The 288,358-nt window shown below is 37.4% G+C and overlaps 6 protein-coding genes, 1 long non-coding RNA gene and 1 pseudogene across 25 annotated transcripts; 3 read left to right on the top strand and 5 right to left on the bottom strand.

Moving 5' to 3' along the window:
* Positions 1–1,598: 1,598 nt before the first annotated feature.
* On the bottom strand, positions 1,599–7,770 carry SPX (spexin hormone). Of its 3 annotated transcripts, XM_015151251.3 has the most exons (7): positions 7,590–7,726; positions 7,107–7,187; positions 6,885–6,942; positions 6,311–6,373; positions 5,012–5,095; positions 2,933–2,987; positions 1,599–2,510 (listed from the first exon to the last, which is right to left on the bottom strand). In XM_015151251.3, exons 1-7 carry the CDS (start codon positions 7,593–7,595, stop codon positions 2,459–2,461), a joined length of 399 nt encoding a protein of 132 aa, XP_015006737.3. In that variant the 5' UTR covers positions 7,596–7,726; the 3' UTR covers positions 1,599–2,458. The 3 variants fall into 3 exon arrangements, with proteins under 3 accessions (XP_015006737.3, XP_015006738.3, XP_077809822.1); XM_015151252.3 differs by having other exon boundaries at positions 1,599–2,987; positions 7,590–7,770; XM_077953696.1 differs by lacking the exons at positions 6,311–6,373; positions 6,885–6,942; positions 7,107–7,187; positions 7,590–7,726 and adding an exon at positions 5,826–6,157.
* An 8,593-nt stretch (positions 7,771–16,363) lies between these two features.
* Positions 16,364–32,683, bottom strand: GOLT1B (golgi transport 1B). The gene is made up of 5 exons (XM_015151249.3): positions 32,524–32,683; positions 27,514–27,605; positions 25,899–26,077; positions 22,141–22,222; positions 16,364–18,827 (listed from the first exon to the last, which is right to left on the bottom strand). The coding sequence occupies exons 1-5, from the start codon at positions 32,546–32,548 to the stop codon at positions 18,789–18,791; spliced, it is 417 nt and encodes a 138-aa protein (XP_015006735.1). The 5' UTR covers positions 32,549–32,683; the 3' UTR covers positions 16,364–18,788.
* Positions 32,684–32,836: 153 nt separating this feature from the next.
* On the top strand, positions 32,837–66,321 carry RECQL (RecQ like helicase). 3 transcript variants are annotated; one of them, XM_015151248.3, is made up of 16 exons: positions 32,837–33,059; positions 34,873–34,933; positions 39,121–39,291; positions 42,507–42,704; positions 43,841–44,020; positions 47,587–47,693; positions 50,618–50,816; positions 56,506–56,672; positions 57,473–57,554; positions 58,883–59,031; positions 59,122–59,239; positions 59,749–59,887; positions 61,085–61,176; positions 63,625–63,844; positions 64,161–64,290; positions 64,903–66,321. In XM_015151248.3, the coding sequence occupies exons 5-16, from the start codon at positions 43,936–43,938 to the stop codon at positions 65,053–65,055; spliced, it is 1,641 nt and encodes a 546-aa protein (XP_015006734.1). In that variant the 5' UTR covers positions 32,837–33,059; positions 34,873–34,933; positions 39,121–39,291; positions 42,507–42,704; positions 43,841–43,935; the 3' UTR covers positions 65,056–66,321. The 3 variants fall into 3 exon arrangements, with proteins under 3 accessions (XP_015006734.1, XP_077809818.1, XP_077809816.1); XM_077953692.1 differs by having other exon boundaries at positions 32,837–33,302; XM_077953690.1 differs by lacking the exon at positions 39,121–39,291.
* Positions 66,312–101,641, bottom strand: PYROXD1 (pyridine nucleotide-disulphide oxidoreductase domain 1). 5 transcript variants are annotated; one of them, XM_077953694.1, is made up of 13 exons: positions 101,475–101,641; positions 98,518–98,598; positions 96,291–96,412; positions 89,151–89,270; positions 85,218–85,346; positions 82,204–82,277; positions 78,406–78,566; positions 77,614–77,714; positions 72,610–72,739; positions 71,661–71,773; positions 70,610–70,732; positions 67,970–68,107; positions 66,312–66,729 (listed from the first exon to the last, which is right to left on the bottom strand). In XM_077953694.1, exons 4-13 carry the CDS (start codon positions 89,220–89,222, stop codon positions 66,481–66,483), a joined length of 1,290 nt encoding a protein of 429 aa, XP_077809820.1. In that variant the 5' UTR covers positions 89,223–89,270; positions 96,291–96,412; positions 98,518–98,598; positions 101,475–101,641; the 3' UTR covers positions 66,312–66,480. The 5 variants fall into 5 exon arrangements, with proteins under 5 accessions (XP_077809820.1, XP_028685146.2, XP_001098386.3 ...); XM_028829313.2 differs by having other exon boundaries at positions 96,291–96,408; XM_001098386.5 differs by lacking the exon at positions 96,291–96,412.
* Positions 86,877–87,331, top strand: LOC100429332 (elongin-C pseudogene; annotated as a pseudogene).
* A 12,948-nt stretch (positions 101,642–114,589) lies between the features above and the next one.
* Positions 114,590–273,364, top strand: SLCO1A2 (solute carrier organic anion transporter family member 1A2). Of its 11 annotated transcripts, XM_028828876.2 has the most exons (18): positions 114,590–114,737; positions 115,504–115,535; positions 117,257–117,320; positions 159,142–159,269; positions 210,158–210,279; positions 225,997–226,138; positions 230,587–230,719; positions 238,249–238,355; positions 240,694–240,840; positions 244,022–244,120; positions 244,733–244,954; positions 247,690–247,854; positions 249,448–249,643; positions 251,100–251,265; positions 252,907–253,079; positions 264,795–264,859; positions 265,408–265,525; positions 270,501–271,377. In XM_028828876.2, exons 5-18 carry the CDS (start codon positions 210,220–210,222, stop codon positions 270,718–270,720), a joined length of 2,013 nt encoding a protein of 670 aa, XP_028684709.2. In that variant the 5' UTR covers positions 114,590–114,737; positions 115,504–115,535; positions 117,257–117,320; positions 159,142–159,269; positions 210,158–210,219; the 3' UTR covers positions 270,721–271,377.
* On the bottom strand, positions 155,517–160,835 carry IAPP (islet amyloid polypeptide). The gene is made up of 3 exons (XM_028829312.2): positions 160,679–160,835; positions 160,254–160,348; positions 155,517–156,835 (listed from the first exon to the last, which is right to left on the bottom strand). The coding sequence occupies exons 2-3, from the start codon at positions 160,331–160,333 to the stop codon at positions 156,646–156,648; spliced, it is 270 nt and encodes an 89-aa protein (XP_028685145.2). The 5' UTR covers positions 160,334–160,348; positions 160,679–160,835; the 3' UTR covers positions 155,517–156,645.
* LOC114670807 (uncharacterized) lies at positions 247,849–270,613 on the bottom strand. Its single transcript, XR_013400927.1, has 7 exons — positions 270,511–270,613; positions 269,278–269,367; positions 252,723–252,831; positions 250,874–251,016; positions 249,463–249,672; positions 248,699–248,984; positions 247,849–247,989 (listed from the first exon to the last, which is right to left on the bottom strand). It is a non-coding gene; the product is annotated as an uncharacterized LOC114670807 (long non-coding RNA).
* Positions 273,365–288,358: the final 14,994 nt, after the last annotated feature.

Below are 288,358 nucleotides of genomic sequence, written 5' to 3'. Positions count from 1 at the left end.
TTGAAACATCATAAATTGAACCATTATAAATTGGGCCCGTCTGTATTGAAATCTTAGTCCCCATTGTGATGGTATCCACAAAGGAGGCAGAGCCTTTGGGAAGGGATTGGATCATGTGGGCAGAGCCCTCATCAATAGGATTACTACCCTTATAAAAGAGGCCCTAGAGAGCTGCCTTGCCCTTTCCACCACATGAGGACACAGCAAGAAAGTGCCATCTATAAGAAATGGACCTTCTACCAGACACTGATTCTGTTGACACCTTGATCCTGAACTTAGGCTCCAGAATTGTGAGAAATAAATTTCTGTTGTTTATAAGTCACACAGTTTGCAGTATTTTGTTTTAGCAGCCTGAACTGATCAAAACACTACTGTCCCTTCCATGGTAAGGGTTAGAGTGAACAGAAATGGTTTTACATATGCAGATGAGAACATAAATGTTGCAGGTGTTAAACTAATAGTTTTCCAGGGTACAAGGAAGACTCACGAGAGGGACTGGTCAAGTCTACTTAGGGAGGTCCAAAGAGTCTTCACTGAATGAGTATGTCTATGAGTAATATGGACGATAAAATGGCCCATTTCACACAGTGTTTGTGAGGATTAAATCATATTAAAAATGAGCTCTTTCTAAAGGAATTTACAGTCCAGTATGAAGAGACTGAACAGAATGAAGTTACATTCCCAACTTCCCTTTCTTTGTGGTCAAGATAAAATAATGTAATTCAAGGTTGATAAGATAACACATTTTCATTTATCATAACCAGTTAAAGAAAGAAGAAATGCAAGCTGGAGGCTAATCTGAACAAGCCAGGGCCACTTCGCCTTCTTCTCTCCTCTCTTAGGAACACAATGATGGTATTGGGGGAGAGAAGGCAACTACTGGAAAACAAAGAATAATTAAGAGCCCAGGATGGAGGCCAGATAGCTGAGGTAGGCTATAGAGGCAAAAAAAGGGAAGGGCAATGAGAATTGTGCAGAAAGTGACTGAAAGCCCTGCCTGCAGATTGAGGTATTCTTGTGCATGTATCCATGTTGAAGGCAGAACATTTCCAATTTTAAAACACAAGCCATATAATGTGAAGGTTTTCTGATCTGTGATCACTTGTTCATTTCGGTTTTTTAAAAATCTAGAAATAAATAGAATGTAGACACCGTAAGAGAGTTGAAAAGTTATAGAAAATTGGGAAGAGGGACTTTTAAATTAATCAGCATATTTGTTCCTAAGAACATCCAAGGACTTTGAGTACTTAGAATACTTGGAGTTATATTTTAACAGCTATTGATCATCGAGACAGCTTTTAAAACAATGATTAGTATGACATTTTTGAGATTGTTCTGGTTAGTTGTGGGAAGAATTGTTTCATAAGATAGATGTTAAAAGTGTTCTTTGAATACGCATACTATTTCAATAGTCAATATGTACAAGTTTATGTCTGATGGGTAAATAATTTTTAATGTGCCACCCCTCCTAATGGTGAAGTGGTTAGGACTCTGTATAAATAAAAAACAATGCTTTCGGAAACAATTTTCAATAACTTGGATATAAGCACTGCCTAGTAAGTCTACTTTCAAATCAAGTCATAAATGACAGGTGCCTATTATAATGCCATACAGATATTTTAATGCTCACAAGTTATTTTTTGACAGAGATCAACATTACATTAACTTGAATTTAGTTTCATTATTAAATCATGAAACAAGATACAGATAAATCTTATAAGCAGAGTTCTGATGACTTAACACAGTTAAATTGCAATTCCAAGTTACAGAGACATTCACATAAAGATATCCTTGAGCTACTAAATAATGGTAAATACTGATGACAATAAGAATTAACAATGCTTACCACTTATGACATTTGTCAATAACAACTCTGATTAGGTAAAAAAAAAATTAACATGACGGTCATATTATAATTCTAAATAAATACATTATTATGTTTGCCACAGGAGTATGTGTGTATGTGTGTGTGTGTGTATGTGCGCATGGGTGTATTCAGATAGTACTGAACTCAAGTTGGCTTTTAAAAAGGAGAAGATCAGGCATATTACTGTGCACTTATGTTATCAGAGTGATTTATGTAATGCTATGATGTCAAATAAAACCTAGAGCCTAGTCAATTAGAGTAAGTGGAGTACTTGAATCTGTTGAATCTGGTCATGGAAAATGAGTTACCTCTAACAAAACTGGCTTGTTCCCTTCTTCCAATACATAAACAACAGAGTGTGTCTCCATCTGCTTATTTTCCAGTAACTTTTAGATCCATGTTTCTAAACTGAATGCAAGGTAATTCCCAAAGAGCACAAAGGGAGCTCCAAGCTCTAGATCTTTGGCAAACCTTCTACCTCAATGACTGTCTCCTCTCAGCAACCACACTGAAGTGTTCCTGTCACAGGGCTTCTCCCCAGTCATCCAATTTATCTTCTTAATTGATCACTCCTGGATGAGTTATAGAGAGTCATACTCTCCTATTTCCCATCCTGCCATGCTTCTTGCCTTCCTCCCACCTCCTTGGGGATGGGATAAAAGGAAAACAGAGAAGGAGAATTTCTGTTGAGTGAAAACAAAATGCAAGTGGGTAACAAAATGAAAACAACAACAACAACAACAACTAAGATCAAGACAGGTACTGGCTATAATTAAAAGGAAAGAACACTTTAGTCTTCAACCTTATAATTATAAATATTCTAAGAAACTCAAGAGTAAGACACAAGGTGATCTAAAAACATTTTTGGTCATCTAAACAGGACCTGAAGCAATGAAAGAAGATGATGTTCTCAGCTAAGCATGTATATATATTTTGTTTCTGAAAGAATAAAGCTATCTGTGTGTGTTCTTAAGATTACAAATGAATAAAAGGGTCCAAAGGTTTTATTCACATGGTTCATGTTTTCAGAGAGAATAGAACTATAATTAAACATAATATTTTCACCAGTTAAGCAGACTATCTTCCAGTAATCTGGTCTGATCAAAGTTTTTTTCTTCATCTGTAAGAAAAAAAAATGTTTAAAATAAATATACACTCTGTGTTTTAATAGAGGAAAAGGTAAGACAGAGAATCTCAGGAAATAAACATTTAGCCTTCTAAGCTATGCTAACTCATGGATTCTGCCACTGAAAATTTAAACAGTATGGGTTTTGATTTGTTCAGTTTAAAATCTTTTCTTCTCAGCTTGGGACACATTGGGGAATTCATATTTTACATCTGAACCTCTATAATGACTGAAACTACAGTATGGTATGTCTGGTAAAAATCTCGAAGAGCCATGTGTCTCACAAATTGACTTATGTCTAAAATATCCACCATTGAAATAATTCATTTGCATCAAAGGACTGTCTCTTTATATTTCCTGTTCAAATGGATCTTACTCAGGAAAGATGACATGGGAACACATTTGCAAATGTTCTTTTATTAGGGGAGCTAGAGTTCTGGGGAGGAAGTGAGACAAAAAGAAGAGGCACTCGTTTGCTGTGTGGGATCGCGAAACTTTGGAGCATGAGTTATCACATCTGAGGTGGGGATACTTAAAGAGTTAGACAATAGCAGGTTCCTGGGACTCTAAAAATAGGATAGAATGACTAAAAGTTACAATCAGGTAGGGGGAAGGAGTGGCCAGGGACAAAGTGCATCTACTAATTTCTTCTAAGATCACCTTTCAGTTAGTTGCAATATAATTTGAATGTTTGGGTTACATCTTAACCTGAATTTCTAGCACACTTTAAACCATTGCAGAAAATGGGCTTCTCTTTAAAGGGAAGGAAGAAAACAAAACAAAACAAAACAAAACCAGAACCGCATCCCTGTATAAATTCCACTGAAACCATAATTCGCTAAATAAGAGCTTTCTAAATAATACTGAGGGAGTATAGAATAAAAATACTAAAGAAGACTAGTGATTAATTTATCATATGGGAATCAACAACTTTTCTGTCAATTTAGACTAATAAAATTAGTTATTTCATCTTCAGAGACAATCCACTTAGAAAACTTCAATAATTAAAAATATACGTATTTATTTTCCAAAAAAGACTTGAGATGGGGACCTTATAATCACATCCTTTCCTCAAACTGCTAATGAAGATACCTCTCCTCTTTAAAATTAGCTCTCTCTTGTCCATTATAGGTCACTTTCCTTTCTGGCTCTGCACATCTTCCCAACGATCAAATCTAAAACGTCACTATCTACCAATCTCCATCAGAGCTCTTTTCATACTGACTTCAAAAATCGCTGGGTTCCACATCTTGGGTTTTAAAAAGAACACCTTGGATATAGCATCCTCTACCCATTATTCAACTATTTCACAACTTTCTACTGCTAGAGTTCTGAGAGTCATGCCAGCTCTCCAGAGCCTCACCTGCTTGCTCTTAACTTTGCAGTTTACTTTCTTGTATCACATTCTGTAAACAAGGTTTCAGATATGGCATAGCAGCAGCAAGCTGTGTCACTGGGCAGGAGGTGTGGGGAAGTCTGGTGACACACTGTTTAATGTCCCCTGAGTTCTGTATTCTTACTAAACATTCGGCTATAGTAACCATTCTGATAGTTTCTATCCTTAGAAAGTTTCAAGAGGAGAGTGATCAGTAGCATCAACTACCGAATGAATTCTGGGATACTCTCTTATTCTGATTTTTCTCATCTTTCTGCTTGCTCCTTTTAATGTCCCTTCACTGGTACTATTTTCCCCCATTTCCCTTGATTTTTGGGTGTTGTATTGTCTTCCCTTTTCCCACTACATCTAAGCCCTAGAAGGTATCTCCATTCGCATGATTTCAACTTTTATTAACTGGCTCTGAAGTTCCTGTTGTTTTCAAACCTGACCAATCATCAGAATAATGTGGAAGAATTGCTTAAGGACAGAGGTTCTTGGGCCTCACTCAAGCAGTACAGAATTGAATCTCTGGGCCTAAGGCCAAGAAATTCTGGGAGAGGGGTGCTGCACTCAACATAGAATCCCAAAAGTAAGCAAAGCTGTTCTGTTAGGCAGGTGAAATAGGTCAGTATGCTAGTACCTTCTGGTGATTTCTGAAGGGACGCCAGTAAGATGGTTGCTGCCTTTGGAATAGGTAGTAGTCGGGGATTTGGGCTTCGTCTTTCTGGAGAAACAAAAAAGTACACAGATTCTGTTAGCATTTATATATTCATGTAGATAAGTCCCATTCTAACATGCAGCAATACTAGAAAAACCTCTATGAAATAGATTTTGAGCCCTCAACAAAGGACTACTTACACAGAAGACTAATTTTTTATAAATGGAAACATATCACACTTGCCTTGGAAATGACTTACAATTGGTTATGTCAAGTTTACAAACAGGGTATGGAAGAGAATTTTAAACTATATGCCAAAGAGAAGTTTAGATAATAATTTACCTTTTCGGCCAAATAGAAGGTAATTATTTGACTGAAGGAGTATCTGCTAAGAATTCAAAGTTATTTCAAATCTAAGTTGAAAAAAGACACACTGTTCTGATTCAGCACCAAACATGATTTCTAATTTGGGGCAACTGAAGTTGAGAAACAAATCTCACTCTCATAAGATAAATAAGCTCAATTACACAGCATGTTTGAAGAGCCTAAACAAAAGTTTAAGCACCTACTATGTGTTCAATAGCGGTGTTTGGTATTTTTCCAAGTAAGTATACTTCTTCATTTTAGCATTTCAATCTTTACAATTTTATCGAATTGTGCTGTTATTTTTTAAAACAATACGATGGAAAGGTTTAGCATGGAAAAGAATAGTCCCTGGTCCCATCCTTAACTGCCCGCATGTTACTCTTTTGATTTTGAACCTTTGGTAGTTCTTTCTAGTAAAACAGAAACAAACCTTTGAAGTTCCTAGGTAAGTTCCTTTTTTAGTAATAACAGCGTTTAAGAGGAGGCTGAGTAAAGTTCCTGCATAAACACGCAGATACATTTCTAGAAGCATTTGCATAGTTCTTCCTATCTCGCCTTACCCCTCTGAGCTGAACCTCAGGCCCTAACTCCCTGGCGACCTCTGCACACCCTGGCGGCCAGAGGGTTGGCTGAACAGCCGCAAGCCAATAAAGCCTGGGGAGCCGCAACGCCAGCCTCGGCCGCCCTTGCCAGCATTGGCGCGGGCTGGACGCGCGAGCTCCCAGCTCCGGTGCTTGGCCTCCAGCAGCTGCTGCCAACCTGGGCTGCCCTTGGGCCGACTACATCTGAGGGCGCGTCAGAGCCGCGTCTTTCCCGTGAGGTGCCTTTCTTTAGGCACCACCGCGGAGCAAGCCCTGCCCGCCCCATTCTATTTTAAAAGCGCAGGACTAGCGCCCTGACACCCCGGTCACTCACCCGGCAGTGGCCGATCGGAGAGGTCCTTCCTCCGGCTCTGGTCGGAGATGAAGCGGCGACCCTCTGCAAAAACGAGACCCGGGGCTCAGCGCCCGCCCGGCCCGGGACAACCCGAGCTTAAACCTCAGCTCCTCCCGGCACAGCGCAGTCCCCGGGCCTGGGGAGGAGGCAGGTTGCTCCAGGTTAGGGTCGCGAGGGGCTGCCGAGTTTCCAGCGCTCCCAGCGCAACGCCGGGGTGAGCCAGGCGCCCTGGAGACCTGGAGGAAAGCCCTGCGCCTGACCGGACGCCGGGTTAGTGCGGTATTTCCCAGGCAACCCCAGAGTTCCCATTTGGACCAAGACAAGCAACCCTTCAGTTTTGGATGGAGAATTTCTAATAAGGACGGAGGATTTCCAATAATCAGGGACTCTTCCCCTCTCCCACCCCTCCCTCACCTACCGTTCTCTTTGATGGCCTCGATGATTTAAGGGAATAAACTCGACATTATTCTCTCTCCATAACTCTCCATCTATCTGTTCATGACTCCTAAGGGTCTTCCATTATTGTAGGAAGAGCAAAATATTTGGAACTTACGTGCCCCTTTCAGATAGAGCATAGCTTGAGGAGTCCAGTTCCTTCTCTCCAAGGGTCTCTGTAACCCGGGAGAAGGGAAGAGCAGTTAATAAAACATTGCAGCTCAGTCCTCTATTACAGCAAAATAAAAAAGAAGATAATAAAACAAGAAGGAAGAAAGAAAGAGCAGAGAGGACACAGAGTGCGCATTAAAAAAATTTTTTTTATTTTGCATTTGATTACCTGCGGAGCGCAGCTGGAGTTTCCCAGGAAAAAAAGCACCAGGAAAAGAGCCAAGATTGTTGCTGCCAGACTTCTGAGTACCTGTATGAAGCGGTCAACCAGAAAGGGTCATTTCTGTGCCAATAGGATCTTCTGCTTCCTTCCTTGACGCCTGGACAATTACAAACCCCTTACTTCTCGCAATATTCTGTTTTAATACTCAGTTTTCTGGAGGTGTTTCCCTTCTACCTTCTAGTTAATTCACAAAGAGTCCACTTGAAAAAACGCATTTAGAAACATATTATTCGTATTACTTCACCCAAATGAAGATTAAGACGTGAATTATTTTTCTTAGTAAAATCAAATGATTCTGTTATTCTAAAGGCATATCATTCAAATATCCTTTAAACTCTAAAATGCTTATTAAACATGAAATAGGTAAAATGCTATAAAGCGTTTTAAAACACAGCTAAGAAGCCTCAAGTGAACAAAGTCTTTACTTACCTTCATGTTCCGCGTCTTTTCAGAACCCTGAAATTACTATAACTTTACGCGTGAGTTTTCGACTCTCGCTCTGAAACTGGAGCTTTTAAAATCTTGGCGTTAAGGACCCCTCCCCTCTGGAGTATGTTTGGGAGTCCACAGGGACATCTTGTCAGTCTTCAAGCAAGATTGAGAATCTGATGACTCCTCCAGGGAGCTTCATTGCAGGAAGTAGAGGAATGATTGATGGGCAGAAATTATTTGTTTAAATACTGATTGCATCACCCCGGAGACATTCAGAATGTGTCAGCATCATTGCCCTTGCTTTTCCTACTAGCTGCCCAAAGTAGTGTGTTATTATTATTATTATTAATGAAAACAATCAATAGTCCAAGGCAGAATCAAAAGTGAAAGAATAAGTAAGAAAACTCGTCTTGGGTAACTACTATCAGTCTATCACTGATGGCTAAAGACGTATGAAAAGGTTTGGGAATCTCAATGGAATTTGACATCAGTCATTCACTTAATTATCAGTTCATTCTGTTGTTTAGCAAATATTTATTGAGCACCTACTATGAGATACACAATCCTTTTATTTCAAGGGACACAGCCATGCACTGAAAAGACATGGTCTCTTCTTTGATCAAAGTTACCTACTAGTTAAGGTACACAGTAAACTGATGAATAGATAAATAAGACACAGTAGTTACCCCTTAATCACAGGGGTGTGTGTGTGTGTGTGTGTGTGTGTGTGTGGCAGGGGGCATGTTTCAAGACCCACAGTGGATGCCTGAAACCACTGATATGTATATGCCTTATGTATACTATGCTTTTTTTTTTTTATCTGTTCACCAAGATGGTTACTAATTGATTAATAGGAGAGTGGTATTTACATATGGACATGCTGGACAAAAAGATGGTTCATGTCTTGGGTGAGCTGGAGCTGGACAGTGAAAGATTTCAACACCCTACTCAGATTTAAAACTCACAATTTAAAACATGAATTCTGGAATTTCCCATTTAATATTTTCAGATTGTAGTTGACCATGGGTAACTGAAACCATGGAAAGTGAAACCGCAGATAAGCAGGGACTACTGTAACTGCAGAATGTTTTAAATCGTTAAGTAAAGTAAGCAAGGTGAGGTGATAGGATAAGTGGTGGGCTACTTTAGGGAAGGTTAAAAACAGAGGGTAGTCTTGAAGGATAAGGTGAAGTAATGGGAAAAGCTGGGGCAGAAATTAGTATTCCAGGCATTCTTAATAGAAGAAAGAAAAACAAAATATATGGACAGCAAAGAGTATGTCTTTCTTGGGGACTAGGAAAGAGGCCAATGTAGGCAGAGTTGTGTGGGTGACAGGGGAGGTGCTTTGAAATGAGATTGGAGAAGAAGAAATGGGCTAGTTGATGTGGAAATATGATTAGAAGCAAAAGATGATGATGGCTTACACTGGGATGGTACACACAGGGAAAGAGGAGCTGTAAATGATTTGGAATACATGTTGTGGAGGTAGAAAATATAGAACTTGTATATGAAAGGGATTTGAGAGTGTGAGAAAAAATAAATCAAGGATGATTCTTAGGTTTATGGATAAAACTGTGGGTAAATAATGATGTAATTTACTGAAATTAAGCCAGTTAAGAGAGGGAAATTAACACTTGCCATATAGGCATATTAAAATTAAAATGTATGTTAAAAATATCCAAGTAGAAGTACAAAATAGGAGGTTGGAAATACAAAACTCAATAGAGGTCAGTAAAGAGGTCACCAGCCTACAGATTTTTGGGGGGGGAGGGAGGCAGAAATGATTAATTGAAGAATTTTAAGAATTCTATGAATTTCAAAACCAGTAAAGGGATGAGATTAAACACAACACTTAGGGAGTGAATGGGACTAAAGAAGAGGAGCAGGCAAAAAAAAAAAAAAAAAAAAAAGAAGAGCAGGGACAGAGCTATGGAAAGCTATGGAAACAAACGCACAGAGAATGAGCAGAGGAAGAGCCAGAAAAGGAGGTTGAGGTAGAGTCAGAAAGAAAGAAATTCCAGGGGACCCTGATGCCATGGAAGCCAAGTGAAGATCCAGTAGTATTGGGAGGTCAAGCAACATGAGCTCCAAGAAATACCCACTGGATTTGGAATATGATGGTTTTGAGGATAGAAGCAAGATTGGAGTCGGTTGAATAGTGAATAAGATATGATAAATCAAAGCCAAGAAAAAACAATCTCTTTAAGAGATGTCACGAAAGAGGGAAAGGAAAAAATGAGAAATATTTTTTTACTGTTATTATTATTGTCATTGTTATTTTAAAGACAAGGTCTCACTATGTTGCTCAGGCTGGGCTGAAACTCCTGGCCTCAAGTAGTCCTCCCACTTCAGCCTCCCAAACCTCTGGGATTATAGGCACCCTTGGCCTGTGAAATCTTTTTTTTTTCTTTTTTAAAGATAAGATAGAAGATTTGTTATACTTTTTGGGCTTAAGGTAACATCTGAAACCTCTCATTTCTAGGCAATTCCTAAAATTACCTGAATTACGAATTGTGAAATTAGGAATCTTGTTGGGAGGCAGAGTATTTCTTCTATTGTACAAACTGAAAATGCCAGAGAGTCACTTTTCTCGCCTCCCTATCAGGGAGAATGTGGGCATGTGACATGGGCTTCACCAATCAGACGAGCATGCTCAGATGGAGAATCTCATGCCGGGATGGAAGAAGTGCTCGGGTGAAGCGGGGGTTGTAGTAAGATTGAGTTTCTGGAGTAGTCTTAGCTACAGTGCTAGTGGCAAGTTCCAGCATCCAGTGCTCCAGCTGCAGTGTCCTTTTGATAAAATCTTTGTTTTGCCCAAATCAGTTTGTTGGTTTCTGTTGATGTGACAACTAAGAAACCATTTGTAAGACATGTATGTTGATGGGGATGATCAGTAGGGAAGGAGAAATTCATGATGTAGAAGAAAGGGAAGATAATAGCAAAAGGAAATTCTTAGAAGGCAAGAGGATTCAAAGTGTATCAATATTCAGTTAAAAGATCTGTATACACAGACAGATGTGGAACAAGGGCCTGAGTATCCACCACATACTAAGTTACCATGAAAGAAAGAGATGGTCGCTTAGTCCATTCAGGCTGCTATAGCAAAATACAACAAACTGGGTAGCTTATAAACAATGGAAATTCCTTACTCAAGGAAGTCCAAGATCAAAGTCCAGCCAGCACGGTTGGGTTCTGGGGGGGGCCCTTTTCTGGGCTGCAGACTGTTGTCTTCTCTGCTGTGTTCTTACATGAGTGGGAGGGGAAAACAAACTACTTGGAATGCTTTTATAAGGACATTTATCCCGTTTATGAGGGCTCCACCCTTATGACCTAGTCATCTTGCAAAGGCCCTACCATCACATTGAGGTTTAGAATTTTAACATATGAATTTTGGTAGGACACAAACATTTAGGTCATAGCAATTCCTTCTCAGTCAGGGCAGTGGTTTTCATGTATTAGTGTGCATGGGAATCACCTGGGAATTTGTTAAAATGCAGATTCTAATTCAGTAGACCTGGAGTGGAGCCCAAAATTCTACGTTTCTAATAAACTCCCAGCTGATGGTGATAGATGCTATTGGCCCTTGGACATTTTGAGTAACTCAGATTTAGGAGTATAAGAAGTGCCGAAAACTAAACCTCAGAGTTTGTGTGGCTGGAAGAATGGCTAGACACAGAAATAGCAGGGACTCTGAGGAGAGAACTGGTAAGTTTCATTTGGGATTGAAGTTTAAAGGGCTGATGCTATCTACCTGCAAATACTTGGAAAAGAGATTGGAGTTTGGGCGCTGATATTTAGACTTGACAGTCATATGCAGACAGGAAAACTGAGATTTGGTTACTAAATGAGAATGGAATATAGAAAGTAGTATGTGAGTAGAAATTTGAGAACTCTTCACTGTCTTCAAGGAAAAAAGTAAAGCAGGAAAAAACTAGAGGCATTAGTGTAATGTTCTATTTCCACTGTCGTAGGAGAGGAGAAAGATAAAAACTGACTAAAAGGTTATCTGGATGCTATTTTTTTGTTTGTTTGTTTGTTTGTTTTTATTTTTTATTTTTTTTTGAGACGGAGTCTCGCTCTGTCGCCCAGGCTGGAGTACAGTGGCCGGATCTCAGCTCACTGCAAGCTCCTGCCTCCCGAGTAGCTGGGACTACAGGTGCCCGCCACCTCGCCCGGCTAGTTTTTTGTATTTTTTAGTGGAGACGGAGTTTCACCATGTTAGCCAGGATGGTCTCGATCTCCTGACCTCGTGATCCGCCCGTCTCGGCCTCCCAAAGTGCTGTGGTTACAGGCTTGAGCCACCGCACCCGGCCCTGGATGCTATTTTAATAATGCTTCAAATGTGAGATTTTAGGATTTTCATTTCTAAGGATTGTGGCAATTTCCTTCAAAAAAGAGCAATAAAAGAAGTGAAATACGCTGTGTTTATATTTTAAATAGTCACACGTGAAACCTGATTACTAGGTTACCTGAAAAATAAGTAAAATGCCTTTCCGTACCCAAAACACAAAGGTTTTGGGAAGAGGAGCAGGAAAGTGAATCACCAATAAAATGTGTTTTGAACTTACAATTTTAAGAAGAAATAAATAAATGTGCTTTGCTGGTAATAGTTTAGCTAATGAATTCACAAGCAGATGTCTTACGTCAAAGCTGCCATTTTCAGTTTAATGTGCACAAAAGAAGGGAATGGTTTTGACATATTATCAATATTGCAGTCTTATCAAGAGTAACATGCTAGAATGTATTACTTCTACAAGGATTTCCAAAGGGCACTGAACCCCAGTAGAATGTTTTTTTAAGTCACAAAGCTTTTAAGGTTTTTACAGGTCCAAAAGCAGACATGGGTTAAGTTAAAATATTTGGTATAAAACAAAACAAAACAAACAACAAGAAAAAAACCAAGATAGGTAAAGCCGTTGAATTTTATTCTCCTGACAGTATGACCAGGCAGTAGATGTTGAACAAATGGTCTTTTAAGCCTTTTTTAAAGGCACATTCAATGAAGACTGTTTTGAATTTGGCACTGTTACCTGGATTCTCGTAGTTGACTGTAGAGTACCCAGACCCTATTTAACAAACGATCACCTGTCACTGTTTAAATGACATTCTTTCAAGGTCAGTGATTATTGTGTTCACAAGGAAAACAGCTGCTATCTTGGATAAGGTTATCTGAACAATATGGCTATTATGATACAAAATGCCTAAATTACTTTTTGATGACAGAATAGAGAGAATTTGGGTTGGATAGCATGAATAAAGATATGAGTTCAATCTTCGATGGGGCTTCTATTCAGTCCCTTAGGCCAGTCGTCTCATAATCAGATGAAAGAAGTCATTTCCCCAAAGGGTTACCAGTTTTAAGAGGGGCTTTAGGGGCATTAAGAAGGCTTGCTATCCAAAATAAAACTTCCCATTAATTGGCCAAAGTTTTTTTTTTCTTTTTTTTTGAGACGGAGTCTCGCTCTGTCGCCCAGGCTGGAGTGCAGTGGCCGGATCTCAGCTCACTGCAAGCTCCGCGTCCTGGGTTCCCGCCATTCTCCTGCCTCAGCCTCCCGAGTAGCTGGGACTACAGGTGCCCTCCACCACGCCCGGCTAATTTTTTGTATTTCTTTTAGTAGAGACGGGGTTTCACCTTGTTAGCCAGGATGGTCTCGATCTGCTGATCTCGTGATCCGCCCGTCTCGGCCTCCCAAAGTGCTGGGATTACAGGCGTGAGCCACCGCGCCCGGCAATTGGCCAAAGTTTTAACCCAGGCTCTCTTTTACTTAAGGCTTTGATTCGCAATGAACTCACACCCTGAAACGGATAATATTGCAGTTCTTTGTTTACAGACTATTTCAGATCCTTTCTCCAGAACTACAGATAGGGAGAGGAAGGAGAAAATATGAAGATATTGGTTTTCTGAGGAGAGTTAAGATAAGTACTACTTAGGGAGTTGGGGGTAGATAAAAGTGAAGCAGGGAAGACTCAAGTTCACCAATTTCATACTATCTTCTGGATTAAAATGTTTTACCATTCATTTCCAAAATGACAGAATGGTGAATATGAATTAATATACAGCCACCATTACTACAGGATAATTCATAAGACATGGCTGCTAATTGCGTATATTATGTAGGAGCAGCACAAAGACAGAGGACAAATATAGCAAAAAGGTCTTGGATCAAGATGCAAACAACAAAACACTAATACTGATAGCTTTTTGGAAATGTTGAGCCTTATAAACATTGGTAGCTCAGAAATGTGAAGAATGATCCCATACTCCTGTAATGTGAATTAGGTTGAATACTGGGTGTTGCCAGGTGTGATCATTAATAGGAAGACGGAATGGTCAGTTGTCCTACTTCTAATCTGTATCACTGGGCCAGAAACACTCTCAGGACAATAACACGTTATATTCATAACACTTTAAATTTGAGAAAGCCCTCTGACATCCATTGTTACATTCAATTTTCATACCAAATTCATGCGGTAGATCCTGAGTTTCACTTAGGAGCATACTCAGAGAGTTTGACTTGACACTAAATGGTAGAGTTAGTGTTTTAGCACCAAGACTGGTCGTTATACCGCCACAGAACTCAGAGTCACCTCACAGGATCACATCACATCAGAATAGTCTTCTTCAGGGATTCAATTACCCATTATTATCAGCATTATTTCATATATGTAAACTATCATACAAGTGATCCCTCTTGTCATAGGGTATTATTTCTGGCTTTCGTCACTTAAGGAATACATTTCATTTTCTCTTTGGGATAATTCTACTTCATAATACCAGCTCCAACGACAAAAAACTCCCAAGAAACTTTTCATTTCATATTGGAAAGAGAGGAAAACTGAGAATCAGTGATTCACACCAGCCTCCAAACTTCAGGAGTAGCTTCTGGTTTCCCCAGCAGCCTCCCTTTTCTAGTGAAGAAGGGCAGCCAATCTGTAGGCACGGCCTTTCTTTCATCTATGATCCCTCTCTCCATCGACGAGCTACTGGGTACAGTAAAGTCCCAAGGAATGTGAAGCAGAAAGGTAGAGACTTCTGCGGGGACCAGATCATTAGATTCAATTTTATGGCTGATAGAGGCTGATTTCAATAGATTAGAAGTGATCAGTCTGGGTGCCGTGGCTCAAGCCTGTAATCCCAGCCCAGCACTTTGGGAGGCAAAGGTGTACAGATCACAAGGTCAGGAGTTTCAGACCAGCCTGGCTAACATGGCAAAACCCCGTCTCTACTAAAAATACAAAAATTAGCCAGGTGTGGCGGCAGGCGTATGTAATCCCAGCTACTCGGGAGGCTGAGGCAGGAGAATTGCTTGAACCCAGGAGGTGGAGGCTGCAGTGAGCCAAGATCATGCCACTGCACTCCAGCCTGGGCGACAAAAGCAAGACTCCATCTTAAAACAAACAAACAAACAAACAAGTGATCAGTGGGGCCAGCACAGAAAAGTTGGCAGAATGAACTTTCACTTATTAAACCAACATGTACTGGAGATACAAATGTAAGAGGAGATTTCGAACCTCAAGAATCTTTTCCGTAACCAAATCAATACAAAGCAAGTGGAAAGTTATATCAGAGGACAAGGAAGGAGCAGCTGTTTGGGCCTAACTGGTCAGGAAAGATATAATAGCAGTGACATTTTAATCAGGCCTTGAGAACTGAGTAAAGCGAAGGTCATGGATACACATTAGTCAATGAAGAATTTTGGGCATGCTGCTGGTGTCCAATCTCCTACATGGATACAGGTAACAGAAGAACGGAGGTTGGGGCCTTTTGGCCCAGGTCAAGATTAGAGAGATACGCTGGATATTTAACAACAAATTCAAGACTTCCTGTTCACCCAACAATAGTCTGGATTTGCAGCTTAATTTGTGAATTCAACAAATATTTACTGGGTATTTTAAGTGGTAGACTTGGCCAGTGGTTTTTTTTGGCCTTAATAAAATTTACACTCAAAACATTGCAGGTGTTGTGGTCTTATTTAGGTGACAAAGACTTAAGATCCTTTCCATTCTGAGAAAAATTCTCCTCTAATTTCTAAATTCCCTGACCACTTTTTAAATTTTGCAATTAATGGTAGCAATCATAGCAGCTTTCAGAAAACTGTCCCAACTGCCTGTGGCAATACAAATTCTGTGGCAGGCTTCTGGATAACCCAAATAACAGTGACAGTTTTAAATCCCTAGGCCTACATTAAAAACAATTCTCTACCCCCCGCCACAAAGAAACACAGCTGAAGGTTGAATAGTTTTAGCAACTCTTGACTGGGAGAAAAATAAGAGGTTGGGGTGTTTAGACCACAAATTCTTCTACCACCATTTGTTTGCAGTATAAGTCAGGACAAGTTGTTTGGAAACACGGCTAAGAATTTATGAGCAATGTTAACATTGTAAACAATTAATGAGCAGATGGCACATCTTGTTCTCCTCAGTCTCCCACATTCAACACAGGACTTTTAGCATTCAAGGGGTACTCAGAAAATGTCTATTGAATAACATAATATACAAACTTAAGAGTCTGATTTTTAAAAAGTAGCATATTGCCCAAGGTTAAGTGACTTTCTTTTATTTTACAGTTTTCAAAATTAAGAATGTTTTTGCTTACTTGAAGTCTATTTGTATTCATTAGTACATTTCAACAATTTGGAAATGAAAGATGTGAAGATCATTTGATAAATAAGAAAAAATTGCATATAAGGTTAATTTTTTAAACATGAGGTTATTTCACAGTGCTAAACTAGCTTTTAGAACTTCATAACACAGATATACTTGACGACCAATTAATAGAAAAGTACCCTTTTATTGAGAGGTAAGACAAGTATATTTACAATATTCAATTGTTAGATAATATAATCTGACAGTGAGACTTTTTAAAGCAGCAGTATTTCAGGAATTACAATTTATAAGGGGAAAAGAAAAACATTCCAAATATGTTTCTGTTACAGAAAATACACTTAACAATGACAGAAACACTTAAGGCTATGTAGTATTAGACCTTTTCCTCCATCTCTATAAAGTACATTTTTGTTACAGACAGAAGGCTGATTTTGGAAAGAAAGAAACAATAGGATGTATAGTGCTTTCTATCAGAAGACTAGTATGTTTAAAAATAGTCTCATCAAGGGTTCTGAATAAGAAATATAAGTGTTGCCAGGCAGTCCCAAACTCACATTTGATATTAACCGCAGACTCATTTAAAACTGAAAACTGCTCCAGCCTCTCAATCTTACTAAGGACTGGGAGATTATCAAACCCTTTCAAGTCTACTAATGCTTTTGAATTAAGATTGTTGAAAAAAAGAATCTCTGTTACAGTGCAAAGAACATTTTGATAGAAATTCATGTCTACAAAGGAGTTAAATACAGATGTCCCTTACATTAGCAGATACTATTCTTGCTCTAAAAAGGTAGAATTATCAAGACATTGTAAATAATATGGGTCGAAAATATGTGTAACAGAGTTCTACAGGGCACCTTATATAAGTCAATCCTCAAAGTATGTATTTGACACTCTCCAAGTGAGGATATTACTTTTTTGAAGAACATTAGACACAACAGTAGGCTCTTATTATTCCATTAACTATTGAGGTAGGAGTCTCCATTTGTCATTACCGCATTTTCACAGACATATCATTAAGTCAAATCCAAGTACCAAAAATGTCAGTAATCCTCAAGACTAAACCATTACACTATACACCAAAGTCTTTCCTTATTTAGATGAGCAAGACTGGGAGTTCTCTGTGTATCAAGAGATTTAACTACAAATAAAATAAGCTGTAATCTATTTTTGTAGACATGTTTGTAAATAAATACCACACATTTCAATTATACTTTTATGCATTAAAAAGCTTTGCAACTGTTAAAAGAAGGAAACAGCGCAATCAGTGGTAAAACAAATAGTACTATCGCTGTTGAAATGTTTCCCTACATTTATCACTAAAGCTGTCACATCTTGTAAAACTAAAGAAAACAGCTATTTCCTACTGTCTAATAATCAGCAATGGTGGAAAAAAGAACACATTTTTTTTTTAGTGTCATGTTCTTAAGAAACTATAGCCAGTTTAATTACAGTGAAATAACTTTAGCATGTGAACTCATGTATTTTGTAATTAACTCGAGTGATCATATGAAGGATATGTCATGCTTAAAAGGAAAAAGCTGAAAATAAGGGAAAACTCAGATTAAATGAATAGCCCTTTAAAAATAGCCTAAGTTTAACCTTTTAACATGTTAATGTCTTAAAGTAAACATTATCAAAAGTTATTTTAATTTATGAAAAACAAAATAATAAGCCACTGCTAAAATTAAAAAAAAGAAAGAAAAATTACATCATGACATGGAAAAAATCCATTTGGTTTGCATCATTTAGTATCTTCAACAAGACTATTCAATGAGACAAGCCACGAAACAAACTACTTCATTCATGGTCAAGAATGCTTTTTTGTTAAATACTTACATGTAATGAATGATATAAACAGATACTTAGGAGGGCAGACTCCCAAGAAGTATGAGAATTTCTAGAGTATGTTGCTGACCAAACTTAGTCAGTTATAATTTGGGAACTAAAGGTTAGTAAAGAATGACCTTTGAATATTCCAACAAAGAATATCTAGTTCAGATTTTCACCTGGCTTTGAAATATTAAGATTCAGAAGAACCACAAAAGTTTTATTTTAACCATGTTTACAAAAAAAAAAGTAATCCATACATCAAAAATGGGGTTTCCTTGGTTTTAATACATTAAAATGACATAATCCAATTGAATTCATGCATCACTTCCAGAGATACAGTGCAACTGGAAATATTTTTGCCATTGCAGTGGACATTTCTAAAAAGCAAATGCCTATGGATGCTCCTGAGCTTTCAAAAGAAAAAGAAAAGAAACAGGCACCACAGTTCTCTAAGGATAGCTGAGTTTCGCACATTGTGGAAAAACAATACAAATAGCCTTCAAGAGTTTCATAAGCATCGTAACATGGATTTCATCTCTCTCAGTTTGCTTGCTGACTTCTTAGTTCACTTGAGTAGAAGCCTGTTTTCATTGCTTCTTTGCTATTTTGCTGCTGGTACTTTGTAGGCTATACGTTTTGAACTCCTGTAAAGAACATTACAAGCTATTTCATGTAATTTAATTTTGTGCTGAATATTCTTCAAATGACTTTATAAATAACACAATATTTTAAATGAGTCTTCAAATTCACTTGTTGTTATACCATATTGTTGCTTTCTCCAACTTTATCTACAAACTGTAAGGAGAAGAAAAACAGATAATTAAAGAAAGTCCGGAACATTACAAAACATTATATCAATATTTAAAATGTTGATTTTAAAAACCCAGCCTTACAAGAAGAGTTGTGGAAATTTAAGGTATGACTGACAATGGCTAATCCAGTACTACTCACCATCATCTTCTGATACATAAATGTGTATAACATTTTTTTTTCTAAAAGTTGTTTTTTGCATGACATGTTATACATATGAGTTCAAGGGTGCAACATGAAAAATGCAACACAATGAATAAAGAAATTGTATAAGATGAAGATAACACTGCTAGCTTAACAAAAAATAAAAAATAAAAACATAAAAAAACTGAAATGTCAGCCATTCATGCATTAATGAACCCAATAAGATATTTCAACTGACCATTACTGTGGATCTCTTCGGGGCCTATGTAGTCTTTGAACAAACAGATTTAACTCCATTAAGTTCAATAGTTAACAACAGTTATTGACTAAAAATACTTTAAATGTGTATTCTGGACGTTGGATTGAAAGTGGTAATGACATTAAAGATAGATTTAATGATGTAAGCATAAATTTATAATTATTGAATATAAATTTTAACACACATTACTGTAAGTGGTTATTTACTTTGGTTACTCCACCCCAAACATAAAGCAGTTGGGTTTGTTTGTTTTTTTTAACATTCCAGATGGTGATGTAAAGACTGATATTGTACATAACTGGTAGAGACATTAAAAGTTATATAACCCAGGTGGTTATACTACCAAATTCTAGCAATCACCTGATCATTTATTTTATTTCACAATTCACATTTTTACATAAATACTTATCATGATGAATAATGATAAGAAACATTGTCTATTGTATTGGGTGTCCATTTATGCAAATTCTTAAGAATCCTTAAATTAAGGGCACAAATAATGATTATGACTCTGTAACTAGAAGTTTCAGTACATTCAAAAGCCATTTTAGGTATAAGTAACATTCACTACTGTATGCATTTGCAGATTAATGCAAATGAAATCAGAGTATACCCCTATAAGCCTACATTCCAACGTTTTGTTATATTATCACAAACAGGTGACTGGCAACTGAAACTAAAAGTTGCTCTCGAAGAATACACGGATTTATTAGAATGTTAAGGTAAATTTAAGTGGAGAGAAAGCACAACAATCTCTCCCCAAAGGTAACTTGAAATATTTAGGTTGTCTTGGCTGTAAGGTTCTGATCCTAAAATTACCCTGGGGATGGAAATAGGATTAGGCTTATAGTGGTACTTATTTTTCCATAGGTAAGCCATTCTTTAGCTCTTTGAGAATTCAATAAATGCTATGAACTTTCTCTCTAGAAACATCTATAAAAATCTGTGAACAACTTTAGAAAGTTGATTAACTTCCCTGGAACCTAATTGGAACTTGTGGTCTTTAAAGCTACTTTATCCTACTTATTTAGGACAGAGTTGGACCTATGAAACCAATCCAAAGAAGGATATGAATACTTCTGATATGGGTCGGACCTAGAGCCAAAAGGATTGTAGCCAACTCAGCTGAATTCTAGATCATCTAGATTCTTTTAGAAATTAAGGATTTTGGTTTAGTTTTGAAACTGAGGAGGTAGGCTAAGAAACAGTCATCTAGTGTTGTCTTGAAATTGAGCAAGTTCCCTAAGGTCAACAAAATGCCATCCTTCGCTCACTTGCTTAGCAGAAAATATTTTGAGTTTCCATTATAGGCCAGATACTATGCTAGTCACTGGGGATAGAACAATGACTAAAATACAATCTGTCTCTGCCCTCAAGGACTGTAGTTTTACATGGAAGTGCCTCCCTTTCTCCTTTCCTTTCTTTTTTCTTTTTTGTTCGAGACAAAGTTTTGCTCTATTGCCCAGGCTAGAGTGCGGTGGTGTGATCATAGCTTATTGCAGCCTTGATCTCCTGGTTCAAGCAATCCTTCCACCTTGGCCTCCCAAAGTGCTGGAATTACAGGAGTGAACCACCATGCATGGCCTGAAGGCTTTTTTTTTTTTTTGACAATTAAATGAGAGGTAAGGCTGCACGTAGTGGCTCACACCTATATAGCGGCTCACACAGCACTTTGGGAGGCTGAGATGGGGGATTGCTTGAGCCCAAGAGTTTGAGAACAGTCTGGGCAACATAGTGAGACCCTGTCTCTAAGAAAAACAAAAACAAAAACAAAGAAAAAAACAGAGGTAAATGCTATAACAGAGGTGTGCACAGGAATGTTATGGAAGCACACCCCGAGCCAGCCACAGGGAGTCAGGAAAGCTTTTCCTAAGGTGGCAAAAAATAAGCTGAATTCTGAATGGCCTTCTAAGACTCCACCAAAAGATGTTACTACCTTCAAGGTAGCAGTTTAGTATGAAACATTTGTTGAATGAATATTGAATAAAAGGAAGAAACTCTATTTGTTAATTTTGCAAATGTTCTCTTTAACCTTTGTCTGATTTGATTCCTTTTATTTTATCAAGATGGAAACCAAGGCACACACTGGAAAACAAATTTGACAAGCTTGTTCAAACTGTAAACAGAGCTGGCAATAGACTCTTTCCATCTGAATCCCAGTATAATACTGCTTTATTCAACTCTTTTTTTTTTTTTTTGAGACAGGGTCTTACTCTGTCACCCACCCAGGCTGAAGTGCAGTGGCACAATCATGGGTCACTGCAGCCTTGACCTCCTAGGCCCAAGCCAATCCTCCCACCTCAGTCTCTCGAGTAGCTGGGACAACAGGCGCATACCATCACACCCAGCTAATTTTTGTATTTTCGGGGGTAGAGATGGGGTTTCACCATGTTGCCCAGGCTGGTCTCGAATTCCTAGGTTCAAGCAATTCACCCACCTCAGCCTCCCAAAGTGCAGGGTGTCAGCCCCCACACCCGGCCTTATTTAACTGTCTTAATCTAGGCTACTTGGTGGAGAAAGAAAATATTTGCAGGAAATAATGGTTTCCTTTTTACATTATTGCTACTAAAATTAAAGATTATATAAAAGTTAAATAAAAAATGCCCTGAACTCTCAGAGAGAAAGGTAGCATAGCATATCAAATCTGAGTAACATTAAAAAAGAGAATATGGATCTAGAAATGGATATAGTAAAACAAAATTTCATGTTTTATAGGTTTAGCAATATTCATTTTTTGGTCTTCATGGTACTCATGATCTGTGTGAGGTAACTATATCATAATACAAAACTCATCAGTTAACCATGTTTCAATTACTCAAATTTCTAGAAGTAAAAAGCATAAAATACGTATTCTGTTGGCTTAAAATATATATTGCTAAATATATGATGACTTACTGATCTAATTCCAGGTAAATTTAGGAGGGATCCAAGGACAGGCACTCTTCTAATAAAGCCAACGACAACAGGAAAGAAGCCCCTGGGAGAGGGAAAAAAAGGTCCTTAATATTTACATTTTCTATTTTCAAAATAATTGCTAACCAAAGAAAAAGAAAGTATCCTGTTAAAATTCTGAACAATTGAGGGACTTCAAACTTAGAAATAACTACAAATTTAATTAAAAATTTTGTGATTGTTGGTAAAAATGTGAGAAGTACATGAGGCCTAGCTATAATTTAGATTATGAGTTAGCTCAACTGCTGAAGATTTCTCCAACTATGAGTTGTGTGGGGTGAAACTGATCAAAAGAAAGGGGCTGTTGAGACCATATGTGTAGAACCATGAAAATAATAATAGCTATCATTTACTAAATAAGTACTAAGAGTCAAAACATTTAGTTAACACTAAGAGACTGCCTGCCAGATACTGATCCTCACAGTATGTCTCATTCTTTCTTGGTAGAAACACAAGTCTACAGAAGTTCCACAGCTTCTAACCAGTTTAAAATTAACAGTAGATCAGTTAAGCTACCTTAGTATAGGAAGAGAATGAAATAGTTTATTTTAAAAATGCAAAGAAAGTAAACTTTTCCTGGGTGTTAAAATATGTACTGTGATATTGTGAAATATATATTCGGTCTTTGACCTCATTTTCTGGCTTACAACTCCTAAAATACTTAGAGTCCCTACAAGGTGATGTCTTTTTGTATACTAATGAGTGATCAATGGGTGGCAGCCCCTAGGTAGCTTCAGTATGGGCGCTGGTCACCAGAAAGACCAAGGCAAGATTAGAGGGCTGGAAATTTGAGCCCTACCTCCTAACCTCCACGAAGGGGAGAGGTGCTGAAGGTGGAGCTGATCACCAATGGCCAATAATTTAATCAATCATGCCTAGTAATGAAGCCTCCATAAAAACCCAAAAGGACAGTTTTCAGGGAGCTTCCGAATAGCTGAACACAAGGAGGTTCTCGGAGGCTGGTGGGTTGGGGAGGGTGGGGGGGATCTGCGACCCTTTCCCCTTTCCTTGCCTTACGCATCTCTTTATTTGTGTCCTTTGTAATGCCTTTATAATAAACTAGAAAACATCAGTGTTTTCTTGAGTTCTGTGAGCCTCTCTAGTAAATTAGTCAGATCCAAACAGGGGATCGTGGGAACCCCAATTTAGAGCTGGTCAGTCAGAAGCATGAATAAAACAACCTGGGGCTTGTGGCTGGCATCGCTGGGAGTAGAGGACTGTTGTGGGACTGAGCCCTCAACCTGTGTGATCTGGGGCTATCTCCATGCAGACAGTGTCAGAACTACATTGGGAAGATACTCAGCTGTTGTCTGTTGTAGACAACTAATTGTTTGATTGCTGTATGGGGAAAACCCCCCACACATTTGGTCACAGCAGTCTTCTGTGTTGATTGTGGTAAGACGAGTACAGAAAAAAAGCTGTTTTCTTCACAGAGTTAGATAGGGATTTGAAAATACTACCATGAATAGAATTCAGAAATTAAGCAATAAGATTCTGTTATGAATCCGCAGAAGTCAAAATAAAGAATTAAACAGAAAGTAGAATTTTTTAAGTTAGACAAGTATTTATGTTGATGGTATATGTGTGTGTTTCAAAGAAAATCACAATTATTTCCCAGTAGTAATGAATTCAAAAGATCACTTTTATTTTAAGTATTGTTTTAAAACATAAAAATGTGTGATTTCATATGTCATTATTTAGGATTATAAATATCTAGAAAAACAATGCCAAAGACCCTTGGCACTAAATCTCCAGCTCAGAATATCTCAGAACACAACAAAACCCAAGAACAAAAACTAGTATTTATACCACAAAGCTCTCTAAACCTAAAACCTATGTATTACTCCAAGCTTGTCAATGATACTAAGACTTCCCATTTTTTATTCATCTCAAAGATTAGCTTTGGCTTTTAACTTTCATTACTAAAATTCCTACATAATTAAGAAAGCCAATGATTTTCTTAGTTCTTAAGATGCTTAAGTTTTCTGCTGCAAGATACATCTGCTGACACAAACTCCTCTTCTCTACTCTCTTCTCTCTTAGCCACTATGAGCTTTACTCCTAGTTCTTCTCCCACCTCTTTTCCTCGTTTCTTCTAGTGTTTTCTTCTTTTTCTCTGCCCACCCTAAAATGTCAAGAGTACCCCAAGATTCCAATCTTATCACTCTATACTCTGTATTGTATTAACAGCCTCTTGACTGGCTCCCCTGACTTCAGTTTTTCTCTTTAATACCTACTTTATCCTGGTAGCAGAACAACCTCCCTAAAACATCTGCCCCGTGTATCACCTCTGGCCTAAAAATACCTGTGCCTCACTACTCCAGCCTTCTCCAAACACTGCTCCCCCAGCCCAAATTTGGTTACAGGTTAAGATATACTTTTCTTAATAAGTCATCAAAGGAAGTTTGCAACCTGGCTGCAGACTTCATTTTCAGTTTCATTACCAACCATCTCCTTCAACTGATCATATGCTCCTGTTCTATAGGAGTATTCATTCTTTTCAGAACAAGCTGTGTATTTTCATGGCCCTGTCTGTTCCTTCTGTTAACTGTCATTCCCTTTCTCATTTATAGGATAAATTCTTACCCATTCTTCAAAGCCCAGTTTATCAGTTAACATTTCTTACCTCTCCCTGAATTTACTAATTATTTAATCATGCTCCTACAATATTCTGCATATACATTTATAATGGCATTATGACTATATCCTACTGGTATTTTTAGAGTCTACTTCCCATAATAGAAATGAGAGATTTTCTAAAGCAGATTTGGTACTTATTTTTATGTCTCCTGTGGGTAATACAGTGCCTGGCAGATAGAAGACAAAGGATATGCACTGTTGGAATAAATAATTAAGCCCAACCCTACTTAAAGGTATTTTCTTTTTTTTTTTTTGAGATGGAGTCTCGCTCTGTTGCCCAGGCTGGAGTGCAGTGGTGTGATTGGTTCATTACAACTTCCGCCTCCCAGGTTCAAGCAATTTTCCTGCCTCAGCCTCCCGAGTGCTGGGATTATAGGCACGCACCACCACAGCTGGCTAATTTTTGTATTTTTAGTAGAGATGGGGTTTTGCCATGTTGGCCAGGCTGGTCTTGAACTCCTGACCTCAGGTGATCCACCTGCCTTGGCCTCCCAAAGTGCTGGGATTACAGGGGTGAGCCACCACACCCAGCCAAAGTTATTTTCACATAGATAGATACACATACTATTGCTTACCTGCTAATTGGCATTTACAAAATATTACCTGATCAACATCTCCCATAGTGGTGTATTTGGTAAACAATCTTCTAATATGTATATGTGCTAAATAAATTTGGATCAAGTAGTAGTAACTACGAAGTATAAGATTCTACACACTAAAATGCTGGCTCGATCTATCTATCTACCTACCTACCTACCTACCTAGCACCAACCACTATTTAGTTGATAAAAATATCAAACATAAAGATGGTGCCTTAAAATGCCAATAAAATGAACTTTATTGTGCTGACAATACAAGATAATTTATACCATTAGTTAGGCAATCATTTACATTTGATAAACATTTTTATAGTTGCTTCATCTAAAACTATAATAAAAGATTCAACTTAAATAAAGTTAAGGAAATGATCATCATCTTACTCCAAGTGATGTAAATATCTGAGTTTTTGTACTAACTATCTGACGCACTGGTTTACTGAAAGAGACAATAATATACCTTACCTGAACAAGAGAAAAAATCCATAAATTTCGAAGATCATGCCTATCAAAGGCCAACCAATAAGGACTACAAATACACCACCCAGAAAAAATCCTGTAGCTTTCATTTTATGTTTTTGGAAGAAGAATCTGAATGTTCTTTCTAAACCAATTACAAAAGCCAAGCCGGCTACAAATAAAACCTAAAAGAGAAAAAAAATACAACACGGAAAAGGTAGTTAAACACACTGCATAAATTTTAAAAGTAAAATCAAAGCTAAATATAAAAAAAGAAGCACATTTGTTTGGTTTCATGTGGGCAACTGGCCAGACAGAACTGTAATGTACAACCAAGAAGCAGAACCAAGGAGGGGGTTATGCATGTTAAAGTTGTAGTTTTGTTCCACTTGTCTCATTCCTCTTCTATCTTGATTAAATGGAGAAAAAGAGAAACAAAGAAAGATTAGACGTTACCAAGGGGCATCTGTGTCTGCAGTAGTTTTCCTAGTTTTAGCTGGATGAGGAGGGCTTAGTCAAGCAGATGAGTTGGCAAGGCATAAAGAGGAAAGCTGCCCATAAATATGTCACCCAAGGGTATTCCTCTTGGTTCTGAAATATTCATCATAGGCTACAGGAGTTTCTATGGATGGGAGAAATATTGACATGGCTAAGTTGATAGCAGAAGAAACAACGGGAAGCCAAGAAGATTCTAGTTTTATAAATTCTAGAATATCTGGTGGCAGCAGAAATAAAAATACAACCATGTGTTTTCAAATATTTTGAATGTATTCTGTGGACAAGAAATGGTGATGTATTAAGAGCTTGCTTTCCCCAGGTTTTCTTTCCAAATACTTGCCCTCTCCATTAACATTCTTTAGTGAAAACTATTTCACACAAATATAGATTAAGCCTAATGGTTAAGCTTCATATTCTAGGATAGCAATGCTATTATCATTTATTAAGACATCAATTTTGAACAATTTTGCTATCTTTTATCTTTTCCCATTTCCAATTAAAAACCCAAATATATATATGTGTGTGTGCGTGTGTCTGTATACATATATATATATATATATATATATATATATATATATATATATATACAGTGTCTTCACTGCCTTAGAAGGGTTATTATTTATTTCCGGATCATAACCTCCACACATGAATAGCATAGTACACATTCCAAATAAACAACATAGATCCCTTTCTAAGCAAGTCAACCATTAACATAGAGATATATTTTTTAAAAGGGTACAAAAAATCTATCTTATGCAGCTGAATCAAATGCAAAGTCTCGGATGTTTAAAGTAAAAATACTTCAGTGAATGTATCAAGGCATGAGACTATCAAGTCATCTATTTTGAACTCCTATTTAGAGGCAGCCTTCATTTAATGTATTGTAAATCTCATGACAAACACTTAACAGAGTAGTTATGGAATTAGAAAACCTCATTAAGTGTTTACCTTTTATTTAAACAGAAAGCTGACAGGTTTCATTCCTGATGGAAATAGAGAATGTAACAGGAATTACTTATGAGTAATAGTGAATTATTTTCCCCAAATTTAATAGCAGGTAATAATTCATTCGTAGGTAAAATTTCCTTATAAATTTAGTTAAAATATGTATTTAAAAACTCACATTTCCAATAGCCAGTAGTGCTTTGTCAAAAAAGAGAATCATTCCAAAGAACAGGAAAAACACTCCAAATCCTGTTAATCCCATTCCAATTTCTGCAATATAAGTTATATGGTTAAGGGCAGAGAAAAATTAAACTCACATTAACATCCCTGTAAACTAAGAAAACTTTCCAGTTTTCCTTTCACAGATATACGAAAACAGGTACTCAACATTGCAGGTTAACTTCATAATGACATTTATTTAGCTCTATAACAAATTAATTATCAGCAAATTATTTCAAAATTTAAAACATGATGAAAATTTCTAATCCTTATATGGCAGATAGCATTTCTCAGACATAGCTATAATAAAAAAAGATAAATCAGGATTCTAAACCTTTGGTTTTGTATATATATAATTTGTTTTTTTCTTCCTAGGAAGCTCTCTCACATCAGACATAAATGTATAGATTTCCTTTAATTACTTATCTCCTTTCACATTCTATAATTATTATTTATATGCATGATATCTACAGTTCCTTCTTACTCTCCTTAAAATTAATTCCTTCTCTACTCCATTAGAAATGTTATGGTAGGTCAGCACAATATCCTTTAGTCAATTATACACTGCTTGTCACAATGGCAACAAGAAATATTTTGAAAATCACGGTAGCAGTCTTCTCAAAATCATATTTTCACAAGGTCAGGCGTCACTTTTAATTTCTTGATTACTTATTATGGACTTATCTACACATTTACCCAAACTACAAATCCACTTACATATTTGGTCTACAGTCCTAAAATCACCTCTCCAAAGTTTCAAAGAATCCTGTTTTACCTAATATTAATATTCTAGGTTTTTAGTGTTTCATTAAAAAACAAAGAAATGTTGATCAATTACCAGATGCAAGGAACTGTTCCAGGTACTGAATATATAGTGGTAGACGAGGTGCAAACTTTAAAGTCTATGTTTATCTTGCATATAAAATTAATACTTTTATTGACTGTGCATTCCCTAGGTCTTATGTTTTTAATATGAAAAGTCTCAACGTATAAGGTGACAGATGTACTCTTCTATTAATGTTATAAAGCGCAATTCACTAAGTTACCTCCTTGATCATTTTAGTTTTGATTTTAGAAAATAGTCACTAATCCATAGTTTAGCTAGAAGCACAATCTGCATACAAATGAGTCAGAGTAGAAGCCACTGTATTTTTAGAAGCACAATTTAAAATACCCTATCACTGATTTCTGATCTACTGCTTAACTTTTTGCCTCAGCTCCAGAAAGCTAAAATCTAGGTCACAGCTACTTTAAAAAATCTTAAGTCATATAAAATGTTCTGATAATTTGAAAACTTGCATTAATTTTAGCTTTTTCTACATTCCCCACCTGCTCAATTTCCTAATAACTAGTGTCTTCCATTCCAGACATCTTTTGTTCCCAAAGTTAGTCTAAAATAATTCAGGTACCTGGTCTATAAATACACCAGTAAAGCGTATTCAACACACATTCCTATGAAAATTTGAGGCTGATACTTTCATGATCAAATGCCTTAAGATAATTTACCAAATTAGCTGTTTGGATAGTGGACGTAATTTCATAGGGGAAAATATGGACAAAAGAGCGAGTAAAATTCTATTAGTAACTATTTAGTAGTTAGGATTAAACATCGGCAGCTTTGTTGGTTGAATATGACTAATTTCTATCTTTTCACAAATAACCTTGATGATTACATAAACATTGTGAGATGTTTTTAGAAAGGAAAGTATATGGAAAGACACCTACTATGTACTGAGAATTTACCACAATTTAGGCCTTATGAAGTGCTTCGCATACCTTATATAACTTAATACTTCCAGTGCTACTGGAATGCAGGTATAATTACATCTTTTCAAAGATGGAGGAAAATGAAGTTTAGAGAGTTGACTTAACTTGCCCAAAGCCACACTTCTAATGAAGCATTTGAACCAAGGTCTTCTGAATCCAAAGCTTATGTGCTTAACCATTAATGCCATAGTTCTTCCCACAGAATGTTTAGTTTTTAGGTTAAAGGTGTTTGGTTACATGAAACTCAAGGACACTGGAGTATACTGAACGTCTGGAGGGCGCGTCTTTTAGGGGATTCAAGTTTAATATTAGCTTGTTATCTAACATAGCCAAGTAGAACTATTAAAAATTAACTGCAATGAAAAAGGACAATCTCTGAGTATGGTTTACCATGTCATGAAGTGTTTATACAAAAATTTTATAATTTCTTTAACAAAATTGTGAGGTTAAAAGTAGCACTAGTCCTATGGTTCATATGTGCAACCGTGGACCTAGAGGTATTAAGTTAACTTGTTCTTGATCACAGAAGCAGCAAAAATGTGTGTGTGGTATGGAGGCAGGTACAACAGTCTGTGGAGTCAGCATTCAACCAGTCTTCTCACTCCACAGACAACCGTCCTACAGCTACAACATGGGAACCAAAATATTCCACTACTTTATCCAGTACAGTCCAGTGGAAGACATTGCCCAAAACATCTTTGCCACAACTGGCACTGGCAAAGACATTGCCAAGTAGCTCCTGATCCACACCGGTCAAAAGTCTCAAATTGGCCTCATGCCTTTTTCTCACCTCCAGGATCCCCCTTTTCCCTATCCTTATGCATTCATAAGCCCTCTGGCTATCAAAAGCCCTGCACAGAGCTGCCTTCTTTCCATCAGAAGTAAAACTTATCTTCCTTCACTCCTCCCACGTTTAAAAAACTACCCACAAGTTTAAAAAAATATAAAAACAATTTAATAAAACGAATCTGTCTAACATAAGGAGCATACTGCGGAAATTTTTTAAGGAAAGACATGCATTACCTAATGGTAAACACTGTTAGCATTTTGATATCTTATTCACAATTTTTTAAAAGCAGCATTGTCTTTCTTACTATGCCCTTTGAAAAACAGAAGTCAAGAAAGAATTCAATTGAACATTAACTGTACTGGAGAACGCAATTATCACACTAGACTTTTAGACAACGTGATGAAATGAAGATTCAGAGGCAGCATGCCCCTCCTCCGTCCCTCTGAATAAGTCTTGCCTTTTTTTGGGGCCGGGTGGGAAGGCGATGAGGAAAGTCCTAGAATCCCTTAAAATAATCATGAATTTCCATTTATTCTACTCTGATCGGTGCTTGGTCACTCTCTCTAAAAACCAAAATCCCAGAATAATCCTGACAAATCACTTGAATGATGGCCAATCCCTGCAGTTAAACACACTCACACACAAACACAATTTGAAATCCAAAATGCATTTGGTTCACTAATCGTTTTATGTTCCAATCCGCTGTTTCACCTAAAACATGTGACAAGTGAACAGCAAAGAGAAAAGTTTCATTGCTCTCACAAAATTTAATGAAGTGAGGAGAATGCTTCTCAGGGAGAATGCCCACAGTCCAACTCCACCCTCTTGTTTTTGCAAGGATGTAAAGCAGGTACTCATTACTATATTAAGTCTTCAAAAATATAATTTCTATGCACAGGTTATTCTCAGATCTTAAATAAAGTTTATATCAAGTCTTCTTAGGTGATAGTGGGGTACAGTGCAAAAGGTTTCTGAGCCAGCACACCTGGGATCAAGTTTTGTTTCTGTCACTTTTTTTATGACCATGCACTGAATTTCTTTTGTGCCTCATTTAACTTATGAAAGGGGCATGCTTCTGTTTGCCTTACAGGGGTCTTGTAAGAATAATGCATAACGATTCACATGAAAGCACATGGTAAACTGAAACAAAATACCTTTATGTAATTGCCAGTAATTATTATTACACCAGATTCCTACCCGCTTAAGACTACATTTTTATTTTCTTTGATCAGAATAGGCCAGGTCAATGGACCAAAGTGGGCGGCAACGTTGGGGCAGGTGGCCCCAAGGAGCAGCCGCAGTCCAGCCTCAGGAGGGAAGACAGTCTGACTGGGGGGTGGCAGTGTGTGTAGGAGGCCTTAGAAGCTCTGTGAAGTTGGTCTGCCATGACTTGAATCTACACATGAAGACTCCACTTTAAAATAGGGCATTTTAAATAAACTTCTATTTTTTACTTCAATACACTGTTTAAGTCTTAAAATCTTGAAAATCTCAGTTAACTGGAATGAAATGAAAGGCGTGGCAGATAAAGCAAAGTGAGACAAAAAGGGACTCTTACGACCATCAAAAGATGAGGCATAGAGCTTGGGCAGACATAAATACAAAAATTATTAACATTAACAAAAAGCAGTAGGAAAGTGGAAATATTATAATGAGAGAAAAGGAAACCGGTATCAATGCTAGCTTTAGAGATGAAATAGGCCTGGAGAACTCTGTGGCAGGCAGAGAGTGATGCTAAAATAACAAAACAAGCCACAAAGCACAATATACAATACCAACGAAATACATCCTTTAATGGAACACAAAGTGGCTTTTCTCTACTGCTTGAAACTTTAGCAGGTAGAAAAGTGAGAATGTTTCAAGAGATTTCTAAAAGGTTGCTTACAGTACTGGCAAAAAGCGAATATTCAAAATGCCACATTTAAGCGTAAGCACATTTTCAAAAAGAGCCTACTGTAGGTGACATTTAAAATACCGCCTCCCAAATAACCAGCCAGCCAGGGACTTGTAGAGGACCCGAAGTGTGTCATGCGCATAAACGATCCCGAGAGTGGGCCGTGGGCACCACGCAAACTTTCTCTTGTGGCGAGCCCCCAGAACAAAGCGCCTATCTCACTGGGGATGAGGAGATCATCGCGACCCTGGAATGAGACAGACTCGGCTAAAGCTCCCCTCCCCAGCTACGGCGTCCCACCCTGCCCCACAGACTCTTCTCCCAGGTCAGGTCCGCCACTGCAAGTCTAGCCCCGGCATCCCCAAGGCAGCCCCTTAGGGTCCCAGCAGCCCTAGCTCTGTCTCGCAGGCCGCCGCCCCCAACCCGGAGCTTCATTCATTGACCCTGTGGAGGGGCAAGACCCAGCCAGGTGATGGGTGTGCACGGCTCGAGGCGGGGACCCCGGAGCAGGTGCTTACTCTGCGTGTCCGTTAAGGAGATCATGGCTGCAGTGTTGGGGACAGCGGCGAGAGCACCTCGGAAAGCCCAGGGTGGGAAGCTGAGTCGGGAGAAATGAAGCCGGGAAACAGCCCAGGCGAGAGCCGCCACGTCTTCCGGAAACACGCAGCCACCCTCACTGCCGCTTTAAGACCGCTTCCTATTGGCGAAACCTGCTTCCAATCTCAACCAATAAATCGTAATGTTGTTCGGTGACGCTCATGGTGACCACACCCCTTGACCAATTAGAGAAGGGTGTTATTTGTGATTGGCTGAACGGACCGACCCGGAAGGGTGGATGCTCTCAGCTGGGTGGCGGGAAGATTTTACTCCCGAGCAGAAGAAAGATCGGCTCGAGGCCTGGGTGCTTTGAAGTCGGAGATCCGAGAGTCGGAGATCGGAGAGTCGGACACAGGAGAGTCGGACACTGGAGAGTCAGACACCGGAGAGTCAGACTGGGCTCCTCAGTGGGGAGAGGCTCTGGGATAACTACTGTTACAGCTTTGAAGGGTCAAGGGTGTGCGTTTCTTGTTTCATTCTTCCCTTTCCTGCTGGAGGGCGAGGCCGGTCTGTAGCGGGTCACTTCCTTTCGCCCACACATTGGCGGAGGAGAAACCGGAACGTTAATCACTGCTCTGCTCCGAGAACTCGGGCCTTTAGGGGCACGTTCGCCTGCTGACCGGTCTTTTGATCTCCCCACTCTTTTCTATGCAGGAGCCTTGGCCACCGAAGCCTGTTTATTAGCAGCTGCCATTTGTTGGTAAATACTACTGGGGATGCTTCTTCCATCCCCTGCTTCACAGCAGCGGAAGGAAGGGCGTTACTAATATTCAATTACTATTGCCTCTAAATGCAGGTGGCGGGGAGAGAGAGGTTTTAGCCTGTGGTACCTCAGTGGCGTTTCCTCCAACATTGATGACTGGCTGTCACCTTGTAACATTTTTCTTGTGGATGCCTAGCTTATACTTCTGAGTGACAAACCCGCTGTAGTTCAATTTCTGGATACATTTTATGTTGAGATATCTTCTGCTAACAAATCACATTATTTTGGGAAGGAGCAGTCTTTTAACGGCATAATCAAAGGAGTCATTTAAAATCGTGGGGGGAAATTGGATATATAGACTGTGTCTTTTCTTAAGGGTAGAAACAGCTCCTGCCGCCTTAGCAAACCTGAGCCCTCACTATATCAAGGCATTTTGCTGAGCTGTGCGGATACAAAGGTGAAGAGATTGAACTCCAGCCCTGCTAAAGGACCTTACAGTCTATGGATGGAATGTTACATTTCCATTACGTGAAGAGATGTTTGTATAAAGAATTAGAAGTCCTTGGTTTACTCTCCTATTTAGCCTTCTTTTAATGGTGTGGTTATTTCCACATTCTTTAGCAAGGCAAAAAAGAGTCAGCCTATCTTTCCAGCCTAGTGGTGGCTTCAGAATTCTGTGTAGAAAGGGCGTAAGGTCAGCAGTCTAAGGATAGGTGTTGCAGAAGTGACTTTTGGAGAGCATCTTAGTTTTAGAAAGTGTCCATATTAGAGAGATAGAAGAGGTGTTTTTAGGATTATGGGGCATTTAAAGTTTCTACTCTCAAGCCCCATTTTCCACTTGTCCATATGCATGCTTAGGTTTTAGTCATTCATAGATATTTAGAGTTCATTAATACAAACCATTTTCCCCTCCCCCCACCTCTAACCTTGTTGTGTTCTCTCCTTTTAAAATCTAGCATTTCTATAGAATACCAATTTCTCTTTTAAGATTGAGCTTATATTGTAATTATTTAAAGCAAGTGCTCAATAAAATGTTAGATGATTGATTTATTATTTATGTTGATGTATTTTGCTTAATCTGGTACACTTGAACCTATCCAATTTATAAGATTGCAGTCCTCCCAGTTTTACCAGTAGGGAAAGAGGCTTAGAGGAACAGCATGTGTAACTTTGTGTAACATAGTAATTTAGTCACATAGCCATGGGTGCTAGAACTGTTGAATATTTGCTGTTTTTTGTTACATCACTTTGTATCTGGTGGATGTTTGCTAAGTGTTATTGCTACTGTATTTGTCATGTATGCCTTTATGTGACTTTGGACACTTCTCTTAAATCTAGGGAGTTAGTTGTTCTGAGTGTTGTGAGTTAGTAAGCTGAAATATAGAGAGTTTTCCTTAAAAAATTAGTGTTGAAAGAACCATGTGGTTCTTATTTGAAAGGTCACTGCAGTATATAATTTACTTTCTAACATTTTCCATGCTTAGGAATGACAGATTACTGTTGAGTGAACATCATTAATAGTACTATTTTTAAAAACTTGTTGTCACTGTTGTGCTTTTATTTTTAGAAAGAAATTTGGATTATTTTAGAAACAAATTTGGAAAGAAAAAGAATGGCATCCGTTTCAGGTTAGTAGCAATGATTACATTTTTTGTTTCTTCTGTTCTATTTCTATTTGTATGGTATTTGGAAAAAAAAAATGTTTGTTTTAAAATTTCTGATTATAGAAATGATTTTTTTCAGCTTTTTTATTTAGGGAAAATAGACATTACAAACTTTGCCATGTTAACTATTATTAAGTGAATAATTCATTGGCATTAAATGCATTTAGATTGTTGGGCAACCATCAACACTATCCATCTCCAGAGCATTTTCATCTATGCAAACTAAAATTCTATACTCATTAATTCATAACTTTCCATTACTTCTCTTCTCCTAATCCCTGATAGCCACTATTCTACTTTCTGTTTCTTGACTATTTTAGATACCTCATATAAATGGAATCATACAACATTTGTCCTTTTGTGTCTAATTTTCACCTTATTTGTATCCAAATAAAGGCAATAGCAGAATCATTCTTTTGCCTATTTCTGTTATAGCTGAGTATACACTGACTCCTTCACCAAAAGAGCAGGTACAAATTATATTTATTCATCTTTGGGTGATGCTTATTTCTCTTCTTGCTGAATCATGTCCTCCTTAGTAATACTGTAATGTATCGGAGAAGGACCAAATAAATGGAAAAACCCCAACTTGGTTTATATACAAATGTTAAAAAGGAAGAATGGCTTACAGCTATTAGAGTTCTTGTTTTTCAGTTGGTCCTGTGGTCATAGCTTGTACTTTACAACTGCCTTCTTCAACTCCCCATTCCATATTCCTTGGTTCTCAGTTGGTAACGGGTCTTTGCTTGGTGGGGACTACTTGCCTTAGTAGTTTCCTGTATTTGGTTATTATAGTTTTCAATTAATTTTAATCACAAGATAAGGGAATACTGAGAGGTGCCTTAGAGGATCTTCTGCTTTCCAGACATACTCCTCCTTATCCCTATAGTGTGGCAGCTGTCTGATTTACTCTTAGTAGTCAGGATCACTTACCCCAGCCAGTACAGTAATCCCCTTCTTTGCCTGTTCATTTGTTGGCATGAGGAACCCAAAGTGGCCAAGTAGCAGTCAACTTCCAGTTTAATGGAACTACTGTTTTTTCCCCTGGTACAAGCATTTCTCTCTTGGTAACTAAGACCTCTAGGCCAGCAAGAGTCCGATGTTTCAAGGATGGGAAGCAAAAATTTCACTAGTGGATCACTAAGGGTAATAGAGGCTCCACTCCCATTTCCACCCCTGATTCCCGTGAATTGTGGCAATGGGAGAAGCAGCACTATTCACTCATGTATAGCATGCCATATCCCGGAGGCTACTAGTCCAGCCTTTAAAGTGCTGATAACCAGCCGGCAGCATAATTGAGTCTGCAAAATGCCACTCCATTATTTCCTCAGGCCAGCTGCTTCAGGGTGTTGGGGAACATAGTTAGACCAGTTAATTTCTTAAACATGAGCCTTCCGTTGTGCTTCGTTTGCTATAAATGAGTTCTTTGGTCAGAAGTAATTTGGTGGGGAATACGATGACAGTCAGTAGGAATTCCCTGAATTCATAGATGGTGGACATGATAGAGCACTGCAGGCAGGGATGGTAAACTCATATCCAGAGTAAGCATCTGTATCAGTGAGAACAAAGTGCTGCCTTTCATTATAGACGGTTCCAATGCAGTCACTTTGCCATCAAGCATCTGACTGTCCCCACAGAGAATGGCGCCTCCATTGGAACTCAAGGTTGGTATGGGCTGTTTGCAGGTTGGGCACTGAGCTGTGGATGTAGCCAGATGGGTCTTCGTGAGTGACAGTCCATGTTGCAGAAGGTACTTTGTTCTTGATTTGGTTGTGCAAGGACAGGTGTGGTCCATGTCCAGGTCATCTGGTCTACCTGATTAATTATGCTTATCCTTTGTGGAGGTGGTTTTCAGTGAGCATTAACATGGGACTCAAATACCTTCACACTGACCGTTCAGAGAGGTCTATACATACATCTCTTTCTCAGACCTCATTGCCACCAGTTTTCCTATTTGTTACCTTCCAGGTTGCTAACCATCCTGCTAATCATTAACCATTGCCTATGGTACTGTGGATGTATTCCTCTGGCAAAGTGAGTAACTATGTGCACTGCTTACTGCTGACAGGGAGGATTTCCCATCTCCAATATTTTTCAGGGCCGCTCTGGAAAGACGCTAGAGTGCTTTAGTTGTTCACTTTCAGGTGGTGACAATATATCATGCAGAATCTTTTATAAATTAGGCCTGCATTTTGTTTCTTCCTTAGTTACAGAGGATCCCGCCATGAGGTCATAGGTGCAGGTTGAGGAGGAGGAGGCAAAGGGGAGCATGGTGCGTGAGCATTCGGACTTCTTGTTCATGCCTTCACTTAGAACCTGCTCCCTTTGGCATATACCAGCTCCATTGTGATGATGGAGGTCTGCCTTATGAATTGATCGGTCAGATGACACCTGGTTGATGATAGGCAGCACGGGTCACATAGTCACTTAGTCTCTTGTAAGACCCAGGAGCAACCCAGAAATTGTTTCCAAAAGGGTAAGAGTTCTCTAAGCTTTGCTCCAAAATCCTAATCATCTTTGTTGTGACTCATCTATAGGCCAAAGGTGTCATATAACATCCCCATTCATCACAGACTTACAGCACCATCAAATCTGTTGGGTCATATGGCTCAATGGTAAGAGAAGATTGTATCATGGCATTACCTCTTGTTCGAGGTCCTACTCAAAACAGGCAAGTTTTGGGGTTACTTGGTAAATTAGGTGTGTGTTGCCTCCCAAATCCAAGTAGTCCATTAGGCTCTGTGCTGCTCTCTTAGTAATAGGAGGGGCCAGATGTCGAAACTTATCCTTCACTTTAGAAGAGATCGGATCGCTCAACATGCCCCATACGCTTTGACTCTCACCAAGGTGAGAAAAATTCAGGCTTCTGAATTTTTATGGGATTTATCTTATATCATCTGGCAAGAGTCTCTCTTAGCAATTTGTTTGTAGTAGCTGCTACTGCTGCTTCTTGCTCAGCAGGTCAGGCAAGCGTGATATCATCAATGCAGAGAGCGAGTGTAATGTCTAGTGGAATGAAAAGGCAAGCAGGATCCCTGCAGACTAGATTAGGGCTAGAGAGTAGATACAGCTCTGAGGTGGGAGAGTAAAGATACATTGCTGGCTCAGCAAACTGCTTTTACTGTGCTATACTGTTTCCCTCTGCTATAATAACAGGTACATGGGTATGGAGAATAAAGCATTCAACAGATCAATAGCTGAAGCCAGATGCCAGGGTATGTCTTCAGTCTCATTAATGAAATTACAGCTGGAACAGTGGCTGCTGTTGGAGCCGCAGCCTTATTAATTTTGCCATAATTCACTCTCAATCTCCAGAATCCATTGGCTTCTGCATACACCACATAGGTGAGCTGAATGCAGTGTGGAAGTCGTCATTATCCTTACATCTTTCAAGCCCTTGATGTAGGCAGTAATATTTTTGGTTTGCTGTATTGGTTGGTAAAGGCAGTTTTGCTGGCTTCCACTTGACCTTTCCTATCATGATAATCCTTAATTATGGGCCAAGAGACCAATGTGTGGATTCTGCCACTTGCTGAATATATCTGTTCTCGGTATACATTCTGGAACAGAGGAAATAATCACATAGCAGATTAGAAGGTCTGCTGTATATCACTAGCAGCCACTGGACTTGAGCCTGCTCCTCCCCCATGCCAATGAGATCACCAGCCTGCCCTTACACTGACTTTCTTAAATACAGAAAATATGAAAATATGGCTATTGCTTTATTTCTACCTTTTAAATCTCTGGCAACCAAAACTGCATTGATTACCTCACTTAAGTCGAGTTTTTACTCTGACTGGTGGATCACCATGGCATTTTGGTTTTCTAAGAATTAGCATCAGTTCACAGCTAATGTCCAGTAGTTTCTGAGAAGTGATTTCTCTTTTTCTAATGCACAGTTACCCTCATAAACGTCTCTAGTGAAGACTAGTAGGAAGATTCAGTACATATATTTTTAGTTGTGTGGTAGAGTCCTTCCCCAAGGGGCTCCAACCTCTGCCTTATTCAAGGGCCTCTGGTTCTATAAGTTGGTTCAATTCTGGAAACTGGTCGAAGGATGGTCGCTGTGTTGTGGTGTTTCTGGGTCTGTTTACCAGAATCAGAGCTTTTTATTTTGCGTATACAAATCAAGTAATCTATTTCCATTTCAGGGACATCGCAGTCAACTAGCCAATCCAAGATCGTGTGGGTCAGACTATTCTGATTGCTGCCTCAGCTCTGTTGCCCTTCATGGCAACCACATCCACTTTATTTTTGGTCATAAATTCAATTGCCGCTGTTCAGCCCCCATACCTTGGAATCCATCATTGTCGTTGAATCAGGTAGTCTACTTGGAAGATGCTATTTCCCACTGTCATTCCTAGCTTACAGAGAACAGCCAGGGGAGCCCCAGCATCCCTGAAGAGCTCTGCTGATGCTAGGGCTCCCCTCATGACTGTATTTTTCACCGTCTTGGTGAAAGGAGACTCTGGATTCTCCTGGGGGACAGCAAGGGAGTGGATGATCAATCCATTTGATCATCCACTCGGGCACTGCTCTCTCTCTAAGCCTCTGGATACCGTCCTTTAGAGCATACCCAGGAAATTCCAGAAGTCCAGCCTCACTGGACGCTACACCTATTTTATTCCATCCCAGTTTTCTGACATTCATCTTTGAGGCCAGGTTTCAGGCAATGAGCCAAGCAAATTACTACAGCCACTCCTGGCCACTATGTAGAACGTTAAGTCCAGAATTTCTTAGTGAGCCCATATCAATAAGCTTAGCTTAATTCAACATTGTATTCCATAAACCCTGTTTCAGTACTTTATGATCTATTCTCATATACATTCTCTAGGTTTCTGATGTAATTTGGATATGTGTCTCCTCCTAATCTCATGTTGAAATGTGACCTCCAGTGTTGGAGGTGGGCCTAGTGGGAGGTATTTGGGTCATGGAGCAGGATCCCTCATGAATGGCTTGGTGCCCTCCCCATGGTAATGAGTGAGTTCTTGCTCTGTTAGTTCACGCGAGAGCTGGTTGTTTAAAGGAGGCTAGCACTGCCTCCTCTCTCTCTTGCTCCATCTCCCACTGTGTGACTTACCTGCCCCCCTTTGTCTTCTGTCATGATTGGAAGCTTCCTGAGGTCCTCACAAGAAGCAGATGCCAGCAGTATGCTCCTTGTATAGCCTACAGAACCATAAGGAAAATAAACTTATTTTCTTTTATAAATTTCCCAGCCTCGGATATGCCTTTATATCAATGCGAAATGGATGAACACAGTTTCTGTTGATATGTTTTGGCACATGCAGCTCTCTTGGTGCGTATCATGTCTTTCGACAGGTTACATCTTTGTGTTTTATCCTCTAGGACTTCCTGGATCTTAAAGCACTGAAAGATGGTAGAGGCTGATTCTTAGGAGGATTAGCAGTCCCATACAAGGCAGCGAGGACCATTGTGGGGACTTCAGTTAGGAGGACATTGTTTCAGAAAGGGAAGGCAGGTTAGAAGAGACTTGGCATAATTTAGTGGTTTAAGGTAACCTGCTTCATTGGAGTCTGCCCTTATGTTCCCCTCCAAATTTCAGAGCCTTCTTCCCAGTCAGTGTGCTGACTTTATAGTAAGAGTCCCTGCAAGGTTGATAATTCAGTTTGTACTGAAATTCAGCCATCTGCAGGATGTAGACTTACAGCTCTTTTTCCAAAATATTGGCCCTGTACCTATAGGGGATAAGGTTTTTTAAGGACAGTCATAGAAACTTTGAGGTCCCTTAATGCAGATCCTACATTTTTCCCCTGAGTTCTTTGCACACTTAGAAGCAACCAGTCAACCCCATTATTCTCACCAAAACGTCTGTAACAGCAAACACTTTGTCACCCACAGCCTTGCCTTCTCTAGAATTTATCTACTGGTGTCTATGGATGATGACTTAAATAACTTTTTTCACTGCATGGTGACATAAAACAGTTATGTTCCCTTTATCAGTGGAAACAGGGTTATTAATGCCTTGAAATCTAATCAGATCAGAAAACCAATTCTATGTGGCCCAGAAGCAATTCAGAGAACCTATTAAGTTTCTGTTCTTGTGGATCAAAATTCTGTATTGGTTAGGGTTCAATCAGGTATGCTGAACCATTATGAGTGCTGTAAGTTTTATTATGGGGATTAAACCTTATGTGATCATGGGAGCTGGTTAAGCGGCTATCCCTGAGTCAGCTTCTGGTCCTGAAGTCAGCAGTACCAGCAGTGAGAAAGGAAGATGGGTGTGAAGTGTGGGAGGGTATGGATGAGCTGGAAGCTGCAAGGATAAGTTGAAACTCATGAGGACAAAGTTAGGATGCTGGTGTCCTGCTGAAAAGCTAGTGTTCTTGTCACAGAGGGTTGCTCAGCAACATGACCAAGAAGCCAAAGAAGCTGTGGGCCAAGTTGCTCCACCGAGAAAGATTTAGCAGGAGCTGGGGGAGCTGGCTTCTGCCCCACATCAACAAAGTGAGGTAGCAGATTGCTAATATCATGAGTGAGTTGCAGAAGCACCTGGCCTTAGGCCAACCATCCCAATGTAAAACTGGCTGCTGCTTTATTTCTGCCTTCTAAATCTCATGCAGAGTCCACCTGTGGCCAAACTTAACCCAAAGTCATGTAGGGAAGGGTTGATACAAGGGATGATGTATAACATGTACATCAATGTACAACATTGATGAAGTTGATACAACGAAATGTACCAATTTCACTGTGCAATTGGTACAATGAAAAGGCACCCCAACATCCTATTTTAAGTCACAACCATAAATTTTATCTCATGAAGGGACACATTAAACCTGTATACTGATTAATGCAGGCGGGTATATGAGAACGCACCAAGAACGTCTTAAGATTTTTCTAGCTTCCATTGATGTGGTATCAAAAAACATCTCACTTTTTGACTTTAATACTTAGATTGATTAGAATCATACACTGAGGTTTCTTTATAAATTAGTTACAAAGGAGATAAAATGCCAATTCGAATCCTACACTTGATTTCTCTTACTACATCCTCTTGTTTATAATTACCAACTCCTTATCAACCATCAAATGAGCCCAAATAGGAATGCCTTCAATAAAGTACTAGCAAAGTAATTAGGGCATTAGCTTCCTTTTGCTTCAAAGTCTGTTTTACTTAAATGATTTAGGAGATTGTTAGACCACTTCTCTCCTACATAATAAGAAAATTATCATGTATTAAATATTTGACTGTGTACCAGGTACTGTGTCTAGAACACTTAATATATTATCTCACTAGCTCTTTATAAAAATACGATGAAAGTTAGATATTATCCTCATTTTACAGGAAGGGATATGGGGATACAGGTAGGCATCTTGCCTGAGGTCACTCAGCAGGTAAAAGGAGGACCTGAGATTTAACTCAGGTCTGTATGACTCAAAAACATGCTCTTAACCATTTTGCTATGCTACTTCAAGTTCATCTGTAATTGATATGGCGGGGAACACCCAACAATCAATCTGGAAACCTAAAGTTGTAATTTACTCTGTCTAATCATTGTATCCCCGCTGTCTCCCATAGCTCTGACTGAGGAACTGGATTCTATAACCAGCGAGCTACATGCAGTAGAAATTCAAATTCAAGAACTAACGGAAAGGCAACAAGAGCTTATTCAGAAAAAAAAAGTCCTAACCAAGAAAATAAAGCAGTGTTTGGAGGATTCTGATGCCGGGGCAAGCAACGAACATGATTCTTCACCTGCCGCTTGGAATAAAGAAGGTTAACGTTTCTTTTTGCTAGTTTTGTTTCTTCTCATTTTTTAAAAAGCTAGAATGAATTCTTGCTGGGTTAGTGCTTTCCAGTAGGCTTAGAGGTGAAAGTGGCCATTTCTCCAGTGGAATGGGAAACTTGCAGGTGGATCATTCTTTCCCTGTGTTCTATAGTCTTTAAATTAAGCTTTTATTATGAGACATTTTTTCCCAATTATTATTCTAGCAACATTGATCATGCTTAGAAAATGAGATACTTACTTTACCTACATTAACAAACAAGAAAAAAAAAATTCAAACTCCTTGCCAAGTTTAGATCATTTTCCTGCCCTGGTGAACAAACCTTTCATGATCCAAGATCTTATCCAACATCATGTTTATCGATTATAAATAGAATACTATAATAGGATAATTATAATAGAATAACTCTAGAAGGAATTGTGGTTTTTGTGGATGTTGCTTTTCAATGATTCACGTCTAAACAAGATATTTTCACCAAAAATTCCAGATAATTGTTCACTTTGTTCCTGATATTTGAGTATTTGATGATGCTGTAAATTCTCTGATCAACACTGAGACTATTTTTCAAATACCTGATCAAACACCTTCCTCTCTTGTGTGGGTTAATTCTCAACTGGCAAATTTTTACATTCGTTACTTTTTTTTTTTTTTTTTTTTTGAGATAAGGTCTGGCTTTGTTCCCCAGGCTGGAGTACAGTGGCACAACCACAACTCACTGCAGCCTCAAAGTCCCAGCCTCAAGCAGTCCTCCCTCCTCAGCCTCCCTAGTAACTGGGACTACAGGTGCACAGCACCACACCTGGCTACTTTTAAAAATTTTTTATAGGGACAGAGTCTTGCTATCGCTTGAGCTCAGACTGGTCTCGAACTCCTGAGCTCAAGTAATCCTCCTGCCTTGGCCTCCCAAAACTGTTGAGAGCATAGGCATGAGCCACGACCCCTACTATGTCTTATAACACATCATTTAATTTGTTTTTGCTTAGCTAGTGAGTTAATCTCAAAATTATTATCATAAAAGTTTAATGGTCTATAAGTATTAGAGGTCTTATATATGTTTGTCTCATTCTTATCAAACTTCTATAATAGTCTTATATGTTTGTCTGATTCTTATCTTTCTTTTTCTAGATTTTCCATGGTCTGGTAAAGTTAAAGATGTTCTGCAAAACGTCTTTAAGCTGCAGAAGTTCAGACCACTTCAGCTTGAAACTATTAACGTAACAATGGCTGGAAAGGAGGTATTTCTTGTTATGCCTACAGGAGGTGGAAAGAGCTTATGTTACCAGTTACCAGCATTATGTTCAGATGGTGTGTACTAATAAAAATTAATTTAGAGTTGAAGAAGTGCTTTGTCATCATACATTTTTAATTCTTTTAAAAAATAATTTCTAATCATACATATGTAAAAATCAAGTGCATTTTTGTTTGATTTCCTCTATATTAATAGAAATTTAAAGTTTCACTCAAAGGGGGAATTTACTTATTTTTTATTTTAGGTTCGGGGTATATGTGCAGGTTTGTTGCATGAGTATATTGTGTGATGCTGAGCTTTGGACTTCTAATGATCCGTCGTCCAAGTAGTCAACACAGTACCCGATAGGTAGTTTTTCAACCCTTGCCCTCCTCTCTCCCTAAAGGGGGAATTTTTAAAACTTCTGAGATTAATCCTTTTATCTGGTTCCTGAAACATAAATTTAAAAGCATATTGTACTGAACATTCAAAATCCTCTCTTCTAAGCTTTTCAAAACCCTATACTAAATTGTTGTTAATCATATTCACCCTACAGCGCTGTAGAACACTAGAACAGAAAATAAAAGGGGCAAAAAACCCCAAAAATGTTGTAGGAGAAGCAACTCTAGAAGAAGAATCAGTAGACCTGAATTCTAGTCCCAGATCTTCATTGAGTGTCTGCCACGGTGCTAGGCGCTGGGAGGTACAGTAGTGAGCAAAATGGGCGTGGTCTTAGTTTTCACAGAACTCATAGTGTAGAGTAGCCCTTTCTCAGACGTTAGTGTACATAAGAATCGCCTGAGGATTTGATTATGTGCAGATTCTGATTTTATGTGAGACCAAAGATCCTGCATTTCTAACGAGTTCGCTGGTGCTACTGATATTATTGATTGGGGAATAGCAAGGGGTCACCAAGCTTTTTCTTGAAAGAGTAGATAGTAAATAATATAGGCTTGTGGTCCATATGGTCTCCTTGACAACTCTTCAACCCTGCCACAGGTTTTGTGCTTTTCTAGCACAAAAGCAGCCACATTTGTAACATGTAAACACATGGGTGTAGCTGTGTTCCATTAAAATAACTTACAAAAACAGGCAACCAGCCCTTACTTTGTTGATCACTGGTTTACAGAATATGGGTAATTGCAAGCAATTGCAATAAGAATTTTGGGATACAGGTTTTAATAGGTAATTAAGACTGTACAAAGATCTAGTCTAGGGGCTGTCAGGGAAAATTGTTCTGAGGGAGTGGTGTTTAAGCTAAAAGTTAAAGGGTGAGTAGGCAGAAGGGACAGGGAAGGAAGAAAAGCAACATGTGTGAGATCTAAAAGCAAGAGAGAACATTCACATTATGATGTATTCAGTAACCTAGAGGAATTCCTATGTGGCAGTCAGTGGTAAGACATGTAGAGTCTTATTTTTAAAAACTTTTCCTTATTTTAGCAGGAAGCCATTGAAGGGTTTTACACAGGTAAGAGACTCATTATTTCATGGTTTAGAAGGATAATTCTAGCAGTTAGATGAATTCCAGATACATCTGGAAGATAGAGTCAGTGGGACTTGGTATTTATTGCCTGTGGGGAAAGGAGAAAGAATAGTCAAGAATGATGCTCAAATTTTAGGCTTGGACACTGGGGAGGTTCTTCACTGAAATGGGGTACACTGGAGAAAGAACTCTTAGGAATGGAGAGAAGGAAGATGATGAATTTATTTGGGACATGCTGAATTTACGATGCCTTTAAGACATCCAGATGGAATTGTCCTGAGTAGGAGGATGTTTGTGTCTAAAGCCTGGTGTTGGAGGTCTGAGTTGGAGATTGTTAGTGTGGAGATGGCACTGAAGCCATTGGAATGAATTACAGAGCAGCATAAGAAGAGAAGAAAGCCTAGAACAGAAACCAGAACACCAAGAGTTTAGGGATAAACAGAAAGAGGGCTTTCAGACAAGGCTGAGAATGAGTAGCAACATATAGGATAACCAGGATTGTATGGTGTTATTAGAAGCCTAGGGAAGGGTGTGTTTGAATGAGGGAGTGGTTAATAGTGATGTCTGTTAGCAAAATGTCAAATACGATAAGGATTAAGTTTCAATGAGTTTAATGACAGAGGACCTTAGCTGCAGCAATTTTATTGAAATGGCTGGGTGGAGACCAAATAACAATGGTTTGAAGTGAGTAGGAGTTGAGGAAGTGGAACTGGTGAGTGTGGGATGCTCTTTGGAAAAGAATGGCTATGAGGGGAAGAAGAGAGGGGGCCATAAATTAGGTGTTATCTTAGTCTATTCCAGCTGCTATAACAGAATGCTTTATATCAGTTAATTAACAAACAATAGAAGTTTACCGCTTGCAGCTCTGGAGGCTTGGAAGTCCAAGATCAAGATGCTAATAGATTTTGGTGTTTAGAGAGGGGGTGTTTCTCATAGATGGCACCTTCTTGCTGCACCCTCACATGGTGGCAAAGAAAGGGCACTCACTTCAACTTCTTGTAAAATGGCATTAATCCCACTTATGAAAGCAGAGCCTTCATTACTTAATCACTTCCTTGGGGATACCAACATTCAGACCATAGTGGGTGTTTTCCAAGATGAGAGAGACTTGACCATGTTTAAATGTAATGAGTAGGTGCTAGTCAGGAAAAGTGAAAATAATAGCAGAGAGAATAATTGACTGGGAAAAATCCCTAATAAGATCTTAATATGATTATGTTTTTTAAACATGTCTGCACTCTGCCAAAAGTTGTCATAAGAAACAAACTACAGAAACGTAAAGTCATATAATTTTAACTGTAGAATAGCTTTTGTACTTTAAACAGTTTCAGTTATAAGGAAGGGGGCATATTACTATAACTTCATTCAGACAGTAAACTGTTCACTGATTTCTACTCAGCAAAAATCTCATATAAAAAGTAAAAGAATGCTCATGCAACTATCATGTTTAATTATACACACTACTGTTTTTTTGGGAAAGCTTTGTAGTAATTTTTCCCTGATGAAACTGTTTAGTGTTTGAACTGATATATGTTACCTTACTGAAATTACCAGTAGTGATTATTTAAAATGATAGCAAATTAAACATTTGAAATGTTAATGTCTGTCTTTATTTTTATAAGGATAGAGTTCTGTTTAGTTGTATGTTTGTTTATTTGGCTTATAGTTACCTTGTTTGGTCATTTATTCATATCTAATCAATGAGAGTAAGAAGTAAGTAAGCTTTAGTAAAGCTACACTAGAAATTAATCTGAATTAATGGGCGGTGCCCACAAGTTAATAAGGTGAATGGGCTGGGCGCGGTAGCTCGTGCCTGTAATCCTAGTACTTTGGGAGGCTAAGGTGGGTGGATTGCCTGAGCTCAGGAGTTCGAGACCAGCTTGGATAACACAGCGAAACCCTATCTCTACTAAAATACAAAAGAAATTAGCCAGGCATGGCGGTGGGTGCCTGTACTCCTAGCTACTTGGGAGGCTGAGGCAGGAGAATTGCTTGAACTCCGGAGGCGGAGGTCGCAATGAGCCAAGATGGCACCACTGTACTCTAGCCTGGACAACAGAGTGAGATTCTGTCTCTAAAAAAAAAAAAAAGGTGAATGGTTTGCAACTGATTCTGAGGGTGGTGTAAAGTTTAAGGTAGATTTTTTTTTTCCTCTTTTAGGTTTTACACTCGTCATTTGCCCATTGATCTCTCTTATGGAAGACCAATTAATGGTTTTAAAACAATTAGGAATTTCAGCAACCATGTTAAATGCTTCAAGTTCTAAGGTATGTTTCAGTGGCTTTTTTTTTTTTTTTTTAAATGTAAACTATTCACTGAAATAGGAGCTTTACCTGCAGTTGAGTTGCTTATAAAATTATAAACTGTTAACTATTTATATCAGGAGTTGCAATCTACTGCTCTTGACCAGTTCTGGCCCACTGTCTATTTTTGTATGTCCCATGAATTATGAATAGTTTTTATATTTTTTAATGGCTAAAAAAAACTAAAACGAGTATTTTGTGAAATGTGAAAATTATTTGCAGTTCAAGTTTCAGTATCCATAAATAAAGTTTTATTGAAACACAACTATGCTCATTTGTTTACATGTTGTCTGTGGCTGCTTTTACAGTATAATGGCAGAGTGGAGTAGTTGTGATAGAGACCTTATAGCCCACAAAACCTAATGTTTTTGTCTGGTACTTTACAGAAAACATTTGCTGACCTATTTCGTATTATCCATTCTAAAATAGTAAGGGAGAATTTCTAATTATGCAGTGTAATTAAATGTGAAATATGAATTACTAAGAAGTTACCCTGTACCTATGGAATTTCTTCTATTTAGGGATGGACTCTTTTACCATCATCTGTAGAATAAAGCATGTCCCAGCTATTCTTTTTTAAAAAGCGTATTATTGAAATCTTCAAAAGGAGAGAGAATAGCATAAAAACTGCCATGTAGCCATTTCCCTCTTCAACAGTTAACATATGGCTAATCTTTTTTTTTAATCTATATACCTCCAGTTTTCCCTACCCCCTTCCCCTTAGTTTATTTATTCAGAACAAATTCCAGACATCATATTGTAATTGTAAATTCTTCAGTATGTATCTCTAACTTTAAAGAAAAGTGCTATGCCATCATCACATCTAAAAACTTTAATATCAATTCTTTAGAATTATGAAAAATTCAGATTTCTCTGTCTCATTTTTATGTTTTCTTTCTCTAAATATAGCCCAGATAATATTCATACATTGTATTGTGTTTGGTTGATATACCCATAGGTTCCCTTTCTCTCTTTTGTATTTCCCATGCAAATTATTTGTTGAAGAAACCACATTAATGGTCCTGTATCTTTCTACATTTTCCTGATTGCATCCTTGTGGTCTTTTCTTTTCTTTTCTTTTCTTTCTTTTCTTTTCTTCTCTCTCTCTCTCTCTCGTTTTCTTTCTTTCTTTTCAGTTCTGGGGTACATGTGCAAGATGTGCAGGTTTGTTACATAGGTAACTGGATCCTGTTAGATCTAAAAGCCTGATTGTATTTGGAATTTTTCTTTTCTCTTTAACTTTTTTTTTTGGTTTTTTGCAAGAGTATACTTACTGTGGTATCACTCAAGTGGTACATAGTACCTGGTTATCTTTTTGTGATGCTAAGCATCAGTGGGTTCAGGTGATGTCTGCCTGATCTCTGGTTATCAGCTTTTCATCTAATGTTTTAGCAGCCACTGAGTGGCACCGTGAGAGCCATGATTTCATTAGGGAGGTGCAAAATGGTGATACCTAATTCTGTCACTCTTTGTATTAGCTACACTTTTTCTACAAAAATGAACTTCTTCCTCATTAGCTCTGCATGATGAAAATGCTAGATTTTTTTTTCCCTTTCTTTACCAGTTTTCAGAAAGAGTTGGTTTTCTAGCATTCTCCAAAGGTGGTCAACAAGATTTTTAAGGTATTTTTTTCCCCCAAGTATCACTATAAACTTACAAATTTTGAGATATAATGTGATTCACCTTTGGAATCATATAAATGTGTATCTATGTAATGCTGAAATAGTCCTGGCCTTGGGCAGTGAGAGCCTCTTTAAGTTGGTTCCTGAATCTTTTCTCTTAACCGCATTGCTTCTGCTCCTTGCTTTCTTTTGCAGTAAGATAATCCATGTTCATTTTATGCATTTCCTGCGCAGACCTAGAGTCAGCCATACCTCCAAGAAGCCCTGCTTCCTTTAGTTTACCCATATGTTTTTGTTTTATTTAAACTCCATGTCATTCTATTATAACTGCTCCTTCATTCAACAAAATCAGTCTATGGAGAAAACTGCTTTCTAATAATGTACTTTCTTAAAATTGGAAAAGAACATAATAGTAATAGAAAGTAGTTTAGAAAGTTGAAGATAATTACCAGTTCATGATATATCCCCACTGCTTGAAAAGTTGGAGAGAGAAAAAAAGAACATCTGTATCCTAGAATATATCTAGGAATTAACAAACTGCTTTGCCGGGATGATGAAAGCAGTTTGATTGTCTCTTTCTATCCCATTCACTGGCATGTTTTTATACTTTTTTGGTCCTCTTTAGGTTAGAAGGAAAAAAATGATATCTAATGTGCTAAGTATTATACAGAATTGTATTAGAGTACTAAGAAGCTAATAAATGTTAGCTTTTAAGATTTATTATTATCTTAATTTAATGAGTAATACTTTTTGAAACCCCATGGTCTTCATGTTTAAATAAAGAGATTAAAAGATTTGATGGCATCATTTAAGAAGTTAATAAATAATAAATTTTGTTCACATACATAAAGGGATTATAAATATAATGTTAAAATTAATAAAACCCACCTTTATAACCATAACAATTGCATCTAGCTCACATTTTAGAATATATTATGAACAATTTAGAATTATCCCTTTATAGAATAAATGCTCTTCATTGGACTATCTGTTCATGTTCATTTTTTTTTGTTCTTTTTTGTCAAGTGAGTTTTTTTTTAATCACCAACAATGTAGATGTTAGTAAATAACTAGAATGCTGTTTACACAGCTGCCATGATGTTTAGTACTGGGACATGGTTTCAGTTTTAATGAACCAAACGTCTGCTCCTAGAAGAGCCGAAGTCTATTATTGCTTTGGAGAAATGAACGTTTTCATTTACCACCTAGTATTTCAGTCTGCCAGCTTAGTTTTACTATCATTGTGTCTGTTTTTTCTTTTACTAGGAGCATGTTAAATGGGTTCATGCTGAAATGGTAAATAAAAACTCCGAGTTAAAGCTGATTTATGTGACTCCAGAGAAAATTGCAAAAAGCAAAATGTTTATGTCAAGACTAGAGAAAGCCTATGAAGCAAGGAGATTCACTCGAATTGCTGTGGATGAAGTTCACTGCTGTAGTCAGTGGGGACATGATTTCAGACCTGGTATGTATGTTTTATCTAGAAAGCTTTTTGATGTCATAGACCGTGTCCTTACTCAGCTTGGCATGATGGAAATCTCTGCTTCTATTAAAATCAGCCTCAAGTAGTTACACGTTGAATATCCCTTATCCAGAATGCTTGGAACCAAAAGAGTTTTAAATTTTGGATTTTTTTGGGTTTGGGATGATCAGCCTGTATTACTCATTTTATCTTGCCTCATTATGAGGAGGACTGAGAAGCAGAATCTTTAGTTTCATTCCCCTCTGTAGTCTGTAGTTTAATTGCCTTTGTCAATTATGGACAAATATGGACACATATGTTTACTAGCCAATAATAGACATCTTTTTGGCATTTATGACATCTAGGTATTCCTTCACATTTGTTGAAGAATTTGCATCTGTCTCAAAGTTGTCATCTTTAGTCATCATTCTAGGGGTCTTTTTAGCACCCACCTGCAACTCCTCAGCATTAAACTTTGATGAGATATTTTAGTGACCTTTTTCTTCACCCCACCACCCAATCCTACAGTCATAGCCTAAAGTAAGTTACTCAGAATTGTTATATGCAAAAAAATCCTAAATTCAAAAATCCGACTCCCTGGCTTCAACCTCTTTTCCTTCTGAAGCTTTTCACACTCATTAGGATTTGCTGGATCCCTCTTTTAATCCCGGCTTATTTATCCAGGCTCCTGTCCCTACATAGCAATCACTCTTTTTCCCGTCCAGACACTGTGCTGTTGCCCCGACTTCTGTTATGTTTGCCCTGGACTGCCTGGCCATTCTGCCAGTCTGCTTCAGGTGTTGTGCCTGAGACGCTGGATTCATCTAGACTTCTGCTTTCCCTATTCCTGCTGCTTGGCTACTAAACATTATCCAAAAAAAAAAAAAAAATTGCATAACTCCGTTCAGCTTTTCATTATCCTCAGCTGTCCTTATACTTGTCCCTATTTCAACTCCTTTATACATTCCTTCCAACAAATGTCTCGTATCATTAACTTTCTATTCAGGCCCTAACTTGTACTTAGCAGATGCTTTCTGCTTCACAGGAAATAGATGCCATCAGGTATGAACAGCTCCTCTTTCTACTTTCAAACATTAGTAATCTTTGTTGTTGTTTCTTTTCTTTTGTTAAGGCAGAAAAGACCACTGCTTTATAAGGGTAACCATGACCACTCCCGTTTCATCCCCTCCTGCCTTCTTAAGATCTTGCACTGCCAAGTTCCTCACTCCTTCACCTTGAGTCTCTTTTGTCCCCTCCCTAAAAACAGAAACTAAAGCACCCTTCTGATCTTTTGCACCTTTTAATGTGACTGTCCTCTTTTTGTTCTTTCTGTCACCATCAGACTTCTCAGCTTACCATCTCCATTTGTCACCTTTAACCCATTCTGAACTAATTGAATCATATCCTTCTGCCATCACCGTCCTATTGAAACAGGTCATCGGTGACCCACCCCCAGTGGCTTCATCACGTGGTCTCATCTTCATTCCTCTTCCCACTTAACTTCAGTAACATTTTATATATTCACCTCTCACCTTGCCACATGCTACTCCCTTGGTTACTGTACAGTAATGCTGGTCAGTGTCTTCCTTTCCATTATTACCTCCTTCGCTCATCTTCCTTTGTCTTCGTTTTAAATATTAGTGTTCCCTAGGGTTCTGACCTCAGTCTTTACCCTTTCTTACATTTCTCCAGGGATAGTGAGCTTGTAGCCCAAAGACTGCATTCTCTACCTACAGAATTATTATGGGCATTGTTTTTATTTATTTATATATTTTAAATGGATTTAAATGCCTTAAACTGGATGTATAGTCCTTTCTATTAAGGACCCCACTTTCTTAACCAGATAATGCCACATGGTTGTTACCTGGTGGCCACTGAAGTTACCCGATTTGTGACTCTTGCCCTATTTTCAGCTTAAGTGGTGCAATCACTTACGATTATCACCCTTGCTTAAGTATTACCGTGACTTATGTTGTCTCTGTGGATCTGCTGCCGAAGTGTAAAACATTATTCCCATATCTAATTATCTAACTTCTAAACTTTAAATTTATACTCCTAATTGTTTATCAGAAATGTGTATCTAAATTAGCATGAACGAAACTAAATTTTCCCCCAAAGAACTGCTCTTTTTCTTCTCAACTGGGAGTCACTATTTTCCCCATAACTCCACTCGACGTTCTAACCAAAAACTTTTTATTTTCTTCACCTTTCCTTTCTCCCTTCTCCTCTCTACTCCCAAGCAATTTTCCCCTTCAGTCTTCTCTGTCTTAGAAAGTCATCCACTCACTCACCTGTTTGCTGAAGCCAGAACTGTAGCAGTTACCTTTATCATTTAGATTCCAGTCAGGAGACAGTTATTTGAACACAGAGGATTTTTTATAAAGAATTGTGAACTAGGTAAAAAGTAGCTACATAGATAACTGAAAAAGTAAAAAGAAAACTAAGATATCATGGAGTTAAAAGCTGGAAGAAGCAACAACCACCTGTAGGGCTGGGAGAACAGGAAGAAAAGATTGAAACAAATAAGACTTAGAAACTTAAAGGAGAGGCCCCCGTGGAACTGAGCTCCCTGGTGCTGGAGTCTCTTGGTGGAGCCAGAGGTCGGGTACATCTGTGATAGAGCTGATTCTCCAAAGGCTGAAAAAACTGCCAGCTGTATTTAGTTGCTCTTAAGGAAAGAAGTGCTGCTGCAGGGATGAGAAGTCTTGCTGGGGTGGCAGTCACAGGAACACAAGCAAGCCCACAGGAAGCAGTTAGGGAGGAAGCAGCCATGGAATCTTCCATGCAGGGCCAGCAGGCAAAGCTGATGCGTCGTGTGCAGAGTCCTTGGTGCAGCATCCCAAAGCAGAGTATAGAAGGTAGGGTTAGAGATGACAAAAAAATGATGGATGACACACCATCCTTGATTTACGCTCCCTTTGCAGGTCCAGTCCACCACTCAGTGTTGTCAGCTCTGCCTCTAAAATGAATCTCAAGTTTGTCTACACTTTGTGCACCTACGTCTTACATACAGTTGAGCTCCCTTCCACTGGTCTACTGCAGTAGCTTCCTAAGTAGTCTGTGATTATGGTCTTACCCTTTTTGTTCATTCTCCACAGAGCAACCAGTGATATTTTCTAAATATAAATCAAATCATGTTACTTCCCTACCTAAACTAGCCAGTAGCTACTCTGTGCTTAGAATAAAACCCCAAAGTTCTTAACTGGGGCCCATAGGGTAATAGGTGATCTGCCCCCATCTGTCTACCTGATTTCCCACTCTTCCTCTCTTACTTCTTAAGCCCCAGCTATGCCGGGCTTATTATGAGCACTTACCACTCTCTAATGGCGTATTTATTGGCTTACTCTTTGTATTGTCTTGTTTCTTTGCTTGAATTACAGACACATTTGCATAGCATTTTTGTCTTGTTCATCACTCTATCTTCAGTGCCTAGGGAAGTGCTTGGCACCCAGTGAAAAAGGTGTTCAACATTTATCTACTGATGAATGGGTAAATCTGGCACTCTCTCCCTCCTCCCTGCCACCTCCAGATCCCAGTAGTCACTAGGACCTGTAGGTTCATGTATGTCTCTTTACTCTTTCTGATTTGTCCTTAATGTCATGTCTTATTTTATATTCTGTATTATTTGTTTTCTGGTCTGTTACTGCCATCTTTTAACTGGTTTTCCTTCAGTGTTTTGTCTATTCCAGTCTATATTTTGCACTGTCACCAAAAGATGATTTATGAAGCATACGTCTTTAGAAATTACATGATGGACTGGGCGCGGTGGCTTATGCCTGTAATCGCAGCACTTTGGGAGGCCGAGGCGGGTGGATCACCTGAAGTCAGGAGTTGAAGACCAGCCTGGCCAACACAGTGAAACCCCATCTCTACAAAAAATGTAAAAATTAGCCAGATGTGGTGGTGTATGCCTGTAATCCCCGTTACTCGGAAGGCTGAGGCAGGAGAATCGCTTGAATCCAGGAGATGGAGGTTCCAGTGAACCGAGATTATGCCATTGCACTCCAGCCTGGGTGACAGAGTGAGACTCCATCTCAAAAAAAAAAAAATTACATGATGACTCCTCATTTCCTATAGGATAAAGTCTCAGCTTAGAATCAACTGGCTGTATTTTTCATAGCTTTTTTTTTTTTTTGAGACAGAGTCTCGCTCTGTCGCCCAGGCTGGAGTGCAGTAGCGCGATCTCGGCTCACTGCAAGCTTCGCCTCCCGGGTTCACACCATTCTCCTGCCTCAGCCTCCCGAGTAGCTGGGACTACAGGCAACCGCCACCACACCTGGCTAATTTTTTTGTATTTTTAGTAGAGATGGGGTTTCACCATGTTAGCCAGGATGGTCTCGATCTCCTGACCTTGTGATCTGCCCGCCTCGGCCTCCTCACCTGCCTTCTACATAACAGTGTCAGTCAGGGTTCAGGCAGGGAAGCAGAGTCACGATGAATGTTACAGGATAACGGTTTTACTGTAGGAAGTCGATCTTGAACAATTGTGGGAGGAACTGGGGAAGTGAAGGTCTGAAGAGGGGAGGTGGAGGATTAGAGAAAAGTAACGGATTGATGCCTAAGCACTGGTGCAGGAGGACGAGGCAGAGCCTGTAGGGAAATCTGCAGCTGGCATGTACAGTGGCAAAGAGGACCCCTAAAGGGAAGGTCGTGGAAGGGTCTCTGGTAAGCTACTTCCTGTGAGTAGCTATCGCCTCTGTGGGACTGCTGTTGACTGGCAAGACCTGCAGTTGGGAGGAACAGCTGAATGAGGACTGGAAAAGAACTAGGATGACCTAGAACTGGCTGAGCACTTCTAGATCTGTCCATCATCCTCTCTGCTTGTAAAGACCTTGAAGGAGCAATGTTAGCTGGTTCACTTCTGCCACCAAATCTTGCACAAGTTCCTCTTTTGGGTCAGCTCTAACTTGGAACAGGAAAGAGATTCTGGGAAATGTAATTTCCAGCTTAATGGATTGGACAATAAATCCATCCACCACAAGACTCTGTGACCACCCCAGTGAACTGCTTGCTGTTGTCTGAACATACTAATTTCATGCCAGTGTATTTGCAGTATATATGCTGTTTCTTTTGCGTGATGTTCGTCTCTTCCTAGTGAACTTCTGTTCATTGTCTTAAGACATAACTCAAGTATTATCTCCTTGAAATCTTCACTTCCCAAGCAGCTGTTCTGTCCTCTGTGTTTTCATAGTAGCCCTCTACTTAGCATATAAGCAATTTCTACCACATTTTTTCACTTTCCCCCAAATAGTTCAAGTTCTTAAGGGAGATTAAGGACAATTTATCTAGTGATTTAGATGCATATAACAAGTTTGAGCCTAGAATGGTTTCCGAGAAATAGGTTATATACAAAGCAGTGCTGCCCTTACCAAGCTTTATTTGGTCTGATGACACTAGGTGGTAGCAGGGGTTTGTCTGATGGCCGGTTTTATCTTTTGTTAGTTGTAATAAATTAAAACACTGTGGCTATACCCACTGTCTCTTGAGTCCACTGTGACCAAGAATAATATCTGGAATAAATATAATAAAGCCTGCACATCAAAAAGGCTAACGCAGAACTGCAAATTTACTGCTATAGATGGCTGTGGAATTAAAATCATAGTAGTCATCGATTATCTGCATAATGTTAAAAGGAATAGTTTACTCTAACTCTTAAAGGATAGAAAAAGGGCTACTTTATTTGTTTTTTCAGATTATAAGGCGCTTGGTATCTTAAAGCGGCAGTTCCCTAACGCATCACTAATTGGGCTGACTGCGACTGCAACCAATCACGTTTTGACGGATGCTCAGAAAATTTTGTGCGTTGAAAAGTGTTTTACTTTTACAGCTTCTTTTAATAGGTCAAATCTATATTATGAGGTATGTAATTTTTATGTCCATTCATTACTTTCGTGAAGAATTACACAGAGAGGATTTACCTTTTTATTATGTTTGTTTACATGAGCAGCAGTTAAATACTTTACAAAAACTTTTAACATTAGGAGGTAATTATAAGTAGATTCTGTAACTAGGGCTTCATTCATGTATCTTTTGCTACATAATCCTTTGTTAGATTAAACAGAAGACATTCTTGCTAGGTGATACTTTTTATAAAATATATGAGTAAGTTATATATCTTTGTTAAATTTCTGTATGTTCTTCTTTGTGTAAAGATGGGGAGAAAGGATGGAGTGATACTAAGGACCCTAATAACATCTCTGTTCAAATTAATAACTAATAGAAGTATTAATATGCCACTAAAGATTTGCCAATTCTATTTAGATTTGACTTGATAAACTTGAAAAATAACCTAACAGCTGTCTTTTCTTTCTTTCTAAACCCTTTTAAGAATAGATTTAATATTTTTCTAAGTTTTCATTCCAGAGTTATTTATGTTACGGTTTGCTTTTATAAAAGTAGCATCACAAAATAAAAAAGTCTTCATCCTTACAAGTTATTCACTGTTCCTGTGCTTGCTCTTCTCTGGTAAATTAAAAAAATAAAGATCAAGAAGAGTCTGGGAGGAGGAACAGATGAGTCAGATTGGTTGAATCCTATGAGTAAGTGAAAGAGTAATAGAAAAACACTATGGTCATGAAAGAACTGCATCCTGAAAGTTGTGAGTAGACAGCCACTTGAATGGTACTCATTTACTTTTTAATAAGTTAAGTTTTTTTTAGGTTCGGCAGAAGCCCTCAAACACTGAAGATTTTATTGAGGATATTGTAAAGCTCATTAATGGGAGATACAAAGGACAATCAGGTAATGTAAAAACAAACCAACTTTGGAGACAGAGATAACTTTCAAAAAGTGACTTCATATTATATTGAGAATTGTACTGGTAACTGAATAACAACAAAAAATTAATGTATAGCAGAAGATACTTGAAAATGTGTGATAAAATTAATTCACTTGATCTTAGAAATTGGGTGTGACATTTGCTTATGCCATAGATTATGAGTCATCAAATTGCTTGATTTATTTTTGCTTATTTACACTTGCTTTAGAATAGACCTGATGACTTAATGTGAATTATCAACAGCACATATTTAGTACGTATCCACTAAGTACAAAATAGTGGATTAAGCAACTGATGTTCTAAAGGGATAGAAAATATACTCCCTTATAGTAAAGGACACATTAAAGCAATAAGTAAATCCAGTAGTACATACTGAATATGTATGTACTACTAATTCCTAACCTGTACTAATTCCTAACCTGTACATTACCTCACATGGCAAAAGGAAATTAGAGTTGCACATGGAATTGAGACTGTTCATTAGCTGACCTTAAAATCGGGAGATTATTTTAGATTGTGTGATGTGAGAAGAGCCAGACACCCTGATTTTGATCCAGTGAAACCCATAATACACTTCTAAATCTAAACTACAGAAATGTTAAGAATAAATTTGTGTTGTTTAAAGCCACCATATAACCAGTAAACCATATATACATGGTTTTCTGGGTTTAATGACTAAACAAATGTTACCGAAGCAAAGAATTTGTGTAGAAGTAGCATTTTAAACTGTTCTATGGATTTTCAGGAGGTAGTAATGGGTGTCCTGGGTAAAAGGAGTTCTAGGGTCAAATAAATTTGAGAAAGGTTGTAGGTATTTATTCTGCCTGGACATTCACAGGGTATATCAGCAAACTAGAAGCTCTGACCATCCCTGAAAATAAAGAGAGACACCCATTTAACTTTGTTGAATGCAATGTTCTCCAAATTAATTTGCATGCAAATTAATCTAAATTAACCCAAAATTAATCCGGAGAACACTGCATTCATAGCACATTTGTTAGCATCTTACAGACATCAGTTTGAGAAATACTGTGTAGTGGGAAATAAAGAGAGAAAAGAGATAACGGGAATGAAAACTGATGGCTCAGGCTCATTTCTGCTTTAAAGCAAGCTGGTGCTGAAGTCTGGAATTATACCAAAATGTCAATATATGCACAAGGCCTTGAAAGTTTTCATAATTCTTTTTTTCCTTCTGTGCATTGTATTAATCAGTGTTCCGAATGTGTGTGTTGAAAATTATCTTCCAGGAATACACCATATCTGTCTAACAAATGCACATATTTTACTGCAGGAATCATATATTGTTTTTCTCAGAAAGACTCTGAACAAGTTACGGTTAGTTTGCAGAATCTGGGAATTCATGCAGGTGCTTACCATGCCAATTTGGAGCCAGAAGATAAGACCACAGTTCATAGAAAATGGTCAGCCAATGAAATTCAGGTTAGGTATATATCTTCCATGGAAGCCTAATTTACATTTAAAATATTTAAACTTGATTTAATTAACTGATAAAATGTTAAAATATTTCAGGTAGTAGTGGCAACTGTTGCATTTGGTATGGGAATTGATAAGCCAGATGTGAGGTTTGTCATCCATCATTCAATGAGTAAATCCATGGAAAATTATTACCAAGAGAGTGGACGTGCAGGTATGTAGGACTCAAATCCAGAAGTAAATTTTTAGAAAGCTTTTCCCAAAAACACATTATAAGTGTTTAATAAGTCTGTATATTTTATCTTTATTGGATAGTATTTTTAGAACAATGTATTTTTAGCAGTCTGACACTTACTTGCATATGGAGAAATTTTTACTTCTGTTCTGTTGTTATCTGAATTGTTTCTTCTTATGTGTGTTAAGATAATTTGATGTTCATCTTTGCCTCCTGAATTTTTAATTAGTGATTTCAAATCTGTAACTTAACTGGATTATAGACACATTTTTTAACTTAGTAGAGCTGATGATTGATGTCTCTTGTTAGAGTTTTTTTTAATTTGAGGGTACCCATTACAAATTAACTCTCACATCTCTAAAATTTCTAGATGTAGTATAAAACATTGCCTGCTAATTTTACGTATATCATTTTTGCATATTTTGAATTTTTAAATGTAATTCTGCAATCTCAAGGTTTCTGCATTCTCAAGGTTTCTCACACCACAGGTCGAGATGACATGAAAGCAGACTGTATTTTGTACTATGGCTTTGGAGATATATTCAGAATAAGTTCAATGGTGGTGATGGAAAATGTGGGACAGCAGAAGCTTTATGAGATGGTATCATACTGTCAAAACATAAGCAAGTAAGCCACATACCTTTGTATAACTTTTATCAATTAAATATGAAAGTATATGACATCATTTTTAAGTTCTTACTAAATGCATTGGTGTAACACCAAAGTACAGATCTATAAAAGCAGATGTTGGAGGGTAGGTACCCATACATCAATCTGTGTGATCTGCCTTAATTCAAGAAAAGATGCCCTATCTTTGAGATAATCCTCCAAAACTACTTTTTTAATTGAAGGTTTTTGAGACCCACTGATAGCAGTTGAAGCCTTTTTTTTCTCTGGCACTGGTGTACAGTTACATGCTTTAATAATTTTGAAAAGGTCTGTGGTTAAGATAGGCATTTTGAGAGTCAGGCTCAGTAACATGTGCCATCCTGCTAGCTCATGTGTCAATGCAATACCAAGTTTCTCCTTAAGAAGTAAGTTTAAATCTACTTAGGGTGGCTTTAGTTAGACTATATAGTTTCCTGAAAGCTTTTTGTCATAGTTATCTTTGTGCTCTTATTGCCTATCACATAAAAAGCGCTCAGAAATGTCGAGGTGGTAAATAGCAGACAGACAGTGATAGAAATGTTCTTTCTTTCCAGTAGATGCTACAATAATCTAGTTAAAAGAAATGAGAAAATGAAAATGTCTTTAAAAGCCCAGTAGATTCTCATGAAGCATATTTTAAGGCTTCGACTCAAATATTGCTACTTAAAAATATAAGAAACTATTTTACTGTCGAGAATATTCTCCTAATAGTTGTAAAACATTGAATTTAAAAATGGAACTCAGACAATTTTTTAAACAGTGTTTATCAAGAATATGTGGGGGAAAAAAATCCTATGTCGGGGGCACAATGTGCCCCAAAGATGTTCATGTCCTAATTCCTAACCTGTATTTTACCTCACATGGCAAAAGGAAATTAGAGTTGCACGTGGAATTAAGACTGTTCATTAGCTGACCTTAAAATCGGGAGATATTTTAGATTGTGTGATGTGAGAAGAACCTGACACCCTGATTTTGATCCAGTGAAACCCATAGTACACCTTCTGAATCTAAACTACAGAAATGTTAAGAATAAATTTGTGTTGTTTAAAGCCACTAAGTTTATGGTAATATGGCAGTTATAGGACGCGAATACAGTATATAATGGTGTAATCTGAAAGAGATTCTTAAAACTTTATTATATCCTCAAATAATCTGTATCTTTAAATGTGTTTTCAGATGTCGTCGTGTGTTGATGGCTCAACATTTTGATGAAGTATGGAACTCAGAAGCATGTAACAAAATGTGTGATAACTGCTGTAAAGACAGTGGTGAGTTTGTTGTTTTGTAAACCTTTATAGGCTAACACAGTCATATATTGCCTAGTGACAGAGATACGTTCTGAGAAATGCATCACTAGGTGATTTTGTCATTGTGCAGACATCAAAGTGTAGTTACATAGACCTAGATGGTATAGTCTCCTAGGTTATATGGTATAGCCTATTGATCCTAGGCTACCAATCTGTACAGCGTGTTACTGTACTGCATACTGCAGGCAACTGTAACACATTGCTAAGTATTTGTGTATCTTAACATAGAGTAAGTACAGTAAAAATATGGTATTATAATCTCTTGGGACCACTGGCATGTATGTGGTCCATCACTGACCAAAATATTATGTGGCACACACAAAACTGTATATACAGCTGGGACATGAGAGAAGTATTAGACTTCCAAATGGATTTAAAAGATTAAAGTGTGACTCAGATTTTCCAGAATTAAAAGTATCAACATGAAGTTTTGAAACAAAGCTGAATAAAAGGAAAAGTCTTATGTGTATGCACACGTTTTATATTGCTATACCGAGGATGTGAAATTTTTAAGAAATGAAGGAAAATATTTGAATTCTTCTGAATAGAAATGCTATTCTGTAAGAAAACGCTAACCATGTGATAATCTCTAATACATTATAGTCACTAATTGAGAAGAAAATTTAGTGCAAAATAGAGATTATAGAGAATCATTTTTGATCCAGTTAATGGCTAATTAGTCATAGGAGATTTACTTAAAATTCTTTTAAAGGTAGATCAGCAGGACTTGTTTTCTGAGCATTGATCACAACCCTGCTGATCAAACAGGATCTGGTCAAACAAGATGTAGCAAAGAAACTGGCCCAAACCAGTTAGAACTAGAAAATGTAATGTATTTGCATGCTGTAAGACACTCCCACTAGCACCATGGCAGTTTACAAATGCCGTGACAATGCCCGAAAGTTACATGGTTCTAGGAACTCCCTACCCTTTTCTAGAAGATTCATGAATAATATTCCCCTTATTTAGCATGTAACTAATGAGTAGCTGTAAATATCGCTAGTGAGCAATCTACAGTGCCACTCTGCCTTTGGGGTAGCCCTACTTTGTCTGTGGAGCCATTTTCTATACTCTATTGCTAATAAACTTGCTGTGCTTTCACTTTACTCTGTTGGCTTGCTCTCAGATTCTTTCTTGCGTGAAACTGGGAACCCTCCTGGGGTGAGTCCCAATTTTGGGATTTGCCTGCAATCATTTTGGCACTGTATTTTAACTTTTTGTCATCTGTGTGTTGTATTTGAAGATCTGGACCTCATGGTAAGACCTTACTGAGTTCTGATGCCTTGTTAGGTGGAAGCCACTACATTTTTAACTTTGCAGAGAAGTTTATGAGTTTATTAAACCATCTTATAAAATAACAAGAGTGTTATATATAAATCAGAGTACTGGTCTGTTAATAATCGGGGTATCAGTCGAGGACATTCTTGTTGCTAAATCAGAGTGCCCAGGAGCCTATAACTAGACAGGGTCTCCTATATAGCACACCTCTTAGTAACTTAATAATCACATCTGGCAGACACATTGATTTCTAGAGTATATGGCAGGGCTTCTGATAACCATTTTTTTTTTTTTAAATATCACTGTAAACTCCACAATGTAGAGACCATAACTTGGTCTAGTGACAGAGACTTGAGGAATAGCCTAGTCTTCATTCAGAATACATTTAAAAATCAGTGTTGGCCGGGCGCGGTGGCTCAAGCCTGTAATCCCAGCACTTTGGGAGGCCGAGACGGGCGGATCACGAGGTCGGGAGATCGAGACCATCCTGGGTAACACGGTGAAACCCCGTCTCTACTAAAAATACAAAAAAAACTTAGCCGGGCAAGGTGGCAGGCGCCTGTAGTCCCAGCTACTCGGGAGGCTGAGGCAGGAGAATGGCGTGAACCCGGGAGGCAGAGCTTGCAGTGAGCTGAGACCCGGCCACCGCACTCCAGCCTGGGTGACAGAGCGAGACTCCGTCTCAAAAAAAAAAAAAAAAAAAAAAAAAAAATCAGTGTTGGCCGGGTGCGGTGGCTCAAGCCTGTAATCCCAGCACTTTGGGAGGCCGAGGCGGGCGGATCACAAGGTCAGGAGATCGAGACCACAGTGAAACCCCGTCTCTACTAAAAATACAAAAAATTAGCCGGGCGCGGTGGCGGGCGCCTGTAGTCCCAGCTACTCGGGAGGCTGAGGCAGGAGAATGGCGGGAACCCGGGAGGCGGAGCTTGCAGTGAGCCGAGATCGCGCCACTGCACTCCAGCCTGGGCAACAGCGTGAGACTCCCTCTCAAAAAAAAAAAAAAAAAAAATCAGTGTTTAGGGTGGCTCACATTGATAACCAGCTTTAAACCAGTTTATCCACTTAAGATAGCCTATCCTTGCCCTCATTTCTAAATCCCAGTTACCTGCTACCATATTTGCTTTATTACAGCATTTGAAAGAAAGAATATAACAGAGTACTGCAGAGATCTAATCAAGATCCTGAAGCAGGCAGAGGAACTGAATGAAAAACTCACTCCATTGAAACTGATTGATTCTTGGATGGGAAAGGGTGCAGCAAAACTGAGAGTAGCAGGTGTTGTGGCTCCCACACTTCCTCGTGAAGACCTGGAGAAGATTATTGCACACTTTCTAATACAGCAGTATCTTAAGTATGTACAAACCCATTCATCATCCTTTCAGGTTGTCTTTATGGTTTTTCTTTTTAATTGCAACAGAATACACGGTTTTGCAGTTATTTTGTGTGAACTTTTAAATGCTATGGAAATTTACCTAAAACACTCAAACTTCAATCACTATAAATCAAAAAATGTAACAAAAATATTTTCTTTAAAGGCTTTATTTGCATTCTTGTTTTATTATTTCAAGTCAATGTGTTAAAAATTATTGCACAGTTATTTCTTTTATAAATTTGTTTTCTGTGATTCCTTCAAAAACTTTCTTATTGTTGGCCTTTATTTTATGCAGAGAAGACTACAGTTTTACAGCTTATGCTACCATTTCATATTTGAAAATAGGACCTAAAGCTAATCTTCTGAACAATGACGCACATGCTATTACTATGCAAGTGACAAAGTCCACGCAGAACTCTTTCAGGGTAACTGGCTATTTTCAGTTTTATATATTTAAAGTATATTATATTTTATATATTTTAAAAGTATATTAAAGCCTATGGGATGCTTTTCTGTCATATCCCCTAGGTCCAGTTTTCTGATTAGATTTCTGGGTATGGAAGAGAGAAAACATACTTTTCTGTAAAGATATAAGTGAAAGAATTTAGACTGGCCTTTTAACATAAACTAGGGGTTTCCAATGTCTGGGAATGGGAGGACTCCATTTGAATATCTAATTTTGTTATGCTCCCTGCTCTTATTTGGTTGTGATTATTAATAGTTGAGAAGCCTGTTTCTGCTGTTCCAGTGGTTAAAAACCACTGTTATAAACCAAATATTATCAAGCCTGCAAAAGCATGTCAGGTGCCACTGTCTCAGGACATTTGAGGTCTTTAGAACTTCTCTCACAATGTAGCCCCTTTTATTCAAAATAGAGCTCATATTTGAATAGACATTTGCAGATAAAAAAAAACTAGATCCCTGTATACTTAAAAAGCCAACTGATACAAAAAGAATATTTTGAAATCTTTAATCTCATGAGAAAACTGAATGGCTGAATTTTTACCAAGGTGCTTGCTTTGTTATTGTTTTCGTAGGCTGAATCATCTCAAACTTGTCATTCTGAACAAGGTGATAAAAAGATGGAGGAAAAAAATTCAGGCAACTTCCAGAAGAAGGCTGCAAACATGCTTCAGCAATCTGGTTCTAAGAATACAGGAGCTAAGAAAAGAAAAATTGATGATGCCTGAAATGAACGTTACTAAATTTTCTAATTAAAGATGGTTTATGCATGTATATGCCATTATTTTTGTAGTTAGATAAAAGTTTAATTTTTAAAGCAATTTCATTGATATTTTATATGTATGGATCTATATTTTCAGAGCTTAACTCTGAAGATCTAAACTTTTGAGAACGTTTGAAAATTAGAGATCATGAATTATATAATTTTCCAGTATAATACAAGGGAAAAATTTTTATGTAAAACACTTTATATGTAAAATATTTGAGAATAAGTTCATATAATTGTCTTAAGTTTTTTATGCCTTTATATACTTAGCTATATTTTTTCTTTTGACATAACTATCTTTTTGAAAACAGTATTATACTGACAGAGGCTCACTGAGTGATACTTTAAGTTAAATACATAGATCAGGGATGTCCAATCTTTTGGCTTCCCTGAGCCACACTGAAGAATTGTCTTGGGCCGCACATAAAATACGCTAACACTGACGATAGCTGATGAGCTTAAAAAAAAAATTGCAAGAAAATCTTTTTTTTTTTTTTTTTTGAGACGGAGTCTCGCTCTGTCGCCCAGGCTGGAGTGCAGTGACCAGATCTCAGCTCACTGCAAGCTCCGCCTCCCGGGTTCACGCCATTCTCCTGCCTCAGCCTCCCGAGTAGCTGGGACTACAGGCGCCCGCCACCTTGCCCGGCTAGTTTTTTTGTATTTTTTAGTAGAGACGGGGTTTCACCGTGTTAGCCAGGATGGTCTCGATATCCTGACCTCGTGATCCACCCGTCTCGGCCTCCCAAAGTGCTGGGATTACAGGCTTGAGTCACCACGCCCGGCAAAAATCTCATGTTTTAAGAAAGTTTACAAATTTGTGTTGGGCTGCATTCAAAGCTGTCCTGGGCTGCATTAGGCCCGTGGGCTAGAGTTGGACAAGATGATTTCAGGTTATAAAACCAGAAGTACAATTCAAACAAAAAAGGAGTAAGTCATCATTATAAATATTAGCAGATGAGATACTGCTACATCTCTATTTAAAGTAAAATAAAACCGATTTTAAAGTTCCTGAAACCACAGTCATATTTTGACATTTCACAAAGAATGGTTCTAGTCTACTAGAGTACATTTGGCTAAGTTGATAACTTAGCTAAATTTGCTTCAAAGCTAAGTCACAAGTAAACATATTTATGTTTAAAACATAGAAATAAATAACTTAAGATTTTTATCTAAGCGGTCAGTGCTGTATTGGAAAGATTATAAATAAACTATTTGAACTGATTTCAAATTTGGAATTTATGTTTTTATACTTTTCCACTAATACCATTATCACTTCAGTAATTTTCAGTGTGGTCATCATTAACTCAATGCAGTCATTGATGTTACTGACTTGTGATTCTTCTGGTGTCATCTGGAACTTTATATGATTCTTGAAGAAATTCCATTTTCAGTCAAAATAATCTTCTATATCAATATTTGGATCTAGCAGATCTTCTCCATATGATGAAAGATTCATTTGGTTTAAGATTAGGTTTTCAAATGTTTCTTCTAAATCAGTTTCACCAATTAAGACAGCTCCCATCATTCGTCCATTTTGCATGACGACTTTGATGTATTCTTGTCCTTTGGTACATCTCAGCATTAATTCATGATCTGAACCTAAGCCCTGTGCATTGTATTTTCCCAGCAGTACAACCTATGTATAGAGATAAAAAGGTTATTGTCATGAGTATCAAACAGAAAATGTAATGGGTAGTTATTTTGTGTCATGTTAGAATAGCCAGCAGAAAAATGATGCCACAAAATTTTATAACTAAAAATGTTATTGGGGACAGTCCCAAAGAAAATGTTTGAATAGCATGCATTAATTCTACAGATGACACCACCACACAATCTACACTGACACTAAAAAATTCTGGTGAATATAGTGAAATATTAATGTTATTTATTAGTAATTAATGTTAATTAATATTAGTAATTAATGTTAATTAGTGTTTTAACACTAAAAATATCTAGTGAATATAGGTAGGTGATTCTACCAATCTATATGAACATTAAAACTAGTGAATATATAAATATGTAGGATGTGGATACATTAAACGATGTGGGGTCGTGGTTTAAAGATTTGGCAAGGAACTGAATTAGAGCTTTCATGGACAAGTGACTTAATTTCCCTGAGCCTTGGCCGGGCGTGGTGGCTCACGCCTGTAATCCCAGCACTTTGGGAGGCCGAGGTGGGCGGATCACAAGGTCAGGAGATCGAGACCATGGTGAAACCCCGTCTCTACTAAAAATACAAAAAATTAGCCGGGCGCAGGGGCGGGCGCCTGTAGTCCCAGCCACTCGGGAGGCTGAGGCAGGAGAATGGCGTGAACCCGGGAGGCGGAGCTTGCAGTGAGCCGAGATTGCGCCACTGCACTCCAGCCTGAGCGACAGAGCGAGACTCCGTCTCAAAAAAAAAAAAAAAAAAAATTTCCCTGAGCCTTTTGAGTATGTTTCTCCTCTGTAAATTAGGGGGGGGGGGGAAACGCAAAACAACTTTCGTCAGAGTAATGTAAAGAGGACTGAATAAGATAATACATACAGGAAGGCACTTGGTTTATTTTTGTGTACAATAGCTGTTAGTTCCCTTCACAAAGAAAGGATGAATCACAAGTAAAAGTTAAAAATGCACCAACGGGGAACAGATCTGGAGAGAAATTTTTTCCCCTCTTAACTAAAATAGAATAGTAGTAAGGTGGATAATAATTATCAGATGATTAGGGATTAACACCAGCAATAATACCAGGTATTGGTTTGTAAGAAATGAAAAATGTCATTTTTTTGTAAGATGATTAAAACTATGTACATTTTTATTCAAGCAAGAAAATTAGACAATTTACCATAGTCGTAAGACTAACAAGCAGAGAAGGCGTTAATATGCTTAACTATCTTACCTTATAGTTAAAAAATTTTGTCACATGAGCAAACAGTTCAAAGCTGAAATCCATGTCAGTGGAGTCTCCTAAACTCGCTGCAGCCATGCACTTTGCTGCATACCATCCCATCTGTCTAGCCTGGGTCCACAGCCTCATCTGAAATAATGAAAAAATGTTACACAATGTCATTTGTCATGATCAGTATTTGAAAAATGTTATCTTAACCTCGTAAATTCACTTAAAGGAGTTCAATGTTTGAGAGTCCTTCTGTCATCTTTGCCACAGAAGCAGTCACCAATGGACAACTAATCAGACTGATTTTTGGTATTTGTTAATTCTATCTAAATTAGTGCCTCTAAAATTAAAAGATGGTACCAATCATGCCTGTTTTAGTAGCATTTCTATTAAATATTGTGAAACGATATTAAGCTATACCAGGTGAGAAAAATGTTTTAATTAACCAGTCCTTTCTTCAAAAATTTGTCATCACCATTAATAGAGATGTCAAATTATCACTGAAGAATTTGTTCTGTTTTCCAGCAACCTTCACTTTTATGCACTAGTTAAGGTCTGTCATGCTGTTGACCTCAGTGGTCAGACAGACTGTTGGTGCCTCACCCCAGGATAACATAAATATTTCAGCAACTGATTCTGGGAAGTCATTTAAATTGTTTTGTATGACAGTATCAATTTATCCTCTATTGTATTTTTATTTTATTTCTACAAAGTTTTGAGACTCCCTGGTATAAAAGAACACTGATCTTGGAAGTCACGGTGGATTTTAATATCACCAGATCTACACATATAGTTAAGTTTTCTTGAGCCTCAGTTCATTTACCTGAAACATAAACATAACACTACCTACTCCGTAACTGCTGAGAGAATTAAATAGACTGGCCTCTAATAAGCACTTGGTTTCCTTCTACCTCCCTGTATGTGCATATATACTTAATGCTATCTTTTGTTTGCAGAAATAATATCATAATCATAGACATGAGCTTTAAGTCTTTCTAGCAGAAGTGATACAGATTTTTTTTTCAATCTCCTCTGTAAACAAGGTATAGATTTGATAAAGTGAAAGGCAGTTTATGGCTGGAGGTCAGAAAAAACTGAGCACAGTTACAACTAGAGAACAGCTAATAGAAGTGGCCTGAAAATTTGCATCTTGAACTGCGTAAACTAATTAGTATCCTTACTGCTTGTGTAAGCCAAGATATGGGGTCTATAAGGTGCACTCAAAACAAGGGACATCTGTTTATTTTTGGATTTTTTTCCCCTCTTTCAGATTATAACACATTAAGATATAATTTACGCCGGAGAATTAAAAATGTTAAAAAAAAAACCCACAAATTCCAACTCTAAGAATTTGTGATAGTCTTGCCACAGAAATGACATAGAATGGGGCAGGTTAGAAACAAAAAGGCTGCAACCACTCTCCTATGACTGATGTCTCTACTGCCTGTAAGAACACAAAATGATGGTGCTGCCTCTTGAAATACTTTTAGCTCTTCTACTACTTCACACTGCATAGTTAATCTGAATGAATAAAGTCCCTCATTGTGGAGCTGGTCTTTAACAAAGATAAATGTTGCAGGGTTCCTTTATCTCAAACATCTACCTAGGTCTCTACTCCTCTGCACACCTCTGGTCACTGTCTTTATCTTCCTCTAGTATTTTTGTTCCACCGTTAGGAGGACGTAGGTAAAGCTGTGAGGGTTCGAAAAAGTCTGGATCTAGTTGGGACTTGTTAAGGCTCAGGAAAGGAGTTTACGACAGGAACTTTTTTTTTTTTTTTTTTTTTTTTTGAGACGGAGTTTTGCTCTTGTTGCCCAGGCTGGGATGCAGTGGCGTGATCTCAGCTCACTGCAACTTCCGCCTCCCAGGTTCAAGTGATTCTCCTGCCTCAGCCTCCTGAGTAGCTGGGATTACAGGCGCATGCCACCGTGCCCAGCTAATTTTTTGTATTTTTAGTAGAGACAGGGTTTCATCATGTTGTTCAGGCTGGTCTCGAACTCCTGACCTCAGATGATCCACCTGCCTCGACCTTCCAAAGTGTTGGGATTATAGACGTGAGCCACCGCTCCCGGCCAGGAACATTTTGTAGTAATAATTACCACAGGGACAGAATAGGATCATCCAGGAATAGAATGCTTTATCTATATAATTTACAATCTTAGTAGTTTTTTAAATCTAAAGTTGTGCTGTCCAACATGGTAGCCACTAGCCACATATAGCTATTTAAAGTTAATGAAAAGTAAGTAAAAATAAAAATTCAGGTCCTCAGTCACGTTAACCACATTTCAATTGCTCATGTTATATACTGCTGGCTACCTGACTGGATGGTGCAGAATTAAACATTTCTATCATCACAAAAAGTTCTCCTGGACAGTGCTGACAAGCACGTAAGAATGAAAAACAAAGTGACAGCCCATAATTTCCTTTAAATTAAAAGATAGCCCAATCTACCATTATAATAACTTACCAAACAGGGAAATATTCTAGTTTTTTTTTTTTTTTTTTAAATATATATAACAACTCTCTGCTAGCTTCCCACTTAAGCAGCAAAGTTGGAAAACCAGAAGTTGGATTTGTTGGTAACAACCGCTTTATTTTCAGACAGAATCTCTGATAAAAACATGATCACATATGCTAGCTTACCTGCTGCCAGACTGGGCTCAGCTGCCAGGATGCAGTACAGATGTCACCGGCAGCATAGACATCAGGAACGGATGTGTGCATATGATCATCCACTTTCAGGCCACCATCTTCTCCTAGATTAAACTAAACAATGTTCCCCGTAAGCGTTAGTGGTAAAAAAATAAATAAAAAGAAACATGATTTTTTCCATTCTAAGGTAAAAACAAATTAAACTGTTACACTTTGGCATGCTCATCTTTAATGAGAAAATGAAAAATAGCCACAAAGTTTAGAGACACGTCAGCCGAATTTCCATGGATCAAATTCCAACTAAGATTGATCCATAAAATTCTTAGAATTTCAACATGAAAAGTATCCAATAACCATCTTGCTACCCTACCCATAACTATAAGAATATTCTTTTTTCTTTTGTAAGCTTCAAGTGTTGAAAAGCAAAAAATACAAGATGGTTTCTCTAAAAGAATCACTTTTGAGAAGTCACAGGAGGCGTCAGTCTCTTACCAACATTTAGATAAACAAATTGTACATTATAAACCATTACTGATGACGCTTATGCCAGGATGTAACTATGTGAGGATTTTAAGCAGTAAGAAATACTGTAAATCAAGACAATGTTTTTTTTTTTTTGAGACGGAGTCTCGTTCTGTAGCCCAGGCTGGAGTGCAGTGGCCGGATCTCAGCTCACTGCAAGCTCCGCCTCCCAGGTTCACGCCATTCTCCGGCCTCAGCCTCCCAAGTAGCTGGGACTACAGGCGCTGCCACCTCGCCCGGCTATTTTTTTATTTCTTAGTAGAGACGGGGTTTCACTGTGTTAGCCAGAATGGTCTCGATCTCCTGACCTCGTGATCCGCCCATCTCGGCCTCCCAAAGTGCTGGGATTACAGGCTTGAGCCACCGCGCCCGGCCAAGACAATGTTTTAACCAAACTGTTTTCAACCATATCAAGTTACAGTTGTATACTAAAATAATTATTATTCATGTTTGAGAACTAAAGATCTTCACAAAAATACTTCAAATATATTCACAGCTGGACAAAGAAGTTTCACCTTACACTGTTACCATGGAGAAAAGGTTCTACATTTGGTGTAACTCCTGTAGCACTGACAATGAAATCACAGCCATATATCTTTTCATTGGTCAATTCCACATAGACAGGCCACATCTCTTTAAGAAAAAAAAGAAAAACAGACTTTATCTGCAAGTGGAACCACCACCACAGCAGCGCATGTGACTACAATGACTAGAAACAAAGAAAGAAAGTAAAAGGTAGGCAAGAGATGACTTTGTAGCACACTCCTTAGTAATTCTTATGAGGCATATTTGCTAAAGCAATTTTAATGCAATTGACATCATCTTGTTTGGGTATAATTTTAAAACCATGGCATTTCAAATGTTCTTCCTTCAAATTTGGACACATACATTTTGACAAAGTAAATTTAAATTATTTCTCTTAAAATCTTTCATAATACTTTACACGCCACCTCGTGTTTAGTTCAACTGGGTGTTTTCCCTCACTATTCCTATTCAAATTCCCCTTTCCTATGGAAAAATATGAAGAATTCAGAACAGTAGAATATTTCATATGCTAGTTCACTGAGTGTATTTCTTCAAATCATGGCAATTCTCAGAGGAGTTGTGGAATTGGAGTTAGGAAAGCTGCATCTTAGTCCCCAAAATATACATTTTCAATCCGATTTGGGTGAAATCATGTCACCTTTAAGAGCTGCAAGTTATTGTTTTATTTGGATTTACAATATATTCTGATTGTTGATCAAAACACTATGAACTCTATGTAAGATGTAATGCCCTACACAGTTTAATTTACTAGAAAACAACGGATAGTGAAATGAAGTGAATGTTATTACATTATGGTCTTTACTTTTCATGTTTAAATTTTATATGGAAATATGAAGTTATGTTTAATATATAACACAGCAGGATTAAATTGCTTTCCTTTTAATTAAGTGGTTATATATATTTCTTCTTCTTTCATTACTTGCCTGTATCAGTTGTAACTGACTTAGGGTCTCTCGGGAAAGTGAAGGACTTTTTCTTCAAAATTCTAAACTCATCCTGAAGGTAGATTTTCTTTACTTCACACATAGTTTCAAGGTGAATCTTATGAGAAAACTAACATTAAGAAAATACTAGTTAGCATAATACTTCCAGAAAGAGTGACCTGGGTTACTAATGATGAAGAAAAAACTTATACTTGTAGAAACATATAGAAAGCATAATTCTTATAATACAAATGAAAACACATTGACTGCCCTAAAATAAGTCTCTTTATGCACATGAAAGGAGTGAACGAAAATTCATTCAGTAACTTAAGAGATTTGGTATCTGCATTAGCAGACAGCATCGAGGGAATGTTTTTTAGTCTAGGCCTCATTGATAATTACAAATATATATATTTTTAATTACAGTAGTTGCTGGGCACAGTGGCTCATGCCTATAATACCAGCACTCTGGGAGGCCAAGGTGGGTGGATCACCTGAGGCCAGGAGTTTGAGACCAGCCTGACCAATATGGTGAAACCCTGTCTCTACTAAAATTAAAAAATTAGCTGGGCCTAGTGGCGTGTGCTTGTAGTCCCAGCTACTCGGGAGGCTGAGGCAGGAGAATCGCTTGAACCCAGGCGGGTTGCAGTGAGCCGAGATCATATCACAGCACTCCAGCCTGGCCGACAGAGCGAGACTCTGTCTCAAAAAAAAAAAAAAAAAAAAAAGTTATGGACTATAAAAATTTATTCAGGTCAGATCTGTCTTGACTTATTGTTATATCCCTGAACATTAATAAAGTCCCAAGTAGGTAGTAAGTACTAAATAAATGCTTACTGAATTAAACTGTTGAAGTCCTCAGGTTAAAAATATAATTAATATTGGAATCTGAAGGTGCAGAAAGAAGGGACTTTGTATAATTTCCATCACGTAAATTAGATACACTATGCAGCCAGCCCCCCTCCCACCTACTGAAAGCCAAAAACCAATGCTCTAAAGAAACCACACACAGTAACGAAGGACTGCATACATGCTTCTTACAACATTTAGTTTTCACAGCCTTTTAACAACTATTACAAAATCAAAATATCTAACAAAACGAGGAAAAGCAAATCATCTCCTTATCCAATTAGGATATTAAGTGTATATTTCTAATCAATCTAATAACTTTTATAAGTTTACTGCATGCATCTGAAATGACCTTTGAGAAAAGATTAATTTAAAATAGGGCAGGTGTATTCACTGCAGTCTGGGTATAAAGAGTTCTATCCCTGATCTGAGGATACAGGAAAAAACAAACTTAGTTTCTCCTACTATACTCTCACAACACAGGATACTTCTGCGACCAAATGCGTGGGGTGTTTTCTACACACTAAGCAAGCACTTATTCTGCACAGGACACCATCTGGCTGTCCTCTAATTCAATTCAGTTCTGATGTTATTATCTACCTGGAGATAGCATCAGGTCCCACATGTTGAGGGATCAATCTCACAGGACTGTCTTCTACTTCCAATACCAACTGCAAGTCCCGGGTGTTTCACCAGTTCGTCTGACTAACCAATTACAAATCAAGGGGCTCCCATGAGCCCCTTTCTTAGGTTCAATTAATTTATTAGAACATCTCACAGAATTTGGGGAAACACTTCACTTACATTTACTGGTTTATTATCAAGGATGTCACGAGGAAACAGAGGAAGAAATACATAGGGCAAAGCATATAAGAAGGGGCATGGAGCTTCTATGCTCTCTCCAGATAGACCACCCTCTAGCAACTTCCACACGTTCGGCTATCCAGAAGCTCTCCAAACCCAGTCCTTTTGGGTTTTCATGGAAATGTGTTATGTAGGTGACTGATTAAATCATTGACTGCTAGTGATTGGCTTACCCTTCAACCCCTTTCCTTTCCTGGGGGTTGAAAAGTCTAAATTCTCTAATCATGCCTTGGTCTTTCCTGTGACCAGTCCCCATTCTGAAGCCACCTAGGGGCTAACCAGTCAACTCGTTAGCATACAAAAGGACACAACACTTTGGAGATGCCAAAAAGTTTAGGAGCTGTGTGCCAGAAACCTGCAGGCATAATATTTTATTGCACTTCACTATTGTTTTACAGACAGTGTGTTTTTTACAAATTGAAGGTTTGTGACAACCCCACATCAAGCAAGTCTTATTGGTGCCATTTTTCCAATAGCGTGTGCTCATTCTGTGTCTCTGTCACATTTTGGTAATTCTTGCAGTATTTCACAGTTGTCATCATTATTGGATCTTCTATGGTGATCTGTGATTAGTAATCTTTGATGTACTATTGTAATTGTCTTGGGGTGTCATGAACCACACCCACCTAACACAGTGAACTTAATCGATAAATGTTCTGTGTTCTGACTGCTCCATCAACCAGCTGTTGTCCTATGTCTCTCCCTCTCCTTGGGCCTCCTTATTCCCAGAGACACAATAATACTGAAACCAGGGCAATCAGTTACTCTGTAGTGGCTTCTAAGCGTTCAAGTGAAAGGAAGGATCACATATCTCTCACTTTAAATCAAAAGCTAGCAATGATTATTAGGCTTATTGCGGAAGGCATGTGGAAAGTCAGGCTTCTTGCACTGAACAGCTGGCCAAATTGTGAATGCAAAGGAAACATTCTTGAAGTAAATCTAAACTGGTAACCCAGTGAACACATGAATGAGGAGAAAGCGAAACAGTCTTCTTGTTGATATGGAGAAAGTTTTAGTGGTGTGGAGAGATTAAACTAGCCACAACATTCCCCTAGGCCAAAGCCTAACCCAGAGTAAGCCCCTAACTGTTCTCAATTCTGTCAAGGCTGAGAGAAGTGAGGAAGCTGCAGAAGAAAAGGCTGAAGCTAGTAGAGGTTGGTTCATGAGGTTTAAGGAAAGAAGCATCTCTACAACAAAAAAATACAATTGATAACTGATTAATGTGGCTACACTAAACAATAGATTTTCAGTGTACATGACACAGCCTTCTAGTGGAAACAGATGCTATCTAGGACCTTCACAGCTATAGAGAAGTCAATGCCTGGCTTCAAAGGACAGGCAGACTCTCCTGTTAGGGGATAACGTAACTGGTGATCTGAAGTTGAAGCCAATGCCTATTTACCACTGTGAAAGTTCTAGGGCCCTTAAGAACTTTACTACATCTACCCTGCCTGTCTTCTATAAATGGAACAACAAAGCCTGGATGACAGCATGATATGGTTTCGGTCTGGTTCTCCGCCCAAATCTCATATCAAATTGTAATCCCCAGTGTTGGAGGTACGGCTTGGTGGGAGGTGACTGGATCATGGGGACAGTTTTTAATAGTTTAGCACCATCCTTAATGGTTTTCATGATAGAGTTCTCATGAGATCGGGTTGTCTAAAGGTGTGCGGCACCAGCCCCTTTCTCTCTCTTCCTCCTGCTCTGGCCATGTAAGATGTGCCTAATTCCCCTTCCCCCATGATTGAAGTTTCCTGAGGCCTCCCCAGTCATGCTTCCCGTACAGCCTGTGGGACCATGAGCCAATTAAACCTCTTTTCTTTATAAATATTACCACTCTCAGGTATTTCTTTATAATACTGTGAAAATGCAGTAATACACAGCATATCTGTTTACATGGTTTATTGAATATTTGAAGCCTACCATTGAGACCTACTGCTCAGAAAAAAAAGATTCCTTTCAAAATATTACACTCATTGACAAGGTACTTGGTCACCCAAGATTTCTGACAGAGATGCACAAAGAGATGAATGTTGTTTTCATGCTTGCTAATACAATATCCATTCTGCAGCCCATGGATCCAGGAGTAATTCTTACTTTCAAGTCTTATTAAAGAAATGCATTTCATAAGGCTATAGCTGCCACAAAGGGTGAGGCATCTGATGGATCTGGGAAAAGTAAATTGAAAACCTTCTGGAAAGAATTCACCATTCTAGATGTTATTAAGAACATTCATGATTCAAGGGAGGAAGTCAAAATATCAACATTAACAAGAGCTTGAAAAAAGTTTATTCCAATCTTCATGGATGACTTTGAGGGGTTCAAGATTTCAATGGAGAAAGGTAGACGTGGTAGAAATAATAAAAGAGCTATAATTAGAAGTGAATCCTGAAGATGAGATTACATTGCTGCAATCTCATGATAAAATTTGAAAAGATAAGGAGTTGTTTCTCATGGATGAGCAAAGAACGTACTTATCTGAGATGGAGTTTATTTCTAGTGAAGATGCTATGAGTATTGTTGAAATGATAAAGGATTTAAAGTATTACATACACTTAGTTGATAAAGCAGTAGCAGAGTTTGAGAGAATTGACTTTTGAAATTCTACTCTGGGCAAAATGCTATAAAACAGCTTCACATGCTACAGAGAAATGTTTCATGAGAGGAAGAGTCAACTGATGGGACAAACTTCCTTGTTATTTTAAGAAATTGCCACAGCCACCCAAACCTTCAGCAAGCACCACCCTGATCAGTCATCAGCCACCAATACTGAGGCAAAACTTTCCACCAACAAAAAGATTATGATTTGTTGAGCTCAGATGATTGCCAGCATGTTAAGCAATAAAGTACCTTTAAATTAAGGTATGTGCATTGTTTTTTTAGACATAATGCTAATGCACATTTAATAGACTGCAGTATGTTATAAATCTAACTGTTGTATGCACTGGGAAACTGAAAAATTCATGTGGCTCACTTTATTGTGATATTTTATTTCCTGTGATGGTCTGGGACTGAACCTGCAATACTCCAAGGAATGACCGTATATATATTACAGTATCACACCTCACGAGTTAAAACGCAGGCTGAGATCCAGTCTTAGATGCTTTGACATTCACTTTTCTTTGGTGGCCAAATGGACCAACTGGATTGGAAGTCTCTTCCTAGCACTATCGATTTTGAGTAAAGTGACCTAGCAGTTCATTGACTATATATCTATAACCAGTCTTTAATAAATGGTTCAAGAATTTAAAATTACATTTTGACATGTCCAGTCAGTATATGAAAAGATACCTCTTTTGTTCCTTTAAGATTCAAGCCTTCATGCCAATCTGGTCCCAACGCACTGCCTACATTATCTGCTTTAGATTTGCTTCTAGCTTCCTTTTTCCTTCCTAAAGAGATGAAATTAAATAATATAAAAATTACCAGGTAGAGAAATAGGTTAGTGTTCTGAAGTTTTTTATTTAGGCAACGTAACGATTCATATATATACATACATTACAGCATGACTAAACTATGTTACCTCTATTAATCATTTTAGTCATTATTTTAATATTTTTCTGATGGAGAGTTACAAAATGGATACTCTTTCAACTGTGTAAGTTGTGTATAAACACACTCAACTTACATTTTGGATGTTACATTGGTTAATCTGAAGGGCAAGAGAATTAGCCTTCGAATTTTTGTAATTTTGTCAATTTTTAGCACCTCCAAAATGTACAAAACTCGTTTAATTTTATGATCTAAAAATTTTTTAAAGACATCAAACTTAAAAAATATGTTTATATTATCATTGCATTTTTTACAAAACTTCTTTAGGTGTTGCCCAAATGTAGCATCTCTTTGCAAAGATGCAGATGGGCTGAGTTATTCAATTCATTTTAAATTTATTTTAATTGTACATATAAAATACATACATATATAAAATATATATAATAGAAAATCTGAAAACTTCATGTAAAGATACATAAATACCCATATTACTATTTCCAAAATTTGTTTTATTAAATTTTCTTGTAGCCCTTTTCTATATGGTTAAAACAAAGTTTTGTATGAGAATTAAGAGCTAGGTGCTACGCTTACCTTCAGTTGTATATCTGGTTCTTTTCTGTGCAATTTTAGCCTCTGGTTTTTCAGCAATGAGCTTTGAAGTCAAGAATTCAGCTGCTCCTGCATCGAAGAAAGTATTCCCTATAGCTTTATCTTTAATGGCCCAAATCACTTCACAGCCTTCAATTTCATACCTAAAACAATATTGAAGTTACTAAGAGTAATTTCAAAAGTCTAAGTAAAAAATCTTTGTATTTGCAAATAATGATCTCCTGAAGTAAAAGCAGGGAACACATTTTTAAGGCAAACTGGAAAAAACTGATTACAAAGAGGAATATTAACGTTCTTTAAAGATACTAAGAAAAATAGAATAGTAAAAGAAACTAAAGCTGTTTACAGAAAGAACCTTTAGGTGACAAATACATGTACTGAATATGAATATGTATTAAGTGACAAATACATGTAATTTCATTACAATGTACATCATTAGAAAATGTTCAATTTCTACAACACACTTATTATATGAATGGCCCCCAGGGGTAAGCAGTGCTTTTTAAAAACTCTGGTTATAGTGTAATCAGTAATGGATGGATGGTACATAGCTATAACATTGAGAATCAGTCACTTATTTGGTAACGACTTTTTGTATCTTCAAAGCACATTGTGGAAGGAGACAGAAAATGGAGAGAATCAGAGTTATAAGCTAAAAATCTTAAGGATCAAGATCAAGGATCTTAGAGGAAGGAACGAATGGACATGGTATATATAAGCCACCTTCTATTACTATTTACCACTAATGTAAGGTAATGGGCATGTGATATTTTATTGAAGGTTTAGATACTGAGAAGTGGTTTTCCTAACAATATTCGTTTCACAAAGTCCCTGAAGTCCATTATAATTAAGGTGATCATATAATTTATCATCTAACTTGGTATACTATCTGCTACTAATAGTCATTTTTGGTACAATTGGTGGAAATGGAGACAATCCCAGTCAAACAAGCTATATTGGCCATCCTAACTATAATAGGATTCTATCTAAACTTGCAATACTAATAAAATACTGTAATTAAAAAGTTAAGGTATTAATTTTTCACATTTCTTTACGGTACAAAGTACTGCCATCTTTATTTTGCAGACTGATATAACATAGTTAGGTTATACAACTTTTCAAAACTAATCAATAAACAGATTACAGAAAAAGGGTTTAGTACATCTGAATCCAGGTCACTTGATATTCACACTTTTCAACATATGGTGATAAGGAGCTCCTTGCTTCATCTAATAAGTCTTTACTTTTCCAGCTCTCCTATGTCAGTAAACATTTAGTCACCAAATTTCAGATTAGTGGGTGAACATTCAATTTTATGTTAGTCTGTCATATAGCATTACTGACCAGTGGAAAGTGGAATACACACACATTTGGTAAAAAAAGTTTGTATTTCAATTCACATACAGACATATAGTTATCATGTAATGCTTTCTTTTTGATAAACTGGGAATTTGTATTACCATTTTTAAATTTAAAGTAATATTACAACACCTATCAGTGTAGTTTAACATACTGATGACTGACTAGCAGACGAAGTTATTACAAGCAACCACAAGAAACTTCAGTACTTGCTCTACCTCTGAAGACACCTTCTAATCCTCTTTTCCTAACTTGAACTATGCAAGATGCACAAGTTTGACGATCATCATCACATACAGAGGGGAAATATGCTTTCATTTTTAAAATGACTCTACAAAAACAGACAATGAGGTATTGCAGTTTTGTAAAGTTATGAAAAACAGTATCTGTTTGAAAAGGAAAGGATTAACTTACACTTAGAAACAAGAAAACAGATAATAACTGAAAAAAATGTATAATGAAGAACATGAGTATTACTTTCACTGAAACACAGTGTAGAAAGGGTATGAATATGCCAAGTTTCATGACAGACAAAGACCTAATCATTTAGCAGACCTAAAGTCAGAGAATAACATTATGTGGGTCCATTTTTATTTATCAAAGAAGAGCTTACTAAATACAAAATTATAAGTTTTATCCAATTATACTGTCTTCAATCTCCAACTTAAAGAAAATGATGAATCGGATTAAATGTAAGACTCTGAACATTTCTGAACATAAAATTTTTAAATGTAAATAATGACAGTTACAATAATAGTGATACTTTGGTGATAGCTGATGGAGAAAACCTGTCATGTATATATTATACACATGGATTTGAAACCCCATTTACAATAAATCTATACCTCTTCCCTCTTGGCCCACATTTTGGTTTTGACCCTTTCTCTGTATTTCTACATACAATGCCACAAACTTCATAACAACAATAATGACTGCTACCTATAGTACTCAGGCAATTTAAGAACTCCTACAGGCTTCCACTTGGTCAGATCATCCTCTAAAAGCGGGGCAAAAACCTAGTCTGAGAGTTGGATTGAATGCAAGTGAGCATAGATATGGCTTTGGAAGAGTCCTTATTTTGATTCAAATTTGTCCTCTTTGTGGTCTGACCCAACTTTATGGCCTGAAAAAGATCCAGACTATTTCATGTCAATCATCTGCTAGAGGATAAAATCATGAAGTGAATCAGTCTTCTGCAGGCCACAGCGGGATATTTCTCAATGGTTTTTGAACTTGTAATGTCATCTTAAGATGAAAATATTTCATATTAATTAATGTGTTCACATTTCCTAAGCCACCAAAAACCAAGAGCTGGAAGAATCACATATCCTAAAACAGGAGTCACAAATATTCTAGGTTACACTGGCCAGACAGGTAACATGAATGTGTGAAGCAGGATTTATCATATAAGCAATAAAAAGTGGTGAGGGTGGCCGGGCGCGGTGGCTCAAGCCTGTAATCCCAGCACTTTGGGAGGCCGAGACGGGCGGATCACGAGGTCAGGAAATCGAGACCATCCTGGCTAACACGGTGAAACCCCATCTCTACTAAAAAATACAAAAAACTAGCCGGGCGAGGTGGCGGGCGGCACCTGTAGTCCCAGCTACTCGGGAGGCTGAGGCAGGAGAATGGCGTGAACCCGGGAGGCGGAGCTTGCAGTGAGCCGCGATCGCGCCACTGCACTCCAGCCTGGGCAACAGAGCGAGACTCCGTTTCAAAAAAAAAAAAAAAAAAGTGGTGAGGGTTATCACTAGAAATCTCAAAAGGTGCAAATATTTAAATTTTTTTTTTTTTTTTTTTTTTTTTTTTTTGGAGACAGAGTCTCGCTCTGTCGCCCAGGCTGGAGTGCAGTGGCCGGATCTCAGCTCACTGCAAGCTCCGCCTCCCGGGTTTACACCATTCTCCTGCCTCAGCCTCCCAAGTAGCTGGGACCACAGGCGCCCGCCACCTCGCCCGGCTAGTTTTTGTATTTTTTTTGAGTAGAGATGGGGTTTCACCGTGTTAGCCAGGATGGTCTCAATCTCCTGACCTCGTGATCCGCCCGTCTCGGCCTCCCAAAGTGCTGGGATTACAGGCTTGAGCCACCGCGCCCGGCTTAAATTATTTTTAAACATAGAATATACTTATAAAACACATTTAGGGGCCAAATTTGGCCAACCACCTTGAGACCTAAAGCATTCCCAAAACATATATATTTTATAATAAAATTTCTACAATTATGGAGTCCACAAAAGCTAAAAATAAAAAGGTGAATTTTTCCCCTTGAAAATGTATGAAAATTATATTTATCTTTGATTTTCAGAATAAAAAACATTTTCCAGTCTGCCAACAAATCACATGAATCACAAAGCAACTGTTAAATTTAAAAACAAATGATTTTTAAACAATTTAAATATGTTATATTTAAAAATATATACTTACACTAACTCAAGTGCAATACCACCGTTCCCTATGATCATTATTCTTTTAGCTTTAGTAAGCTGTTTCTGAAATTCCTATGTTGAAAAGAAAACAATGAGGCAGTATTTTGTAATAGCGGGCAATATCTGAAATAAGAGGCTTCAATGATAATATTCTAAAAATGTAAATATTTTATTGAATTTGTAAAGAAAAAAAAATGAATCTCACTTTCCCACTCTATCAGGGTACATCCTCTCAATTAATATTACAAAAGCTCCCTTTTCTACTTTATCCCAAGCTGCTTTTACAGCAATGCTTCTCCTGATTTTCCTTTCCTTTTAGGTCATTACATTTACAGTACTTCAGAATTTCAGCAGGAGGCACTATTAACTTACCACATTCCCAACTATTTGACCAAATCAATTATTCTTTCTTTTTGCCTAGACTCTCAGTTTCCCTAGAGTTACTCAACACTCAAAACTTCTAGGAATGAGGAATGAGAAGCTTAGCAGCACAGCGGTTAAGAGCAGACTCTGGAAGCACTGGCTCTAGCAATTACTAACTGAATGACTTTGCAAGTTGCTTACCCTATCTGCACCTCAGGTCTTTCAACTACAAATAGAAATGATCCACCGGTCGCGGTGGCTCAGGCCTGTAATCCCAGCACTTTGGGAGGCTGAGGCAGGTGGATCACAAGGTCAGGAGACTGAGACCTTCCTGGCTAACACCGTGAAACTCTGTCTCTACTAAAAATACAAAAAGAAATTAGCTGGGCGTGGTGGCGGGTGCCTGTAGTCCCAGCTACTCAGGAGGCTGAGGCAGGAGAATGGCGTGAACCCGGGAGGCAGAGCTTGCAGTGAGCTGAGATCGCGCCACTGCACTCCAGCCTGGGTGATAGAGCAAGACCCTGTCTCAAAAAAAAAATACCAAAAAAACCCCACAAATAAATGGAAATGATAAGTGACTATATATCCTATATATCCTAATGCTTCTGTAAAGATTACGTGAGATGATACAGACAAAGTTGGTAGGAGTAGCAGGTGCACAATAATGTCAAACGTTTACGGGAAAAAAAAATGTTATTAACATTCTAAGAGAGATAAATTGATGCCTCCACCCTCCAGAAAAAAAGACCACAATGAGCTTACAGAAGCCAGTGGTAATTCTTTGGGCACTTTCGAAAGTATAGAATAGTCTCATTGCTTCAAAATGACATCTGAACAGAAAAATTCCCCCCTCCTACTAAGTTTCTATTATCTCCAAACTTATAATATTCACTGAAGCTGATATCTTTGAAATTCTCCAAGAAAAAAAACCACTGAAGTTTATTTTAGTTTGTCCTTCATTGAGGATATTGCAATTTAAGAAAGACCTATAAGAGCACTAGGACCTAGAGGTGAAAAGCACAAGTTTAAATTGTGTATCTGATAAACTTAATAGCTAAATTAGTACAGACACATAATTAATCTCTCAATCTCAGTTTCCTATTTGTAAAGTGGGAGTAATAATCGTCACACAGGATTATCACGAGGATTCAACGAGTTCATGTATGTAGAAGACCTAGCTGAAACAGTTATGAGCTCAATCTCTGATAATATGAACTTAAATTGTTTACAAGAAGATAATCAAGTTCCTTTAAATTTTCTCTCAATTCCTAATGATTTAATTAAGAGACAAATAGGCTGAAAGAAAACCTTATTAATTTTTCAGAATATAAATTATATTAATGTAGGCCGGGCACGGTGGCTCAAGCCTGTAATCCCAGCACTTTGGGAGGCCGAGACGGGCGGATCACGACGTCGGGAGTTCGAGACCATCCTGGCTAACACGGTGAAACCCCGTCTCTACTAAAAAATACAAAAAACTAGCCGGGCGAGGTGGTGGGCGCCTGTAGTCCCAGCTACTCGGGAGGCTGAGGCAGGAGAATGGCGTAAAAACCCGGGAGGCGGAGCTTGCAATGAGCTGAGATCCGGCCACTGCACTCCAGCCTGGGCGACACAGCAAGACTCCGTCTCAAAAAAAAAAAAAAAAAAAAAAAAAAAAAAAAAATTATATTAATGCAAAATCATCATGTCACGAGACAGAACAACAAACATGAGGCTAGACATAGTATTGTGAAACCAGGAAGAGCTTCTTGGCAATAAGGGTTAATAAGCCCTGAATTAAATTACCAAAAGGAAGTTATATAATGCTCGAAATACAGATGTTTCACCTTATTGGGACAGTTTATCTAGGGCAGAACAATAAGTCAAGTGACTTTTTCTGTTCTATGATTCTATCATGATTTTGTACCACAAAGATCTTTTGAAATTTTTTTGCTGGAGAATAAGATCCGTAATTTTTGAATTGCTTTTACCTTTTTGGAAAAAACTTGTGTTTCAAATGTGGCATGTATGTGTTATATTATTTAGGCTGCAAATCACATATTCCCAAAGTAGAGTAATGAATGTGTGTGTACTGCAAGTTGTTAATATTCAGCAGAGTCATTATATCTGGGTTATCTCACGCTGATAACACATCAGCATGAACTTAAAAACATAATATCAACTAAAAATAAATAAATTGACAGGAATAGGCTGGGCGCGGTGGCTAATGCCTGTAATCCCAGCACTTTGGGAGGCTGAGGCAGGCGGATCACGAGGTCAGGAGATCGAGACCATCTTGGCTAATGTGGTGAAACCCCGTTTCTACTAAAAATACAAAAAAATATTAGCTGAGCGTGGTGACAGGCACCTGTAATGGCAGCTACTCAGGAGGCTGAGGCAGGAAAATGGTGTGAACCCAGGAGGCAGAGCTTGCAGTGAGCTGAGATCGCTCCACTGAGCTCCAGCCTGGGTGACAGGGAGACTCATCTCAAAAAAAAAAAAAAGAAAGAAAAATTGGTGGGAATAAAACATAACCACTCTGTGGTTTATTGGTCATGAAACAAAATTCCCTTCTGCCATTATAATTTAGGAATCATAAGTGGAACAGTTTAATTCGAATGTAGAAAAGTCTTTTATTTTCCTTCCCATGATTCAACCTTAAAATGTTACCTGAGCACTATCTGTATCACGGATTCCTAATACGTAAGGATTTCCTTCACATATCAACTTTGGTTTAGCTCCAGCACACAGACAGAGTTTCTTATATACATGCTGATTGCCATCTTCTGTTACAATGCACTGTAAATACATTAAACAATGGGAGAAAAGGGGGACACATAATCAACATGGATACAATTTCACTTTAAATTAAAAATTCAATAAGGCAAAAGCAAAACGTAACATATTAAGGTTGCCTCTTGGTGGCACTCAGTTCTTTGTTATAGCAATTACAAAACTAAGCATGAGAATACGTGCACTGATCCAGTTATTCTTAATCATTTTAAGCTCATGAACCATTCTGAGATCTTGTGAAAACCAGTCTTTCTCCTCTGGAATAAAAAGGTACATTCACGCAAAGTTTTACATTAAACTTCAGGGAATCCCATGTTGGTTGAAAAGGTATGTTGACCCCAGATTAAAAACAAAACTTCAAGACATTTTTAAATTAAGCTTTCTCATTACACCTGTGACAGGCCTTGATGAAGATTTCTGATCTCAAGGGAAGTTACTATAAGACGACCTAGTAATTCTAATCATATCATACCTTCGTATCTATTATGAGTACAGAAACGCAGTGAGTGGTGCAAGAAGTTACGGTATATCTTCTTAATCTAAAAAGACTAGGAAGTGCTATTAAAAAAAAGCAGTATTTATATTCTTAAGTAAAAATAATGACTTCACTAGCAAACAAAATGCTTTTGGGGTATACTTTAGTATAAGTAAAGAACATGATAATCTTCAATCCTAGCATGTACTGGCTTTAAATTTATATTAATTTTTAATAAAATAAATGGGTCTAAAACTACATATCAGAGATCTAGTGCTTTCGTTCTTTAATACTGAATGAAAAACTACATATAAATAGTAGCCTTTGGAAAACATTTAAACATAACGCATGATACTATGAGAGATGTTCAACTTTGTTTGAATGATTTAAGTGCTCATGTTTGTGCCAATTATTTTATTTACAAACCTTGGCAAATTGTATCATAGCACTTAATACCCAACGAGACATTTATAACCCAAATTAACTCTTTAGTTGCAAAACAAACACATAAAACCAGTAATCCAGCATAAGCATAAGCCATATAGAAATTTTATACAAGTCTTCTTTCAGATAATCTCATTAGAATTTTATCTGACAAGAACAAAAGTTAATTATAGGCACTGACAAAACTTAAAAAATAATTTGCATTTAGCTGCTGTAAAAACAAACAGCACAAACACACACAAAAACTCTTTCCATACTGCTAAATTTTTGCCAGGAGATGTAGAAGTAAAACATACTATCTCTAATTCACTAAAATATGTAAAGGACACTTCTCCAGAAGGAAGTGAGTGACACACTCTGCATCCTTGCCTCACCGGGAAACTACTGAAGTTCCTGGGGAAGCACAGTAGCATTTCATATAAACAAGATGGATGGAGAGAGGCCAGCCGCGGTGACTCACACCTGTAATCCCAGCACTTTGGGAGGCCGAGACAGGCGTATCATGAGGTCAGAAGATCCAGACCATCCTGGCTGACACAGTGAAACCCCGTCTTTACTAAAAATACAAAAAATTAGCTGGGCGTGGTGGAGGGCACCTGTAGTCCCAGCTACTCGGGAGGCTGAGGCAGGAAAATGGCGTGAACCTGGGAGGCATAGCTTGCAGTAAGTTGAGATTGCGCCACTGCACTCCAGCCTGGGCAACAAAACAAGACTCCGTCTTAAGAAAAAAAAAAAATGGATGGAGAAGAGAAAACCTGTGGTGGCTGTTAAGGCCCTGATGCCAAGTATGTGAAATTGATATCATCTGATGACCATGAATTTATGGTAAAAAGAGAACATGCATTAACATCAGACACGATAAAAGCCATGAGTGGCCCAGGTCAGTTTGCTGAGAATGAAACCAATGAGGTCAATTTTAGAGAGATACCTTCACATGTGCTATCAAAAGTATGCATGTATTTTACATACAAAGTTCGCTACACTAACAGCGCCACCAAGTTCCCAAACTCCCAACTGCACCTGAAATATAGCACTAGAACTGCTGATGGCTGCGAACTTCTTAGATTGTTAAATAAATTATAATAAACTGTTAAAAAAAAAATGTAAAGGACAATGGATAAGAGAAGGCAGACATGCACTGCATGTGGGATATTTTTCAAATGGTAATGGGAGGCATTCTGCTTCATTCAAATGCCCTAACACAAAAATTCCCTCACAACACATTTAGCATATTATGAGAGCCCACCTCAAATACAAAATAAATTGACAATGATATTACTTGGAATATGTAATACCACTATAAGTATTAGAAACTTATCTGGTTTGAGGATTCAGATTTTTTCTTGTTTCCTGATAAAATTCAGTACTTTTACTTTTTTCTCTCAAATTACTTGTGTTTCAAATGTGGTATGTGTTTTATCCCTAAAGGAGATAAAACACATCTCTAATTTATCGGTTAGACCTCATAAATTAGAACTGCCTTATATAAACAACTATAAACGTACTTCTTATCTTGCCTAAAGCTCATCTGAGGATACTGTAAATCATCTAACTACATCCTTTCCTGAGACTGCCTTCTTCATTCTCATGCAAAGGGTAACTGAGTCCTGCTGAATTTATAGTAGAAATCTCACTCAAATCTTGGATATTTTTTACAACTACATTGTCCCTGTCTCAGTTCAGGCCTTACATCATTTTTCAAATCAATTTTTTAAAAAATTGTTTATTCTTTTTGAGACAGAGTCTCACTCTGTTGCCCAGGCTGGAGTGCAGTGGCACAATCACAGCTAACTGCAGCCTTGAACTCCCAGGCTCAGGTGATCTTCCCACCTCGGTGTCCCAAGTAGCTGGGACCACAAGTGCACGCCACCATGCCTGATTAATTTTTTGTATGTTTTTTGTAGATATGGGTTTTTACTATATTGCCCAGGCTAGAGTAGAACTTCTAGGCTAAAGCCATCCACCTGCCTTGGCCTCCCAAAGTGCTGGGATTATAGGTGTGAGCCTGTACATAATTTCCTGACCCTTTACATAATATTTGACTATCATAACCACCTTCTAATTCGGTTGGCTACTGGCCACTTGTTCATTCTCAACACTCCTATCAGATCCATCTTCCTTAGAAAAAAAAAATCAATTTTATTATTGATGCCTCAGCTCTTAAAATCACCTTACAATTTCTCCCAAATATAAAACAAACTCAACTTCTTAGAGTATGACATTAAAAACCCTTCAGGATCTTATTTACTTAGCTTCTAGCCTTGATTGCCAATCTCCTTTACTTAACTATACCCTAATCCCTTTGACATCTCTATTCTTCATATTTCTTTTCCTTTCTTTGGGTCTTTGTACATTCAACCTCCTCTTCCTGGAATGCCCCTTTCCACCCGGCGAACTCTTAATTTCATTCATCTGTTAATACCCAGCTCATTTTACTCTCTCTGTGAAGTCTTCCTAAATCCCTGATATCAGAGCTTTGACAGTATTTCAGTGACTGTGTTTTTTATATGACTGTGTTTTTTTATGTCAATATAATTATTGTACGCATGTTCATATTCCCTTTGACACTGACAGTTCCTAGGAGCAGACACCTCGTATTATCCCTACTGCATCCCAGCACCTAATGCAGTAACCAGAACACAGTGGGCACTTTATAAACATTAATGTAATTTGAAATGTGAAGACTAAAATCCCAAATCTAATTATATAATTCCAATAAACTTACAAAAACTGTATTTTTTCTAATAATATCAGAAATCAATGTCACTAAACTTTACATATTAAAAACTTAAATGGTGGTGGTGGTGGTAGAGCTGGAGTGAAAAGAAGGCAGGCAAAACCTCATCAAGATTCAATAATGGAAAATGTTATTAAGAAAACAATTATCTTACGTGTTCTTCACTCTTCAGTTGCTTTACGCCAGATTCTATAACCTTAATGTTGGGAAAGCGTTTTTCTAACATGGTACTTGATTGTTCTTCAACATCAAATTCTTCCAATATTTTAGAAATCTGTACAGATCAAAGAGATTAAAAATGTATATTTTTAAAGTATTTTCTTTCAAGAACTTAAATAAAAAAAAAATACTTTGCTTTTATACACTATTTTGTGTTTGTAAAACAAAAAAGTTAGCCAACTGCACTATATAGAGTGGAAAGAGGATTACATTCAGCATTTAGAGACTTAAATATTTGCTTGGCCACTCCTGGGCAAGTCAGGTGTTATAAGCCACAGTTTCCCGGCTAATAAAATGAGAACTGACCTGTAAAATGAGGGGTAACACCACTTACATTTCTACAGTTTAGTCAAACAGCTTATTTATTTCCTTATCCTTCAAGCTTTCACTCTCTATTTACTAGCAGACCTTATGGTCATCTAGTCTTTGCACTCTTCCTTCCTGTTCTATAAAACCATCAGTATTCTTCTAGACTCACTTTCCTTTCTGTCCAGTTAAAGTTCAGTTGTGAATCATTCCACCTTTTCCCTAAATCCTTCACTACCTTGCTCTCTTATCCTAAACTGTTAACCTGAAAATCCCCAACCCTATAAATTATCTACTTGCTCTAGTCCTAAGCCCAGTTTGCTGCAGAAAGACCACACAGCCTTACAGATTGATATTCAACCTCAGCTGCTCCTTAAAAACTGCATGGAAATCTTACTGCATGGCCTTGACAGTTCTCAAACCTTTTGGTCTCATGACCCCTCTACGGTCTTACAAATTATGTAAGAACCTACTTCTAGGGTTATTTAAGGATCATATATTTGAAACCTTTAGAAGACTACTTGGTGCATGGTAAGCACTTAATAAATATGAATTATTACTAGTAATCTTTTTTCTCCTTTAAAAATTATACAAGTCGGCCGGGCGCGGTGGCTCACGCCTGTAATCCCAGCGCTTTGGGAGGCCGAGGCGGGCGGATCACAAGGTCAGGAGATCGAGACCACGGTGAAACCCCGTCTCTACTAAAAATACAAAAAATTAGCCGGGCGCGGTTGTGGGCGCCTGTAGTCCCAGCTACTCGGGAGGCTGAGGCAGGAGAATGGCGTGAACCCGGGAGGCGGAGCTTGCAGTGAGCCGAGATCGCGCCACTGCACTCCAGCCTGGGCGACAGAGCGAGACTCCATCTCAAAAAAAAAAAAAAAATTATACAAGTCATGAATCATGCTCTTTGTAACACTAAACAAACAATACATAATAGAGAGTAAATGTTAAAGTCTCTCTTTATCCCTCTCCAAATCTCATCCATAATCCCTCAGGATAAGCACTAGTGACTTTTTGGTATTATGCTCTATACTTTTAATCTCTGTATCTTATGTGCCTAGTACATTGGCTAATACATAATATAGGTACTCAATAAATCATAAAGATAATGCCATTTCCTACTGCTGTACACAGAATAGCTGATATTTGTATATTTGTTATTGGCACATTTAAGCTCCCAACCCTGTGAAGTAAGCAAGGAAAGTATTAATACTACAGGAGAAGCAGTTTACAGAGCTCTTCCAAGGCTACCTGACCAGTAAATAAGAGGCCTAGAAACCAAGTTTTTTCCTTCTATTGTGCATAACTTACAAAACTGGCAAAAACTGAATTCAAGTCTCACAACTCTTGGATTATTATACTGAATTAGGTCTTCTGGAAAGATAATTATGGGACCCAGCTATACATCTTTCTCTTATGTATACAGTCTCAGCCTGTCATTAAATATGTACTTTTACCTTTTGAAGATTAATAGCTATAATTTTTCCTCTATTTCTCCCAAACTCCTTAATTCTTTGGCTATACCTAACTAGTAAGATATCATATGTATCTCTGCTTAGGTTATAAAGGGACAACATGGTATATGCCACTAAACTACCCTTGGTCTTACAGGTTTACAATATGAGAAAATTATATTCCATTATCAGGATATTACAAGAAACATCGTATTAAATGAAGGGCTATGGTAGTAGTCTTCACTGAAGGGTGGGAAGAAAGAACCTACGTTTTTCGCCATTTTATAAATTTTATTTTGCATAGGCTTTATAATATTTATAATTGTAGTTCTGTAGCTCATGCATATAACTTATTAGTATACATATATTGGGATGTCAAGGCAAAACGTTTTAACAGTTGAGCTACACGATCAAAAAAGTTTGGAGATGGCTTTTCTATACTATGACCCCACTGTTCTTAGACTCCTATTATAATGTGAATATAAATTAATGGAATACAAAGTATTCCGAGATGCTTATTACATATCTGAAACACCAATTATCTGTAAGTATAAACTTGGCTTGGAAGTACTTTTCTGATTTGTAAACACACATACACACACCCCTACCCATATTTATAATAACTATCTACATGTATATTTGTATCCATTTTAGATTTGCAGAGCATCTTTCCTGGAAAATTTTTATTGGAAACTTTCTCAAAAGTAATTCTAAGTAGAAGGAAAATGGAGAAAAAGAATAGAAGACTAAAAATTCAGTATAATTCTGGGAACTTTCGGTATTTTATGTGAATAATTCTCAACTCGAGGTTTTTTAAAATGACTGTCAAAAGAATATTTGTAATTTTAAACAATTAAAACACTCCAGAATGCATGGAGGTATTATCATCAAGATGGCTAAGTAGGAGATACCAGCCTTCATTCTCCCATTAAGAAAAAAACAACAAAACAAATATAGACGACTATTCACAAGCCAAAATAGCCCAAAGAGGGCTCAAGGGCCCATTTTACAATCTGCAGCAACACAGTGGAGCAAGAAAATGGAGAATAGCCACATAATAAGAATCAATACTGACCCTGGCACACCTGAGAAACCAGGAAACGGCTAGGAGCAAAGAAAGGCAGAGGCTATTAGTATCAGTCACATGGTGGGGAGCACTGTGGTCCATGGTGGCCTGCACTGCAGAGGAAACTGGCATCCCTTGCTACTGTGACGGATCCAACCACCATTCTGGCCAGGGAACCCCAGAGAGGGAGACATGGCGGCACAGCTTGTCTTCACAAAGAAGTGGCCAATGTCAAGATGCTTTGGGAAAGGAGTCACTTTATCTCTCAACCCCGTAAGTGTCCCAACCCCAGAGCCATGGTCACTCTGAGAATGCCCACACATCAGACCCAGGTTCTTTTTTTTTTTTTTTTTTTTTTTTTTTTTGAGACGGAGTCTTGCTCTGTCACCCAGGCTGGAGTGCAGTGGCCGGATCTCAGCTCACTGCAAGCTCCGCCTCCCGGGTTCACGCCATTCTCCTGCCTCAGCCTCCCGAGTAGCTGGGACTACAGGCGCCCGCCACCTCGCCCGGCTAGTTTTTTGTATTTTTTAGTAGAGACGGTGTTTCACTGTGTTAGCCAGGATGGTCTCGATCTCCTGACCTCGTGATCCGCCCGTCTCGGCCTCCCAAAGTGCTGGGATTACAGGCTTGAGCCACCGCGCCTGGCCCAGACCCAGGTTCTATGGCCTGCACTGGGCCCACCTACATCTCAGACACCAGAGCCATCACCATAGTAAGCTAGTTTGCACTTTGGGCCCTGCAACCAAGCCTCACTGCACATGTCTGAAATCCAGGCACTAGCTCAGCCACAGTTGAAAGCAAGGCCCTTCCCTGACAATGAAGCTGCTATAACTTTGAGCACATCTGTGTTCCCATTCCTGGTTTCCCTGGCTGCTTCACAGCACACCTGTGTTCCCATCCTTGGTTTCCCTGGCTGCTTCACAAGCATCCTCACCTCACATTCTATTACCAATACAGCAGTATGGGTACTTGCACTCTAGGCAACAATGTCATTACTGTCCCAGATCCCAGAGCTTTTGTTCCTCCATGTATGCCTGTGTTTTGGGTCTCAGCTCTATCACTGCTCCATAGGCACCACTTATCAGACACCAGTGCTGCTGCCACTGAACCGGAAGGCAGACTCAGTGCCACTTGGGATCCCCTAAGCCACAACTTCCTTGTGATTGGGAGGCTCTTAGCAGCCACTGACATTGAAAACCCCAACAACCCTCACTACCACTGCAGACATCCAGAGTTGGATGCTGAGGATCCCTGCAATCTTCAACAATTAACTCAGCTGACAGAGCTGCATGGACCCTCACTGGTGCCAGTACTGCTACATCCTATCCAACAAGCAGCCCTCCCCATAGGGGAAGGTCTTTCCACAGCAAAACTAGCCCATACGTGTGAAAACAGTGAGTGTGTCATCAAATGTGCAAACATCAACATATGGCAACAAGAAACATGATAAACCAAGAAGCCATGCCACCAAAAGAACAGAAAGAAATGGCAACAAGAAACATGATAAACCAAGAAGACATGCCACTAAAAGAACACACACAAATAAAACCACTGCCTGACAAAGAATTCAAAATAATTGTTTAAAGAAGCTGAAGGAACTTCAAGAAGTTACAAACAATTCAATTAAATCAGGAAAACAATAAGCAACCAAAACAAAAAATTTAAAAAGACAAGTTATTAAAAAATAAAGCAGAAATTCTGGCAATGAAAAATGCAATGGATGAAACAAACAAACAAAAAATGCAACAGACTATGTCAACAAGAGAACTGATCACACAGAAGAAAAAAATCCGTGAATCTAAAGACAGATTATTTGAAAATACACAGTCAAAAACGAAGAAGAAAAAAGAATGAAAAGAATGTAAAAATATGGAATTTAAAGGATGGCATCAAAGAAGCAAATCTTTGAGTTATAGGAGTTATAGAAGGAGAAGAGAGAGACAAAGGAGTAGAAAGTGTATTTAAAGAAATAACAATAAAAAACTTTCCGAATCTGGAGAAAGATATAAATATCCAGGAACCAGAAGGTCAAAAGTCTCTAATCAGATTCAATCCAAATAAGGCTACACCAAGACATATTATAATTAAACTGTCAAAAATCAAAAACAAGGAGATGGCCATTACAGCAGAAAGAGAAAAGCAAATCACAATAAGGGAGTCTCCAAAAGGCTAACAGCAGATTTCTCAGGAGAAACCTTACAGGCCAGGACAAAATGAAAAAATAACATGATTTGAACATCTGTCCCTGCCAAATCTCATGTTGAAATGTAATCCCCAGTGTTGGAGGTGGGAGATGGCTAAATCACGGGAGCAGATCCCTCATGGCTTGATGCTGTCCTTGCCATGATGAGTTCTTGTGAGACCTGGTTGTTTATACATGTGTGGCACCTCCCCTCACACTCTCTCCTTTGCTCCTGCTCTCACCATACGATACATCTACTCTCTTCACCTTCCACCATGATTGTAAGCTTCCTGAGGCTTTATTAGAAGCTGAGCAGATTCCTGGCACCATGCTTCCCATACAGCATGTAGCACTATGAGCCAATTAAACCTCTATTCTTTATAAATCACCCAGCCTCAGGTATTTCTTTATAGCAATGCAAGAAAGGCCTAACACAAATCATATATTCAAAGTGCTGAAGGAACAAAAAACAAAACTGCCAACTAAAAATACAGTACTTGGCAAAGCTGTCCTTCAGAAATGAAAGTGAGATAAGGACTTTCACAGACAAATAAAAGCTGAGGGGGTTCTTCACCACCAGCCTTGTCTTACAAGAAATGCTACAGGGAGTTTTTCAAACTGAAAGAAAAGGACACCAATTAGTAACATGAAAACATGTGAAAATATAAAAATTAACTGGTAAAAGTAACTACACAGTCAAACTGAGAATACTCTAAAATTGTAATGGTGGTGTGTAAGCCACTTATATGTTTGGCTTACACAAAACTATTAAATAAAGACAAAACTATTAAATATAACAGTAGCTTCAATAATTTAAGGGATATATAATATGAGGTAAATTGTGGTATCAAAAACATAAAATGTGGTAGAGGAGTAGAGTAAAAGTGTAGAGTTACTTCATGTGGTCATAGTTAAGTAGTTTTCAGCTTAAAATATCCATTATAGCCAGGCGCAGTGGCTCAAGCCTGTAATCCCAGCACTTTGGGAGGCCGAGACAGGCAGATCACAAGGTTAGGAGATCGAGACCATCCTGACTAACACGGTGAAACCCCGTCTCTACTAAAAAATACAAAAAAAAAAAACTAGCCGGGCAAGGTGGCAGGCGCCTGTAGTCCCAGCTACTCGGGAGGCTGAGGGAGGAGAATCGCGTGAACCCGGGAGGCGGAGCTTGCAGTGAGCTGAGATCCGGCCACTGCACTCTAGCCCAGGCGACAGAGTGAGACTCCGTCTCAAAAAAAAGAAAAAATATCCGTTATAATTGTTTTACATAAGCCTCATGATAACCACAAAGCAAAAACATACACTAAATACGAAAAGATTAAGGAATTGAAGCTACCACTAGAGAAATGCTAAAAGGAGCTCTTCAAACTGAAAGGAAAGGATACCAATTAGTAATTAGGTATTCAAGTAGGATACCAATAATTTAATTAGAAGGAAGACAGGAAGAAAGAAAAAAGGAATATAGATTTGCAAAACAACTAGAAAACAATTAACAAAAAAAGGCAGCAGTAAGTCTTTACCTATCAACAATTACCTTGAATATCAATGGACTAATTCTCAAGTGAAAGAAACAGTGGTTGAATGAATAAACAAACAAGGTCTAACTACATGTTACCTACAAGAAATTTACTTCACCTGTAAGGACACACAGGAAAAGGAAAAGGAGGGAAAAAGATATTTCACGCAAAGAGAAAACAAGAGAGTGGATGTAACTGTACCAGATAAAATAACCATTTGTAAAAAACTGTAAAATGAAACAAAAAAGGTCATTACAAAATGCTAAAGAGAACAATTCATTATGAAGATATAACAACTGTAAATATATATGCACCTAACATCAGAGCACCTAATAAAGCAAATATTAACTGATATGAAGAGAGACACAGATTGCAGTATAAAAAGAGTAGGAGTGGCTGGGCATGGTGGCTCACACCTGTAATCCCAGCACTTTCGGAGGCCAAGGGATGCGGATCACTTGAGGTCAGGAAGACCACCCTGGCCAACATGGTGAAACCCCATCTCTAACAAAAATACAAAAAAAAATTAGCTAGGCATGGTGGCACACACCTGTAGTCCCAGCAACTCGAGAGGCTGAGGCAGGAGAATCACTTGAATCTGGGAGATGGAGGTTTCAGTAAGTCAAGATTGCACCACTGCACTCCAGCCTTGGTGACACAGCGAGACTCTGTCTCAAAAAATAAAAGAGTAGGGAATTTCAGTACTCCACTTTCAACAATGAAAAGATTATTGGAAATAAAACACTGGATGTGAACTAATGGATTTAACAGACACATACAGAATATTTCACTTAGCAGCAGAGTACACATCCTCTTCAAGCGCACATGGAACATTCGATAAATCACAATAGGTCACAAAACAAGTCTTAACAAATACAAGGATGAAATCATATCAAGCACCTTTTCCCTACCACAATGATATAAAACTAGAAATTAATAACAGGAGAAATTTCAGAAAATTCACAAATATTTAGAAATTAAACAACATTCTCCTAAAGAACCAGTGGGTCAAGAAAGAATTTTTTTAATTAAAAATATCTTGAGACTAATTAAAATGAAGACACAACATACCAAAACTTACAAGATTCAGCAAAAGCAGTTCTAAGAGCAAAGTTTACAGCAATAATCACTTATATCAAAAAAGAAAGATACCAAGTAAACAACTTAAGGTTACATCTCAAGGAACTAGAAAACTAAGAACAAACTAAACTCAAAATTAAAGAAAGGAAGGAAACAAAGAGCAGAGCAGAAATAAATGAAGTAGAGACTAGAAAAACAATAGAAAAGATCGACAAAACAAAAAGATGTTATTTTGAAAATACAAAAAAATTGAGAAACCTTTAGCTAGACTGAAAAAGAGACAAGACTCAAGTAAATAAAATCAGAAATGAAAGAGGACACTTTACAACTGATACAACAGAAATACAAAGGATCATAAGAGACTATTAGGAATAATTATACTCCAACAAATTGGACAACCTAGAAGAAGTGGATACATACCTACATACAGCCTACCAAGATTAAACCACAAAGAAACAGAAAATCTGAACAGATCAGTAATAAGTAAGGGGATTAAATTAGCAATAAAAAGTCTTCCATCAAAGAAAAACCCAGGACCTGATGACTTCACTGCTGAATTCTGTCAAACATTTAAAGAACTAATACCTAGCTTTCTGAAACTCTTCCAAAAAATTGAAGAGGAGGGAAAATTTCCAAACTCATTTTATGAGGCTAGCATTACCCAATACAAAAGCCAGGTAAGGATACTACAAGAAAAAAAATTACAGGTCAATATCCCTGATGCATATAGATGCAAAAATCTTTAACAAAATACTAACATACTGATTTCAACAACATATTAAAAGTAATCAATTCGCCAGGTGTGGTGGCTCACACTTGTAATCCCAGCACTTTGGGAGGCCGAGGCGGGTGGATCGTGAGGTCAGGAGATCGAGACCATCCTGGCTAATATGGTGAAACCCCATCTCTGCTAAAAAATACAAAAAAGTAGCCGGGCGTCGTGGTGGTCGCCTGTAGTCCCAGCTGCTCAGGAGGCTGAGGCAGGAGAGTGGTGTAAACCTGGGAGGCAGAGCTTGCAATGACTCCAGCTTGGGCAATAGAGCGAGACTCCGTCTCAAAAAAGAAACAAAAACAAAAACAAAAAACAAAACAATAACAACAATAAAATACAAATCATCAATTCACCATAATCAAGGGGGATTTATTCAGGGATGCAAACATGGCTTAAAATATGCAAATCAGTAAATGTGATATACCACATTAACAGAACAAAGGACAAAAATCATGACCATCTGTACAGATACAGAAAAAAAATTCAACAAAATTAAACATCTTTTCATAACAAAAGCCCAACAACTAGGTATAGAAGGAATGTACCTCAACATAAAAATGGTCATACACAAGCCTATAGCTAATACTATATTGAATGGTGAAAAGCTGAGAGCTTTTCCAAGATCAAGAACAACACAAGGATGCCCACTCTTCAACACTTCTATTCAACACAGTATAAAGTCCTAATTAAATTAGGTAAGTAAATTAGGTAAGAGAAAGAAATAGAAGGCATCAAAATTGGAAAGATTTTAAATAGCTTGACTTAGCCATTCCACAATGTATACATATATCAAAACATCATGTTGTACAGCATATAATTGTACTTGTCAATTTTTAAGAAAGAAAAAAGTAGTTACCTTAATGCTATGCAAGTTAAATTGCAATTTTTTCAAATTAATATTAAGAAGTTATACAAAGGTTCTTACCTGCTTGAAATTCGTAACTGCTTTAATAACAGGAGAAGCTGTTATCAAGAGAATATCTTCTGATGGAAACTGAGTAGCCAACTTATTTTTAAAAAGAGAGAAAAAAAATTAGGACAAATTAACTACTGGCATATATGGTTTGGGGTTGAGGATGATGCAACTTTAATAATGTAATTAATCTAGAAAATTAAAAACTCACTGCTCCTCATCTAAAGGTCTCCATTATCCCCTGTCATGTCCTTATCTATGGGGCAATGGTAAATAATGGTAAACTCTGATACTGATAAAATAATATATTTACAGCAAACACTAACAAAGAACTGCTGAACAAGAAAAGTGATATAAAGAAGTATCCTTTATGGCCAGGCACGGTGGCTCACCCTGTAATCCCAGCACTTTGGGAGGCCAAGGCGGGCGGATCACGAGGTCAGGAGATCGAGACCATCCAGGCTAACATAGTGAAACCCCATCTCTACTAAAAAAATATAAAAAATTAGCCGGGCGTGGTAGCGGACGCCTGTAGTCCCAGCTACTCGGGAGGCTGAGCCAGGAAAACGGCGTAAACCCGGGAGGCGGAGCTTGCAGTGAGCCGAGATCGCGCCACTGCACTCCAGCCTGGGTGACACAGCAAGACTCTCCGTCTCAAAAAAAAAGAAAAAAAAAAGAAGTATCCTTTATTTACTTCAACTATTTTGTATACCAATTTAGAGTTATAATGCAGAGAATTAGAATAAACTATTTTCCTAACAGTTAAACCAACTTATATTTATCTTAAAATAATATTTCATTTGTCTTCAACGGGATGAAATCAAAGCAAACCCTCAATATTAAACACTTAGAATATTGGTCTGACTTTCCCCAATGCTTTGGCACTCCTATTCTGCCTCTTCCAGTCAGTACATATTGTGGGATGATAAAGCCATTTTAACAATAGCTTCAACAAAATTTAGAGGTATAACTTGTTAATGTTGCATTATTTTCCTTTAGCTATAATCTCTTTCTTCATTCTGTACCTGAAAGCATTTTCTTATCTCAAAGTCTGGTTCCTCCACACCACCACCCTCAATATATCTGGCTTCTATTCCTACTACATCACTAAAACAGCATGTTTGAGGTATCTATGAATCCTTAAAATCCAAGGGATTATTTCTTTTCTTTTCTTTTCTTTTCTTGTTTTTAATGGAGATGGGATCTTGCCATGTTGCCCGGCCTGGCTTCAAACTCCTGGCCTCATGCAATCCTCTCACTTTGGCCTCCCAAAGTTCTGAAATTACAACTGTGAGCTATCGTGCCCAACACCCATGGGATTCTTCTTAGTCTCATTCTATTTGAACTTTCTATATTTGGCAATATTATTACTCTCTCCATCTTTCTTTCCTTTGTATATTCTGTAATTTATCTCCCTGTTTCCATTGCTAGATGAGGTCCTCGAAACTTCTTTATACTACTCAAATCACCTTCAAATTGGCTCCCCAGTTTCACGTATAAACCAGCTGCCTCTGCCACAAATACATTGTAACTAATCATCTTTCAAACCTTTTCACATGATCAAGTTACTCCACCGCTCAAAAACATCTGACTACTTGTAAATTCTTCTTAAGTTCTTAGCATGATTTATAAGATTCCTTATGATCTATGCTTTAAGCTTTACTGCTCGCTGATGATCCCTGCTTTTCCACTGGAGATGACATTCTTTTCTTGAATACTTGAACTTTCACTCATTCTCTCAAAATGAGATTTAAAAAATACCTCCTTCGATTAAAAAAAAAATTCCTCTTCCCTAATTCACTCCCTAACTACTCCACAGGCACCCCTAAGATAACCGTTGATATCTCTTGCATAGACATACAACATTGTCTCTTCACTAGGCTGTGGGTCCCTAGTATGGTATACCATGCCGTTCATAGCTGAACACTCAGCCCTTAAATACAGTGCCTGCATCATATATGCTTACTTAGTGAATAAATGAAAAATATGCATCCAATAATGAAAACACTTGAGTTTCTTGCACTATTTCTTATGACTTCAGCGATTGCTCATATTTATATCAACAAAATAACCTAGAACTTTTTGGAATACACACATGTATATGAATATATACGGTCTGGCTATTCAGTATCAACAGGAAAGCATGCCCTACATGCACATAATCCCTTCCTGATTGTTTTACAAAACATTACTAGAAATAAAGTATCTTCTATCTTGGGAGTTCAAAGTATAGAAAACTTACATATGGGATTCTTTATTAATTAGTTAAGGTGCACTAAAGACTTGGCAACTATCTGGAAACTAAACTCAGTCACCTATGACAATTAACAAAGGGGGCTGAGGGCCGGGCGCTGTGGCTCAGGTCTGTAATCCCAGCACTTTGGTAGGCGGAAGCAGGCAGACTGCTTGAGCCCAGGAGTTCGAGACCAGCCTGGCCAACATGGTGAAAACCCTTCTCTACTAAAAATACAAACATTAGCCGGGCGTGGTGGCGGGCGCCTGTAATCCCAGCTACTTGTGAGGCTGACGCAAGAGAAGAATCGCTTGAACCCGGGAGGCAAAGGTTGCATTAAGCCAAGATCGCACCACTGCACTCCAGGCTGGGCGACAGAGTGAAACTCCGTCTCAAATAAAAAAAAAAAAAAAAAAAAAAAAAAAGAGGGCTGAATTTTTTGTCTAAATACGAAGTTCTCATGTCTGCTCTGACATTACAAGGATCTGAGCACGGATCTGCCAGCTTTGGTTTCTCGGCAATAATTTGCCTCCCACTCCTCCCTGCGCCTGAGAGAAAGCTAGTGAGGCCATGTGAGGACCACCAAGCCGTTTCTAAAATCTGGGAGCAATAAGCGCGAAAAGCACGCAGCAAAAGAGGAACCCGGAAGAAAAAGGGAGGGGGTGGGAGGAAAGTCTTAAGCGCTACCGCCTTTGGGGTAGGGGAAAGAGGCGGAACCGCCTGAGCACCGCCCTACCTGCTCCGCACAAGTGACGCCCGCGATGCCGCCGCCGACCACCACGAATTTCCCTGCAGTCGCGGGAGGGCGCGCTGCCTCCATGCTGCCGGACTCCCAGTGGTTTACTGAATATTGCGGCGGAGCAGCTGGACTTTGGACTCCAGGAGAGGAAGCAGCCAAGAAGCGGTCACTTCCGGTGCCTTATCCACGGAATCCGACCTACGGGTGCTCGGGAGCTCATACTTAGTCTTCTCGAGTGCCTGCTGCCGGCTGCGTTTCGGAAGCAACGGATTGTCTCGTGGTTTTCAGAGCTTTGCGTTACTATTACTACACCTGAATGTAGTTATTCCATAAAAATTTGACAAAGAGAAGACCAAAAAATAAAAAATAAAAAAGTAAAAAAGATGGGTTGCCCAAAGAAGTTTGATAAATTACATATCTAAAGATAGACCAGTATTCTCACGGGACAAAGCTTTCATATAATAGATGAATTGGTATGAAGTTCTCATTATTTGTTTCTGAGAGAAATTAGAGGCGCAGATCTCATGCTCTTATTGGCAGAAGGAGCCCCACTTATTGGCAGAATGTCTTACTGGCAGAATGACGGCCCCACTTCCTGTCATTTTTGTAGATGAAGAAACTGAGTCTTCTGAAAACCACTTCATTGCCACCATTCACCTAACAATCCAAGATTTTTGTTTGTGGAAGCACAAAAATTTTTCATGACAAGGCAAAACAATACTACTGAATTGTTCTCTAAGATAAATTATCCTTTACATTTACAACGTTGACCTCAGCTAAAGTTTCCAGTAATAATGTACAGTTGCTTTCCATTTTGTCAAAACAAATGAACATTTCTTACATTTCCAATCAATAGCAGCATGTTTGAAAGTTGAACGAAACATTCCCAGTCTCCGTTTTATTGTGAATTTTTTTCGTGGTGGTCAATTGTTTTTAAGAAATTGCTAAATTATTTCTAACTGTTTTTACTATATTATTCACTATTCATATTATTTTACTATTGGTAATGGTAAGGTACTATTGTAATGGTAAGGTATTATCTTCCAAATGGCTCACTCTAAAACTAGTAATTACCAGTGTCCCTTTAATTCTTTAAACACTGAGAATAACCATTATATATGAACAGGAAAGCCTACCACGTATCTAATTACAGATATTTACTGATACCCATAAAAATCATTGTTCTTTGATTTACCAAGTTAAATGGTAAGCGGTTTAATAAACGTGTCTAATTCCTGTTACTAGTATAGCAGCCAAACAAAGCATTCATTTCTAGGAGGAGGAAATACATTCCTTAAGCCCATTTAGATCTAATCTTGCTTCACCTTATTTTCACATTATCTCCCTCACACTGTGGTCCATTTAGGCCACACTACACTTCCAGATCCCAGGATGTGCCAATTTCTTTCTGAGCATTTGCACATACCTTTTTCCCAACTACTTTTCCCTAGCTAACTCATCGACCTTTGGTTTCATCAAGCCATTGCTTCCTCTAAGATACTTTATCTAACATCCTCAAGACAACTAGGTGTCCTCTCTGTGTGTTCCTGTAGCACCTTGTCATCCTCTAAATTTAGACTTATCCCACTTTTTTGTAAATTCTTACTGCCTGACCCCACCACCACCATAAACTCCTTACTTAATCTCAGGGATTGTTTTTGTCTCCCTTTGTATCTCCAATGTTTAGTAGGTAATATATATTCAACAAAAATGTGCTGAATGAAGTAGAAAGTTGGTGCAGTATGAAACTGCCTTGAAGTCCTTCTAAAGACTTCTAGATTCATTGTTCAGGGTCAAGATCCTCCTGTATATTGTGAAAGGGGTTTCCTCTTTACGGAATTCAGTCGGAAGGAAGAATAGAGTGGAATTTAAGCTCCCAGGGGAAATGGAGGGAGATCATTGTCTATGGGAGGGGAAGCAAAGTAGCAGGAGCCTCCTCAAATGTAAAGGAGTAATGACTCCACACTCTCCTTTTTTGTGCCGCTTTTGAAGGCTGGCTTTTTGTCAAGGTGGTGTAGGGATAAGACCTACCTGCCTGCCACACTGGCATAAAGATCCAACTTTTAGAAATGTCTAAGAGTTAAAGAACTTTCAGTACATCTCACCTTAATGTTGATTAAATTAGATACATATACTGGATGTAGGGTGGGTTAAAAGTAAGATATAGGTAACTTGAAACATGTTATCCACAGGGAGGGCAGCAATAGGTACAGGTTAGGGGAAGGGCAACTGCAAAGAAAACTGGGCACCTACAAATAAGGGAGGCCCAATGCCAAGAAGCAACAGAGAAGCAGAAAAGACAGAACTTCAGATCCCTTTTAGCTCTGGTCAGCAAGCTTAGGAGTGAAGAGCATATCAACCTGGTAACTGTTTCTGAGGAGTCAAAGAAATACCAGTGTGTTGCTAAATATTATGGTGTATGTTTATGGGTGGAAAAGAATAGCAGGACTGGAGTTGGCAAAGAAAGGTTCAGAGAAGAAGTGGAACTTACATTGAACCTCAAAGGCCAATAGAATTTGGATAGGTTCAGAAGAAGATGTGGCAAGTCATGTAGGAAATATCCCAAGAACCAAAGGCTTAGTAGCAGGAATGAGCATGGGAAATACAGGAGATGGTTAAAAGGGAAGAAAGAAAGAAAGAAAAGTGGTTGGGGAGTTCAAGACTCATCTGGAAAAACTGAAGGAGATAAAGCTATCTTCTTCTATTTCCCTCCATAGTGTTCTTACATCTGACTCCCATACCTGCCTAATCTCTTGAAGGCCATTCCCAACTTTTAAACTACCATCAAAATCTAGTTTTCCATTCTTCTTCAAGTTGATAGCAGAAATGTCTAGAATAGGAGTATTGAGGTTAATTTTGAACTGCAAAAATTGGGAATGAATAATGACACTTCATAGAGTAGTTAAAGATTAATAGCTTTTGAGTCAGATGACCTAGATTCAAATGTGGCACCAGAATTTCTTTGTTGTGTGACTATTCAGTGAATTATTTACCTCATCTGAACCCTAGTTTCCTCATTGGCAAGGTGGGTATAACATCTACTTTGTAGAGTTGCTTTGATACATAGGTGAGGCGACATATTTAAACTTTCTAGCACAGTGCGTGCCTCTTAGTAGGATTAATGGTTGTCTGCCTGTGCCCTGTTGAATAGACTGTGTTTCTCTGTCTAAAGGATTTTATCTATGGTCATAACCTTGACAAACCTATTATGCTTTTAACTCCCAGATGTCTATCTCTCATGTAATCTACTCTGAATCTTCAAGTCTGAAATTTCTGAAGCATCTTGGATATCTTCTCATTGTTATCTTGGTTCTTGCCAATTCACTGTGAGTACAGCCTAGATTCATCTTGCCCTCGAAACCTCTTCTTTGTTTTTAATAGTTCATGTAACTGATTTACTGAACAAGCTGGACTATATAGGGAAGAAATTAAAGCAAACATTTTTAATTCTGGATAATTTTCCCGTGAATGTATTTTTCTCCTCTAAATTAAATGCTTATTAATTTAGCTTATCTGATCATTCTCAGGTAATAAAAAGTCTGGTACTACGTGTTATCAAAACTCCAGACACACATCCAATTAAAGCCTCACCTAACTACAGGCAACGCTAAATGATTTATTGTTGCTTTCGTGCTCCAGCTCTTCTCCTAACTAAGAGCTCTTAACTTACCCTATAATATTTAGCAACGCACTGGTATTTCTTTGACTCCTCAGAAACAGTCACCAGGTTGATGTGGTCTTCACTCCTAAGCTTGCTGACCAGAGCTAAAAGGGATCTGAAGTTCTGTCTTTTCTGCTTCTCTGCTGCTTCTTAGTTAGGGGCTTTAAAATTGGAGGGTGGGTAAGGAGTAAGGAAAGGAAAGAGCCTCCCTGTTGTTCCTGTATGAGCATAGATGTGCAAACCTACCCCCAAAGGCTGAGGGAGCTGAGAGGCCAAAGAAAAGCTGACAAATCCAGTTTCTTAGAAAGAGATATTTAATAGGGACGTACAAACAGAAATGATTCTGTTAAAGTGGATCCCCACATCTGCCCTCCAGAAAATATGTAAGGTTTTAGGATAAAACATGTACAGCTGATCTTATCTCAGACTTTCTTGCAAAACTCATGAATACTAGGGAGTCTAGATAAGAATCTTACTGAGGTAATTATCTATGCTACATGCTTTGTTTCTTTTGAAGGGTTATCTATGCTATGGGCATTGTTTAAGGACCTTGCTGCAGAATACCTTAGTAGGCAGGAATCAAACATCAGTCATCATGGCCGTTGTGTCACTCTTGCTATACCACAGGCTGTCTTCCTGTATCTATGAATCAGTGGTGTGGTACAACTGTGAATCTGTGAGAGCTGATTGTTAAAATTTTAGGATTTGTGTGAGTTGATTGTTAGCACAGCTATTGTTAAACACTAAACTGTATAAACATAATCACATAAATTATATTAAGACAAACGTAATAAGTATTCAAAACTCATTATTTCCTAATTCTTTTGCTATTATCTCTACTCTTGAGGTTATTTACATCTATTGTATCTATAGGTAAAAATATAATGGTGGGCTGCTACACATTTCTTCCTACTGCCTCATTCAGTGATGTCATGTTGATAGCTTGAAATTGGCCATAATGGGAGTATTTACACCATGGAAAATGGCAGATCATACAAATCAGAGTTTGATTTATTTTATTGTTGATTTTTTAGACTTAAAAAAGTGGTGGACAATAGCAATGACATGGAATCAACCCAAATGCCCATCAATGATAGATGGGATAAAGACAATGTGGTACATATACACCATGGAATACTAAGCAGCCATAAAAAGGAATCAAATTATGTCCTTTGCAGGGACATGGATGGATCTGGAGGCCATTAGTTAGAAAATTAACACAGGAACAGGAAAACAAATACCGTATGTTCTCACTTATAAGTGGAAGCCAAATAATGAGAACAGCATGGACACATAGAGGAAAGCAACACACACTGGGCCTATCTGAGGGTGGAGGTGGGAGGAGGGAGAGGATCAGGAAAAATAATTAACGGATACTGGGCTTAATACCTGGGTGATGAAATAATCAGTACAACGAACTCCCATGAGTCATATTTATCTATGTAACAAATCTTCACATAGATGGAGTCTCATTTTTAAAGACATAACATAGATGGAGACTCCTTTTTAAAAAGTGATGGAGAGAATATTAATAATGAAATTAAAAGTGTGTCGTGTCTGTTGTGGTAGATTGTAGTACACTGTGAATGGCACAAAAAATTGAAGGAATTCTTTTGTCAGAGAGCTGCTATTCAATTTAGCAAAGAACTCACTAATATCAGACAAACAAGTGGAATTGTGACCTATAGTTCCTTTGTTTCACTTCCATCTTACTAGTTAATGTAAATAGAAAAGTCAAGCAACATTCAAACTACACTCATCAATTGCTGTTATAGTTTGGGTAATACAAGGATTCAGCAAAAATCAATGAAAGGATTCTGTGGGAATCAGTTGACTCTATGGAATTTGCATAAAGAGTATTGTATATTATTATTTGTAAAATATTTGCTATGCATCTTTCAATAAAATTTATAATAAACCTATGTATACATACATACACACACATATATTTATACATGCAGTTTTTTGAGACAGCCAGTCGTTAAACATTTGCCGGCACAAACATTAGTTATAATCTAGCATTGCTGTTTTCTTGGTGTGGCTGATTCCAAATGTTGATTCTTTCTCTGCTGGGGTTTTTTATGGGCACATCAGAATCTCAATATCACTGGGGATTTCTCACCTACAGTTTCTGGGCCATTCCTTGTCCAGATTCAGTCCCTTTTCAGATGACATAGGGTCCACAATGGGCTTCTGGAAAACTCACCCATCCTTTGTCCCCAGTAGACCCTGAAAGTGCACACCAAACTAACAGAGCACCTCTCTTCTCCTCTGCTGTCAGAATGTCTAGCTAGCCACACCTCCTTGTCTTCAGTGGAATGAGGTATCAGTTTCTGCATCACTCAGACTCCAGGGGCTACCTGTAAAGCTCTCTAAATGGTTCCCTTAACATCCTACTCACTTGTGCTGCAGACAGGGAATTGGTGGTGGTGGGGTGAAAAACTTTCCCTTTCCCTTCCCCATATGCTTCGTGAGCATGTTGGAGCAGGGAGTGAATGTGATGGACTAATGCTGGCAGAACTAATTTTACAGTCTTTTAGCATGTGTTGCCTACGTGGTCTAGTGCCTTGTGTTAAAGGCATTGGGCAATTTGGTGCCTATCATATTGTTTTAAGTTTTTGCAGCTGAATTAACCAGAGAAATCACATTTAACCCCATGATACACCATGTTTGTTTTATAAATATTAAACTTATACCATCTAGAAAACCGAATGCATTTCTTACACGATATTCCCTCAACTTCAAAGTATAGTTTCCCAATTCCTACCAATTCTCAAGTGATTCTCAGTTCCCTCATTTCAGTTTTGAATGTAACTGCACTATTTTTGGTCTTCTTCTCCCACTTAGACTATTAAAATGAGTTCCTGATTGGTCTTTCTTCCTCCATTCACTGTCTTTAAACTTATCCTCCATGCTGCCGTCAGAGTTATCTTATAAAAGGGAGATGTGGTTCCTCTGCCTTTCTACCACTTCTGCTTCTGAAACATTCCCAGTTCCCTGAATGCATCAAGAATTCTTGTCTCAGGTAGGGCTTGGTGGCTCACGCCTGTAATCCCAGGATTTTGAGAGGCTGAGGTGGACAGATTGCCTGAGCCCAGTTCAAGACCAGCCTGGGCCATGTGACCAAACCTCATCTCTACAAAAAATACAAAAATTAGCTGGGTGTGATGGCAAGCACCTGTGGTCCTCGCTACTCCAGAGGCTGAGGTAGAAGGACCACCTGGGCCCGGGGAGGTTGAGGCTGCAGTGAGCCTTGATCGTACCACTGTTCTCCAGCCTGAGAGAAAGGGTGAGATCCTGTCTCAAAAAAAAAAAAAAAAATTTTGATTTCCTTCATTACAGGCTTTCTTGCTCTGCCTATGGGAATCTATGGGTCTAAGAATGGCAAGCTCAGATGCTACCCACCACTCTCAGGGAGAAATGGCCAAATCTGTAGTACTTTACTGCATTGAGCAGTGTTTCTTATGTTAAGTTGGTGTGTCCTTATTGGGCTTCTTTGAGAAAAGGGAATGCATTTTATTCACCTTTGATTTTCTTGCTTATGCCCCTAATCCCAGAATTTAGCACAGCTATTTAAGTAATATATATTCAATAAATGTTTCTTAAGGCTTTATAATTAGCATAGTAAGCACAATCTTATAAAGACTCAGGCTTCATAGTATGGCTGAATCTACGATTGTGAAATATGAATTTGCCTTATGAGATACTGCTGTTCCTTTTTCAATAGTTTGATATGATATTTTGAGACCAGGTTGCTCTGTTGTTCTAGGTAGACAAACGTTACAGTCACCCCACAGTATCAGGAAGGAACTCACAGTATCAGGAAGGAACCTCCATCCAAAATTTAATTTGGATGTGAAGATTACTGATCCCACACACACACACACACACGCCCACACACACACACACACACACACACACACACACACACACCCCATGAGGGAATGAAAAGGCTTATTACTTACATAATGAGGCTTTCTGGGGAGAATAGGACAGGATTATAAGCTGGTACAAAAAAGGCTTGGAGAGCAGAGAAAGGTGACAGGCCCTGTTTTTAATGAGATTAGGTGATCGAGCTGGGGTGAGAGTTCTGGCACATACAGGCCAGGCCTTGTATGGCTTGAAAAATCCCGTGGGCACCAAGGGAGGGGCATACTGAAACTTCTCAGCCTGCCCAGATGTGGGGCAGCAAGGGACAGGGGAATCGCGAGGCTTGAAAACTTCCAGCAGTCAAACATCAACAATGGAATCAGGCTCTTTATTACAATAAGAGGCTTTCCTCCTGGGTTTCCAATGCTGTTTGATAGGTTTACAAAATTTCTAAGCTCTTCACAAGTGGTACCATGGAGCTTGATATTTCAATTTAAGTTTCAAACCATATCAACAGGAAGTACTCTATTAAGTTGTAAGTACACAAATTCCAAAGCCAAATATAAAATCTTTTTTATTATCCACGTCTCATTTCTATAACTTTTGAATCATGATGAAAACTTCTAAAAGATGTCCTTCATAGTATGAAATATTATAAGATAATTTGCATGTACTTTTCTATATCCTCTATAAAGAAATAGATTTACAACTTCCACGCTGTTTTGAATAAAATATTCATACTTATGGTTCATGGCAATCATTCATTAATCGCTATGCTTTCCATATATAAAATTATTGTGACAGCAATTGAAAGAATTATTATTTAATGATCTGAAGCTTAATTATTTTCTATTTAATATATCAGGTAACATTTTAACATCAGTTACATAGAAGATCAGGGAACTTCAGATTTTTTTTTCATAAATAAATAAAATCAGGGCAGATATGGTGACTCACACCTGTAATTTCAACACTTTGGGAGGGAGGCTGAGACTGGTGGATCGCTTGAGTTCAGGAGTTTGAGACCAACCTGGGCAATATGGCAAAAGTTCGTCTCTATAAAAAACACAAAATTAGCCAAGCATGGTGGTGCACACCTGTGGTTCCAGCTACTCTGGAAGCCGAGATGGGAGGATCACCTGAGCCCGGGAGGGCAAGGCTGCAATGAGCTATGATTGCACCATTTCACTCCAGCTTGGGTGACCGAGTGAGACCCTGTCTCAAAATAAATAAATAAATAAAATAAACTTTTGAGGCTAGTTATTATACTGAAGAAAAAAGAAGCAGCAACACTTTCTACTCCTATTTTTGTTGATTAAAATAACTTGTGTTTTCTAAAAAATAAGATGCAAAGAAAGTAGAGCATAATTTATTCGTAATGAGTAAAATGTTAAATTATGGTGTCAAATGAATGTGGCTAATTTATTTCTGTTGACCGACAGTATTGAAATTAAAGAGTTTTTATCTCTTAATTTTACTTGTTTTGGAAAGAAAAATGAAACACATTTGTTGTTCCAAATATCACTGCAGTACACGTTAACTTTTTACAGTTTAAATTAACCCCAAACATATGTATATGAACATTTAAATAAATTTTCCTTTTTAATTTTGAAAATACATTCAAGTTCACATGAGATTTTACAGTTTTAGCTATCAAAATATCTTTAATCAGTTTATTTATGCTAACAATGATGCACATTGAGAATGCTTAACCAAAAGCAGCAAGCTACAAGTGAAAAGAAACATTCTCATTTCATCTTCAAACTTTGGAAATACAAGTCTAACAAATTTCTGGCTTGATTCAGGTCAGGTCATTTAGTGCATAGAGTACATTTAGCAAAAGAGCAGTTAAAAAAACATATTTGATATAACAACAAAAATAGTTATTCTTTTGGCTGTGAAATTGCATTCACAAAGGAAAAAGCTTTTTTTCTCAATAAAAAGAAATATTTATTTAAATGGACACATCAGCTGACTGTGTTGTGATTTGAAATTATCTAAATTTTTGTCAGTTGACTAACAGTTACAGCATTAGATGTCTGTAAAGAACTTTCTTTTGCCCCAGTCGTCTGCTTCAGGAACCGACACTATGCTTTTCTGTATTTATTAATGTTACTTGTTGAAGAGGAATGTTAAGTGTCAATTGTTAGATGGTCATGACTTCTGGAATCATAATGTAATTACCTTCCTTACATTCAAAGATAATTGAGAAATAAGTCAAAACATTTTACAAACCTAATAATATTGCAAAAACATGAATAACTTTTTGACAATATTCCTATTTTTGTTTTACATCTTTGGTTATGTTTTTTCTCTTTCCTGTGATTATTCATTTTTTTTTTTACCTGCCCCTAAATGTAGTTGTTTCTCAAAGCCGTCTTCTTTACCAAATTTTCTTCTCTTTTTATATGTCCTTTATCTGTACGTTTACTCCTACTTGCCTATCAAATATTCATTATTCCCTGCTTTCTTACTAAAAGAACCCCAATTTTGTTTGAATTGACAATATGCCATCCAAAACCAGTTGTCTTTCCAGACTCTTTTCGCTGAGGTCGCCATGGGACACAGTTCTAGCCAATGAATAATGGATGGTCAGCCAGGGATCTGGGGAAAGCTTTTGCTCTTTTGAGGCTTTTAGTTCTACCTCTTCTCTTCCTCCTTCTTCCTGTCTGGAATGTGGATGTGAGGTTAAGGTAGAGCGGTCGTCTTACAACCAGGAGATGGCAAGTATGAAGATAAAGGCACATATACTAATGATGTCAAGAGAGGAGACAGAGTGATCCTTCTCTAAAGGCTTCACTGAACCACTTTTACAAATCTGGATTGTCTATCTCCAGGACTCTTGTTCCCCGAGGCAAATTGTTATATGTTTAATCCACTCTTCCTTGTCTGTGGTGATCACTGAGTATAATACTGAGTCTGCTTTTATTTAATTGCCTAAGGACACATATGCTTGATCAAGCCATATTTATTTCTGTTGCTCATCTCTGCTTTCTCTTCAATGTACTATTTGAAAATATAAAAAACTGAAGGCAATATTCTGTATCATTTGCAAAGCCAAATAAATTACTTTTGGTTCAAAAGAGTTCAACGATTTATTCTGACATTTCACAGTGTGATTTTTCTGCACAATCTTTTGCTGTTGGCATGATGTGATTTATAATTTGGGAACCTTGGTGACATTTGATTTCCTTATACCATTACTTGACCATATTGATGCCAATTCATGTTAATCGTTCCTACAAACTTGGTCCAAATTAATTTTTTTAAAATTTAGGCATGATATATTTCATCAGATGTAGATTCCAATTTGCCACCTTTTCTCTATGGAGGTTGCTTAGCAGAGAGCAGGAAGCAGGCTACTGTGCAAAATAACATATTTAATTACCTGTGTATATCTATAGGCATATCTATACCTATGTCTACATCTACATTTATATCTATGTATGTGATTGAGATATCAAATAGTTATACAAATGTAACTTTTTCCAAGGCAATAGCCTTGCTTTTTTCCCAACCACCATGGATTTCTATTTAATGATTTAATGTGGTAAATTTCTAAGTCTGAATACATTTCTCAGTTTCTTAGAAGTTTGTATTTATCAAAATTAACTAAATATGCTCAATAAACATGTTTTAATTTTGTAATCAAAAAACTAATGAAATGAATTAAGATAATTACATTTGGGCCTTGCAAATGCAAATCAGTAAGACTATTCTAATGTTATTTGAACGTTTTAAAATTGTTACCTTTTCACTCATTAATTTATTCAACATATATTTATTGAGTATCTGCTATGTGCACCCAGGATATATCAGTGAATAAAACAAACAGAAATTTCTGCTGTACAAGGGAAAGGCAGTCAATTAAAGAAATTAATGAATACACAGGGTTGTATATCAAAAAGTGCTAAGAGTATGGAAAACAATTCAAAAAAAGAAAGTGGGATCCATATGTGCAGAGTAGAAAATTTTAAATAAGGTCAATAGGTAGATTTTATTGAAAAGATGATATTTGACCTATGACATGATGGAGGTGGGAAAGCCATGTGGAGTCTGGGGGAAGAACTTTATAGATGGTGAGTAGGGGTGGGGTGGTGGGCAAACAGTTAAAAAATGATAGCATTTCTCACATGGAGGAGGCCAATCTCGTTGGACCGGAGTGTATGATGGGGAAAGAAGTATGATATGACGTCAGAGAAGATCAGGGAAGGAGTGGGCTGATTAAATAGACATTTGTAGGCCATGTAAGAACTTTGGCACTTATTGGATAAAACAAGGAGTCGCTGTAGGACTTTGAGTGGAAGAGTGACATGCTCCGAAGAGCGTAAAACAAAAAAAAAAAAAAGAGAGAGAGAGAGAGAAGATGCAGCAGGTAAGACGAGATGGTGACTTGCACAGGTGACAAACACTTAGATTCTGAATCTGTTTTGAAGACAAAATCAATCAACAGGATTTGAGGAGGTTGACGATACAATTTTTAGCATCTGTACTAGATAGTTCTAAAACTATCTAGGGATGCTATTAAGTATTATGCCAAGGCAGGAGACATAAACCAGAATTGTCCTGGACATAAACCCATTGTATTCATTTGTGCCGTTGAAAAGAACATTTTTCCCTCTTTGCAGAACAACTTCTACTATCCTTCTCTCTTAAATTCACTTCTGTCAGGCTTTGCCTCCAGAAGCCATATAAATAGATTGTTTTGCAGTTATTTGTACTAGGGCAGAAAAATGTCCTCTGGTCAAATGAAGCATTGCATGCTGGGAGAAAAAGTGCTGAGAGACAAGGAAAAGTAAGTATTGTCCCAATGTTTCTGGTTAAGAAGACAGAGAGATAATATACCATCTAGTGAGATAAGGAAACCTGCAGGTTGAGCAGGAAACAGGATCTTCTTTTGGGGGGAAAGGGTCAGTGGGGAGAGGGAAGAAGGGGGAAAATAGTCTTGTTTTATGTATGTTGAGTTTGACATATTCATTAGAGATCTCGTGGAGCTATTGAGTAAGCATGTGATGGAAGTTCCGTAATAATGTCCGGACTGGATATATTGATCTGGGAATGGTGACCCTATAGGTCATATTCAAATGTCATTAGACTGGTTGAGATCACTGAAGAAATAAATATAGATGGAGTAGAGAAAAGGACCAAGAAGTGAACCATGAAGTATTCCAGTGTTCAAAGATCTTGTGGAAGAGAAGGGTCCACCAAAAGACTCTGAAAAAAGGAATCAGTAAGATGGTAGGAAAACCATGAAGTGTGGTGTGCTAAAAGCCCAATATTGAAAGTTTCCAGGAGAAGGGAATGACAGACTTTGTCAAATGCCACAAAGTCAAATTAACAGTGAGAAACATCTACTGGATTTAGCAATGGAGAAGTCATTGATAAGGTGACTATATTGGTTATAATTCAAACTTGACCTTTCTAAAACAGAAAGAGGGAGAGTATTAATTATGATGGCAAAACCATAGGCATAAGACAAAAATGTCTGGGAAAAACTGAACATAAGGTCACCCTAGTCATTAGTGACCTTGAAAAAAATTTCTTTACCATTTGCAGAAATTTTTTTTTCTTCTTTTCTTTTAGATCCACTTGAGTCAGCCTTTTGCCCCCACGATCCACAGAAATAGATGAGTTTTGCTGTTATTTATTCTAGATCAAAAAATGTCTTCTGGACAAAAACATTGTTGAATGTTCGGACTACATTTAATTTTATCTTCTGCTAAATTTTGGTGAGTAAATTTATCATATTTAAATATATGTGAACACATACACAAAAAAATTTTTACTACTACTTCAGTAAGAAGGTTGGTCTGGTTTATCTAGATCAGAGTTCAGAGAACATTTCCTAAAAAGGTCCAGATAGTAAATATTTTTGACTTTGTAGACCCTATGGTATCCCTTCTAATGATTCCACTCCATCACTGAAGCATGAAAGCAGCCATAGGCAATACATAAATGAATTAACATGGCTGTTTTCCAATATAACTTTGTTTTTTGGACACTGAAAATTGAATTTCATATAATTTCTGCATGCCTTTTAGAAACCAAACTTTTTATATTGAGGTAACTGAAGATTCACATGAAGTGGGTAAGAAATAGTACAGAAAGATGCATGTACTCTTTACCCAGTTTCCCCCAGTGGTAACATGTTGAAAAACTCTAGTTCAATAACAGAGCCAGAATATTGACACTCATACTTGCGAGGTACAGCACTTTTCCATCACCATAAGGATCCCTCATGTTTTTATTTTATAACCACGTCCATTTCCCTTCCACTTGTGTGCTCTTTTCAGTTCCTAGTAGCCACTTATCTGATCTCTGTTTGTATAATTTTGTCATTTAAAGAATGTTGTATAAATGGAATAAGACTGCAAGTAACTTTTTAAGATTAACTTGTTTCACTCAGCATAATGTTTTGAATATTCATGTTGGTTGTTGTATGTGTTAATAGTTAAACCCTTTTTAACTGGCTTTCTCTGACAATGACTTTTGTAGGGCAATGGATGACACCACCACTTAAGTACCAGGTAAAGGTTAAAGTCCCGATTCTTTACATGGCCTCCATTGGTAGCTAGCTGGTGTGGGAGGTGAGGGCCTTCTCTTTGTTACTGGGAGGGGATGGGTGTTCTGGCTCTTCATGTGGTCTCTTCAGTGGGAGCTGCTTCATTACCACTGGGCAAAGGTGAAAGTCCTGACTCTTCACTAGGCTTCTTCTGGCATCACCCAGTAAGGAAAAGGTACTGGGTTGGTTAGAAGTTTAGGCTCACCATGTGATCTCCACTGACATTCTGGGGCTGGGGGCTCATACTGGTTAGCAAGGATGAAGTTCCCGGTTCCTACTTTCACTCTTCTGACAAAACTGCAGGGAGGTGGGAAGCAGATATTGGACTGCCTTGTTATAGCCTCTCAATGGTAGACATCTAGGTCCCTTATTCCACCATTTTGGCATTAAGGGGGGTGAGACCACTGTTTTTTTCCTGTGATCTTTAGGAGGAGTGGAGAGATTATTATCCAAAAAATTTTCCAGTGCAGGTAAACCGCCCCTTTCCTGGTCCTTTGGCTAAAGAAACCAAAGAAGCTTTATTTACTGGTATTTCTGGGTTAAATAGTAAGCAGAGTCTTCCTATGTTTGATTTTATATGTAATATCCTGAATTATTAGCCTTATATAACGGGAGAAATAGGGAAAAGTATATCTATTTCAACTTCCCAGAGCTGGAACATATTGCATTTTATATAATTTTTGTGTGCTACTAAATATTATTCTTAAATTTTTTCAATAATTTAAAAATGTAAAACTATTCTTAGTTCACAGGCCATACAAAAATAGATCATAAGCCAAATTTGGCCTGGAGGTGATAGTTTGCTAATCCCCTGTTCTAGACCATCACTACTAATAGCAGAAACTCCCTTACTTCTTTAAGTTTTTATACATGACTGATATGGTTTGGCTGGGTCCCCATCCAAATCTCATCTTTAGTTGTAGTGCCCATAATTTCCACATGATTTTGGAGGGACCCGGTGGGAGATAATTGAATCACAGGGAGGTTTCTGTCATACTGTTCTCGTGGTAGTGAATAAGTCTCGTGAGATCTGATGGTTTTATAAGGGGTTTTCCCTTTCAGTTGGCTCTCATTCTCTCTTGTCTGCCACAATCTAACACGTGCCTTTTGCCTTCCGTCATGATTGTGAGGCCTCCCTAGCCACATGTAACTGTGAGTTCATTAAACCTCTTCTTTAAAACTTACCCAGTCTCAGGTATGTCTTTATCAGCAGTGTGAAAATGAACTAATACAATGACTGTTCAATACTCTGTGCCTGAGGTTTCTAATACCTGCAGTTCTCAGTAATCTGATTCTGTTTATTTCTTTTCTCTCGAAAGATTTGTCTTTCCATTGTTTTGGAGCTGATTATTTGATCTTAATCATATACCTAAGTTGAGGGACATTTTTCTCCAGACAGGAAGACTTTTCTTCTGCTTCTGTTGATATCCAGGGGCACCACTGACATGGAATCTTTTCTCTAGATTTTGGCTCAGTGCAGAAGTCTCATGTTAAGCTTCTCTTTGTTGCCTCTGGCTTAAGGTATAGTATCCAAATACTAGTATTTCTCTCTTGTCTTCATCCTTCAGAGCAACCCAGGTGCAGGTCAGGTGTGGGGATGAGGATATAAAGTTTTAGGATATTTTTAGACCTCCCCTACCTCAATAGAGACCCCCGGTGTGTTATAAAAGTGTGTTTTCTTTACAGAAGCTGTGTTCTTTAGTGGGAAAGTCTCACAGAACTCTCCTCTGAACTGATACTGGAAGCAAAGGTCAGTGTTCTATTTCTACAATTCTATTGACTCTCCTTCCATTTTAATAGGTATGTACATTATATTTTTCTAACGAGATCTAAAGCTTGTCAGTGTTTCGATCATTCTCCCAAACAGTTTAGGAAACTTTGTGATTTAACTTTTTGATATCTACCAAATCCCATCTTCTTCATAATTTTTGTCATTGAGTATATAGGTTTAATTTTTATATTTTATTTTAAATTGACTTTTAATAAATTATGCATGCATAAATTGCCTGAAAATAGTTTTATAAGATTTACAACAAAAATAATAATCCTCTTTGTCACTTTTTCCCATCTCCAAATTCCCCTCTTTTAAGGCAATTATTTTCAATATTTTTCATTTCTTTTGGTATTGCCTCTTTTTAAAAAGAAAATCTAAGTAATGGCCTTCTGCTTTTTATCTACTATGAAAGATGTAATTTTTTAAATCTACTATGAAAGATGTAACTTTAAAAAAAAGCTTTCTTAAATAACGTATTTCCCCATATATTCATTACTCCTTTTGAAAACATCTCAATATAGTTCCTTATAATTTTGATTAAATCAGTATTCAATGTTTATGGAATTATGACTATGTAAATATTATTCATAGCTGATTCATATATTGTAGTATAATTACATTTCTTATAAAACTTTTTGTTTTTCCTGTAATTAAAATTGCCTTGGTTTTTTTCTTTACTTAGTTTTCTTTGTTTCTATCACTTTGTTTCCAAATCTGCCAGAAAAAGTGAAGTCATATCAGGAATATTGAAAAAGAATACATGGAGTACCATTGTGTGCTACTTACTGCATTCATGGACCTTACATTCTAGATCAGAAGGTTCAAAGACTCAACATTCTCAATCATTAAGTTCAAATACTCAACATTCCAGCTTAATACATTCAACAAATATTAGTTTTGATTTTTCCTTGGAAATTTCCTTTTGAGAGACATTTATCCTCCTGATCCAAGTAAACTGTTGCTCTCCATTTTTGCTGCACAGTAATTTCTTTTCATTCTCATTCCAGAAATTCCATTCATTTGAGTAAGATCGCTTGTTTCCTGAACTCAATGATGTATTTTTTTCTTGGTTAACTGCTTCATTTGTGATGAGTATGCCCAGCCGAATAAAAATATGGGGCCCAGGCCGAGCTCGGTGGCTCACGCCTGTAATCCCAGCACTTTGGGAGGCCGAGGCAGGCGGATCAGGAGGTCAGGAGATCGAGACCATCCTGGCTAACACGGTGAAACCCCGTCTCTACTAAAAATACAAAAAAATTAGCTGGGCGTGGTAACAGGCGCCTGTAGTCCCAGCTGCTCGGGAGGCTGAGGCAGGAGAATGGCGTGAGCACGGGAGGCGGAGGTCGCAGTGAGCCGAGATCGTGCCACTGCACTCCAGCCTGGGGACAGAGCAAGACTCCATCTCAAAAAAAAAAAAAAAAAAGATGGGACCTGTTGTTCAAAACTCTTGTGTTAATCAGTAGTGGGATTGCTCCTGTGAATAGTCAGTGCCCTTTAGCCTGTCCAATGTCATGAGACCCTGTCTCTTAAAATAAAAACGCAAAAGTTAAACAAGACCAGCCTGCAGACAATTAAACCAAGCATGACACCCTCAGTGAGCATGAACAGGTCACACAAACCCATGAAGCTAGCTTAGTTCTCAAGTTTGAGGAATTACAATGTTAAAAAAAAAAAAATCCTCCTAATGATATAATATTTAAACTTGGAGAACAAACAATTGAAATATAAACTTGATCTGTGGAGTTAGTTTGGGAGGATGAGTGATTTATTGTCTTGTGTGTGTGTGTGTGTGTGTCTGTACCTGAGATTCTGTATCCAAAGATTCATTATTTCCCTTTCCTGATTTGATTGTGACTGACAGAAAATGAGGTCTGGTCTTCCTTCCTAGCGTTGCCTGACAGATTAGCCAATATTTTCAAGGTAAAATGAGCTCCCAGACTCAAATAAAAAGACATTTGAGAGCACAGCCATTTGAACTAAAAAATAACAGATTAGGTTACAGATAGAAACAGAATCAGAATATTAGAACAGTTACAAAAAATTAAAGTAATAAACATACTAAAAGAGAAAAAGTATAGTTACTAACAATATGAGACAAGAACAACAAAACACCAAAAGAACAGAGGATATTATGTATAAAAAATAATTGCATAATGAACGCAGCAGATGGGATGACTAGCAGAATGGATAAAGCTTGAGGAATGAAGTATTGAAAGAGAATATCAGATGGAGAAAATCTTCCAGAAGGAAGAAGCCAAGGACAAAAAGTAGGAAAATATAAAAGAGACGCCAAGAGATGAGGAGGATAATGGAAAAGTGCTAACTTCCTAGAATTAAAATATTTTACAAGTCTTCATATTGAAAGAGCTTATAGAATGTTAAAAAAGAGAAATATTGAAAAGCACATACACAAATACTATAGTGAAATTCAATACTAACAAAGACAAAGAAAAAAATATAAAAACTTCTGAAGAGAATAAAAAATTGACATGCAAAAGGACAAGAAAATATCAGTCTTAGGTTCCTCAATTGCAACACTAGGGTCAAGAATAAATGAAGCAATATTTTAAAAATATCACAGAAAAAGATCTTAAATTTAGTGTGAGCCAAATTGTTATTCAGAAATGAGAGTATAATATAAAAATAATATTCTCAGGCAGACAAGATCTCAGGTTTGCCACACAAAAAGCTCCTACTAAAAACAGTTTTGGATAAAATACTTAAATAAAAAGAAAGAAAAGCCGGGCGCGGTGGCTCACGCCTGTAATCCCAGCACTTTGGGAGGCCAAGGCGGGCGGATCACAAGGTCAGGAGATCGAGACCACGGTGAAACCCCGTCTCTACTAAAAATACAAAAAATTTAGCCGGGCGCGGTTGTGGGCGCCTGTAGTCCCAGCTACTCGGGAGGCTGAGGCAGGAGAATGGCGTGAACCCGGGAGGCGGAGCTTGCAGTGAGCCGAGATCGCGCCACTGCACTCCAGCCTGGGCGACAGAGCGAGACTCCGTCTCAAAAAAAAAAAAAAAAAAAAAAAAAAAAGAAAGAAAAATCCAGGAAATACATGAAATGTATGAGGTAAAGACGATTAAAAGAATAAACATTTGTTGCTGTTTTAAAAATTGCTAACTGCCCTTCTCCCCAAATATATTCACAAAAACCCAGATGCAAAGTTGAAAGTCTAGATAATGATAGTATGGTAAGAATCAAGAGAATAGTTCTGATCTCATTAAGGGGGAAATAGAGATGTAAATTTTAAAATAAAGTAAGAAAGAATATAAAACAAAAAGTGGGACAAACTCAAATAATGAATTAAGATGATAAAAAAGGTCTAAGTATATCAATAATTTCAAAAAATAAGATTAGACTGAACTCACCAGTTAAAAGATATGGTTTGATAAGTAAATAATCCAAATGTATACCAAAAAGATAAGAACATTAAAGATCAAAAGTAAAAACATGAAGAAAAGATACATCAGGCAAGTGTTACCCAAGTGAAAATTAGTGTAGTTATTTATATCTGATAAAATAGACCTCAAAGTACAAAATAATGATTAGGAATACAATATATCATCAAATAATAATAATAAGTTTTCAATGCACTATGGAGGTGTAGAAATTTTAAGCCTTAAAATACATGAATCCAAATTAATAATATGAGAGAAATGTTTATAAATCCAGGATTATACTAAAATTTCAGTACATCCTTTCATTATTGGTAAGTTAAATATATAAAAGTTTGGAAATATTGAAAATATCTAAACAGTAAAATATCTAAACAATACATGCAACAAACTTGACATGATAGACAGATATAGAGTTGTTCTGCATCTAACATTTAGAGATGGCACATTTCTCTGAAGAAAATGGGAGACATTTACAAAAGCTGATCAGAATCCAGGCAATAAAATAAGTTTGATAAATTAAAAAAATCAAGCATCATTCAGATCCCAGTCTTTGAACACAATGCAATTAAGTTAGTTAATAGCAAAACATAAATACAAAATTCCACATATTTGGAAATTTAAAAAATATTAGCAAAAAAATAAAAAAAAAATTAGCAAATAACTCAGGTAAAGTAAAACATCGTATGAAAATTAAAAATTATTGCCGGGCGCGGTGGCTCAAGCCTGTAATCCCAGCACTTTGGGAGGCTGAGACGGGCGGATCACGAGGTCAGGAGATCGAGACCATCCTGGCTAACACAGTGAAACCCCGTCTCTACTAAAAATACAAAAAACTAGCCGGGCGTGGTGGCGGGTGCCTGTAGTCCCAGCTACTCGGGAGGCTGAGGCCGGAGAATGGCGTAAACCCGGGAGGCGGAGCTTGCAGTGAGCTGAGATCCGGCCACTGCACTCCAGCCTGGGTGGCAGAGCGAGACTCCGTCTCAAAAAAAAAAAAAAAAAGAAAATTAAAAATTATCTAGAACTAAATTATAAGAAAACACTACTTAGCAACATGTATTGTACTTCAAGAGAAACTTATAACTTTAAGGGCTTACATTGGAAAAGAAGAAAGAAAAAAAAGGAGGCTGGACACAGTGGCTCACTGCTGTAATTCCAGCACTTTTGTTCTCAGAACAGAGCTGGGTCTGGCTGCATTTTCTCCTGGGCCAATAATGAGAAGCAGACAAACTAGGAAAGAAGGGAATTTATTGCTATTGCTGGATACAGGGAGAAGGTTGGAGATAGTTCCACCAGACCAACTCAAAGTGTTACAATTTTCTTAGTGCTTATATAGGTTGGGGTTATGTGCCTATGTGCAGTACAGCATTTGCCTAAATCTATAGGTAACTAATTTTGTTTCAACTAGAAGTTCAGAGGGGGAAAAAAATGCTTGCTAAATCCAATTAAGCTGTGAGGGCCCCAGTGCCTTCAAGGCCTGTCTACTGTGGTACCAGAGTGATTATTTCTAGCTTATCTTCTTTACAGCTTGGTCCGGAGAGCTGCCTTAGACTCTCCAATAAATCTATTCAAACAGTTGCCTCTGTTACCTTGACTCATCTCAGATATTGTCAACCCAAGACGGGTCCTGGCACTAGCAAGGCTGTCTCTTTTATTTTGACTTGCTCCAGCAAGGGAGAAGGCTATGCAAGGCTCCTGATGGCCATGTTTGCATTTCTAGCTTTGATGTCTGGGCACTGACTATTTGCTCAATGTTAAGGCAGCTCTGTGGAAATTTGTCCATGTAACTGGAGTGCTATGCAGGCCCGTCTGTGTGGCTGTCATGCAAGCCTGTCTATGGGATTGTCAGGGAGAATTGGACTGCCATACTTTGGGAGGCCGAGTAGGGTGGATTGCCTGAGGCCAGGAGTTTGAGACCAGCCTGGCCAATATGGAGAAACACATCTCTACTAAAAATACAAAAATTAGCCAGACATGGTGGCACGTGCCTGTAGTCCCAACTACTCAGAAGGCAGGAGAATCGCTTGAACCCAGGAGGAGGTGGAGGTTGCAGCGAACAGAGAATGTGCCACTGCATTCCAGCCCGGGAGACAGAGGGAGACGCCTTCTCAAAAAAAAAAAGAAAGAAAGAGAAAAGAAAAGAAGAAAGTATTACAATCAGTGAACTAGGTATCTATCTTAAGAAGTCATAAATACAAAACAATAGCACAAATAATATAGAAGGAAAGGAATATGTGTACATATATACCAAAATCAACAAAAAATAATACAAAAATAAAATTAAGAGACACACAAATATTTCTGGAACATCATTTATTGAAGGATACTTTGGTGGATAGAAATTCTAACAGGTGAGCAGGTCCCCTATCATCTAGACATTCTACATATATCTGGCAGAACTGGATACCAGATTTGGGGAGAGGACCTCTGGCTTTGGACTGTGAAGGAAGCACAAGTCCCTTTCCTGATATATGAAGTGATGGACTCTAAGTGTACAGGTCATAGCACTGTGACTTGGCAACATTTTTATCTATATCCTTATTCCTTGATCATGGCATTTATTAATGAGGGAACACTAGTACTTCCTTTGTCATGGTGAGGGGCTAAGGTATGAATCTTAATTCAAACCTTCTAGAACCTGAGGCCTTCACTGTAACACTCTACAAGACTGATTGCCTTAAGTATTAAACAATAGTTAGTTTCCAGTGGAGCATTGCAGGAGGTACCCTGCAGGGAATCAGTCTTGGACAAATTTACTCTTACCTTTCAACGGTGAAGAAAGGCAAGTATTTGGTCTTTTAAAAACCTAATAGACAAATTCATAAGTGCCTTTAATCACATTAATAGACTACAAATACTATTTCATAAACATTTGATACAATTTAATAACTAATCATGATAAACATTCAAAGGAACTTAGAAATAGAAGGAAAAGGATCTTGACCTGATAAGTCTCCATGAAGTGATACTTCATAGATATACTTTTTTTTTTTTTTCCTTGAGATGGAGTCTCACTGTCACCAGGCTGGACTGTAGTGGTGTGATCTCGGCTTGCTGCAACCTCTCCCTCCAGGGTTCAAGTGATTCTCCTACCTCAGCCTCCCAAGTAGCTGGGACTACAGGCGCCTGCCACCATGCCCAACTAATTTTTGTATTTTTAGTAGGGATGGGGTTTCTCCATGTTGGTTAGGCTGGTCTACAAACTCCTGACCTCAGGAGATCCGCCTGCCTCGGCCTCCTGAAGTGCTGGGATTACAGGCATGAGCCACCATGCCCAGTCTTCGTAGATATTTACAAAACATATTTGATATCTCTATAGGTAACATTATAATACTTTTTAAAACATATTAAGAAAATACTAAATCCTAAATAGATAAATCATGTTCATGGATGAAACTTAATATCACACTGATGGCCAGGTGCAGTGGCTCACACCTATAGTCCCAGCGCTTTGGGAGGCCAAGGCGGGCTGATCTCTTGAGCTCAGGAATTCGAGACTAGCCTAGGCAATATGGCAAAACCCTGTCTCTACAAAAAAATACAAAACATTAGCTGGGCATAGTGGAGTGCGCCTGCAGTCCCAGCGACTTGGGTGGCTGAGGTGAGAGGATCACCTGAGCCCAGGAGGTCCTCAAAGCTGCAGTGAGCTGATTGTGCCACTGCACTCCAGTCTGGGCAATGGAGTGAAGCCTTGTCTCAAAAAAAACACAACAAAAAAATTATACTGATGACATTTCTCCCCATATTGATCTATAGGTTCAAAGTAAGTAACAGTCATAAAATTTGATAAGATTATTTCCAGTTTATACAGTCAAGTAAAAGGTCACCAACAGAACACTTCTAAAGGGAAATCTGTGAGGAGTGGACTGGGATTTTACCTACTGGATTCTAATGCTTATGATAAAGTCATAATAATGAACACAGTGTGGTAATAGTGCAAGGATAGATAAATTGACACAGTGTAACAGAATGAGCCCAGAAACAGGTCGAAATATGTTTGGGATTTTGGTATATGATCACAGTTGCATGGGAGATCAAGGAGGAAAAGAGATTGGAGCTGGAAAAAGCATATCTATATGGAAAAAGATAATATTGAATTTCTGTTTCATATCGTATACAAAAATAAACCCCAAGTCAAGATTTACATATCAAAAACAACATTTTCAAACATCTTTTAAAAATTTAGAGTTTTGTTTTTTAACATCTTTAGGCAGGGTAAGATTTCTTAAACCTGTAACAAATAAGCATTGGCTACAAGAGAAAAAAATTTAAAATTTTGACTGTATTAAAAGCAAGGATTTTTTTTTTCTTCCTCAGGTCCAAGATGGCTACTGAAAAACAAGAATTTTTGTTTATCAAAAGCCAACATAAAGAATGAAATTACAAATAACACAGTGGGAGAAAGTATTTACAATGCACAAAACTAACAGGTTACAATTAATAATACACAAAGAATCTTTACTCATTAATAAAAAGAGTACAAATAACCCAATAGAAAAACAGACAAGATAAATGAACAGGCACATCAGAGAGAAGAAATGCAAATAGCCAATAAACATATGAAGAAAATGTTTACTCTCTTTAATGATCAGAGAAATACACATTGAAATAAGGAGATACAATTTTATACCTAACCATTTGAGAAAAATAAAAACTTAGAAAATATCAATATGTTTAAATAACACCGACACATTACTGCTAAGAGTGCAAATTGGTATCACTACCAGAATATAGTTTGGATTTGCCTCTTAGAGTTGAGCATTAACACACCATTTAATGCACCATTTCACAGACAAGTCTATTCCCAAAAGAAACTTTTGCACTTACATATTAGGAGCTGTTCTAAACAGCAAAACCCAAAGAACAATCCAAATGCTCATTAAAGGTAAAATTAGATGACTACATTGTGGTGCATTCGCCTATTATAGTATTCTACAGCTATAACCATAAATTAATGAGAATTATATAATAATGTGGATGAATGGATAGTTACAACATGGATGAATGATAGCAATGAGTGAGAAAAATGTTCCTTCAAGTTATATATAGCCTCAATCTCTCTATATATAAAGTTTTAAGCAACTAAACACACATACACACAGGCACACATGCATTCTCTCTCTCTCTCTCTTTAGGAATATGCATAAATGCAATTGCAAAACTGTATAAAATTAAAAGTAAGGGAGTGATAAGCAGAAGATTTATGATGGACTCAAGATTCAGGTAGAGGTTTCCTCAGACTGGAGGAGACAGGGGGTGGGTTGGTGGGGGAAGCCTGACTCTTAGATTTAGTTTATTGACAAAGTTTTAGATTTCATAAATAAAAGTATACTGTGCCTGAAAAATGGTGAGAGCAAGGGGGTGATCCAAGGATTATGATTAATTCAATGTTATGCTCCTGAGAGCCATTAAATAAAATATTCTCCAAATGAAGGATTTCCTAGAGGGCTTACTTTCCACATTGTAAAAATAGAGCACAAGAAAAATAGAGCACAGAAAAAAATTTATGGGACACCACACCTGACTAATTAATGCTCATTGAGAGGAAAGAACTTGTGTAATGGGGTGAAGAGAACACACCTAATGTGTTTGATGTTTACAGTGACATAACAGGATGTGCAGACTCTGAAGGAAGACTGTGTACTATACAGCTCAAATATAAGACTGTGATCTCAGAGGTTGTTTTCAAAGACAACAATGGTAGATGTGTCACCATAGACACGTGAATTCATCCCAATACTTTCCATTGGGATTTATCTGTTTAGCCACAGGTCCCAATTTTTACTAGAGCTGCAGGCACTACCACAAACTGGCCACTACTGCTACCAGAAGCATCGTTTTGCACCAGAGATCAGCAAACCTTTTCCTATAAAGGTCTAAATACATTATTTTATTACAAATATTTTAGGTTTTGTTAGATATAATATCACTGTTTCAAATATCCAAACTTGCCTTGTGTTTGCGAAAGCAGCCATAGATACAATTTGAATAATTGAACGTGGCTGTGTTCCAATAAAACTCTAATTACAAAATCAGGTGGCAGGCCAGATTCTACTCACAGTCTGACCCTAGTTTTTACTATCTATCCAATAGTTGGTCTTTGTATCTTGCAGAGGCAGAATATGAACACAACATGCTTGCCAATATGATGAGATCATCTTTATCCCATGTCTTAGAGTTTAATAAGTTATACCACAACAGTTGCTTCATCTTGCAATATGAAAAGAAACAAAACCTCAGGATCCACACTACAGGAGTCCCTCCAACAGACTTCTCATCAAGTGACACTATCTCCAGAGTTCCAAATTTGAGATGAGAAGCAAACAGTAACATAATTTGAAAGGAAGATTCTCAGTTTTCTTTGGGAGCTAAAACTTGGTTGCTTTTAGAACCCAGGAAACCTATCTGAGGGTGATCCACAAACTCTGTCTACCTCTGCTGCCTGTCTATTTATAAGTTTGGGACAAAATTTGAAAGTTTTATTCTACCAGTCATTAAAAAGTTTTATTCTACCAGTTATTTGGAAGTTGTTTTAGAAGAGCGTTGGGGATTTTTGGTGGTCTTTGGACATAATTTTCTCCATCCTATTTGTTAGGATGGATAACAAGCTCACTTTTTGCCTTGACTATTCTCTGTCTTATCTATAAGTGCGTGTGTGTATGAGTGCATGCACACACACGCACAACCACGCACACGTGCATGTGGCAGCCAAACGTCTTCATAGCTGCCTCCCTGATGTATATGCTTGTCTAGAACTTTTACTTGCCAGCTTACAGAACCAGTATCTTCAACACGATACTGAGTTTCATCAACAGAGAAGGGGACTGGGACACTTTTTGTTGGGCAGTTGCAGGTTTCTGGTAGACTCACCGGCAAATTGAAGAGGAGTATGCACACAGGTCTTTAAGTACAACATTGTATGTGGTAAAGTGGTACTGAAAGTTAAGAAATCGCGTTGAATATTGGGAGTAGAGAGAGGGTCAACAGTGACAACTTAAAGGACTCTATGTTTCACTGTTGCTGAGGGAGGGATGATGACCTTGGGTAGATATTTATTCAAAGAAGCGTATTGTTTCTGGTTAAAAAAAAAGAGGGAGGTTGATAGACACAAAGAGGCAAGGGAAGAATGTGTTTTTATGACTAAGGGACATTATCAGTGTTTTAGAAACACTTTATGCATGGTTAATAAATTCGTTTGTCATATAAAACAGGCATTTTTGTGCATTTTGGACAGGCCCATCTAAGTCCCAGGAACATTATTTTGTGTAAAAACTTACCAGAGTAACTAAGGTACTAGGGAAAATAATTTGGTTCCTTAACAACTCCTTATCCGAGGAGTTGCCACAGAATTTTCTAAATATTCCCCTTATAGAAAGCCTTCCAGAAAAGCTCAATCAGTAAACCTTTCAGGCTCTCTCCCAGATAAGTTCCAAATATGTGCAGATTTTTACTGTCAGTAACACCAAACTTATACCCATTGACCATCTCTTGCCTGGGCTTTTGCAGTAGCGATTTGGCTGTACTCTTCCTTCCCCTGGCCAGTCCTGTCTCCACAGAGCAGCCAAAGGCTTTTTTTTAAAAAAATTATTTTTATTTTTATAAGACAGGGTCTCTGTCACCCAGGTTGGGGTACAGTAGCACAATCTTAGCTCACTGCAGTCTTGACTTCCCAAGCTCAAGTGATCCTCCTGCTCAGCCTCCTGAGTAGGGAGCAATTGGGACTACAGGCACGCACTACCATGCCTGGCTAATTTTTGTATTTTTTGTAGACACGGGGTTTTGCCATGTTGCTCAGGCTAGTCTTGAACTCCTGAGCTCAAGCGATTCGTCTGCCTTGGCCTTCCGAAGTGCTGGGATTATAGGCATATGCCACTGCACCTGGCCCAAATAGGCCTTTTAAAAACACAAATTTGATCAAGTAGTTTTTCTGCTTCACACCCTCCTATGGATTCCCATTTCCAATAAATACAATCCTAACTCCTTGCTGGGCATAGTGCGGTACATGACCTGGCCTCTGCCCAATGCTCCAGCTGCATCTTGTTCCCCTTTCCCCTCAGTGAGGATAGCTCTCTTTCTCCAACTACACCAACCTTCTTATCAAATATGCCAAGCTTGTTTCCTTCCATCCTAGGGCTTTTGCATTTGCTGATCTCCATGCTTGAAGCATTCTGTCTCTAGATATTCACACATTGTTTCCTTCTTACGCTTTGAATTTCATTTCAAGCATTATTTCATCAAGGAACTTTCCAGTCCACGCCCCAAAAATGTAAACCCCTGGGCACTCCCAAGTCCATCATTCTGTTTGATTGTCTTCATAGCACTTTTGCCTTCCTGAAATTATTTTGTTAAATTGTTTCATAAAAGCCCTGGATGATCTTGACAGAAGATGAAAAAGTGAAACAAGGAGGTGGGTGTGGGTGGGGGCCAGGCATGGAGCCAGGGTGCTTTTGAACATAGGCAATGTGATTTCTTTTGAGAAATGTTTTCTTTTGAGAAAAGTTGGGATATATAGACTACCATATGTTTTCTGTGGTTTGGTTCTTCACTGTTTTCAACGTTCTAAGAGTTTATACATATTTCAACGAAAGAAAGAGAAAGAACATGCAGCTGTCTCCAAAATTATTTTAAGTCTCTTTCACATCTATTTGCTAATTTAATATCAATACTGAGAGGCAGTATAGTGTAGTGTTCTGAAGCTGACCGAATCCCCACTCTTCTGCTTACCAGCTGTGAAATCTTGGGAATGATAAAGCCTATCTGTACCTGTGTCCTATCCGTAAAAGTGGGATAATAATAGTACTTATTTTAAACATTTGTTGAGAGGATTACATTAGTTAACAGCCCTGTGTTCCTAGAATAACCTGTGGCACATCATAAATATTCAACAAATGTTAACTCTAATTTTTACCAGAGAGTAGAAAACAGTCCTGCTGCTTGAAGCTTCTCAAGAGAAATGAAAGGTTGAAATGTCCATTTCCACTCCAGATAAGATGGCAGGAGTGATCAGGGCTCCTCCCCTTACTTTTGAAGCAGTTCCCAGGTTTTGTCCACAGAGCTTCACTACTGGCAAATATTTTTCTGTCTGTCTTTCTTCAAACTACTTAAATAGTTGGAAAAAGTGAAAGAAGCCTCATCAGCAGCAGCTGAGAAGCAGTACAAGTAACATCTGAGAAATTCTAAAAGGGATTTTAGAAAAAAAGTTCTGATTTGGTTACCAAGCATTGCACACGCATACACACACACACACACACCCCATTTTAAATATATTTACTCATTTGATCTAGCAAAAGAAAAGGATTCCATCTTAATCTTACTTGTTGACTTATTTTCTTTCTTCCTTCAACCAGACCAAAATCCATGAGTAGTAATTTAGACTCTTTTGCTTATAACAATATCTCTAGAACCTAGAAATATTTGGCATAGAATAGGTGCTCAATAAGTATTTCTTGAATGAAATAACAACATCAGCAACTCTTTGAGGTAGGTGCTATGATTATCCTGTGGTATATGTTTAAAAATGAGGTTAATTAACTTGTCCAAGATAACAGCTAGTCAATGCTAGTGCTGGGTTCAGCTAGTGCTTTTAAACATTCCATAGCATTGCATCATGTTTCTCCCTTTAAAATATCAATCCACTTAAGTCTTTAATCCATCTGGAGTTAATTTTTGTATAAGGTGTAAGGTAGGGGTCCTTTTCAATTTTCTGCATATGGCTAGCCAGTTCTCCCAGCACCATTTATTAAATAGGAAATCATTTCCCCATAGCTTGTTTTTGTCAGGTTTGTCAAAGATCAGATGGTTATAGATGTGTGGTCTTATTTCTGAGATCTCTTTTCTGTTCCTTGGTTGATGTGTCTGTTTTTGTGCCAGTACCATGCTGTTTTGGTTACTGTAGCCTTGTAGTATAGTTTGGAGTTTTGGTATCGTGATGCCTGCAGCTTTGTTCTTTTTGCTTAGATTTTCTTGGCTATACATGTCTATACTTGTGTTTTTGGTTACATATGAATTTTAAAGTAGTTTTTTTTCGAATTCAGTGAAAAATGTTAATGGTAGTTTAAGACTCAAATGTAAAACCCAAAACTATAAAAACGCTATGGGAAAACCTAGGCAATATTATTCAGGATATAGGCAAGGGTAAAGATTTCATGATTAAAACATCATAAGCAATTGCAACAAAAGCAAAAATTGACAAATGAGATCTAATTAAGCTAAAGAGCTTCTGCACAGCAAAAGAAACTATCATCAGAGTGAACAGACAACCTACAGAATGGGAGAAAATTTTTTCAATCTATCCATCTTACAAAGGTCTAATATCCAGAGTCTACAAGTAACTTAAATTTACAAGACAAACAAACAAACAAACAAAAAAAAAAAAAAAACAAAACAGCAAACAACCCCATTAAAAAGTGAGCCAAGGACATGAACAGACACTTCTCAAAAGAAGACGTTTATGTGGCCAACAAATATTTTAAAAAGTTCAGCATCACTGATCATTACAGAAATGCAAATCAAAACCACATTGAGATATCATCTCATTCCAGTCATAATGTGATTATTAAAAAGTCAAGAAACAACAGATGCTGGAGAGGTTGTGGACAAATAGGAATGCTTTTACACTGTTGGGGGGAATGTAAATTGGTTCAATTATTATAGAAGACAGGGTGATAATTCCTCAAAGATCTAGAACCAGAAATACTATTTGAGCCAGCAAAACCATTAGTGGCGGCCGGGCGCGGTGGCTCAAGCCTGTAATCCCAGCACTTTGGGAGGCCGAGACGGGCGGATCACGAGGTCAGGAGATCGAGACCATCCTGGCTAACATGGTGAAACCCCGTCTCTACTAAAAAATACAAAAAAAACTAGCCAGGCGAGGTGGCGGGCGCCTGTAGTCCCAGCTACTCGGGAGGCTGAGGCAGGAGAATGGCATAAACCCGGGAGGCGGAGCTTGCAGTGAGCTGAGATCCGGCCACTGCACTCCAGCCTGGGAGACAGAGCGAAACTCCGCCTCAAAAAAAAAAAAAACAAAAAAAACAAAAAAAAAAAACCATTAGTGGGTATACACCCAAACGAATATAAATCATTCTGTTATAAAGATATATGCAGGAGTGTGTTCATTGCAGCTCTATTCACAACAGCAAAGACATGGAATCAACCCAAATGCCCACCAATGATAGACTGGATAAAGAAAATGTGGTATATATACCCCATGTAATACTATGCAGCCATGACAAGGAATGAGATCATGTCTTTTGCAGGGACATGGATGGAGCTGGAAGCCATTATCCTCAGCAAACTAGCACAAGAACAGAAAACTAAACACTGCATGTTCTCACTAATAGTGGGAGCTGAACAATGAGAATACATGGACACAGGGAGGGAACAACACAAATTGGGACCTGTTGGGGAGCGAGGAGAAAAGAGAGCATCAGGATAAACAGCTAATGCATGCGGGGCTTAATACCTAGTTGACGGATTGATAGGTGCAACAAATCATCATGGCACAAGCCTGCATGCCCTGCACATGTATCCTGGAATATAAAATAAAATTATGAAGGGGTGGACTGTCCCTCCACACCTGTGGGCGTCTCTCCTTAGGTGGAACAAGAGACTTGGGAAAAGAAATGAGACACAAAGTATAGAGAAAGGGCCGGGCGCCGTGGCTCAAGCCTGTAATCCCAGCACTTTGGGAGGCCGAGGCGGGTGGATCACGAGGTCAGGAGATCGAGACTATCCTGGCTAACATGGTGAAACCCCGTCTCTACTAAAAATACAAAAAACTAGCCAGGCGTGGTGGCGGGCGCCTGTAGTCTCAGCTACTTGGGAGGCTGAGGCGGGAGAATGGCGTGAACCCGGGAGGCGGAGCTTGCAGTGAGCTGAGATCATGCCACTGCACTCCAGCCTGGGAGACACAGCGAGACTCCATCTCAAAAAAAAAAAAAAAAACCAAGTATAGAGAAAGAAAAAGTGGGCCCAGGGGACCGGCGCTCAGCATACAGAAGACCCACACCAGCACCGGTCTCTGAGTTCCCTCAGTATTTATTGATCATTATCTTTACCGTTTCGGAAAAGGGGAAGTGGCAGGACAATAGGATCATAGTAGGGAGAAGGTCAGCAGAAAGACATATGAACAAAGATCTCTGTGATATGAATGAGTTTAAGGAAAAGTGCTGTGCCTTGATATGCATATGCAAACAACTCCATAAACCTTTTTAGTGCATAAAGAGCAGCATTGCCGCTAGCACGTCCTGCCTTCAGCCCTAAGGCGGTTTTCTCCTATCTCAGTAAATAGAACATACAATCGGGTTTTATACCGAGATGTTCAATTGCCCAGGGATGGGCAGGAGACAGATGCCTTTCCCTATCTCAACCACCAGCAAGGGAGGAGACCACCCCTCATATTGTCTTATGCCCAATTTCTGCCTCCAAAGAAAGAAGAAGTAAAAACTAAAAGGCAGAAATGAAATCCACAGGCAGACAGCCCAGCACCGAACCCTGGGCCTGGTAGTTAAAGATCCACCCCTGACCTAACTGGTTCTGTTACCTATAGATTACAGACATTTGTATAGAAATGCACTGTATAGAAATTCCTATCTTGTTTTGTTCCGGTCTAATTACTGGTGCACACAGCCCCCAGTCATGTACCCCCTGCTTGCTCAATCAATCACGACCCTCTCACATGCACCCCCTTAGAGTTGCAAGTCCTTAAAAGGGACAGAAATTGCTTACTTGGGGAGCTCGGCTCTTGAGACAGAAGTCTTGCCGATGCCCCGGCCGAATAAACCCCTTCCTTCTTTATTTCCATGTCTGAGGAGTTTTGTCTGCGGCTTGTCCTGCTACACCAGGAGGCCCTCTTTCCTCTTATACTAATCATCCTCAGCACAGACCCTTCACGGGTGTCAGGCTGGGGGATGATCAGGTCTTTCCCTTCCCATGAGGCCATATTTCAGGCTATCACATGGGGAGAAACCTTGGACAATACCTAGCTTTCCTAGGCAGAGGTCTTCCACAGTGTATGTATCCCTGGGTACCTGATATTAAGAGAATGGTAATGACTTTTAACAAGCATGCTGCCTTCAGGCACTTGTTTAACAAAGCACACCCTGCACAGTCCTAAATCTGTTAAACCTTGAGTCACCACAGCACATGTCTCTTGCAAGGACAGGGTTGGGGGTGGGGTCACAGATTAACAGCATCTCAAATACAGAACAAGATGGAGTTTCTTATGTCTACTTCTTTCCATATAGACACAGTAACAGTCTGATCTCTCTTTTCCCCACAAAATTAAAAAAAATCAGTCTCACTATTTTATCCACTCCATTACAAATTACACCTGGATATGACCACCTAATTACTTTACGTAGCCTCTAATCTTTTACTTATCCCATCCAGCTAGAAAGTTACTGATAGAATAATCTGTAGACACTGGTTTTTGCATCTCAGGCTACTGTTGAAAAATGTCAGTGGCATCCCATAGAAATTATATTTGTCTACAACAACTCTGTTTTCAAGCTCATTCCCGTTTTGGTGTCATTTTTTCTTGGATATCCAGCTACAATGAAAATTGAACTCATGCTCAAATATATGTGTGTCAATTGACTCAATGAGTAAATTAACATGTTGTCTTTGATTTATAAGAGACTTGTTAAAGGCGCCTTAATCACAAAAGAAAAAATCTGAGAAAATTGACGCTCAGCAAAGTTTAGTGCCATTAACTGAGGTTTTTCAACAGGATATTGGAGCCAAGGCCACCTAAGAGTGAACTGTTTAAAAAAACAGCAACTGCCGGGCGCGGTGGCTCACGCCTGTAATCCCAGCACTTTGGGAGGCCGAGGCGGGCGGATCACAAGGTCAGGAGATCGAGACCACGGTGAAACCCCGTCTCTACTAAAAATACAAAAAATTAGCCGGGCGCGGTTGTGGGCGCCTGTAGTCCCAGCTACTCGGGAGGCTGAGGCAGGAGAATGGCGTGAACCCGGGAGGCGGAGCTTGCAGTGAGCTGAGATCGCGCCACTGCACTCCAGCCTGGGTGACCGAGCGAGACTCCGTCTCAAAAAAAAAAAAAAAAAAAAAAAAAAAAACAGCAACCAAAAAAAAAAAAAGAAAGAAAAGAAAAAAAGAAAAAAGCAAGGAGGAGCCTCTGGTTCCAAGTGAGTACAGTAATCTTAGAACCTGTTTCCAAGATTATAACCTGTTTTATGCAACCATCAGAGCCAAAGAAACTTAACTAAAGGATTAAAACTTACGTAAACAAAGATCCTTTTATTTACAACTCTGCTTCTCTGACGAACAAGAAGCTCCAGCTTACACGTTTGAGGTGCTTTATTCATACTGGCTACTCAATATGTAATTTTTAAAAAATCTGATGATCTTACAGTATGGAAGCAACAATGAATGGTGATGTTGGTGAATGCTAAGGTAAAAGTCCTTCATTTATTTGGGTTAAATGAAGTTTAATGGGTTGCAATTCAGTCATTTTTACTTGGAAAAATATAAGGAGATTTAATGTTTAGTTATAAGATTCTTTGGGTTTTCTAATTATTTTGTTTATACATTCCTATAGCAATGACAATTCTGTTTAATGCAGGATTCGTTTTGTGAAGTAATAATAATGTTGTTTGTTTATGCATGCACAGATACAGGTTTACATTGAGTTTTTAAATATGTAGTTACAAGTGGCTTGGAGCATTAGAAGTATGTCTAAATGATTCTGGATAATGTTGTTTTCCTCCTGTCTTGTCATTGGCCTGGAAAGTCCCTTTTTGTTTATCCAGTTCTTCCACAACCATCGTTCCAATTCTGATCAAGCCCCGTGTTCTTCACATGTCTCTCTCTCTCTAGAAATCTTAGAACATTAGTTGTCTATAACATGCATAGCTACACACTTAACACTCACATATACACATTTTTTTTGAGTTTTCTTTTAAAGTTCAAAAATGAGAACATTAGTTTTTCAAAGCCAAGTAACAGAGGAGTATATAAAAAAATCAATTTTGCACATATCTTTTTACATTTCTTTCTATGCTCACATAAAACATACATGATGTATGTAATTATACACATATGCTCCCCTACAATTTTTACTCACAAATATAGGATCATCATTACATACATATCTTGACTTGTTGCTGTAATCATTTATGAACTATGGACATCCCTCTAGGTCAGCATGTATATCTAAATCGTGGTTAGTCCATAAATCCTGAGATAAGAATATCTATTTCTGCAGAATGAATTTCCAAAAGTGGAATGAAGAAACATCATGTACTGCAATATACAATCCCATCACTTCTCCACCCCATTCCATTGTATGTGATAAATCTTTCAAAAAAATTTTTAAATTTACTGTATGCAAAAATGAGGGTATTGTGCTACTTTTCAATCACATTTCCTTGGATACCAGTGAGATTTAGCATCTTTTATAAAAAGGTTATAATAATTTTTGTCTATTTGCCATTTTCCTCTTTTATAAACCCCAGTTCATACATTTTACCCATGTTTGCTTTTTCTTTTCAATTTGTAGAAGTTCTCCATTTTACATTAGAGTTATAAAGCTTACCTCTCATATACATTTCAAACATGTTCTCTATTTTTTAAAAAACTTATTTATGGTATTTTTTGCCTTTGTGTAAATTTGTACTATTAAAGAAGTAGACTCTATAATTTTTTTCCATTATAGTTTCTTATTTTTTTGTCTTTTTTTAAAAAAGTTTTTCTTTAACCTAACATTACTCTTATTTTTCACATTTTTTTTACATTTTATTTTAACATTAAAATCCCTAATCTATTGCTCTTTTTCATCTTTAAACATGGCATTATGCAGGAATACCACTCTTTTCTTGTTGAATGAAGATCTAATTATAATTATAAAATCATTTATTAAATAAGCTATACTTTCTCTGCTGAGCTATTATGTATTTATTATGTATATGTATATTTCTGCTGAAGTATTTATCATATAACACATTTTAATTTATATTTATATTGGTTGTAGTTATAAACTCAGTTTTGTACAGTAACTTGTACATTTTTTGTGGTCATAACATGGTATTTTAATCAAATTAATATCACAGAAGGCTTTAGTATCTCCTATGTCAGGTACCTACCATCTTTTTCAATATTTTTAGGCAAATCTTACATATTTATTCTTCCTTATAAAATTTAAAGTCAAACTAAAAAGTAGAAATAAACAAAATAAAAAATAATTAAAATTAAAAATCATTTAAAATCATAAAGGAATATTCAAATAAAAATTAGTATCTCAAGAAAATTATGATTAAAATTGCGTTATATATTTATATTTATATAGGAAAGATAAAGGTTTTAATAATATTATGGATTTTCTTTGGTCCAGTAAGCATGATAGTTTTTCTTAATTCATGCAAGATGACCTTCAATATAAAATTTTGTATTCTTCTTCATACAGTTGCACATTTTTGTTAAAGTTTTCTGGGGTACTTTATAGTTTGATTGTTATTATGAATGCTATTTCATTTTTATTTTAATTTTTGTATTATACTGCCAGTATAAAGAAAAGCCTTTGGTTTTATATATTTTGTATCATGTTTCTGTATCAAATTCTTTTATTAATTACAATATAGGAACTTTTTTGTGTTTTGCAAGTATTTTTTTTTTTTTTTTTTTTTTTTTTTTTTTGAGACGGAGTCTCGCTCTGTCGCCCAGGCTGGAGTGCAGTGGCCGGATCTCAGCTCACTGCAAGCACCGCCTCCCGGGCCATTCTCCTGTCTCAGCCTCCTGAGTAGCTGGGACTACAGGCGCCCGCCACCTCGCCCGGCTAGTTTTTTGTATTTTTTAGTAGAGACGGGGTTTCACCGTGTTAGCCAGGATGGTCTCGATCTCCTGACCTAGTGATCCGCCCGTCTCGGCCTCCCAAAGTGCTGGGATTACAGGCTTGAGGCACCGCACCCGGCCAGTATTAGTAATTTTCTATAATTAAATATATTTTGTTTTTAAATTTACAATATTTATGTATTAATTTCATTTTCTCATTTGCTTGTATTAGCTAATGCAAGAAATATCAAAACAGTGATGAATAATAATTATATTAGCTGGCAACCTTTATTTGTTCCTGATTTTCATGAGACTAGCTTGGTTATTTCACAGCACACTTATGGTGCTTTGTTAAGTGCCTGCTATGTTACTATCATCATCATCTTCCTGACAAGATGGTAAGCAATTGTTAGCAAAATACTAGTGGAAGGATCTGTTATTTTATGTGAATTAAGCTTTTTAGCCATTGGTATTAGTGGCTTGAGTGTACCACCCACTCCCAGGTGTTGAAAAATATCTAAATATAAAAGAAAAATGTTATGCAAGCCTCTTGCTGGGATAATTTACTATTCCCCAGGACCAGCATTCTAAGCACTTTTTCTTCTCTGTGCACATCTGATTTTGTAGAGGTGGCCATATCACCTTGTTCAGGAATAGCTTGCTGTAACTGCGGTATGTCTCCCTGTACATTTCTTTTTCTTGTGTTTTTTTTTGTTTTTGTTTTTGGGGTGTGTGTGTGTGTGTGTGTGTGTGTGTGTGTTATTTCTGAGACAGAGTCTCACTCTGTCACTCAGGCTGGAGTGTGGTGGTACGATCACAGCTCTCTGCAGCCTCTACCTCCTGAGCTAAAGAGATCCTCCCATGTCAGCCTCTCTAGTAGCTGGGACTACAGACATCCACCATGACTTCTGGCTAATTTGTGTGTGTGTGTGTATGTGTGTAAAGATGGGGTGTCATCATGTTGCCAAGGCTGGCCTCCAACTTCTGGACTTAAATAATCTGCCCACCTTGGCCTCCCAAAGTGCTGGGATTACAGACTACTGCACTGGCCCAATATTTTATACTGTTGCTGAGCCACTAAGGCAAGCTGACCAGAATGGGAAGAAAGATGTACATAGACACTGTCTTTTGAAGCACTGTCTTGTGCATGGGCCCATGTTTCTTTCTTGAAATCTATGAGCACCTAATCTGGAAAGGGGGTTTTCACTTACAGACACCCTAGATTTATATTTTCTCTACGAAGGTCACTGTGCAATGTTGAACCATGGCTGTGCTCTTCTTATTGCTAGATTGATACAAGGTTTATTATCAGTTCTGTTATTATTTTATAGAAGTAAGCACTAGGAAATACGTTTACATGAAGATGGTGTTGAGGGAAGGCATTTTACTACAGTAATGTCACTTGGTTATTTGAACCCTCTATAGTTATATGTCAAAATTCAAATTGTGTTGCAATATCAAAAATTACTGTCAATTGATACGTTGGTTTTCTTTCAAGTCTGTTGAAAACATTCAAAATTTTTACAGAAAAATACATTAGTTATTAGAATCTTTCATTTTGCTGATTTCTGAGAAATATACCTTACAATTTTATCTAGATTGAAAAAAGGATTACTAACTGTATCTGTTTATCTCTTATAGTCACTTTGTTTTTGAAGATACACATAGATTATATCAGCCTAAAAAAATTAAATTGGACATTGTCTATTGCAGAACTTTCTTTGATAAGCTGAGAAAAGATTTATTTATCTTTGCCAAATTAAAAATTTTTAATCTGGCTGGTCTCTAAGCAGCTTCAAAAATCTTGACAGAGCAACAGAAATAAATATTTTTGAGAATTTTATATCTATATTGATTAGAATTTCTTTCACAATTGAAAATGGTTATGTTTCTTATTATGCATCTAGTAGAATCAGAGTTTATCATTCTCTGAATGGGAGTAATTAATCTTAAATAAAGGAAACTGGTTTTCTAAGGTTTAATGCATTGTTACCTAGATTGCTTTTGGGGAAGCAATGAAAATCACTGTGCAGTGTGAACCATGTCTGTGTTCTACCTATTGCTAGATTGATAGAGGGTTTATTATCAGTTGTGTTCTCATTATGTGATCTTGATCTTTATCTGCATATATATATATTCTGATTTTAAGTGTACAATGAAATCTTCTGGTGGAAAATTAACTACAAAACATAAGGTATTTGGCCAGTGCTAAACAGGAGACTTAGAGAGATATGGTCTCATGTGATTCTACCCCAGGAGGCATGAATTATTTGATTATAGGAGAGGAGGATGAAATATGCCACAGTAAGATTTAGAATCGGTGAGAGATAAGTCCTTCCTTTTGTAACATTTGAAAAGGAAATTATGCAGAGGCCAAGGGTTGGGAAAGAAGGACTAGCATGATGACTAAACTTAAGATACATTTTTAGAGAGGTTGGCTTTTCAAAAGGGTCCACATGGAAAATGAAGAATTGAAAGTGACTTCTCTTAAAACTATTAATGTTCATGTACCCCTTGGAAAATTTTATGCATTCTAAATATTCATATACCTTGGTTTGGAGAACCTGTTTTAGACCACCTAGGGAACTTGTAAAATAAAGTTGTAAAATATACAAGAACAGGGTTTGTGAAAACTCTCATTGCCAGCATGTGTAACAGGTTGTGCAGGTAGAGAGGTGCACTAGAGATCAAAGGGTGGAGATAAAGATAAAAGTCGTTTCTGTAGAGAGAGTTGTGCTGTGAGTCCCACTTTCACTTCTGTTAGGGAAAGGTAAGCTATTCTTTCTTCTGATTTAAAGCCTAGGGAGCATAACTTTAAGTTTGCTCAGAGTGCTTTATATTTGTCCTCTGCAGTTTGGGAGACACAGGGGACTGGCGTCCAATTCATGTTTAAGAAATTCAAGAAGTCTAAAAGGCAAAAGGCTGTGGCTGGATCCACCTGCCAGGAGGTGAATTGAAGAGAAGGCCACATTTAAAAAAGAGCTTCACGCCAGCCAGCCATGGGTTACCCAGAGCTAGTTTGGGGCTGTCTTACATCCAGAATGATTGGGTCGTATGGAGTGGTGATGAGAGTTTAGTAGAAAGAGGCTAAAAGTGTAGGTTGAATATCTAAAGTTGCAGGGAGAAATTGGATGTGATAGTCAGAGGAGATGCATTTACCCTGCCAAAGATACTGCAGGTGTCAGACCATGAATGAGGGGTAGGATCTCCAAAGAATTCAAGAAAGTGGCCTTAAGAGAAAGAGTCAGTTTTAGATACTGCCCTGGGCAAAGGAATCAAGGAAGACATTTCTTCCTTCATTAACTCTTCCCCTTTAAGTTTCAACTCTAGAGGAGATAGAACAGCTTTGTTCAATTGTAGGAGAAAAAGGAAGGCAGGAGAGAAACTAGGATGAAAAATAGAGAAATAACCTAGACCCTCTTTCTCAAATGTAGACTTTGGACCTGATATAGTGGGAGGGAAGGAGATTTGGTTTACATAAAGTGCGAAGTGAACTAGACATATTAATCCAGAACTGCGCCTTTTGGGGGAACTAAAAGTGACCAGAAGGCTTTTTTTTTTTTTCTTTTGAAAGTCAATGGAAAGTAGTGCAGCCTGTTTGAGATTACAGTTAGTGTCAGTGGAATTAAAAAAAAAAAAAAAAACTGGTCCTATAAAATGAATTTGATAGGCAGTGGAGGAAGAACTAGCCTCTTTTCTAATATCACCATATACATCCCATTTGTTCAAGTTACCTGCGCCTACTATCCTTTTCAAATGTAAATATTGCTTGGGAGTACAACAGTGCATTATCACAACTTTCGAGTATTTTTCAATAACACACCTCTTTCGGTAAATATTGTCCTTATGCTCAGAAAGACACTAGAATTATAATTTTTCCTTCTGCAACTCTCCTCACTTTGGCATGCTGTTACTAGTTTTTCAGGTTATATATATATTTTACCATTTAACTTACAGACAACTTCATGAATCATGGAATAGATTTTGTTTGAGAGGCATGTCATCATCTCCATGAGATGGAAATTGATAAGGACAGTCAAAGCATTTGAATCAAATTTGGGCTCCTCTATAAATGGATATTTTCAAAGGAGAATTCATCACTTATAATAATGCTGTAAATCTTGGTGTTAAAATCCATGCTAAATGGGACTCATTGGTAAGGCTGTCTAATATCTAAATTCAGTATGAACTATAATGTCAGAAAAATCTTTGATTTTGCTGTAATATTTTGTTACATTTACATGAAAAATTTCAGAAATTTATACATTTTAAATCTCTTGAAATCGTTATTTCTTGTAAGACAGCCAAAACAAATAAGTGTTCAAAGACATGTCCTACCTTTGAAATGGGGACAGAAAATAAAAAATGGCTTAGGGGTTGCTTAATACTGCTACTTAGTGGCAGAACAAGGACAAGACAGAGCTGAAGGCTGACAACTTTTCAGTTAATTTGTCTAGCAGCAGGAGCTACCAATTATTGAAATTTATAACATTTCAGGCTCTCTAAGAGGGACTTTACATAATTTATCTCATTTTTTATATGCTATGTGGATATATAATCTTTTTAGGATTCAGCAAAAGAAGATTTAGATATCTCCTATTTGAGTCAATTCTAGGAAGCCTAAGAGATCTACCAAGATGGCCCCTTGGCAATCACCAAAGCATCAGAAATATTTCTGTTATTTGGATTTCAAAGTTAGTATCAATTCCATTGTTACAGTAGCAGCTTGAGTGTTCCAAAATGTCATCCAAGTGCAATATATGATGTAAATGTTTGCAAGACAGGAAAAAAAAATAGGAAAATGTAGACTGGGAAATGTTGTTGGGGGAAATTAGAAGTTGGGGAATAAGAAAATAGTATCTTTATTCTTCTACAACCTCCTGCATTGCGTTTTACAAACCTTATCATCATTTTAACTATAAATATATTTGTATTTCAGATTTTTAAAAGGCTATCTTTCACAAGTTTACCTTCTTTTCCTTTCTGTGGACATTAGACACGGTCTAAGGTCCATATGATGATGTTTTTGAGTAAAATAAAGTATGCAACAGTAATTTAGAAACTCAAAACTATATAAGTTTACTTAAGTTTGGCCTGTATGGTCAGATGCCTCCTGACACTACAAATATCTTTCTGTGATTTAAAATTTTCTATAAAACTCTAGAAATAAATAGCTGGTAATGTGAACATAGTTCACCAGCATTTTTGTCTTACAAATCACACATTTTTGATAGTAACTATCTACGATCCCATCTATTTTTATAAGAATAAAACATGGTAATCTAGTGTAACAGTATACATGTATTTGCATTTTAAAATGAAGAAACAGTATGTAAATATTAGGCTGGTGCACAAGTAATTATGTCTTTTAGCCATTAAAAGTAATTTAATTTTGGCCGGGCGCGGTGGCTCAAGCCTGTAATCCCAGCACTTAGGGAGGCCGAGACGGGCGGATCACGAGGTCAGGAGATCGAGACTGTCCTGTCTAACACTGTGAAACCCCGTCTCTACTAAAAAATACAAAAAACTAGCCGGGCAAGGTGGCAGGCGCCTATAGTTCCAGCTACTCGGGAGGCTGAGGCAGGAGAATGGCGTAAACCTGGGAGGCAGAGCTTGCAGTGAGCTGAGATCCGGCCACTGCACTCCAGCCTGGGCGACAGAGCGAGACTCCGTCTCAAAAAAAAAAAAAAAAAAGTAATTTAATTTTAACGTAAAAGTTCATTAGTAATATAATTATATACTATAATTAGTAATATAATAGCATTATATAATAAAAAGCCCATAGGAAGCATTTTATTTTGAAGAAGAAACAAGATAGTTTACTTTTCCTATTCATTTTCTTTCTTGCATCTCTGTGGGTGCATGATTTTTTTTCTTCATTTCTTAGTGGCACTTATGCCATTGGTGATTTGTATGTGTGTGCCTACTCTTTATGCTGTAAATCTTGGTGTTAAAATCCATGCTAGATGGGACTTACTGGTTGGGCTGTCTAATAGCTAAGTTCAATATGAACTATAATGTCATGTCAAAAAATCTTTGATTTTGCTATAATATATTTTGTTCCATTTACATGAAAAAATAAGTTCTTCATATGGATATGGAAGAGTACAGAGGTTAGAATTTTGTTTTGTACAGTGTTTTGAATTTCTGGTTTCCAGTTGGCACACTGATCATTTGTTAACTTAGGATCTTAGCTTATGAATAAATCTTATCTGCATTGGATAAGACTTAATAAGTCTTAATCTGCATCTGGATCTTAACTTGTTAATAAGTCTTATCTGCATAACATTTTGGCCATATTTGTGGGTATTTCTACAGACTAAATAAAGTTTTAAATATATATTTATAAGAAAAGTGAGAAAGCAAAACGTGTAGGTGGTAATAACATAAGCTTTGCAGAGGGTAATTTCCAGATACAAACATACAGTACAATGTACCTGTAATAATTATAACTATTTTTGACAAGTAAATTGATATCTTGATGCCTTCCTCTACTATAGATGAAAAAACAATTTACCTCAGATTACTGGTCACAGTGACCCTAGCTCATATTTGGTTGTAAAGTAGTACATTACCCATTTTAGGTTATTCAGCTCCTAAACTCGCATATATTGACAGGGCAACGTGTACTACAGATGTAAGAGATTTTAAAGCTATTGAAGAGGCTCAGTACATTATGTCTTAAAAATAGTCACATTTAAACATCCATTGGATTGCTGTATTACGGTATTTATAATGATGAGGTACAAAAGGGGCTAGGTTTATGTTTGCATGTACTCTGGAAGACAAATCCTACACTTGCAGCATTTTACCAGTTGCAGCTATTAGAATTTCCTAAACATCTTGACCTGTGGGCTTACATATTTCCTTATTTTTTTTTTCCAGAAGTCTTAGAATCAAGAAAGGGCCTTATATGAAAGTAGTGAAGTGGCATAATATTTTTGAGCACTTCATGCTTTGGTCAATGCCATAGGATCCTAGAATTTTAGTTTATGATTACAGTTTAAAATTACTAAAGTGTTGTATTGCTAGGGGTATTAGTCCATTTTCATACTGCTATGAAGAAATAACCGAGATGGGGCAATTTATAAAGAAAAAGAGGTTTAATGGACTCATAGTTTCACATGGCTGGGGAGGCCTCACAATCATGGTGGAAGAAGAAGGAGGAGCAAAGGACATCTTACATGGTGGCAGGCAAGAGAGAAGTACAAAGGAACTGCCCTTTATACAACCATCAGATCCTGTGAAATGTCACTATCACAAGAAGAGCATGGGAAAAACCTGCCCCCATGATTTAATTACTTCCCACTGGGTCCCTTCCATGACACATGGGGATTATGGGAGCTATAATTCAAAATGAGATTTGGGTGGAGACACAGCCAAATCACATAATTCTGCCCCTGGTCCCTCCCAAACCTTATGTCCTCACATTTCAAAATACAATGTGCCCTTCCAACAGTCCCCCAAAGTCTTAACTCATTTCAGCATTAACTGAAGAGTCCAAGTTCGAAGTCTTATCTGAGACAAGGCAAGTCCCTTTTATCTATGAGCCTGCAAAATCAAAAGCAAGTTACTTCCTAGATACAATAGGGGTACAGGCATTCGGTAAATACACCCATTCCCAATGGGAGAAATTGGCCAAAACAAAGGGGCTACAGGCCCCACATAAGTCTAAAATCCAATGGGCAGTCATTAAGCCTTAACATTCCAAAATGATCTCCTTTGATCCATGTCTCATATATAGGTCATGCTGATGCGAGAGGTGGACTTCCATGGCCTTGTACATCTTCACCTCTGTGGTTTTGTAGGATACAGTGCTCCTCCTGGCTGATTTCATGGGCTGGTGTTAAGTGTCTGTGTTGTTTTTCCAGGTGCACGATACAAACTGTTGGTGGATCTACCATTCTGGAGTCTGGAGGACAGTGGCCCTCTTCTCACAGCTCCACTAGGCAGTATCCCACTGGGGACTCTGTGTGGGGGGACTCCAACCCCACATGCTCCTTCTGCACTGCCCTAGCAGAGGTTCGCCAAGAGGGCCCTGCCCCTACAGCAAACCTCTGCTTGGACATCCAGGCGTTCCATACATCTTCTGAAATCTAGGTAGAGATTCCCTAACCTCAATTCTTGACTTCTATGCACCCGTAGGGTCAATACTATATGGAAGCTGCTGAGGCTTGGGGCTTGCATCCTCTGAAACCACAGCTCGAGCTGTATCTTGGCCCCTTTAGCCACGACTGGAGTGGCTGGGATGCAAGGCACCAAGTTCCAAGGGTGTGCACAGCAGGAGGGCCCTGGACCTGGCCCTGGAAATCATTTTTCCTTCCTAGGACTCAGGGCCTGGGATGGGAGGGGCTGCTGTGAAGGTCTCTGGCAAGCCCTGAAGATATTTTCCCCATCATCTTGGTGATTAGCATTTGACTTCTTGTTACTTATGTAAATTTCTTCAGCTGGCAAGAATTTCTCCCCAGAAAATGGGTTTTTCTTTTCTACTGCATTGTCAGGCTGCAAGTTTTCCAAACTTTTATGCTCTGTCACCTCTTGAATGCTTTGCTGCTTAGAAATTTTTTCCATCAGATACCCTATCTCTCTCAAGTTCAGAATTCTCTAGGGCAGGGGCAAAAAACCACCAGTTTCTTTGCTAAAGCATAGCGAGAGTCACCTTTGCTCTAGTTCCCAAGAAGTTCCTCATCTCCATATGAGACCACCTCAGCCTGCACTTCATTGTCCAAATCACTATCAGTGTTTTGATCAAAGCCATTCAACAAGTCTCTAGGAAGTTCCAAACTTTCCAACATTTTCCTGTCTCCCAAGCCGTGCAAGTCTCTAGGAATTTCCAAACATTCTCACATTTTCCTGTTTTCTCTTCAACCCTCCTAACTATCCAACCTCTGCCTGTTACCCATTTCCAAAGTTGCTTCCACATTTTTCCATATTTTTAGTTATCTTTACGGCAGCGCCCCACTAATCCTGGTACCGATTTACTGCTTTAGTCCATTTTCATACTGCTGTGAAGAAATATCTGAGACTGGGTAATTTATAAAGAAAAAGAGATTTAATGAACTCACAGTTCCACATGGCTGGGGAGGCCACACAATCATGGCAGGTGAAGGAGAAGCAAACACACATCTTACATGGCAAAAGGCAAGAGAGAAGTACAGGGGAATTGCCCTTTATAAAACCATCAGATCTCGTGAGACTTATCCCCTATCATGAGAACAGCATGAGAATAACCCACCACCATGATTCAATTACCTCCCACAGGGTCCTTCCCGCAATATGTGGAGATTAGGGGAGCTACAATTCAAGATGAGATTTTGCTGGGGACACAGTCAAACCTTATCACTAGGTATTGTTATATGCTAAGGGTTTTTTATACATTATTTCATCCTCATATCTTTGCAAGGCAGATTTTTTAAAATATATAAATAAGAAAGTTGAAGCAAAAAGAAGTCAAGATATGTATACAAAGTTTTAAAAAACAGCCAGTATCCTAACAAATGTTTGCCTGATTCAAAAAATCCTGTCTTTCCCACTGCACCAATGACTCTACTGTAGTATCTTTCACTGTCCTATTGATTTTTTGCTCTTCAGCATCACAGCAAGACATTCTTTAAATTTTAAATTTTACTTTAATATGAAAGTTGAAAACACTTAGACAATATCTCTTGGTATAGCCAGATAATAATCATAAACTTAAAATCAAATAAAGCTCTGAAAACTGAGTTTGAATATCTGGGTACTCCAAGGGCTTGGTTCTGGTTCATATCCTCTTTTATTTTCCAGTGGCTTTTCTGCAGGAGGGGTTCCAGAAAAATATGGTTTCTAAGCACCTCATAAGGATCAAATATTGTTTTCAGAAGGCTGATGAAGCTTCAGAAAAACAAATGTTTCTGTTGTCTTGCTCCTTTCCCTGTCTTGTCGTGCCAGCCTCCTCTACCCATCCTCCAGGTTAACATATTAGGATTTCAAAACCAGAGTGAAATAGATGCTTTAAATCCTTATCACACCCAGACGTGTGAAGAAAAGTGATTGCAAATGTATATGGCTCTCAAAGCCCAACCAGAGACATTGTACGGTAACAGGACTCCTTCATGCCCTTCTCTTTTGCTCTTTTTCCGTTTTGCTTTCCTTACACTTTACCCCTACCATTCCTCTACCAATGTTCTTGCTGAAGGTACCTATCCTGTTCTCTTAGGGCTTTGTTCTTAACCAGCTGTTAGCTAACGTCAACTCTTATTTGATATTGATGAGAGTTTTTATTTCAAGAAGGATTTGTCTTTTAATGAGAGATTCTTTGACTAAAAAGCACTTATTATGCACAAGAATGAGTTTCACATTATAGAAATTTATGGAGTAAATTCTGGACAGAGTTTCTGCTCAAGATCTGTTGCTTGATCAGGTTATTGACCAAAGTGGAGGCATGGAGTCTATACAAAGAAGTGAATGATCAGAAACCAGAACAGAGTTTTATAACAGTTATAGCTGTATGTGGGACCACAGCCTCTTAGCTTTCATGTAAGCTTATACTAAATTTTCAGCATTTCAGTTCCAGAGGTTTTGTATTTATCTATTTATGTGATAATCAGGGCATTATGTCCATGAAGGTAAAAAAGGTTTTTTGTTTTTTTGTTTTTTTGTTTTTTGGTTTTTTTAGTTTTCTTCATTTTATTTTATTTTCTTATTTTTTTTCATTATACTTTAAGTTCTAGGGTACATGTGCACACCGTGCAGGTTTGTTACATATGTATACATGTGTCATTTACATTAGGTATATCTCCTAATGCTATCCCTCCCCCATCCCTCTGCCCTACGACAGGTCCTAGTGTGTGATGTGCCCCTTCCTGTGTCCAAGTGTTCTCATTGTTTAAAAAAATCTAAGTGGACACTTTTTTGATATATTTCATTTTTCTTTTTATAATGCCTATCCATGATTTCAATTTTTAAAGTGTTTATTAATGCAGTTTGTTATCTATGTGGTAAGATTTCTCACTACTTAAATTATATCGTTTTAGAATTTTAGAATTTCTTCCTGCTCTTCTAATCTACTTACAACCCTGATAAACTTACCAGATATGCTGTTTCTATATTGTCTGCGATATCCTTTCAAGGGTTTGTGTGCCACTTCTTACTGATGTAACCTTTGTTCTAAATAGCATAAGGAATGTTCCCACAGAGAAGCGGTGGATTTTCAGAACCAGTATCTTTATGGTTCTTTAAAAATTTTGTAATTCCAGATGTGGTTGTGCAGTACAAGTTTCTTTGTGTCATTTTGTTATTTGAGCAGAGAAGGTATCTACTTATGCAAATTTTATTTAGGATTTGGGGAGATTAATTTCATTATTCTGTTTCCCTTTTTGTTCATCTTTGAACCTTTCTCTGCATTGTTTTGTACCCGCTTTTGTGACTGACTTATTTTCTTCTCTGTCTCTTTTAAAATTCTTAATAAAATTAGTTTAAAAAGTACCCACTGTAATACCATACCATTCTTTGGTTTGTGTAGTTATCATTGTTAATTCAGTTATCACTGATTGGACATTAAAGATATAACAGATACTTTGCATATTTTATTTCTAATCTTCAAGAAAACTATGCAAGATAGATATTACTATCCCTGTTTTACAAAGGAAGTATAAGATGCCACACTCTATCAACTTAATCACACTGTATTAAATTATAAATCTATATTAAAATAATTTGTTTTTTCATTATTCATAGAGTAAATGTAGTCAACCAATATGTATTGAGCATCTGTTATAGGCAAGTAATGGGCTTAAATGTTGTGGGGATTACAGAGATGACTCATACATCCTTGACCTCAGTTAGTCACAGGTTCTACCTGTGAATTTCTTCAAGGTGGTCTCAAAATCCCAACCACTAATATCACATCAAGTATAAAAATAAGCTAACTAAACATGTTCAGTCACTGAGTGAACGTCTGTAAATTCAGAACCTGTATTTATATAGACTCTTACCTGTGTAAGACTCTTATCTATGTATGACTGAAAGAATCATGACGGGCTCTACGGACAGTGTGGTCTTTGAGCAGAACCAGGGTACAGTGTAGATCCCAGAGGTGAGGAAAGGATATTTCAAGGGAGTAAGTTGTATAAGCAAGAACGTGGAGGCAGGTGAGTGTGGGGTATGGGATGGTTAATGCATAAGGGAAGCAGTAATGAGGCAGATGAAAATATAGACCAAAGTTCCTTTGGAAGGACATTAAGGGACCAGCTACAGGATGTGGATCTATTTAGTCGGTAAAGGTTTTATTGAACCATAAAAGAAAATTTTCTTAGTTGTATACAGAACAAAGAAAATAGAACAATCCCATTTGGATTTTAGAAGAAAAAAAAGATGTGCTACCAGCAATCTTTCAGTGTTGGAAATATTTAATAAGTGTATTGATTTTTTTTTAACTTTCTTCCAGTTAAAACCTTAAAACACAAAATAAAACAAAACAAAAGTATTCCATAATGGGTAGGGTAAAGATTGTTATTCTCAATGTCAGACAAGGTGATAACTATTTTAGTCTCATTCTTCTTTTGCCTGACCTGTTTGTCCAGTTTCAAGACAAACTGATTTGGCACGGCCTGACATTCAATAAAACAGTGCAAAGTGGGAGTAAAAGAAAAATATTTTTATTTGGACATGATGTAGAGAAATTTTCTGGACTTCTGAGTCAATATACCTGCGTTTCAATCCTGAATCCACCCTTACTATGTGATCTTAGATAAGTTAGCTTCCTCTCCTTTCTCCTTTCCTTTTTTTTTTTTCTTTTTTGACAGAGTTTCCTCTGCCGCCCAGGCTGGAGTGTAGTGGTGCTATCTTGGCTCACTGCAATCTCTGCCTCCTGGGTTCAAGCGATTCTCCCACCTCAGCCTCCCGAGTACTTGGGATTACAGGTTTCCGCCATCAAGCCCGGCTAATTTTTGTATTTTTGTAGAGACGGGGTTTCACCATGTTGTCCAGGCTTGTCTTGAACTCCTGACCTCGTGATCCGCCCACCTCGGACTCCCAAAGTGCTGGAATTACAGGCGTGAACCACTGCACCAGCCATTTTCTTTCTTAAAAATTTATTATTGGCCAGGTGTGATGGCTCAGGCCTGTAATCCCAGCACTTTGGGGGACCAAGGCGGGTGGATTATGAGGTCAGGAGATCGAGACCATCCTGGCTAACACTGTGAAACCCCGTCTCTACTAAAAATACAAAAAACTAGCCGGGCGAGGTGGCGGGCGCCTGTAGTCCCGGCTACTGGAGAGGCTGAGGCAGGAGAATGGCGTGAACCCGGGAGGCGGAGCTTGCAGTGAGCCGAGATGGCGCCACTGTGCTTCAGCCTGGGCAACAGCGAGACTCCGTCTCAAAAGAAAAAAAAAATTTAGGCCGGGCACAGTGGCTCACGCCTGTAATCCCAGCACTTTGGGAGGCCGAGATGGGGCGGATCACGAGGTCGGGAGATCGAGATCACCCTGGCTAACACGGTGAAACCCTGCTCTACTGAAAATACAAAAATTAACCGGGCGAGGTGGCGGGCCCCTGTAGTCCCAGCTACTCGGGAGGCTGAGGCAGGAGAATGGCGCGAACCCGGGAGGCGGAGCTTGCAGTGAGTGGAGATCGCACCACTGCACTCCAGCCTGGTCGACAGAGCAAGACTCCGTCTCAAAAAAAAGAAAAAGAAAAAGAAAAAAAAAATTTATTGTCATTTCTTTATTTCAATAGCTTTTGGGATACAAGTGGTTTTTGGTTACACGGATGAATTATATAGTGGTGAATTCTAATATTTTAGTGTACCTGTCACCCAAGAAGTGTGCATTATATCTAATGTATAGTTCTTTATTACTGGCCCCCTCTCATCCTCCCCCCTTCTGAATCTCTAAAGTCCATTATATCACTCTGTATGCCTTTGCATAACTCATAGCTATAGCTTAGCTCCCCCTTAAAAGTGAGAACATACAGTTTTTGGTTTTCCACTCCTGTGTTACTTTGCTTAGAATAATGGTCTCTAGCTCCACCCCAGTTGCTGCAAAAGACATTATTTCATTCCTTTTAATGGCTGAGTAGTATCCCATAGTGGGTAAATACCGTATCTTCTTTACCCTTTCATTAGTTGATGGGCACTTAGGTTGGCTTCACACCTTTGCAATTGTGAATTGTGCTGCTATAAACATACGTGTGCAAGTGTGTTTTTCATAAAATGACCTCTGTTCCTTTGGTTAGATACTCAGTACTAGGATTACTGTGTCAAATGGTAGACCTACTTTTAGCTCTTTAAGGAATCTCCTTACTCTTTTCCATAGAGATTGTACTAATTTACATTCTCACTAGCATTGTGTAAGCATTCCCTTTTCCCCACATTTACACACTATCTATTGTTTTTCTACTTTTTTCTTTTTTCTTTTTTTTTTCTTTTGAGACAGAGTTTTGCTCTGTTGCCAGGCTGGAGTGCAGTGGCACGATCTCAGCTCACTGAAACATCTGCCCCCTGGGTTCAAGTGATTCCCTTGCCTCAGCCTCCCAAGTAGCTGCGACTACAAGCACGCGTCACCATGCCCGGCTAATTTTTTGTATTTTAGTAGGAATGGGGTTTCACCGTGTTGGCCAGGATGGTCTCCATCTCCTGACCTCATGGTCCACCTGCCTCAGCCTCCCAAAGTGCTGGGACTACAGGTGTGAGCCACCACACCCGCCTGTTTTCTGACTTTTTAATAATGGACATTCTTGCAGGAGGAAGGTGGTGTCTCATTGTGGTTTTGATTTGCATTTCCCTGATGATTAGCGATGTTGAGCATTTTTTTCATGTTTGTTGGCCATTTGTATATCTTTTTTAAAGTAAATGTCTGTTCATGTCCTTTGCCCACTTGTCAATGGGATTATTTATTTTTTTCTTGGTGATTTGTTCGAGTTCCTTTTAGATTCTGGATACCAGTTCTTTATCGGATGTGTAGTTTGCAAATATATTCTCCAATTCTGTGGGTTGTCTGTTTACTCTGTTTATTATTTCTCTTGCTGTGCAGAAGCTTTTTAGTTTAATTACTTACATCCCATTTATATATTTTTGTTTTTGTTGCATTTATTTTTGGGGTCATATACCAGTTAAACTCTGCCATTTTGTCTCTTAGTGTATATACTTGAGCCTACTTACCCAGCTTCTGAGATCTTATCTGGAAGCTGCTGATAATCAGTTTCAGGTGTTTTCTATCTATTGGGAGTCTACCTTTCCCTGGTGCTGGCTGCCACCAGTTATTATTTCAGAGATACAATTTGACAACCCCCTGACCATCAGCTGATGGTCGCCTGATAATTCTTGGTTGAGCGTTGGGCGAATGGGGACATAGATGGGTGTGGGTAGGGTTGGGGAACCCTCTCGTCACTGCTCATGCTTGCCTAGCTACCCATTCTAGCACTTGGAAGCCTAACTCACTCAGGTTACTCAAGGGTACCTATGATTTCATGTACACACTGAGAAAGGTTAAGATAAACGTAGTCACCAAAATTTTACTGTTGGTACCTCTAATTACAGTAATTTAGTTATTCTCATTATTTTTTTCCAAAGTAGTTGTGCGAAACCAGAGAATACACTCAGTAAGCTCCCTGGCAGTAAGGCATTCTCAACCTTAATGTATTTGATTCCTTACTGAGCTGCAAATACCAACCTAACTAAGGAAATAATGCTGAATTTGTCTAAATGCTTCACTTTCATAAGAAATTGAATGAATAAACTTTAGAATAAAATCTACAATTAATATCTGATGTATCCACATAGTAATCTTTGTGTTATAGAGTGTTATAGAGTCACTCAAACTATATTTTAATCCCTAGCACCAGAGGTTGTTGGGTTACTATTCATAAGTCCTCTTGTTTAATTCCTGGGAATTGTATGCTACCATAGCCAATGTCCTTGAACATCATATGCACTCATTAAAATTGTGTTAACACGGGCTGGGTGCGGTGGTTCACGCCTGTAATCCCAGCACTTTGGGAGGCCGAGGCGGGTGGATCACCTGAGGTCAGGCGTTCAAGACCAGCCTGACCAACATGGAGAAACCCCATCTCTACTAAAAATACAGAATTAGCCAGGCATAGTGGCGCATGCCTGTAATCCCAACTACTCGGGAGGCTGAGGCAGGAGAATAGCTTGAACCCGGGAGGCGGAGGTTGCAGTGAGCTGAGATCGCGCCATTGCACTCCAGCCTGGGCAAAAAGAGTGAAACTTCGTCTCAAAAAAAAAAAAAATGTTGTTAACACTAGAAAGAGAGATGGGGGAGTTGAAATAAATTATAATGTTAAATGACAAACACATATATGTAATATTTATAAACCTAAATATAATGTTGATATTATAAATTATGGCATATTATAAATTACATATTATGTTATATATATTTATATTATATATAGATGGGATATACAATAAAACTGTAGACTATTGTGGGAAATTTTTCAAATAAGTTTGAGAGATTATAATTTAATTATACCTTATTCAATTTGAAATACTGGGTTTGAGTCCACTTTGAAAGAAGCACCAATAATTGAACATCACAAATATAAATCTATATATTCATCTATTTATTTCAATATGTAATTCATGACATAAAATGTATTATAAATATATTTGTCTGCCTCTATACACTCATGACCACTACCACTTACCACCACCAATGAAAGCCTCTACAATTTGGTAATCTAAGACACACTTCATATAGGGAAATTTTAACATAGAAAGGTAAGTCAATGAGTCAAATTTCCACTTAGATTGAAATGCTTACTTTTCCTACTTTTTTGAAAGTACAAGTTGAGTGCCTTTAGAAATGGCATAACGCAGCATGATGGCAGTTTATCTGAATTAATGCTACTTCCATAGGTTCCTAACTCAAAGTCAGGGAAAAGCAGATATTCTATGTGGGGAAAAGAAAGAGAGATCAGACTGTTACTGTGTCTATATAGAAAGAAGTAGACATAAGAGACTCCATTTTGTTCTGTATTTGAGATGCTGTTAATCTGTAACCCTACCCCCAACCCTGTCCTTGCAAGAGACATGTGCTGTGGTGACTCAAGGTTTAACTAATTTAGGACTGTGCAGGGTGTGCTTTGTTAAACAAGTGCCTGAAGGCAGCATGCTTGTTAAAAGTCATTACCACTCTCTTAATCTCAAGTACCCAGGGACACGTACACTGCGGAAGTTTGCAGGGACCTCTGCCTAGGAGAGCTAGGTATTGTCCAATGTTTCTCCCCATGTGATAGTCTGAAATATGGCCTCATGGGAAGGGAAAGACCTGATCGTCCCCCAGCCTGACACTCGTGAAGGGTCTGTGCTGAGGAGGATTAGTATAAGAGGAAAGAAGGCCTCTGGGCAGTTGAGATAGAGAAAAGCATCTGTCTCCTGCCTGTCCCTGGGCAATGGAAAAGCATCTGTCTCCTGCCTGTCCCTGGGCAATGGAACGTCTCAGTGTAAAACCCGATTGTATGTTCTATTTACTGAGATAGGAGAAAACCGCCTTAGGGCTGAAGGTGGGGCATGCTAGTGGCAATGCTGCTCTTTATGCACTAAAAAGGTTTATGGAGTTGTTTGCATATACATATCAAGGCACAGCACTTTTCCTTAAACTCATTCATGTCACAGAGATCTTTATTCATATGTCTTTCTGCTGACCTTCTGCCTACTATGATCCTATTGTCCTGCCACTTCCCCTTTTCCGAGATGGTAAAGATAATGATCAATAAATACTGAGGGAACTCAGAGACCGGTGCTGGCGTGGGTCCTCTGTATGCTGAGCGCCAGTCCCCTGGGCCCACTTTTTCTTTCTCTATACTTTGTCTCTGTGTCTCATTTCTTCTCTCAAGTCTCTCGTTCCACCTAAGGAGAAATGCCCACAGGTGTGGAGGGGCAGGCCACCCCTTCATTCTATGAGAATCTGACTCAAAGCAAAGCATTTCATCTCCTGTCCAACATTGCAGCTGCTATCAAAAAAAGTGTATCATACACATAAACCTCTGCCAGAAATGTCCAATTTATTAAACAAAGGAAATAATTCCTATACAGCAAATAGTTTCCAGACGTCTGTGGTCTTTTAACTGAAGACACGATTAATAGAACACAAGTTGTTTTGCAATACCCTGCATAAAAACACGATTGAGGTTTGCTGAAAGCCACTTAAACAGAATAAAGGGCATATACATTTAACAGAAGCTCACTGCTGCTAACACACAATGAAACTCTCATGGATACAAAGTGGTTTTATATTTTTAAATAGCCTCTTAGAACCAGCAAGCACAACAAACAATGGACTTTAAAAAATATTTTGACTGAGTCAGGAGCAGGATTTTCTTTGTTTTTAAAACAGCATCCTATCATTTCAGAAATCTACTGCAAAAAGGAATTGCTTAACACGGGTACTTACATTCACTAATTTGCTTAACAGGGGTACTTACAATTACTAATTTTTTTTCTTTCTTTCTTTCTTTTTTTTAATTTGAGATGGAGTCTTGCCCTGTCGCCTAGGCTGGAGTGCAGTGGCGCAGTCTCGGCTCACTGCAACCTCCCCCTCCTGGGTTCAAGTGATTCTCCTGCCTCAGCCTCCTGAAGAGCTGGGATTACAGGCATGTGCCACCATGCCCAGCCGAGTTTTGTATTTTTAGTAGAGACAGGGTTTCATCATGTTGGTCAGGCTGGTGTCGAACTCCTGACCTCGTGATCTGCCCACCTCGGCCTCCCAAAGTGCTGGGATTACGGGTGTGAACCACCACGCCCGGCCCAATTACTGATTTTCTAATGTTAAGAATAATAACTTTATTATTAGCTGTTTACAATTTACTAAGTTTCAAACTACTGTTTTCTCCTTTGTTCTTAAACCTGTGCCACTGAGATATAGGTCCCAAAATGATTTTTTTATGCTTTAAAATAAATATCTATAGTAAAAGCATTTCACTTTAAAAGATACCATATTTTTATTACGGGACCTTAGTACTGTATATAAAACAATCTTTTGACAATGTATATGTCCTGGCAACAAACATCAGATACACAGACCATATATTCACACTGGAAATGAAAAAGGCAGTGTTAAATTATACAGGAAATCTCTAGAACACAAAACAATAACTATAGAGTTACATCGTCCTCTAAAGGGGCAAGTAATTCAGTGGCTCTCTCTTTAAAACCTCTACTGCATTCCTCTTGCCATATGTATTGGATCCCACGTTGGTAGATGAGAGAATGGTACCAAAGTTGTTGCTGGAACGAACTAAAAAATTTGCCAGGCGCTGCGTTGCACACGTGGCAGTGTTGCATTTCCGCTCTTCCACCTGATGACTGGTGACATGGAACAAATGTGAAAAGTTAGAGCCTTACTATTTTAGTTGGATCCAGCCACGTGACGTCAAATATCTCGTATTGATGAAAACTAAAGAAACAATTTTCACAAAAGTAACTCAGGTTTGCAAACACCTAGATGACTGAGTTGGTTTTTTTGTTTGTTTGTTTGTTTTTGTTTTTGTTTTTTTTTTGAGACAGAGTCTTGCTCTGTCGCCCAGGCTGGAGTGCAGTGGCGTGATCTCGGCTCACTGCAAGCTCTGCCTCCCGGGTTCACGCCATTCTCCTGCCTCAGCCTCCCGAATAGCCAGGATTACAGGCGCCCGCCACCACACCTGGCTAATTTTTTGTATTTTTAGTAGAGACAGGGTTTCACCGTGTTAGCCAGGATGGTCTCGATCTCCTGACCTCGTGATCCGCCTGCCTCGGCCTCCCAAAGTGCTGGGATTACAGGCGTGAGCCACTATGCCCGGCCTAAATTGCTTTTCTAAAAAAGACTTTTCACCTAAATATACTATTCAGCATATATAAGATTCTATCTAAAGCAATCTTTAGGATGGAAAAAGATGTCTAAAATGGTTAATAAAAGGCATTACCTCCCCGGTTTCAGGCATTTTTTTCTCATTGACTGCCTGGACAGGTAACATACCAGCTAGTAACACACATTAAAGTTGTTGACCACTTACAGGCACATATACACATGGAAATTCTTGACTTTAAGAGAGTTTAAACAGAGATGACAATAAGCCAAAGTATAACTCTTAAATTGCCTCTCTTTTAAATTGTAGCTCCAGAGTTTTAAAAATGGCTTTAAAGTGCTTCCCTGCTCTCAGCTCTTAACATTCACCTGTGGAAGTATGTGAGCTCCTGCAGGGAGATCCTAGTGATTACATCTTGGCATCTATGTAATTACATTTTTAACTATCCTTTGATTACCTGCCAGGCAGATATTTACAAGGGAGTGTAAAAAAGTTGGTGGGAAAGTATGTGATCCTTTTATCCTATTTCATACATTTACAAATTGAAAAAATCTCTAATGAGATGATTAAATTTTATGAGGAAAATTACACTGAATAATATTAGTTTTATTTTTGAAAAGAATTTAAAATTTGACACATTTTCCACATATATTTTCCTAACTTTCTGTGAGATACGTAGAATAGTACATGATTTAACATCTCAGCATGATAAATCATACACCTTTTAACAAATGTTCAAACATACTCATTTCAGGCAACACATTAAAAAGCAATTTGAAGATTGTTTTACAAGATTTCTAATAATTCAAAGTTAAAGATTGTTAGACTAACACCAAAATCATTTAATAATAAGTAATATTATATTACATATTACCCTATTTCTAAGAGAAGTTTCTCTCATAATAAACAAACAAGCATCTATAAAATCATAATGGACTGGTTTCTGTGGCTCACTCTTATTTTTTTTTTTATTTTTTATTTTTTGAGACGGAGTCTCGCTCCGTCGCCCAGGCTGGAGTGCAGTGGCGCGTTCTGGGCTTACTGCAAGCTCCGCCTCCCGGGTTCACGCCATTCTCCTGCCTCAGCCTCCCGAGTAGCTGGGACTACAGGCGCCCGCCACCTCGCCCGGCTAGTTTTTTGTATTATTTTTAGTAGAGACGGGGTTTCACTGTGTTAGCCAGGAAGGTCTCGATCTCCTGACCTCGTGATCCGCCCATCTCGGCCTCCCAAAGTGCTGGGATTACAGGCTTGAGCCACCGCGCCCGGCCTGTGGCTCACTCTTATAATCCCAGAATTTTGGAAGACTGAGGCAGGAGGAAGGCTTAAGCCCAGGAGGTTGACACCAGCCTGCGCAACATAGGGAGACCCTTTCCCTATAAAATAAAGATAAAACAATTAGCTGTGTATGGTGGCAGGTGCCTGTGGTCCCAACTACTTGGGAGACTGAGGTGGGAGGATCACCTGAGCCCAGAAAGTCAAGGCTACAGTGAGCCATGATTGTACCACTGTACTCCAGCAGCCTGGGTGACACAGAGAGATCCTGTCTCAAAATAAAATTTTAAAAAAGAGGGTAAATGTGCTGAGTAAATTTCCATATCTATTGAAAGAAAGTATCAAGATATAAACAGATATAGTAGGAAATACTACTGATTTTCCTATCATCATTCAGTTATTCTGCTTATCAGAAACTTCATGTCATTTTAAAAGTTATTTTTATCCAATAAAAATCAAATAGAAAATTAGAGTCAGTTCTGAGAAGAACACCCTGTAAACTAAATAAGTCTTGAAATGACAAAAAACATGATTCTTGCTATTTATTATACATAGGTGCTGTAGAAATCTTTGCATACTGCTATGGGCTTCCAAGAAAAACGATCTCAAAGGAAAACAAAGACAAGATGATGATCATTCTAATGGGAAGAGTTCTAATATGACAATGCACACTCTTTACAAAGGTAAACTTAATTCTTCTTGGTGTTAAAGAGTGTGTAAGTTCAGTCCCATAAGACTGTATGCAGCAAAACTGATTTAGGCACAAACAAATCCTCACTATATTATTTATGACTTATGCACAGATTTGAACTTAGTAATCCTTTAAATTAATGGAGAATTACAGTATTAAAGTTTCAGTTTGAAAATTGTAACTACTCTTAAAAGTTTTACGTGACATAATTTTTAGACTTCCTTAATTACCATTTAAATGTCAGGAAACCTTTCATACAAAGACTTCCCAGGAAATCCTGACGTATATGTTCCCTATTGAAAGTAATTTTAAAAAGTATTAAGTTTATAGCAGCTTAGAAGTAATATGTATGAAGATTAACATTTTATAAATCTGTTTCACTCACAGAATAGCTAGCTAACAATATAGAATAAATCCCCCAACAGCAAATGACTTTTTAACTAGTTCTTTTATGTTTCATTTCTTAAAAACATTAATTTGCTCCTGATTATTTCTATACATTTCCATTTCCACAAGATGTAAAAGTTTTGAATATTTCCAGAGACATTTGAGGAAAATAAAAATCTAAGTAAATATACAAAAAGAATTACACTTGGTACAAAAATATATGCTTTACTTAAGTTCCTCTGGTTTGTTTCAGTATCAGGTTAATATAGGAGAAATTACTACCTTTTGATTTTTTTTCTGCTTCATGTTCTGGCTTTGCCCCTCTAAGTTCCAACCATATTTCTCTTGGAAATATGCTGGAAACTAAATATGTAACTGGAATTATCCATTCTTGTCTGTCAGAAGTTCATCAAAGATATTTATTTGCCACTGGTGTTATTCTTTAAAGAACACAGAATTCAAGCAACAATGGAATAACTGAAGGTACTGTTCTTAAGCATGATAAATTTAAGGCTGTTAGTCATTTGACAGTATTTAATTCTAATTTTCCCACACTTTACAGAAGAAATAGGATCTTAAAGTTACCAACCTTTCAATGGGTGTAGCTTTCAGATGGTTTAATGCAACAGAGAGCACGATGAGAAATACTTGCAGCTTCAGAATGCACATTGCTTCTCAAATTTTCTGCAAAGAATAATCCAGCACTGAAATCAAGAGATTTCTTACAGTTCTAATTGATGTAATTTTAAATTAGAGCCTAGTTTTTAAAAGAAACATCTTTTTAAAACATAATTTACAAGGATCAAAATTTTTATTGATTTAGTCCCTAATACTGTCTACTTTTCAAGTAATTTTTAGATTTTTACTTTCCCAATTTCCTTATCTAAACAATCTGAACATTTATATTGTAATATGTTCTCCCTTTAGCCTTCTTTGAAATAAACCATAAATTTAACACCAAGTGTACATTTTTCTAAATAAATAAAGCTTTCCCAGAAATAGGAAATTCTTTACCTTTTAATGTTTCAACGTCAGCAATATCAGCAAATGCCTCTGACAGAAAGAAAGCTTCAAGAAAAGAGCCCAAGCTTGTATCCACTGGAATATTTACCCCCTCATTTGCTAACTAGTAATCTAGCTCTTATATACCCCTCACACTTTTCACAGCTCTGACATCAGGCAGCTCAGAGAGCCTTGTCATTAATTTCCATCCCTATAGATAGAAAGTACCTCACAGACAGCAGAAGCAGATGGGTCGTTATTACATTAACTCATTAGCAAATATTAACGTAGCAAATACAGAGTGTCCTTGTGCAGTTAATGGTGTGTCATACACAGCCGAAGTTTGAATTTGCCATCTTTGTAAGACACAAGTGAATTTTCAAGAAGTAAGTGTATCTTATGGTAAGGAACTGATAGAAGGTGGTAAGGATAACAACAAATGTGCATATATGCAAATAAAGAAATCACAGACTTTTGGTATATCTAAACCCAAGTGACCTCAATGGCTGAATCCTATGAAGCTTCAGAAATAAATGGAGATATTAGGGGAAGGTGTATAAAAAGGGCATAAAAGAGAAATCAAAAGTCATTTACAATGAAGTGAGGGGAGATTTAAAAGCATAAGAGTAATGGAAGACCTACTCCGTGGTAGGGATTATTCTAGGTACCAGAGATATGACAGGGAACAAAACAAGATTAGAATGAACAACTGCTACATAACCAAATGAATAAAAAAAATTCATTTGTTGGCACTTACATAGAGATCCATAAGTATATGTAGTCAAGTAGTTTTGGATGACTTTTTCCATTCATTCTTACACAGAAATTTGCAATTATTTTGAAAGAACAGATTTGTTTCCCTGTAGCTTCATGAGAACATTATGAATGGCTTGACTCAGTACTTTGTACTTTGTCTTTTAAAATGACTTAGTTTTTAAATCTTTCTCCAAATTGCTCTTTTTTTTTTTTTGTATTTCTTTCTCTCTTTCTTTTTTTTTTGAGACAGAGTTTCCCTCTTTGTTGCCCAGGCTGGAGTGCAAAGGTACGATCTCAGCTCACAGTAACCTCCATCTCCCGGGTTCAAGTGATTCTCCTGCCTCAGCCTGCAGAGTAGCTGGGATTACAGGCATGCTCCACCATGCCCGGCTAATTTTGTATTTTTAGTGGAGACGGGGTTTCTCCATGTTGGTCAGGCTGGTCTCGAACTCCCGACCTCAGGTGATCTACCCGCTTCGGCCTCCCAAAGTGCTGGGATTACAGGTGTGAGCCACTGCACGCGGCCTCTTTTTTTGTATTTCTAAATTATATTTGTTATCTTAGTTATTAATATAGCAACTTAATGTCATGTAAAGCAAATAAATTTCAATTGTCAGTGAAAATGTGCATGCCTGTGTAATCTTAAAAAAATTAAAGTTCTCAAACTAGAAACATTAGTTCATTGATTTCACATACTTATTGAAAGTGTAGTAACATAGTTTGAAGGTGTTTGGTAGGGATTTCAGGACCAAAGAAACAAACTTGTTTAGAATCCGTGTTCTAATTATTCAATGATTCTACAATTTTAATATTTTCTGTGAAATTTACTGATATTCCAAAAAAAAAAAAAACCACAAAATAAAATCAAAAGATTTGGAATGATAATGCATTTCCGTAAGAAGATAGTGTACTTAATAAGGTGAATATGAGGTAGGAGGAAGGACTAGACTCCAGAGGCAGGGCTTGATCACCAGACCAAATTGAGAACTAGCTAAAACAGGGCCAATGGAAAGCACGCCCCCTAGTGTGCCATGTCAGTTTACCATTGCTGTAGCAACACCCAGGAGTTACTGCTTCTTTCCACCGCAATGACTGGATGACCCCAAAGTTACTACCACTTCCCTTGAAATTTCTGCCTAAACCACCCCTTAATCTGCATGCAGTTAAAAGTGGGTGCAAATATGACTGCAAAACCGCCCTAAGCTGCTACTCTCTGCATAAGGGGTAGCCCTGCCCTGAAGGGCTTATATTATCATTATTGTATATTATATATTATATTATCACAGAGTCATAAATGCCAGAACCGTAACATTGCCTCTTCAACAAAGCTCTTTTCTTCTACCTCTAACTTGCCCCTGAATTCTTTCATGAACAAAGCCAAGAACCCTTGAGGGCTAAGCCCCACTTTGGGGCTCACCTGTCCTGTGTTAAATACAGTGATGTAGAAAGCATTCAAGGGCCAGTGACACTAAAAAAGGTTCAGCATCAAACATCTAGTTAATGCTGAATCCTGGACCAAAGCCTAGCTTTCTGACTCATGGTCTAGTGTTCATTTAGACAAAAATACTTGCCTATTACCTACATTGTTGTTTATTCTATTTTCATAACCTTTTTTTTTTCTCTAAGATGTTAAGGGTGCCAAACATAACATTCAAAATGGATCCTCTCTTACGCTAAGAGAGGGTACGTAGGCAAAATGTTCTATCTAAGGAAAGAACAGGAAGACCTGGTATTTTATAAGGACTACCATATATGTCAGGCACAGTCATAGAATTGATATGTAATATCTCACTTCATCTTTGCACCTCTATGGTGGTTATCATTTGCCCTAATTTATAAATAATGAAACTGAGATTCAAAGAATATAAGCGACTTGCTTAAGGTTACAGAGCTACTCAGGGGCAGAGTGAAAGACAAATTACCATCCATCTGTTTCAGGATATTTCTTTCTTTGTTAAAAAGGATCTATATTTTCATATTCTAAATTGCTAATTGCTTTCTCTAAGTTGTATATCTTGTTATAACACCTTGAATGATTTTGTTATAGCCAGATGTGACCTTATGCTGGTCTCGTATAATGTTTAGTAAAATCAACATCTATCCCAATCTCAAATAGCTTCAGAGTTTACATGCTCCCTACAGCACTAATGAAAGTGAAGGTGGTATGTGGATATTTAGATTATCTTTACAAGGGCATAAGCTCCTTTCTAAAGGACAAGCATCACTGTCACTTATCTTGGTATATCTCCTCTAGCCTTGCTGAGACAAAGTGTGAATAAGGTGCTGGCAGCTTTTGCATCACCTGGGAGCTTATTAGAAATGCAGAATCCCAGGCCGCACCTTGGATCCACTCTACCAGAATCTGCATTTCAAAAATGATCTTTCCGCCGGGCGCGGTGGCTCACGCCTGTAATCTCAGCACTTTGGGAGGCCGAGGCGGGCGGATCAGGAGGTCAGGAGACCATCCTGGCTAACACAGTGAAACCCCATCTCTACTAAAAATACAAAAAAAAAAAAAAAAAAAAAAAAATTAGCCGTGTGTTCTGGCAGGTGCCTGTAGTGCCAGCTACTCAGGAGGCTGAGGCAGGAGAATGGCGTAAACCCGGGAGGCAGAGCTTGCTGTGAGCCAAGGATCGCGCCACTGCACTCCAGCCTGGGCGAAAGAGTAAGACTCCGTCTCAAAACAAACAAACAAACAAACAAAAAAACCGAAACAAAAATGATCTTTCCTTAGTGATTGCGTGCACACTACAGTTGAGAAAAACTGTCCCGTAATACATTCCATTTATTTATGGATTCAGTAAGTATTTACTGAGGATCTACTCTGTGGTAGGAGTTATTCTAGGTACAAGAAATATGACAGTGAAAGAAACACATTCCTGTTCTCACGCAGCTTATAGTCTGTAAAAGAAACAGAGTAAACAAGTGAACAGTAAATGTGCAATTACAAATAGTAAGCACTGCGGAGAAAAAAAAAATATGGCGGAGTTAGAAAAAAAAAATAGTGACATTTATGCTGAATTGCAAAGCCTAAGAGCTAACGGAAGAGTGATGGGGAAGTATTCAAGAGCAGAAAAAGCATATGCCAGTTCTAGTGAATGAAGGCAAAAGCGGCATGATGCTGGAGATCCAAGCAGGAACCTGCAGGTGTAGGGCTCTGAAGGTTGTGTTAAGGATCTTGGATTTATTCAGATGACAATTTGAAGCTCCTGAAGAAGTCTAAGCAGGGGTATAAAATGTTCTGCTTTGCATCTTTAAAACATCAGTCTGGATGTGGAATAATATGTGATACCTCACTTCATCTTCACACCTCTACGGTGATTATCATCTGCTCTAATTTATAGATAGTGAAACTGAGATTCAAAGAATATAAACGACTCGCTTAAGGTGAAAGAGGTACTCAAGGGCAGAGTGAAAGACAAATTCTCCTCTGCCTGTCCCAGGATATTTGTGGAATGAATTAGAGGGTGGCAAGGGTAAAAACAGGAAATCTATTAGCAGACAATGTCAGTGAGATGATGAGGCGTTAGACCAGGGTGGTTGCTGAGGAGTTAGAGAAGTAAATGACTCCAAGTCATCTTCATAATCATAACATGCTTTGACAATGACGTAAAGAAAGGGAACAAATGAGAAGAGATTGACGATAAACATGAATGTCAGGTTAGGATATAATTCATAATATGTATTAATGGGCTTCTTCCTATCAAATTTTAAAAGTAAAAGATGCTTTATCTATCATTTAAAAAATAATTTTTATGTTTTATCAAATTTGTATGTGTTCAAATGGTATTAGAAGACTACTAATAATCACAGCAGTCCCTTGCCTTAATCTGCCCACCCATAAATTTTGCTCTCCACAGGCACTCAATTTTAACTATTTTAGCTGTTTCTACATTTCAAAAATATTTACTTCTCTGGTCACTCTTGATTTATTAAATTTACATTTTATATGTTGATATCCCATATTAGAGGACGAAGATTCAGCTCTCCTCACTCTTCTTCTCTACCACCATCCTAAAATAGTTTACTAGATTTTTTGAATTATATCAATATTAGATGTACATCTTTTTTTTATTTACATTTTAAAGTGTTTCTTGTGGAACTTTCAAATGCATATAAAATTAGAACAATCATCAACAAATGATCTATCTTGCTCACTCTATGTTCCTACCTACTTTCCTCCCACCTCCCACTGTATTATTTAAAACAAATCCTAGAGATCACATAATTTTAACTGTACATTTTTTAGTGTTATAAAAGAAAGGACATTTTATAGAATGGAGCTATAAAACCATTATCCCATCTACACATACAATTTAAAGGAATTCTTTAATATAAATAAATAATTCATTTAGCATTCACATTTTCCAGTTGTTTACAAATAAAAATTTAACTGGTTTGTTGGATTCAGGATCTAAAGAAGATTGCATTTGGTTGCTCTTTGTGACTCTTTAATTTATAATTGTCTGTCCTTTATTCTTCTTATTGTTGATATTTAAAAAATGGGGGCATTTGTTGTGTAGAATTTCCACATCCTGGATTTTGCTGATGGCATATGTGTGGTATCATTTAACATGTTCCTTTCTCATTTGCATTTCCTCTATACTTGTAGTTTGATCTAGAGGCTTGATATGATTCAGCTTCCATTATTTTGGTAAGATAGGTCTCACGTGATGTTGTTTATTTCCTATTGCATTATAACAAGGGGCATATAATATCTTTTATGAGGCTAAGAATGATCAGTGAGTTCAGACAGCAGACAAGTTGTTCATTCTGAGTTCTCTATCAGCCTTTCACTTACTGGTTTTTAGCAATCTTTGATGATAATTGCCTGAAATACTTTTTATTAGGGGTTGAAAGATAGTGCTAGTCTAATTCTGTCATTCCTTTGTCATTTATTAGTTGAAATTCTTCAATAAAAGAGAACATCTCTTGTTAACTATTTGATTACCTTGAGGTAGTTTTAAATGAAAGGCAAGATATATGATTTTTCTTTTTTATTTTTTGAAATATACTTTACTATATATGTATTTTGATTTCCTTTATCTTTTTTGTATTAAAATTATCCCATGTTGGATCAATAGGAATCTCTTCCAGTTGCCTTCTATGTCTTGCTGACACTGTCTCAGTACTTTGATAGCTTTATTAATTTCTGATGAATGGCATGATTTTATGATAGCCTAAATGCTGATTACTATTGAACTGAGTAATAATATGCTATGAGTATTTTCCTTTCTGATATACCTTTTGTTTTTCTTCTAATTAACATTTGCCTCTTTTTCGATTGCTCAGTTTTAGATTTGCAAATAGTCTCACAGAATGATAAAATATGATATGACCACCCTTCATATGATAATATTTCCTTCTTATTTCCAACTTTCCCTCTCACTGCCCATTCTCATAGAAACCTCTCTCCTATGGCCTCTGACCTCCTCCTTTTCTCCAAACTGATTGCTCTTTTAGGGTTGCCGCCCAGTTGTTTTTATCTGTTTGTTTTTGTACTGAGAAATACTCCCACCTTTCTTCCATTTTCAATATACTGTTCTTGTTTTCTTGATTTACATCCTTATTTTGATGGAACATATACTGCAGTAGCTTCCTGAGAATGGACACATGAAAGACTGAGACCTTTTGTTTCTGAGCATAGTTCTAAACACATTATTTTTACTCAGAATTATAAAGGCATTATTTCATTGTATTCTAATCACTAATGTGGCTACAAAGAAAAGCAGTTTTTGATTTTTTGTATTTCATTGCTTAAAACCTCTCTGTAGAAGTCCTTAGGATATTTTCTGTATTCCTGATATGTTTAAATTCATGATGATATGCTTTGGTGTGGATCTTTTTTTATTGACTGAGCTGGAAACTCAGTGTACCTTTTAATAAGTAAATTTGTGTTCTTTAGTTCTGAAAAGTACTTTTGAATTTTTTCTTGATATTTGTCTCCTCTCCATTTTCTCTGCTTTCCTCCCCAAAAGGCTTTTTAGAATTGAATTTATTATTCTTGTATTTATTTATACATATTTTCACTATTTTTTGATCTCTTTAATTTTTTAACTTCTTAAAATTCCTAATCTACCAACTTTTCCATACAAAAACTAACTTTTACAATTTTATATATATATATATATATATTTTTTTTTTTTTTTTTTTTTTTTTTTTTGAGACGGAGTCTCGCTCTGTCGCCCAGGTTGGAGTGCAGTGGCCGGATCTCAGCTCACTGCAAGCTCCGCCTCCCGGGTTCACGCCATTCTCCTGCCTCAGCCTCCCGAGTAGCTGGGACTACAGGCGCCACCACCTCGCCCGGCTAGTTTTTTTTTTGTATTTTTTAGTAGAGACGGGGTTTCACGGTGTTAGCCAGGATGGTCTCGATCTCCTGACCTCGTGATCCGCCCGTCTCGGCCTCCCAAAGTGCTGGGATTACAGGCTTGAGCCACCGCGCCCGGCCTACAATTATATTTTTAATTTTTAAGAGATCTTCCTTTCTGAATCTTCTTTTATAGCAGCCTGCTTTTGTTTCATTGATGTAATATCCATCCTTATCTCTGAGGTTACTATTTACAGCTTTCTCTTTTCTGGTTTCTTTTTAAAATTCTCTTTCTGTTGTGGTCTTCATTTCCTTCAGATCCCTTTTAAAAAGAAATCTTTTGATGTTTATATTTCTTATTGGAGCTTTCTTTAAATATCTGATGATCCTTATTGGCCCATTTATTTATTTTTATATTGGTGTCATTTTACCCCTTCCTTTAGGGATTATCAAAATGCAATACACTGCATATATTTAAAATGTATAATTTGACTGTTTTTGGTCAATACACACACCACTGAAACCATCACCACAATCAATGTAACAGACATTTCCATCCTCCTAAAATGCTGTCTTGTAACCTTTTTTAGTTTATCTCTTGTTATACTTCCTCATTTCCTTCCACTCACCAACCCCCTCATCAGGTAACTGCTGCTGTGTTTTTTGTTCTTATGGATTTGTTTGCATTTTCTAGAATTCTGTACAAATGAGATAGTATAGCATGTATTCCTTTTTGCCTGACTTTTTTTTTTTCATTCAGCATAATGATTTTGAAATTTATCTGCATTCCGTATCCATGTGTGTATTTTAAATTGTGGAGTAGTGTTTCATTGTGTGAATATATTACAAAATGTTTAGCCATTTTGTTAATGGACTTCGGGTTGTTTCTAGTTTGAGGCTATTACAAATAAAGCTGCTACAAATATTAATGTACAAGTCTTTCTGTTGACACATGCTGCTTCTTTTCTGTTGTTTAAGTGTGTAGGGGAGAGTTAGAAGTCCATTAATTTTTATTAGTGAGACACTACAACATTGCTTGGGTGTTACATGCATGGACATGGCTTGCCAAATGGTGGATTTCATTGTATGGTTATTGGGTAGGAACAAGATCATTTATCTGGGAGACTCCCAAATATCAGTATTTGTGGTTCTTCTAGCCAGAGAATTTCAGGTTTGTGGTTTTTTTTTTTTTTTTTTTTTTTAATTCACTAATGTTTTCCACAAGGAGCGAATAGTCAAGTTGAGGAAGAGGGTTTACAATTTAGTTGATTTTCCATGTTTTTAATCTAGTGTTTTTCTTCTTCCCTTTATGGTGATTGGTTTCCACAGACCTAGAGTCTATCAAGTTTAATTTATCCAGAGATTAAACTCTTGTTGGGATTAGAGAAGGTCGTTACCTGGATACTTGGAAGGAAGTATGCGGGGAGGGTCTCTCTTAAAGTCCATAGTCTTAAAGTATATAAAAATCTTCTAGCTTTTAGTCTTATCCCATGGCCTTGCTTCTGAGTTTTCCAGGGTCTAAAAATCCCTAGACTTGCAGGCACACTGGAGTAGCAGCTTGCTTCTTGTTAAGATTGCCTTTTTAGCTAAGGGTAGGATTCTGAAGAGAAGTCATTACCTCTCCTCAGTCTTTTGCCACTTTCCAAATATATGTGAATATTTTCAGCCTGTTATTGTTTCCTCGCTCATTCTTTTTGTCCATGTGTTCTTTTTATTTCTTTGCTTTCATTTTAATATTGCCATAGTTAAATGAAGTGTAACATTACATGTTAATTCCTTCAGGAATCTGTTTGTGGCTTTGGTAGGTATTTAGACTTATGTATTAGAATTCAGTGTTTAATGGTTTGCATCTTTATATTTTAAAAGTATCTCCAACAAATTGCTTTTTATTTTGCTTTTAATTTTTCCAATATTGTTCATTTATTGTTTGTAGACTTTTCATGTTTCAAAGTTAATTTTTAATTATAACAAATTAAAAAGAGACTAAATATTGAAAAGTATTGACTACTGATAAAATATAAGGTACAAAATTATCTATGTATGATGATAGAACTATACACAATATTTGCATACAATGAAAGAAAACAAAAATATCATAATAGTTTTTGTGTTAATATTAGGTCATGGCTGACATTTCTCTATGCATTTTTAATGTTGTTACATAGTTTTAAAATCATCTTGTTAGTGGATTGCCACATAGTTTAAAAGTTGCATCTTTGTTCTAAACATTTTTTGGAGAGGAAAAAATGTGTTTTTAAATCTGTGCTGTTTGGTATCAAACAATACTTTTTCTATTTCATTCCACTATGAATGCTTAAATAACATGATATCCTATGCAAAAAGCTGCAAATTAGCAAATTATTCATTTCTACCATTCTTTAAAATGTAGCACGGACATTTTTAAGTTTATTAAATGGAAAATACCTATTCCAACACTCTCTTCATATCTTTTTATCTGATTCAAAACATGTAAGTAAAGTTTTGAAAAGAGGCAGAAGACCAACTCACTCCATCCTGCCCCACCTCACGCCACCCACCCACTGAAGTCTGAGTAAGAGTGAGCAGTGAGCTCTCACTTAGAGCTTCATTTTCTTTGTGTGGTTTTGTGGATAATTCGGTATTTAATGGTTTGCATGTTTGTATTTTTAAAATTTCTCAGGCCGGGCGCGGTGGCTCAAGCCTGTAATCCCAGCACTTTGGGAGGTCGAGACGGGCGGATCACGAGGTCAGGAGATCGAGACCATCCTGGCTAACACGGTGAAACCCCGTCTCTACTAAAAATACAAAAAACTAGCCGGGCGAGGTGGCGGGCGCCTGTAGTCCCAGCTACTCGGGAGGCTGAGGCAGGAGAATGGCGGGAACCCGGGAGGCGGAGCTTGCAGTGAGCTGAGGTCCGGCCACTGCACTCCAGCCCGGCGACAGAGCGAGACTCCGTCTCAAAAAAAAAATAAAATAAAATAAAAAAATAAAAATAAAAATAAAATAAAATTTCTCAAGAAATTTTCTTAAGCAAGAACATGTGTTTTCTAATACTGTTTTAATATTTTAAAAGAAAATGCATTTCTTAAGGACTCCTGAAATCTTGTTATTTCAGACATACAGATTAGGAGCTTTAGAAAGGCTTGATTCTTCCAAATGAAAACAAAAAATAAACACAGAAACAAATGAAAAACAATCGCTGAGTTAGAAGAAAACTTAAGAATAATTTAACTCTCCCATAATGCTTGAATTATTCATTCAATAATACTTAGAGCATCTATCGGACACTAAATTCTTATATATAGTCTAATTGGAGATTAGGTCAACAAATGGGAAAATAACAATGACGTTTCCAACCTGTTGGGACAAAAAGTGCTGCAACACCATGTGGCTTAAACAACAGAAATTTACTGTTTCACAGTTCTGGAGGCAAGAAGTCTAAGATTAGGTGTCAGCAGGGTTGATTCTTTCTGAGGGCTGTTCCATGCCTCTTCCTAGCTTCTGGTAGTTTCCTGGCAATCTTTGGTGTTCCTTGGCTTGTAGAAGAAGTATCACCTGATCTTTGTCTTTATTTCCATGAGAGATTATCCTTGTATGTGTGTCTCTGTGACCAAATTTCCCCTTTTTATATGTCCACCAGTTATATTATACTAGGGTCCCAAAGTATCTCAGTATGACTTCATCTTAATTACTTCGGAAATAACTCTGTTTATAAATGTGGTTTCATTCTGAGGCACTATTTGGACTTCAACAGATGCATTTTACAGGGGACACAATTTAACCCATAAAGGTTTTCCAGACATTCTATAATTTTGTTTGTTTTTATCCTTTCTTTAACTCAATAGATTTTGTTTGTAAATCTTTCTCAGTGAAATTATTTCTTTTATTGTTTGTGCTCAGTGTTTTCTGTATTATTGCTATTTGGGACTTTATTAAATTTATATCTGTAATCTAAAATATAATCTATTTCAGTATAGGTTCCATGAGCACTGGAAAAGGAATATTTTCTGTTTAAGATACAAAAGTTCTTGCTGCTGTATAGATCTCCATACAATCTACTTTATTAAAAATGTTATTTAAGTCTCACAAATCCTTGTTTATACTTTTTACCTTACTAGATCTTGGACTGCAAGAGAATTAAGCTACTATTATTTAAATGTTTCTGCCACTTTGTCTTTGCATCTGCTGTGTTTTCTGCTTCATGAAGTTTTTTACTCATTGGGTGCATAGAAATGTATAACACTTATATCTTTACTGTGAATTGTTCCCTTTAGTGTATTTAAAGTACTTTTCTATGTCACATTTAATGCTTTTTCAAAAGTTCTGAATTTTACCTTTTCAAATATTATGATCATGACTCATTTTTTTCTTACCTCTCTCCTTCCTTTTTCTCTCTGCCTTATTTTCTTTTGTATTCCACTGTGCCTGTTCTTTTATTGTTATCTTTATGTATAAATTTGTATTTAGTGTGTCTCTCTCATACACAGCATAAAATTGAGATTTGTTTTGGGAGTTAATCTGAAAAGCTCTTTCTTTTAGTAGGTAAATTAAGCCTACATATTTCTTTTTATTTTTTTCTTTTTTGAGACGGAGTCTCACTCTGTCGCCCAGGCTGGAGTGCAGTGGCGCGATTTCGGCTCGCTGCAAGCTCCGCCTCCCGGGGTCACGCCATTCTCCTACCTCAGCCTCCCGAGTAGCTGGGACTTCAGGCGCCCGCCTTTAGTAGGGACGGGGTTTCACCTTGTTAGCCAGGATGGTCTGGATCTCCTGACCTTGTGATCTGCCTGCCTCGCTCTCCCAAAGTGCCGGTATTACAGGCGTGAGCCACCGCGCCGGGCCAAGTCTGCATATTTCTTAATATAATAGGTATGTTTGGGCTTAGTTCTGTCATATGAATAATGAAAATTATTCTATAGTGCTTAATATTACCAGACTTTATTCAAGAATTATATATAAATATTTTAAATTTAATTCTTACATAAATTATCATTTAAAAATATATGGTGAAACTGAGGGACAGAGAGGGTAATAACATACTCAAAGTCACAGAGCTAGTTGCTTATAGAGCTGTGATTCTTGAATTTTTTTCTCTATCACTATACAGGGTCTTTATTTTATGCCTTTTGTGATAATCTTGTGTACTTTCCTAAAATCTATTTTCCAGTTCGCAAATCATCCCTTTCATCTGTATCTGATATGCTGTTACTCATTCAATACTATTTTAATATCAAAGATTAAGTTAGTTTAGTTCTAAATACTGCTTGGCCATTTTAAGTAGTCTTTTTTGGTTAATTAAAAATAATCCATTTTAAAATCTTTTAACCATTTTATATATCATTAGTTTATACTGTGTATCTGATAATTTCAGCATACAAATTTTCTCTTAAACTTAATCTGTATTTTGTTTCTGAGAACTCTCAGTTATAGTAGCTTGGTTTTTGTTTATAAGATCATCTGTTTTTGAACTTAATCTGTAAGAATCCTAAGTGTTTATGTTGGAAATATTCCCTGAGAAAAGATTTGGTTGCATGTGCCACTATAGAGATTTTCCTAACATCTAGGATTGCTTCAGCTCCATGGGGGATTAAGGGTAATATAGGAGACTCACATCAGCTCCCTAACCTTGAGACAGACTCAAAGTTCAGGTCTCCCAGCTCCTAGGCCTTGTCTCAGTATTTGCTCCCAGAACAACTTCCTCTCACTTATTGATTACTCATGGCTGTCTGCTCGGATTTCAGCTCATTGCCTACCCCCTCACACTTCGAGATTTCTTTTCCTTTTTGTGAGCTTAGCCATAAAAATAAGTTTGTCTTAGCTTATCTAAGTTCTAGTTGTCTTTTAGTGGGAGGACTCTTTAGGATAAAGTCATACTTCAGGAAATAGAGAAATGTATGCACATTTTAAAGACTTCTGAGCTATATAGACAAATTCTACTCTATAAAGGTTATAATAATCCATACTCCTCTAGAAATGTTTTAGTGGCTCGGGTCTTCTTAAAATTGCCAACAGAGGACATTATAATAAAATAATACACATGGATCAAATGATAAAGAAAACTAGTATTTTTGTGTTAAGTTGGTTTTTATTTTTGATAGTAGTGATTTAAAGTGTATTTTTGGACATTTGTGCAATTTACTTTTTAGTCACCTAGAAATACAGATGTAGATATTAGGATAGGTCTGACCTGGAGATGCAGAAAGCTTTGCCTATAGAGTATATAATCCAAAGAGTGCATGTACAACAACAGTAAATTAAGACAAACAGTATCTCAGGAAACACCAGAATTCATGAGTCATACTGAGAAGTAGGAGTCAAAGAAAGATATGGAACTGCTCAAAGATGATTTCTTGGGAGATATCAGTAGTGTCAGTAATCAAATGAAGAAAAATTCAAAGAAAGAAAGGTTGTTATGAGTGTTACATGATGAAGATAACATAGGATGAAGGCTGAAAAACAGAAATTTGAATTTAAAAGCAAAAGTTTACCGACAACCGGCCGGGCGCGGTGGCTCACGCCTGTAATCCCAGCACTTTGGGAGGCCGAGGCGGGCGGATCACAAGGTCAGGAGATCGAGACCACGGTGAAACCCCGTCGCTACTAAAAATACAAAAAATTAGCCGGGCGCGGTAGTGGGCGCCTGTAGTCCCAGCTACTCAGGAGGCTGAGGCAGGAGAATGGCGTGAACCCGGGAGGCGGAGCTCGCAGTGAGCCGAGATCGCGCCACTGCACTCCAGCCTGGGGGACACAGCGAGACTCCGTCTCAAAAAAAAAAAAAAAAAAAAAAAAGTTTACCGACGACCATAGCTAAACTGCTCTCAGGTAAGGACAGAAACAGATACAATGGAATAGCAGGACAGTCCTGAACAACTACTAATGTAGATTCAATCCATTGTATCATATTGAGAGTCAGGGATCTTTTGAGACTACGATGGAAAAAATTGATTTTTTTTCTGGAAAATGCTCACATGCACACACAATCTAAATATTGAATGCAGTATCTAGATAGTCACATTTCCTCTGATAACCATCTTTATCTGGATTCTCTTATTGTCACCTAATTTAAAAAGTTTCATCATAGCAGAAAGGAGAAATACCAATACCTTCAGGAGAGCTTAGGGGTAGGTTAAGGTAACATGTGAAAAATACCTGGCACTTACTAAACACATGTTCAGTGAATGCTTGTTGATTTTTCAGTAGCCACCAGGAAAAGAGAGGAAAAATATAATTGTTGGCACAGTGTCCCCAGAGAACTTAGAGGCAATGGGATCATGGGTGTGGTGGAGACATTAGTGTTTTAAGGAGGAGGGAAGTGGACTTTGGAAATATCAGTTTATTCAGAATATATCATGAATTGTGTTAGGACATTCTTATGCAATATCTCCCATAATCTTCAAACAACCCTAATGTTACCTTCTACAGTGAGCATTTGAGTGTTTAGAGAGGTTAAGTAACTTTTTCTTTTCTTTTTTTTTTTTTTGAGACAGAGTCTCCCTCTGTGACCCAGGCTGGAGTGTAGTGGCGCGATCTCGGCTCACTGCAAGCTCCGCCTCTAGGGTTCACGCCATTCTCCTGCCTCAGCCTCCCGAATAGCTGGGACTACAGGCACCTGCCACCACGCCTGGCTAATTTTTTGTATTTTTAGTAGAGAAGGGGTTTCACTGTGTTAGCCAGGATGGTCTTGATCTCCTGACCTCGTGATCCGCCCCGCTCGGCCTCCCAAAGTGCTGGGATTACAGGCGTGAGTCACCGCGCCCGGCCTAGTAACTTTTTCAAATTCATGTTCGAAAGTGGCAAGAAGGAGAATCGCACCTCCATGTGTCATGCACCAAAGCTGCCACACGGCGAGAGTTATAAAGAAGTTAAAAAATTACTTATTGTAAAAAAGATTGAAGTTCTAGGGAAGGTAAATTAGAGAAATTTCAGTCTCAATTTTCACTGGCAAATAGCTGTGAATGACCACTTGAGAATAGCCATTAGGCTGGCCTTCTACTCTCTACTGACTTGTCCGCAATGTCCCTTTCATCACCTGAAGCAGTGTCTACACAGATCTGCAACTGGTTGGCCCTGCTCCCTCGTCCCTTCCATTCTGATGGCACTGGAAGCAGGGATTGGACCAAGCTTCCGGGAAAAAACCAAGTTGTCCACAGGAGATTTTCACATATGAGCTAAATGAAAAGGGAAAACAAACGGGATATAATCAGGTGCATCAGAGCAATCTCCTATCTCCTATCAAGGCCACTGAGCCTTGCCTTTTTGTTTCTTTTCTTTTTTTTTTTTTTCTGAACATCATCCAAAAAATAAAGAGGCTATGAACCTTCCATATAGTAGAAGCCTCAGGATTAAGCATCCATATTACTGTTCATGTTGGTTCAGAAGATCTTTAGCTCTTTGAAACTCTGTTTTTATATATTTTCTTTTGCTCCATATTTAGGAACATTTGAAAAATACTATTATTTTCTGTTGTTTATGTTTGAATTGTATTGCAATTTGATCTCCTGCTAAATAACTTCCAACTTAAGTAGATAGGATAAAATTAACTGTTTCCAACTATTTATTTCTCTTAGTTATAAATTCTTGATAATGAATACTGTGTGTGGATAAAATTATAATGGGGTTTTAAGTAGTAATGTGTATAGTCAAAGGAACTCTGATTAGAATTTGAATGTTTAAACGGACCTTATGATTATTTAAGGGGGAATATTCTGTTATTTTGTTGTAGCACTGCTCAGAGAGGTAGCATATAATTAAAGCTGAAATCTAACTATTTTATAACCATTGTTCCAAAGTTTAATAACTTGTGCCAAAAGTTTCTTTGAAGATCGGTGGTTTCACTTTAAATGTAAATTGAGCCAGACAAACTGGCCAAGCTTACTGAGATATTTTTGCATACACCTTGTGTACTTCCCCCAGTTCCCACAAGAACAATCAACCAAGCAATGAACTGAACAAACATGTAAAGCAACCAGGAAAAAACATTTTTAGTTTAATGTTTCAGCATAAATGGATTGAAGCTATTTCTCACAGTATGCTTTTGGCTGTGGATGGAAGAGCCAAAACTTGTGTATTCTGAACAAATATTTTGAGTTTCAGAGGCCCAGAGCAACCAAGTTTTGTCTATAAATAACAGATGACAGGTATTAATTAATAAAGAGTGTGTTCATATGTGGGCAGCCTTGACGGACTCTTGATTGATGGCTGGTATTTTCAGACACAACCACACATAGCTGTAGTAGCACTGTTACTAGGAAGATTCAAATAAAATGTTCAATTAGGGAATTCCCTCAATCAGATGATCTTATTGAAATCAGGTGAAGGGAGGAACTATGGTAATAAACCAGTTACTGCAAAAATAGAATGGGATTAATTGAGATTTTACAGACACTATGAAATTGGAGTTATAAGACTAAAGCCCTATAGGGCTTTTAATGGCTCAAACCTCATAGAATTTTGTCTAATTGCTGCCATCCACCTGTCCTAGTTTTTCCTCTCTTCGCATTTCCCCAGATCAGTTCAGTTTAGGGGACGTTGCTCTGTAGTGAAATGCTTGGTGACATCCAATTCTAACCTTTCAACCTATGAAATAAAATAGAAGACCTTTTGAGTGAGTATGAGGCTGAAGCAATCGAGGGTTTGATATTTTCCATGAGAGTGTGAGACCCTGGAAGCATCTTGAATTCCTCTCAATCTGTCCTTCAGATTTTATCCTGAGATTCTGTTTATGCCACACACTGCTAAACCTTCTTTGAAATTCAAGAAAATTCCTCCTAAGGGCAATGTCGAGTCAGTCTAAACTGGGACCCAAAGGATTAGGGGATGTTGGTGAGGTTGCGTAGTGTTTATCTGACCTCAGATATTTGGAAACAAAGCCTGGTCTTGGAACACTTTGTATATTCCCTTCAATAATGGTCTATTCCTAAACTTTTATTTTTATTTTTTATTTTTGAGACAAAGTTTTGCTCTTGTTGCTCAGGCTGGAGTGCAATGGCATGATCTCAGCTCACTGCAACCTCCGCCTCCCGGGATCAAGCGATTCTCCTGCCTCAGCCTCCTGAGTCACTGGGATGTGAGGCACACACCACCATGCCCAGCTAATTTTTTGTGCTTTTTAGTAGAGAGGGGGTTTCACCATGCTGGCCAGGCTGGTCTCGAACTCCTGACCTCAGGTGATGCACCCGCCTTGGCATCCCAAAATGTCAGGATTACAGGCATGAGCCACTGCTCCCGGCCTAAAATTTTACTAGTTGTATTTATAAGTATTATAAGGCATCCAAAAAAAAATGCAAGGCACCAAATGGATGATGCTCCTGGGGGTAATTTGAAATTTCCTGAGCTGCATGGAGATTTTCTTTAGCAGGTCTGTTTAGGAATATGTTGCAGGTGGACTGTAGACCACACTTGGAGAAATTGCACTAATAAAACAGGACAACTGACTTGTTTTTTATTCCAAGCAAACGTTGAACTTTGTGACCTCCATGCTTGTACCTCCCAGGTTACAAAACAAGTTTTGCCATGTCACGTATTTGTCTATATTTCTTATCTATTGGCTTCCAAGCTGCTAACTTCTTATTTACTCAATGCCTCCCATAGTGCCTTGTACACTCTTAGGCACCGTGTTATTATAGTGTGATGGTTAAGAGCCAGGGCTTTAGAGACTGACAAACTGGGTTGGAATACAGTCTGTGTTGTTGCTGTGAGCAAATTAATATATTTGAATCTTATTTCCTCATTTATAACACTGAGTAACAAGAGATTTTAAGTTACCCAGTATATGCTTATTTAAAAAATCCCGGAAATATATGTTAGAAAATTATTAAAATAAAAATCAATCTAATTTCACTTCCCAGAGATATTGAAACATGACTTTTTTTTTTTTTTTTTTTTTTTTTTTTTTTTTTTTTTGGAGACAGAGTCTTGCTCTGTTGCCGGGCTGGAGTGCAGTGGCACCATCTCGGCTCACTACAACCTCCATTTCTTGGGTTCAAGCGATTCCCCTGCCTCCGCCTTCTGAGTAGCTGGGACTGCAGGCACCCGCCACCATGCCTGGCTAATTTTTTTTGTATTTTAGTAGAGATGGAGTTTCACCATGTTGGCCAGGATGGTCTTGATCTCCTGACCTCGTGATCCGCCAGCCTTGGCCTCCCAAAGTGCTGGGATTACAGGCATGAGCCACTGTGCCTGACCTGAAACATTTATTTTTAATTTATATTTATTTGCATGTCAATTTAAAGTAATGTGCCATTCAGATCATTTTTGTAGTGTGCCTTTTTTGAAAGAACATGCTATGAATACTTTTCCATATTAATAATGTTTTACCTTGTAACTTTAAATAACCATATTTTATTCTTATTGTATATATATAAAATAAACAATTCCATAATATCGGACATTTAGGTTTTCTTCTTCCTTTTTTTGTATTTTACTAAAACAAAGCTGTGAAGCTGTGGTGAATATTCCTTTGTACAATCTCTTGTCAATTTTTTCTTAAGTTATTCTAAAAAGAATAACTTAAGACTTTACAGTCTTAAGACTATAAACTTAAGGCCGGGCGCGGTGGCTCAAGCCTGTAATCCCAGCACTTTGGGAGGCCGAGACGGGCGAATCACGAGGTCAGGAGATCGAGACCATCCTGGTTAACACGGTGAAACCTCGTCTCTACTAAAAATACAAAAAAAAAAAACTAGCCGGGCGAGGTGGCGGGCGCCTGTAGTCCCAGCTACTCGGGAGACTGAGGCAGGAGAATGGTGTAAACCTGGGAGGCGGAGCTTGCAGTGAGCTGAGATCCGGCCACTGTACTCCAACCTGGGCGGCAGAGCGAGACTCCGTCTCAAAAAAAAAAAAAAAAAAAAAGACTATAAACTTAAGACTTTATAGTTTTAAGATTTTATACATTTTTTAAGATTTTATACTTACTACTTAATTGCCACTGAAATATTTATACTTTCATCATCAACAAGTGAAATATCTCTACCAATGTTACCTATCATAAGAAAGAACCCTTTGACAATTTGATAATTGGAAAATGGCAACTAATTTGTATTTCAAAATTTATTTTCAATTCAGTAAATACTAATGTGCATCTCCTCTGTTCCAGTCATTGAATATTGGGAAGGGGAAGTGATTCAGAGGTGAGCAAGGCAGATCAAGTTTCTACTTTGATGGAACTTAAAGTCTAACAACTTTAAACAAGTAGCAATTAAAGGTGTGATGATGAAGAGCACTGAAGGTTATGTTCTAGGTTCAGGGTGTTTGATTAGGCCTCCTAAAGTGGCACTTACGGGTGAATCGAAGTTAGCCAAGGTGGGAAAGGAAGGCAATGCAGGGAGCCACAGAAGTAAAATCTTTCCTGACTGGCCGATGCTGGAGAAACTGAAGAAAACAGTTTGGTTAGTGCATGGAGTATAACAGAATGAGTCAAAATGAGGCCCGAGAGGTAGTTAGGTGTCAGATCCCATAAGGCCTTGGAAGGTATGTTAAGATTGAGGACTTTATTTTGAAGGTTAGATGTTTCATTTTTAAGAAAATAATTCTGATTGAAGTTTGAGAATTGAGTACAAGAAAGCAAGGATACATGTGGGGAGCCCAGATGGAAGGCAACAGTGTCGACCACAATGGCTTGCAGTGTGTATTATTTAGAACTCTGATTGCAGGTGACAGAAATTTAACTCAAGCCACTGAAGCAAAATGGAGAATTTGTTGATTCTTATAACCCAAACATGAAAAGTAAAAGTTTCATCTGGGCCTCTCAGCAGAATAGAAACCAAGGAATCCAATGCTCTTAATAGTCTCTCTATCTTTACCCCTCCCCAACTTTCCTGTTCTCTTCTCTTATTCTTCTTTTTTCTATCCTTCTCGTTATATCTCAAACTAATGATCTCAGACTGACTTCCTCTACATGGCTGAAAACAAGGCCAGAGGTGACTCTTGTAATACAAATATTGTTGCCTCACCATCTGGAAAGGAACAGATCCTCTCTCCTCCCCTTTTTAAAAACATATCTTAATTTTTACAGGAATTTTAGGTTTACATCAAATAGACTGGAGGTACACAGATTTTCCATATGCCTCCTACCCCTACAACTGTATATGCTCCTCCATTAACATCCTCTACCAGAGTAGTACATTTATTATAACTGGTGAACCCACACTGACCCATCATTACCACCCAAAGGCCTTAGTTTACGTAAGTTGTTCATTTTGGTGTTGTATAGTCTGTGGGTTTGGACAAATGTATAATGACATGTGTGCACTGTTACATTATTTGGAGTAGCTGCACTGCCCTAAAAATCCACTGTGCTCCATGGAAGATAGTATGACTATTAATAACAAGTGGCTGAACTGAATAGATATTAAATTTAAATGATAGAGATTATTTCTGGCTTTGATTCCTTGTGGTTAATAAATGGCTCAAAGTGCAATGTAAAATGAGGGTGAGGATGATACAGAATGTGGTGTCATAGAAGCCAAGGGAAGAGAAGACTTTTTACAAAAGTGAGTAAAAAAAGAATGAGATCCAGTCATTTGCAACAACATGAATGGAACTGAAGATCATTATGTTAAGTGAAATAAGCCAGTCACAGAATGACAGACATCACATATTCTCCCACTTATTTGTGGGATCTAAAAATCAAAACAGTAGAACTCATGGACATAGATAGTAGAATGATGGCTACTAGAGGCTGGGAAGTGTAGTGGGCAGCTGTGAGGGAGAGGTGAGGATGGTTAATGGTTACAAAAATAGACAGAATAAATAAGACACACTATTTGATAGTAGAACAGGGTGACTATAGTCAAAAATGACTTAACCATACATTTTAAAATAACGAGTGTAACTGGATGGTTTGCAACTCAAGGGTTAAATGCTTGAGGGGATGGATACCCCATTCTTCATGATGTGCTTATTTTAGGTTACATGCCTGTACCCCTTCTTATGTACCCCATAAACATATACACCTACTATGTACTCATAAAAATTTTTTAAAAAAGGGAATGGTCCTCATTGTCCGCTATTCCTAAGAGATGGAAAAAAAGAAAGACTAAAAGGTGGATGTTGAATTTAGCAACACTAAAGTTCATTGGACTTCCTGATACAGAAAGCTTAGCACAGTGGTTTGGCTGGAAGCCGCAGGTGTTGAGTAATGAGTTGAAGAATTAAAGATGGCAATTACAGGCATTTCTATTAAAAGTTCTTTGAAGTTTATTATTTTAAAATACATTAATTGGTTTGCCATTTATTCTTTGTACATCTGTTTCTATTTTTTGTCCATATTTCAATTGGTGGTATCTTTTACTTTTTGATATATAAGTGCTGTTTATATGATGCTCTTAAATTTGTTCTATATGATTCCGTTTTCCCCAGTTTCTTCTTTCTTTCTTTCCTTCCTTCCTTCCTTCTTTCTTTCTTTCTTTCTTTCTTTCTTTCTTTCTTTCTTTCTTTCTTTCTTTCTCTCTCTCTCTCTCTCTCTCTCTCTCTCTCTCTCTCTCTCTCTCTCTTGCTTGCTTGCTTGCTTGCTTGCTTTCTTTCTTTTGTCCTTTTTTTTTTTTTTGAGACGGAGTATTGCTCTTTCACCCAGGCTGGAGTGCAGTGACATGATCTCAGCTCACTGCAACCTCCACTTCCCAGATTCAAGCAATTCTCCTGTCTCAGCCGCTTGAGTAACTGGGATTACAGATGCGTGCCACCATGCCTGGCTAATTTTTGTATTTTTGGTAGAGAGGGGGTTTCACCATGTTGGCCAGGATGGTGTTGAACTCCTGACCTCAGGTGATCCACGCCCCCCTTGGCCTCCCAAAGTGCCGGGATTACAGGCATGAGCCACCGCGCCTGGCCCCCAGATTCTTAATTTACTATTAATAGAATTTATTTTATATTCTTTGTTGTTGTTTCTCTAAATTTTAACTTTTTGATATAGGCATTCTGCCTCTGCTTTTGTGTTTAGAAAGGCTTATAAATAAGCTTCCATCACAGCCTATAAATAGTTACAATATTTTTTGTCCAGAACTTTTTTGGAATTTCCTTTGGGGTATGGAAGAAAGTAGAAATTAAATTTTTTTTTCTAATTTTTCTCAGCAAGTTTTCTTTAAAGTTGTTTCACTTTAAACAGTAAGTTTCTTTTTGATTCAGTTTATCAAAAGAATGTCTCCTCTGTATGTTAAAACACACTTCATCTTACAAAACAATGCAGTCTTTTTTTTTTTTGAGACGGAGTCTCGCTGTGTCGCCCAGGCTGGAGTGCAGTGGCCGGATCTCAGCTCACTGCAAGCTCCGCCTCCCGGGTTTTTACGCCATTCTCCTGCCTCAGCCTCCCGAGTAGCCGGGACTACAGGCGCCCGCCACCTCGCCCGGCTAGTTTTTCGTATTTTTTAGTAGAGACGGGGTTTCACTGTGTTAGCCAAGATGGTCTCGAACTCCTGACCTTGTGATCCGCCCGTCTCGGCCTCCCAAAGTGCTGGGATTACAGGCTTGAGCCACCGCGCCCGGCCAACAATGCAGTCTTGACAGATGGGCTATCAATAGTAGCTTTTTTTTTTTTTTTGATGTTTGAAACAATTCCGAACATAGACTCAGTCATGTTGCTAAGAGCTTTCCACAAGGAGTTAAGGAAATGTTCTTCTTTGTGTAGGTGGATTTTCATGGGAAATTACTGTTAAATACAAATGAGCCTACTATTAATGGCACCAGTGGTATATGTATGGCTTGTAATCCATCTTGTTTCCAAATGAAGTACATGAGAAGTGTGAATGTTCCTTTTATGGGGGAGTAGAGCAGACAGTCTCAGTTAAGTCTGCAAATTCAAGATATGTGGTATTTGATGATGTTGGAGGTTGGGTCACACAACATGTCAAACTCCAATGAAAGGAAAATCACTTGGGAATCTGTAACTAGGTCCTTACCATTGCTGGGAAGGTGGCTATGCCAGTGGCTTTTGATGAAGCAAGGGTGAAAGTCATTTTCCTAGTCATTGTTCCACATATGTTTTCTTTTTGTGACCGTATCTTCTAAAAATAAAGTCACATAGTTCACAATTATGGCTTGATTTGAACCGTACACACTACCAATGGACATTTTTCTGAACACAAGAATCCATCATGGATCTGTATCCTGTGCTCAGTAAAAATACATCCACGTTTGTGCTTCAGCACGGCTCTCTCACCAACAGTTCTACAGAGGTGGGTGAATTCTTCAAAGATCAAGACACTGAAAGCCACCTCTGGAATAGTGAATTAAGTAAATTTACTAGTTTACCAAGAATATTGTTTTACGGATTAATCTGCATGATCATATTGAGTGATTTTGTATATGGTTTCTCTTAAACATATGTTATTTACTATATTAAATGAATATGATTTTTAAAAATATATTTAATAATCTACTAAAGAACATATTCAGCATGAATATATTGTTTATAAATGCATTCTTCCTAATTGTAGTGTTTATGAGTATATTTTTCACATTAAGAATATATTCATTAATTTATTCTTCTTGATTATGTTTGTAGAACTGCTTTACTGGAATGTGCTCTTTATTAACATATTTACACTCAACTCTATTAAGATATATACACGTTATATAGTCTATGTATTTGTTAAAAATATTCACAAAAAAGTAATAAGCCTAGGACCCAGCTTTTGGCAAACTGAACATTATTTAAAAAATACATTTAATGAAAATGTGTATATTTAAAGATAATATTTCTTATACCAAATTTTAGTAAATTTGCAAATTTGGCCAATGTGGCAAGTTTGTCACTTGGTGAATTGTAAATTGATGTTGTAACTGACCTCGGGTTTAATTCTGTTATTAATTTATTTACTTAAGAAAGCATAATTTGTGATTGTTTTTCAAGACTTAAAATGGAAAAAATACACTTTAGTTTCATAGCTTTCATTCAGCCTTGCCAACTTGGCTTCTATGATGATGTAATAAAAACTAACTTAAAATCAATTATTATTTTCAACAAGATAGTATAAATCTATTCCTACAACTGATAATGATTTGATATTTTGGGGATTTGTTATTTATCTAAAATGAATGAGCAGAGTTATTGTCTTTGCCCAAAGGAAAAAAAAAAGATGTGGCCCTGCATGCCAATGAACCCATCACTCTTTCTCTGGTTCTAACATTTTAGAATAGTCTAGACCATTCTTAGTTCAAGACTACTATGCTTACATCATAAGAATTGAGTCGCAGATTTATAATGATTTACTGTCTACTGCAAGGAGGAAGCGGATTCCATCTGAACATGCTGCTTTCACATGTATTTAGCCCTTATTTTCTGAGATTTACATGAAGAATGAACTGAATTTGCACCATAAATGTCAGAAGCGTAAAAAAATTCTGCAATTTTACTTAGCTAAACCAAGTAGGAAACGAAAAGAGATCAAAATCAAAACAAAGCCTTCCAATGCTTGAAAATTAAAAATTAACCTGCTTCTTTTATTGTGTTATTATGGCTTTTAGTATTTTTATATAATGAAAAGTAACATTTACCCACTCTTTCCTATGGAGTTTATATGAATAAACTCTCTCCTTGGATTTATATAAATATGGAATAGGAGATTTTGGAGAAAGAATCTTTATTATTAACAGTGATTTTATCAAGAAGAAGTAGAAGCAGTATTGCAATTAGTTATTTAAGAAATAGGACTAAGGTACTAACATTTGAATTCAATGTAAAGAAAAAAACCCATTCTAAATCTAAAACCCCAAACTGTTACCTTTTCTTTTTTTTAAATCTCATTTGTATGTAACTTGATGAATCAAATGCATTGTTAACATTGCGTAGAGCAGGCCTTTAATTTGCATGTTTCCTTTCTCTTGTCTCTCTCTTATGCATATAGTTTTCTGCTATGTTTATTCAGATAAGAAATTCACAGCATTATATGAAGAGTCTTAAAAGGTCTCCATGACTACATATATTTGCCTCTTTGGCTTCGAGTATGCTAAAATTTCTAATATGTGAGCCAGTCCCCTTAATTAAAAAAACTAACAAAAGGCCCCTATTAAAATATATATCTAACTGGGAGGGGCATATCAAATTCAAAATTAAGAAGTGGTAATCTATTGTCATGAATTTATTAATTTGATTAGCTTTCTGGCAACTAGAATAGAACCAAGGCATGGAACACTATGGAAAGTGAGTCAGGTGAATTACTATAACTTAGGCCTCCATGAAGTCGAGTATCAGAAACATATGGGTTTATGGTGTGGTGGATTAAGGGGAGAAGGCTATTGCTTGGATTATATTGTCTCTCAGCTTCTTACTATGCTAAAATTTTATGATTCTCTCATTCTAGAAGTTCCTGAAAGGCAGGAAATATAGTTTTTTAATAGATACAATTGATAGCTCATAAAGTTGCTTAATGTACCTCTAGCATCAATGCTGCATGCAAATGTTCACTTAGTAAACAGGATTTATCTAATTTTTGAAGATTCATGAATTCATTTGTGAAAGTTCCAGTTTTTACTGCTCATCAGTAATTTTATCATATTTAAAGGACACTATTTATCTGGCAAAAGGAATATGTTGGACCCATATGATTCCTTTGCCTTTCTTCAGCCATTAGTAGGCATTCTTCATACTTTTTGCAAAACAACAGGTCTTGAGGATAGACACAGTAGGTGTCCATCTAATGGATGTGATTTGAGAGGTATTGCAAAATTTTGTTCTGCTCTGCCCTATTTCCATTCCAATGCAAATGTCCATTATTAACATTTTACCTTTGCATGAGGTAAGCAAGGGGAGAGTCTTCTCCTGTGTTTTATAAACATACTTTTTTTTTTCCTGGAAAGGAGGATGAGGATTAGTTATCCTTTAATCAGAACTTTCTTTGGTTAGCTGATGTCATGCTGAAAAGTAGCAAAATGAGGTACTCAAGGGATATGTCTGAGGTGCTAAAATAAAGGAAGAAGAGAAAATGGGGTTGACAAAGATGTTTGCATAATAGTCTTTGATTGAGTCTGTCATTTCTCATATAGTTTAAGGAGAGAAAAATAAATGACAAGGACAATATGATGCTCTCAAGGTGACAGGAATACATCAGGAAGGTCTGTATGTGCACATGTGTGTTATATGAGTTTCTCACACTATATCTAGGGGTTTTAGCCTGATTAGAGGCACATGATGTAACTTTACGAACTATCAACTGTATCTGTTGACCAAGTAACTTACCATGTATAAGGTAATCTCATAGTGACTAATACAATAACAGTCATTCTACAAATATTTATTAAGCCTCTTTTACATATGAAGGTGTATTTTTTAAATTTTTAATATTTTTTTATTGTGGCAAATTTCAAATATACACAAAAGTAGAAAGAAGACTGTGGTAAATGCCTCTGAACACACCACCCGGCTTCAAAAATAATAATCATCCTGTTCTTGGCACAACAGTCAGAGTGATGACTTTTAAAAGCGTGTCAGAAAATATCACTCCTCTGTTCAAACTTGACAGTGATTTTCATTGTCTTTTGTAATAAAAACAGGAAAACAGTGATTTTTGTTCTCCTTTGGAATAACAGCAGAATTCTTCCGTTGCCTATAGGATCTTATGTGGTCTACCCCTCTGGAACTCTCTGCGTTATGAAGGTGTATTTTTAACAGGAATTCTTCAAAGCCTTTTTACAGGGGAGTGCAGGTATCTGCAGCCTTTTGAAGGTGATGTTTTGGAGTTAGTTTACTTAAAATCCCATCGCGTAGGCAACAACTTACTGTGGCCGAGAAAAAAGGAAAGAGTTAGTAGACCACCAAGAGATGCTTAATTTATTTTCTATATCTTGGCAGGGCCAATGATATCTCAAACAAAAAGTCTATGAGTAAATTACATCTATTAGTTATTCTTATGTCTAACCAAGAATCTTTTGGCCGTTGTCTGATGAATTTGAAGATAGGCATATTTCCATACTTTCAGAATTATGGCCTGGTGTATAATGAAAGTAAAATGCTATCTAGTTACAAAAACAGTGATTAATGAATCATCATTAATGACCTTTTGTGAAAAACTCAAGAAAATAAAATCTTTGAGCTGCAGTCAACCTGCACCACATTGTGTGTGTTTAAATTTTGTTAATCAAAACCCTTTCTGTAACATAGCTAATTTGTAAGCAATTCAGATTAGATGAACTTAAAAGGGCTTCAACTCATATCTTACCACATGTTTACCTATGCTAAGTGACCATATCATTAAGGGAGCTGCTTTAAAAATTGCTTTAATAATTTGGGATAATACTTTGACTATTTTGGATACTGATGTCAATTCTATGCAGCACCAAGTTAAAAGCAAGATTGACTACTATTTACTAACTTAAGGCAGAGACTGCTGGTATGAATAGTTCAGAGTTTTTAAATTTTAATTTTTATCCAGCTTTCTCTATAACTAAGCAAAGATGCCTGACTTATTCCTCATTTTGGGATGGAGACTGGATTTTTATCAACTCTGATTTCTCCTTCATACACAATAGCATTAGCCACCATTGATTTACATAAAGGAATTCTTCGCATTCCACCTTCTCTAAAACATGCCCCCAACAGTAGGCTACAGGGTCACTCTTCTTCTATCTGGCCTGAAACCATTTACTCCTTTGGGATAATCTACACAAAAATGAGTCATTCCTTGTAGGTTTTCACGTTAGAATGGTCATTTGTTGAGCTGTAAAGTGATGGAAAATAAAATGTTTGTGTGAGTGTGCAGATGTATGTGTGTGTACACACATGTGTGAGTATGTTGGTGGTTCTGGAGAACAGAGCTGGGGAGAGACTGAAAGCACAGGCAAGAGATCTGCTTTGGGAATTGGCAGGTGATGCTTGCTGCTGCAAGTATCCAGTATGTGATCTTAGTCTAATCTCTTCATGATTATGATCTCAGGTTCCCCATCTGGAAAATAATGTAATCATCTAATCCGTTCCTGTCTTTTACACACAGAGAAAATACTAGGTTAGAAAAAGAAGCATAAGAGAGAGTAATAGAGGCCCAAGAGAAGAAGTCATTAAGCATTATGCCTCTTTCATGATCAATTGCTGACCTTAAGGATTTAATTCTGTCTCCTGTAGGCTCGGGGGGAAAATGCTGTGTTTAAAGGAAGTCTGCTTATTTTGTGCTAGACCTTTGCTGTCTCACTCTCCTGTCTGGAATGCCTTGTTTCCTCTCTTTGTTTAATTTCTGCATTCAAGTTCAGCCTGAGTGCTGTCTGATTCTTGAAACCTTCTTTGATTTCCTATGTCAAATGTGATATTTTTCTCCATTAATAAAAGTAGTATTTACTGAGCACTTTCTATGTGTCTGGCACAATACTATGATCTCTGCACACATTAACTCATTTGATTCTCAGAGCAAACTTCTAAAGTACGTACTTTTATAGGTTTTATTAATAATAGAATCAGCTTATATAAATAGAAATCATGTCTTCCAAAGGTATCTATCTATCCTCCACGCATTTAGAAAAGTATTCTTTGTACGTTCTGTACAGTCATGTGTTGCTGAATGATAGAGATACATTCTGAGAAATTTGTCATTAGGTGATTTTGTTGTTGTGTGAACATCATAGTGTGCTTACACAAACCTACATGGCATAGCCTTCTACACACCTGGGCTAATATGGTATGGCCTATTGCTCCTACGCTACAAACCTGTACAGCATATTACTGTACTGAATACTGTAGGCAATTGTAACACAATGGTATTTATGTATGTAAACATATCTAAAAATAGAAAAAGTACAGTAAAAATACTGTATACAAGATAAAAAATGGTAGACCTGTATAGGGTACTTACCATGAATGAAGCTTGCAGGACTGGAAGTTGCTCTGGGTGAGTCAGTGAGTGAGTGGTGAGTGAATGTGAAGGCCCAGGACAATACTATAGCTACTGTAGACTTTATAAACACTGTACACTGAGGCACCATTAAATTTATAATTTTTTTCTTTAATAATAAATGATCCTTAGCTTACTGTAACCTTTTAACTCCTTAAACTTTTAAATTAAATTTTTAAACTCTTTTGTAATAACACCTTAAAACACAAACACATTATATAGCTGTACAAAAAAAATATTTCTTTATATCCTTATACTGTAAGATTTTTTCTATTTTTAAATTTTTAGTTTTACTTTTTAAACTATTTTGTTAAAAACTAAGACACAAATACATATTGGCCTAGGCCTACATGGGGTCAGGACCATCAATTTCACGTCTTCTGCTCCTGCATCTTGAAAGGAGTAGAAAGTCTTCAGGGGCAATAACACACAAGGAGCTGTCACCTCCTATGACAATGCCTTCTTCTGGAATACCTTCCGAAGGACCTTCCTGAGGATATTTTACAGTTACTCCGCACTTTAAAAAAAAAAAAAAAAGTAGAAGGAGTACACTCTAAAGTAACAATAAAAAAGTATAGTATTCCAGCTATGTTACATAAGCCAGTAACATAGTTGCTTATTAATGCCAGGTATTAAGTATTGCACACAATTGTAAGCACTATGCTTTTATACAACTGGCAGTGAAGTAGGTTTGTTTACACCAGCATCACCACAAACAATGTGTAATGAGTTGTGCTAAGACGTTACAACAGCTGCGTCACTAGGCAATAGGAATTTTTCAGCTCCATCATAATCTTATGGGACCATCATCCTATATGCAGTCCGTCATTGACTAAAACATTGTTACCATTATGGGCACATGACTGTATATAATACATGTTTACTAAACAAATATAATACACAAAAGAAGGATGGGAAGAAGTATGCAGTCAAATAAAAGAGAAAGAACTATTTCCCCTTACTCAATAATGTTGAGACCGTGTGAGACTAGATGGTACATTGGACTAGAGTGGTGGCAAAGGAGATGAAAAAAACTGAATCCTTTCAAGGACTAAGTAACAGGGAGAACTGACAGGATTAATAAAACATGACAATTCATAAAGTTCTCTCATAATGCCCTCCACCCCCAGTGGCAGGTCTCTAAACCAAAGGGATATACCGGATATTTTTTATCTATTTCATTTGTGTTTGTATAAGTGTTACGAAGATGAACTAAGGCAGGGAGACAGCCAATTCTTTACGTTTTGATCATGTTTTCTGATTTCTAGCTTTGTCAGAAGGGCAATCAGATTACCTAAAATTCAGATGCAGATAAAATGGACACATAGAAATTAGTTTTGTATCATAACTCAACTTGCCATGCTTTCATCAGCCCTAGGAAAATATAATTTTCTCTTGACCTGAAGAAATGTATTGGGCAATTTTTCTTAGGTGAACTTGTGTTTATTACCATCTGACATATTCATATTGGGTGGACTTTTGCATATCCCAGAACAAAACATTTAGTTAATATTTCCTTCTTTCAGTTTTTTCAAACATGTTGTTTTTATATAATTTTTCTTATCATTCTTTATAATTTTTATATGTATTAACATAATAATTGAGAAGTCCAGCAATAGCTTATTTGACTTTTATATCCTCACCTCCAAGGAAAGATGTGACACTGACCTGTAAGAATGTTTTGAACTTAGAATATTTGCTTAGCAAATGCTTACAATAATAATTTATTTTAGAAATAATATTATTGTCCTCCCATTTATTCAATAAAATTTTTTGAGTATTTACTAACACAGCAGCACATTTCTAGGTGCTTGGGAGCTTTTCCTGTGACACACAGAGAAAATAACTATTTGTATTTCCTACCAGGGTAAATGAAAGTGGCTGCTCTCAACTGAAGGTGACCAGTTTAGGGAATCTGGCTGCTCCAGACCGATTGGCCATCCTTTGGCTGTGATATTAATATTTCATACAGATTTAACCCATTCACTGAATAAGTTGCACGAAAGTTGGAAAGCTCTTTGGTGGAGGGCAACAATAAGTAAAGTATCATATCTTCCTTATAAAAGATTATAACCTCTTCAGAGGTATTTACATATTTAAAATGCAAAGACTGTGATAAAATGAAAAACGACAAATTATATAAATTTGAATGAAGGCAGATGAAGAAGGCATGGGAGAGACTTCAAAGAATGATGCTTTTTGCTGTGACCTTGAAGAATAAGTGGAATTAGATAGCAGAGAAAGCAGAAACATGTTCCAGTAAAAGGGAAAAGCGTGATAAGATGTAAATGCGTGAGTCTGAAAAAAGTAACTGGTCGATACATGTAGGTGGAGCATAGAGTGAGTACAGAAATAAACATGGATTTCACAATTAGGGCCATGTGACTTTGTAAAGCCTCTGACCAGTCTGATATTAGCTAGGCCATTTGGTATCCTTTGGCCTGTAGGATGTGGTCAGAATGTATTTTGTAAGATCTAATATGAGGCATTAAGGTGCATTGCCTGTTTCTACTTGTTTTGTCTGTACACCTGTGATCTCATAAGAGAAGAATACGCATCAGGTAGCGTGTGTCTCTGTGGAATATGGGAGTAGAACTAAGCCTTACTAAAAGCCTAGTATCTAGGCTGGCTCTGCTAAGCACAGCCTATATCTGACCCAAAGCCAAACAACAGAGCTGTGCAAATACTTGTTGTTTTAAAGCCGTTAAGATTTTTGAGGTTGTTTATTATGCAGCGTTATTGCACCCAAACCTGATTAATATAGAAATGGGTACTGCAAATGGGCTTATTTTTAGTAACAAAAACATGAAATTCTATCTCACTGATTTTGGGATAGTGTGACAAGAAACCATAATGTGAGCTGGAAAAGTGATGACCCGTGTTATGTGGTGGTTAAACATTTGGTCAAACAGCTCATCTGAAATGACTTAGAAAACAAACAACCAAAATCATGACTTAATGAACAGGTGACATTGGCAAGGAGGTCTTGAGGCAGAAATTTCATAGAGTGAGCTGGTTGTTGCTAACTACAATTTTATAAAACGCTGCAAAATAGAGATATGCTTAGAAAATAGTTCATTTGCAAGCAGAATTGAAAGGGAATGTAGAGAACCTAGAAACCCGGGATTAGAAAATAAAATTGTTTCTCACCACAATGAAGGTGCAGTCATTAAGGCATATCCTCAAGATGGAAACCATACTCAAGGACTGCCCTTTAGGGATAAACTCAGAGCAAAGGCATGGTCTTTATAAAGACTCCTAAAAGGATGAAGATCATGCCTTATAGATCTTTCATTTGGATGAATTGCTATTAAGATCAAAGTACCATCAAAGCCTAATATACTCAAATGTCTGCATTTAAATCTATAAAGATAGAAGCATATCTCAAAATAGACTATGAATGTAGCTTGGGGAATGTGTTATTGACTGTAATTGAACTTCTAGAAAACCAACAAAGTTTATTTGAGATCACTGTATTGCCAAATGTGCTGCCAGACTAGATTAAAGAAATAGTGTCTGAGGAGATGTAAAACATGTAAAAGTTGGGTCCCCAAGTTTCTACAGACAGTAAGTAGGTTAATAAAGACTCTCAGGTGTCAAAGAGGGCATATTTTTTAAGGTAGTCATGTAGACAAAGAGAATGTAGCTCTGGAAAAAAATTGACTGGAGGGGGATAGTAGTGTATTCAGAGACAGCTAGAATTGGGATCTAGACTAGGAACATTTGCCCAGTGAGTTTTGAAAATTGCAGTGTACTGGGGACTGCTATGTACGTAACATTTTCTCTCTTTTTGAATAGGAACAATAATGTGATTACCTTATTCTTCTTCCAGAGTTAAGTATGTGAGGGGAAGATAACCTGTCTTTTTAATTCATAGGATTCTGGATCAAGAGGACCTATTTATGGACCTGAGGTAGATCTGAAATATAGGTCACGAGTGTATTTTGTGAGTGAGAAAAAGTGAGTAATTGTGATTAAGAGGGAAGACTATGGGAGATTGCAATATTGTTTTCAATTTTTTAACTCTTTACTTAATAAAACATATACTCAGATCCTTTGTAATGTAACTTTTCAGCACTTCCCATTATGATTGAGTGTATTTGCAGACTGTCTTGATGTTGACCTTAGCCATGAGAATATTTTTAGCCAGTAGAATGTGGGAAGAAGTGAGAGTGTTTCTGTTTGAGTCCAAGGTGCCCAGAGGCATCACTTATTTGAGCATACCCTTTTGTATATGAGTTCTCATGGAAAGGGCATGATTCAGGTAAACCCTATGCCTTCAACAAGAGCTCGCCAATAAAAGCAGAAGTCTAGAGTCTACCCTGGTTGAGCAGAGCTAAGCCTAGTTCAGCTGTTCTTCACCCAACTGGCAGAGACATGAGCATAGAAATTGTATTAGTCTGTTTTCATGTTGCTGATAAAGACATACCTGAGACTGGATAATTTATAAAGAAAAAGAGGTTTAATGAACTCACAGTTCTAAATGTCTGGGGAGGCCTCAAAATCATGGTGGAAGGTGGCAGACACGTCTTACATGGCCGTAGGCAAGAGAGAAAATGAGAGAGCCAAGCAAAAGGCGAAACCCCTTATAACATTTCAGATCTCTTGAAACTTATTCACTCCCATGAGAACAGTATGGGGGAAACCACCTCCGTGACTCAATTATCTCCCATCAGGTCCCTCCCACGGCATGTGGGAATTATGGGAGCTGCAATTTAAGATGAGATTTGGATGGGGACACAGCCAAACCACATCATTCCACCCCTAGTCACTCCCAAATCTCATGTCCTTGCATTTCAAAACCAATCATGCCTTCGTATCAGTTCCCCAAAGTGTTAACTCATTTCATCACTAACTCAAAAGTCCACAGTCTAAAGTATCATCTGAGACAGAGCAAGTCTCTCCCACCTATGAGCTTGTATAATTGAAAGCAAGTTAGTTACTTCCTAGATACAATGGAGGTTCAGGGGTTCTTCTCCCTTCACTCTGCACCTCTCTCTCCGGCTGCCTTGTGAAGAAGGATGTGTTTGTTTCCCCTTCCACTATGATTATACGTTTTCTGAGGCCTCTCCAGCCACGCAGAACTGTGAGTCAATTAAACCTCTTTGCTTTATAACTTAACAAATCTCAGGCAGTTCTTTATAGCAGTGTGAGAACAGACTAATATATATGGTAATGGGTCCATATCTTCTTCAGCTATAACATAGGTTCCTTGGTCCAATTTAAGTTTTGCAGGATCCTGTGTTTTGAAGGTAGACCAAGCACTGCATATGTAGACCAAACACTCCACGTAGATAATGGTTCAGATAGACTCTATGAGCAGAAAAGGTATTTCTTCACACAGACCGTATCTTCTGGTACAGATGTATCAAATTCCCCTTTCAGGGTGGAAGGGGTCCAATGTAAGAAATTTGCCACCAAATGACTGATTAATTTTCTTAAGTGTACAATTTTGGGAACTCATAGTTGGTTTCTGTTCCTGGAAAATTGAATGATTATCTGGGACAGTAGCCATATCAGCTTTATCTGGGACAGTATCTGTATCAGCCTTGGCTGAGAGGATTCATCCTATTGATCCCATGCATTACCCCCATGGTTTCCAATGATCATTTTGTTCATGTGCCCAGCTCTAGGGTAGCCAATGAAACAGACTGAGAGATACCAGTTGGTTGAATCAGACATCCCTATTCTGTAAAAGGATTTCTTAATGTCATCCCTGGCCTACAGAAGGTGCCATTACTGAGCTTCTCAACAATGCTTACTGGTGAATTCCCAATTGCTCTGGAAAATGGAATATTCTGTAAACTTTCCTATGAAATATGGATGGATGGTGGAGTTTGGGACTTTATGTAATATATCTACTCATGCACTTTTTTGAGCTTTTTGATCCCTTCTCCTACCATTTCCCATGGAATTTCTGGAATTTTTATTTCGCTTAGTGTGGACTATCACTTTTCTAAGCTTCTAAGAGATATTTTAGAAGCATATTCGCTTAACCGCTTGTCAAATATTAAATTTTGATGAACTCTTTATTGTAATGGGTACATCAGGAAAGGGAACATGGGATGGGAAAAAAAGTACTGATAGTTTTAAAATGTTGGACAAAGGAATTTTTTAAAATTTCAGAAAAGCCTACAATCTTGTCAAATATTAGCTATAAAATGTACACAACATTTTTAAGCACTACACAGTTAAAAAATCTTTTTGCTTCATCTGGGTAAAATTCACACCATTCTGATAAACTATTTAAATCTTGGCATTGCCTTTTGAATACTTTTCCATTTCAGTGACTCACATCTACCTTATAACGACAGTTAACATATGTTGCTGTTCTGTGGCCTTGTCACCTCAAGAAACTACTCTCCATCTCTTATCTCCCAACAGGAAGTCCTTCTGAATGTTTTTTTCTTTAACAGTAATGTTTTATTTGTCTGATTCTCTAATTTTTTCAATTAATCAACTTTCACCGGTATCGTATTACTCACCATATGACCCTCCCTGTGGTTTTAATATCACTTTCTTTGTTTTTCCTTTTCTTCTCTATTCAAACTTGACTTTATAGTCTATAATTTCAAGTGTATATTTACTGACTTTGTACACAGATTCCTTTACTTCCTTAATCTATGACTAAATCAAAATTGCTAATTCATAATTCTGGGTAAACACATACATCTACTTGTCTTCCTCCTTTCCCTTTTCTATTGAGTGTTTCTGGAATAAATTACATAATGATGTTGATGGACTTCTTTACAAACACATGTTAGGCAGTCTGACTCAGAGTAGCAATCAATGCTATTCACCAATTCCTTTACTCCTTTCCCTTTAGCTTCCTATTTAAATATTTATGATGACTATTTTTAACTTTTTCATCTATTTAGTCTTCCAGCATGTCCGTACTAGTTTGCTTTCTGCAGGAAAACTTGCCTTCCTCAATGAGAATGTCATAGGCACTCCGTGTATATTCTCTTAATTTCCTTTTACCTCAAACTTTCTTCAGATATTCAGTCAACTTTGGTCTTTTATTTGTGGATCAAAAACATAAATAGCTCTTAAACCTTGTACTTTGTAACATAGCTGACATACCCTTCCTAATACAAATAATATGCACATGAACATATATTTATTTTAATGTGTGTAGCCCATCTCACTAATGAGCGAGAAAGAGTTAAACAGCAAAACTGTCAACTGCTGTCTCCAGGATTGATGTTTAATAATGATAGGGGGAATTATACTAGACTCTATGTTTCTGGTAAATAGTGGGAAGTTTTTTTTTTTTGCTTGAATACAATTTTTAAAGTAACTTCTAGAAAAAAGCAAATAGAAAAACACAAATAAAGTGGCAGCCACAACAAAAAGGTCCGTAAAGACTTCTCTATTGCTATGTAGCAGAGAACACAGAAGGAAGCACCCAAAGAGGGCTTAGAACAGGTAGACTCGAGTAAATCATAAGGGAATTGCAAATACAGATGCTTATTACCCCTGACTAATAATTAGAAAGGTGGTAAGCTCTTCTGGAGGTTTAGCTTTAATTGAATTAATGAACTAAGGGGCATGAATTTATTGACAAATACATGTAAAGATAACGTAGTATTGTGTTGTGTTTGAAAGTCAAATACATTTGAGAAAAACAAAATCTTCTTGACATGAGAATCTGAAAACTTTTTTCAAGAGGAAAAATATTTTAGTGTAGATCAGTATGAGTTACAGAGGAAGATGATTAATACAATCCACAACAAACAAAATTCAAATAAGACCCGAGAAAAGATATTTCCTTAGTTACACAGGCTAAGGTTTTATCTATTTCTAATTATTTTATTCTCCTTTGTATAATTGAAATCATAACCCTATTACAAAGTGCTGATAATTAATTGTGAGTATATTCCAAAACTCCTAGCTTAAATCAGGAAGAATTAGATACCCTGAACAGACCAATAGCAAGAAACAAGATTGAAATTGTGATAAAAAAAATTACCAACAAAAAAAGTCCAGGACCAGATGGATTCACAGCGGAATTCTACCAGACTTTCAGAAAATTGGTACCAATCCTATTGCCACTACTCCACAGTATAGCGAAAGAGGAAATCTTCTCTAAATCATTCTGTGAAGCGACTATTGCCCTAATACCAAAACCAGGAGAGGACATAACCAAAAAAGAAAACTACAGAACCAAATCCCTGATGAACAGATTTGGTTTTTTTGCTTACTCTTGCTGCAGCTATGCAGACTCTTTTTTGGTTCCATATGAATTTCAGAATTGTTTTTTCCAGTTCTGTGAAGAATGATGGTGGTCTTTTGATGAGAATTGTGTTGAATTTGTAGATTGCTTTTGGCGGTATGGTCATTTTCACAATATTAATTCTACCCATCTACGATTTCTTTCAGCAGTGTTTTGTAGTTTTTCTTTTAGAGGTCTTTCACCACCTTGGTTAGAAATACTTCTAAGTGTTTCTTTTTCTTGTAGTTATTGTAAAAGGGGTTGAGTTCTTTATTTGATTCTCAGTTTTGTTGCTCTTGTTGTATAGAAGAGCTACTGATTTGTGTACATTAATTTTGTATCCAGAAACTTTACTGATTTCTTTTATCAGTTCTAGGAGCTTTCTGAAGAAGTCTTTAGAGTTTTCTAGGTAAATAATCATATCATCAGCAAACAGCAATGGTGACATTCTCTCTACTGATTTGGATGCCCTTTATTTCTTTCTCTTGTCTAATTGCTCTGGCTGGGACTTCCAGTACTATGTTGAAGGGAATATATATATGATGGAATACTACTGAGCCATAAAAAGGAATGAATTAATGGCATTCACAGTGACCTGGATGAGATCGGAGGCCGTTATTCTAAGTGAAGTCAATTAGATACGGAAAACCAAACATCATATGCTCTCACTCGTAAGTGGGAGCTAAACTATGCAAAGGCTTAAGAATGACACAATGGACTTTGGGGACTCAGGGGGAGAGAGTGGGAAGGAGGTGAGAGTTAAAAGACTACAAATTTGTGCAGAGTATACTGCTTGGGTGATGGTTGCACCAAAATCTCACAAATCACCCTAAAGAACTTATTCATATAACCAAACACCACCTGCTCTCTAATAATCTATGGAAATAAAAAATTTTAAAAATGTGAGCATATTCCACAGCAAGGAAAGACTGATTTTTCTCAGTTAATTTATTTTTGTATTATTACATAGTGTGTTTAGTCATTCTCAATTTGTTGTTTTTAAAATTGCAAATAAGTTAAAGCACTCCTTGTTACTACTAAAAACCCACACTAAGAAGACCCCAGATAACTTCATGATGCCCATGAAGAACCTTTTTGGCATAATGGAAATACTGTACATTTTCATAGGGATGTGTACTACACAGGTGTATTTAATTGTCAAAAGTAAATGAACCGTACTCAAGCTTAGTGCAATTTCACTGTATGTTAATTTCACCTGCAGAGCTGTAAACAAATATTGAATTCCTGTTAATAGGTTTGTTTTTCAAAGTAATAAGGGTTAGCAATTCTGAAAAGTACTTTCTCTATATTCTAGGTTCAAAATAAATGTGTTGGAAATAATGGAAAATAGGTTTCTCATGGAAGGAGATGAGAGTTACAGGTATAGAAAGAAGACTAGAATGTACTCTGTGGTATTGAATTGGAATTGGAAATATCAGTTTAAAACCCAGTTTTAATATTGATACACTTATCTATATATTATCTATCTATATTTGGTGATATAGACATATATTTCTGGGTGTACATGTGTATAGATATCTCTATCTCTTTCTCTATCTTAGCTTCTAAATATTGTTCTTCACTGCAAGGAACTAGAATTTCTTGAAGAAAATTTTGATTTGAGAGCTGTTCTAGGGAAAGTAAAAAGTGAGCCTGGGACATTTTTGGGAGTGATATAGAAGTGCTCAAACAATTATGGGGGCATGTTAAAAATATAGGAATCGGTTTGAAGAGCCTTCTACTTGAATAAGAACATATAGAAACCAGCTTGAAGGGGCTTCCACTCGAAAATTTGAACATGAATATAAACAATCAAGGTAATAGATTATAACCCATTGAATAAAATAAAAAATCATGAGTCCACACTGAAATAAATAAATAAATATCAAGACAGAAAGGGAAGCTCTTTCTTAGACTAGAATACCAAATAATAAATATAACATGGGGTTATAATGGGGTTAGAAAATATGCAATGGATGTTAAAACTAGTGGATTAAAGTTTGATAAGAAAAATAATGTTTATGTGGTCTCTAAGTATCTCCACTCTTATTTCTTACTAATTATTGAAGAGAAAATAGTATGTATACTGAGAAAACTGGATGATATACTTTAACCATGTCATCAAAACTAATATCACCAACATTTGACAAAGTGACATCATCTGTCTCAAGCACTTGAGGAAGGCGTAATGTCATTTCAATATTATTTCTATCCAAAATGTGTCACCAGAACCCAATCAATAAACACCAGAAAAACTTATATTTAGGAATATTTTACAAAACAACTAACTTATAGTCTTTATTTTTATATTTATTTATTTATTGGAGACAAAGTCTCACTCTGTCACCCAGGCTAGAGTACAGTGGTGAGATCTTGGTTCATTGCAACCTCTGCCTCCTGGGTTCAAGAGATTCTCGTGCCTCAGCTTCCTGAATAGCTGGGACTACAAGCACACACCACCATGCCTGGCTAATGTTTTGTATTTTTATTAGAGATTTTATATTTTTATTTTATATTTTGTTAGAGATTATTATATTTATAGGTTTTATTTTATATTTTATTAGAGATTATTATATTTACAGGTTTGCCATGTTGCCCAGGCTTAGAGGGTTTTAACCATCTCCTCTAACTAACATTGGCTATCTCTGGCCTATACCAGAGTAAATACACATAGAACAAACTGTTTACTTTTCACAATCTGATTGTCAAAGTAAGGGTAATTTAAACGAGGCTTTTTTTTTTTCTGTCAAGATTGGGAAAACTACCCTTTTTTGCCCTGAAGTTCTTTCTAATAACATGTGTTCCAAAGAGTTGTGAAATACTCAGCGTCTTTCTCTTCGCTACAAAGTAAATGAAATTTGGATTCGAGATACTTCGGTGTCTGTTCTGTGAAAGGGCAGTATATGCAAAGTGGCCCCAAATGCCGAAAGAGCCAGGAAACCAAAGAAGAAGGCAGACAAATCCAGTTCGTAGGCATAAGATGATTCATTAGAACTTACAGAGAGAAGCGCGTGGGTAGTCACTAGACAGGTACATCTGCACACTGCAACTCCCCGCACTCAGGGCTTACATCTCGAGGAAAAAGTACACGTACTCAGAAGGAACGTGTAGGTGGCGGCTGTAGGCACCCAGTCTATTATGTATACAACAATATGAAGGGTTGTTTTGAAAGAAAGGCAAAACTTACAGTGAATGCATGTTACTACATAAGGAGTTACGTTAGTCATCAACTAGACATTTGGAGGCATTCCTGAACACGGGGCTAAACAGATTAGCATTGAAAATAAAGTCCCTCTTGTCCCCACTGTATCTATATTCAGTAATTCACTCAGGGTTTGACACAAATCTTGGGGCTTAAATCTTGGCACTCAGGGTTTGACACACACGTGTGCCCAACTGGGTTTGCTTGGTGGATCAAGAAAAGTGCCTCATTTTAGAAAGATTTACTAAGATCTACAAGATAAGAAAGCAGACAATAAGTTTGAGAAAGTATTAGGAGTTCAGAAGAAAGAAGGAAAAGTGTGTTTTTTTAATTTATAAAATGTTCGGCCGGGCGCAGTGACTCACGCCTGTAATCCCAGCACTTTGGAAGGCCGAGACGGGCGGATCACGAGGTCAGCAGATTGAGACCATCCTGGCTAACACAATGAAACCCCGTCTCCACTAAAAATACAAAAAAATTAGCCGGGCGTGGTGGCGGCGCCTGTAGTCCCAGCTACTCGGGAGGCTGAGGCAGGAGAATGGCGTGAACCCGGGAGGCGGAGCTTGCAGTGAGCCGAGATGGCGCCACTGCACTCCAGCCTGGGCGACAGAGCCAGACTCCGTCTCAAAAAAAAAAAAATTTTTTTTCAAGAGATTATGCATTCGTGTGAAAAATCATTGTAAATCAAATGAGACTGGCAAAGATTGACTTAGTCAACTTCTCATTTAGCAAATATGGAAACAGTCATTGTGTGGGGACAAGGTGACTCTATTTTAGATGCTAAACTGCCGTGTGACACCTAACTACCTTCAAGTCCAGGAATGATTCTGGGGTTTCTGGCCTAGGTATCACTTTTTATTTACAAATTTAGAAACACCGACTTACTGTAAGTTTTACCTTTTCTCCAAAACAACTCTTGCTGCTGCTGCATATATAACATAGGCTATGACGCCGGCAGAATTCTCTCAGCCACCTACATCTTCCTACTTTTTCCTCAGGATATAATCCCTGGGTCGGGGGATTGCAGTGTGGAATCTACCTGTCTTTCAACTGCCAAAGACCATGCTACTGTCTGAAAGTTCCCCAAATAAATCACCCTGTTCTGTTTCTGAGCGCCTTCTGCATTTTAGGAATTGAGCATACCTTTCCCCCTAGAGCTGCTCTCTGTCCTATATTTTTTATCTCAAGTACTGGTACTACCAAGCTAGAAACCTGGGAATCATCTTTTATACTTCCTCCTCCTCTTTCATCCCATATATTCAGTAATCACTAAAGATATTAGTTACAAATATTAATTCTGAAAAAAATTTTTTGTACATATAGATGATTCTAAAATGTTTAATTTTAGATCAATATGCTTGTAGATAATTATAAAATTTACTTATTTATGACATTTGATAATATTAAACGTGAATACAATATTCTTTGTCTTATATATCATGCTATTTAATTTGTAACATACACCCCTTACGTTAAATTAATGTTGAGAGAAAAAATGTGGCCTGTTAACAAATAAATTTATAGATGACATTATGTCATACTTGTAAACTGGAGTTTACTATATGTTTTAATTTGTTAAAATAAGAGGAAACTGATTTTTTATGTTTGGAATTTTTATACTTAAAATATTTTAAAAGTGTAAAATGTCAATACACTTGTTTAATAATTTCTTTAAAATGGAAGAAAGAAGAATGGGTTTTATATCAGCATATTTCTCTGAATATGAAAAGCCTACTTAGTAAAATTCTCCATCGTATTACGCTTTTTTCAAAAATAGGTCTTGAAACAATGGAAAAATAACATGAAGTACTGGGTAAATATTTTGAATAGCTGAATGAAATTTACTGATCAGGTGAAGGCAATCTTGAGGGAAATGTATAACATTATCATTTTATGCTCCTCATTAGGTTATATTTTGAGATCAGTGCTCTTTATGCTTCCTGCCTTTAGCCATGGTTCATTAGAGGAATAAATAAAACAGCATATGACCACAAATAAGGATCATTTAAAATTGTCTAATGATCCAAACCACCATGCTGACAAATGGTATTCAGCTGAGTGGCAAACCGAAGGAGAGGTGAGTCATATGCACATGCCCATCGATTAAACCTCATCCCATGCCTCATTTATACATACACAGAGCTCCAAACTGTTCCCTTTATATTATTTCAATCATCATTTTATTTACTCATCCCAAAGTAGAAATCTGAATGGATACTATCCCAACCTTAAACCACATGCAGCCAGTTGAGAAGTTCTGGGAATCAACGCTGGATGCGTCCTAGCTCTAACTAATATTTTGTGGCTCCAGTCAGGAATATTATGGCCGCCTCAGGCCAGTTTTCTAAATTCCACTTTAAGTAATAAAAAAAGGCAGAAAAATTGGAGACTGACAAAGGTTCTTGGAGAACACAAAATACAACAATTAGAGAAACACAGAAAAAATACCAAACCCTGAAATAGTCAAGAACACAGCATTAACATGGATCAAGGTGTTCTATATTCTTATTACATTTTTAAAGAATTGATTCCAATGATTCCTTTTTTTTAAATGACTTTTTAATTGGGAAAACTATAATGATCCTTGTGGAAACCAGCATAGAAATTCCTAAAGGAAAAATAAAATCAACCATAGGATTATCCACTTTCTGGATAGCTATAGATTATCCAGAGATAACCACTTTTTAAATTCTGGTTTAGGTCCTCCAGTGTTTTATCTAAGTGAATACATCAATAGGCGTATCCACACCCGCACACACCTGTGGAGAGGTAGCTTAGAGTAGTTAAGATTCTCTAGGGCCAGACTTCCTGGGTCTGAATCCTGGCTCTGTCACTTATAAGGTGTGTGACTTTGTACAAGTTACTCGACCTCTCTGTGCTTTAACTTTTACATCTTTAAAGTTGGGAATAGTACTTATGTCATAAGATTTTAGGAGAGTTAAATGGGTTGACATCTGAAATGCCCCTAGAACAGTGCTTGGAATACAGAAAGCAGTATATAATGTTTATATTTTTATTATTATCTCTAATTGTATATAGTTTTACAAAAAGTGACATCACATTGTATGTTATATTAAAGCTTGTGGCTTTCCAATTTGATGCTAGCCCTTTAGGAACATCTGCCTCTTCATCCTTTTCTTATATGTTGGCGTCTTTGAAAGTACTCAATAAATACCGACTTTCTTCCTCCATCTTAACTGTAAATCAATTTAAACACAAGACACACAAGTATGGCACCTGGAGTCCAAAGTGTCAATTTTAGCATGAGGCAAGCTCATATTAGGAGATGTGGCTTATTAGGGGATCCAGTGGCAAGTGGATTTCCTGATCATGAACCTCCAGATAGAAGGACTTTCCATGTTTTCACTGGATTATGTCAATGTTACCCACATGAGTGACTGGGGTATGGAAAGGAAAGGCGTGCTGTGCCAATGGAGCTGAATCTACATAGAAGCAAATCCTAAAAATGAGAAACATATTAATCTTATCCTTTTCTCTTTTTCTCCTTCCACCATGGAAACATTTCACTATTGATTTTTATGTGCCTTAAAAATTATGTACTGTTTGTAATCTGGCTGCTGAAGCATTCTAACAAAGCAGCGAATGGTAACAAATACTATGTATGTATCATCAAGTCAGTCCTTCTTGGATATTGTCCCCACACACATAAACTAAATAAGTAAACTGTATCTATTTTGCTATGTGAAGACTTGGTGACTTTGGCTGTGTTTACATGATGCAACTGTGAATGCATGCAGGTTGATTAAAAATCAGTTGATTTGATGACAACATTTTGTTTTATTTGGTATGACACAGAAATTGCAATGCTTACATATGTAAAGTGGGGAGCTGACCAATTATGCAGGTTGTAAGTCTCCTGAATTTTTTTCTTACTAGGAATAAAAAGAGCATTGAGGACTGAAATTATGTTATTAAATATGAATAGCTACCCTTCATTGAATGTTGATGGCATGCTAGTTTTATATGATACATTTATACACTATACATCTTTTGTCTAACTCTATTGCAATGATTATGGTTGTGTTGGTCATTTTTTTGTCTGGCCTCACATCCATTCTCTCCTATCCTCTGATCCTCTCTGTATCCCAAGAGAATAACTCCTGCAAACTAAGTTTTCTACTCCAATGCCACCTGACTTCCTTTTATGTATGTCAGTGGGAAGTACTGGTGTGAGACTAGGGTTATGGAGAAGGGGAAAGCAAGGTATTTCTGCCTGTCATGGCTTCTTGCACGTCAGCCCTTCCCATTTCTGTTATAGCCTTTGGAGTGGGAGTGACTTTCCACTGTTGTAAATCTCTGAGTTGCCCACAATCCCACATTTTTTTTTTAGCTCTTCTTGTATCATTATAAGAATGAAGAGATGTTTTCCATATAACATCCCTCTATTAAATTATCTATTGTGAGTTCTGTTTTCCTATCAGGACCTTGACAAAGATAGATACTGTTTTCATTTTATAGAAACATTAAGTAACTTGAACAAAAGCACACAGCTAGTTTAAAAACAGGCTTTCAAACAAGTTGTAACTAATTTCATAGCCCAAGTATTTGAACTACTATGCTGCATTCAAGTGATAGTTCAAATGAATACCCAAATGAATACTTTTCATTAATCACCTCTTTCTATTACTTAGCTCAAATTGTCTGCTTTATGGCACTAACTAGCTATCATCATCACTTAATTATCTATCTCTCCCAATTGTTTATAAGGTCACTTGAGAGCAGGCACATTTGATTCATCTTTGTATCCCCAGTACCTACTACTGTGCTTGGAATGTAGTGGAGTCTTAATAAATATTTGTAGAATAAATGAGTAGTAATCACTGTCATTGACAGAGTGACTATTTTATTTCCGCAGCCCTGCAAGGAGTCCTCTGTAAATTTTATAACTCAATCTTCATGACAATCTTGCAAAGTAGGCATAAATATTTCAATATTAGAGATGAGGAATAGGCTCAAAGAGTTCAAACAGCTCACAATTAATCTGGGATTAAACCTAGGCTAAGTGGATTACAAGGTCTGCTATCTTGACTATGTCTAGCTGCCTCCCTACATAAATTTATGTGAAAAAAATACATAAATAAATGTGTTGGAAAAAACTCAAAGCATTTTATTGAATATTCAGTTATTTTTTTGAGCTTTATAAACAGATAAAGTCTTGTCTCTGTGAGAAAAAGGAGCAGCTCAGTATGCCATATATTGAATGAAAATACATATGTTTGTACTTACCTAGACTATGCAGAAAAAAAGAAAGTAAGAATTGGGATAATAATCTGAAGAAATGAAATAGTTGATATTGCTGTCAAAATAAAATCAGAGCTGGACAGTAAAGTGGTAAAATATTTTATTCAGGGACTATTGCAACAGGAGAAAAGAGACCTCAGTGTAGTACTGGGCTCAATTCCGAATGTAGCTTGAACAGATGGAGATTTTTAGCGAAGGAGCAGGTTGGGGGATGAGGGGATGGAAAATTACTAACAGGAAACATCGGGAGTGAGGAGGGACTGTGGCTAAACCAATGTGACAGGACTTTTGCAGACTGAAGGCCAGGATGATCAGATATCACCTGGGGAATTCTGGGGATGTGGAATTTGATCAAATATCAAGACAATCAGATATCAAGAGTGAAGGATTCTCTCTAAACAGACTTAGCAAGATTCCCACTACAATTGGGCAGTAGAGGGTTGGGCACCAAGACTGAGGCCTAGGGGACATAGAGGAGTCAGAACTAGACTTAGGTAAAGGCGTTCATCTTGTTATCAAGTGCGGAAAATGCTCGTTATCCCCATGGTTATCTACTCATTCTCTAGAATTACTTGGTATGGTGTGTGACACTGATGATATTTACAACCAATTCCCCTAAACACAGAATTCAGGTTTCAACTTTAATTTTCTGTTTCTTGGTCTATTATCTAGAGTTAGTACATTATCTAAAGTCATAGGGTAGATATTTTTACTGATGGATTGTTGATGAAAGTGTTTACTTGTGTTTTTGTGAGATCCAGTCTTTGCTTTGCATGGTGAAATCACATGTATGGGTAACATTTTATGGCGCAGTTAAGTTTCTCTCATAGTTTTTCCAAGCAATGCATTCTTAGTACCTCCTCTGAATCTAGAAAATAAAATAATACTTATATTTGTAAAACTGAATTGCAGAATTCATTATTTTATTCTTTAATTTCTGGTGAAAATGAATGAATTTAAGTAAAATAATTTGATAGACAAAATACAAAAAGCCATTGTTGATTCTACATGTAATTCATTGGCACATACTTGCTTGGATTAGTATTGGTTGAAATTGTTTCAGCTGGATACCACCCAAGAGGCTGTTCTCTTCTCACAGAGCTAGGAGCCATTTCAGGATCCTGGAAATAAGGTTTTTGCTGGTGTAACGTTTTTTATTTTCCCCAGGAAAAGGATGATCTCCTAAGTCTTCTTCATGTATGTACTGCTAGCTTTTCTGTAAAATAAGGCCTTTATTTCATTAATTTGAGAGTACAGAATACTGTAAAATTAAACGCACACATTTTTTCCCAGTTGATTTCTAACAATCACAAACTATGTCAATTTACTTAACACTGGGCAAGAGCCCAAACAAAATTTGTTTTATAAAACTTCATATTATTGTTTTATCAAACTTTGTATTATCTTGTGATTGAGACACATCATTAGGGGCTGGAAACCAACAGGTGTCAAAAGCCCCAGAGTTGCTGTTCAGTGGATATAGAATTACAGTCGTGCAAGATGAAAAAGTTCCAGAGATCTGCTATATAACAATGTGTATATAGTTAACAATTCTGTACTGTGCACTTAAAAATTTAGGAGAGTAGAGCTCCTCTTATTTGTGTGTTTTTTAAAAATCCCAGTCAAACAAAAAAAACAACACAACACAGAGCTATGACCAGCAGGCATGGAAGAAATCCAGCAGTTGTGTGAGAAAGCATACTGAAGTATTACCTGTTCCCATTTGAATGCTGAGAAGGAGTTAGGGAAATAAAATAATTCTCCACTTAATAAAACTTCAGCACGTCTTTTTCATTAGAAGTGATGATTGACAGGGATTTGTTGGTGACACTGTGTGGTCCTGGAAGCAGAAGTCACTGCGTAAACAACGCCGTGCTAACAAAAGAGGACTGTTCACATGGCTGGCACTAGCACAACCTCGAGAAGATGAAAAGACAACACACACAATTTCCTGATTGGGGGCCAAGATGGACAACAGTGACTGTGATATTAACTGTTGGATTTCATGGATTTTGTTGAATAAATTGAATAGATTTTGTTAATTTATTTTCCTCCATGAAAATGTTTGAAATGTATCTGAAAATATAAAATATTTTCACTGTATAGGTTGGAAAACTAGGGAAAGTTTAGGGTTCATTTAATCCCATTTAATTCTTTTCAAGTGCTTAGCGTTAAATATTACCTCTTACCTCAGTTAATAGTTTTTTAACCCTTTTTTTCAATACGTCAAAACATTTTGAAACAAATCTTCCAGATATGGTGAAAAACACTGCTCTGGATGGTTACTTAGTGTCACAATTCATGGTGGGAACTCTATAGAATTCCCCTATGTGGTGATTCGCTGTGGCGCTACCTCCAGCTTTTATGCCCTCTGGTTATATATGAAAAAATAGACATTTAATATAGTAATGTTTTTAGCCACAAAGAAGAATGAAGACAGTTTTGACATGGAAGAACAATAAGTGCTCTCCCTTAGTGTTTGATAGGGTGACTATATTGGGCTAAGATAATGGTTAGGAGACAGAGAAGGAAAAAGGGGAAAGAGATTGGGTCGTAAATGCACGAGAAGAAAGAAATGAGGGCAGTTGAGAACAATAATCTATGAATTTTTTCACCACTTACATACCAAGTAAATTGCATTTCCTTCTACACTGTCTGGTTCGATTCCAGCGTGTTTTATTTAAAAGTTTTATCTTTCCCAATGAAAGTTTAAGTTCTTTGGAATCTGGGTCCAAGTATCTTCCACAGAAACATACTTCTCTCACTAGTTTATATTCTCCATAGGCACGTACTTGGCTGTCTTGCTCACTGCTGAATGCTGGTGTGTAGCACCATGACTGGCACAGAGTAGATGTTCAATAAATATTTGTTGTATCCGTGAGACAATGTGTAAAAATAACAAAACTCAAACATTATAGTGCAGTGACTGTTGCCTTAATATTTGTTTGGGATTCAGCACGTTTGTAGAGGCAAAGCAGTTGGTTTTTTAAAAAATTAGTGCCACTCAGGATCACATGTTAAATGGATATTGTTTAAAGGACTTAATTAATTAATGCTGGGGATACTGTTAAGAAATCATTCTAGAAACTAGAATAAATACTGCCAAAGTGAAACACTTTGGTTTTGATACAAAATATTGCCTTAGTTTCACGATGTAAAACAAACAAAATCTTTGATGGGATTAGTAGGATTTATTTGAGTTTAAGTCAACTTTTTGTTTTATATATAAAAATGTGTGCCTGTATATTATACATATGTACATATATTTCCACATATATCTATACCTATTACATATAGCTACCCATAGATATCCATTTATATGTTTAATCTCCTAAGTCTTACATCTTAATTTGCAGTTGTGGGATTATTTTCCAGAACATAGAATTGTTTGTTATTTTTACTAGCCTATTTTCATGATTAAAATTCCATGTCTCCCCAGGTTTCCATGTATCAGCAGTGCCCCAGAAAGTGTTTCCCTTCCTGAGACTCTAGGGAAGCCTTGGAATGCAAATAACTTGAAAAGAGAGCCTGGCCAAAAAAAGATTTTTGAGCCTTGGTAGGGTTACTGAAGCAGGTTTTAGCAAAAACACAACTCAAAGTATGTGTGTTATTAAAAGCAGCTATTTTCATGTAAGTCCTTTGGTACTATTTGTTTTGGCTAGAGAAGTGAAAAACTTTCTTTTAACCATGTGACCATTATTTTGCAAGATGATAACAAACAATTCTAATGTCTTTAATCTCACTGAAGAGTAACTGAAGTTATTTGATGTACCTTTTGAAATAGAAAATCAACAACTAAATCTTCTCTAACACCATGATTTTCTAATCTGTATTAAAAGTATTCCAGGTATTTTTGTAATACAATGGATTTCAATTATGTTGTTCATTTTCAGTACTTACTTCAAAAGAATGATGCTTTACAATTTTGTAGTTAATTTAACATATTTTTTTGTTTGCTTAAAAGGGTAGAAGTAAGACTTACCAAGATTTAAAACATACATAGCTTGGAACACCCTGAAGAGCAACATGGGAGAAACTGAGAAAAGAATTGAAACCCATAGAATAAGATGTCTTTCCAAGTTGAAGGTATGGAATTTTTGTATGTGGATATGTGTGCATGTACACTAGTTTTTAAAATATGACAGTCCTGGTAAAATTGCTCCTATATGCATGACGTGATCTGATATTAATGCCATACTGCCTGATCTATTGATGATTTCTTGCTTTAAAGAAGTTCGTTTTATAACTGAGTGTGTGTCTAAACAGGATTATTGATTCAGGCAAGTTAGTCCTAAATGGCTTTGAGGGACTTAAATGGAAGACAGGATCCTAAAAATTTCCAGGCACACATACTGTGGCAGGATTTATTTTTCTGGATCAAAGGCCATACTCACTCTTGCAGGGTTTTTAACCCAGAGAAGTGTGGGAGTCACTCTTGGAAAATGGCTCATTGCACAGAAATGCTTTGTTGAATTGCATGCAAAGATTTGTATGCAATTATCCAGCAAAACAAATGTTTTCTTTAAGCTTCGGCAACATAACAGTAATTTCCTATAAGAAAAATGGCCATTTTATCAGCTTTTCTATATTTTTTTCTATTTCAGAGAAAAATTTTGTTTTCTAGCTTCAATGTCATTTTATATTCAAACAAAATTTGAATTTATTATAAACCAAGGGATCTGGACATTTTTCTTGATCCTATAGCTAGTGCCTGCAAGTGGTTTCAAAACTAAAACACTGTCACTCATTTCCTCCCTATCAGAAGTTTGTTTTCTATTTATATATGTGTTGGGGAAATTTAAACCTGTATACAAAATTGGAGAATTATGATATAAATCTAAAAAAAATAGACTTGCCTGAAATGTTATGTTAATTATGAAAAACTCTTTGGACTTCAGTTTTCTCATCTGAAAAGGGTAATAACAACATTCCTACCTTATAGGATTCTTTTATGTTTGAAACAATGACTGGAATATCGTAAACTTTCAATAAATATTAGCTATTAATATTAACAGCATTTGTGGAGAAAAGTCAAGTGTTATTTATAAACAAGAGGTCTTTAATTTTTTATTGCTTTGGAGTTTAGCAAGGTTAGATATTGATGTGGATGTTATGACAAAATGCTGTAAGCACAAGTTTATCAGGTAAAAGTGAGAGGCAATTGCTTAATAGCAAGTTAGGTTTCTCTGTTTCTCTGAACTTAGAAATATACTCATTAAGCAAATTCATTAGGAAGCATGAAAGGACTATTTTCAACAAATTTGCTTTAAACTTTGTTGTTGAAATAAGTTGAAAGGGCATTATTGCTAAAAGCTAGTAGGAGTAGCTTCATAAATATAGAGATTATTTAGCACTAGACGTGGGTCAGAATAACCACTGATTTCTTTCACTCTGTGAATAACACCAAACAAGTAGGCAACCCGTGTGTTTTAGGGAAAAAGCAATGGGGTCATGATCCATCTAATTTCCTTTCTTAACATGTTAAGTAGAATAAATTATTTTTCCAAATTTGACTTGTACTTGATTTAGTAGGACTTGTTTTTAAATATAAAATCTGATGTATAAAACTATGTGAAAATAGTTTACTCTCAAGAATATGCTCTGAGAAGGTTTACAGTGGGAAGACAGAATATCCACAAATGGTATTTAATATAACAAAATAGCTAGAGATATGGCCATACTATGCTGTTGTCAATCACAGTTTTGATTCACATTAAGATTGCTATTCAAATTTCTAGGTCCTTTTCACATAAATTTCTATTTAGGTTTCCCAAAAATAATTGATAAATTTTGGCTTAGGTGTATTGTGTGGTCTGAATGTGTCCCATCCAAATTCCCATGTTGAAATCCTTACTTCTAAGGTGATGGTAGTAGGAAGTGGGGCCTTTGAGAGATGATTAGGTCACAAGGGTAAAGCCTTCATGAATGGGTTCAGTGGCTTTATAATAGAGGACTAAGAGAGATTCATTGCATTTTCTGCCATGTAAAGACACAGTGAGAAAGATGGCAGTTTATGAATCAATATGTGGGGCCTGTGAGCCAAAAATAAAATTCAACACTCCCACCACGCTCCCCCACCACCCCTGCCAGCACTGAATGGACCTCCTCTTGGTAAAGAGCATTCCAAAGTTAACCTAAAAAACAAGTTTAGGCTGTGATGGGAAAGAGGTGTTGGACATGCCTAGTTATACCCTCCTCTCTTTTGGAATTCAGGAATAACCAACCAGCATTAACATCAACACAGACCTTAAGTCTGAAAAGAAACATTTATATCTATTCTCTATGAAGCCTGCTTACCTACAGGCTTTATCTGCATGATAAAACCTTGGTCTCCACAAAACCCTTATTGTAAACAAGAAATTATTTTTTATTATTGATAATAACTCTTCCAACCAATTGCCAGTCAGAATATTTTAAAATCAAACTGTGACCTGCAAGTTCCTGCTTTGAGTTATCTTGCCCTTCACAATTGAACCAATGTAAATCTTATGTGTATTGATTGATGTATTATGTCTTCCTAAAATGTATAAAAGCAAGCTGTACTCCACCTTGGACACATGTTTTTAGGACCTCTCTGAGGTTGTACTGTAGGCATGCCTTAACTTTGGCAAAATAAACTTTCTAAATTGATTGAGACCTGTCTCAGATACTTTTGGGTTCACAGATTAGCAACCATGAGAGGATTCTGAGTGGAGATGCCCCTGACCTTTGATAAATCTCCTATGGGTACTTGGTACCAGCCTGAGCTAACCTTATGGCTCAAACTGATAGGACAATTTGCTGAGGCCTGGGAGCCCCCACCCACTCCAGAGAATCCCGGATCTCCTTAAATTTGGTCAAGATCTAAAGTTTATTTCTCTCTACAACTTCTCTTTTTGAGTTTTGTGTCCAACAAAGGAGGCAAGTTTCCTGCTCCCATGACAATGGAGAATGGGCAACTCCTTTCTGGAGTTTCAGCTAATTTCCAACAGGGAAGGCATGTTTGAGCTTTTTGTTTGTTTGTTTGTTTTTCTGCTTCTAAGATAGTAAACAGCAGTCTTGAGCCAGGATCTCATTCCTAGATAAGTAGCAGACTTGTTTTTTTTTTTTTTTTTGTCTCAGAGATTCTTCTTAATTACTAGAAATTAGAATTGACAGCCAGCTAGTCTTAATTTCTCCTTAGCATTAGAGTGCTCAGTAATTGTATTGTTGGGGTTTTTTGTTGTTCTGTTGTTTCTCCCATCAGATTTGACCAACTCTACCCAACTTGGTCAAATTCAAATGAGAATTCCAAAGTATGAGCAGCCAGGCCTCTGAAGTTGCTAAAATTCCTCATAGCTGAAAAAACGAAAACAAACAAATTATGTACTTGGTTTCTGTTGCAGTTTTCTGTCTTAAAAAGACAATTGTTCTATCATTTTCTTTTCTTCTACCCTATTTCTCCTTCCCCCTTCACTGTCTGGTACCAAAAAAAATCTAGAGAAGGCATGAAATGACTTGAACACCTTAAAGCACTCAGAACAAAGGCATCACTCACCCTTTGTTTCTTTGTGGAGTTTCAAGAGTCATGGGCAGATTCTTCTTAAGGTCTAAAGTGTTCTTATTCAAAGGTAAATAATTTTTGTCTAATTCAGAGGTTATTTAAGGATTATATACAAAATGAGGTAAAAAGGACCAGGAAATAAGAGATGCAAAGAAAGTTATAAATATAAAGAGGTATTTTTGGTAAGAAAGCTTAAAAGAAAAGTAATTAAAAAAAAAAAGAAAAGTAATTTTATATGATTAAGAATCTTGCACGATGAATTTTTGTCCTAAAACAAAATGACTCATTAAGAAAGAGAAATATTATGTCAAACTAGAAAGTCCAAGAATGTTGTGAATGGCCTGTGTAAGTTGTAATAAGATTAGTAAAACAAGAATTTATTAAAATGTTATGTGATTTAGTTGGCTACAATGAAAATAAATTATAAGAAATAGTTTTTCTGAAAATTGAATTTTGATATTAAAAATACACTCATACAACACTAAATAATTGGTTAGAACATGATTTATTAAAAATGTTGAGTTAATCTTAATGCAGGAACCTAAAAATTTTTGAATTCTGTAATCTGTTTCTTTTAAAAATTATTTAGATTGATATCTCAGAACCTGTGCCCTGCTGCTTCAGTTTTTTCTCTTTTGAGAAGGCCTGGAATAGTAACTCTCTCCTTCAATTTTTTTGACTCCTGTAACTTCTTCTTTTTGTTTTTGTTTTTTCTGAGGCAGGGCCTCACTCTGTCCCCCAGGCTGGAGTGCAGTGGCACCATCTCAGCTCACTGTACCCTCAACCTCCCAGTCTCAAGAAATCCTCCCCTCAGCCTTCTGAGTAGCTGGAACTACAGGTGTGCACCACAAAGCCAATTTTATTTATTTATTTATTTATTGGTTTTTTTTTTATAGAGATGGAGTTTCGCATGTTGCTCAGGCTGGTCTCGAACACCTAGACTCAAATGATCTGTCTGCCTCAGCCTCCCAAAATGCTAGGATTATAGGCATGAGCCATGGTGTTCTGGCCTGACTTTTTAAGTTGATATTTGAAACTAAGAAACAGAATTTTTGAAAACAGGGAAATGAAAAATATTTTGGATCTACTTTTGTCTGTATGTCTGTTATAGCTATATATTTATATGTGTCATGTAGAAGTGATATTTCACTAACAATTTTTATGAAAGACCTCTAATCACTTGGCTAAAAGAAAAGTAAGTGCTTTTCAGACTGAAGGAAGCTACCTAAGATGCCTTTTAATTCATATGACCTTAGTAGTTTTGGGTAAGATTAATTTGGTAAATTTAACATAAAAAATACCTCCAGTAATTTAAAATCTTAAAGTCATGTTATGTTAAATTAAATAACCCCTATTTTTTTCACTGGGAACTGGGTTACCATAAGTTAAAATAGTAGGAGAGTAAATGGTGTTTTTGGTAAAATTTATAAAAATACAATGATGTAGCTTTTGCTAAAGAATTTTTTTTTCTAATTTAGAGACTAAGAATTATTTTAATTAAAGATAAAAACATTATATAGATAAAACTAAATGAATAAAGAGAGAAATTAAAAGATGAATGATGAAAAACCTTGACTCCAGTCTGGCTATGTGGTTACCTATGGTAGGGAGCTGCAGCTGAGCTACATTCAATTACAAAAGGTAAAATTCATTAGAATTAGGGATGGATTAAGATCCTGGGTATTTGGCTGTCTAAATGCATAAGGAGATGCAAACTAATAAGAAAAAAAAAAGCAAAAATATTCAATCTCTTGGTTATTGTTATCTGTAATAGCTAAATGAATGTACAAGAATGCTGGGTTGATCCTTAAGGCTGGACCAGGCCCAGATGTGTGTCTTTCCCAGCTCAGGCCACCAGCCTCCAAGCTACCCACAGAAAGAAAAATTAAACCAGGGCAACAAAAGTCACCTCTGAGACCTGTGGTTACCAAGAAGATAGTCAATGTGTGGGAAGGGCAAAACCAAGTAACTATTAAAGCCAGAGGGTATAATGCAAAGTAATTGTTCCTTTTGTAGATCGATATAATCAGGTTCTTGAGAAACCTTAACTACTTTAAGGAAAGAATCCTTTATTTTAAAGGCTACAAAACGAAAGAGCTTGTTTGGATTGATGCAGGATTCACAAATCATGATTAAATTGCTGATGAGTATATGTGACAAATGTGTAGGAGGTTATTCCTAAGACAGCAACCTGCCTAATTGACTGGATAATTGCTACTGTAAGGTCTGTTTACCCTGGAAATGGGACTTCCCAACCATCCCTATAAAATGCCAAGTGGAGCACCCCAGATGATGCAGTTGATATGCTTCACATGCAAGCCATGTGAAAGTGTATAACCGGGATATTCTCCCATTGAATATGACTAGTATCCAGGTCAGTGTCCTGTGACCTCTCTCCTCCCCTTTGCTCACTGTCCTGGAGTGGCACTGGCCTCTGAAGTAATTCTTTTTTGGTCTTGGGACTAGTTCAGGGGGAACTGGGTGGGGGAAGTCCCTCCTGTCCTAAGTGCAGTTGCACTGTACAGAACACTCCAAGGGCCAATGGTAATTCAGCACAGAAAGAGGGAGGGCCCCCAGGTCAGAAAGAGCTCCAGAGACCTCATGGCATTGTAGCGCAGGGTGGTGGGCCAAGGTTAGGACACTGCATAAAACAGGCAATCCCACTACCTCTACCTACTCATGCCAGGAGAATCCATAACTACCTAGAGTGAGTAGGCATCTATCCAGCCTAGCAGTAGGATTGATGTCTGTCCAGCCTGGAAGAGGGGCAGTAGGTGACTCCCTCCCCTTCTGTTGTAAATACTGTAATTATCAGATAATTTAAGTTATTCTCATTTGTAACTGCATTTCTGGTTCAGGCCAGAGTCCTCTGGTATTGAAAAAAAAGACTGAGTCCTGTCCCCATTTCTCTTCTCTTTCCCATAGATTCCCCCACCTTTCAAACTGTTTTGTATCTATTTCAAAGGAAGATATACCTGAGACTGGGTAATTTATAAAGAAAAAGGGGTTTAATGGACTCACAGTTCCACATGGCCGGGGAGGCCTCACAATCATGATGGAAGGCAAAGGAGAGCAAAGCCATATCTTACATGGTGGCAGGCAAGAGAGCATGTGCAGGGGAACTGCCTTTTATAAAACCATTAGATCTTGTGAGACTTATTCACTACCATGAGAAAAGCACAGAAAAACTCACCCCCATGTTTCAATTACCTCCCACAAGTTTCCCCCCCTGACACATGGGGATTATGGGAGCTACAATTAAAGATGAAATGTTGGTGAGGACACAGCCCAACCATATAATTCTGCCCATGGCCACTGCCAAATCTCATGTCCTCACATTTCAAAACCAATCATGCCTTTCCAACAGTCCCCCAAAGTCTTAACTCATTTCAGTATTAACACAAAAGTCCTAGCTTAGGAGCCAATAGAATCAAAAGGAAGTTAGTTACTTCCCAGATACAATGGGGGCACAGGCATTGAGTAAATACACCCATTCCAAATGTGAGAAATTGGCCAAAAACAAGAAGATAGATGCCCCATGCAAATTTGAAATCAGTGGGCAGTCAAACCTTAAAACTCCAAAATGATTTCCTTTGACTGCATGTCTCACATCCAGGTCACACTGATGCAAGAGGTGGGTTCCCTTGGTCTTGGGAAGATCCACCCCTGGAACTTTGCAGGGTACAGTGCCCCTCTCCTGGCTGCTTTCACAGGCTGGTGTTGAGTGTTCTGTGGCTTTTCCAAGTGCGCAGTTCAAGCTGTTCATGGATCTGTCATTCTGGGATCTGGAGGATGGTGGCCCTCTTCTCATAGCTCCACCAGGCAGTTCCCCAGTGGAGACTCTTGTGTGGGGGCTTCAACCCTACATTTCCCTTCCATTCTGTCCTAGCAGAGGTTCTCCATGAGGGTCGTACCTCTGCAGCACACCTCTGCCTGGACATCCAGGTGTTTCCATACATCCTCTGAAATCTAGGCAGAGGTTCCCAAACCTCAATTCTTTACTTTTATGCACCTGCAGGACCAACCAAAGCTTGAGACTTGCACCCTCTGAAGCAATGGACTGAGTGTATATTGGCTCCTTCTGGGTCCCATGCCTGGGACCCAGAGCACTAAGTCCAAAGACTGCACAAGAAAACCATTTTTTATCCTCCTAGGCCTCTGGGCCTTTGATGGGAGGGGCTACTGTGAAGACCTATCACATGTCCTGGAGACATTTTCCCCACTGTCTAGGTGATTAACATTTGGCTTCTCATTACTTATGCAAGTTTCTGCAGCCAGCTTGAATTTCTCCTCAGAAAATGGGTTTTTCCTTTTTTAATCACATCATCAATCTTCAAATTTTCCTTTTATGCTTTGCTTCCCTTTTAAACGTAAGTTCCAATTTCAGACCATATCTTTGTGAATTAATAAAACTGAATGATTTTAAGAGCACCCACTTCTTGAAAGCTTTATTTTGAAATTTCTTTCACCAGATACCTTAAATTATGTCTCTTAAGTTCAAAGTTCCACTGATCTCTAGTGCAGGGGCAAAATGCTGCCAGTCTTTTTACTAAAGCATAGCAAGAATCACCTTTGCTCCAGTTCCCAATAAGTTCCTCATCTCCATCTGCGACCACTTCAGCCTGGACTTTATTGTTCATATCATTATCAGCATTTTGGTCAAAGCCATTCAACAAGTCTCTAGGAAGTTTCAAACTTTCCCACATCTTCCTGTCTTCTGAGCCCTTCAAGCCTCTAGGAAGTTCCAGACTTTCCTACATTTTCCTATTTTCTTCTGAGCCCTCCATACTGTTCTAACCTCTGCTTATTACCCAGTTCCATAGTCACTTCCGCATTTTTGGGTATCTTTACAGCAGCACTCCACTCTCTATACCAATGTACTGCATTAGTCCATTTCATAGTGCTGTGAAGAAATACCTGAGACTGGGTAATTTATAAAGAAAAAGAGGTTTAATGAACTCACAGTTCCATATGCCTGGGGAAGCCTCACCATCATGGTGGGAGATGAAGGAGAAGCAAAGGCATGTCTTACATGGTGGCAAGAGAGCATGTGCCAGGGAACTGCCCTTTATAAAACCATCAGATCTTGTGAGACTTATTCACTATCACAGAACAGCATGGGAAAACCCACCCCCATGATCCAATTACTTCCCACTGGGTCCCTCTCACAACATGTGGGGATTATGGGAGCTACTATTCAAGATGAGATTTTGGTGGGGACACAGCCAAACCATATCACATGGTAAATTTGAACGTTAAGTGCTACATGGGCACTCCAGGTGACATTAATACCACAGAAACACAGCCTGATCAAATTTGCTGTCCTCATGGGTCTTACAGATGCTTAATAAAACATTGGGGTAATTAACAAAGAATAATGAGAAAGGCAAAAGGGAGTCAGAGGACTCACCCCAGAGGGTGATGAAAATATTTGGATGTTTCATAAAAAATGAAATAAATAAAATGAAAATCGATGGGGTTGAAACAAAGGTCGTACAACACTATCAAAGGTTGGGTGGACCAAAGGGAACCCCTACTGGTCCCCCAACATTAAAAGGCCACATATCTGTTTTCTGCATTTGCCCCAGATTGGGGAAATTGAAGAAACAGCAACAGGCAAAGGTTATAATGAAGGAGCTGACATTACCTGGGGTAATGCTGAGGTAAATTAAGATGAAGATCAAAAAAAGAGCCCAAGTCCCTTGGCTCAATATCCTGCTGGGAACTCAAATCACTTTTCATCAGAAAAAGTAAAATAGTCTGGGGGTAGAAAAGAAAAGTTCCTTGAACCAGAACATAGAAATGTACAGGTTGATAGGATTATGAAACTTGAGATGTCTGTACAGCCTGTGTGTCAGGTAATTTTAACTCCTTTACCTAAATGTCTTGTGAAAATTGGTATTGTATCTGATTGAGGGATGTTTCTCCTATCAAGTATTATGAAACTGAAGTCATGTAAATGTTCCCTTTGAAGAATGTTAATTGGACTCACTAAATGGAAACTAGTAAGGTTGCCTGAGCCTACAGAATGCATGGTAGAAGCTGAAGGGCTAGTCGGGAACAATTCTCCACTTCATATCCCTGTGTGGAGCATTTATTAGGGCTTATGGTAAAAGACTGGGAGCACTTCCCAAAGACAAATACTGGACTAGAGAATTTCCCGTTGAGGGACATTTACGGCCTTGTTATGGAATGTTAACTGAAGCTACTCCTTTGCTAATGGAAATAATGGTGCCCCAAAGAGTTCCATAATAACTTAAAAATTGTTTACATAGGGTCTTGCTACCTGAGGATGCAAAGAGAAGATACTTATGAGCAGAGAGCATTCTTTTTCCCCTAGGGCTGACTCTAACTGTGAGGAGCTGCTAGATTCTACAGTGCCTGATAAACAGCTCTCATATGACAAGAACTGCTTAGCATGTGAATGGCAATTCAAGGTGAACAAAGGACATGTTGTTTGGAAGGCTGATGCTCTGGTTAAAGAGTCAAGGGAATCTTTTTCTTTTAAATTATTTATTCTTTAGAGCAATTGGGTGAAGTATGTTTTTATGAACAAATTTACCTTTCTCTCCAAGTTCTCCAAAATTTGGAAACCGTGAGTATTCTGGTTTTATCACAATATAGTTATTTGAATAAGTTTAGTAAGAGTCTTTTGTTTTAAAACAGGACAATTGGAGACACTGATTATTTTACCAAGCCTTTGACTAGAATAACATATTTTCAGGTAAATTTCCAGCAAAGCCAACTTAAAAAGAGCCTATATGGTCATTCAATTTCTTGCTGCACTTTATGCAAATAGTCAGGCCAAGTATAATAAGCCTAAAACTTATTTTTACACACAAATCGGTCTTACTATAATTTGTCTTTAATAGAAAAGGAGGGCTAGAGAGAGAGAACATTTTTTTCAAAGGAGAAGTTTAACACTTGTTACTAGATTTCAGCCCCGACCTTTGTTTTTGAATGCAGATTGATTCATGAATGATTTCTTGGCTATAATAATCCTCTAAAGAATAGCAGATTATAGTTTTTTTCATATTTTTAGTTGAATCCATCATGAAATAGCTTCTGTTTTCCATTGTGACACACAAATACTCTTTTGATTGTCAAAACATTAATGTTATTTATCTCTCCTTGATTTACTTCCAAGGAAATTGGAATCATGGTATTCTCAAGACTAGAGATGCAAATCTCTCTCGTTTGGCATCCCACTGAGCCCGATCTGTTTTTCACTGTAAATGCCCTTCTGTTAAGACTATACAAGCACCCTCCCTCTAGGCCTGAGGACTGCTGTGGAAGAGGTGGATGTGAGAGATTGTAAGGGCTAGGTTTGAGGACGTGAATTAGTTCAGATCATCCAAATCAAGGATGGATACACAGATGCCTAAACAGCTGGCAAAACAAAGTTTTTTTGCCTACTGAGCTATTATTTGGCATCTTTTCATCCAGCCCAATCATAAAGAATGTCATGCTTTTTGTAGAATTAAAAGAAAATAACTACTGAGAGGATAAAGATACCTTGTGACAAAGCCTTCGGGATATAAGACTCCCAGTTATGAGTTGTGCAGACAGATATGTATTTTTAAATTTTATTTTCATTTATTTATTTCTTTTTTGAGACTCACTCAGGGTCTCTGTCACTCAGGCTGGAGCGTAGTGGCGCCATCATGGCTTACTGCAGCCTTGACCTTCTGGACTCAGGTGATCCTCACGCCTCAGCCTCCCAGGTAGCTGGCACTACAGGCATGCACCACCATACCTGGCTAGCTTTTTGTCTTTTTGTATTTTTTTAGAGACAGGGTTTTGCAATGTTGCCCAGGCTGGTCTCAAAATCCTGGGAATATAGATGTGAGCCATGGTGCCCGGCCAGTATATATTAAAAAAATTTTTTTCAGAACAATGCTTATGTTTTGTGTAGTTAATTGCTGTAAGTCCATAACTAAAACCAAGATTATAGTAGCTCGATGCAAAGAAGTTAAAGATAAGTCAGTTTTGTAACCTGGCCTTTGGCTTTTTGTTTGTTGGCTGTTTACTGAAAAAATTTAAGGGGTAATGAATGCTCATCCATGTCCATTCCTATCTGGCCTAGAACATTTAATTTGCTATAAGTCTTTTGACTCTAAGTCCCTTGGCCATAGGGGGTCCCACCGAGGGACAGGATGGATCTCAAGCAGGCAGCCATGCCACCCCGACAATGGTATGAGGCAAAATAAAAATTTGGTAGACATTGTTGTTGCCTCTGGCAAATCTTAGCTGGAAGAGGGAGAATATAAAGCAAAAATAAAATTCTGAGAACCCTAACCATCTGAATGGACCCTTCCTCTCAGCCAAAGGCATTCCAAAATTAATCTGAAAAGCAAGTTTAGGCCATGATGGGAAGGGGGGTGGGTCAGACACGCCTCATTGTACCCTCCTCCCTTTTTGAGTTCAGCAAAAACCAGCCAGAACTAACATCGACACAGACTTTAAGTCTGACAAGAAACATTTACATCTATTGTTTCTGAAGCCTGCTACCTAGAGGCTTTATCTGCATGATAGAACCTTGGTCCCCAAAAGTCCTTAATATAACCCAGATATTACTTTCTATTGATAATAACTCTTCCAACCAATTGCCAATCAGCACATTTTAAAACTTTAAAAATACTTATGACCTGGAACCCCCTGCTTCGAGTTGTCCTGCCCTTCCAGATTGAACCAATGTAAATCTTACATGTACTGACTGATATATTATGTCTCCCTAAAATGTATAAAAGCAGGCCGTACCCTGACCATCTTGGGCACATGTTGTCAGGACCTCCTGAGGCTGTGTTATGGCCACATCCTTAACCTTGGCAAAATAAACTTTCTAAATTGATTGAAAACTGTCTCAGATACTTTTGAGTTCACAGGCATCAGCCAATCCAAATTTGCTAGTGCCTTGCTCTTGGACTTTCCAGTCTTTGGAACTATGATAATTAAATTTCTGTTGTTTATAACCCACTCAGCTTAGGGTATTTTGTTGTAGCAGCCCAGATGGATGAAAACGCTATATTTAATCTTATTCAATTTCATTTTACTCTCAGCTCTGATTTCTTCAAGATGTTTTTGATACTTACTCTGTCATTAATTCAATAAACTTGTATTGGGTGCCTGCTATTTGTCAGGCACTTAATAAGCACCAGAGTCACAAGGGTAAATAACATACGGCTCCTATCTCTGACTTGTTCACAGAATAATGAGAGAGGAACTTACAGACATACAAATAAAGAGGAACTTATATAAATGAAGTGCACTGTAATAGAGGTTGTAATGGAGTTAGGCACACAGTAGGGTGGGAAGATAAAGAGTGAATGAATGGTTAGGGCTTAACTGGGGAGCACAGAGGCAAAAGAGGCTTCACAATAGAAGTAATAAAATACCTGATTCTTGAAAATGAATTGTATATTTACCAGATGAACAAAGGGAAAAAAGGCATTATAACTGGAGGAATATTATATAAAAGCACTGAACTATAAAATGGCATGGTTAATTAACACAGCTAGAAGTGGAACATTGTGTCTAAGGACAAGCAACAGGAGGTGATACTGAAATATAGATGATACTTTGTTTACTATCTTAAAAATCAGAGATTTTTGTTTATGGGAATTACTGAAAAGTTTTAAGAAGTAGAATCACATGCTAACTATGTATTTTATTAATTCATTTAACACAAAAAATTACGATCCAAATTATTGGAGGTGGCATGTGAAAGAGAGGTTGGAGGTACACAAGGCTAGAGGAGACTAAATAGGATTTCAATTGTCTGAGCTGAACTGTTCATACATATGAGAGGTTTCATCATACGTGTGGTAGTTAAAGGCATGGATGGGCATGAGATGTCCTAAAGAGAGCATGCATAGCAAAAGGGTAGGGAATACAAGACAGAGGCCTGAAAATGTTGACCAAATAAGAGAAGACTGAGTAGAAAGAATCTAGCAGTTAGTCAGAGATACAGGTATGCATGGGGGAGGGAATTTCAGGAAGAAAAGAGAGATCAACAGTATCAAATGACTGAGAGTCGAAGTAAGCTGATAATTCAGACATAGTTTGTGGATTTGGGATATATGGGAATAAGGAAGTTGTTTATGACCTTTTATGGAGGTAATTTCAAGAAATACCAGGCTATAGCAGACTATAGGGCGGATGGAAGGTTAAATGGTACAGACAATGAGTCTAGACTATTCTTCTAAACAGCTTTGTGGTAGCTAGAGTAGCTATCCATCAAGGCTGAGGGAACTTTTTTTTTTTCCCCTCAAAAGACAAGAATTATCTTGGCTATCTTAATTAGCTAGTGGGGAAAGAAGCAATCAAGCAATAGAGTGTGAGGTTGAAAATAGAGAGAAAAGGCTGGGTGCAGTGGCTCCTGCCTGTAATTCCAGTACTTTGGTAGGCCAAGGTGGGTGGATCACCTCAGGTCAGGAGTTCAAGATCAGCCTGGCCAACATGGTGAAACCCTGTCTCTACTGAAAAAACAAAAGCTAGCTGGTCATGGTGGCACACACTTGTAGCCCCAGCTACTTGGGAGCCTGAGGTGGGAAAATTGCTTGAACCCGGGAGGTGGAGGTTGCAGTCAGCCAAGATTATGCCACTGCGCTCCAGCCAGGGTGACAGAGTAAGACTGTCTCAAAGAAGTAAAAAATAAGTAAATAAAAAGTGAGATAAAAGAGTGATATGGATGAATTAGAATCTCAGAAATGGGAAGAATGGATTCAACAGCAAGATTGGAGGGATTTTATTGTAAAGGAAAGGGACACCAATCTTTCTAAAGACATAGGCAAATTAGAGAAGGTAGGGACAGAGGTAAGTTTGCAGGTGAAGTTGCTGATATCATTTACTGGGCATAAAGAAAGAGCATGTGACTGGGTTGGAGACTGAGAAACAGAAAAGGTTGTGAGTTAACTTGAAAGGAATATGTGAGGTAGAAAATAAGTTGTGTGATTGGCTTAAGACTGGAGTTGTGGAAGGTGGAAGGTGGAAGGTGTGAGAATATTAAGAATTTGAGCATGATAGCTAGATAGTAGGTCAAATGGTCTCCCAGGAAGCAAATGTCATCAGAAAATATCTTTAATAGGACCAAGCAAAAATCCCTATGGCATGTGACTGAAGACCACCATTCAAGTTGACATAAATCTATAATTTGTTCATTTTGAAGTAGTAATTAATCTACCTAACTATAGTATTACCAGTATACAGTGCTCCTGTTTTAAAACCTCTTACTAAAAGCTATCTTTTTAAATTTAATAAACCTATCAGAATTTTAACCATTCATATTTTTAGTAAAACCATAGTAGCTCCTGGTGATTACAGTGGTTCTATCTGTGAACTCATCCCTGATGTTGTTATGGATTGCATCAACCTCACTGTTTCCTGGAACTATATCAATTCATAGGAAGTATGATTAATAAAACATATGGAAATTTATAGTATACATATTAGGCAGGCAATAAGAATAAACAGAAGCCAAGGGTCCATGTGAGCTGATTCTCCAAGGTTCAGGAAAGCTTCCCAAAATAAATGGAGTCTCATTTTTGTGTGGTCCTCCATTTACACTGCAGCTGAGAAACCCTGAAAACACCCTGTCCTGGGCTTACATGCCTTAGACACAACTGGGATTGCTGAGCTCAAGGGTTGCAGAGCATCCTACTATGGGAAGAATGAGGACATAACTCAGGTTGTTTTGGATATTTCCTTCCTTGCTGAGAATGCAGAATGTTTCTGACCAAGAATTGCAAGCAAGAACAGGAAAGAGTGGGGTCGGCCAAGGTAATCTAGCTAGATAGTAGGTCAAATGGTCTCTCAGGATGAGAGACCCTGGGGCCCTCATTTTTTGGGGGCCCTACTGTTTTGCAGAGAGAACTTAAATGTATTTGAAATAGTGTCTTTGTATAATTCTGCATTCTTTCTTTTCATTACAGTATATGTATGGGTTCTTTTGTACTTTAGATATCATTGTAGTTCTGAAGACCTGGTTAAATCATCAGCTATATATTACTTAGAATGACTGTTTGTTTCTATGCATGTACCAGTATGCTTATACAATATTCAGGCTGCAACTGCCTACAAAATTAGTCTCACTTTGAGTTTTCAGAGATAAATCACAGTATGACAGACAAGGGGAACAGACTACATTTTACAGTTTCTTGCAAATTCAAAGGTTACTTAAGTTGGAGACAATCAGTCTTATGGTGGAAGGCATTTTGTCAACAGACGGCAAGTATACAATTTAAAAATAAATTTTTCTATGTTTTCTTATATTTTTTTCCTAGATGTTTCTGTTGGCAATAACATGTGCATTTGTATCCAAAACCCTATCTGGATCTTATATGAATTCCATGCTCACACAAATAGAGAGACAATTCAACATCCCAACATCTCTAGTTGGATTTATTAATGGAAGCTTTGAGATTGGTAATGAATTATTTTTGCATTTCTTCTTTTTGTATTTTGTCTTATCTATGGAGCATGTCTGAATTTTATTCTCCTTATTTGCTGTTTTAGGTCATTTAATCTGACTGAGTTGGATGTTTTCTAAAACTGATTGATTAGCTAAGCTCAGAATATACTTGGAAATAATTCATTTAAATATTACCTAGTATTAACACCTAAATATTGCCACATATCTCACCATTGTTCTTTTTAGTCTAATAGTTTTTAGTTATGTAGCACGAGTAGCAGAGTATTTATAGTATTTATATTTAAATCTACCATTTGATAACCCTAAGGGAAACTAAGGGCTCCATCTTTGTATTTAGAAGATACAAAGGTAGAAGAACGCCAGGCACGGTGATTCATGCCTGTAATCCCAGCACTTTGGGAGGCCGAGATGGGCGATCATGAGGTCAGGAGATTGAGACCATCCTGGCTAACATGATGAAGCCCCGTCTCGCTAAAAACACCAAAAAATTAGCCAGACAAGGTGGCGGGCACCTGTGGTCCCAGCTGCTCGGGAGGCTGAGGCAGGAGAATGGTGTGAACCTGGGAGGCAGAGCTTACAGTGAACCGAGATTGCCATAGAACTCCAGTCTGGGTGACAGAGTGAGACTCCGTCTCAAACACAAACAAACAAACAACAACAACAAAAACAAAGGTGGAAGACCTAGAAGATGTAGAAGATATTGTTGGAGACCAAGGAAATTGCCTTACAAATGAAAATGCAAATATTTTTCTGCTATTTGGTCTGGGAGGTTAACAATTTTTTTTTTCCAAGTACAGAGAGAAGAAAAGATTGCTTTTATATCTCTCTGAATTTATTTCAGAGGCAGCCTGTAGGGAAGAATAAAGTCTACTCGTAGATTCTGATTTTTGTGGATGACTGGGAATATGTGACCACAGAGAGGGAGAATGAGGGAAAGAAGGATTTCTTCCATGAAAAAAGTTATATAGAAATATGAGTGTCACTCTTTTCTAGTTTTGTAATAGCTTCCACTTTCTTCAAGGTGATAATTGCCTTTAATATAAATATATTTAAAAAATCAGGATTGAGGAGAAGCAAAACTGAAATAAGTGATTCTTGAGCTTATCTACTAGTGTTCAGCTCCCTTAGATCTTACCCTGTATCTCCTGTGTGCTGATCCCAGTGAGGGAGTTAGAACTAACTCCATGTATAGCCCACAAATTGACTCAGTTCATAATCTAACGGAAGGTAGAGATGCAGATAATGATAACATTAATTGAATGAAGTAAGTTTGGTAGCGTAAATATATACAAGGTCTTACAGGAACAGAAGAAACATAGACTCATTTAGGGAAGACAGACTCTCAGAGGTTGACTAAAAGTTTTCTAGGAGAAGAAACGAGGTTAAGCAAATGTGAAGAAAATTCCAGTAGAAGAAGCCTAAGAACGATGCAGCGTAATAGACTATGTGAGGAACAATATTTAGCTTGATAACATTGACTAGCCAAGATAAAATTGGAAAGGATTAGGATGTGAGCCTGGAGAAATGGGCGGGGGTGAGAAATGGGTTAATGAGAGCTTTGTGTGCCTGCTATGGCATTTACCTTTTAATCCTCTAGAAGAGGGAGTGTCACTGAGGGTTGGAAGGGGTTATTAACCTTTCTGTGTCAAGGACTCTTTTAGCATTGTAACACCGTATGATCCTGGAATAATAATTTTAATTGCACAACAAAGAACTACATGGGTGCAAAGGAAGCTAGTTATATTGAAGTAGAATTATCAAAATATTAAAACAAATTTTTATATAGTAATATTTATACTTTTAATCAACCCATTAAATTAAAAAGTTACTAATTTTAAAGTAATTATTGTGTCAATATTTTAAATTGTTTGCAATGGCCATATTGTCATCTGAACATATCTGTAGCTTCTATTGCTGACCGTTGGTGACAATGTTCACATTGCAGTTATGTGAGTCTGAAGCACTGGGGAACTATCTGGGCTGGAGCTATTGATTAGCAAGTAAGTAGGCGTTTGCTAAAACTAGAGAGAGAATTTATGAGATTATTTAGGGAGAGGATATAGGGTGATAATTACAATGGACAAAGAATAGATCCTGAGCTGCACAACATTTAAGGCACAGGTAGAAGAAAAGGAGTCTATGACAATGTGAAGAGAAGGAATGGTCAGAGAAACAAGAGGGGGAACCAGGAGAAAATAGTATTATGAAAGACAAAGGAGTAGAAATTTGAAAAAAATAAAGCATTAGCAGTGTGAAAAGCATTAGAAGTATCCAGTTAGATAAGAATGAAGAACGATTCCCTGGGTTGCATAATATGGAGATAACTGATGGTCTTTGCCAGGGCACTAGCAAATTTAGAAGCTAGGGAGCAGTGAAGGTAGGAGCGATGTTAGGGGATTAGGGAGGGGGAAAAGTGGAATCTATGAATATGGATGAATGTTCTGGGAAGTTTGGAGAGAAACTGGAGAATATGTGTAGGCTAAAGTCTAGTTGAGAGAGAGGCTTAAAATATATATGAGAGATTTTAATTACTAGAGTAAGTGGCTGAAGAAAATGGCAGTGCCCTGGTGATGTGTTTAGTGTCAGATGGTAAGATGGGCACCCCAACCTCTCAAACTGAAGGAAGGTGGTAAGGCCTTCAGGTGGAAAACTCAAATGCCTTCATGTTCGATTGCCCCAAATTTCTTGATAACGTAGAAAATATTAACAATTTCTACCACTAGTGGGTGGTGATAGATAGCTTGAGGAGAATGATGAAGATTAGAAATAGTGTGAAATTTATAAATGCCAATAAACATATCACTTAGCTTACATTTCCCCAGTCGGTTTTACAGGCAGCATTCTCCATACCTTTGAAAAAAATTACTTACCTTTTCCCATGCTTTCTCGTTGCAATTATTTCCCGACAGAGCAAGGCAGTTTAAAACACGAACTCACTCTTACATGAAGAAGGAAAGTTCTTCCTTTCTTCTCCTTTCAAAAAAATAGATATGAATTTCAAACAGTGGCCTCTGGAGACACTCCCTTCAACACGGGTGGCTTTGGCGATAGATTTTAGAAACCTAGAGAGGTCAATGTGGCTGATATAGTTATTAGGGTGGGGCGCTCTCCATTTAAAATAATGTACAAATGGACGTATATTCTACATACAGGGCAGACTAGAGAAAAATATAGATGGAAAGAAAAGTTTTCAAACTATACACCACTTAGAAGATTATTAACTCCTTGAGGAAAAAAATTTTTGAAATTTTTATAATCTTGAGTCATTGCAGAGGCATTCTTTATATATAGTGGGAGCAAGGTAGATATTATTTACTGAATTAAAAAATGTATGGTTGGCAAAAAACTTACTCATATATTTGTTTATTTCAAATCTTTACTCCACACTCTTCAAGGATCTGTCCATCAGATGGGCCTTCCCCCATTACTTTCTTTATTCTAAAGCTTCATCCTAAGACATGGGGATACATTTTTCATTGCCATTTTTATTCCTCAAATCCAGACTCACTGAAGACCCGGTAGAAGGCAGGGGTGGGGGGGGTCTACTAATTTTTACTTAACTACATTGTCTGATCTAGGGAAAGAAGTAGAAAAAAAAATAGCCGGGCGCGGTGGCTCAAGCCTGTAATCCCAGCACTTTGGGAGGCCGAGACGGGCGGATCACGAGGTCAGGAGATCGAGACCATCCTGGCTAACACGGTGAAACCCCATCTCTATTAAGAAATACAAAAAACTAGCCGGGCGAGGTGGCGGGCGCCTGTAGTCCCAGCTACTCGGGAGGCTGAGGCCGGAGAATGGCGTAAACCCGGGAGGCGGAGCTTGCAGTGAGCTGAGATCCGGCCACTGCACTCCAGCCTGGGTGACAGAGCGAGACTCCGTCTCAAAAAAAAAAAAAAAAAAAAAAAAAAGAAAAAAAAATAGATCCTTGTCTTGGTCATGTTGACCAAAATGAAGGTATTTTTAAATAATGAGTTACAAAACACTCAGCTATCTAAATTTGACTTCTGCTTCTCTTTCTGGGCATAGGAAAACATGATAATGTTCTATGGAGTAGGCACTGAGAGAGAGGCCAGAGGTCACATGCAGGCTGACACCTTCTTTTGCACCTCATTTCCCAAGTCTAGATAGTCACAAATAGAGCCTTTCAAATTTCCCATAACCATTCTTTAGTCCCTTTCACTGGCTTCTCTTCTTCTCCCCTCTATAAATGTTGGTGTTTCAGAGATATCTGTTTCTATATCTGCCTACATTGCAAAACAGAACCTTTCTTCGGGGCAGGGATTGTGTTATATTTGTTTATTATTTAATACAACCCTAGCACAAATCCCAGTATTTAAGATAGTTGTTATGCAGTAAACGCTAGAATGTAAATAATCAGGTGAGGCTGTTAATTAAGACTTTGTTCATACTTTTTAAAATGATTATTCTCAATTTTTCCTAGGAAATCTTTTGTTGATTATATTTGTGAGTTATTTTGGAACCAAACTGCATAGACCTATAATGATTGGCATTGGATGTGTGGTTATGGGCTTAGGCTGTTTCTTAAAATCACTACCTCATTTCCTCATGAACCAGTAAGTATTCCAGTCTGATAATTTTGGGTGGTCAAATTTCACTTGCAGGAAATGAAGCTCGCACTATCCTCTCAAGGAGCAATGCTTTCCAACAGCATAGAGCACTGTAATGGGAAGGGGAAGACGCACATTCTGTTCCATCTGTCTATTTGGTGCTTTTGGCTGCCTCACTTCCATTTACGTAGTCAATTTTGTCAATTTACACAATGGGGATTTGACACCTTTTCTTGTGGAGTTGAGTCTGGTGAAAAGATTCTCAGGACCGGCCGAAACTTGGGATTATTCCCTTCTCAGGACCATGTAAATACTTCTAATTATAATGAGGTTCTGCTTAATTGCAGGTCACCAAGGGACAGACCAGTCTGAAGACTGATTTTTCTTTCAATTTTTACAAAAGTAACTATGTACAAAGTCATAAAAATAGAAACTATACAAAAAGGCTGATACTGACAAAAAGTTCTCCCTTGTCACTTATTACTGCTTTCCAGAGGCAAGCACTTACAACTTTTAGCTCTTTCTTCTATTTGCTTCCAATTTCTTTCTTTTTTTTTCTGTTTTTCTGTTTTTATTATTTATTTAGTTTTTTGAGACGGAGTCTCTCTCGCTCTGTCACCCAGGCTGGAGAGCAGTGGCGCGATCTCGGGTCACTGCAAACTCTGCCTCCAGGGTTCAAGCAATTCTCCTGCCTCAAGCCTCCCAAGTAGCTGGGACTACACGTACGCGCCACCATGCCTGGCTAATTTTTTGTATTTTTAGTAGAGATGGGGGTTTCACTATGTTAGCCAGGAAGGTCTCCATCTCCTAACCTCCTGATCTGCTTGCCTTGGCCTCTGTTTTTATTTTTGTTGAGATAGTCTCACTCACTCTGTCGCCCAGGCTGGAGTGCAGTGGTGCCATCTCCCGGCTCACTGCAACCTCTGCCTCCCGGGTTCAAGTGATTTTCCTGCCTCAGCCTCCTGAGTAGCTGGGATTATAGTTGTGTGCCACTACACTCAGTTAATTTTTGTATTTATAGTAAAGATGGGGTTTCCCCAAATTGGGCAGGCTGGTCTGGAACTCCTGGGTTCAAGCAGTCCGCCCACCTCAGCCTCCCAAAATGAGGGATTACAGGCGTGAGCCACCTGGCCCAGCCTTGCCTCCTTATTTCTAAGTAAATGTTATTCTATTAGTTTTGAATCCTGGCATACCCTGCTTTATTGCATTTCACTTTATTGCACTTTGCAGATATTGCATTTTTCACAAATTGAAGGTTTATGGCAACCCTATGTTGAGGATTAGAATCATTTTTCCAATAGCATGTGCTCACTTTGTGTCTGGGTCACATTTGATAATTCTTGCAATATTTCAAACTTTTGCATTATTATTGTATCTGTTATGGTGATCTGTGATTAGTGATCATTGATATTACTAATGTAATTGTTTTGATGTGCCACTAACTTATGCCCATTTAAGATGGTGATTTATTTATTTATGTATTTTTTTTTTTAGAGCTATGGTGTCGCCCAAGGTAGGGTGTAGTAATGTGATCTCACTCACTATAGCTTCGACCTCCACAGGCTCAGGTGATCCTCTCACCTCAGCCTCTCGAGTGACTGAAACTATAGGCACGTGCCACCATGCCTGGCTAATTTTTGTATTTTCTTTTTTTTTTTTGGTAGAGACAGGATTTTGCCATATTGCCCTGGCTGGTCCTGAACTCCCGGGTTCAAGCAATCTGCCTGCCTCAGACTCTCAAAATGTTGGGATTACAGGCGTGAGCCACTGTGCCAGTCTTAGGATGGTGAACGTTATCAATAAAATGTTGCGTGTGTTCTGACTGCTCCACTGATCAGCCATTGCCCCATTTTTTGCCCTCTCCTTGGGCCCGCTTATTCTCCTAGATACAAAAATATTGAAATTAGGCCAATTATTACAATAACTCTATTGTGGCCTCCAGGTGTTCAAGTGAAAGGAAGAGTTGCACATCTCTCACTTTAAATCAAAAGCTAGAAATGATTAAGCTCAGCGAGGAGGGCAAGTTGAAAGCCAAGAGAGGCCCAAAGCAAAGCCACTTGCACCAACTAGTTAACCAAGCTGTGAAAACAAAGAAAAAGTGCTATTTCAAGGAAGACACACATGATTAGAAAGTGAAACAGTCTTATTGCTGAGATGGAGAAAGTCTGAATAGTCTGAACAGAAGATTAAGCCAGCCACAACATTCCCTTAATCCAAAAGAGCAAGGCTCTCTCTTCTATTCTGCGAAAGTTGAGAGATTAGGAAGCTGCAGAAGAAAATTTTTAAGCTAACAGAGGTGGGTTCATGAGGTTTAAGGAAAGATCTTAGCTGTCTTCCTAACATAAAAGTACAAGGTGAAGCAGCAAGTGCTGATGGAGAAGCTACAGCAAGTTATCCAGAAGATCTAGCTAAGTTAATTGATGAACGTGGCTACACTAAATAACAGATTTGCAATGTGGATGAAACAGCCTCCTTCTTCCTTCTCCTCCTCCTCCTCCCCCTCCTCCTCCTCCTCCTCCTCCTCTCCTTCTCCTTCTCCCTCTCCCTCTCCCTCTCCCTCTCCTTCTCCTTCTCCTTCTCCTTCTCCTCCTTCTTCTTCTTCTTCGTCTCATGCTGTTGCTCAGGCTGGAATGCAGTGGCATGATCTCAGCTCACTGAAACCTTTGCCTCCTGGGTTCAAGCGATTCTCCTGCCTCAGCCTCCCAAGTAGCTGGGATTACAGGTGCCTACCACCACACCTGGCTAATTTTTGTATTTTTTGTAGTGACGGGATTTCACCACGTTGGCCATGCTGGTCCCAAACTCCTGACTTCAGGTGATCTGCCTGCCTTGGCCTCACAAAATGGAAACAGCCTTCTTTTGAAAGAAGATGCCACCTCGGACTTTCAGACATAGGGAGGAGAAGTCTTTTCAAAATATTACTGCTAATTGACATTCTAGGAGCTCTGATGGAGATGTACATGGAGATGAATGTTGTCTTCATGCCTGCTAACACAACATCCATTCTGTGGCCCATGAATCAGGAGTAATTTGGACTTTCAAGTCTTACTATTTAATACACACAGTTTGTAAGGATATTGCTGTTATAAATAGTGATTCTTCTGATGGATCTAAGTAACATAAATTGAAAACCTTCTCGAAAGAATTCACTGTTCCACATTCCAATAGGAACAGGAGAGGAGGGCAAAATCTCAACATTAACAGGAATTTTGAAAAGTTGACTCAAAGCCTCTTGGATAACCCTGTGGGGTTCAAGATTTTAGTGAAGGAAGTCAGAAGACTTTAGTGGAGAAAGTCAATGCAGATGTGGTGGAAAGGGCAAGAGAACTAGAATTTAAAATGGAATCTGAAGATGTGACTTAATTGCTTCAATCTCATAATAAAACTTGAATAAATGAAGATTTTTTGTTTATGACCAACCAAATAATGTGGTTTCCTGTGATGGAATCTACTACTGATCAAGATGCTGCGAACACTGTTGAAATGACAGCTAATGTTTTAGAAGATTACACAAAGTTAGGTGATAAAGCTTGTAAGGATTGGTAGGTAGGGCTTGTGAGAGGATTGACTCCAGTTTTGGAAGAAGTTCTACTGTGGGTAAAATGCTATCAAACAGCATTATGTGTTGCTGGGCGCAGTGGCTCAGGCCTGTAATCCCAGCACTTTGGGAGGCCAAGGCGGGAGGACCACGAGGTCAGGAGATCAGGACATCCTGGCTAACACGGTCAAACCCCATCTCTACTAAAAATACAAAAAAATTAGCCGGGCGTGGTGGCGGGCGCCTGTAGTCCCAGCTACTGGGGAGGCTGAGGCACGAGAATGGTGTGAACCTGGGGTGAACCCAGGAGGCGGAGCTTGTAGTGAGCCGAGATTGCACCACTGCACTCCAGCCTGGGCGACAGAGCGAGACTCCGTCTCAAAAACACACAAACAAACAACAACAACAAAACAGCATTGTGTGCTACAGAAAAAACTTTTGTGAAAGGGTCAATTGACACAGGAAACTTCATCATTGTCTTACTTTAAGAAATTTCCACAGCCCCCAAAACCTGCAATAGCCACTACCCTGATCAGCCAGCAGCCATCAACATGGAGGCTAAAGCCTCTACCAGCAAAATGATTATGACTTTCTGAAGGCTCAGATGATTGTTAGCATCTTTTAGCAATAAAGCATTTTAAATTAATGTGTGTACATTGTGTTTCAGACATAATGCTGTTGCACACTTAATAGGCTACAATATAGTGCAAACATAACTTTTATATGCATTAGAAAATTAAAAAATTCATGTGGTATTCACTTTATTGTGGCAATCTGGAACCAAACGTGCAATGTCTCTGAGGTATGCCCATACATTAGTGTTACACAATATGTATTGAATTCCTACCATAAAATCATTTTTACTATTTACATTTGTATAATTATGTAAATCTTTTTTACCATTGAACCATGCGCTTGTCATTCTTTACTTATATGACTTTTTATTTGCTCTAGATTTAATAATTACTTCATTTTATCATATGGTTAGCTTTCTTTGTATTGTTCACTGATTGATCACCAAATTCTCCACTGGTAGGGCAAATGTCTCCTCAATATTCTTATCTCATATCATAGAGTTTGATTTTTGTCTTGGAGATTCCTCACATATCACTTTCAATTCTCCATCTGCAATCTGAACTTGGAATTCTCTAGACCTGCTGCATTGCTGTTTCTGTGGAATTTTCCCTCACCATTATCCTTGAGACTTTGCTTTTTTGCTGTTTCATACATTGTTATTCATTTTCTGGATGTCCTGTCTCCTGCTTTCCTCTTTCCTCTTCACTTGTTTTTGTGAAGACAATAATCTAATAGCTTTCCAAGGAAGTGTACAAGGGAAGTATAAAATTTAAGACTTTGTACATCTGAAAATATTCCTATTTTACTCCCACATTTGATTGTTACTTTGGCTAGGATAAAATTCTAGATTGGAAATATTTTCCCTAGGGATTTTGAAGACATTTTCCCAATGTTTTCCAGCTCTATCTAACACTTGTAATCAACACTTGACACAGGAAGCCTGTAATCAAGTGTTATTACTCAGAATCCTATGCCATTCTAATCTCTGTGATCAGCTTTCTTTCAGTGGAAACTATTGGAATTTTCTTTTAAGCTCGAAGTCCAAAATTCATGATAATTGTGTTGGTATAAATCTGTCTCCTCCATTGTGTCAGGAGCCTTCAATCTGGGCATTTGGAAAATTTACTTTTGTTATTTCTTTGATAATATCTCCCCTTTACATTCTCTCATAACATTGTTTTCTTTTTCTAGATCTTCTATTACTTGAATATTGGACATCCTGTATTAACCTTATGTTTTCTCATCTTTTATCCCTAATTTTTTGTCGTCTTGTCTTGTTAGTTTCTGGGAGATTTAACTTTATTTTCCATGCCTTTGAATGACTTTCTAGCTTATGCTACCACATTTCTAATTTTCAAGGGCTCTTGTTCTTTGAATGTCCCTTTTGAAGGAACATCTTATTGTTCTTTCAAGAATGCATTATCTCTTCCCATCTAAATTTTGTTCATTTTTCTTCTTGTTCTCTGGCACCTCCAAGTGTACCGTTTTTTTTTTATTTGTTTGTAGCTGTCTTTACTGTTACAGACTTCTTTCATATATCTGGTGGTCCTTTGTTATCTATTCACACTTAAGAGGGAGGAATAACAACAAGAAGCCAGCTGGAAGTTCTGTATACCTGTGTAGGACTTGGCTAAAGGAGGACTTCTTTGTAGAGTCATTGAGCAGGGACTGGCTGTTTTGCAGATGGCTCAGAATTGGACACAACCTGTTATCCTAGACAGGGATTCTTCAATCTGTTGCTTGGGAGGTAGAAACTTAGCTACCAGCCAAATGCAAGTGGGAATCTCACTGTTTAATATGTAGATATGTAGTTTTTTAAACTTAATACTCCCAATTTTTTTGTATTGCCTTTCTATGCTCAACGTGCCTCTCCAGACTCTGGAGTCAATGAACATTTTCAGTTGGAATGGCAGGGAATGTCTCTGGAAGTTTAACGTTTCTTAAACACATTTTAAACCAAAGTGTTTGCACTCCTCTGTGTTTTGGACCATACTCACTTTTGCATTTAAGTATCTTGCCTGAATGTTCCTGGGCTTTGCAGCATTGCTTTCTTGCAGGCACTTACAGTTGCACTTCTCATATCTTCTATTTCAGTGACCACTCAGTTACCTGCTTTTCCATTTTCAAAATCATGTTGAACTCTCTTTTATTGTAAAATTCTCTACTTTTTTTTCCTTGTGGAATTATGCCTTTTTCTCTTCTGTTTGAAAATCTGTTTACTGTCATTTTGCTGATGCTTTGGGAATGAATAGACTTTGAGTTACTGGATTTTTAGTGGATAAATTAACAAAATATATTTTCTCGTTTAAAGTATTTTTGAAGGGATCAGAGTTTCTAAGCAGAGTCTTTCCTTTTCTTTTATTTCTTAGCCTATCCAAAACAATGTTAAGTAACATTCGGCTACTATTTACATTTCTTTCTACCACCTGCCAAAGGTGTTATTTCCTTGCGGTTGTCATGTCTCATAGGATTAAAGCCTGTGTCTATAGTTCACAGTCAAACTCTTTGGGCATCACTGAACAATTGTTGTAAAGGGAAGGTATTTTGAGACTTCTTATTATATCCTATAGCACAGAAATTAAGACTATCAGTGGCATCCAAGCATAACACTCTAGCTTTTGTGCAACTCAGAAGGGCAAGTTTTCTTCTGGCTACCTTATCTGATAGAAACACAGAAGGCAATCCAGCATTATTTCTAACAGAGACTTCATTGAATATACTTTTTTTTTTCCATTCTTGCAGCACGTAATTTACTTTCCGAGGAAAAGCAGGTGGATCTTGTGGTAATTTGCTTAAATTAAATGGTCATAGTTTATTAATCCATTTGTTCTTATGAGAAGAGAAAAAGTCATTACATTATGTGTCATGGTGATTGAGATTCTCTTAAGGCCTCTCATTATGATGGACAAATATTTTGTTTTTCTTAGAGGTTTATGAAACGCATGGAGGAATTATTGTAGGATTTCTCAGAAACTGGAGGTTTTGCTTCTTCTGAGCAAACTTTAGAGAATGCCAAGTTGAAGACTTGTTTTTTTGTGTTATTCCTTCCAAAGCATTTATCTTCTTAATTATACATTATTAAATCTCACATTTTTTAAAGTTTGTGTTCCTTATCTCATAATAATTATTTCCAGGAAATGATAACCTAAAAATCAAAGAAGGTTTATATTTGATAATCTAAAGGTAGATCATCACAGGCAGATTATTGAAAGCTAAGTATAAAAAGATTGTACATTTATAGAAAGTGGCAAGTTTTTTGATGATATTAACTTGTGATAACTTGGATGCCAACGATGAAAAGACATTTTTGCTGGATTTGAATGTTGTGTTGTATGGGAAGCAGAAGGTAACAATCTGTACATTGCCCACATTGTCCTCGTTACTTCCTTAAAATAAACATATTTTCCCTGTGTTTATGCAGATATGAATATGAATCTACAGTTTCAGTTTCAGGCAACTTGTCCTCAAACAGTTTCTTGTGTATGGAAAATGGAACCCAGATTTTAAGACCAACGCAGGATCCATCAGGTTGTCTACCTCATTGTATTGATTTTTGTTCAGCGAACTTATAACTGAACACTTTCTGCTGAGGGGCCTGAATGAGATATTGCTTGAGTTAGATAATTAAACAAAGATATATTCTCTCTCCAGGAACTTCCAAAGGAGTTACAATGGGTAATAAGAATAGCTAATAATAAAGAATGTTATTTTTCTTATATTTGAATGTATTTATTAAGAGTTCCTTGTTGATTTATTAACATGGTTATTTAACAATCAGTCAGAGGGCCGGGTGCATTTACTCCCAAAGTAACCCAGCACTTTGGGAGACTGAGATGGATGGATCACCTGAGGTCAGAAGTTCGAGACCAGTCTGGCCAACATGGTGAAACCTCACTCTATTAAAAAATACAAAAATTAGCCGGGCATGGCAGGGGGCACCTGTAATCCCAGCTACTCAGGAGGCTGAGGCAGGAGAATCGCTTGAACCCAGGAGGCGGAGGATGCAGTGATCCAAGATTGCGCCATTGCACTCCAGCCTGGGCAACAGAGTGAGACTTTCCTCCAAAAAAAAAAAAAAAAAAAAAGAGTCAAAGACATCTTTCCAAGGATCACTGTCAAGTTCATTCCACAGAGGAAAATGTCTTAAAAGAACAGATTTATGCTGATGATTTGGTGTATATGATTATGTAAAATAGGAACTACAGACAGAAACAAAGTTCAAGAGATTTGTGTTCTACAACTGATCTTTAATAGCAGGGAAAACAGGCAAGTACACTATAGTTCTGAATTACTCTATTTCCTTTCTATCGACTTAGGAACTTGTCTTTCTGCTCTTTTTTTTTTTCTCTCTACTGGAGATAGTGCTTTAAAATTCTACACAATAGTAGTACTTCTTTAAGCTGCCGATAGCTCTAGGCACCAATGTATTGACTTCTGCCCCTTCTGTCCCTTCTGCTATGAGACTTGTATAATCTTCTGGTTATACTTGGTCTGGAGATGACTCTGATGACTCAACATTTTTATGGGGACATTTTTATTCTGGATGCATGTTCATGGAAGTTGCGGTAGTCCACAAGGGTGGGAATTTCATGACCATCATTGAATCAGGAAACCAAAACAGTTTCAAAAAATTGAAAAATATCTGTCTCAGAAGAAGCCAAAGAACTCCCGTGGGGGAAACAAAGGAAAACAGTGATATTAACAGTGGTCTGTGTTCTCTTCCTGAGCTGGCTATTGCCAAAGACTGACCCAGGTGCTAGTCGGCTTCATTGTGGATATAGCAAAACCTTCCCATTCTGGCACATCTCCAGGAAGGTGGATTGATGCTTTCAATTTTGCCCTAGAATAGGCCTAGAGTTTGCCTGTGATCTGTAGACACAAATCACTTTGTGCATCACACAAAAAATCTGAATATCCAGAAATAGAGACTATTATTTTCTGACTGGAAATAACAGAGAGATAGCGCTCACAAGAAATTCCTGGACCCAGCTGTGGTCAGGACCTCACAGTCTCACCTGGCCAATTTACAGGAGGTGAAGAGTGCATTGACCTTCACTTCCCTGAAAACGGGATTCCGCAGAGCTTCCTCCCAGCTTATCAGCTATTTCAGCCTAGAACATAGATGGCAAAGAGATTGACATAATTCTTCAGAGATCTCCCTATCTTTCTCACTTTCTATTCCCTTTGGTCTAGTCTTGGTTACTGTACTAAGTAGCTGTGTCTCCACGGATTGGGGTGGATTTCTGTATTGAAAGTTATTTGGTTGTTACAGTATACAACATGCTCTGTAGAGAACCTATGATGAACACCCAGTTAAATATTTTTAGTTTCTATGAAATAATTAGAGCTGTAGAGAATTCACGCTTTAGCGAACTTTTGTTTAAATCTTATAAATATAGTACCAATTCTAGAGAAAGATACTTTTGTGTTTTTGTCTCCCCAAAGTTGGATAGGAATGGGGAAGCACTTGTAGCAGCTGAATGAGTTCGGGAGTTGCTAAGAAACTGAATCTCTGTAGAGAATTTAAAAACCTTGATTTTTAATGTTTACCAATTTCTGTGGTGTAACACTGCTATGAAACTACCAATGAGGTGTCACTGAGCACCTCGGGAGGTGTGTATATTTATCTCTCCCAACTCAGTAGGAACTGGCTCCAGCATATCACTTACACTTGCCCATACTCAAGTCTGCTGTCAGAAAATGCACTAGGGGTGCCCCAAGAAGTCATTGCTGGAATAGTAATATAAATCATTGACAAGGGGCCATCGTCATATAACTGTGAAATGCCTACAGAAAACATAGAATTAATATTACTGACACTTTATTGTCAATGTGCTAATGTCATGTCTTTTTTTTTTTAATGCAGAGTGTACAAAGGAAGTTAAATCATTAATGTGGGTGTACGTCCTGGTAGGCAATATTGTACGTGGAATGGGCGAAACTCCCATCCTGCCTTTGGGTATTTCCTATATAGAAGATTTTGCCAAATCTGAAAATTCTCCTTTATATATTGGTAAGTTTTGAAAATCTACCTTAGCTTCTTTTCAGGGCAATAAGTTCCTTGAGGTTAGAAATGAGTTATACTTTTGTAGTCTTAGTGATTTCCACAATGATGAGTGGAGTGTCTTGGCACAGTTGGCCTTTCATAAAAGTTTATTGAATGGAGATGAGATATGCTAAATGACGATGAGCTACTTTGTTAATAAATCTACTTTCTACTATTGGAAATACCACAAATGTAGTGCTCCTGGAGGTGACCCTGTCATTTGCTTTGCACCACACCATATCCAATGTGTTAAGAGACTTACCAATGTTTTCTCCAAAATGTTCCATGCATTCAAAACCTTTCTCACTATTTTCACTACCTCTGTTTTTGTTGAGGTTCTCATTACTTTGTCTGTAGGTTCTTTTTATTAATTATTTTCTCTTCAGTATTTTCTTTTCTCAGTTTTTAAGAAACATTCCTGCAATATATTTTTTCTCAAGCATTATTTTAATCATGTCTTCTCTACTATATTTATGACACATATAAGCTCCTCATTTATTAAATCTGATCTCTCCACTTATTACTCATGGCTCTGCATGACATTCACTTACTTAGTTTTCTATATAGTTTCTCTTCATCATGATCTCTCCATATAGTCAGGCTTCTTGATATTTTTCACAAATACGTCTTCATCTTTTTGTTTATGTTTCTTGAAATTATCATTTTAAAATCCATGTAGGTCACCTGGCACAATAGCCAACTTAAGACCCACTTTCTTGTGCTGCCTTCCAATCTCTGAAATATTCTTAATTTATTATGCATGACTTGCTTATATGTTTTGTTATTCTATCAATAGTTGGTCATAAACTCATAACGTTTAGTATAGGGACATTTTGCCATTAATGTATGTAGGCATATCTTTTAAAAACTAGAAAAGTCAAAGAGGGTGAGAGAAGATGGAAATAATTTATACATAATCAAGATGGATTAAAATATTGAGGAATCATTAACCCAAGTGACTTTTGACACATTTTGGCAGCAACTCACTAATTTTGCAATAATCTTTTCCAGTGATTTTCTATTCAGTCCTTTTAACTTCCTTCACACACTTATATTAAAAGAATGCAAATACTCTCCTACAATAAATTAACAAACAACTTGCTATGATGTCTATATCTTTATTCAACAAATACTAGGGTGTATTATACATAAACATAGCTGTGATGATCTCTAATACATATTAAAATGAGGATGATATGGTCCATATAAGGTTAGTAAATAAAGAACTACATAATTATTAGTACTATATATATAGTGTGTGTATATATATGTATATACATATATAGTGTGTGTTCGTGTGTGTATCCATAACCAAATAACTATAAATCAAATAGCTCTACACCAAGAAAACAGTTCCATGTATGGCTCTGGAGTTTAGAAGAGAACACAAAAGCTAGGTTAAAAGTTGGAGAATCGACCGGGTGTGGTGGCTCATGCCTGTAATCCCAGCACTTTGGGAGGCCGAGAAGGACAAATCACCTGAGGTCAGGAGTTCAAGACCCACCTGATCAATATGATGAAACCCCGTCTCTACTAAAAATACAAAAATTAGCCAAGTGTGGTTGCATGTGCCTATAATCCCAGCTACTCAGGAGGCTAAGGTGGGCAGATCATCTGAAGTCAGGAGTTTGAGACCAGCCTGCCAATATGATAAAACCCCATCTCTACTAAAAATACAAAAATTAGCCAGGTGTGGTGGGTGCCTGTAATCCCAGCTACTCGGGAAACTGAGACAGGAGAATCACTTGAACCCGGGAGGTGGAGGTTGCAGTGAGCTGAGAGCGTGCCACTGCACTCCAGCCTGAGCAACAAGAGCGAAACTCCGTCTCAAAAAAAAAAAAATGCTCAAGAATTATCTATAGAGAGGTAATAAATGAAATCAAGAGGGAGAAATGAGGTTGCTGTGGAAGACCGTATATATACTGAGAGATATTAGGATAAAATACTGGGAAAGGTTTCTACTTAGTAAATAGAATAGGAGAAAGGAAAATCAAAGAAGGAATAGTCATAAGAACACAATGAAACAATACGTGTCTAGTTTAATGAAAGTCTTAGGAAGAAATGTGAAAATAATCTAGAAATTATTGGCCAACAATGTCAAATAACCTAGAAAGCTAGGTAGATGAAGACCAAAAGAGGGCACTAAATTAGTGACAAAGAGATCACTGGGGCTACCTGAGAGTATTTGGGGGAGAACGTAAAAGGATTTGAGTAAAGTGAGGGAGAGGTGAGGAAGTAGAGGCAGAGAGTATAGTGAAAGGAGAAAAAGCAGGGTGGATTTGAGATTTTGTAGAATCATTGGCTATGGGGAAATTGAACACGCACAAGAGAGGGAGTGTTTGGTAGAGCAAAACCTTAGAGAAGATAGAAGGGGTTGGAACCAAGAAGTTAGGTGTGTATAGGGTGGGTTCTCTATAGAACCGTGGAGAAGGCAGAGATAATAGGCAAAGCCAAATTTTGAAGTGAACAGGAAGAAAGTTGAAGAAGCTCGTGTCTGGATTTTCAGAGATCAGGGAAGGTTCAGCATAGGTTCTGAATTGTAGACAAGTGATGAGACAGCTGATGATGGTATTTTAATAGATAAGAATTCAAATGAAGACGGATAGGACTGATGGAATAAAAATGTGGAAGAAAAGGAAGGAGAACATGATAAAATCAAAGAGTTGTGTATCATATAATAATAATGAGGACATAGCCAGAAGGAAGTTTCAAGTAGTAAATCTGAGACTGAAACTTTTTTGAGGAATGTGCCATGAGAGATCCATTATAAGATGGTATTGCTTCAGAATTCCTCCCAAAACATGCCTGGGGGATGAATTAACAGGACCTTGGTTATATCATGACCTAGTCGATGGCATGATCCCAGCTGGGACTGCCTGTGTTGCTACAGCAAATCTCTACTTGTGACCCAACATGAAAGAGAATTTGGAGGCCAGGGAAAGTGGCTTTAAATTAGGAGGCTTCTTTTTCAACATTTGCAGAAACAACTGTCACTTATATGTACATCAAGCTTAACTTTCATATAAATTGTACATCTAGTCAAAAGTATCCAAGGCAAAAACATCAATCTTCAGGCTTTTCATGGACCTAGAACTCTTTATGTGGGCATATAACTGTACTATAACCTTATACTTTTATTTATTTTTAGGGCTTATAGAAACAGGAGCTATTATTGGTCCTTTGATTGGACTTTTGTTGGCATCATTCTGTGCAAATGTTTATGTTGACGCTGGATCTGTGAACACAGGTAATTCAATAAAATCTATTTGTACAGTGTCTAGAGTATACAAAGCATCTCAGGTATATTATCACATGTAATCATGGCCTTACTTGACCTTCAATTTGTTAAATGATCTCCACTTTAAAAGTGAGAAACTCTAGTGGAGGAATTTAAATAACTTTTCAAATATTCCAAACCAGAAAACAGTAGAGCAAAATAAAATGCTAATCTGACACAGAATCACATGCTCTTTCTACTGCACTTCAACTGTATTTCTTGGTTTTACAAAATTTAGGCATGTAGGTTTGAATTTATTTCAATTAAGCAATCATTTATTGATGATGAGATAGAACTTGTAGCTGTTTAATTAATACCTGCTTTTAAATCCCTTACATGATAGACAGATAACCAGCCTAATTTATTACTAGACAATATTATAACACCACATATTATTAGAAAAATTTTATCAGTGTCTGAATTGTAAGCCAATTTTATACTTGGTTAGGACCTGATAATTCTAATTTTAAGAATTTTCTATACAGAAAATACTGACTTAAGTATTAATACATACAGAAAATGTATTAATCTATACAGAAAATACTGACTTAAGCTAATAAAAGTGTGTATATTTTTTTACAGATGATCTGACCATAACTCCCACTGACACTCGTTGGGTTGGTGCATGGTGGTTTGGCTTTCTGATTTGTGCAGGAGTTAATGTGCTCACTGCCATTCCTTTTTTCTTTTTGCCCAAAACACTTCCAAAGGAAGGACTGGAGAATAATGCTGACATCATTAAAAATGAAAATGAAGACAAACAAAGAGAAGAGGACAAGAAAGAAAAATATGGAATCACTAAAGGCAAATATACATATTTTAAATACTATGAAATTGACCTTTTATTTCATGTAGATATGTCTGTATTTTAGTCTAACACTATGATATGCTATCCTGTGTTGAGACAATTTGTCATCAACTGTCACCAGTCAGTAATACCTAACTAGTCCTTTTCTTCCTATGGTGCTACTTGAAAAGAAATAATATAATTTGGAAGCTGAATTATTTCAGATTAGCATTCATGTAAACTTTTATGTCAGTCTTGGCACTCTCTCTCTCTCAGATATCTATATCTATATCTATATCTATATCTATATCTATATCTGTGTTCTCTGTAAAATGGGTTTTTTGAGCAAATGAGACTATATGTATATACTCTCATATATATAGATATATATATAGTCTCATTTGCTCAAAAAACCCATTTTTCAGAGAACATAGGTTGAATTGAAACAAAATGAACAAGCAAATTTAAACTAAGAACAAAAGTAGGAAAGTGTATACTCTAATCTTAATAGGTAGTATAGTTTTGTAACCAATGTGTTAGTTTAATTATGAGCTTCCTGGAAGTTAAAGCAGAAAGGAAAAAAAAATAAAAAACATGATCAGTGACCCACCTCTCTATACTTGGTAGAGGGAAGAATAATTATAAATAATTTATAAAAAGAAATATAAATAATTTATAAAAAGAAATTATAAAAAAAGAAAAGAATTATTTATAAAAATTTATAAAAAGAAGCAGTTCTCCAAGGAAGAAATTGTAGAAAAAAATAAAAAATGATCATATGATGTATGATACAGGTAATATTGAGCCACATAGCGGTTTTCCAGCAAATGAAAGGGTAAATTTCATGTAACATTTTTTTTTTGGTACAGAACCTCAATAAAAGCTCAAAGCATAATTTACAGAAGGGTTTTCTGTGGGAAACTAAACTAAAAAAGCCTCAGTATTTAGTACTCAAGAGCACTGATGCTCAAACTTGGCTGCACATTGGAATCACCTAGGAAATTTTAAAACTGATTGATGCCTGGAAGTTCTGTAGTATTCCCAAAAGGTCTGGGTATTGGAACTTAAAAATGTTTATTTGATGGATGGGGAGGGGCTCAGTTTTCTGTCAAATGGGGATAAATTATTGTGGTGGGAAGGTAAAAGACATTCTAGCACACATTATTATTAATACTGATACTAGTGTTAGTACTTTTATTGTTGCCGTTGCTGTTTCTATCATCACCCATAAGTTACAATGTCAATTTGCAAGGAAATTTTTTTAACAATTATAAATTCTCTTAAATCACAATTGAGCATAATTTAATACATCTTGGGTCATTAGGAGCCAACTCAGAATCTTGCAAATTCTCAGAATCATTCTGATGATATTAAAAACTCTTCTTAAAGGATTGTTATGGACTGATAGACCTCTTGTGGTCTGCAAGATCAGTTCCATTTTCAAAATCAGTAAAGAGCTTAGCTTGTTGCAAGACATAGAAAACAAACTTGTGCTTCTGAAACTCATCTATTAGGACAGGGATGTCAACAAACATGGGTGACTTAAAAACCTTCAGAGTCGGACGGTAACTCTCTCTCCTGTCAGGTACCCTATTCATAAATATAAATTTTATAATTATAACTCATTTGTTTGCATTAATCTGTGTGTCTTCCTCTTCTAAATTATTTATTTATTGAAATTTTGTTCCAGAATGAATTGTGAGCAGTTTATTAAGCAAACCAGGATTGTGCAAAATAAGAAAGTCAAGACAGAGAACATGTGGACAGGAAAAGTGAAAGGAAATTAAAAGTGAGAACTTGATCCTGAATGGCAGCAGTGTGACCAAGAACATTTACTAGAGGCAGGCCACACATTACTAGAGGCAGGTCACACATTACTAGAGGCAGGTCACACATTACTAGAGGCAGGCCACACATTACTAGAGGCAGGCCACACATTACTAGAGGCAGGCCACACATTACTAGAGGCAGGCCACACATTACTAGAGGCAGGCCACACATTACTAGAGGCAGGCCACACATTTGGCTCTGTGCTTTTTCTAACAGGAATAATTTTTGATTAAATCATTTACATAGTCCTTAGAATGTACCAAATGAATCAGCATCGCTGAGGGTGGGACCTGGATGTTGGTATTTTAAAAAATATCTCCAGGTAGATCTTGTTGAGAACCATTGGCAGAACCACTGAAACTGTTGTTCTGAGGAAGCAAAAAAAAAAAAAAAAAAATTCTGGATACTTGAGAACATTCATATCTCATTAATTCCCACATATATCTTTATTTCAAATGTTCAAGGAGTGATAAAATAAATATTTATGTGAAATCTTCTTTATCAACTTGATTTTTCTGCAGACATTACAGAACAGAACAAGCATCTTTCATTCTAATGAGCTGTAGAAAATATAATATATTAATAGAAGAACAAAAGATTAGAAATAAAATGCTGTGGACGTAGACAATATTTTGGTCACTTTGTTGTTTTGCTTATTGATCTTTAAGACTCAATAGTGACTTATTGAGGGCAAATCTATTGTGTTCTGATCCCTACCCAGTCAGCTACATCACTGACTTCCGGAAGCCACCAAACATTTCTATGACTTCAGCTTTTAAGAGGAAAAAGGAATTAACAAACACATACACATTACAAAATAGTAAAAAGCATAATTTGTTGAGGAGGTGGATGTTTCAGGAAAAGCCAGTCATAAAATGCAAAGCCAAGTTCATTTGACACAGTTGTCATTCTTTCATTTCAGATTTTCTACCATTCATGAAAAGTCTTTCCTGCAATCCAATTTATATGCTTTTCATACTTATAAGTGTGATACAGTTCAACGCATTCGTTAACATGATCTCCTTCATGCCTAAATACATAGAACAGCAATATGGAAAATCATCTTCAGATGCAATCTTTCTAATAGGTATGTTTGTTTTTCTCTGCATTACTAGCACACTTTTTTCCCCCATGAAATGGTGAACAGTGTGATGGCAGGTGTAGCAAACTCCTAAGTTGAAGTCTTTTAGCATATTTTTTGTCTCTGGTGGATTTCTTCCTTCTATTCTCAAAAAAAAAAAAAAAAAAAAAAAGAAAGAAAAGAAAAAATCAAGAAAGGGTAGGGAAGGGAAGAGGTCAGAAATATCTTGATTTTCTCTCCGAAGTCAGAATGTGAATTCATAATATTAATGCAAATCTTTGGGAGTGCAAAAATTACGTATTTTCAGATAGGATTCTGCATTTTACTACCAAATTTTACTCTCTTGATTCCAGTTCAAGGATTCTGTGGTCCTCCTAATTTAATTTTTCGGTCCCCCTAGTGGTTGTAGGTGTCTGCAGCCACACACATTCGGCCTTTCCTGCAACCACACTAACCTCAGTGGTTTTAGCCTAACTTGGGTTTTTCCTGGGATCTTTCCACTGTTTTGAAAAGTCAATATCCCAAGCTACTTGTATCCACACTACCTAAAGTGCTTGTGAAAGCTTCAAATACCTGGGGTTCCCCCTAAGACACACTGAATCAGACTCTAGGGCGTGGGGCTCTGGAATGGATTTTTAACAAGTTCTCTCCATAATATGATTCAGGGAGCCAGATGTTCACATTGTATGGATGGAACCTAGGGCTATCTTCTCCTTTTACTATTCTTTTTTTTTTTTTTTCTCTTATTGGGAAGGGTTGAGAGAGGAAGAGCGCTGGCCAGTAGCAGCAAGACATGAAATGTAAATACACCTGACAGCAACAGGCTCAGCAAAGTGACTCTCTAAAGTACCTTGAACTGGGTGTGGTGGCTCATGCCTTTAATTCCAGCACTTTGGGATGCTGAGGAGCGAAGATCACTTGAGGCCAGGAGTTCAAGACCAGCCTGGATGACATAGCAAGGCTTTGTCTCTGCAATTTTTGGTTTTAAATTAGTCAGTGTGGTGTTGTGTACCTGTAGTCCCAGCTACTTAGAAGGCTGAGGTGGGAGCAGCCCTTAAGCCCAGGAGGTTGAGGCTCCAGTCAGCTATGATCATATCACTGCACTCCAGCCTGGGCAATAGAGTAAGATTCTGTCTCTAATAAAAGAAAAGAAAAGCACCTTGAGGGAAGTCTAATTCTTCACAACCAAAGTGGGCATAAGTAACTGAAAAATTGTATATATATGTTCTCATTACACAGAATAGAAGGTAATAAATGAATAAATTACTGGCCAATTTTGACTTGCCACTTCTACCTGGATCCAAAGAAGAGAGATTTTTGTCATGATCTCTGCCTATAAGAAATTCACAAGCTACTGCAATGAGTTAAACGAATGATAATATAACAAGAGTCTCCCAAAATATACTTCCCCATTTATGGGGTATTTCAAAATCTCCCTGTGGGTCATGTGTAACTCAGTGGGGATAAAATTAAATCATTCTTCTTCACTATGAGTTGGACCTAAATAGTTTCTTATATAAGACATATTACATAAAAGTGGTAACATATTGATTCCTTTGGTAAGTCATTTTGTAAATAATATTTTATTTGCATTTATAGGTATTTATAACTTACCTCCAATATGTATTGGATACATAATTGGTGGTTTAATTATGAAGAAGTTCAAGATTACTGTCAAACAAGCTGCCCACATAGGATGTTGGTTATCCTTACTTGAGTATCTTCTCCATTTTTTATCTTTTCTTGTGACTTGTGAAAATTCTTCAGTTGTTGGCATAAATACCTCTTATGAAGGGTATGTTGTTTTCTAATGAATGTCAGAATCTTTCAACAAATGGTTAATATTATATTTTTTACAATGGCAATGCATGATCAGATCATTTGCTTGTTGGAGTTAATGGTAGTAATCCATGCTCTTCCTGTATCTTTTCTCCATCTGTCAATCAAAAGCCAATCTATCCAAGCTCTAGGCTTATTAACAAGATTGGGAACATATCACAGGGTGAGTGAATTTATGATTGCATGTGCATGTGGGTGTGTGTGCATGATTGTCTTTGTGATATCCGAGTAGACATTATCCTATGAAAGAAACTACCTACAGTTTTAGTTTGTATTAAAATATGTTATCCATATGTCTTATACTCCCATAACTGAGTAAAACTAAGGGTAGACTATACAGTCAAAATAGCCTTTATATGTTTATACAATGGGCTTAAGTTTGGCATAACTGAATCATAATACATGGTAAATTAATTAATACATAATTCATATATTTCATTTGTATTGCTATATCTAAAATATTGAATACTTTCATATTTTGTATTTTGAAGGTTATCTGGGTTTTATTGAAAGGTTTTCCATAGTGATGTACATTAAAAGAATTCACCTATAGGGCACATTTTGATAATCAAGCTATCAATTAAAATGAAATAAAGAACATCCTAAAATGTTTTTTCAAAATTATCAAGGTTTATTAAATTGAAATAATTTCAAATGTAAAATAATAATATAATTTTATATATGGTATTTGATTTGAGACTCATAAACTTTATTTAAGATAAGCATTATTACCTCCACTTACAGATTCAGAGAGATTTAATGATAAAGGGAGTTCATTTCAAATCTCTTCAACCACATCAATACAGAAATGGATTTTAAAATTGGAATAAATTTTAAAGATTGTCTCCATCTCCAATGATGCTGATTCCCAGACATAATGTGTCGAAAGTCGCACTGTGATCTAGTCTGAATTCAGTCTCTAAACTGCCACGCAAGTGCTCTTTCAATCGTATTACAAGCACTGGTCACTTGTATTTCTTTAATTCAAATACCTATGTTTCTGGAGCTAAATGTATTATCTATGTTACAAGTGGAACTTGCAGATTTTTGTCTTCATGCTAGTCCTTTCTTGCTATTTGCTACCTAATGGATGCATCACAGAGATTAGTTCATCCTCATTTTTGAGATCTAATAATATGTGAAAACGTGACTCCCACAAGGTAGGCACTCAATGCTTGTTTATTACCTGTATATTCTTCTGAGATAAATCATCGAAAGCGTGGCTATGTGGTCATCAAAACAGGTCTCTTTTATACCAAAGCTATAGTAAACAGGTCACACATTGATGATTGGAAGATTTCTCTTTCTATTCATGGGAGAAAAGGAAATCTAATTGGGGATTGAGATGAAAAGAAGAAAAAAAGGATTGAATCATCTTTTAATATCTATGGCATTATTTTAAATCACTTCAGAATTCCACAAGATTTGTATATGGGAAATAACGTCTTTGCTAATTGCAATGTGGATTGCAACTGTCCATCTAAAATATGGGATCCTGTGTGTGGAAACAATGGCTTGTCATATCTGTCAGCTTGTCTTGCTGGTTGTGAGACATCCATTGGAATGGGAATAAACATGGTAAGACATCCTATTTGACAGAACTTTTTTGAGTTGCATTTTTACTTTCCAACTATGAACTGGGCCTACACTTAATAAAAGTAAAATTAGTGTTTCCTCAAAACCAAATTAGTTTCTTTGTATGTGGAAAAATAACTCTATGACAGTCACTTGATTACCTTTTATTTCCCAGATCTTATGTAAAACCTTCATAGCATCTGAACAGTGATCTGAAATTTCCAAGAAGTTTACATTATTACTCAAATAATTTGGGTTGTAAATACTCTGGACTAAAAAAATTTTATCATTGAAATAAAGTTGGTGGTTTTGATCTCAATTGTCCAGCTAATTGCTTTGCTATACATATATATATATATATATATATATATATTTTTTTTTTTTTTTTTTCTGTGTATATGTATGGGCGTGCTTTCTGTGTTTTTCACATTCTGACAGTTCTTTAAGAATTTAGAATTAGGAATGTTCTCTTGCTTCTAACATATCACGATATAATATAACAACAATACTAATACTAATATAATGTTGGTTGGTGATCAAAGTAAACTAAAATTTTGATTCTTACTAAGACCTGGAAACATGTAACAATTCAAAAAGAGTTGACAATTCTGTTTCTGAAATAAACCCTCCCCTCCCCTCCCCTCCCCTCTCCTTTCCTTTCCTTTCCTTTTTTTGAGACGGAGTCTCACTCTGTCACCCAGGCTGGAGTGCAGTGGCACGATCTCGGCTCACTGCAACCTCCGCCTCCCGGGTTCAAGCGAGTCTCCTGCCTCAGCCTCTTGAGTAGCTGGGATTACAGGCACACGCCACTACACCCGGGTAATTTTTGTATTTTTAGTAGAGACGGGGTTTCACCATGTTGGTCAGGCTGGTCTCGAACTCCTGACCTCATGATTCGCCTGCCTTGGCCTCCCAAAGCGGTGGGATTACAGGCGTAAGCCACTGCACCCTGCCGAAATAAACTATTTCTTTAGAAGCAAAGCTTTGGTTATTTGTAAGCATCTAAATATTTCAATTGAGCACTCTGAAACAGATGTTGTTTGTCCAATGTAGTGTTGCATCAAAACACTATTTTAAAAAGTGTATTGGCTGGGCGCGGTGTCTCACGCCTGTAATCCCAGCACTTTGGAAGGCAGAGACGGGTGGATCATCTGAGGTCAGGAGTTCAAGACCAGTCGGCCAACATGGTGAAATCCATCTCTGCTAAAAATACAAAATTTAGCTGGGCATAGTGGCGGGCGCCTGTAGTCCCAGCTACCCTGGAGCCTGGGGCAGGAGAATCACTTGAACCTGGGAGGCAGAGGTTGCAGTGAGCCAAGTTCATACCACTGCACTCTAGCCTAGGCGACAGCATGAGTCTCTGTTACAAATAAATAAATAAATAAAATCATTAAAAAGTGTGTCTTTAGGGTAGCTTATTAGTTATTACAAATTTACTATACATATTTAGAAAAATTTACCCTTTTTTCTGAAATCACCCTTCCAGTTTTGTTATATGCTGTAATCTTGAGAGACGTCATAATGGAGATGGAGTAAAGGAACAAGGAGTCTCCATCTTGATCCAACTGGCTGTGTAGAGAATGTTTAAAATTTGTGTTCAAGATATTTCTTTCTTAGTTAGTGTAATATGTTATTTTTTGACAGGTGTTCCAAAATTGCAGCTGTATTCAAACATCAGGAAATTCATCTGCAGTTCTTGGGCTGTGTGACAAAGGGCCTGACTGTTCCATGATGCTCCAGTACTTCCTAATCTTGTCAGCAATGAGCAGTTTCATTTATTCTTTGGCCGCCATACCTGGATATATGGTTCTTTTGAGGTACACAATTATTTTCCTTATTTTAAAATTTTTTAAGCTACCTTAAATTTAAGGTAGCTTGTTCTAAGAAAGTCACTCAGGACTCAGTATCTAAGAACTCAGTGCTCTAACGTACCATTTATTAAGGGCTTTGTATTAAGCATTTTTGAATTTCACAAAATTTTAAAGTTAGCAATGCACATGTTCATCTCCTGGCATTTCATTCCTATTCCTCCCTATTTTTCTTCCATATTTCTTAGAGTTAAATGAGTGGACCTCTCATTTTGTGACAAAAGAGACACATTTACATCTTAGGGTAGACCATAGAAAATGGCCATTTTGATAGGTAAACAGTGGGTGCCTAGCAGCCATTTCCTAAGGTTCAATCTATAGGACAGCAGCACAAAGCTCTGAGAAGCTCTCATCTCACCAAGGCCACTGGATCTTTCTGAGCTCCATTTTTCTTTAATAATAATGGGCATAATAATAAATACTCAGCTCTCTCACAAGGCTACTGTGAGACATCAGTACTGAAGGACTTTCTAAAACTAGGAAACTGCAGAGCTAGTTTTCAAATTTAGGTATATTAAATAAATTTTCTTTCAACTACACCACTCTTCATGCCTAGTAAACAATTCTGAACATAGTTTGTATTTTTTTCTCTCTTCTTCTTGTTTTGGAGCTCAAAAGTAGAGTTAAGTTAATCACAATGCTCAAGTCATAACACATTATCATCACAGGCCAGAGCAAGGATTCTCTCTTATTTTACTTCATTTATTTATTTACTTCTATTCAATTCCCTATTTCCAGTCACCATAGCTGCTCACTTAAATATGACAGATAAATGTCATTAAATATGCATTTCCTTTGTAAAATATTAAAATTTTTTGTGTGTATGTGTTTTTATGTTCACACAAATGGTGGTATGGTATTAAGTCTTGTTCTGGTTCATAAGGTAGATGCATAAATAAATTCACCAGTCCTATTTAGAGTAATTTTTATATCATCACTGCATGGGAGTTAGAATTATCTCACTTTGTGATGTTGACTAATCCAATGGGTGTAAAATACTAATGATAGCTCACTGACATGTCAATATGTGATTTCCTGATATACTGAGCTTAAGCATCTCTTCAAACAACTTTTTTTAGCTATTTAGGCTTCTGATAGATGATGCTTATTCAATTTATTTTACCCATTTTACTCATTATATTTCCTATCTCTTATGTTTTCCTTGATGATTTTGATGATTACGATGTAAATTACAGGTATTAATGTAATACTGTTTATGTTATACAATTATCTTCACTTAGTCTGTCTTCTTTCTTTTAACTTTTACAGTGCCATTTATGAAATGAAATCCTAAATTTTGTTGTAGTAAAATCTAACAATTTTCTTGCCTTAGTGTTTGTGTATTTGGAAGATAAGTCACATTTTTAAAATTGCTTCCACATTTGTAACTTATAAAAATGTTCTCTTAAATTTTATTTCCCCCTAGCTTTCCAGCTTTACCTTCTGCATAGTTTTTTAAGCCATCTCAAATCTATTTTTATATGTGGTTTAAGGGACATAGATATCCAGTGTTATTTTTCTCCGAATAATAAAGTTTTTTCCAAAATCATAGCCTATATAATACATCCTTTTTCCCTTTGATTTGTGGTGCCACCATCTCAAGTTTTTATATAACGTGAATCTATTTTTCATCCTTACTCTGTTCCACAGATTTATTTGCCTGTTCTCATACCAGTGTCACCTTGATTTAATTACTTTGGCCTTGCAAATGTTAGTATTTCATATGGTAACTTTTCCTCACCCCCCTGTCATCTTCACTTTTCCTTTATTCTTTTATTCTCAAACTGATTTAGCTGATTTATTCTCAAACTGATTAGTCTGTGGGTCTTTATATCTTCATAAGAATTTCAATTGAGTTAGTGTAGATTCCACAGATTACTTGGAGAAAAATCTGACATCAAATATTTTTGAACATGTAATATCCTCGCATTTGCTTAAATGTTCCTTTGTATCCTTAAATAAAGTTCTGAAAATTTTTCATAAAGGTGATGTGCCATTAAATTCTTTCTTAAATACTATATATAAATATATAAATTATATACACACATATGTATACATATACATGTCTATATATGCACACACATATATGTACATACAGCCACATAGATACATACATGCATACACACACACACACACACACACACTGAGAAAAACAAATGGTTTCTTTATTCATACAGAACACTTCTGATAGCCAGATGTGTGGATTATTTTCCTACACTGTCCAATTCTGCAGCACCAGCTGGGTGTTCTACAGTTCTATGCAATTCTGGCACTATCCACATAGACTTTGCATCAGATTGCACAAGTTAAAAGGCTCAGTCCTATGAGACTGCCCCCAATCTAGATGTCAATCACGAGTCCAGACACCCTGGGTTTTTGTTTTGTTTTGTTTTGTTTTGTTTTGTTTTGTTTTGTGTTCTACCCTGGGCTTCTGACTGACAAGCTATGCATTAGGGTTGACTCCTCCATTTTCTAGAATGGCTCACGGAACTCAGGGAAGGAACACTTGACTTACATTTATTGGTTTATTATGAAGGTTATTATAAAAGACACAAATGGAAACCAGGGTAGGGTTGGGATGTGCCACTCTCCTGGCATATGGATGTGTTTACCAGCTCAGAAGCTCATCAAATCTCCTAGTTCAAGAGCTTTTAGTGAGCTTGATCTTCAGTGCACACATCCCACTCCATCCTCCTGGAGGTCTGAGTGTGGGGTTGAATAACTTCTAATAACTTGGTCTTTTTGGTGACCAGTCCCAGCCTCAGTCTGGGAGCCCACCCTGTCGTCTCATTAGTATAGACTCAGGTGTGATCAAAACAATCTCCTTAAGAATGACAAAATACATTCCTACCACTAAGGCCGCTCCAAGGGAATTCCAAGAACTCCAAGGACCCATGTGCCAGGAGCTAGGGACAAAGACCAAATATATTTCTTGTGACGCCATCCATACACACACACACACACACACACACACACACACACACAGAATGGTGCCATTACCATCACAAACATGCAATATACATATATATCCATATACATATAAATATTTGTGATTGCAAATATATATAGATATGAATATGTGTATTTGTGATTTTAAACTGATTTATATTGTATTGATTTTAAATATATTTAAATTTATATTTGTATTGCTTGTAAATGATTTGTGATTATCAATGTGATTGTACATATTTTGTGTGTATATGTATATATGTGTATCATTTCCCCATATACAAATATAAATTTTATATCTAGATTATAATTACATAGCATATAATTAAAATTATACATAAATCAGAAGTAAAAACTAGATTAAAAAATTACATAGTCATATATAAATATAGTTTTTTAATTTTTAATTTTTATGGGTATATACTAGGTGTATATATTTATGGGTTACATGAGATATTCTGATACAAGCATGCAGTGTGTAATAACCACATTAGGGTAAATGGGATATCCATTCCCTCAAGCATTTATACTTTGTGTTACATGCAATTCATTTATACTCTTTTAGTAATTTTAAAATGTACAATTAAATTATTTTCCACTATAGTCACTCTATACACTATCAAATAGTAGGTTTAATTCATTTTTTCCATTTTTTCATACCTATTTACTATCTCTACTTCCCCACCACACCCAGGCTACCCTTTCCAGCCTCTGGTAACAACCCTTCTGTTCTCTATCTCCATGAGTTCAATTGTTTTCATTTTTTCTTTTTTTTCTCAGATGGAGTCCCACTCTGTTGTCCAGGCTGGAGTACAGTGGCGCAAACTTGGCTCACTGCAACCTCCACCTCCCTGGCTCAAGCAATCCTCCAGCTTCAGCCTCCTGAGTAGCTGGGACTACAGGCATGCACCACCACACCTGCTAATTTTTGTATTTTTAGTAGAAATAGTGTTTTATTATGTTGGCCAGGCTGGTCTTGAACTCCTGATCTCAGGTGATCCACCCGCCTTGGCCTCCCAAAGTGCTGGGATTAGAGGCATGAGCTCCCGGGCCCAGCCTGTTCTCAGTTTTAGCTCCCACAAGTAAGTGAGGACATGTAAAGTTTGTCTTTTGGTGCCTGGCCTACTTTACTTAACGTAATGACCTCCAGTTCCATTCATGTTGTTGCAAATGAAATGGTCTCATTCTTTTTTTATGCCTGAATATTACTCCATCATGTATATGTACCACATTTTCTTTATCCATTCGTCTATTGCTGGACACTTAGGTTGCTTCCAAGTCTTGACTATTGTGAATAGTGCTGCAATAAACATGGCAGTGCAGATATCTCTTTGATACATTGACTTCCTTTCTTTTGAGTATATATTAATACATAGAAGTGGGATTGCTGGATCATATGGTAGCTCTATTTTGAGTTTTTTGAGAAATCTCCAAACTGTTCTCCATAGTGGTTGTACTAATTTACATTCCCACCAACAGTGTAGGAGGGTTCCCTTTACTCCACATCCTCACCAGTATTTGTTATTGACTGTTTTTGTATACAAGTCATTTTAACTGGGGTGAGATGACATCTCATTGTAGTTTTGATTTGCTCAGACTTCTAGTAGTATCTAGAATAACAATGGTGAAGGTGGGCATCCTTTTCATGTCCTGGATCACAGAAGAAGGGCTTTCAGTTTTTCCCCATTCAGTATGATACTCACTAGAGGTCTCTCATATATGGCCTTTATTATGTTGAGGCATGTTCCTTTTACACCCAGTTTTCAGAGAGTTTTTTTTTTTTTGTACTATAAAGCGATGCTGAATCTTATCAAATGTTTTTTCTACATTAGTTGAAATGATCATATGTTTTTATTTGTTTGTTCTTTTGGTATGATGTATCATATAGATTGATTTGCATATGTTTGAACTATTCTTGGATCTCTGGGATAAATCCCACTTGTTCATGATGGATGATCTTCTTAATGTGTTGTTGAATTTGGTTTAGTATTTTGTTGAGGATTTTTGCATCAGTATTCATCAGGGACATTAGCCTTTAGTTTTCTTTTCTTTTTTTTTTTTTTGTTTTTTTCCTACGTGTCTTTTTCTGGTTTTGGTATCAGGATAAGACTGACCTCATAGAATGAGTTTGGAAGGCTTCTCTCCTCCTCTGTTTTTCAGAATAGTTTGAGTATATTGGTATTATTTCCTTTTTAAATGTTTGGTAGAATTAGGCAGTGAAGCTATTGGGTCTTTTCTTTGCTGGAGACTTTTTATTACAGCTTCAATCTCATTACTTATTATTGATCTGTTCAGGTTTTGGATTTCTTCATAGTTCAATCTTGGTAGGTTGTATGTGTCTAGGATTTCATCCATTTCTTCTAGGTTTTCCAATTTATTGGCATACAGTTGTTCATAATAGCCTTTAGTTTAACATAGCTTAACAATTATTCTTAAAATCCTTTGGATTTCTGTGGTATCAGTTGTAATGTCTTCTTTTTCATATATGATTTTATTTATTTGAGTCCTCTCTTTTTTCCTAGTTATTTTGGCTAAGGGTTCATCAATTTTGTTTTTCTTTTCAAATAACTATTTTTGTTTTGTTTTGTTGATCTTTTGTATTATTTTCTTCATTTCAATTTCATTTATTTCTACTCTGATCTTTATTATTTCTTTTCTTCTATTAATTTTGTGTTTGGTTTGCTCTTGCTTTTCTAATTCTTTAATATGCATTATTATTTTTTTTTCTTTCTTTTTTTTTGAGACGGAGTCTCAGTCTGTCGCCTAGGTTGGAGTGCAGTGGTGCGATCTCGGCTCACTGCAACCTTCGCCTCCCACGTTTAAGCGATTCTTCTGCCTCAGCCTCCTGAGAAGCTGGGACTACAGGCTCACACCACCACGTCAAGATAATTTTTGTATTTTTATTAGAGACAGGGTTTCACCATGTTGGCCAAGATGGTCTTGATCACCTGACCTTGTGATCCACCCACTTCATCCTCCCAAAGTGCTGGGATTACAGGTGTGAGCCACCACACCCGGCCCATTGGGTTGTTTATTTAAAGTTTTTCTTCTTTTTTGATGTAGGCATTTATAGTTATAAACTTCCTTCTTAGTACCACTTTCACTGTATCCCATGAGTTTTGGTATGTTGTGTTTCCATTATTATTTAAGAAATTTTAAAATTTTCTTCTTAAGTTTTTCATCGACCCACTGGTCATTCAGGAGCATATTGCTCAATTTCCATGTGTTTGTAGAGTTTTCAAAATTCCTCTTGTTATTGATTTGTAGTTTGTGGTCAGAGAAGATACTTGATACTGTTTCAGTTTTTTTGGATGTTGTAAGACTTGTTTTGTGAGCTAACCTATGGTCTATCCTTGAGAATGATCCATGTGCTGGATTCATATTTGTATTCTGTGGCCATTGGATAAAATGTTCTGTAAATATTTATTAGGTTCCTTTGGTCTATAATTTGGATTAAATCCAATGTTTCTTTGTTGATTTTTTTGAGGGGGGGGTCTGGAAGTTCTGTCCAATGCTGAAAGTGAGGTGTTGAATTCTTCAGCTATTATTGTGTTAGGCTCTATCTCTCTCTTTTGCTTTATATATCTATCTGGTGCTTCAATGTTGGGTGAATACATATTTATAACTTTTATGTCCTCTTGCTTAATTAATCCTTTTATCCTTATATAATGATCTTCTTTGTCTCTTCTTACAGTTTTTGTCTTAAAATCTATTTTGTCTGATATCAGTATGTTACTCCTGCTCTTTTTTGGTTTCTATCAGCATGGAATATCTTTTTCATCCCTTTATTTTCTGTGTCTCTGTCTTTATGAGTGACATGTGTTTCTAGTAGACAACAGATTATTGGGTATTTTTTAAAATCCATTCAGCTACTTTATGTCATTTTTTGGAGAGTTTAGTCTATTTACATTAAATATTCTTATTCATAAGAAAGGTCTTACTGCTGCCATTTTGTTATTTGTTTTCTGGTTTTCTCTTCTTCCTTTTTTTCTTCCTTTCAGTGAAGGTGATTATCTCTAGTGGTATGCTTTAATTTCTTGCTTTTTTATTTTTTGTGTATCCATTGTATGTTTTTTGATTTGAGGTTACCATGAGGCTTACAAATACTATCTTATAACCCATTTTTTTAGGTGATAATACATTAAAACTGCTTGCATAAAGAAACTAATAAGCAAAAAGAAAACATGAAAAAACCTCTACATTTTAACTTTGTCCTCCTGATTTTTAACATTTTGTTATTTCTATTTCTATTTTATTGTACTATGTCTTGAAAAGTTGTTAATATTTTTGGTTAGTTCATCTTTTAGTCTTTCTAGTTAAGAGTAGTTTATACATCACAGCCACAGTGTTATAATATTCTGCATTTTTCTGCTTACTTACTATTTCCAGTGATCTTTGTACCTTCAGATGAATTCTCATCGCTCATCAACATCCTTTCCTTTCTGATTGAAGTACTCCCTTTAGCATTTCTTATAGCATGGGCTGGTATTGATGAACTCCCTCAGTGTTTGCTTGTCTGGGAAAATCTTTATTTCTTCTTTTTGTTTGGAGGATATTTTCACCAGATATAAAGGTAAAAGTTTTTTCCTTCAGCACTTTAAATATGTCATGCAACTCTCTCCTGGCCTGTAAAGTTTCCCCCGAAAAGTCTGCTGCCAGTTGTATTGCAGTTCCATTGTATGTTAGTCACTTCTTTTCTCTTGCTGCTTTGAGAATTGTTTATTTATACATGACCTTGGGGGATTTATTGAATTCCTTGAGGTGATCTTCTCTGGGTTAAATCTGCTTGGTGTTCTATAACCTTCTTGCACTTGGTATCAATACCTTTCTCTTGGTTTGGGAAGTTCTCTGCTGTCATCCCTTTGAATAATCTTTCTACTCCTATCTCTTTCTCTACCTTTTCTTTAAGGCAAATAACTATTAGATTTGCCCTTTAGAGACTATTTTGTGGATCATTAAGGTGCACTTCACTCTTTTTTATTTTCTTTTTCTTTTGTATCCCTTACTGTGTATTTTCAAATAGCCTATCTTCAAGCTCACTAAATCTTTCTTTTGCTTGATAAATTCTGCTATTAAGAGATTCTGAGGCATTCTTTAGTATGTCATTGCAGTTTTTTTACTGTAGAATTTCTGCTTTTTTTTTTTTTTATGTCAACCTCTTTGTAAAATTCATCTGATAGTGTTCTGAATTTTTTATCTGTATTATCTTGAATTTCTTTGAGTTTCCTCAAAATAGCCATTTTGAATTCTCAATCTGAAAGGTCACATATCTCCCTTTCTCCAGGATTGGTCCCTGCTGCCTTGTTTAGTTCCTTTGGTGAGGTCATGTTTTCCTGTATGTTCCTTATGCTTGTTTGTTGGTATCTGGGCATTGATGAATTAGGCATTTATCAGAGTCTTCACAGTCTGGGTTTGTTTGTGCCATCCTTCTTGAGCAGGCTTTCCAGGTATTCAAAAGGACTTGGGCCCCCAAGCCCAGTAATGCTGTGGTTCATGTAGACTCATAGAGTTACCACTTTGGAGGTCTTGGACAAGATCCAAAAGAATTCTCTGGATTACCAGGAAGAGATTCTTGTTCTTTTGCCTTAGTTTCTCCCAAACAAATGGAGTCTCTCTGTGCTAAGCTGCCTGGAACTGGGGGTAGGGTGATGCAAGCACCCCTGTGGCCACCACCACTGGGATTGTGCTGGGTTAGATTGGAATCCAGCACAGCACTAATCTCACCCAAGACCCACTGTTACCTCTACCTGGCTACCACTTATGTTTGTTCAAGGCCCAACTCTACAATCAGCCAGTGGTAATCCAGTCATATTTTTGTCTTTCCCTTCAGAGCTGTGAGTTTTCCCAGTCCCCAGAAAGCTCCAGAGATGCCATCCAGGAGCCTGGGATGGGTAAAAAAATAATACAAATTTACCTTGTATTCTATTCTAGTGTGGCTGAGGTGGCACTCAGACGATCAGAAACACCTTTTTACTCTTCTCTCCCCTTTCCAAAGTCAGAGGAGCCCCACCCCATGGCCACCACCACCACCACAGGCCCACAGGAAATACTGCCCGGGCCACCACTGATGTTTACTTAAGGCACAAGAGTCCTTTAGCCAGCCTGTGTGAATGCTGCCAGGCCAGGACTCACCCTTCAGGGCAGTTGGCTCTCCTGTGGCCCAGAAGGGCAGGTTCAGAAATGCCATCCAAGACCCAAGGCCCAGAATCTGGGACTGCAAAAATGTGCTTGGTGCTCTACTCCTGGGGTCCCTACCCAAAGTGGGCCACAGAATATTACCAGGCCCTGGCCTGGTAGGAGTCTGGCCTCACAGCAGGAGGGAGCAGCGAGCATTACCCCCTCAGCTCCGCCTCCTGTCAGATCAGCTGTAGCATTAGATTCTCATAGGAACGTGAACCCTATTGTGAAATGCACATGTGAGGGATCTAGGCTGCGCACTCCTTATGAGAATCTAACTAACGCCTGATGATCTGAGGTGGAACAGTTTCATCCAAAATCATCCCCGACTCCTGCCTGGTCAGTGGAAAAATCGTGTTCCACAAAACCAGTCCCTGGTGCAAAAGGTTTAGAAACCACTGCTCTGTCTCACTGTGGCTGAGCTGTTACCTAAGATGCAAGACAGAATTCCCTTTGCTCCCTGTGCCTGTGCTTTTCTCAAACAGGAAGAGTCTCTCCCCACAGCCACTACAGCTCTGAATGTGCTGAGTCTCATCTAAATACAGCACACCCGAGTCTCACCTGGGGCCCATGGCATACTACCTGAGTACAGCTGTTGGTTATTCAGGCCCCAAGGGCTCTTTAGCCAGTAGGTGATGTATCCTGCCAGTACTGAGTCCTTCTCTTCAAGACAGCAGGTTCCCTTCTGGCCCAGGGTTTGCCTAGAAATGCCACCCAAGAGCTGGGGCCTGGAATGGGTACCTCATGACCCTTCCCGGTGCCCTATCCTACTGTGGCTGAGTTGGTATCACAGATGCAAGACAAAGTCCTCTTTACTTATTCCTCCTCTCTCCTCAAGTGGAAGGAAGGATTCTCTTTTGGAGCCACAACCTGTGCTGCCTGGGGTTGGGTGAAGGGTGGCACAAGCACTTCATTAGCTTCCCTGGCTGGTGTCTCAGTAGGTGATGGGATCCCCAAGTTCACTGACTCCGAACCCAGCTCAGCACTAGAACTTGCCTAGGAGTTGTAGTCCTTGCAGCCTAGACTGGCTTTCAAGTTTATTTAGGGAGAGCACGTTTGCCCATGGTGGCGAGGCTTGCTGAAACTCAAGTTCTAACTGTGGGGCTGGGTGATTACTTTCTGGCAATGGCTAGTCTAAATGCTCCCTCCATGGGTAAGAATCAGCTGAGTTTAGGTTGGTTTTGCTTTCCACTGTGACAGGGCAGCACGGGATTTAATGAAGTCTCAGAATCACTGCCTCTCCCTCTCCCAAGTGCACAGATTCCCTCTCCATGCCATGTGGCCACTGCTGGGGGATGGGAGGGCTGGCGTTGGCAATTCAAAACCATTTTTCCTGCTCTCTTCAGTTCCTCTTTCTGTGATATGAAGTTAAAACCAGGTATTGTGAGTGCTCACCTGATTTTTCGTTCGTACAAAGGTGTTTCTTTGTATGTAGATAGTTGTTAAATTTGGTGTTCCTTCAGGAGGGATGATTGATGGAGCTTTCTATTTAGCTCCTTGCTCTACCCCTCCCTTATAAATATAAATTTTGCACTATTTTCGACAGATAGGTCTGTGTGTGTGTGTCCATATTTATCTCTATCTCTATCATCGCTGCACGTAAGTAAAGATAGGTATATATGGATATGTGTGGTATTGTTTTCTCTTATATTTTCTAGTTGGTTATTGCTGGTTTAGAGGAGTGCTGCTGTTTTTAAAAATTTGCTTTTTATCCAGCATCCTTCTTATTTGTTCTAATAATTTGTTGATTTTGTTAGGTTTTCTATGTAAGTTTTTCAATGTGCAAATATGACAAGTTTTGTCTTTTCCCTTCCAAACCTTACACATCTTAGACTTCTAAAATTCTCTTGTAGCATAAATTAAAACCTCTAAGATTCATTTAACTATAGTTGTGATAGTGAGTATTCTTGTTTTTTTCTAATTTTAATAAGAACTGTATAAAATTTATTTATTATTATTCTTACTGCAGATTTTTAGCGTATCTAGTTTCTGTGTTATTAAAAACAATTTCTTTTTTTTTTGAGATGGAGTGTAGCTCTGTCACCCAGGCTGGAGTGCAGTGGCGCAATTTCAGCTCATTGCAACCTCTGCCTCCCAGATTCAAGTGATTCTCCTGCCTCAGCCTCCCAAGTAGCTGGGATTACAGGCACCCACCACCATACCCAGCTAATTTTTCATATTTTTAGTAGAGACAAGATTTCACCATGTTATCAGGCTGCTCTCAAACTCATGACCTCAGGTGATCCGTCCGCCTTGGCCTCCAAAGTGCTGGGGGATTACAGGCGTAAGCCACCACGCCCGACTAATAAAATAGGTATTAATAAGAAAAAGTGATAGGTGAAGTGTCAGTAACCAGAAATGGGCTCCTGTGTAGGCTACCAGCTGGCTAATAAAGCCCTGAATAATCAATAAGTGAGCATGAAAGTAAAATTTTGAATGTTCATTATGTGTGACTAGCTTACAACTGGCCTTTTCAAGATAGTATGATAGTTTTAAATCTTTGTTTTTCTTTTATTTACAAACTTATTTACTTTTCAGGTGTATGAAATCTGAAGAGAAGTCCCTTGGTGTGGGATTACATACATTTTGCACAAGAGTATTTGGTAAAAATAGTTATTTTTTTTCCACATCCTATCGGAACAATATTAAATACTAGATAAACAAGACAATTATTTCAGAAAAACAGTCTAGCAAGAGTCCCTTCTGTATGTAAAAAGCACATTATAAATATGAGAATGCAGCACACAAAGAGATAGAGCATCTCTTTTACTTGAAAAGGCCCTGTCTGACCTTAATTACACTATTCTTTGAAGATTTGAAAATAAAATGAAAGAAAATGCTCTGCCCAAATAAAATGTGCATATAATAGGCCCAAAACATTTAAGAAAATGTATAAAGTTCAGAATCTTTAATTGAATGTTCTACTTTACTAATAATTATGTTGCATAATTTTTTACTTATAAGATTACTTAGTTTTTAATAATTTAGAAACTTTTCAGTAAGAGTAACTCATTTCTAAAAATAAAATTTAGACCATTAGATTTATGTTTTGATAAACTTTGCAGTACAAATAAAGAAAATCAAAATATTTCCAAATAAATCAAGTATCTTAATTCTTGTTGATAGATCTTTCTTTCCCTGTTAATTGCAGCTGGCATTCCTGCACCTATATATTTCGGTGCTTTAATGGATTCCACATGTTTACACTGGGGAACTTTGAAATGTGGTGAGTCAGGGGCATGCAGGATATATGATTCCACCACCTTCAGGTAAAGATAATAATGGGTTTAAAATTGTTTTATAAGCATAGACTGTGCATAACACAGCACCTTTCATACCTAACTTTTTTTTTTCTTGTCAAGTGAAAAGAATACTTTTGTGTTTATTTCCAGAAGAGATACTGATGTCATATCTCCGTTCCTTATTTGCATACTAGAATTGTATTTTCCCATTATTTCTCAAGTGCTTGGTAAATATAAGCATACATGGCTTCCCCAACCTTGGCTTTCAAAGTGTTGTTTGTTAAATTCTTAGAGTCAACACAATATTGAAGGTAATGGTTGTATATATACCATGGATGCCTATCCAATTTATATTGATCTCCTAAGGCTCTTTGTTTTATCCTGCATGATTTCGTCATGTCACGAGTCTGAAGCCTCACTTCCTGTCACCACGTCTCTGGTCTCCAAAATCATATCTTTTCTCCCTCTTTAAATTTTGCTGAAACAATCTTCTTCATGTCTCCTAATGCCTTCTCCTTGGTAAATACAAGTCTAATTTTGAATAAAACTCTTTGTTCTTTCTATTTTCATCTTCTTTTTCTTTAGGAAATTTGAGTTTTGTTTAAATTTGAATTAACTTCTCTTGATGGGGGCAATAATAAAGCTACTTTATTCAGTATAAAACAATTTACCATTGTTTATAGCATTCTAAGATATTTATCTTGATCAGCAAAAGGACATATATCAAGAAATATGGGGAGAGCAGAGAGCAGGAGATTCATCTCTGCATCCATTCCCGTTTCCCCCAGAGCTCCCCAGGAGTGATGTTGAGGGAAGCTCAGCTACATGCTATGTATGCAGTAGATTTCTACCACAGTTGAGGAACTCCAAGGATCACTATTGAGGGTTGGCCTCATCCTGCTGCTTGGTTTCTTGTTGATCGTATCCTGAATCAAATGGTGCTTGAGACACATTAAACAGACTTGGCTCCATTCTCTGTTAGTCAGACCAATTAGACTGGTCAATGAAATGGTGTATCCATGAGAAAATCTACCAGAAGCCAAGATATTCTGGAAATAAGGGTAAATATTGTTGGTAGACAATTCTCCACGGACCCCTACATTACATTTCTGCTTTTCTTGTTAGCAGGGGCACTGACAGCATTTTTTCTGTACTATATTTTCAAGGATGTTGGAACAGTAAATGACATTAGAAGATATAAATAGTGTCTCTCTCAAGGACAGAGGGCAGGTAGTTTGTTGTTCATGATGATAAGAAAATGTCTCCCTCTGGGGCAAAGTTTGGGCAGATTTTTTTGAAGCCCATTTAAAAGATTGGGGTTTCCTAAATTCAGGACTTTCTAACTGCGGCCCAAATCCACCGTGTGTACAACGTTTACCTGGTTCTCCCTCTGTCTCACCATTTTGGGACATGGAGGGTAAGGAAAACCAACCTGAAAATGAAGTTTGTGCTGACTGCTGTGTTGCGAGTGAAAAAAAGTCCTTTGTCCCTGACCTACGAGTCTTGCATCTTCTGTTAGCATCCTTGAAACTGTGGCAGGCTAGCCTGTTAACTTACAAATGAAGTAAAATCTTAGACTCTTTTACAATTCTTGAGAACAAACTTCTGATTACCTTTAAATTTTGCAAAAAAGGTAAAAATGATTAATTTGATTTATTTCAACCAATAGAAGGGGAGAAAACGCAATAGTGGTAATTCTTAAGAAAAAACCCCACACAAATAAGTTAAAAAACAAGCCTAAGTGATTTTGCAAATTGTTTAAACTTGCTTGTTAAAAGATAGCAATTTTTATACTGGACTTTTCAAAATTTGAACTATATGTTGTTTATAAGAGACAGATCAAAAATATAAAATGATTGAAGATAAGGTTTTAAAAAGATACCAGACACATACTAAATCAACTTCTGTAGTTATATTAATGATTTAAACAAAGTATAAGTTAAAGGGAAAAAATTAATAGGGTTAAACAGGGATATTACTTAATAATAAAAGGAAAACATGAAAAAAATATAGAAAAATTATGAACCTATGTAAATCTATCAACATAACCTCAAATATGCAAAACAAAAATTTATAAAATTATAAGAAGAATTCTACAGAATGGAAAATTTCAATATACTTGTGCCACAAATGAATATTAAACACAGATGAAAATGAGTGAGGATACAGTATATTTCAACTTCAAATTGTACAAGAGTAATCGAATATACAGATAAATGTAAATGAATATATATAATCTATATGAATCTATAATACATCTGTATCTATATCTACATGAATACATGGATAATTGTTAACCCAAATACCAGCACCTATGCCACTAAAAAGTTAAAAAAAAGTATTGATACCACATAAATCCTGTTTTCTGTTCACAATGCAATGGAGATGAAAGCCTATAATAAAAGATGCCCAAACCTCAAATGTTTGAAAAGTAGTAAAAAAATGCTATCTTAAATTACTCATGATTAAAAGAATAAATTACAATAAACATAATTAAATAATTAGAACTCTATGTCAATGAAAGCACTGAATAAGAAAACTTGTGGGATGAAGCCAAACTAACCAGTAATCAAAGGGATTTTTAGAGCTTTAAATGTATAAATATATATACATGTATGTGTATGTTTGCATATGTACAAATATATGTATATAAATATGTATATTAATACATACATATAAGTACATATATACATGTTTATTTACATATGTATATAAATAATGTATATTTACATATATAGATGTATTACATATATAAATATACATATGAAATACATATTCACATATATACACATAGGTATATATGTTTATATACACATTGTATAAAATACAATATGTATGTAAATATATACATATACACATTTACATGTAAAAGGCTGAAAATTAATGAACTTAGAATTTAGAAAAAGAACAATAAAATATATACAAATGATGTAGAACGACCTGATAAATGCCTCAATAATTTACATATTGATATATTTCCTATCTCAAACAAGAATAAATGATACAATATATTTTTAAAATTCAAAAGAGACATATCTTGGTTAAAAGACAATGAAAACATCATCCTAAACATCTGATTTTTCAGAAATTAAACAGAAACATAAAGGAGTAAACAAAGCTGAATTCACAGGCTCTATGTCTCAAAATGGGCAGTGGTTTCTGGTATCAGCTTCCAAAAGAAGAATAAGGTACTTCTAAGTCAAAAGACTAAATCTAGATTCAATGCTTTAATCCAATTAATGAGGCAAAACACCTTGTACAGGGTTTAGTGTTCCTCAAAATTTGATGTTCACTCAGAACTTCACAATGTGAACTTATTTGCAAATAGAGCATTTACGAGTGGAATTAGTTAAGTTAAAATGAGGTTATACTGGATTGCAGTAGACCTTAAATCCAATCACTGGTGTCCATTTTTTTTCTGAATCCTAGTAATGTTTCATAATAAAAGCAAATTTTAGAAGTAGAAATATAAAAATGAGAAGCAGAAATTAATAAATAGACTATATACCATAGAGGGAATCAGAAAGTAAAGAGCTATGTTTTTGTAAAGTTGCAAAGGTATTACTAATAACAATACTGTGGAACGGCAAATAAAGAAAGAGAGGAGGCACAAATAAAACATCATTAAGGATGAAAAAGGTAATATAAGTACAGATATTATACATAGGGATTTTAGATATAACAATTTAGAAACATATTAAATAGATATTTTTCTAGACAATTATATATTACTAGATTTTATTATAAATCTATAGAAACATGAATATTTTTATAGTTACCTAAAAATGTAAATTCTTCAAAAATGCTCATCTGCCAAAGGTACCAAGTTCAGATGCTTTTCAGGAGAGTCTGATAAAACCTACAATGAACTGATGATTCATTCGTAAATTATGCAAGTTATTCTCAGAAACAGAAAAAGGGAAAATTTTGTAATTCATTTCACAAAGCTAGTACAATCTTAATAATCACACTGGACAAGATCAGTACAAGAAAAAAATTTGTAGGCTAATCTTATACATGCAAAAATTCTACATAAAAATTGATAAATTGAATTTAATAATGTGTAAAAATTACAAATACAGTTTATTTTAAGCATGCAAGGATAGGTCGACATCAGAAAATCTATTGGTGTAATAGACACTAATTAATACAATAAAGGTAGAAAACCTTGGATACTCTTCCGACTACAAGCAGAAAAGTTATTTGGCTATATTATGCACATTCATGATTAAAACTTTGAGCAAGCTCATAATAGAAAATAACTTCCTTAATCTGATCAAGGTCATCTAAAGAAACTCTCACAAGAGTATATATTTTAATTCATGATGATTCTTTGGAAGCATTCTTACTAAATACTATTCACTGCTATCACTATCAGTATTAATTTTGAGGTGAAGATCCTATTCAATGAAAAGCTAGTTATAACAACAATAACAAAACATTAGAAAAGATGAAAATAAATTTCGATTTTCTCAATGGGAAATTTTTAAAAATACATAAAACTTTTTTTTTTTTTTTTTTTTTTTTTTTTTTTGAGACGGAGTCTGTCTCTTGTCGCCCAGGCTGGAGTGCACTTGCGCGATCTCGGCTCACTGCAAGCTCCGCCTCCCGGGTTCAAGCCATTCTCCTGCCTCAGCCTCCCGAGTAGCTGGGACTACAGGCGCCCGCCACCGCGCCCGGCTAATTTTTTGTATTTTTAGTAGAGACGGGGTTTCACCGTGTTAACCAGGATGGTTTCGATCTCCTGACCTCGTGATCCACCCGCCTCGGCCTCCCAAAGTGCTGGGATTACAGGCGTGAGCCATTGCGCCCGGCCAACATAAACATTTTAACAAATACTGAAATTAATAAGAGAGTTTAGTAAAGTTGCTTATATAGGATCAGCATGCAAAACTATCAGCTGCTGTTTTTATCAGAATAAAATATAAAGATATACAAATGTAGTTTGCACTAACCACACTGTCTATGTAATATTTAATATGTTTTAACTTTAAAAAAATAGATACATCTACCTTGGATTGCCGGCAGCATTAAGAGGATCAAGCTTTGTTCCAGCCTTAATCATCCTAATTCTTTTGAGGAAGTATCATCTACCTGGTGAAAATGCCTCTTCAGGAACTGAGCTGACAGAGACAAAAGTCAAAGGGAAGAAAAATGAGTGCAAAGATATGTACCAAAAGTCCACGGTTTTGAATGATGATGAATTGAAAACTAAATTGTAATTGCCCTATTATATTACTTTTTTCAGAATTGGAGAACGTGCTGTACAACTTAATTATTTTAAAAATCAACAGAGGTACTATAGATAACTTTTTCTTGTCTTTAAGAACCAGAAAAAAAAATTCTTAACTCAAAATAATAAAATGTTCACTAATGATATTTCTAAGATATCAATAACACTTGAGTTTTCCTAGGAGGGTTATCTATAATGGCCCCCTAAAGAAGATTCTTAGAGCCAGCTTTATTTTTATGTTGAAACAGCAATTTCTCTTAATTCATCAAAGTAAGGTTCTCTTCCTACATCTCCTTCTACTAATAGTTCTAAAAATTTTCTGTTATGAAAACCTATTTAATTCCATTAAATTTGTGCTTTGATATTGGAATTATTCAGAGGCCTAAATTCTCATTCTGTTATGTGAAGATTTAAGTATTTTATTCAAGTTTATCACTTCCATGTGAGAGAAGCTTACATCTTATTCTATTTAGGAATCGTTCTTTAACTCTTCTGTTTATTCTAGGCATGACTCCTATATAATAGATTAGTCATAAATATACCTTCCTGCTTTCAATTTTTTCTCGTCTTTGTTACTCATATGTTTGATCAATTTGTACAGCGTACTGACAAACTTAAGCAGGTTATTAAAAAATCATGAGGCAAAGATTGTTGGATTTTTTTTTCCAGCAATTCAAATCTGGTGACTAAAGTCTTTCTTAAAAGCAAGTGTCTGAATCAAAGGATGAAAGGACAATATTATAAAAACTCCAGCTCTTAAAGTCTGTTTGTAATGTCAGATATTGTCAAAGAACCACTTTCTCAGACTCAGGACTCTTTCGACCAATGTTTATACCACCCATTGTGTCCTAAGGTAGAACACAAACACTAATTTTCCAAAAATAATCTTAGACAATAGCTTCTGTTATGAAACAGAGTTTAAGAAAGGCTAAGGTGCATATTAAAAGCTAAATCTACTTATATTATTATTTTGTAAATTATGGATAAAATTAAAAATGGAAGGATTTTAGATATAGAAGAAGACTTACTGATTAATATAGGCTTCTGGTAAAAGAGGGTAGAATGAACAGATAAACAACTATTTGTCTACTCCTTATTCTCCTTCCTGTTGAAATGACACTCAATATTTAAGAATGACATAAATCCCTAATGGATGAAGATAATGGAGTAAGGAAGGGTGGGAGAAGTGGGTGTCCATACATTATGGTTATGTATGTGTGCTATAAACGGAGAGTGTCTGCAGGGATACAACAGAGTGGAGGAAGCTGAAATACAGAATACACGTAGAAGGAGCCTGGAATGGAAGTGTGAAGCTGAGTTGCCAGTTCAGAGTGTGAGTTGGCAGCTGGACAGAAAGCAGGTCAGTTAACTGAAAGACTTTGTACAGATGCTTTACAGGTTAATATGATTTCCCAAATGATCGGATGCATCACATGAAAAAAGAAAGCCACTGAGAAGAGAAAGGCTGTATAGAATAGGTTTAAGGTGAAGGATGAAAAGTTTCAGTTTCATGAAGTTTGAGACTTCAATCAGGGCATATTGAAAATAACCAAGGTTCAAGCTGAGACTGGCCTTGAAACAAGAGAGAGGAACTAAAATCATTGGAAAGGGGGAGTTTAACTTTGATGTAGGTATGACTGCAGCAGTGAGATATCGTGTTAAGATCTGATGACATGAAATTTGGAGCCACTTCCTTTGTGGTGTGAGGAAGTGAGAAGAATGGCCTGGAACCTAAAACAAGGAGAAAAGACTTACCTATATTCACAGAGCAGTAAGAAAAAGTAAACAGCCACTGCATGCGAAGGTTTTGGGGGAATCAGATTTTGCTGAGTGTGCGATGATGAAGAGAATGCTCATTTCTGAACTGGAATCTGAGATAAAAAGAAGCGAATAGGAGGTATATGGAAGTTAGACTTATGGAAATTAGAAGAAGGAGAATGAGAGATAGTGTGGAATTCTGGCTATTTATGTGACTGACATAAATGGGAGCAGAGCACATAATGAGGTTAATTCTTATGGATTCAAGGCAGACAGTGTTGGTGAAACTGTGAGTGTCAAAATTAGGCGAGGTGGTGACTGGGCTCCCTGGTGACCTCTTGTCATGGAAGAAAACTGAATAAGCAAAACTTACTCAAGCTCCTGAGGCCCATTCATTATCCCTATTGATAGATTTGAGGTGATCTGAGAAAGCTGTCTTACTTTGTGGACAATTCACCACTTGAACACCCTCAATGGAGCATCATAGGCCCAGAGAGACGTGGCTATGGACTTAGTACCTTGGTCTCACTTTTATCCCCTCATGGAGGAGATGGCATTTTACTCTGAAAGCACAGGATTCTCCTTTGACACTTCTTAGTGGGAGAAAGCAGGTCAGAGAAAGTGGGTGTTGGAGTGCTTTGGGATCCCTCATGACCTCTGTTGTTGGCATACGTGAAGCCTGGGAGTTTAGTTCTTATTCTGAGCACTTGTACTGTCTCATGAGGGTAGAAATAATGGCATAGCAGACAGATAATGGAGAAGAGAAACAAGAGAACAGGTAGTGAGAAGTTGAGAGTCAGCAATTTTCTTACTTAATATTGTGGGTAGTATAAAGTTAATGAAACTAGAAATAGTGGTTTAATACATTACTTATAATTCAAAAATTATAATATATTTATTACTATATTTACAAATGCTTACACAGTTTCTTTGTGAATCCACCTATGGTTTTATTTTAATTAATTTTTTTATTTCAAAGCAATGAAATGTTGCTTTGTGGAGTCCGATATCATTATATCAGGTAAATGGGTTTCTGCTACATCTCCACATTATTGGGGAGATGCTTGAACACCTCAGAATACACACACCCTTAAGGTTCAAGGGCTGGGGTTGAGCTCTACATAAGGGAATTTTCCTCCTCCCAGAAGGGCGATCATTGTGTAGACAGACATGAAGACAGAACCAGAATGACTTCCGTGGGTGGAAATAGTGCCATCAGAATCATTTATTATTATGAAATAAATATTATTTATCCACACTGAAAAAATACTACTCCTCCTTAAATCATTAACTTCTCCTCAGATGACTTTAAGAAATTTGAGTAACAGCACATGAAGTGGTAAAGACCCTTAGTCTTTCTGGTATATTAGAAGAGCCTTTTAATCAGTCTCTGGAAGGACACTAGGGATTGCAGCTGAATAAATATATTAAGAATAACAAATCAGTTCAACACTGAGTAGAGTCCGAGTTGGAATTTTCCATGGAAATTCTCTTATGTCTCTACTAACAATAAGGAAGACAAAACAAAGACTAAGTAATTAAACAAAAGCTTGAAATGTTTTGTAACCAAAAGCTTTAAATGTTATGTAACCCAGAATGTTATGTAACCAGAGCTGTTAGATCACCTACGGGCTGATTCATAGGTGAACCTCCACTTTGTGGGTCCTCTCATGCATCCCATTTTGAGAATGTAAGTAATTTGACTTTGCAGCCCTTCCAAAAAGGGTACTATCCCACTTCTCCTGGCATAAATCATACATTGACTGAACATACACCATCTAAAAATCACTCATGCTGCTTGAACCAAGGTCATTATCAGAGAAAGCTCCTGGTGGAAGAGGTTGTAGATGTTAAAAGGGTATGATTTCTACATCAAAAAATGCAGAAATTGACAGAATGGTTCTTACTTACTGGGCCCGGAGAATTCCTGTTCTGGCATTCTTAGATCCCTCAAATGTATTACCAAGGGGAAAAGGAAAAAGAGGTAAGCAGGCAGTAGGGTAAGCCATTGTTTGCCTGCCAAGGAACTGGAGAGTGCAGATTTCAGGCCCCCTTGAGGAAATTCTCCTGAGCCCTTAGCCAGGAGAAGAGAGCAGAGAATGCTTTTCTGTAGAATCCCAAGGGGAATAAAAGAGGATGAGTAACTGGGTCCTTTGCCAAGTTCCCGACCCCTAAGCCTTCCCAACATGGAGAAATTACACCAATGTTCAAAAGTTTCTAGGTTGGAGGAAGAAACTTGAGCATCAAGGGCAGATGATTTGTTAACACAGTCCTGTGCAGAGGGCTCCTTTAGAAGGCATCCCCTGTGACCAAAACACAGAGAGCACCTTCTACTTTCTGGCCTTAAGCCATCAATGCGTCCAGCTGTAATCCATCCTCAAACCTGGAATCCATCCCTTGACTTCCCAGTCAGACCACATTCCATCCCATCACTGTGTCCAACCCTGCCTAGAATGCATGCTCTTCTCCCAGAGTCTCATGGAAATGAGGACTTGCACTGAAATAGGCTGTGGGAAACAAAAGGATAAGGAGGTCTGGACCAGTCTGTAATGGTAGCAGGTGAAAACAACCTGTGGAAAAACACATGAGTTCATTAGGAAATAAGGTGACAGATCCCCAGCTGGTGAAGAACTAGAATGTCTATTATGCTCATACAATTGATGTTTTATTTTAATACACCCGAGCTACCACACAAAAGTTCCCTCCGTGTGAAAGCCTCCAGATAAAATTCTGCCATCCCTCCTCTCCTCATGTCCTCCTGCTCATGTCCTCCACCTTCATGCCCCTAAACCAATCTGCATCGTGCCTGTTTCAGAGAGTCATGGGAAGATGGGCAGTGCCTCCACTGTCACCATTCCCCACACCTCTGCACATTTCTGCCCCTTTCCCTCTAGACTCCACAACTTCATAGTCTTACTGTTGCAAATATTCCTGTAGTTAGTAATGATCAAATGATCCTGTGGTCAGAGGCTTCTTTGGTGGTGTCTTCTTACCCTTAAGAGAGGTCATGAAATCCAGAAGGGGCAACCTTTCAAGGAGAGCTTTGGAGTCATTTCTGTGTGAGACACTATTGCATATTTCTGTAAGATTGCTTTTATATTTAAGGAATGATGTTACTTAACAAATGAACAAAAAAAATTGCAAATAAATTTCTAAACAATGTCTACATTGGCTTAATCATATCTTCTCTCTTCCATGTCCCTTCCTTTCTCCTCTTCCCTCGAGGTCACAAAAATATACTCCACTTTCAATTATCTCAGTTGTCTCCCCTCCTGCAAAGGGGAGAAAGGCTGGAGAGAACATGGGAAACATGAATCCAATGATAATACCTAACCTCAGTCAGCAATTAATCTCATCATCCAGCTTCTTCCAATGAAAGAGTTAACAGGAAAATGGTCAAAGGTTGACAAGAAGAAAGAATTGGAGGAATTAAATGGTTAATTCACCAAATGTAAAAGGCCCCCAAACTGGAAAAGCACTAAATTAGTTTTGAAGGAAGAACAGAAGGGAGAACATTGTGAAAGACAGTGTGGTGGTGATTCCTCAAAGACTTAGAGGCAGAAATACCATTTGACCCAGCAATCCCATTATTGGGAAAATACCCAGAGAAATATAAATCATTATATTACAAAATACATGGATGTGTATGTTCACTGCAGCACTATTTGTAATAACAAAGACATGGAACCAACCTAAATGCCCATCAGTGATAGACTGGATAAAGTAAATGTGGTACATATACACTATGGAATACTATGCAGCCACAAAAAGGAATGATATAATATACTTTGCAGGGACATGGGTGGAGTTGCAACCCATTATCCTCAGCAAACTACTGCAGGAACAGAAAACCAATACTATGTGTCCTCACTTATAATGGGAGCTGAATGATGAGAGCACATGGACACATGGGGAGAAACAACACACACTGGTGCCTGTTGGAGGGTTGGGGGTGGGAGGAGTGAGAACATCAGGAAGAATAACGAATGGATCAAAATATGTCACGTACTGCATAAATATATATATACCTACTATGTATCCATAAATATTGAAAGTTTAAAACACTAATAAAAGAAATAAAACATTAGTAAATGGGAAAACTTTCTGTGTTCATGGATTGAAAGACTTAATATTGTTAAGAAAACATCCAAGATATCAAAAGCCATGTGTAGATTTAACACAATTTCTATGAACATTTCAATGACATTTTATATAAAGATAGGAAAACCCCATTTAAAATTTATATAAAATCCTAATACACCCTGAATGGCTAAAAAAAAAAAAATCTTGAAGAAGAACACAATTGGATGTTTCATATTCTTGATTTCAAAACATACTGCAAAGCAACTCTAATTAAGATGTTGTTGTAATGGCATGTAAAACCAATGAAACAGAATAGAGAGCTCAGATATAAACTTTTGAATATACAGACAAATGGTTTTCAACAAGGGTGCCAAGATTACACAATAGGGAAAGGAGAGTCTCTTCAACAAATGGTGTTAGGAAAATGGAATACCCACATGCAAAGCAATGAAGTTAGGCCCTTACCTTACCTTATAGTCAAAAATTAACTCAAAATGTATTAAATTCCTAACTGTAAGACCTTAAACTTCAGAAGAAAATGAAGGAGAAAGTTTTAGGGCATTAAATTTGGCAATAATTTTTAAAATATGATACCAAAAACACAGGCAGTGAAATAAAAAATACACAAATGGGACTATAAAAAACTTAAAAATCCCAAAACAACAAAATGTAAAAAATAGAATTATTATACGCACCATTAATCCTTCTTCTGAGTTATATTCAAAATAATTCAAAATGAGACTTGAAGAGATATTTATTTGCACATTCTTGTTCATTGCAGCATTATTTCCAATAGGCAAGATGTAGAAGAAACCCAAATGGCCATTGATGAATGAATAAAGAAAACATTATATATATATGTGTCTGTGTGTATATATATATATGTTTTAATATATATGGTGTGTATATAAAGAGAGAGACAACACACACACACACATACACACAATAAAATATTATTCAGCCTTAAAAAAAACTTCCTGTTTGAGTGTCTTCACAAGCCAACCCCAGACCTTGTTTTTAGTCAATTTCTTAATTCACCCATAAGTACCTGCACACTTATGGAACCAATGGTCCAAGAAAAAAGCTCTCGGCCCTCCTGTATGATTTTTCTCAAGCTGGAATGTCATCCCTCATCTCTAGGTCATAAGAGATGCTTAGTACAAATAATATCATTGTGATACTTTCTCAGTTACCCCACTGGAAATAATTTCCCCCACCTTGCTGTACCACTGGAGAATATATGTGTATAGTGATAACTGATAACTCTTCTCTATATTCCCCCTAGTCTTCTAGATAACTATTCCACACCTGTCTTCTAGATCTTAGGATGAAATACTAAGGGCTCAGAACACAAGTGTGTAGAAAACACAGAACATAAAATATATATTTATCATGACCATCAAAACATTTTTACCTGAAATTTGTAAACATTTTGTATGTAAAAGAAATGTTGATACCACAGAATCTCAGTGGTTCTTGCCTGGATTTAGACATGCTGATATTAGAGAATCTCGATAGTTCCTACCTGGATTAGAACCTACAGCAATTGTAACAAGTCTATCCATTTTCTGTTGTTAAAATCTCTTTTTAAAGAGTTAGTATTTTTTTATGAGTCCAGTGGTGATTAACTATCCAATTAGGTTGTTGCACTAGGTAAACAGAAAACAGAATATTTACCTAATTCTAGGAATTCACTCCAGGCTCCTATATTTTAAAGGTTGTATTAATAATTTCTCAGAATTAACATATCATTTTATGCTCATGTTAAAAATAAATTTTGTTTCTGGGAATGACTTGTATTATATTGCTTATTAAATTGTTATTGTTATTAAATTAAGCAAAAGATTCTTTTTTCTTTAGAAATACAAATACAACAGATTATTCAAGGTATTTAAACTCTTCCAACTAGTAGAGAAGAATCAAATAGATGCAATAAAAAATGATAAAAGGGGTATCGCCACCAATCGCACAGAAAGACAAACCACCATCAGAGAATATAAACACCTCTACACAAATAAACCAGAAAATCTAGAATAGATAAATTCCTGGACACATATACTCTCTCAGGACTAAACTAGGAAGAAGTTGAATCTCTGAATAGACAAATAACAGGCTCTGAAATGGAGGCAATAATTAATAGCCTACCAAACAAAAAAAGTACGGGACCAGACGGATTCACAGCCGAATTCTACCAGAGATACAAAGAGGAACTGGTACCATTCCTTCTGAAACTATTCCAATCAGTAGAAAAAGAGCGAATCCTCCCTAACTAATTTTATGAGGCCAGCATCATCCTCATACCAAGGCCTGGCAGAGACACAACAAAAAAAGAGAATTTTAGGCCAATATCCCTGATGAACATCAATGCGAAAATCCTCAATAAAATACTGGCAAACCGAATCCAGCAGCACAACAAAAAGCTTATCCACCACGATCAAGTTGGCTTCATCCCTGGGATGTAAGGCTGATTTAACATACGCAAATCAATAAACAAAATCCATCACATAAAAAGATCCAATGACAAAACCCACATGATTATCTCAACAGATGCAGAAAAGGCCTTTGAAAAAATTCAACAGCCCTTTATGCTAAAAACTCTCAATAAACTAGGTAATGATGGAACATATCTCAAAATAATGAGAGCTATTTATGACAAACCCACAACCAACATCATACTGAATGGGCAAAAACTGGAAGCATTCCCTTTGAAAAGTGGCACACGACAGGGATGCCCGCTCTCACCACTCCTATTCAACATAGTGTTGGAAGTTCTGGCCAGGACAATCAGGCAAGAGGAAGAAATAAAGGAAAAAAGGAAGTCAAATTGTCTCTGTTTGCAGATGACATGTTTGTATATTTGGAAAACCCCATCGTCGGCCGGGCGCAGTAGCTCAAGCCTGTAATCCCAGCACTTTGGGAGGCCGAGAAGGGCGGATCACGAGGTCAGGAGATCGAGACCATCCTGGCTAACACGGTGAAACCCCGTCTCTACTAAAAAAAAAAAAAATACAAAAAACTAGCCGGGCGAGGTGGCGGGCGCCTGTAGTCCCAGCTACTCAGAAGGCTGAGGCAGGAGAATGACGTAAACCCGGGAGGCCGAGCTTGCAGTGAGCTAGGATCCGGCCACTGCACTTCAGCCTGGGCGGCAGAGTGAGACTCTGTCTCAAAAAAAAAAAAAAAAAAAAAAAGAAAACCCGATCGTCTCAGCACTTCTCCTTAAGCTGATAAGCAACTTAAAAATCTTCAACAATTCAGTGGAAATGATAGATGCATGTGATATAGTAACATACATATACAATAACAATCACATACACACTCACTTCTACACTCACATGCATGTACACTCACACTATTCCCCGCATGCTCATACTCACATGCTCACTCACATTCACACACCCATGCGTTATCATGTAAGCTGTTTATAATTGTAATGTGACTCCTGCTTTACATGTGATATTGAGCAGCTCTGTATTTTGATAGACCTCTCACGGGATGAATTCATCACTAAAGCACCCTGTGAAGCTAAATGTGCTATTTCATTTAATTATTGAAGAATATATTCTTAATACAACCAATGTAATTTAAATTGATACTCTGTTGTTCTCATTAATGACAATAACCCATCAGGATCTGTTGTTTCTTGAGATGATTTCCAGTCAGATCTAATAAAAACCTATCAATAGGCAGTATAGATAGGGAATGCTTGTCTTACTGTTTGCAAAAGATTGAAAAAAAGTTCTAAGTCATTTCGTAGCTGAGCCAGATCAATGAACTGTAAATTTTTAAAACGTTTTAAAACACTGCCCTCTTTAGGGCTATATAAGATTAACATTTTGTTAGTCATAAGCTTACATGATGCCTACATCTCTGTGAACAACAAGATCCCAAGATTTTGAGACATCTGTGGGTACCAAGGCTCTCACCCCATATGGTTTAGTATATCTCTTAATTCCACTCACTCTTCCACTCCTTTCATGTCACTTAAAGCCTTCCATTTTGCTTAAGAAAACTCATGTCTGTTACCAGCAAAATGTTCACATTTATATTCTTTGCAATCTTTTCACATTTCTGTTGAAACAAAGCCTATCTCCCAATGACTCTCTTTCCATGCATCCATCTCAAGTGAGGGCCATTTTCTTCCCATATCCTGTGTATTAATGGGCTTGAAATGTAGTTGTCCTTCTTGATCTTTTTTTACCACTTCCATACCTGAGTCCCTCTTCTGAAAGACTTCTAGATTCCAGGAAGAGATGCACCACCCTCATATACCATACTCTAATCTCGCGGTTGAACATAGCTATGGGCAGGCACACCATCATTCCATCATTCTTTGATGATTTTCATTAGAAGGTCTCTGTCATTTTTGTCAAAATTTCTGCCACTTTTTCTAATTGTCTCAATATCCACCTAGATCATTCTCCCAACATTCTGGCCTTCCAGTGCCTTGACCTCTTCTCTGGAAATCTTACCTCTTCAACCCATAGTCAGCCCATCAGAACACACTTAAAATTCTCCATTTTGAGCATCACTGTCATCATAACCACCTCCTAACTTTAAAATTTACTCCCTTTAATACACCTGCTGCAACAATCTTCAGCCCCGTATAGCTCTTCAGGCCCTTCTCTTCCTCTAACTTTTCACAGGCTATGTGTAGTTTCACCTCTTCACTTCCTTTCTCACCGTGATCTCTTATTATAATCACTCTTCTGAATATATTCTGTACTTTTTTTCCCGTTTCATCCTTTATTGTACTAAACAAACAAAAATGCTTTCATCTAACCCTTTGCTTCTTCTGTACCTATATACAAAGAGCTGCATTGCTGGAAGAAATAATTCATGCATGCTGACAGGACTCACTTTAATTTCATAAGCATGAACATTCAAGGGGTCTCCAGGGCAATTCAGCAAGAGTTTACTGGTACATTTTCCCAGTCACTATATTCTTCCAGTCTTCAGGATTGCTAGTTCACATGTCCTGATCTCATCTCACCTCTTTCTTTTCTTCCACCTTACTCACAGCTGATTATCTTGCTTTTTATTTAATAGAGAAAATACAAGCAATTAGAAAAGAATTTCAATACTCTTGCACCACTACCGCTACACATTTACTTGCCTTTTACCCACACAGACAACCTTCCCTTCTACTACAGGGCAAAACTGTCTTTGTTGATATCTCTCTTCATCTTCCTCTTTGCTCATTCCACTTCTCTCCTGGGTTAACAACTGTCTTTTCCTCTACCTGACAATTCTAATCAGTATGAAAGCATGCTATTATATCTAGAGTTAGGCATAAACAGAACTTTTGATGCCACACCCTGCCAGCTACCACGCCATTTCTCTGTTTCTTTTTATAACACTTTTCCTGAAAAGGATTTTCCATACTGGCTGTTTGTACTTCCCCGTCTTGCATTTTCTGTTGATTCCTTACTAAACAGTCTTTTATTCCCACCTCTCATCTTCACGAATTACTTTTGTTTCGGTTAAGTAACCAGCACATAATGACACCCAATGGTCACTTTCTAGTCCCTAACTCCTATGAGCTCTCAGCAACCCTTGAAGCAATTACTACTACTTCCTTCTTGATACATGGTTAATTAGGCTTTGGGGACACTCCCCCTTCTTAGTTTTTCCCATAGGATCTCCTTTGTAGTTTTCTTCATTGGTTTCTCCTTCTACTATTGATTTCTAAACTTAGAGTCCTTGGTCCTAGGACCTTGTTTCTGTCTGTACTCAGTCCCTAGAAGATCTCATTAATTCCATGGATTTAAATACCATCTGAATGTTGCTCAGTCTAAAATGTATGTTTGTGGCTTCAAACTTTCTCCTGAATGTTGGATTGCCTATGTGGCATTGTTGCTAGATATCTAGAAGGCAGCTCAAATTTTTGGAGATAGAAGACATTCTCACTTCTCCACTTCCTGCAAACTATTCTTCCTTAGTGTTTCCTGTTTTGTTCAATAGTGCCACCATCCCTCCAGAATGTAGCCAGAACCCTGGAATCATCCTTAAATTCTCTTTGTCAAAGGCTACATTCAATCTATCAGCAAACCTTATTGGCTTTGCATTAAAAAACAAAACAAAATGAAGACTGGAACTCAAATCACTTTCCATTCTAACATTGCATCTTCATTCGAGCCCTCGTATTGTGAAAGACAATCAAAGCCTCTGTTTTTTCTGATTTCATTGTCTTCCCAAAACATACTTCATGCACAGTCAGAGTGATCTAGTTAGGTAAGTCAGCTGTGCAATGCTAATGCGTAAACCCCCTGGGGCTTCCCAAAACATTCAGAGTAAACTCCACTCTTATTGGTGACCTTTCCTGTGACCCACATGATCTGGACCATGCTAGCTCTCTCACTACACTTTTTATCTCTCTTCTTCACACTTTTTTCTGACCTTGTGTTATACATGTTGAGTATGCTCTATACCAGGGCCTTTGTCTTTGCTCTACCTTACCTAGATTGTTCTTCCCTGTCCTTATTTAGCATGGTTTTACCTTCACTCTTCATGTCTTCATCAAAGGACTTCCAATGTACAATATTTGAACTAGTGTCTCTTACCTATCCCACTCTCTGTATTTTCTTACTCTAATTTATTTTTCTTTCCAGTGCTTCACAATTACCCTATTTTACATATTTCCTTGCTTATTTGTTTGCTGGTTCTCCTACACCCATCCACTCCCCTATTCCCCATCCCCGCTGGAAGCTAGTGAAGTTCTATCACCTGTTTTTTTCACAGGGGCATCCTCAGTACATAGAACTATACTTGACACGTATGAATATATAATAAGGGAATGTCCTCCCTCCTACTTACTTGTTTTAACAATGACTTATGATGTAAGCATTATAAAATCATTAGTAGACCGAAGTTTATATTTTTGTTCTACAGTCAGCTTAGTAAATATTCTTTCAATAAAATCGAAGGCTGCTGAGATATTAATAATTAATAATGTTTTTGAGAAGTGATAACATTGATTTAATCACATTCTTAATAAAATGAAATATAATTACTATAAATAATGAAAGTGTTCTTTTCTTTCTTATTTTTTTCTTTTTTTTCTTGCCAATATATTTTATTTTTTTAACTTTTAAGTTCAGAAGTATATGTGAAAGTTTGTTATATAGGTAAATTTGTGTCATTGGGGTTTGTTGTACAGATTATTTCATCACCCAGATATTAAGCCCAGTACCGATTAGTTATTTTTCCTGATCTTCTCCCTCCTCTCAGCCTCCACCCTCTAATAGGCCCTGATGTCTTTTGTCCCCTTCTTATGTGTCTATGTGTTCTCATCATTTAGCTCCTGCTTATAAGTGAGAACATGCAGTATTTGGTTTGTTGTTCCTGCATTAATTTGCTAAGGACAATGACCTCCAGCTCCATCCATTTTCCTGTATAAAGGACATGATCTCATTGTTTTTTAAAGCTGAACAGTATTCCATGGCGTATAAGTACCACATTTTCTTTACCTACTCTACCATTGATGGACATTTAGGTTGATTCCATGTCTTGGCTGTTGTGAATAGTGCTGCAATGAAGATACACAAGCATGTTTTTTTTTTTAAAATTTATTTATAATTTATACTACTCATAAAGTATATAAATTTATAATTTATACTACTCATAAAGTAGTATAAATTAAGATCCTAGAACCTGTTGGGATGCAAATTAGTAAGGAGTTTGAGGTGATTTTCTGTAAGTTAATAAATCTGTGATTTGGCAAATATAAAAGGTTCTCCTTTTGAGTAGACAATATTTTATATTAAGGTGGAGTTATATCTGTAGAATAAATTAGTAGGATTAATTTGACAAGATCTGGGGGCAGGGTTAAATTTAAACAACTGTAAACTCAGTTTGGCCCGGCGCGGTGGCTCACGCCTGTAATCCCAGCACTTTGGGAGGCTGAGGCGGGCGGATCACGAGGTCAGGAGATTGAGACCATCCTGGCTAACATGGTGAAACCCCGTCTCTACTAAAAATACAAAAATTAGCCGAGCACGGTGGTGGGCGCCTGCAGTCCCAGCTACATGGGAGACTGAGGCAGGAGAATGGCGTGAACCTGGGAGGCGGAGCTTGCAGTGAGTGGAGATCGCATCACTGCACTCCAGCCTGGGTGACAGAGCAAGACTCCGTCTCAAAAAAAAAAAAAACAACCCAAAAAAACTCTGTTTACAAGTCTATATTCATTTTAACAAAAGTTAAAAATACGTTTGGTTTTTTCCCATATGATGTCATGCTGTTAGCTGACAGTGAACGTGTGATCAACTACCTTGACTTTAAAAGTAATAATTACATGTTAACCCAGGTCAACATACTTATTCATGCACATTTTTAAGATATACATGCACATTTTTACATGTTTCTAGTTTTTAGGTGATTCAATGATCAACTCGATCAGTACGGTATGCATTCCTCCCCAACTCTCCATTCTTATCTTGTGCTACACCCTTCTCACTGGGTATGTTTCAGTCAACTAGCTTCTTTCTATTTCTCAAACACACCAGCTCTTTCCTGCCTAGATCCTCTCTCTGAATTGCTTTATTTGGCTAACTTTTCTTTAGACCTTTAGATTGAATGTCACTTCTTTAGAGATGTACTCTCTGAGTCCTCTCCTTCACAACCCCTCACCTCATTCCCAAATTAGATTTTCCTCTTTTTCCTTTAAGAATAGATTTTTTTTATTCATGAGGACTGAGAACAACTTGTAATTCTGGGTTTGATTTAAAGCATATTTGTTTTATGTCAGTCTTTTCCTGTCATTTTCTAAGCTGTATGATAAGTAGCTAATTCATTTTATTCATTGAGGAATTCTTCTTCATTAAGCATGATATCTTGTCTAAATATATATCTAACAAGTAAAGAAAGGCACAAATTATTTTTGTGTATTTTTCTTTAGTCTGTAAGTGTATTACGGGAGACTAGGTCAAAAGCCATGCTGTACATGGATTAAAAGTTTTGGAATTTCATCATAGACTGAAGATTACAGTCACAGTTCCCAAATATTTTCTTCCAATGAGATCAATAGATGATTTATCATATCTAGCTTATTAGGATTCAAAGTAACTCAAAATTAAATGTTCTCTTAGAATCATACGGATATTCTACAGTTGAGGCAATTGTCAATCTGTCTCTTAATGTTCTTACTAAGGGAAGAAAATATGGAATCTAGAAGCAAAATTATTAATTATGGCATTGAAGGATCACAGTAATAGTAAGAAAATTCATTCTCAGAAAATTAAAATGTAACAAAATATAAGTTTGAGTTCTCAATTTATTGTGGAAGAATATGTATATCATTAAGTGTGTTTATAGTCTGTTATATATGAAAATGTGTTAAAAAGGCATACTTACCTGACAGCATAATATGTGGGGGGCCTCCAATTGAACAGGAAAAGTAACTCAAGGCTTGCATTGCAATATAAATGTCAAATTTCCCTGCACAAGCATCACCTCTTGGGCATTCACCCAAAGAGACTGAGTAATTTCTGCTCTGGAGATCAAGTACTTCCACACAAGTACACTTATAAAACACCTAAAATAGTAGTTTGGGAATTATTACTCGAAATGCATTTTCACACCCAATGGGGTTATAAATATATCCGATTGTATTTAAAGAGTTCACATTCATTAAAACTAAAGTGTTTAGTTAAAAATTCTAAAAATAGAGTTAATAGATGAAGAGCAAAATATTTTCCTAGATTCCTTTCTATACAAGAAATTTTAATTCATTATTAACATTTAATTCACCCTTTATTTTAAAATTACAAATTGAAGAAATTAGTATCTGAAACTCTGTATTTACTGTTTTTCATTCGTATGAATTGTTTTAAATTCATACGAATGAAAAATTAATAATAATTCAAATTGTTTTAAATAGGGTATCTGTTGAAAGAAATTTCTAAGAAGCAAAGCATTCAAGATGCGGCCTGGCTATTTCTAATAGCCTATAAATAGATATGGGAGCAAATAAATAATTGAAAGTTGGAACTTATATTTAAAAGGAAAGCAGAGTGTAAAAGTTTGGAAAATGTGAAAAACTAGCAGCGTAGCCATGTGGTAAAGATTAAAAAAAAAGTTTTTGGGGGGAGAGAAATGCAAGCATGTTGCAAACACTTACTAGAGATATTAGCATGACTAAAAGAGAGTCAAGTGCTAATACCCAAGACAATGGATAAAGGCCCTAAAGTCATTTCTGAGATCCTCTAGGCAGCCTCTCCCTAGAGACCTAAGAGAAAAGAAAGCAGTTTTCTGAACCAGGCCCATGGCCTTGTTTTCATGAGCAGCCTTGAGGGACTGATTCTGTGTCCTGGCTGCTCTGGTTCCAGCCTCAGCTCAAAGGGACTCAGGTGCAGCTTGGGTCACAGGTCCTGAGGGTACAAGCCACAGATTTGTCAGTTTCCACGTGCTGTTAAGTCTGCAGATGCTCAGAATGCAAGCTTGAAGAAGGCCTGGGTAGTTTCCATCTAGATTTCAAAGGATGTGTGGAAAAGCCTGCGTGCCCAGGTAAAAGCCTGCCACGGGGGTTACACCCCTACAAACAAGCTCTACTAGGGAATGCTAGTGGTGTTAAAGTGCCCACATACAGTCCACCTGGGCACTTTGAGGAGCTGTGGAAAATGGGATGTTGCTCTCCAGACCCAAGAATGGTACAGCCAACAGAAGCTTGTGGCCTTAGTGTGGAACAGACTGAAGCACACAACTCCAACCCATCAGAGCAGCCACAAGAGATGCGCCGTGCAAAGCCACAGAAATGAAACTGCCTGAGGCCTTGGGAGTCAGCCTTTTGCACAAGTGTGCCCTATATGCAGAACATCAAGTCAAAGGAGATTATTTTGGAGCTATAAGATTCAATGACTGCCCTGTTGAGTTCCAGACATGTGTGAGGCGTATTGCCCCTTTCTTTCGCTTTATTTCTCCTTTTGGGAAAGGAAATGAATAACCCAATGCCTGTACTACTATTGTATTTTAGGAGTAACTAAATTAGTTTTGATTTCACAAGCTCGTAGTGAGGCACTAAGTGGCTAAGTTGGCTGGACTTCCTGGGTCAATAGGGACTTCCCTAAGGGAATTTTCCCCTAGGCCAAAATGAGTCATAGCTGCCAGCTAAGGGATTGAAACTTCAACCAATCGAAGGGGACCTCCCCTACTCCAACATGAGTCACAGGTGCCAGCTAACGGATTGAAACTTCAACCAATCATATAGGGAGTTTAAGCTCTAGCTGCAGCCTGATGTTTTTAACCAATCAGGCCCACCAACCCACAAGTGGAGAGAAAATAAGCTAATTCTATAGGACAGAGAAAGGAAAACAGGAGAGGTCATAAGGGGATATAAGCATAAGACACCCAAGCCAGAAACAGCAACCCTTCTGGGTCCCCTTCCACCACATGAAAGCTGTACTTTCACTTTCGCTTTAATAAATCTTGCCGCCACACACTCTAGGTCTGTAGGTTTCTCTAATCGAGCTATAACACTAGCCACTTCAGTCCACGGCTTCATTCCTTGAAGCCTGTGAGACCATGAACCTTTCGATCAAGAAAAACCTTCGATCGGGAGACTTCTTGTCTCAATAGTTGAAGGAACTCATCTCCAGAAGAGACTTTGGATTTTGGATCAGATTTTGATTTAGTTGATGCTGGAATGAATTAAGACTAAGAGGAACTATTGAGAAAGGGTGATTATATTTTGCAATGTGAAAAGAATATGATGTTTTTTGGGGTGCAGGAACAGAATGACATAGTTTGGATGTTTGTCCCCTCCAAATCTCATGTTAATATGTTAAGAGAGGAGA

This window comes from Macaca mulatta, chromosome 11 (assembly GCF_049350105.2).
Source record: "Macaca mulatta isolate MMU2019108-1 chromosome 11, T2T-MMU8v2.0, whole genome shotgun sequence".
NCBI classification, from domain to species: domain Eukaryota; kingdom Metazoa; phylum Chordata; class Mammalia; order Primates; family Cercopithecidae; genus Macaca; species Macaca mulatta.
This window is presented reverse-complemented; position numbering and strand designations above follow the sequence as displayed.

Coding starts and splice junctions, on each gene's coding strand:
- SPX (XM_015151251.3), bottom strand. Junction 6,943..7,106: donor ACTCCAGCTGCGCTCCGCAG/GTAATCAAATGC, acceptor CCCGGGTTACAG/AGACCCTTGGAGAGAAGGAA. Junction 6,374..6,884: donor GCTCTATCTGAAAGGGGCAC/GTAAGTTCCAAA, acceptor TCGTTTTTGCAG/AGGGTCGCCGCTTCATCTCC.
- GOLT1B (XM_015151249.3), bottom strand. CDS start 32,548: ATGATCTCCTTAACGGACACGCAGA. Junction 27,606..32,523: donor CTCCTTAACGGACACGCAGA/GTAAGCACCTGC, acceptor CTTATATTGCAG/AAATTGGAATGGGATTAACA. Junction 18,828..22,140: donor ATTTACCTGGAATTAGATCA/GTAAGTCATCAT, acceptor TTCTCCTTACAG/TTTGTAGATAAAGTTGGAGA.
- RECQL (XM_077953690.1), top strand. Junction 47,694..50,617: donor TAAATGCTTCAAGTTCTAAG/GTATGTTTCAGT, acceptor TTCTTTTACTAG/GAGCATGTTAAATGGGTTCA. Junction 50,817..56,505: donor GGGACATGATTTCAGACCTG/GTATGTATGTTT, acceptor TTGTTTTTTCAG/ATTATAAGGCGCTTGGTATC.
- PYROXD1 (XM_001098386.5), bottom strand. CDS start 101,558: ATGGAGGCAGCGCGCCCTCCCGCGACTGCAGGGAAATTCGTGGTGGTC. Junction 72,740..77,613: donor ATCTTAAAGGAACAAAAGAG/GTATCTTTTCAT, acceptor TCTTAATGTTAG/TTTTCTCATAAGATTCACCT. Junction 66,730..67,969: donor CAAAATTTTTTAACTATAAG/GTAAGATAGTTA, acceptor CTCTATACATAG/GTTGTACTGCTGGGAAAATA.
- IAPP (XM_028829312.2), bottom strand. CDS start 160,333: ATGTGCATTCTGAAGCTGCAAGTATTTCTCATCGTGCTCTCTGTTGCA. Junction 156,836..160,253: donor AAAGCTACACCCATTGAAAG/GTTGGTAACTTT, acceptor CCATGTCACCAG/TCATCAGGTGGAAGAGCGGA.
- SLCO1A2 (XM_077952614.1), top strand. CDS start 210,220: ATGGGAGAAACTGAGAAAAGAATTGAAACCCATAGAATAAGATGTCTT. Junction 244,955..247,689: donor AAAATATGGAATCACTAAAG/GCAAATATACAT, acceptor CTTTCATTTCAG/ATTTTCTACCATTCATGAAA. Junction 251,266..252,906: donor TTGGAATGGGAATAAACATG/GTAAGACATCCT, acceptor ATTTTTTGACAG/GTGTTCCAAAATTGCAGCTG.